This window comes from Pieris brassicae, chromosome 5, assembly GCF_905147105.1.
Source record: "Pieris brassicae chromosome 5, ilPieBrab1.1, whole genome shotgun sequence".
Lineage (NCBI taxonomy): Eukaryota > Metazoa > Arthropoda > Insecta > Lepidoptera > Pieridae > Pieris > Pieris brassicae.
The window spans coordinates 1,554,420-1,821,409 of record NC_059669.1 but is presented as its reverse complement, the minus strand read 5'-3'; the positions used below and the strand labels follow the sequence as shown (position 1 = coordinate 1,821,409).

At 33.8% G+C, this 266,990-nt stretch overlaps 13 protein-coding genes across 17 annotated transcripts; 7 read left to right on the top strand and 6 right to left on the bottom strand.

Moving 5' to 3' along the window:
• Window positions 1-1,124: 1,124 nt before the first annotated feature.
• On the bottom strand, window positions 1,125-20,208 carry LOC123709467 (peptide transporter family 1-like). Its single transcript, XM_045660854.1, has 14 exons — window positions 20,173-20,208; window positions 19,599-19,680; window positions 19,131-19,272; window positions 18,167-18,253; window positions 17,580-17,854; window positions 15,333-15,415; window positions 14,219-14,389; window positions 13,338-13,463; window positions 10,543-10,665; window positions 9,931-10,250; window positions 7,154-7,373; window positions 5,018-5,104; window positions 2,042-2,191; window positions 1,125-1,343 (listed from the first exon to the last, which is right to left on the bottom strand). Exons 1-14 carry the CDS (start codon window positions 20,206-20,208, stop codon window positions 1,164-1,166), a joined length of 2,082 nt encoding a protein of 693 aa, XP_045516810.1. The 3' UTR covers window positions 1,125-1,163.
• Window positions 20,209-21,360: 1,152 nt separating this feature from the next.
• On the top strand, window positions 21,361-27,525 carry LOC123709867 (MATH and LRR domain-containing protein PFE0570w-like). 2 transcript variants are annotated; one of them, XM_045661457.1, is made up of 7 exons: window positions 21,361-21,513; window positions 21,742-21,963; window positions 22,286-22,403; window positions 22,830-25,254; window positions 25,676-25,941; window positions 26,745-26,949; window positions 27,270-27,525. In XM_045661457.1, the coding sequence occupies exons 2-7, from the start codon at window positions 21,747-21,749 to the stop codon at window positions 27,348-27,350; spliced, it is 3,312 nt and encodes a 1,103-aa protein (XP_045517413.1). In that variant the 5' UTR covers window positions 21,361-21,513; window positions 21,742-21,746; the 3' UTR covers window positions 27,351-27,525. The 2 variants fall into 2 exon arrangements, with proteins under 2 accessions (XP_045517413.1, XP_045517412.1); XM_045661456.1 differs by having other exon boundaries at window positions 21,739-21,963.
• Window positions 27,526-31,523: 3,998 nt separating this feature from the next.
• On the bottom strand, window positions 31,524-40,088 carry LOC123709689 (drebrin-like protein B). Its single transcript, XM_045661184.1, has 9 exons — window positions 39,868-40,088; window positions 39,216-39,387; window positions 37,284-37,521; window positions 34,990-35,087; window positions 34,475-34,551; window positions 33,943-34,080; window positions 32,685-33,313; window positions 32,392-32,487; window positions 31,524-31,735 (listed from the first exon to the last, which is right to left on the bottom strand). Exons 1-9 carry the CDS (start codon window positions 39,948-39,950, stop codon window positions 31,584-31,586), a joined length of 1,683 nt encoding a protein of 560 aa, XP_045517140.1. The 5' UTR covers window positions 39,951-40,088; the 3' UTR covers window positions 31,524-31,583.
• An 803-nt stretch (window positions 40,089-40,891) lies between these two features.
• Window positions 40,892-58,772, top strand: LOC123710156 (protein FAM166B-like). Of its 3 annotated transcripts, XM_045661890.1 has the most exons (6): window positions 53,504-53,593; window positions 54,307-54,496; window positions 55,715-55,816; window positions 56,615-56,764; window positions 57,134-57,330; window positions 57,885-58,772. In XM_045661890.1, exons 1-6 carry the CDS (start codon window positions 53,542-53,544, stop codon window positions 58,115-58,117), a joined length of 924 nt encoding a protein of 307 aa, XP_045517846.1. In that variant the 5' UTR covers window positions 53,504-53,541; the 3' UTR covers window positions 58,118-58,772. The 3 variants fall into 3 exon arrangements, with proteins under 3 accessions (XP_045517847.1, XP_045517848.1, XP_045517846.1); XM_045661891.1 differs by lacking the exons at window positions 53,504-53,593; window positions 54,307-54,496 and adding an exon at window positions 40,892-41,031; XM_045661892.1 differs by lacking the exons at window positions 53,504-53,593; window positions 54,307-54,496; window positions 55,715-55,816 and adding an exon at window positions 40,892-41,031.
• Window positions 58,773-58,859: 87 nt separating this feature from the next.
• Window positions 58,860-62,489, bottom strand: LOC123710157 (RAB6-interacting golgin). The gene is made up of 4 exons (XM_045661893.1): window positions 62,246-62,489; window positions 61,260-61,716; window positions 59,779-59,919; window positions 58,860-59,321 (listed from the first exon to the last, which is right to left on the bottom strand). Exons 1-4 carry the CDS (start codon window positions 62,319-62,321, stop codon window positions 59,021-59,023), a joined length of 975 nt encoding a protein of 324 aa, XP_045517849.1. The 5' UTR covers window positions 62,322-62,489; the 3' UTR covers window positions 58,860-59,020.
• Window positions 62,490-62,590: 101 nt separating this feature from the next.
• Window positions 62,591-74,411, top strand: LOC123710195 (proline-, glutamic acid- and leucine-rich protein 1-like). Its single transcript, XM_045661951.1, has 13 exons — window positions 62,591-62,750; window positions 62,824-62,965; window positions 63,218-63,338; window positions 63,575-63,712; window positions 63,907-64,049; window positions 65,109-65,264; window positions 65,992-66,087; window positions 66,662-66,815; window positions 67,510-67,628; window positions 69,917-70,013; window positions 70,743-70,922; window positions 72,285-72,451; window positions 73,097-74,411. Exons 1-13 carry the CDS (start codon window positions 62,747-62,749, stop codon window positions 73,959-73,961), a joined length of 2,382 nt encoding a protein of 793 aa, XP_045517907.1. The 5' UTR covers window positions 62,591-62,746; the 3' UTR covers window positions 73,962-74,411.
• A 584-nt stretch (window positions 74,412-74,995) lies between these two features.
• On the top strand, window positions 74,996-77,337 carry LOC123709685 (probable tRNA N6-adenosine threonylcarbamoyltransferase). The gene is made up of 7 exons (XM_045661179.1): window positions 74,996-75,068; window positions 75,145-75,277; window positions 75,429-75,650; window positions 75,730-75,880; window positions 76,341-76,447; window positions 76,548-76,714; window positions 77,078-77,337. The coding sequence occupies exons 2-7, from the start codon at window positions 75,163-75,165 to the stop codon at window positions 77,318-77,320; spliced, it is 1,005 nt and encodes a 334-aa protein (XP_045517135.1). The 5' UTR covers window positions 74,996-75,068; window positions 75,145-75,162; the 3' UTR covers window positions 77,321-77,337.
• A 761-nt stretch (window positions 77,338-78,098) lies between these two features.
• Window positions 78,099-79,175, bottom strand: LOC123709722 (respirasome Complex Assembly Factor 1). Its single transcript, XM_045661245.1, has 4 exons — window positions 78,958-79,175; window positions 78,782-78,885; window positions 78,486-78,615; window positions 78,099-78,301 (listed from the first exon to the last, which is right to left on the bottom strand). The coding sequence occupies exons 1-4, from the start codon at window positions 79,057-79,059 to the stop codon at window positions 78,251-78,253; spliced, it is 387 nt and encodes a 128-aa protein (XP_045517201.1). The 5' UTR covers window positions 79,060-79,175; the 3' UTR covers window positions 78,099-78,250.
• A 1,664-nt stretch (window positions 79,176-80,839) lies between these two features.
• LOC123710216 (mini-chromosome maintenance complex-binding protein) lies at window positions 80,840-85,675 on the bottom strand. Its single transcript, XM_045661981.1, has 9 exons — window positions 85,356-85,675; window positions 85,103-85,285; window positions 84,676-85,032; window positions 84,096-84,339; window positions 83,697-83,814; window positions 83,187-83,366; window positions 82,600-82,843; window positions 81,645-81,809; window positions 80,840-81,081 (listed from the first exon to the last, which is right to left on the bottom strand). Exons 1-9 carry the CDS (start codon window positions 85,458-85,460, stop codon window positions 80,872-80,874), a joined length of 1,806 nt encoding a protein of 601 aa, XP_045517937.1. The 5' UTR covers window positions 85,461-85,675; the 3' UTR covers window positions 80,840-80,871.
• Window positions 85,676-85,783: 108 nt separating this feature from the next.
• Window positions 85,784-87,578, top strand: LOC123710030 (U1 small nuclear ribonucleoprotein A). The gene is made up of 4 exons (XM_045661692.1): window positions 85,784-86,113; window positions 86,224-86,462; window positions 86,726-86,991; window positions 87,378-87,578. The coding sequence occupies exons 1-4, from the start codon at window positions 86,110-86,112 to the stop codon at window positions 87,535-87,537; spliced, it is 669 nt and encodes a 222-aa protein (XP_045517648.1). The 5' UTR covers window positions 85,784-86,109; the 3' UTR covers window positions 87,538-87,578.
• A 337-nt stretch (window positions 87,579-87,915) lies between these two features.
• On the top strand, window positions 87,916-93,575 carry LOC123710029 (integrin-linked protein kinase). Its single transcript, XM_045661691.1, has 8 exons — window positions 87,916-88,190; window positions 88,632-88,797; window positions 88,968-89,152; window positions 89,346-89,515; window positions 90,391-90,536; window positions 91,623-91,847; window positions 92,421-92,609; window positions 93,104-93,575. The coding sequence occupies exons 1-8, from the start codon at window positions 88,102-88,104 to the stop codon at window positions 93,290-93,292; spliced, it is 1,359 nt and encodes a 452-aa protein (XP_045517647.1). The 5' UTR covers window positions 87,916-88,101; the 3' UTR covers window positions 93,293-93,575.
• Window positions 93,576-112,347: 18,772 nt separating this feature from the next.
• LOC123709606 (lysosomal alpha-glucosidase-like) lies at window positions 112,348-134,490 on the bottom strand. 2 transcript variants are annotated; one of them, XM_045661043.1, is made up of 20 exons: window positions 133,914-134,490; window positions 133,054-133,221; window positions 132,358-132,424; window positions 131,048-131,264; window positions 130,597-130,805; window positions 130,105-130,253; window positions 129,372-129,546; window positions 128,226-128,316; window positions 127,479-127,647; window positions 125,722-125,791; window positions 124,732-124,864; window positions 123,427-123,536; window positions 122,395-122,511; window positions 121,807-122,006; window positions 121,067-121,200; window positions 118,433-118,584; window positions 117,502-117,650; window positions 117,106-117,313; window positions 115,215-115,365; window positions 112,348-114,927 (listed from the first exon to the last, which is right to left on the bottom strand). In XM_045661043.1, exons 1-20 carry the CDS (start codon window positions 134,270-134,272, stop codon window positions 114,656-114,658), a joined length of 3,300 nt encoding a protein of 1,099 aa, XP_045516999.1. In that variant the 5' UTR covers window positions 134,273-134,490; the 3' UTR covers window positions 112,348-114,655. The 2 variants fall into 2 exon arrangements, with proteins under 2 accessions (XP_045516999.1, XP_045517000.1); XM_045661044.1 differs by lacking the exon at window positions 133,914-134,490 and adding an exon at window positions 133,494-133,532.
• A 418-nt stretch (window positions 134,491-134,908) lies between these two features.
• Window positions 134,909-260,204, top strand: LOC123710355 (mitochondrial cardiolipin hydrolase-like). The gene is made up of 8 exons (XM_045662185.1): window positions 134,909-135,487; window positions 135,561-135,880; window positions 135,968-136,046; window positions 137,725-137,944; window positions 189,038-189,077; window positions 235,976-236,006; window positions 254,590-254,653; window positions 259,622-260,204. The coding sequence occupies exons 1-3, from the start codon at window positions 135,028-135,030 to the stop codon at window positions 135,986-135,988; spliced, it is 801 nt and encodes a 266-aa protein (XP_045518141.1). The 5' UTR covers window positions 134,909-135,027; the 3' UTR covers window positions 135,989-136,046; window positions 137,725-137,944; window positions 189,038-189,077; window positions 235,976-236,006; window positions 254,590-254,653; window positions 259,622-260,204.
• Window positions 260,205-266,990: the final 6,786 nt, after the last annotated feature.

Below are 266,990 nucleotides of genomic sequence, written 5' to 3'. Positions count from 1 at the left end.
TAAATTAATCAATAAAGCTTTTTATATATGTCGGAGAATGAATATTTTAAAATTCCCGCCACTCTGAAGTTAGTCGTAGGATGCGGTGTGGTATGGTAAGGTAGACTGTCAACGTTGACAATTGACAATGCAGTCTGTGTGATCTACCAAATGTCAGTGGCGCGACTGTTTCGTGGCAGTAAGTGAATTCTTTAGTCACTTGAGTTTCGAACGTCGCCTGCGCCGGACGTGCGCACTGACTGTGTTATAATGTCGGACTCCAATTTTGCAATTATTAATCGCGTTGAATCTGCGACATATATTTGACTAATATTCAAATGATCCTAATCCTTGGGATTGATTTGCTCGAGCTCAAACAATCTGTATGAAACAAAACTTGGCGATAAAAAGAGTGGCGGAGAGTTCTTTGCCAGTTCTTCTTGATTCGCTTGCGAACTGGTAGTAAATGTAAATTTAGAATTAATTTAACATATTTTCTGTTGACGTTCATAGGTGTACATGGTTAGCTATATGAATAAAGTTATTTTAGTTTGAGTATGAGTTTGGCTGAACAGTGACTAATTAAGGAAATAAAACTAATTATAATTTGTTTTAATTAATTGATAATATAGGAGGAAAATTAGATTTATTCGTCATCTTTCCTTTTCTGTGGTCCTTATCCTCCTTGTCAGCCTAGTCTGTTCTATTTTCTTAGCTATAAGCGTGACTATTTCAATTTGACGAAGCATAGCATTAATTTATTCTTCTCTTACATAGGTTATAAACAGTAAACATTATATAAAACATCCCCCACCGTCCCCACCACGCTTTATTGAAATTATTAACAAATATTCTTAATATAACTGTTTATTTTATTTATATCATCACAGCTGTATCCCGAAGGGTCTCCACTGCTTGCTTCATTCACCTTTCTCACTTTCATAATATTCACCGACGAGCGGTTACCCATAACCTATTAACGTCCCTTCTCTAGTATCTTCTGGATTTGGTCCAGGACGTACAACAAGGCTTAACCAACCCGATTCAATATCCACGATTGCCTTGTATATCATAATTGTTACCGTTTCTGACTGATCCATTCTACATGGCTCTCTAGATTGCTTTAAATAAAGATACGGTATTTACATAAATTATATTTTTATTAACAAAATGACGTATATAGACTATTCTAACAGATCTTCAATTTGCTTGACTTGCTGATACAAGACATCACTGTTGCTTCGGCATTTCTTCTTTGTTATGTCATCATCACAATCGTGACCAAACACATAGCCACGAGAGAGAAAATGGAACACTAGTATTGAAACTAGCATGAGTCCAGAGTAGAAGAAAGACTGGGTTTCCTAAAAAAAACAACCAATTGTCGTATCAAATGCAGTAAATGGAAAATGTTTTGCTGATAAGTTTGTGTGATTAGCCATTTGTGTCTAATAACCATATTACAGGCGTTATAATATTAAATAAAAATATATTATACAATCCACCCCACAACTTGATCCCGAGGTATGGTGAAGTCAAAATGCTAATAACTAAGACAGACTGATTGATATAGGCTGCGAGCAGCTCTAAGAGAAAATTTCAGACAAGGTTCGTCCAATTAACATTGTCAGTAGCGGTCAAATGGCTGCAGACTGTCGGCCAATCCATTTGACAAGGGCAGTCAGAAAATTGATTTCCTTTTGAGCTGGCCACATCTGCCGAGTGTATAATTTATGTGGAGCAATGTCGTGTGGGGTGAACGAACCAAATTTAAATTTCAACAAACATAGTACTTATATTTGTTCGCGCATTTGTAAATAGTTTAAGTGATTTCTATTTGTTTTTATATCAACGTATCGTCTAGTGTTCGTGCAATTGTGGGCAATCACATCAAGTTGACAAATAAGTTTTGACGTTGTTGTTGTAAACGCCATCTATTGACCGGAATTTGTAACCAATACTGGTTGAACAGCAAAAAATTTATAAAAAATATCACTACTACATATTTTAATTTTAGCGTAATTAAACTATGAACTCATATTATAACTCATATACTCATTACCTGCTGATAATTAGTGAAGAGCCTTGTAATGACGATAATGATGATGTTTCCAAAAGCTTCAGTGAGCAAGAACACGGCAGTCATGACAGCTTTCATACTATCCGGGGATTCTTTGAATGAGAATTCATTTCCCGTCACTGCGAACAGTACCTAAAATTTTGTGTTATGTAGATGTAAACTGTGCAGATTTTCGCCATATCTTCATTGTGAAGTAATGCATTGTACGATTTAGCAGCGAAATGTGCACATGTATATGTCGTAGGCTTCCTTATGAAGTACTTACGGCGCGGGCTTTGATTTTATCGGTTTCACTTAATTACGATCGTCTACCTTTATCATAAATAAATTTTACTGTATAAAAAAAAAAACAAAACACAACTAGATTTAAATTAAAATCTGTCTCCTTGCCAAAATGTATTATTGCTTGCATTTTCTCGCTGTATTGTATTTTGAATCGCGAATTTGAATATAATGTCCTATCAAGCCTTTATATAACATTATTCTTGTCTCAGACCTTTTTACTTGATATATCTAAAACCGTTAAACACAATCTATCTCTTGTCAGACCTGGAATATTTTCTCGATACATCGACTCAGACCCTTAATAAATAAGTCCGCGTCTAGATTTTCAAATCTATGAAAAACTAAATTATTTTTCTTTTATTTACATTGCTTTTATTGCATTATATACGTAAAGTGGTTTTTCGTCGTTACATTTCGGTGATTGGAACGAATTTATCATTTGTATGGGACTGAGTGTGTAATTTTGTTCAAATGCCTTCAAATACAACACATACAATAATCTTTATTATTTCGGTTTGAATTTGATCTTTGGTCACCTTATTTTGTTTTTACTACGACCACTAACTAATGCCGTGACATATTTAACAACTTAACAGGGTTTATTTACCGGCAAAGCAAAAATACCGTATGGACAAAGGCGACCACTTAGTAAGATTTTTAATGCCGGCTATATAAACTTGTATTACAATGCACAAAAACTATTCGACAAAAAAAACACACACATTGAAATCCACTGGTCCAGCCGAGGATTGATCCTTCAGCGTCGCACGCTGAAGCCACTAGGCCAGCCAAGCCTTTCTTAAGACATTTATGTCGCGCACTTTGCACCACTATGTGGAACTAGCTGCCCACAAAGTATTTCCAAACCAATGGACTTAAGGTCCTTCAAGAAAAGAGCGTACCAATTCTTAAAAAGCCGCAACGCACTTGCGAGCCTCTTGCATTGTGAGCCTATAGGCGGCGTTTTCACTTAACATCAGATGAGCCTGCTGTCCTTTTATTCCCTCTTATATAAAAAAGTACAAAATTTGCAAACACAATAAAAAAATTGCAACAATCTTGTTTAAGGTAGAAACTCCACATTCGAAACTAAAATTTACCTTCAATTTTAAGCCACATTTAATATTTGTATCTTATGTTTTCAAAATAATTATTTCTAAAAACTAAATGACTTTAGTCTCTTTCTGTCAACATGTGTTTTCGCTGTGATAAACAAAGACAGACAATGCTTAAGTTGAAACGTTTCAATTACATCGATTATATTGATATATTTCCTTACATATGAAATTGGCGTTTTATGGAAGGAACAAAAATCTGAAATTTCCATGACGAAAACGTAGGAACCAATGGTGTTTTCCTTAGCGACAACGCCCTCATACACAATAATACTTGGAGATGTTTCTGCAGCACTGGTACCACGGTGGAACTGGTTCTCGTAAATAACACGATATTTCATATTTTCCATTTTCTAAAGATTGACGCAAAGAAAAATAAAACGGGAAAATAAAATAAATCATTATAATTTTTTGATATTTAAGATCAAAGTGGCTAGTACGACAAAACGTCAATTTCACATGTAAGGACCTAATACTTATTACCCAATAACATTTAAAGAGTATTAATGTAACTTGAAAACATTTAACCGTTAATACATATCTAACAATGCTGCAGGCTACAACCATAACATTTGGACGATAGTTCGACTAAGACATTTAGTTTAGCTAACTCTAACGACGTAGTTAATGTTCAATTCAGCAAATGCACGCAGTCAAAGTTAAACCAATTGTGAAACGTATTATATTAATATCCCTTGTAGCGACGTCTACAATCTGCGCTTACAAATCATTGCGATGACCTGAAACACTGGCTGCCAGTGGTTAGACCGTCCTTCGACCACACTAGGGCCGTTCAACTATTACGTAATCAGATTTACTGCAATTTTTTTCACCCCCCCCCCCCCCCAACCTCTTATCAGCAAAAGTAAGCAAAGCTAAAAATAATGGTATCTACATAAACGTATAAATTTTTCGTAGGAATCCTCAAAAATGCATTTTGTTTTCAAGTATATATATATACAATGTTTAGGTAATAAAAAAGTAAATAATTACTGTTGACGTAATCAACAAATAAGAAGCTCAAGGAACCCCCCTGCCCCTTTTAATGCTGACATAATACTTGATAGAAAGATATTCGACTTAGGTTCCTTCAAGAAGTCCTTTCCGCGCCCCACCACTATATGGGTTTTTCAACCGCGTACAAATTTTAAAAAAAGGCCGGCAACTTGCGAGCCTCCCGTCCTATGGCTCGCTGTTACATCAAAAAAAAAGCATCTCAAAAGTAATAAACATCTCATCAGTGCAATTGCAAGTCGCCTTTGTCTACTAACTACACAAAGGGTTTTTCATAGTTCGTGTAATTTAGTAAGAACCTGAAAAACGCTAAAAAAACTTTAACGCTAAAATTCCAAAACCTCTCTCTAGGAAATACGCCTGGGTTCTATTAAATTTTTAATTACATAATAACCAAGCTTTCAAAGAACGAATCTTACACTAAAAGCGACTTAAATTTTACTCTATAAAGCTTAGTTCTTATTAAGGTTAGTTAATATTTTAGAATGCCAAAAACGTTCCAATGTCATCGGCTTTATTACATACTCAAATAATAAGGTGTTACCTCTGCTATTGACATAATCAGGAACTGAGGCAGCAACAAAGCCATGGTTATAGAGTTCGGCTCAGAAATGGTGATCACATCAGCTTTCTGTAAGTCAAAGGAAATCTATAAAGTTGCTTGAAAATATCTACGGCAATCGTTGTATTACATAGCTTATTGTTTTGATATAAGGTTGGTTTTTCTTTGTGTAGTCCTCATAAATTCAAAATCATTTATTGATATAGGTTCAATGTTCACTTTTTACATTTACTTCCAGTTCTCAAATCAAAGGTAAAGAACGGAAGAGAAGAAATGACAATAAACTCTCCGCCACTCTTTTAAATCGCCATGTTTTTGTTATACACAAGGTTTTGCTGCAACCATTACACCATGTTCCTCATGACATCGTAAGTTATTAATAATAATAAAATAAATTAAAAACAAACATTAATCCTCTATCAGCAGGAGGCATGGTGAAATAGGCGGACGCACTTACATTCTCGTGGGAACAACACGCAAATACGTAGTCAGTATAATTAATATCACCGCATACAGGAATTCAAGTAACCACAAGTAGCACCCGTTCGAGAGTACGCTGCATGGCCAGCCATCGGCCCAATAATTAACAAAATGGATTTATAGTGAGTGACGACTTTAAAGCAGTGTTTCCCAACGTGGGGCCAACCCCCCACGAGGTGCAATTTGATTGTTAAGGGGAAATTTCGGATTTGAATTTCAGTTATTCTGTGACTTATAAACCTATCGTTTAAGAAGAGAATGAGTAAGAGTTTCTTAAGTGAACCATTTTTTTTTAATGTATGTTACTAAGGGGATTAATAAGAACTTTAGATAGGTCAAGGTAAGGGCTAAGGGCATGGCATAAAAAAGGTTGGAAAAAGAGTCAGCTACAAAAACGATTCAATGACAACACACTTATAAATTTAATCATGGCCTGTCCTTGTACAGCTAGGGTTGCCACCCGTGCTCTACACTAAATTATTGTCCTTAATTTAAGGTAGTTGTACTCTATACTTTATGAGAGCTATAAACTACACGAAAATACATTTTAAAAGTTGTTAACAGTTATAAGTAGTACGTAATCATGCTACTGCTGCATGTGTTGTTACTGATAATATATATACGCACATTACTTAAGGCGCGACTGTTTAATAATAGTCATTGTAATCAATGCAGGACTAAATCTTAAATAATCATGGAATATTCAACAAATTTATTAAATAGGCTGGGATAGATTATTTATAATGACAAACCCGCTTAGTTATTATAAATATTACAAAACAATAATTAAATTTTAATAAACATATAGTGATTTTTGCATAGTGCCATGTACATATACCAACATTTTGTATGTAAAACCCTTCTTTAACCATGAATTACTATTCTGTTACCAAATAAAAAATGATAAATCAATAATAACTAACTAAACTTGTATTTTAACCAGAAACGCTTAAACACAATTGTAATAATAATAATAAAATATGTTTATTCATTTTAAGTTCAATTTCATTACAATGTGTAAGATTAGAGAACCCTTTTAAGTAAAAAAATATACCTGTGTCAGGGTTTCCAGCTCTTTCATAACAAACTTAGTTCTACATTTCTTAAAAAATTTAATTTATATATAATTTAGTTACATCTTCTATTAACTTTTTTTTGTTATTGATTTTTAACTGTTATCAACACACTGGAGTGCATAAGTGAGTGTGTGAGTGAGTGAGTGAGTGAGTGAGTGAGTGAGTCAGTGAGTGAATAAAATAATAAGTAGTAATATTTTCAAAGTATTTGTACACACATTTAATTTTTGCTTGGGGACGAAAAATTTTTCCGATTCCAATTTTTTATCATATTTTCATTTGGACATTATTTTTTCATTGGTTAACTCCCCGATTAAATTGTCGTCTGGACCATCTAGAGCGCCACGCAAACGCATACAAATAAATCGAATCGGTCCAGCCGTTCAAGATAAGTTCAGTGCATACACACGTTCAGTAGATTTATATATAAATATATATGTCAACAGGGCAATAAATCTTATTATAAATACTAATCATTAATTTGTTCTGTCAATCACAGAGTATTAGTTTAAAGTCCGTACATCAAAAATATATTCAAAACGTATAATTTCTTAAAACTTACATAAACGCCTTCAACTCTTTCCAAAATAATACAATACACGCCTCCACTCATCATACTAATGTCAGTTAAAATTATATTCGATCCCATTCGTATTGAGTACAACGAAGCGAATATTTCTATCTGCTTTGAAACACCATTTGTTATAACGGCTTCTACTTCGCTTCGTCTTTCATTGTATAAAGTAATTGATGAATTGTGGAGTAAATTTGATGCTAGAAATCTGAAAATATTAGACAATTATGAGTATTGATACTTCTGCACTGGGAGCTAGCTAGGAGCATTATTAATAATGAGTTAAGACAGTAAATCATTCTCCAAATCTCACAAGGTTTTAACTTATTTCGCTTTGTGACGAGCGTGCGACTCTCAACCCTAAAACCCTAGGATCGTCCCGGCTGTGTACTAACGGAGCTGTATGTGCGCATTTAGTACTCACTCGTACGGTGAAAGAAATTACGGAGATCGAAATTCTTCGGCGGATACAGACGCCTGGTTCAGCCTTCTAGGAGTCTCATAGAAACAAATGATCACGAAACATAAATCTCGGGTCCAAGGGTCGTAGCGACAATGATGAGTTGAGTGAATGAATGATGAATGAGTTTCTCTGCGTTTATTTATTTCTAACTTGCCTCTCAACCTTAGACTAAGAAATGTGATACAAAGCCAAAACTTCTTAGGAATTAACATTATCCAGAATTAAAAAAAAATATATAAAAAGATCCCAGTCTTCACACATATTGAGATCTCTTTAGGCGTTTAAGGGGTTTAAGCGTGTCTCATTGTCGATTTTATTAATTAACTTTAATACTTTACTGATAATAAAGCATAGAAAACAATAGATAATAAATAACAACAGAGCTGATGCGGCTGAAAAAGCTAATGCTTGCAAATACAAGGGTCTAGGCTCCGATTATGATTTTGTACCTTGGTCCGTGGGGTCCTGGCGCTATAAGGCTTTTTAAAGAAAGAATTAGTCTAGCTATTTAAAGGGGGAACTCTGCCAGTATCTTCTGAACCTTTCCTAAATGGACTCCTTTTAGTATATATTTTAGTTATTAGGTTTTTAAGTTCATCGTTCTAGTACTTATGAAATGATAAAGTATACACGGGTACATATATAGATAATAAAACAGACAAGAATAGATGAAAGAAAATACCTAATTCAAATATGTGAAATTAGCAAGGACACAGCGTTGTACATGAGCTACTTATTATTTTAACGAGCCTAAATAAATTCTTGAAATAATTATTAAAAATTAATATTGAAGATTAAAAACCTAAGTAGACTGAACTGAATGTCACCGAAAACGTTATGAACTCCTATTTCCCTCACAAAGTGAGTTAATATACTCGCGTGAATAATTTCCGCGACACATCCCAAGCTTAAAATTAGTCTCGCAATAACCCTCTGATCCAATTTAAACCGAAAAAGAATAAATTGCCTCAAGAACGACGACGTTTCTTAAGAAATGAAATTTTAATAATTTTCTTATTTCCAATAAAATAAGTCGAAATTGCTTTACATTATGTAGCTTAATTTTTGAATTATTTCATTGGCGGGAGCTATGTAATTTAATATTAGTTAAGTTACATATAAATATTTTACGTAATAATTAGAAGCGTAGATAAAATGTCAACAATCATCGCACACTTGAAGTAAATATGAGCCCCTTACCACACTCATAAACTTTAACATTTAAAATACTTTAACAGTCTCGTTTCCGATAATGTCCAATAACATAACTGTCTTTAATACCCGCCTTCTACTGCGAGCGGAACGGATACATTACGGACTCCGCTACACTCGTAACGATGACTTTCAAACATGTGCTTCCACCAATCGCATTCGCATCGCGTTCAGTTCAGTTCAGTTAGCATCGCGTTCTCACTACCCACAATTTTGTGTTCAGGATCATATTTTAAAACATTAAAATCAGTTGTGTTCATACAAAGAACCGCCACCAAACATAATTCAATTTTTAATTTAATTAGATGTTATTATGGATCATTTTTTAATTTATCATTTTGATAATTTCTATGCCAAACTAATTTAAATCTGATGTTCGAAAATATTTCTAAACATTACAGTGGTCATAAGATGTACAAACAATTAGTTTATATATTTTGAAACAAACTTTGACTTAATAAAGATATTTTTAAGATAAATCCCTAAGTAGGCATATCTGATTGTTGACTAATTTCGCTTTTTTTATAATACGATAAAAGTTTTTTGTGTAAGAATTACTTTATATTAAAATACTATACTATTTTTTGAAGTTTGAAAAAAGTAGGTTTATATTGTTTAAGAAGTAAGTCTACATTTCAAAAACATACGGACTCTTGTCAAAATCTCATACTTTGTCATGCCGTTGACTTCGAAGCATGTGATGTGAGAAAAGCATGTCAAGACCCAAAAATCGACTGTGAAGTAGGACGCTGGAATGTGCCCCATACCTAAAGTGACCAATTATTATTTGACTCAAAACGGGACATTGGTCAAATAATAAGCAATGAATGAAAAACTTTTTTAAACTTAGTTATTTAGAAAGACGGTGACGATTTAAATAAGAATAAAACTCTTGGCACGTTTTTTTACATTCTGCTGCTGAAATATTCGAGCGGTTTCTCGAAATGGGACAATTTTGTGTTCCACAGTTCATTTCGGGGACACCGGGACTCGTAATTGGGTAACTCGTAATTAAAAAAGGGACAGTTCCGTTCAAAACGGGACGTCTGGTCACGTTGCCCACACCCCAATATTAGCCCAAAACTCTTACCTGACCACAGGCAATCCAGATTTGCTCTTATCAACATTATCTATAAACCTCTCGATTTGATTTCCACTAATAAAAAAGGAAACCGCGCTTTTGTCTTCTAGCCATAAATTTTCATCCCTCGGTTCAATACAACTTCCGCCAAAAGTTGTAGTCAAATTCTCCATCCCCTTCACTCGTACGCGTTTGTTTGTGTAGTGCGAGTGAGATGGAATGGTGTAAACAATGTTTTGCCCATCGTTGTGTATGGCAACAGAGCAAGGGTTGCCATTAAAAATTCTAAGCTGAGATAAACCAGTTTGTGGCAATTCTGGATATGTTGTCTGTAAATGTAATGTTCGAATTATAGGCGTGGGTAGTTTATTTTTTATTTCTCAATAGCTGTGATGTTTAAATTCAGCCATTTATTTCGAATGGTGCAAAACTGCTATAACGCGCCATATTATTTTATTTTTTTAATGAGCTATTACGATAATCCTAATCTAATCCTAGCATACAACTTTCTTAACCTACATAATAATAATTAAAATTTAAGAAATAAATTAAATCAAATCGATATGCAATTAGTTTCTAGTTTTAAGTTAATTACTTCCATTAATAATTCAATTATCTCACCTTTATATGAATTTCAACGAGTGCTGATGCAATAAACGCGATCGCCGCCAATATTCCTCCAACTGTCAATTTGTGTAATGGATTCTTTAGCATTTTACGTCTCTCTAAATATGGGTATATGTACTAAAATAAATTATAATACTTTACGGCATCAACTTGACAGTTGACAAGTATGCAACAGAATACTTCTTTTTTTTAATTTTAGCTAAAAGGTTACTATTCAAATCAAAGACAACTTGTATTATCTTTGATTTTTAAAAGTGTTTAATTATCTTAATTTTATGAAAGCGATATGTTGTTGCGTAGAAAAAACCCTTATGCCAACTAATATACTACGAATATAAATATATCGAAATAATACGAAAATAATTTTTTGCCGACTGCCGAGCACACCAGCTGCATACTGATACATTTTCGAACCAATTCGACTTAGGGTTCTTTAAAAAAGCGTACCAATTCTTAAAAGGCCGGCAACGCATTCGCAATCCGTCTTGCATTGAGATGAGCGGCTGTAGCACTTAACATCTCCTACCAATTTACTCCCTATTCTATTAGGTACTTACATATGAAATTGGCGTTTTGTATGGGAGGAACAAAAAGTCGAATATTTTTAAATATAATATATTTAATTAATCAAAGTATGAACCATTGTTTTCTATGCACTTTGGTCATCTCATAGGTAGTTCATTGATTCCCTTTACTAAAAAAACCAGTCCGACGGGAATCAATAAAATCTGTGAAGGCGATTTGGATGGACTGCCCCATCAGAGTTATATTTTATCCCTTGCAAGAAGTTATCCAAATTTCGAAAAAAAATGTAATCTGTTGGAGCAAGGTCCGGGGAGTACGAAGGATGTCTAAGACAGACGAGGAGCGATTGACCAGCCTAGGTGGTGGCCGCTAGCTTTTCCATTATGGTTTGCAACTGCTGACAATAGATATCAGCCGTAATAGTCTAGCCAGATTTGAGAAAACTGCAATGAACAATACCGGCACTAGTCCACCAAACGCTTACACTAACTTTTAACTTTTTTGGGGTTAATTTTCGCTTGGGGCAGGATTTGGCTGGCTGGCCAGGTTCCAACCATTTCGCTGAGCGCTTCCGATTATCGTAAAGAATCCATTTTTCATCACAGGTAATGATTCGGTTTAAAATACCTTCATTATTGTGCCGGTTCAGTAATGTAACGCAGCAGTCGACGCGCGTTTGCCGGTTTGCTTCAGTCAATTCGTGAGGTACCCACCTTTCAAGCTTTTTAAACTTCCCAATTTGCTTCGAGTGAATTAAAACAGTTTTATCACTAATACCGCAGCCTGCAGCTAACTCGGACGTGGTTTGCGATGGATCCGCTTCCACAATAGCCTTCAATACTTCATTATCAACTTGGGTCTCAGGCCGTCCACGGGGCTTGTTCTGCAGGTCGAAATTTCCAGAACGAAAACGTTGGAACCAAAAACGAACTGTGTTTTCTTGTGCAACATGACCGCCATACACATCATTCACCCTTCGAGTCGTTTCCGCAGCACTAGTGCCACGGCGGAACTCGTACTCATAAATAATGCGATACTTTTAGTTTTCCATTTAGTAAAATGAGTGACGCAAACAGAAAAAAACAAATTCATGACGGTCATCGAAGCACAAATACATGAGTAAATAGCTGAACAAATTTGAATTTGGAATTCCTTACCAAAGAGGAAAACATCGTGATTAAAGTGGCCAGTACGAAATACGCCAATTTCATACGTAAGGACCTAATATATAAAAAAAACTTCAACAGAACTATATTATTTTCGCCGGTTTATACCTAACTACGAGATCGCAATCAATATATTTCTTCAATATAAAGAACCCATTCCTTTGTTCATAAAGATCCTTCTAAATTTATACGAATTTACCATCTAGGGCATTTCACGTGAAGCGGACAGGAAGACACTTAGAATTTATTCATAATTGCATTTATTCTACTTCAATGGAACATGAAATACGCCTTTCTTTTCTTAGTCACAAATAAGAGTTGAAAAAGTGGTAATTTTTTTTACTTTGTATTAAAATTTGTCAACATTATCGTAAAATACCTAACCTTCTTGGCTGTTTTTCTCATTAAAACGATAGCACAATACATTGTTATTGGACTACAGTATCTAATACATTACTTATTACATAAATAGACAAAGTCATATAAAACTTCATGATACATTACATAATATTGAATTTGAGTTCGAAGAACTTTTTTTCGCTCCAATCAACTAGATCGATTGAGCAATATGAACAATTTAAACATTATTTGTTATCAGTAAACCATAAGACTTTTTTTTTTGCCTGTCCGCTGAAACTGAAATACCTTTTCTCTCAAATGTTTTTTGGTTGGGTTTGACGGGCAGGACTCCCTCAGGTGCCCCGTGAATTTTTCATCGTTAAGAATGTATTGTTATACATTCTTGACATTCAATTTACAGCCGTATTCAATGCTTTTAGTATAAGATGTGAACTAAACATTGCTCCGAATTTGTTACCATACCACGTTTTATAATAAAAACGTCGTGGTCACAAACTCTAAAAAAAAAAAGAATCTATCTCGAGATAGTATCTTTAATCCATTTCTTTAAACACAGTCGTGAACCACAGACTATATATAAAATTACTTTATACCTGTATGTTTTAAAATATTATTAAAAATTCGTTATCTGTTGTACATACAACATCCTAGGCAGCCCCAAAAATAATTTAACATTATTACGTAATACTGTCAAAAAATATAAAAATTATGATAAATTATGTTAAATAAAAACCTTACCTTTTGCATCAGGGGAATGCAAATGAGAATACAAATTGGTGCAATGACCTGAAGCTGATCTGGCTTGATAGTAATGAAACCCAATCTTCCGTCCATCTTCGTTGCTTGTAACGTCCATCTTGAACCCTTGAATATATTTATTTTAACAAAACAACAGTTTGAGACACATGAAATGAAAAGATTACAAAATTACTTAAAAGCTCTAGTTATTGTAATAACGATAGTTAACACGATTTGGGCTTCCAATTTCTATACGTGATATTCTATAAATCAAGAGTTATAAAATCCAGAACTCTATTTTTGAAGTGAAACTTCTTTTTGGCGTTGGAAAAAATTTACCGTCACATTTTTTGGTTGCGCGTCACGTTACGTCACTAGATTCGAAACCATTTATAACAAAAATATATAATAACGATAACAATGATAGTTATAATTCTATTACAATTAATGAAATTCTGTAATAATCTTAATAGGTGAAATGAATAATTGTATTATTTGTATTCACGTTGATAATAAAAATCTTTTTTTTAACTTTATCTAATTTAACTTTATTTAACCAATTTCTATTAAGTTGCATATAGCAGATCATTTTTCGAAAAATAAGGTCATTAAGAAGTTTCACTTCTTACGTGTATCCAACTAGTATTCCCACACATTTTTATTTTTTAGAAGTCCTATAATAGGGAGCCCCAAATAGGTTTGAATATTACTACAGTTTCATTAAAAAATTGCTTGAATCAATACGATAAGCTTTTGAAAGCTCAAATCAAAGAGTAAGACAGGGTTATCTATGCGTAATGCATTTGGCAATTTTTTGAACTGGAATATATGGAATATGAAAGTATAAGTTTAGGCAAATCAGTGAATACAATTTAACTTACCATCTGATCTAATAAAGACCAAAACACTGGTATTACAGTGAACAACGTGAGTATCGACAGTGACTTTTTTACATCGCGTATAAATCGTTGGTCATATTTGTGATGAGCGCTGTCCAGCCAGTGTTGATTTTTCTCGTTTTTCCCTTTCAAAAATGTGTTTTTGAAACCCAGCTACAACAAAGCTTTCATAATTACGTAATAAATATCTCCTGCCTTTTGCTTTATCCTTTATTGTATTATAATGTATTAAGTAAGTAATTCTTTCATAATCAATAATAATATTAAGATGTAATATGTTTATGTACATATTTCGTTTTTTACTAGCTTATCCCTTTGTCTTCGTTTATTTTTTCTCACGTGTAGTGACCTAACCTTTTACTTGACCCTGGCATAATGTTAAAACTATTGCCATAATTTATAAAAAAAAATTACGTAATAAGCTTAAGACGTGGAATGGTCAGTATTGGCCTAGTTGTTTTAGCGTGCAAATGTCATCCCTATCGTCGTACGTTCGAAACTGTGCTCCAATGGACTTTCTGTTTTTGTGTGAATTTAACACTTTTAAGGAAAGTATCATGATGAAACCGGCACAGAAAGCTCAGAATCACCTATCTATTAGAAGAAACAAATGATCACGAAACTTAGATAAAGATTTTTGTCAAACTCGACTCGTTTCATTTTCTTTAAAATGCCTTGGAAAACTTTGTAAATAAATTTATTTAAATACTTCAACTTAGAGAGAATTTTATTATAGTAAGATTTATTTTAAATTAATTCATATTTTTAAGTAATACTATTAATAGTAATACTATTTGTAGATATGCTATAAATATCATGAACATGGTATGGACACATTATTTTTTAAACAGTCTATTCCATCGAATAAAGATCAAGTTTCTTTCGTAAAATTTATCAGTAAGCCAACCAAGGATATGGATAATACAATATGCACAAGATGACAATAAAATCTCCAGTCCAATCACAGACACACAATCAAAAGGAACATGACGATATTTTGATCGATATTGGCCATATTTATACATAAATTCTCATGTTCGCCTGCAGGCATGTTTTTCTACTAAAATAAAATAGTTATGACTACTGACGGACTTACAGAAATACACTTGATAAAATCCAGAACTATATTTCCAGATGGCTGTTTCATCACATATTTGTTTTTTGCACTCACGAATATTACTGCAAAAATAAACGAAAATTAAATCCTCAAGTATCTTGAGCAAAGAAAAATCAATTGGTATAACCTGAAAACGACTCGGGACTTCAGGGAATCAAAGAAGATACAGTCAGTATTGTCTTTGGTTAACATAGCTTTTACACATTTAACAATTTTTAAAAAATTGTTTTCTTTCAAGATATAGTCAACATATACAAGTATATCATATAATATATATGTATATTAAGGCATATTTAAAAAACACGAAATTTTCTGAAATATTGCGGAAACTTTGGTATTTACAGAAGTTAGAGATAGTATCTATATTTATATTTGTTTAGCATTCTGTCATATGAGTATTTGTTTAAGTCTCCTGTGTCTGAGCTGTGTATGCTTGGTTATACTGAAACTAAGAATAGCTATATTGATTCCAATCTCAATAATGAAGCGCCACGGATATTGAGAGAACTACATTGAACTTTCATACAAAAATCTGATAGTATCGATACTGGAAGTTACAGAGTAACGAACCAGTTGTTGACTGAGTGTTACCGATTATCAGTTGATTTCAATCAACAAAAGAATGATCATTTATTTTTGTTTATGTGATGTTGCGAAAACAAACTTAACTGGATGCGATCGCTCGAAAGCGATACGGTCGTCAGTCGTGCCTCCTTTTCATTTAATGATGTCAATTGTATTACGTTTCGGCAATAAAGTGTTAATAAATGAATAAACTTTTTCGCTTTTGATAAATTTTCCACCAGACTGTGGAACAAATTAGCTTTTAATAATAAATTTGGCTTTGAATGGCTTATATGAAATAAATATAAGCCATTCCTAGATGAAGGCCTCCAACCAATTCCCGTTATTTCTGTATATACCGAGCCGCCATGCTGTGCTGTTTCCCTAATCTAAATCTGCTTAATCCACCTTCTAAACTGTCTTCTTGTTTTGCGTTTATTGTACCTTGGGTACCAGTTAAAAACTTTGTTGCTCCACATTCCTGTGTACCTTGCCTTGTACCACGCCCATTTCCACTTAAGTTTTTCAATGTCAGATCTGCTACCTTAATTATGTATTCTTTATTTTATATATCTTCTCTTAAATTAATTACCATACTCGTTCTCTTATTGTTCATGTCTTCACTAAGCACCCAAAAGCTACTTCTAAGCTTTTGCTGCTTGCTTTATGTAAAAAAAAATATAGTTTCATCGCTCATGGATATTTGTCTGAGCGAGGTACGAGAGTCACCTACATATCATCTATCATAGAATGAGTATATATATATATATAGGGAGATAATATCATTATCTCGCTTTGAAAATCCCTCCAAAACAGTTTATTTGTTATCTCAACGTAATTACGAATAAACCAATTAAAAACAAAATTAAAAAACGCGAGAAACGTGTACATCGCATTTACATAATCGTTTTTAACGTCCCAAAACTTTTTTACTTCAAACTTTTTGATTGACATAAGTTTAATAACAACTTTATCAAGAAGGTCTTGATTCCAATTTTAAAATTATTTCAATTATTTATTTCGAAGTAAGGAAACGTAACGTCAAAAACATTTATACGTCCAAAAATTTCATAGAAGCATCAAAAACTGTCTTTTGTTTCAATGTTTAATTGTTCTTTTCTTTCGTAATTTCAAGTTTGCGACATTACCGCGTCTTTTGTTATGACATAACAATTATTGCAATCAGCACTTGGTTAGTCTAGTAAAATATTCTGACAATCAATTGAAACCGTTATGAACTGTTGAAAATGCTTTCGAAGATTTTCAGTTACTTTAGGTCTTTAACTCGAAGGACTCGAAGGCCCTAGTCAATAAGGTTGATTCATGTTATAACGTCTACGAGAAACGCAAAATAATAAATTTGCGACACATGTAACTAAATAAATAAATATTTATATAAAATTTTCTAAGACGTTTTATTGTTTTATCAAAGCAATCAATTTTACATTAGCTTTAGGCTTAATGTGTCATTTAACATAAAGTATATATGTAAAGTGATGCGTCTTGCTTCGTATTATTTTGGATTTTTTCCAATTTTGATATTTATAAAAAATATAATTTAATATTCTGATATTAAGTGATACCTATGGTTTGTGGACACAGTTTCCACACTTAGACTCTCAATAGCCTCCTGCCCGTTAATAGCAAACATTCTTAACATACCAATAGAAGCAAGAACAACGAATCCTGGTGCACCAAACGCCAGCGAATAGCAATCTTTCTCCCCAAAGCAGTTGACCTCTGATCTCAATATCGGAGATACAGTCTTCGCAATCAAACTACCAATACATAACGTAAAGTAGAGGATACTGAAGTACACCGCTAAGTGTTTTTCTTGGTGGGGCAAGACGAATTGTTCCCCTCCAAAGGAGGAAACGCATGGTTTTATCCCACCAGTACCCACGGTTATCATGAACAGACCTAAGAGTGTACACAATCTGTAATAATATGATAAATTAAATGTCTTTTCGGATTCGTTATCACGTAACTTTTCATATAAGAAGTACAGACAGAGTGATTCTTTTAAAAAAACTACGGATTCTTTTGTTATAGCGTAAAAGTAATTTGAGAGAAGGAGATAACTGTACATTTTTCTTCGATGAGGAAGCATTTTCTTTAAAAAATAAACCACACAAGTAGTAAGTAGCAAGACTATTAAGAACATTAAAAATATCTAAAGCCTAAATTACTGATAAGTCATTACATTAGTCTCACGGCCAAGGACAAATTAAATAAAAAAACGATCGTACCTTCCAGGAAGGTTTAGTTGCGGAATCGCAGTAACAGCCACCAATATGTTACCCGCTGCATAAACGAACATCAAATAGAGTATTGTCCTAAAAACAAAAGAAACTCAATTTACATAACCTTTGTTTATGTCCGTTTCAGCTCGTAGAATCTGTGGTCACAGTGACAAATTGAGTATCCAATAGCGCATAAAGTCTGTGCTTCTTTTTACTTTTTGTATGTAACCTTTGGAAATTTATTTGTGTTTATTGTTCAAAATTTTAAAAGAAACAAAGAACTACATTCTATATTATATTATAATGCTGAATTACGTTTCATTTATCGCCTTTCAAAATTGAAAAGAGAATAAATCTGACAATGCATTTTTTAGAATTAAAAATAAAATAAAATAAATTTATTGAGTTTTCCACGGGAGATCCGATTTGACAAAATTTTGAGTATCGAAGTGAAAATAAATGGCGAAAAATCGATAGGAGCGATTAAAAACGAGTTATTTTCATCCATTTCCGTCTTTAAATATGGCCAGCGTGTCCGGGAGAGATAAAAACTTCAAAGAAAATACTCCACACATATTTTATGGAAGTGGAATAAGTATTGTTCTTCAAGTTGAATCAGTTGTTTTAAGTGAATCCTTGAATGAAATTTCTATATCTGTTTTCCAGAGGTTATTCGAACATTTATTTTAATTTACAGTTCGATAAATATAATTTCAAAGATTCTCGGCGGGCGGTGACGTGTCGATAGCGTGATTGGTTGACGTTTGTGTCCCGCGCTATGTACGCAAACTTTACCCCCCTTGTTTAGTGCTCAAGACGTTTGGCGTTATCTGTATTAAAGATTTAACCTTGATGCCTGATGGGCAGGGTATGTACAACCTTTTTCTTGCACTTCTCGATAAGTAATCAAACAAACTCTATAGCTATATTAATATAGACTCAAACAGATGTTTAGGCCTTTAAATATTACCTGAATTTCCCCAACCAGTTATCAGCCACGATGCCGCCAATTATGGGAAAGATGTAGACAAAGGTGCTAAACAAATGATAAGTTTCCGTTGCCTCTTCATCAGTATATCCGAGTTTACTTCGCAAGTATAATGTAAGGAATGCTGAAAAGATATTTTAAAGAAAACTCTAAAGGTAAAACATCGAATTTAATTACATAAATAATATCAGGTGCTCTATGTTAAATATTTTTTTAAAGGGCTTTAAAACGAACAAACCTTTTTTTTAATTTGTCCTTGTTTATTTTTATGTAAATACATAGATGTATCGATTGCTTGTTGATTGTTTATATATCATTAATATCTCAATACACAACAATCATAGTTGTGAGGTATGATATTTTTATTGGAAAAGTCACTTTCACAACATTTTAACTTAAAAATAGTATATATATTTTATTGAACCACTTACATTACTAAATACATCTTACCTCTCATGCCTGAAAATGAGAATCTCTCGCAGAATTCCGTGAGTATTATTATGATAACAATTCGCGGAAACCGATTTTTGACCTGAAATTATATCAATATAATCAGATTTGATAAAATGTCATATACGAAGGACAGTTTCCGACGTGATTTGTAAGCCTAGACTACCCTTTTTTTTAAGAACATGGGGTAACCGGGCAGGAGGCTCACCTAATGTGAAGTGATACTTCCATAGACAGTCTCAATGCCAGAGAGCAAAAAACACCCTACAAAACAAATGAAAGCTAAGAATACATCGACTAAAGATAAAGGTAGTTATCCACAAAAGTCGTAAACACCTGTCTTATAAACAACATTTATAACTACCACTGGTAAGTGTATTTTTTATATGCACGTTGGTGATTAGTCTTCGACGTCTGACATGCCCGTTATGAGTGTTAATAGCGCACATAGAAAAATGCACTGTCTAGCCGTGATTCGAACGCATGGTCTAAGGGTTAAGAGTCTAGCCAATACACCGAAATTGCACCTTTAACACGGTAAAAAAACATTCGTTATTCGCACTCTTACACTAACCTTAGGTCGTGAATCGGCTGAAAACTGTTTCTCCATATTAAACACAATATAAACTAGATAATTAAATTTATTTCTTATTTATATCATTTGCAAACCAAACATGTCATCTAAAATCACGACGTCACGCCATTATCAGATACAATAAGGGAAATATGAACTTTTATAAATAGATTGTTTACAAGTCTCTTTCAGCCAAGGGTATATGCCAAGGTCGTTTGTAATATGGTTATTAACAAGCCTCCTTACTTTGAGATAACTAAATAAATACAAACAAAAATGACTTTTATTTATCCTAAAACACATTTACTTTAGTTATTATAATTTTATATTATTCTATGTAATTTTGTGTTATATAAGTACTTATAATTGCCAATTTTCCCTTGATTGTGCCACCAGAAACCAGTTATTGTCCGCTATTTTATTACGTAGTTTCATCTTACGGATTCTTAGAGATATACACATAATTACCTCAAATTATCGCCTGTGTTTTTCTTCGGAACTTCGGAGAAATTAAGGATTTAGAAAATCATTAAAAATATGTATAAGGGCAATGAACTGTTTACTAGAAAATATACTAAAAAATAACGTAACGAGTGCTCGTTATCTGAATAAAATTGGCCGATGTTTATTTTATAAAATGTAAATGCTACCCAGGAATTCCTTCGTGTAGTAATTTTCCAGAGATATAATATTTGCTACTTGATAAAAGTCAGTTTTTCATTACAATAAATTTTTAAGTATTAAATTTATGCTTAATTTTATAGTTAAAATTACAAATATTATTTCAGTTTTTCAAAAAACTATTAGTTACTCGTGAAAGTAATCATAAGTTATATTTTCTCAGGTTGAATTTCTATTGTAATCCATTCTGACAAGCAAACAAACATACAAACAAAACAATGAATGTATGGGTATTTTGTAACCCTTATATAAATTTTTACGTTATTGTCTTCATACAAAACCTGTGACGAATTAAGGCAGCTTACATATTATGGCAATAGTTTGATTGTATTAAGTATGCAATATATATATATATATATATAATATACTTAGCGTTCTCCATCTACTTTCTATTGTATAATCTGTGATTAAGAAACGACTTGCTTCAGCTTGTAAGTTTTACAACTGCCAACTGTCAAATGTCAAGTCATTTTTAAGTCAAGAAATAAATGAACGGTTGCGTTTAAATTTTTAAAACATTCAACATCACAAACTGCAAGTTTAAACTATATAGTATTAAGTTATAGAAAATAGGTATTGTAGCATAAATTAATTGAGATTTATTTTATAAATATATTTTGACAAGAACGCTGTAAAATGAATCAGTGTGACTAAAACAAGGTAAGTTCAATTTTACATTGATACTACATGTCAGTAAATAAAAATATACTAATTAAAAATCCTATTTAACTTTTGAATTTGTGTCATTAGTGCTTTTCTTAAGCGTATCTATTTTTGAGTTTCTACTGGCTAATTATTAGAAATAGGAAAATGAGCTAATTGAAATATCCATAAAAAACTAATCATATATGTTAACAAATTTCCTATACAATATTTTTGTTACAGCAGGAAAAATGTCGAAAACAAGTATACCATCGCCGGCAAGATCTCACGGTGCAATCACGCCCCGAAGGGTCCGACTTCCGCCCAAAAGAACTCGTAGTTTAGCGTCTCCAATTTTGAAACAAACTCCACGACTCACAAATATTATGGAGGATGCCTTTCAGTGGTCTCCATTACCCCAGAGACAATCTATATTAAATGATGACACTGATATTCAGGAACCTTTACGTAAGTTGGTCCAGCTATATTCATTCATGATAGGAATAAGCCGTTGCCACTTACCTTCAAGGCTTTGCCTTTTAAGACTTGGAGATAAAAACGAGGCAACAGTTCAGTCTCGTCAGTTAACTTAATTCACCCTTTTATACAAACTGGATTCAGATTACATTATCTTTAATAATTGTATTGCTTAAAACTTATATTATTGCCATTAATAGAAGTAGAGTTATACTGTAACATTTCAAGTAGGTTAAACTTGTTGTAAGTTTTTATTGAAAAATATTTGATGTTTTTGACATTCATAGCCTACTAGATTTCATATTAATTTCAGGCAAAAGTTGGTGGAAAAACCTTAATGAAAATTCAAGAGATATGCAAGAATTGTATGAAAATATGAACCCTCCAGTAGCGAATAATGTTTTAGATGATATCAATATAGAACCATCAAGGTAAGATTGATTATTCTCATACCAAGTATCTACCTTGTTATTTTATGTGAAACAAACAATATTAAAAGATTAAAAGCCCCTTTTACCAGTGTGTAACTTAGGCCTTAGTTTTAGGATATTCTTTGTATGCTTGTTAGATAGATTTACACAGCCATACACATCACTTAAAGTTAAGTTAAGTTTTTATTAATTATATTGCTACATGTTAAATTAAACTATGTATTCCCACCAACTCCTATATCTATATCATGAGCCATGATGCTGTGATAATATTTTTTTCGATTGGCCAAAATTTGCTATTGTTTGCTAACTTAATGTGAGATTTACTTTACAATAATTGCCTACATATTATTTATATGTTGCCAGGTATAGGACATATTCTGACAACACACTTTATTTGTTATATTCACTCCACATTTGTTCCAGCCCAGAAAAAGAATTCTCTATAGAAATACCAGATAGTAGTGATGGTGAATCCATTCAAAGCATTGCAACCCCTCAACGGAAAAACATCTTTTCACATAAAGAAAGCACAAAACAAAACTATTTTAAAAATATGACTATCGTTCAACAAAAAAGAAAATATTCATCACAACAAAGTTCTGATTCTGACGATAGCATAAACATTGTGCCAAAGAAAATTTTTAACTACACAAAGGACAAATCTATAGAAATGCTTCCGAAAGAACTTTTAAAAAACCTTAAAAAGGATCGTGCAAATACCTCTTCCTCCAGTATTGATGTGCCACTAAAATGTAGAAAATCCCATAATTTGTTTGGTAAAGAACCAAAAACAAAACCCAAAATCTCAGATATGGGTTTAAATAATGTACCATCTGCCTCAGATGTAGATATGCATGAAATTTCTCCAAAACAAATATTTACTTTTAATAGAAGGTCTAGTGTGAAACTACATGTTAGATCATCGATTCAAAGTGTTATTGATGAAGATTGGAGTAATCCTTTGCCATCATCAACTATGATAGGAAGTATGTCAGATGAAGAGACTCCAAATCATAAAAAAATTAGTGAAAAATCTGTACATTTACAAGAAATCCAGAACAAGTCTATAGATCAAGAGAACTCGTTGGATAATACACTAGTTCGTGACAACAATGATATTATTGAAAATCCAAACCTTAGTAAAACACAGTTACAGTTGAAGGATACATCAGCTGATCATAATGAAACACTTGTAAATCAAAGCATCAGTAAAAACAACAAATCACAGTTAAAGGACACATCAGGCAATCATAATCAGACACATTTTAATAAAAGCATATTTAAAGAGACTGAAAAATCTTTTAAGAATAGTAATAATAATCAGATACAAAATGATAAAAACTGTAATACTAGCATTCCAGCAAATATTGAAAATGAAGGTTTAGGAAAAGAACACTCAAATATGACATTAAAAGACAATACAAGAGTATCAGAAGGAACATCTAATTCAAGTGTGAATAATTCAGGATGGGACTCTCATAGAACAACTAGAAAAACAATGAGACAAACGTTTGGTAAAGATTTCACTCCTAGAAAATCATTGAGAACTCTTGTTATGGAAAAAACCGCTAAACGTCATACTGTTGGAAATTTCAGAAGTCAGGATATTTCAAAAAAGACAAATATATCCAACATTTATCAAACAAATAATACTCATAATAAAACGGAGCCAGGCAAATATTTTAATTATAATGACCCCGCCGATGAACCTCCTGAAACTGATGACAATAAATCCATTAATGAAGAAAGTCAGATCAATGATAACCTCAATATTATTGTTGAAATTAATAATGAAATTGAAAAACAATCCGTGGTTGAATTAAAAAACCAATTGGTTAATCAAGAACAACTAGCAGAACCCAATGATAAAGATGAAACAATTAATCAAATGTTCAATCACGAAGGGGAAATTTATAAAGAATCGTCAAATTATGACGAAGATGATCAAATAGCTGATCAAGAGGAAATGGTAAGTAATAACGACGATGAAGCTGAAAATAGATCAGAAGAAAACGATGAGGTAGAACAATTTACAAATGATGAACAAAATCAATCAATTGATCAAGAACAAGTAGCAGAATCTTACAACAATTATGAAGCAGAAAATTCAACAGACGTCATGAATCAGAAAAAAAAATTGGATTGTGCAAATGCTAGCCAATCAAACGATGAAAAACAAATGACAGAAATAAACAATGAAGTTGGAAATCAAACTGAGGAAGATGAAAAATCAGAAGTGGTAGTAACTGATGATGAAGCAGAAGATGTTTTGCAGGAAGAATTGAGAGAAACTACAAGTGATATGCCTAATGAATCGTATGACAAAGAACTAGTGGCAGAAACTGATCATGAGTATGAAGATGAAAATATATCAGGAGGTGAACAGGAAGAAATTATAGAACCCATTAATGACGCAAATGAATCAGCTTGCGAAGAACAGATGGCAGAAAGTAGTTACGATGAGGACACAAATCAAACAGAGAACGAACGAGAAGAAGATGAAGTTGAAAATCATTCTGAAGACGAGGAACAAGAAGAGATAATACAATCCGATAGTGAACAACAAATAGAAGAGAACGATGACAGTGATAACCAATATAACAATAACGCAAGCAATAATGATGAAATGTCAGAAACTAACGATCAAGATAGTTATGCCGAAAAAACGAACAATCTACTTAATGATAATGAAGATATTAGTCAGATGCCTCAAGCCAATTCTACAGAATATCCCATTTTTGACAGCACACAGGCTAAAGAAGCTTCAAAAAAAGGCGTTAATAGACAAAAAATGGCAGAACTTATTGAGAAGATAAGAGTTGAAAATGCTGAGAAGAAAAAGAGATTTGTAAGTTTTTATGTTCATATTTTTATTTTAAGAAAAAATGTTTATACTTGTCTATTACGATTACTTAGAGTTTCTCTATTACTCATAAAGATTGTTATCTCTTCTAAGACTTTAATGTAAATTTGTCGTCGGAAACATAACAGTTATTTGGCGATTGTCTATATCTTCGATTTGGTACTTGACAGGACAGAAATTTCGAAAAACTTGTCGATTGAACCTGAAGATTTACTATTTGTGTATTTTTTGTTTTTCCAAATCAAATCCAACATTACTCCAAAAGACTTTTAAGTATTTTGTGGCAACCATTGGCTCGGTAGAAAGTTTCTCTACACCGCGAAAACTCGATAGTTAGATTTTACATGTTACATTAACTAATTTATCGGTCTGTGGATGACGGAATTAACTACTTTACAATTTACAGGAAGCGGAAGTTTACGATTGGCGCAAAAATTTAAAGCCTCAAAACACAAACACCTTCTTCAAAGTACCACAAAAACCAGCCATCAAGCGACCAAAACCTATAGGAAATAAAAAGGTCAAACCTGCCGATAAAATGTTCTTTAATGTGCTTCCACCAGAGTTCTTTGAAGACATTAAATATAAGCCTCCAAAGAGGTTTCAACCGAGAAATGCGGCTTGGGCAAATAAGCATTTGTACACATTTTTGGAACAGAAACTGGAGCCAAAGTAAGTTTTTTTTTAATTTTTTGAAGTGGAAATAATTAACCGTCACATTTTTCCGTTACGAGCCATCTTTTTCTTTCCACGGTTGATTCGACCAACAATTCGATAGAATTATAACAATTAATGAAATTCTGTATAAATCTTAGTAGTAATAAGGTAAAATAAAATTATTGTATTATTTGTATTCATATCTATGATAATAAAAGCCTTTTGTTAAACTAATCTAATTTAACTTCCTATAACCAATTTCTGTAAAGTTGCATATAGTAGATAATTTTTCGAAAAATAAGGTCATAAAGAAGTTTCTTACGTGTGTTTTTACACTTCTGTAACTTTAATATTTAATTTATAAAAAGATTATTTTATTCCAAAAACTCATAGTTCTAAAGGAGTACTAAAAAAATTTGACTTCTGCACTATTATCTTCGAATGTACATTAGCCAGTCTGTGGAAATTTATATTTTATTTTATACCTTCTTTGCTATTCCTCTCATTGTTCTGGTAAGTTTATTGTTATGTTAGCCGAATTGGTTTTGATTAATCATTATTATTATCTTGGTTGTATTATAAGGTTTGCACTGACAATTCTTTGCAAATTATTTTTTCCCTTAGTACCAACCTAAGGTCGTCCAAAATATTATGTAATATTTTTCTTTTGATGGGTTTAATATTGTGTATAGGTGTCCATTCTCCGAAATGCTTGGTTTGAGTCCCAGAGTAAAGATATTTTGTTTAGATGAAGGCTAGTCATTTGTATGGGGTCATTATAATGTGGAATTTCTGTGTAATAAATGTTTTTCTTATAGATATGATTATAAAGCCCGCGTTCGTGCCGAGAAAATAGTGGAAATGATATACAAATTCACTCAAGACATAAGGCGCTTAGACGTAGCTCCTGAACCGGCAGTTACCAATTTGAAACTAGAGATGGCGCGCCTCAAAATTATCGATACACATTTTGACTTTTACGAATTTATTATCGACTTTTTGCCACAAGATATACGTCATAAGGTATACATAATTCATTTAAAAGCTATTAAGCAAAGTTAAATTGTTCATGTGAAGGTTAAGTTTAACGATTTTTTTTTCTGCTGAATTTTTCTGTACCCAATAGTAAAACGTTTCGTGACCACACCCAGTGACTTTTACATTACCTAAAACTTACCATTCGCGACATAATACTTGAACGCTCCCTAATGTTTGTGTGTATGAATTGTGATTTAATTAAAAACCCGTTTTTCTGTATTTTTTAAAATAAATTATAATGCCCACAGCATTTTATTGTATACAAATACATTACATTTTCATACTATGCAATTCTTTTTTTTCAGGTGGTTCCTAGCGGCGTTAACCTCATACCTTTACCTAGACCCAGTGTATATTCTAGTATTGTGACTCAAACTAATTGTTAATCAATTTATTGTAATTGTCAATTTTAAGTTGTTTTCAGTTTAAGATATGCTGTGCATTTAAATATAAATAAATATCTACACGCGTATTACAAGGTATTTTTAGATCCTTAAAAGTTAATAAAAAAACAAGATTCCTACTGTATACACGACCGTTACAATAAAGCTATAAAATCTTGTTTGATGTTATTTTAATCTAATTGTGTTTTTCTTTTCAAATTACGTTAATAAATAAATTGTAAATTTAGGATACGAAGAAGTTCTAAATAAATTATAATAAACGAACGGGTTTTTTTGCAAAATAGCCAATATGTAATCTTACATAAGTATACAACAAATTACAAGTCAAATTTATCTTCCTTCGGTGTTTTGAAATGGGTTAAAAATTATCTGTAAATTAAATATGATAACACAAAATATTTTTTCTAAGACGTTTTTCAAACAAGTAGAAAGTTCTAATGACGTGATTAATGCTTCTGCTGCTTAACACAACTAAATCTCTTCTATTAATATTTTAAACATATTTATTATATTAAGTTATAAACATTACATAATATTGGCGTTTTGTCGTATTGACTACTGACATCAAATCGTCTTAGGAATTCCAAATTCAATTTTCTACAGCAATTTATTCGTGCATTTGTTGTTCGAAAGCCATGGTTCATTTCATTTTCCAAATTGGAGGAGCTTCATTGGGAAATTGTACAATATCTACCGTACTCATACCTACCTAAATTAGCCTAAACCTAAAGGTACCTAAATTACCTTTTTGGCAGTCGAAACCGCCTTTAAAGATTTTATTGATTCTCGACCGAATGGTGTTTTTTTAGTAAAGGGATCAATGAACTAGCTATAAGTGCACCGATAGCAATGATTCATTAAATACATATATGTATTCTATATAAATAAAATAAAACTTTTTTCCTCCAATATCAAAACGCCAATTTCATATGTAACGTCCTAATATATAGTGAGTGATTTTTATAGTAAGGGATAGATAAAAAAACAAATTTCTGTTAAACTAGGACTGTTTATTTCGAAAATAGGATACAAATGTACACTATGTTACACTGATGGAGCACCATACACGCTTGAAACTAACTTGGGGTCACATTCTTGCAGTCGTTTCCTATCACTAAGTCAAAAGATATAAAAATGCTATAGGGTTGTGATTATAGGAACTCACTAGGTACCTAAGAAATGCCTTCAAAATGGGGTCATCTATTATCGACACCAGTCAACGTTTAATGTCGAAGTGTGAATAAAGAAACCCTAGAATTTTTAATAAGTAAATATATTATGGTCCATATTCGCCAGCCTGGGCTATGCCAATGGAAAATGCATTATTATAATTAATTTGCAATAATAATTTTCTACTAAATTATATGGAACAAGTCTATAAATGCGAACGAAAACCTTAACATATTATAAACTAAATATACAATTTGTGACTCAAATACCGCACCAACCCTTACAAAATAATGATTATGCATAATGTGTTATAGTACTGGACGATATATGCACATGGACTTATGCAGATCCAAATAAACTTTATAGTAATTGTTTTTTTTATTTAACATTGGCTAAATAAAATTTACATGCTGACAACACTGGCGAAGCCCGCACAAACACCCAATTTTTACATTTATTATTGAGTTTTATATCTTCCTGTATAGAATAAACATCTGTCAAACGTGGCATTGGAAGCGTCAAGTTATTAAACAAATTCGCGTTTAAGTCAGTAAATCAAATTTAATAAATATTATTGTAGAGTGTAATCTGTGAATTAGTGTAATCTAAATATATTTTGGATTTGAATAAATATCTATTTGTTAAACTTTCTTTACCGCATACTAGACGAAATTTAAGGTGATTGTCGACATCAGGAGACTTTTCCTACGTTTGAAATAGATTCATAGATAATGTTCGTGACCCCAGAGCTGGTGCTTCCCTCGCTCAACGAATAAGTATCGCAATACAGCGAGGAAATGCTGCCAGTGTTAATGGTACACTGCCACAGGGACCAAACTTTTTAAAGTTGTTTTAATTTACTTTTTATTAGTTTTATTTTTACTCTGTAGGTTAAGAAAATTGTTAATTTATTGTAAAGGTTTAAAATCGATATGCATTTATCGCAGAGTACTCAAAATATATAAAATACATTTAAAACTAACTTAAAATTGATAAAAAATATTTAACCAAACTGTCCAAAATAGCTCTTAACCTTATGAATAAATGTAGTGCCTACACTATAAATGGGATTACACTGGAGTACAAAAAGGTATAAAATTGGATATATCATTGGCACTACTAAGACACAATTTTGAGGGTAGTTTTGATTAAACACTGGATAATACAAACAAAACTTACAACTAATATGAAAAACTAACGTTAAACAGTCTTAACAAAAACAATGGCCAAATCAAAGATTTTTTTGTATTTGGTCACCAAAATCTCAAAATTGACAGTAATTTTTAAATTAAATACATTTATATGGGACCTTCGAAAATTCCTTGACTTAAAATCAGCTTGGTTATATTTAAAAAAAAAAATTGAACCGAGCTTAGGCTAACCAATTCATAAGCTGACTAGTCTGTCAGACGTCAATGTCAAATTGAGAGCGTCAGTGTTTTAGTTAAATGTGTAATAAAGATTAAGGTTATATAGATACCGGCAAAATTCTTGAGCATTAAACAAGGGAGTGGGGGGAAAGTTTGCGCATCGTACAAGGCGCAGGATACACACGTCAACTGATTTACCAATCACGCGATCGACACGTCACTCTTCCACCGCCGCGCACCACCAGTGATACCTAAACATCGCTTCTGCGCAGGCTAGGACATTTGTTCAAGATATTTGCCCGTATCCATACGTTTATGAGTAAGAAATCGCCAAAGAAATATTTGAAGTCAAAGGCGCTCTTAATTAACCATAGTCAAGTTTAAAGAGCTGTCAACCCAAATGAAGTTTGACACATTTGACAGTGACCATGACGTAATGGTAGCCAAAGAGATGAGCCATAGACAACAGCACCTAAATTAGCGTTAGCGTTTAGAGTATTATAAAAAAAACATTTAGCTAGCTAAACTTAACTGGAATCACAATATACATATAACTTTAAATAACTACGGTTGTAGGAATCTGGCATGGTAATAAAAATTCATTAGCCATCTCACTCTTTTCTTAATAAATAGAAAAGGACATTCTAAAATTGATTTTGCCAAATCCCTACAACCAATAAGGTTATTGTGGAATAATTATTGCATGTAATAGCACTCGCGTCAATAAATTGCAAAATAAAATCGGATTATTTAATTAAAAACTAGAAAATTAACCACCTTTATGTGTACACAGTAATCACTGTCAAAATTCAAATTTAAAGTAGTTAGAATTAAATGTCTTTAAAGATCCAAATAAAACCTATCGAACTATTATATTTTATTTGAGAGATTTATAAAAATCGTTGAAATTTGAGACTGTTATTAAAAATTCTTATAAAAATTAGACCTTGACTATTATTAGATTTATATGGTTTTAATATAAAATGTAGACTAGTGTTTCCAACCGTGAAAAAAGAATGGTTGCCATGGTAACACTGTCATATGCCAAAATCCAATAAACTTTTGGCATACGGAAGTCAGACGTAGCGCTAAATCTCTTTTCTGAAGCATTCCCGTATATTAAGTCTACGTTCCATATTAAACTCAGAATGTTTTTTTTTACAATATGCTTATTAGAATATTGTAATAACTGCTAAACGTAAAAATAGCTTTTTGTCAGTAAAATTAAATTAAAACTCAGTTGAAGGAGTGGTCGTTATAAATTACATTAAATCGGCCAAATAATAATACATAATATAACATTAACCTGGCCTAAAGATGGGTAACATTACGCTGTCACTTTGACAATTTACTTGTGTTAATAAAATTTCTATAGACAAAAAGAAAAAGAGTTTAATTTTTCGGCCATTATACATTAAGTAGCAACACAGTTTTGTTAAAAATCAAGTAGCCAATGGCAATACTAATTCATGAACTCGATCCAAATCGCGCGACACAAGATAATACTAAAAGATTAATTAATTTAACAACATCAACCAAGTGTCAACTATCAGCTGTCAATGTCAACTGTCAACGCAATGTCAATCCGTTAGTAATCTCCGTAATCTCCGTAATCTCTAGTCCGTTAAAAAAACCAATTTTGTCAGTCTGTGGTACAAAATACTGAAAGCAATGCTTAGCGAGGTACACAAGGCATTAATTCAACATAATTGGCGGGGAAAAGACCAAAAACGCCATGAGGCCCGAGGCCTTGCCACCAACCCGCGTCTATTTGTTCTATATGAGTAATTATATCACCCGGATCGAATGTTATCTCGGATTCGTCGGCTGAAAAGAAAGTAAATATGTAATGTATTAATAGAATTTTGCTGCAAAGCTTTTTTTACGACTCGTCATTGTAATACAATCAACATGTATTACGTAAAAAAGTTGTTTAGTATAAGTAATTATCCTGATGCTTTGTATTTAAAAATTAAATACATAATTATTACAAAAATTAATAAGAGAAATATTAAGTTGCATAACCGTTCCCACTGTTCTTTTTTTAAGTTATAGGAGGCAAACGGGCAGGAGGCTTATGTAAAGTGACATTTACATAGCCAGAGGGCTCGCAAGTGCGTTGCCGGCCTAGAACCGGTCGGTTTTTTGCCTACATATAACATTTCCTGTTGAAATCATATTTTTTCCCATTCGTAAGACTACCCTTAGCACGGCTTCAGCATGTGACTCTCATTGTAGGTTCAACCTCAGGGTTGAGAGAATTGATAAAAGAAAATAGAAGGCAGTGGTCCGTTCCAAAGCCTTCCAAAACGGATTTTTTTAAATGAAATATGTAATTCAAAGACAATTAAGTAATATCCAAGACATATTTAAATAAAATCGAACAAAATAAAAACTCAATCAGTTTTAACCAATCTCCTCTTTTGTCTCTGTCTGATTTTGTTTTTTAAATAAAGGATTTAATATCTTTGTATTATACATACCGGCTTGATAATCATACAGGGCTCTTGCAGTTAGACCGGGGTCATCATCCAAATCTTCATATATCGAGCTCTCTTCCAAACCTTCGGGCGACACATCTGCAAAACCACAGCAAATAGTTTCAAAAAATTAAACCGTCGTCAAATATCAAAACTACTTAATCGATTTTGAAGGATCAAACACAGGACTGTTTCGAAGTGGAATATTAAACAAACATAGGTAAATCGAACAACAAAAATTTGCACTTACTTTACTAGTAAGTCTATTAATAAAAATATCTATGGTCAATAGTTACCTTCATGTGTGGCCCCATTTTCTTTTTTATAATTAACATTTTCAATCACCGTATTTTGTCTACTTAACTCCGCGTCACTATTTTTACTATATGGCGACCTCTTGATCGTACTAAACTTATTATCGGAATCATCATCATCATTTTCGTTCGAACTCGAGTAAGCCGGGTCGAAAATATCATTTTCCAGAATATTCTGTTTGATCATCGGCTCGCATTGCTTCAAATCTCTATAATCGAGATACTCTGTGTAATTGACAGAACTAAATGAGCTCGGTTCGTTTTCTGTGCTCGGACTAAGATCTGTTGGATCAATTATCGGTTCGTATTGTATCTGTGATGGTGTTTCCAGGCTCATCTTTATTTTGTCTATGTTCTTTAGTGGACTTTTTTGGTCTTCCTGTGAATCTGTGGCTTCCTCCTTGTCTATAGACAGCTTCTCTGTGGCTGGAGTTGGTGGTTTGCCTGTGGGTGATTTCTCTATGGGTGTTATATTATCTTTGGCTTCAAGTTGTGTCGGCGATTTTGGTGTATGAATCGGTGACGACGGTTGGGATGTATTTTGGGAGAATGCATTGATTCTTTGCGCTATTACTGAACTTCTGACCGGCTTTTCTGGAATATTTGATGACCTTAAAAAAATAAAATCTTTATTCAAGGATATTGAAATAGAAATACTTTTTCATTAATAAACAACAACATAACTTTATGGTTAGAGCAGCGAACAGATTTAATGAGTTGACTATTGACATTGACATGTTCGCCACGAGTGCCGTGACAGCAAGGAGAGCTTTGACATAAATCTATTTCGATCATTATAGATGATCGATCCATTGTCAACTAATTCAATTTTCTTTTTTATTCTAAAACCAAAATAATTGGTTTTATTTCCTGCTTATTTGAAGAAAAAAAACTATGTGAATATTTTAGATTTAATTGGCCCATATTGTTATATATATATACATCTATTTCTGTATTGTGCTGTTAATCTTCTTAATAAATAAATAAATAAAATTCCTCTATGTAAAATTGTTAAATTTAAAAAAAGAAGTTGTTAGTTTTAAAATGAAATTCAAAACGCAATTTCAATTAATATTCCGAATTTCCATATTGAGTTCCACGCAATTCAAAGTTCCTTAACAAAAACTATTTTTTATTCCTCAAATTCACTATAATATCGCTTATAAAATAACATTTCACAATATCGGCATCATTACAGACTAGCTCTGCTTATCAAACCACATTTTATTTCACCACTCACTTGTTATAAATCTGTCCCTGCGCAAGATTTTGCTGAAACATCTTTCTAGCAGCCGACGTCGAGGCGCCAATAAGTTCTCGAGCCTCAACTGATCGCTCACTTACGCTCGTCCTAGGCGCTTTATCTTGAGGAATATTTCTGTAATTAAGTGTTTCCAAAGTGAAATATTGGATATTTCATTGGACATACTTTGATGTCAAAATCATATCGAATCCATATAATACGGAATTATGTCTGGGATACAATAAATAATCGCTTTTTTTCTAATTTTTAATATATAAAACAGTAAAATAAATTAAAATGAATAATGATAATTTATGTTATGTCAAAACGAATAATAATTTGTATATAATTTAACAAAACTTGTATGAAAATATATGCATGTAACTGTAACAAGCAAACATTGAAAATTTCAGAAATAAAATGTTTTTAAACTGTCAATAATGAACCAATAAAACTTATTTGGAAAGAAATTTCCTTAAGTAATAGGATCTACAGCTGTCTACGAAGACCGGATTTTAAAAGTACTTACTGTTGTTCAACCTGCGCCCGTTTAGCGGCTTCACGTTCATCCCTTTTTCTAACTTCTTCCTCAGCTTTCCTCTTTTCCTATACATTGATAAAATTTTCCATTTTAACTCGAAAGAAAGAAAACCAAAAATAGTAAAATAAATAAAATTTCATGGCTTTGGTCTACGTTCAAGACTATTAAATACATATTGCATTATATAAATAACTTAAAGTTTTAAGATCTGCACTTATTTCAGTAAAATGGTATTACAATTTTTGTTTTTAGAAAGGAACTGCTTCTAAAGAGGATGCCAAAGTCATAATATTCTAAAACTACATTTTATTGCAATGAAACTCATCATGGCGATGCCAATTAGACACGGCTATTACCTTTAAAAAATATTTAAAATCAGTGCAACAAAAAAAATTACTAACTTGAAGTCATTATGGAAAAGATAAAAAATATATAGTAGTACATAGTCATCTCAAAATCCAACAAATATTAAAAAAAAATCAAATAATTTAAACAAAACTCACCTCTTCTCTTTGTTTTCTCTCTGCTTCTACCCTCTTTTTCTCCTCTTGTTCCTCTTTCAACCAGAACTGGTCCCGTTCCTTAGAATTAATTTCTTGTACTAAAAGAAAAACAAAAGTCAGGAAGTGATTTAAACGTTAGTCATAAAGAAGATAAACTTTGCTAATTGTTATGTAATTTCCATATTTTTTACAGCAACGGTGTAACATTGTTTTTTTTTTAAATCTAATTATTCGATTTATAATATTAAAGCGACACACTAATATGACTCACTCTTATGACATAGAATATAAATTTTCTCCTAAATTTTTAATCACGTCGTATAGCCGCTTGAAATTCAAAAAGGAGATTAGATAACATTAATTATAACCTCCTTGCTTATTAATCATCAATCGAAATGTTTTTATTCATATTTATGTACACTTATTAACGTTAATATTTAAAAAAAAAGTATTTAAGAGGACGGTGTTTAAATAATTCAAATATATGCAAAATCACAGACTATTATATATAAACAGACTATCAAAATTGTTTATCAATGGTACCTCTACGTAAAGTTTTCTTTCTTTTTTTAATTTCCCCTGCGACTCCCCGAGATAAAATCACTTCGTATCTCTGCGAATTCAGTAAGCTCATAATGGACCAGTTCGCAACACTAGTACATCACAAATATCGCTGGCGTAATGTTTACAATTAACACACAATGCGTTGGAATTATTGCATTGTTCTTGAAAATGGTAAACAATATTGTATATGAATCGAAAATCACAGTTTTACAAATGGAAAGTGATTCATAACGACCGCGTCGAACTATTTATTTTTAACTTTGTGTAATTCATTTATTTAACTCATTTACTTGACCACAGAAGAATGATCAAAGCAAAACTGATGAATGAAAATGTACAGACATATTTCTGTATTGCAAAAAACACCTTAACATAAAGCAATAAAGATGCTATTACAATTCAAGGTATTAGAAAAGATTTTGTAATCTTTATAACTTCAGTTGTAATAAATCTTTATCCACAAAAACATGATGTACCTTTACTTTTTGTAAGGGTAATGTGTCTTTTTATGAAATAGAAATAATTAAAGAAAACTAAAACTAACTTTTTCGTTTTTACGTTACATAACAGTTAAAGATTTTAAAACAATTTGGAAAGGCATATATAGCTAAACCTTATTACTTTTAAGTTGTCAGTGGCGGATTTACCAGCAACCTGAGTAGACTGGAGCCTAGGGCCGTAGATTTTTGGTCCCAATTTCTTTAGCTTCCTAATAGGAATCACGATATTGAGGATTTATGATGTTTTACAGATCAGCACCAAATTTTGCTGATAACTTTCCCCTCTCACTTGTCATTGTGTTAAAGAAAAGCTGTTTTAAAATGCTTACTATAAAGTTAACGATTATGTAGTTGAAAAAAGGGCCTGGGGGTAGTGCTAGTTTTAATTAATTTGCGATATTTGTTTTAAAATAAGTGTTGTTTGATGATTTTTACGGCTTTTTCTCTCGACATACATCCTCTGTCTTCTTTGCCAATGAGAAGGGGGATGTCTACCAATTCAAATTTAATGACAAGGAAGTGATACATGTATCCTATATTCCATAATAAACATATGTTATTGTATTGTACATTTGGTAACTTTCATATACTAGAATAAAACAGCTAGTTCGCCGCCCCCATCTGTGCTTCCCAGCCTCAGGCATCACTTTGTTTAAGTGAAAAAAACTAAAGTGCTGAAAAAGTATTTCTCTCTTCCGTCTTCTCCCTATCTACTTATACATATCAGTCCTACTACTGGTTAGAGGCTATAAACTGGATGGTTTGTGTAAAATTTTGTGCCCAAAAATTATTTTACGTGCAATTTCAACTTAACTGTTGGATTGGAAAAATAATTAATCGAGATATGAAGGCGTCACAAACTTAATTGCCTCTAACTTGAATATTTGTAATTGCGCCATTGTAACTCGATAAAATATATATGTATTGCGTTTTGGCTTTGGTGTAACTTTGAGTAAAAGTCAATAATATATTATAAGAAATCGTTCTACACGAAGGCTTGAATGGCTGTTAACTGTTAGGTCCATAATCTAATACATATCTCAAGACACAATTTTGTCTTTAGCGCTGTCAAATATGTCAAACTTCACACAGAAACTATTAATTTATGTATAATTGACATTCGTGACGGGCCTTAGAACAAGAACAAGATTCAAAGAAATTACTCAAATCAAGATCTTAAACAGTTGTATACATATAACGTTTATGCAATAAAAGTGCGTTCCAACTAACCTGGATTAACTTTTTGATAACTAGTGCCAATTGGTCCACTAGGTTGCTGCTCCTCATTTCTATTAGACTTAAAGTTAAATGCTGAACCAGCTTTAGCCAACTTGTCTAGGATTATTTTCTCATCCAGGTCATCTTCAGTCCGCGCATGAATTGTCGTATGGAATCCATTAAAGAACTGAGAGACATGCTTGATGTGATTGGCACACGTCCCTTTACGAACAGTTGGAGCTCCTTCTCCCTAAGAAAAATAATTTAATGATTAATTAATCAATGATATACTAAGATAACTTTGTTCCATGCCATGTTTGTAGCTCAGTAAACATTCTCTGACAATTGCTCAGTGTATATTTGAGAATTGATAAACATAAGAACTTATTTAACGGTGATTAGGTGATGAATTGGATATACTGTTAAAAAAATTAAAGAAGTCATAATGTGTATTTTATTATTTAGTTAAGTACCAAATTTTATATTAAATAAAATAAAAAATAAATTAAACTAAACATAAGGTTTCAGTTCTGTATCCCTCAATAGTACAGACACATTTTGCATTTGTAAAATTTATAATTTCTTTAAAGAAAGAAATATATTTCTACCAAAACCAGCCCACCTGCAAACCCATACAATATGGATTGGTATAACAGATGCAAAATTTTAGTAGTATTGAAATTAGCGAAATAATATATATATATATAAATGTATATACCTCAATATACTAGTACCCTAATATAAATGTGTTTTGACATATGAGCAGCTGAGAAAGTCATATTTTGCTTTTAGATATGAGAAATCACACAGTACACCAACAGACTACACCCGAGTCTGTTTCCATCGTTTAAGAAGCATTTTTTATAAGTTGGATTTGCGTTTTTTATTTATCGCACATTTGGAAAACATGAGCACATTTATTTTTATAGTTTTAGGTCCCATGAATTAAATGTCTTTTGAAATAAAGCTTGAAATCATTTTCTTATTCAAAAATACTACACAAAAATAACTGAGGTGGTTTTGGGTGCTGATTGATGGCATTTCCATTCATTTCAATTGCTATGAGATATGACCCAATTTAGATACAATTACAAGTTACAGATTTACGGAACTTAAATTTGTATGTTGTACCACTGTATTCTGTGTTGAACTTATATAAAAAAAAAATAATCCTACTTCAATATTCTTGCAACATGCAGATCATTTAAATAGGACATGATTCATAGCCTACAAGGGGCCTAAGAAGTTAATAAATTAAAAATAATTAAGATTAGTAAATCTTGATTAGTTATAATTGAGCCAATTCGTGTTTAATCTATTAATGTTCAAGGACAGTCTTTATAAGCTGGCATTTTAATTTTTATGTGACATATTATTTATATTAATACACTTAAAAAGTAATTAAGTATTGAGTATAAAGAATATGTTTCTGTAGTGAAAGCATAACACAGGCCGTGTTATGCTTTCACAGTTGCACTCTTATCATGAACAAATCTATATTTAGAACAATGACAAAGACACTGTATTTAACAATAACCAATAGTAATAATGGAGTATTCTGAATAATTTCACACAATATGTAATAAATAGTCATTTTTTTTCTATAGGCAAGTATTATCTGCTTTTTATACTTGCCAACCCAAAACCAATTTTCAATTCTAGAGAATTCAACCCAGAATATAACACTGAACTTTAATATCTAAACCACAAAGGTTAATTGTAAAAAGGTACTTTTAATTAAAGGCTTAAGTATCTACGCTGAAACACATAAGCACAAGGAAGTGTTTTTAATAATGTTTTTCCAAACCTCAACTAGCTATATAATATTTCCAAAATATTGCGAGAGTGACAACAAGCAACAGGGTTGTATTTCTTAATCATTAGAATATATGTAAACCTAATTTAATATAAAAAAAACAATATAAGATAATTATCTTATCTCACCTGCCAATTGATAAGCACATATTTTGATATTGTACTATTTGGAATGTCTACTTTTAAAAAAGCATACTGTATCTTGCCACTATTGAATTCATCAACAAGTTCAGTGAGACCTCCATCTCCTTTGCTGATAAATTTAAGGTCATTTGACATCCCATCATAACTAAATAGGGCCCTGGAAAAATTTATAGAGCTGATAAAGATAATATTTACTATTTATTTACAAGCACCTTTACCAAGAAAATAATATGAATGTAATCTACAAAATTTCAGCACAAACTAGGACTTGATACACTATTCAGCAAAATATAAACACTAATGTATACACTATATAACTTTGCACATAAAATTTTCATATGTTACATTTAAAATTCAACTTTCCATAAATGGGTAAAACCAATTACTCACCCTTTCTAGAACTCATAAGCAATGCAGCATAATCATCTGAAGTCTTTATTATACGGTATATATAAATTAAAAATTTACGAGAGTATGAGACCAATAGCTTAAAATAGGTATTAAATTATTGTAATAGTTTCATCCCACATTATTTACTGCATTCGTATGAAGATAAAGGGAACGGTTATGACTCCATCAGCTTACTAATATGTATTGTTTACTTAATTTATAAGCAAGTAAGAATCATTCAACTTACCAATCAGTTTCAGATTTCTCATCTAAAACATCTTTCCACGCCGCAAGAAGATCAGCCTTAAATTTGTCTAAGTTTATAGCCATTTTACATAATTTTTCAAATCAGAATTCCGCGTTACGCTACCTATATAACTACAGCGATTTGTCTTAGTCACAACTTTCAGATCGAATTTACTTAAATTTTCGATTTTCACGACCACGGACCAATGACCATGGTTTGACGCTTCGTTTGACAGTTTGGTTATAATGTTAGATGATGTGTTGTCAATTGTCTAGCGACAGCTACACCATATTGATACAGATTATTATAACTGTTTAATGTGCAACCGCCATAAAAACAAAATATTTACTTTTGTATAAAAGTTACAGATTGTATTAACATTTTATGTATAATTTCCAGACTATTTTATTTTACCTTTCGACGATAGTTTATATATGTCCCTAATGTTATATTAACGGATAAGCATTTTAAACGTACATAAATAAAAAAATTATATGACCCAATTGACCTAAGCAGTTTATCAAAGGATTAATTATAAATAAAACTAGTTAGCCTCAACATGACCCCGTCAATATGGACGAGGTCGAAAAAGGTGAAAACTAACTCCCCATAAATAAAAATATGTATTTCAACATTATAAAACGTGACACTCCTTAACAAATGCTTTGTGTATAATTAGGTCATCCCCAAAAGCCGTACGATATTTTACTGAAATCATACACAATATATCTATCCGAAAAGAGTAACAGTATTACAGTGTTCAACTGTCTCCGTGATGTAAGCAAGGGTAATAGGTAATAGATGCAGCATATGTTCGGCATACATGACAAGGCTAACACTAAATATTTAATTCTTTCTATACACCTTTAATCACGTTCCGAAATAAATCAAAAGTTATACTTGTCGGCCTTTAAATTCCTAAAGGTTCGTTTTAACCCAAATGCGCGCGCATTCTTATTTTCCATGTAAGTATATGTCCTTATTAGTTACAACCTTGCCACCGTTCTTCAGTGTACCAGAGCCTTTAACAGAGAACTTACGCTAGTTTTAGTGTCGTTATGTATTTATTACGAAGATAAACAAACTTTTAATAATGTGGGTGGATGTTAGCGGACGTGAAAAACAGAGCTACTTGACGCAAAGTAACGGCTCTTTCATACCCGGGTAAGTTAAAATTTTAAATTTGTAACAAAATTCTTATTTTCTAACTTTGCGTGCTAATTCCGTGACGACGACGCAAATTGATGTTGTTAACTGTAGTGTAATTATTACTGGTTCAATGTGAGTCAAATAAGAATTTATTTTCACTATTGCACCTAGGTGACCCGTTTTAGGAGAGTATTAAAAGTAGCACAGAGCAGTGGAATCAAAGTAAAAAAATAATAAAACAAATATATTATAATACAATTGTCATTGAGAAGCTTTGGTAACTCCAACAAGTCTAGAAATCTTTTAACTACTAAAGATGTTTCTTAGTCTAGACACAAATAAAGTTTAGTATTTAATCGTCTTAATGCTGTTAATGAAATCGGTAATCCTTTAATCCTAATCCTAAGTGTTCAATCTTCCAGTTGATATCAAGTTTAGACTAAAGAGATTAGCTAGCCGGTTTTTTTCCTTTCATTTCAGCCAGAAAATTGTAAATTCTGAAACATTAAAAAAGTCATACGAGAGCTTCGTTATCAGATAATATTGATTGGTTCAAATTTTTATTATAAAATTTAGAGGTTTGTTTTCCAGTCCACAGTTACTTTTTTTTAATGACTTAAAAATAGTATTGTCTTTTGTTAAAATAGCTTTTACACATTGAAAGAAAACACACATACAACATATACTTTTTACCGGATTGAAGCTACGTATAATTATTTTACATAATTTTAAATTTTGAAAATTTAAAATAAAATGAGGAATATACGATTAATAAATATAAATGAGTCATACAATTAAAGTTCAATGTTTGTATACACCTGACAATATTTAGTTGCTTCTAATCTGTATCTAATAATATTCACCTAGTATTGTAAGATTTTTGATATAAAACTTTTAAAACTTAAGTCGTTCATTTATGTTTAACTGTTGCTTAAGTTGTTTAGAAAATAATCAACAATTTCATTGACTTATACCGTTTTTAGATGTATATCTATCTATTTACCTACTTTATTAGAAATAATAAAATGGTCGATTCTTTAAAATACTCCGAACTACCCAACTTAGACTGACTACGGCTACTATTAAAAAACCAGTGGCGCTTCAACACCTGGCCTTGACACCAAATATCTCGTAACAAGTATCAAATATCCAGTATGTTTGATAATTTTTAGGCGATCATCCTAGTCTGTTTAGGGCTAAGGCATACCGGTTTCCACGTGATGTTTTCCTTCATCGTACGAGAGAAAGTTTTTTTTTGTACATAGGATGAAAAGTCCATTGGTACCTAGCCGTGAGTCAAACGCACCTCGGTTAGGTCTACTACAAAAATCTACGGCTGTCAAAAAGTTATTAAAATAAGCACTTGATATATCATAATCAAAGAATTGTCGTACAATTCACATTAAACAGCAAATTTTATATCATAGACAACATGTTATTTAATATTATACTTGTAAAACTTTCAAGTTTAAAATGAACTTTAAAGTTTAGTTTCTAAAGTTATGGTCGCCGAAACTTAATACAGTTGCGAAGTTATTTGGGCTGAAGCCAAATTTGTATAAAATTGTCATCGCTTGTAAATTTTATCTGTAACTGAGTTTTAACGTTAACCTCGTTGTTAAGTGAAAAAAAAATCAACTATAATTAAACACACACGCTACACAAAGATCTTCATTTGTTTCTAAACAAATTGTTTAAACTCAGCCGCAATTATTATTTTTGTTTATTGTTAGAAGTAGGCAACCTCTGCAGGTTAAATTGTTCGAGCAACCTTCAGCTTTTTTAAACTTAACCTTGGGAAAAGCCCGTGACATGGTGCCAATCGACTACAGCTTGTAATCAAATAGAAATCATTCTTCATTTCCCACGCAACACGCAAAATTTTGCGGTATAAGGGAATCGGCTATCACTTGCAACGAAGAGTAAATAAACATAAAAAGACAGGCAGATTTACCACGTTACCACTTCCCCGTGACCTTACTTTGACCTTAACCCATGAATAATTCATTTGACTTTCTAGTTCACGGGTCAGCAATCAGCATTTAAATCTCAAAATAACTATTCACAAACCACATTGTTTAGGTGATTGATGTTCAAGCTTTTTAAAATAAATCTAATTTAGAGATTTTAGTGATTATTTTTTACCTTGGCAAATTGTTAAATGAATAAAAGTATTAACATGTATTGAAGACACATTTTAATTGTTTCTCATGCTTGTGATTGAGCTAAATTACCCACATAATAACTGCAAAGTTTCTGTAATGACTACCGATTCCCACATGCCATAAAACAGTGGCGAGCCTATCATTATGATTTTATCACATTCGACGTAGCAAGGCCGTACCGGTCGTTCCGTTCCTGGCACAACACTATCTCATCCATGATATATGATTAGTGATGGGGAAAATTGTAGATTGCTAAGATAGATACAAAAGGTAATATGTTGTCAAGAAAGTTGTTTCTTAGGCAACTGCATAAGTTTTGGCAGGGTTAACTAACTTAAATTTTCTTTATTAGTAGAGCTCAGATTAATAACTGTGTATGGGTTACGCAAGTAAGCAATGTAAATAACATTCGTGTGTGTAAAAATAATTCTATAATATCTGGGAACAAGATCACTAAGTTACGTTTAAAGAACTTTATGTATATGTGTTTCTTTAAGGCGCTTTTGAATTGGTTAAACAAGCTAATATTACTATTTCCAGATAATAATTACACACCCTCATACTTAATAGACTTCTTCAAATCATTTGTACGCATCTTGAGCAAGATAACCATACTGGCTCGACGAGTATGGCGTGTAGTAGTGTGTTTGATTTTTTTTTAAAGATAAGCCACTATGGACAGAGTTTTTTTTTAAATTAAGATTCAGGTGCTATGTTTAATCGTCGTAATTTTGACTTTTATATAGATTTTAATAGTCTGTGTTAATCCTAAGTACTGCTTTTATTAATTTATTTCGTACCTAGTGTTTGTTTGTTTTTGCGTGCTCATGTTTCAATGATGTTGACATGTTCTCTGGCTCCATTAAAGAATTATAAATTAAATGACGTAAGTAATGATTTACCCAGTTTTAATCTAATTGCAGTATCACAGCAGTCAAATCTTAACAGATTTTTTTCTACGCTTTGACGTGAATCTAATGTAGCGATAAAACTTACTTTGATATCCGAAACGTACCAAAAAACCAAATTGTGTTTTATTTTAAAACAACTTCAAATACCCAAAGAAGGAAATTTATTAGACCTCGATACGGTTCTAAATTTAGTTTTCAGGATAGCTATAGAAAACCAACAAATACTTTTAGTTATCAATTCCACTAAGACGTAATGTCTTATAAATATAGGTCTTCCTAGGATCATTTCTATAGTAAGCTCTTTAAGCAACTGCTCATGTGGGAAAGTGCCAGCGAGGAAGAAGACGGGTATTGATGTAAATCACCAGCCCTTAGCAATCACGTCGCTGTGTAAATAGTTAAAAAACTCAGACATCCTAAACCTGTGTTCTATAATCTAGATTATAAGGTTTCCTATGTAAAAAGTTCATGTCACCCAAAACCTAGCCAGTATTTTCGTATCGTATATCAAACTGTACGAGGGCATCAGATTACAGTGGCCTTGATAATCGCGTGCTACCAGCGATTGTAAACGTTAATTATATCAATAAAACTGTTTAAAGTACTTTTAACTATAAAACTATAAGTTTCGATCTCGGGGCAAACGGAAGAATTTACCGAAGGCATCCCCTTCCACGCTCTCAGTGGACTTTACCAATGTTAGGGGGCTCAACTCTAATCTTAACGCGGTTCACTTTCACCTCGAAACTGCGAAGCCGGCCTTATTCTTCCTTACTGAGACTCAGATATCCTTCCCGGCTGATACTTCCTACCTCTCCTACCCGGGGTACAAATTGTAACATTCATTTGTGCCGCGGGCGGGAGTTTGCGTGTACGTCAGAGAGGATATCTGTTCTCGTCGCCTCGGGTCGCTTGAAGGAAGGGACCTATCTAGCCTCTGGCTGCGCGTAGACTGCGATGACCATCCGCGATTCTACGCATGCCTGTATAGGTCCCATAGCGGAAATACCGAAACTGAGCGACTCATTGAGCACATCCAAATGGCTACAGATTCCCTGCTCGAAGGGGTTCCTACCGCTGAAATCGTGATACTTGGCGATTTTAACGCTCACCATGCCGATTGGCTGGGTTCGGAAACCACCGATCACGCGGGAAGATCCTTTCACGACTTTGCTTTAGCTTACGACCTGTCACAAATGGTCCCTGCGATTACGCGAATACCAGATGTGGATGGTCATAAACCCTCTTTGTTGGACCTTCTGCTGACCTCACATCCGGAGACCTATCAAGTCTCTGTTGACCCGCCATTGAGTTCATCGGATCATTGTGTGGTCCGGAGTACTGTGCCTACTACGCGCCCTCCTCGGCCCCGTTTTTCGGGTTGTCGTCGTATTTGGCACTATCGGTCAGCAGATTGGGATGGGATGCGGTCTTTCTTTGCGTCCTACCCTTGGGGGCCTATGTGCTTTTCGTCGGAAGCTCCAGATTCCGTCGCTGCCTCTGTCGCCGAAGTGGTTCTGCAGGGCATGGAACTTTTTATTCCATTCTCTGCGGTGCCGATCGGTGGCAGGTCACAGCCCTGGTTTAAGCGTTCTTGCAAGGCGGCATCGCGTCGAAAGCGAGAATGCTTTAATGCATGGGCGGAGGCGGCGATATCTCGTGATGCCAATACCAGCGAACATAAAAAAGCATATAACTCAGCCTCCAGGTCCTTCAAACGGGAAATCGCTAAGGCAAAGTCAGAGCACATCGCCAGATTTGGCGAGAGATTGGCCCAACTCCCTTCTGGGACCCGAGCTTTCTGGTCTCTCGCCAAAGCTGTACAAGGGAATTTTTGTCAGCCATCGATACCACCGCTGCACAGAGAGGATGACTCGCTCGCCCACACTGCGAAGGAGAAGGCCGACCTCTTGGGCTGTCTCTTTGCGTCCAACTCGACTTTGGATGACCGGGGGAGATCACCACCGGCGATTTCGCGGTGTGATAACTCAATGCCGGAAATCACATTCCAGCAACGTGCTGTTCGCAGAGCACTATCTTCCTTGGACATTCATAAGTCGAGCGGGCCGGATGGTATCCCTCCAATTGTGCTGCGTACATGTGCTCCTGAGTTGGCTCCGGTCCTGACGCGCCTTTTCCGGTACCTGTACTCGCTCGGCACTGTCCCGAAGTGCTGGAAGACCGCTTCGATACATCCGATCCCTAAAAAAGGCGATCGCACTGATCCATCCAACTATCGCCCAATCGCAATAACCTCCTTGTTCTCCAAAATAATGGAATCCATTATTAATGGCCAGCTCTTGAGTTATCTAGAGGGCCACCAGCTGATTAGCGATTATCAGTACGGCTTTCGTCGTGGTCGTTCAGCTGGTGACCTTCTAGTATACCTTACTCATAGATGGGCAGAGGCAATTGAGTCCAAGGGGGAGGCACTAGCGGTTAGTTTGGACATAGCGAAAGCCTTCGATCGGGTGTGGCACAAAGCACTGCTCTCGAAGCTACCAGCCTACGGGCTTCCTGAGAAATTATGCGACTGGATCTCCAGCTTTCTAGCCGATCGGAGCATCAAGGTCGTCGTCGACGGAGCATGTTCCGACCTTAAACCCGTGAATGCTGGGGTCCCACAAGGCTGTGTTCTGTCCCCGACCCTGTTTCTTCTGCATATCAATGACATGTTGCAACTTAGCAACATTCATTGCTATGCGGACGACAGCACTGGGGATACTCTTTACACTGGCCGGGCAGGTATTTCTCGGGCAGTTGTCGATGAGTACCGGAACAAACTTGTGTCTGAAGTCGAAACTCTTTTACGTGGAGTCTCGGACTGGGGTAGACTAAACCTAGTCCAATTTAACCCCAAGAAGACACAAGTTTGCGCGTTTTCCGCGAAAAAAATACCCTTTGTCGCTACTCCTCTTTTCGAAAACACTCTTCTTGAAGCCACAGCCAGCATCGGAATACTTGGCGTTGACATATCGAACGACGTTCAGTTTCGCGGTCATTTGGAGGGAAAGGCTAAATTAGCCTCCAAAAAGCTTGGTGTGCTCAGCAAGGCGAGACGGTACTTCACTCCGGGCCACCGCTTGCAACTCTATAAAGCGCAAATACGGCCCCACATGGAATACTGTTCTCACCTCTGGGCGGGGGCTCCCCAGTACCAGCTCCTTCCACTTGACCGTATCCAACGAAGAGCGGTTCGAATCGTCGATGACCAATCCCTCTCCGAGCGGCTCGATCCTTTGGCGTTGCGTAGAGATGTGGGGTCACTCTGCATCTTCTACCGCATTTACCATGGAGAGTGTTCAGAGGAGTTGTTCGGATTAATACCTGCAGCTGAGTTTCAGCATCGGACGTCGAGGCAAAATACAAAATTCCACCCGTATCACCTCGACGTCCGACGTTCCACGACTGAGCGTTTCTCAAGGCAATTTTTGCCGCGCACCACCGCTATGTGGAACCAGCTGCCCACTGAAGTATTTCCGAACCAATTCGACTTAGGGTCCTTCAAGAAAAGAGCGTACAAATTCTTAAAAGGCCGGCAACGCACTCGCGAGCCCTCTGGCATTGAGAGTGTCCATGGGCGGCGGTATCACTTAACATCAGGTGAGCCTCCTGCCCGTTTGCCCCCTATTTTATAAAAAAAAAAAACCACTCCAAGTCTCTCCGGCTTTCTTTGCCTCATGCAACTGTACGGTACCAGGTTTCCCTGCCACGGCCAAACTTCCGCTTTTCTTGCGGATTCTAAAGAATCGGAAATATGATTCAAATTCAAAATCATTTATTCATTTAGGTAACACAATGTACACTTATGAAGGTCAATGAATAAATACATATTAAATGATTATAATTTTACATTAAATACTACCAGTTTTCAAATCAAGGGCATAGAACGGCCGAGAAGTGCCAGTTCTTCTAAACTCTTCGATTGGGATCCTTTCCGAATGTAAGGATCCATTTCCATTTGCATCACTTGATCTGCTGGTTAATCGGCAACATTCCCAATTATTGTTTTTATTATTATTGAAGCTTTAATAATGGACCCATACAACAATCGGTTAGTTCACATTTCTTGAATTAAGTATTAGTTGTGTTAGTATAAGTTCTTAAAATTAAGGTTAGTTTTTTGTTGCGGTCTAGCATTTGTATGGTAAAAGGGTAAAAGCCTCCTTCGTATTTTTCATGAGCAACATTCATCCAGATTTTCCCGCTATTTCTACTTCGTCCATCTTTTCTTTTGACGTCCTATATCTTTCCAGTAGGTCCAGTACATATTTTGTTTCGAGTGTCTATCTTATAATCCCCCCCCCACACCCCTGAAAATATGACGTGTCCATTTCTTTATACGCCTTAAGCGTGCGTCTGTATGTTTTGTATTATTACGAATGCCAATATTTACGTATTACGAATGTCAATAACCAATTTATGACTGCTCAAACGGATTTTACAAAAAATGTGTGCATTTTTTAAATCTTACTAAACAAATATTAATCGAACGACGATGTTTACTTCCAAATAAGTATCCACGAAGCGCTGTCAAAATTTTTCAAGGAAAATTTATCGTTACTATTGCATTGCGTTACGTATTTCATTTTACGTATTGTTCGTACTGATTATTTTAGAGTACAGAACACGTCAAACAAAACAAACAACCGTTGTTTAATTCTTTGGAACATAGGCCTCCGTATAATATTATGACAAAAAACAGCATTGAATTATATATATGTACTTATTAGTAAAATATATGTAGACTAATACAAAAACTTTTAATTAAGAATGGTTCTGATGTTTAAGCTCACTTTGATCCTGTATTACAACTTTGAGAAAGACCCTTTCTAGTCCTCTTGGATATATAAGTTACGGACTAATAGGTATTAAATATATACGTAGGTTGACGTAATAGATAATAGAAGAAACTGATATAAACAAGCACTAAAGCCAGCTCAGCGAGCGAGAAAAATGCTACACAATCTGATATTTCTCAAGCCATAGAACCCAGATCTAGGTTCATAAATGCTTAAAATAAGAGAGGACCATAAACCGGTTTCAATTTTCAGCAATTCTCTGTATAAATCACCTGAAAATTAAGCTTTAAGGGGCATTCGCTATTTTTTTTTTCGCGTAGTATATCGCTATCAAATATTATGTCAGTGGTTTAACAGGTCTTGGAACTAGGTTCTAGCTTTATTGATGTTCTAGAATACAGGGTAAAAGTTGAAATCTATATATGTAATTACAAAAGATACATCAAAATGTACACATATACCATACGCACATAACCGAAGCACCATATTTGAATTTTTTCTTGTGTTCCTCATTGATAAGAGGTTTGTATAAATAGAATGTATATTAGTAGTAAAAAAAAGTTGACATAAATTCATTAAAAAGTGAGCTATGTGACAGAAGACAGAAGTTTTGAGTAAGAACACAAAATAATGGCTAGTCCATACATATAGGAAGACTATGTAACATATCGCATAGGGACGGAATTAAAGCTGGTAAAAAAGCAGGGCTATAAAATTCACCGCCAGTACATGAAAGAATTTTACGTGATATTCTCTCATGAGAACATACCTTAACTAAACATGAGCGTGGAGAGGCGGAGGAAACCGTCGTATCGCGTGTCGGGAAGCGGATAAGGCTCTGCTACCACATCCCGCCACGTCGATTGTTGGTGGCGCCTTGGGGTTCTAGTAGGTATGCACATATTGGCGAGTCTCACATAACCCTTCCGCATTAAGCAGTTGCATCGTGGGCATATGGGCATTGCATTTTCCAACTTAAAAAAATGGAAACACACCGTGTAGTACTTGTTATGCAAAATGTCGGCAATCAATCAAACTACGGAAACAGAACGAAATGAAAACAATAACACGGTTTTTACTTATATTACATAATTCGGTAAAACTTTCTCACAATACAAAGAGATGTCTTTGAAGACATTTATTTTAATTTCCTATTTAGCTGTGACTACTGCCTTGCTTGATTATAGAAGATGTTTATTACATCGTGGGAAGTGTAAGTATTATTTACACTCCTTAGTTATATTTATTTATAAGTTATATAAAATATGGCATTAAAAATTTTACATCAATTATTTTAGGACATAGAAATTTTAAACTAAATAAAAATCGAATTAAAGAAAAATATGTATAAATAAATAAATTTACTGAGTTCAAAAGGCAATAATTATAATAAAAATATTTGGACTTCATTTATCATACTATTATAATCGAAATCAAATTGAGTCATAAAATTATCTTAAACTTGGGTTCGAGCCTGGATAAAAATTTATGAATATGAATAACAAATAAGTTCGAGACCCACGACATTGTAGATTAATGGACACAGTAAACAATATTTTTAATTCTACGTTTATATCATGTTAAGTAAGAAAAAAATTATGATTTTTACAGGTGTATCATATTGTCCGCGTAAAATGCACGCGTATCACACGCGTTGTGATGGTGAAACTATGACACAAAAAACTTGCGACTCACCTGAAGCCTCTCTCTTGGGTATGTAACCGCGATTCAATACACAGTATAAATAAATACACATATTCCTGTGTGGTAATAATGAAACCGAAAAATAAAACAAAAATGTCTGACTTTAGTCTATTCTCTCTTAGCACAAATATGCATGTTCCGTACCATGCAAAAATAGGTAGTAATGATGTCATATCCTAGTCAAGGCCATAAGTGCAGTTACAAATGAAAATGCATTTTTTGCAATGTTTTTCGATTAAGTAATGTTATATTATAAAAATTTATACCTATATATTTATTAAAGTATGAGTAAAAAATAAAATAATATTCCATTCCAAATACCTTTGGCTTTTGGCTTTAATATGTTTGGCTACGAATCTATGGATTTACGCACTGTTTGCAAGGGTCATTTCGCCACTGCTTGCTCAAAGATTTTTAAGAGCTCAATGTTGCCTTGTCGTTTAGAGCAGGCCATGTCCTCACAAACTGACTATAATTTGAAGTCTTGAGGTCTGACCCAGTCTTCAGCTCTTATAAAGTCCGGAACGTTGGTTTCAGGCCAGGCTTGGGTAGTTGGTGCCTTGGGACCAGGTACAGAATCCTGCTGAAAAGTACACAGCATATTTTTAAAAAGTGTATTGCTGACAGGTATCACAACATGATCCAAGGATGTATCGTGATTTGTTTTAACTCCTTGATAAGACACACCCCACCAAACCATCACTGACGCATGATGATCACCACGTTGTACCTTTCGGACCACTAAAGCAGCTTCTTTAGAAGTGTGAGCGTACACTTTATTATTTTTAAAATTGTATTGTTCTTCAGTCGTGAACAGTTTTTCATCGGTAAGAGAATATTTTTGTGCTTTTCATCTGCATATTACGACGTTTTGATCGATCTACTCTACTCTACTTATTTGTAAAGATGTATTTAGGGCATGTTTAGACAGGTCGATATACAGGACGATAATGTTTAAGTCTTGTTTTATAATAAGTCCTAGCGGGAATCTTCATTTCTCACGATAAGATTGTATGCTTCCTAATAAGGTTTCTATGAATTCTGGCTTTAACAGCATTAACAGCCTCTTTAGTTCTAACAGCACCTCTTTAGTTCTAACCTATCTTGTTTGGTCTTCGATGTGAGTGTTATTGTATCTGTGAATAGTACGATATACGGCTGATACCAAGCTTTTGAAGTGTCTGGAATATGATCGTCGGCTCGATACCCATTTTGTGCTAGGCGATCACTGAGCAAATATGAGAAATGGCGCAAAATCGAAAGAAGTTTTTGTGTTCCAAATTGAAAATAACTAAAAAGTTGACAATTTTTTTTTATGTAACAGTATTTATGGCCAGACTACTGACTTTTCAAATGTAAATTTGATTTTCTTATTCAAAAGACCTATTGATGCGGCCAGGTGATACACGTAAAGAACATATTATGCTATCAATAAATACTTTTAAACATACTTTTTATAAGTTCCTAATAATTTTACATTTACATTAAACAAAAGCATTTTAAAAAATGCTTTTGTTTGTAGATATATTCGATAGGAACTATAAATAATTTAGGTGGGCTGAAAACTTCCTGCCTATTTTCTTTGATAGAATTTGATTTAATTATTTAACATAGTTGCCTTCGTGAGAGATACAACCATTGTAGCGACCATACACACAATTTTTAAAGTAATATAATTATATAATTTTTAAAGTAAGTTAACGATTTGCTTTATTTTTCCTCAAAATATGCTTCAGTTTCGCCGATTGCATCTTCATCTACGCAAAACTTATATCCAGCGAGCATTCTCTTGAGGTCTGAAAACAGGAAAAAGTCGCTGGGGGCCAATTTGGAAAATGAGGATTAATTAATTATTTATAGTTTTGGAATTTGTCAAGTTATTGACTGACATCTTCAATACAATATTGGATTTGATTGAATTGTATCTTTCAGGATCTCTCTACTTATTTCATGTTTAGTATTGATTGAGATTGAGTGATTGTGTCACTCTATTTTAATTCATTCTAATCGATACAGTAGTCTGTGTACGAGTTGTTATGAACCAGAACATTTTTATAGGCTACACATGCGGCTGGTCTCGTTGTGATTGCAATGGGAACTTGGTTTATGATGAAAAGTCAGGATTCTGCGTGACATTAGAGTTCTGTGAACAGAACAAGTTCCCTGATGAAGTGAGGCGAAAGCATGGAGATACAGATATGGAAACGCAAAGGCGGACAAAACTACGACCCTCTAAGAGGATTAAGATCCCCGATGACGATCCTTTAGTACATTTAACGTAATTAAATAATATTTCAATATTCTCGAATCTCATTATTGTTTTATTCACGACAACTCCTTTTTTATAATTTATGATTTAGGATTCCGAATTTTGACAAGTTTAAGAAAGAAAATTAAAAAGATATCGGTACTGAGACAAGGATCCAGGGGCCTTCAAAAGATAATGTAAATTATTAAAAAACGGTTTTAGTTTAAGTAATACTGTGTGTTGATAGATGCGGTATGCCTTAGTATCAGACGGGCCTCCTGCCTGTTTGCCCTGAGAAAAAAAGGTTGTGACAACATATATTCTGAAACTTACAGAGGTTCATTAAATATTTACGGTTACTTCAACTTAAGTGAAGTTAAATAAGTTTACAGATCCAATCGCAAGCTAATAAGAATTTTCTCTGCACCATCAGTTTTTAACTACTCAGGAAACACATTTCGTATGACAGTTGCATATATAATCACTTATCTGTAACTAATGTTTAGAATAGAATGTTAATTGAGATAAAAAAATACATATAAAATATTCTTTTTCGACGTTGGTAAAGTGTACAAACAAGTGCTTCCCAGTAATGCAGAAAGCATTCACTTATAAACAGCTAAGACAATCACCACAGGCAATTCCGAGTCATGCTCACTTTGTTGTTCTTGTGTTTGTTAAAGACTTGTGAGTCCATGTATTATGGTAAAGTTGGTAGTCCTGGATGCCTTATGTACAATGGAACATGTAAGTACCTAGCTTCAAACATTTATACAACTATAAAAATATTAATAGCATGTTACCAAAAAAAGAAAATAATAATTTGACCGATTTATCCGTATCAAATGAAGTCTGCCGTTCAACCGCTCACCGCCGCTTTATGAAACCAGCTGCCGATCCAAGAATTTCCGAAATATACTTAGGGGCAAAAAGTACCTTAAAGACCGGCATCACTTGCAAGCTTCCGGGTGTTGCAGGAGTCTATAGGCCGCAGAAAGCAATAAATTCTGTGTGTGCCTTGTCTGTGCCTTCTCGTTTGCTCTTTTCCATAAAAAAGCTTCAGATCGTAGAATTGTATCTTAGTAAGGAAAATGACTCAGGTCGGATATATTCAGGAAACTAAATATCATATTAGATTATCTTGAGGAATATAAGTGAACATGAGTAATGTAAGAGCCATCTTTTAAATACGAAAACAACAAAATAAACTGCCTAACTGTTTACTTACTGAATTTTACTTCTGTTCAGTTAATTTTAGAAAAGTATTAGGTTCAGTTCTCGGAGATAACAGTATTTTTTTTTTATAAAATATGGGGCAAACGGGCAGGAGGCTCACCTGATGTTAAGTGATACCGCCGCCCATGGACACTCTCAATGCCAGAGGGCTCGCGAGTGCGTTGCCGGCCTTTTAAGAATTTGTACGCTCTAATAATAATAATTATTTTTATAATATCTTCCAGGCGTGGACCACTGTCCAGAATACATGCATAGACTGAACAGCGAATGTCGTCCGACTCCATCGCAACGCACTTGCGACGAACCAGTCGCATTATCAATGGGAACGATTTGCGACTGGTCGCGGTGTGACTGCGACTTTCCATTCGTCCTCCACCTTCCTTCAGGATATTGCTTCGCATATGAAGATTGCCCGTAATAAAATCATGTTCAGATACCGTTAAATATAAAACTTTATTAGATAAATGGGGTTGTGAAATCATTCGTGTTTTATTGTAAATTTTACGTTAACATTATTTTCAATTTTATTTAATGAGATTAATTGAACATATAATATGACATATTAGTCTTCGATTTACTAGTCGGCCTAAAATTTACCGAATTAAATGCATTCAAATACTTGTAACAATTTAAAATATGATTAAACCGGATTAATTAGGTCGTAACACTATTTTATTTAACATTTTTTCAAAGAAAACATTTAGAATTTTTAAATTATAAATATATATATACGATGAACATTATGTACTAACAAAGACAGTTTACTAATTATTTATTGTTTAAGATTATAGGAATGTATGATTTAAAAAATCAAATGAAATCTTATATGAAACAGCTCAGTATGACGAGTATATACTTCCTCAATAAATGGACTGCTTAAAAAATCTGCTTTTTTTTCGTTTTTTTATACTCGATTTATTGAGGCAACTCTGCACCACCTTTGTAAATTTACGGTATCTACACTATAATTATAGGAAATAGAAAAAAATACGAATTTCATAGTTTTCAGTGAATAGGCACCAAAACTACTACTGATTAGAAAAATTCTTTCACCATTACAAGCCTACATTATCCCTGAATAAATTGTTTCCACAATATCAAACCTTCCTGTGATAAAAATCATACAATGCCCTTAGTGTTTAGTTCAATAATTCGTTCAGGATATTGATGGAGCTCCCTCGCTATTGCGTATCTCTGCGAAGGCACGGAAGCCGGTGCAGAAAGGTGGTAATAGCGAGAAGGCTGCATTGTCCGTACATGGGATACCCTTTTTAATTTAATTATTTAGTATACTTTAAAGCACACACTTTTTATTATATTAACTAACAGACTTATAAACATATGGACTTATGATTGAATTAATTAATGATTATAACTTATATTTTGGGTTATTTGGGATGCCATAATTGCCTAAATCTGTGTTTATAATTTTTTGTATTGGTAACAAAATTTTATTTATATAATATACTTTAAAGCACACACTTTTTATTATATTAACTAACAGACTAATAAGCATATGGACTTATGATTGAATTAATTAATGATTATAACTTATATTTTGGGTTCTTTGGGTTGCCATAATTGCCTAAATCTATGTGTTTATAATTTTTGTATTGGTAACAAAATTTTCAGGTACACAGGCCACTGTCCCTTGCTCAAGTTTCGATATGGCAAATGCTATGGGGATAACACTAGGCAAATTCTTCGTGAAATACGATCAAAGGGTCTCTTCAAGTAAGGACTTTTAATAGCACCGTGTTGTTTCACAGTAAATCTTCTAAGCACTGCACTTTGACGGCTTCAAGGCGTTTTAAAATCATATAATAAACAATAATTACAAATACTTCAAAACAATTCGTTACCTTGATGCCTTTAAGACCAACGAAGTATATGTCAATCTAAACTTGAGCACTGTCAAAATTTTAAAGTGAGATATAGTTTAACACAATTTCAAAATTAATTTATAGTTTCACGCTGTGAAGTAGGACAGGAGTTTTTAAGTCTCGCACTTTATAAATAGGTTTTGTTAACGCACGCATGCCTCAATTAGTTAAACAATTGTATGTCACATTTTGTATTAACCTGACATTGACGTAACATTTGACAGCTATTTATCTTGTCTTTTGTTAAAATAGCTTTTACACAATAAGTAAACACTTTTTAAACGGATTGAAGCGTGCGTGACGCTGTAAAGCACGTAGCTGTAAAGCAGCTTCACGGTGACACGCGAAACTTCGGAAAAATTTAAAATTATGTAAATAATTATACGTTTTTAATAATAATACATAGCTTCAATCCGTTTAAAAAGTGTTTTCTTAATATATTGTGGTTTGTCTAATTCAAATTCAAAATTCATTTAGGTAACACAATGTATACCTACTTATGATCGTTAATAAAGTAATACAGATGCTTCTAATTTTATATTTACTGCCAGTTCTCAAATAAAGTGCGTAGAACGGACGAGAAGTACTGGCAATAATCTCTCCGCCACTTCTTTTTTTCTATAAAAAGTACAATGATCATTATTTTCAGTAAGCCATTGGAATATCGGCCAAGGGACAACTACGAATTGGAGAATATGCCACGACATGACGCAAAACGCGACGTCTACGACGGTCTAAAGCATCGTCAACCGACATATTTGACTGGATATACGGGATACGTGCCTGGGATGAATTTTGCGTAATTATGTTATTTAGAAGATATATGTCAAACAAATAATTGCTCAGGGATTTCTAATTATGTTCAGGAATTCAATAGAAACGTTTAGTCTTTTAGTTTACACCTGTTTTAAGGCACCGGGCCCTTGTTTTGTAACTTCCAATAGCGACACTGACAGCGACCTCTTAGTGTGAGTTTTTGTACAAGGTATACGACATTAGCGTTAAGAATATTGAGAACCATATGAAGATGATTGTGTAAAACTCAACTCCACTATTATAAACAATGTTATGAATTAAAGGAGTATTTAACACTCAACAGAATTATCGGAATTAATTTTTGAAAACAATTTTCTTATAATGCCTGTTTTTTTTAAATAAAAATATTCAGATATGGTAAATCCTACGGCCGCACAGCAGATGATTGCATGGCAGACTTCTCTCGTAATCAACGTCAACTGAAACGAAAGGCAGATTTGAATAAAAGCTATGTTCGATCTCGAAGCGCACCTAAAATGGAAACTATTCACTCGAGAGACGAGATCAGAAGAGATCTCAACAGATTTACCGAGATCAATAAGTATAAGGGTAAGGAACATTATGATAAGTAGGGATAGAAAGATTTCCATAATATTACAGAAAGCTTAGCAGGCCCATTATCAGCATAGCACATTCGAAATCAATCAATATTTCTTAGACACTAAACGAATACTACTCATGTAAATAAATTATATTATTTAACTACCTAAATGTTTCGAGTACTCTTCAGCTGGGTCAGTTCTGTATTGAATTTTATCCTAACTAACGCCATTTTGAAATGAAAGTTCAACTTATTTTTGTCTATGCCTCTGCGTTGAAGCCGTTAAAGTAAAAATACCTTGTAACCATTTTCGTATAAAATATGTCATTAGTAACGGTTGTTATTTACTTTTTGATGCTTTTACTCTTGCGGAATCTCTGGGAGAAATTAAGAAATATTGTTTGCATTGTTAGAATATATTTCTTTATTGCTTATCATCTTATTTTTCCTCTTGATTTCCTTCAATCTACTAAGGTTACTTATGTTTAGGATAAGTTATTTGACCAGACCGATTCTTATAGCAAACTAAGGTTTATTTAAAATTGTTAATGTATTATTTCAGAAAATACAATATCACCGGAGTTCCCACCCATCGCTGGCTACACAGGTCATATACCACGCATTAAGGGATCAGAGGCATCCCTAAGCCAACGATATCATTGTGCCGCAAAACGCGGATTGGAACTCATACAAATTGAACGAGAAAATCGAAAAGAACTACAAAACGCCGACGCAAATATCCGAGCCATTATCAAACCTAACGATAAGAAATACTCTTATTGGAATTGGGGATAGCATACAGGTAGAAGAATGTTCTTTACCAAATATAGGTGAACATTCTTCTTAAAATGTCCGAAACGACAATATACGCGTCAGTATTAATCGATTGTGTGATGTATGTTGTAACCCCAAGAAGAAATTGATGAAAATTTGTCAATTACGTAGTGTGGGTGTCTATTTTTGGAGGTTATTTCGAAATCCAAATTAGGACGAAAACAAAATACCCATTGTCATTTTAGCGATAAAATACTTAGACGTCAGGAACCCATGATACGGCACGGATGATGCATTATAATATATACCATTGTAATAATGGTATATATTATAAATTTTGAAGGCTTTTTTCGGGTAAATATAGAAGGCATACAAAACCTCCTTCAAAAATAAGTTCAGTTCAGTATTTAATAGAATTTTAATGTGTTTTTCTTATATTTTCGATGATTTGCTAAGCATTCCAAGAGTATATAGATGATACTCCTTTTGCCAATGCAATATATTAACTAGTGCAATCGTTATTTACTTTATGTAAATATGTAGCTTTGTACTATGTTATAAGTAAGACGTAAGTGTAACATGTAAGACAATTAAAACAGATTCAAAAAGATATTGCTTTTATTAATTATTAACATAAATCATAATTTTAAAAGTATAAAGTTTTTGTTTTTAATAGCTATAAGGCACTTTTTACATTATAAACATTGTATTAAGGCACATACGAGTTTAGATTTGAATAAATATACTTAAAAATAAATAACTTATCCGAGTATTTCTAGAATAAACATCAATATAATTATTGTTATAATACAGCTGTGTACATGACCAACATTAAAAAAATAGAATTCCATATATCGGAATTTATCAGAATATTTATCTTATTGCACCGATAATAATAGCACCTATCCATTGCTTTTTTTATAACTAATTTTGCATTTCCACAATTTTTCCTGTTTTCTCATCAACACCATCTATTATTACCGGTTCTTCATCTGGTGTTGCTACATCAATATTTTCGTTGATATTTTCAACCATTTCACTTATTACCTTATTTTTGTCATTGGCAAGTTCTAACATTAGAGTTTCTAGTTTTTGTGCTTTTCTTGTTTCATTATGAGTAATGAGGGCACATAAATGTTCCGTTAGCAGTTCTTTTTTCTCCTTCTCCTTTTGTAAGTTTATCTTTGCTTGCAGAAATTCCTTTTCTATTCTCAAATAATGTTTTCTGAAAAATAATAGTAAACATAAATGCCTTCTGAACTAGTACAGCTTAGGTAATGGTACACTGTTGCATGTATTCTATTAACAAGAGTATAAATGAACACTACTATGCCTTCTCATAATGTTTACTTTTCGTTTTAGGTCTTAGATCATAATAACACTTTTATTTTGACTAGCCCATGTTTGTTGTAATCCCCAAATCTAATAAAAAGATTGCTTTTAGTTGCCTGTTCTAGCTTTACTTGGTTGGACATTGATTTAAGCGAAGTTTAGGAATAATGTAGTAATTTTAATACTGAAGATTTTTTTAAACTCTCCCATAGTTTTTGAATCTGTTCTTTATAAATATACAGAAATATAAATCAATCTTTTTTATAATATTAGTTTATCAAAATCTATAAAATATAATAAAGTGTCAACAAAATCTATAAAAATAAGTAAAATTATATTAATAAACTTACTCTGATTCTGAATAGGTGATACATGCTTGGTCTATTTTCTTTCTTAAAACAGCAACATCTTGAGAGAACTGGCCATCTAGTACTTGCAATTCTTTCTTTATCTTTTCTAGTTTTTGTACCTCCTCCTCTGTTTGTTTTGTCCTGAAATATTAATTTAGTAACTCAATCATAAGTTCTAATCAGTACCGAGGCATGAGACCTACTAAAAACCAAACAAATTAGATAATTTTTAATGTATTATGTTGAGTTTTGTTAACATAGCTTTTACACATTGAAAGAAAACACCTTTTAACCGGATTGAAGCTATGTATATATATATGTGAAATTATAATTATTTAAGTTTATCTAAATAATTATAAGTTTATACATATACATAGATTCAATCCAGTTAAAAGGTGTTTCCTTTCAATGTATATTCTGTTATTAGACTGGCAGTTTGAGGTTTTAAAGATAAGAACAAGCCATGGAGACTGACATCCACCTTCTTAGATGGTTAACAAAACTATAAACATTAGTTAGAAGCTCATAAATCATATTGCCTTTAACAAATAAAATTTTGAAATTATTGCTTTTTCTCTTTTCTACACCGACAACCTACCATATTGCTTTTGTTATAAGATGATAAAACTTATTTACCATGGTTTTAAATTGAGACTGATCAAACTATGCCACATGCATGTTATCCCAAAAATGATAAAACACTTGAATGAGATAAGGTTTGTTAGTTGAGATAAATAGATATTATCTGTTAAGAAAATATAAATTTCTACCATCAAAGTATAAGGTAAGTAAAGTCCCTAAAGTAGCTAAATCCTATTTTTGGTGTATTGTAGGATTTTCATAATTTAATTGTATCTTAAGAATGCATTAAACATGTTCAAATATAAATTCATAACATATATACATAACACAATTTTTAATAAGTAAATACTGAGATAGTTTTTACTGTATGCACCATGATGTATACAAAAAATTGTATGTGCCATGGCTGTAAAACTGTTTAATCACCTACATAGAAGTTATCAATCACTTGTAATTCTTTCAAGGTGATAAAAAAAATTAAAGTCAAAGTGCCTTTATAGTGTAGGACTATATTTTTATTTGGACTATAGATTTACATAGATTGTAGATAATTTAAGTTTGAAATTATTTTATATTCTTAATAAGACATTGTAAAAATTTATATGACATTTGCATGCCTATTTATATATGGCTGATTGTGCGGATATTTGTTATTGATCAATCTAACCACTGTACCGCTATCTTGGCAAATTAATTAAATTAAACGATTATTATTATTATATTTGAACATGAAAATATTATAAAACTAATGTCTTTGTAATAGCTGAGTGCCAATATCAGGAATTACTGATTTAAATTTAAAAACATTTTATGATTTTAAATTTAAATCAGTAATTTTTTCTAACGGCTAAACTATCATGGATCATACATGGTTCAGCCGGTCTTAAGAAATACAATACCTGTCAGCTAAAGCCTTAGCCAGCATTTCTTTTCTTTTCTTATTCTGTTCTTCCATTAACTTTTGTCTGAGCTGTAGTTCTTCCAACTTAACTTTGTGAGTAGCCAACTCATCCTCTGTGTAGTCAATAACTTTGACAACATCTGGAGTTATAACTGTGGTATTTATTCTACCTTCTTCTGAAGTTTCACAATCTCTGACTTTTCTATTTTCAGTATTTTCGTTCATATATGTAATTCTATCTCCATTTACGTCAAATTCTTCGTTAGAACCATAGGTCATATTATTTTGAGCATCACTGGGAGATGTTGGTGATTTTAAACTAAGTTTACACCTATCAAATGCATCACTATAAACTTCATCAGATATTTGGTTAGACAGAGTTGGCAGTTTTTTGGCAATTCTTCTTGATTTAAATCCAACCTTTTCTATTCTTCTAGCAATTCCTTGAATTTGTTCTGTAAATTGTGATAAAAAATGTCAACAGCATAGAGATAGTTTAGTAATAAAAATAACTAGTTAATTACACTATCATATTCTAAATGTAGTGCCGCATGAGACATTATGTTATTTTGTTTTGATTATAAAATTGTTAAACTTCTAGTAAAAAGGTAAGGATAATAGTAGAATCAATCAAGGCATAATAGAAAAAAAATTAGTATATGAATATTAAACAAATATTATTCAATTATCATCATTCATACTAGATACTAAACTAGTTAGTACTTAGTGGTAGAAGTCCTTTGCACTTTGTCCTTAACACTCACCACTCACCACATACATGAAACAGCAATTAGCTAATACTAATAACTTTTATCTCGGTGAATATCCGGCACAACGTGGGAAGATATTTTACAATATACCTAATAAATTTAATTTAATTTAAACTTCTAATGAACTACACGGAACTGTAAATTTAGGAATAATAAGAAGTTTATAACGAGTACTCATGGGAAAATTTTCTAAGTAATAAACAATTGAAATTACCGCTGTTTATATCTCTTTCCCCTGATTTGATTCGCTTCAAGTCTTCTTCGCTAAAACCGGGAAACGTTGAGGTCATAATTGGACGTACTACTTATTTATTCTTCAAACATTAGACCAGTAACTTTACAAAGGTATTTCGAGAAGGATTACACAAAAAAATATCTAGTTTAATTTTTGTAACCATATCTAGAAAGAATATTAAAAGTATCTCAGCATCTTGAGTTGTGATCGTTGTTAACGTATTGACCGATGACGTAAACTGCTATTGTCAAGAGTCTATTCGCTGAGTTGACACTGACTGTATCTAGATCTTGTCATTTATCATTTTAAATTGAAACACTGACAGTTTACCGTTACATGTAAAATTTTGTGGTTATATTTACAAATGCATCAAGGCAACGTTGAGATATTCAATAAAACACCTAAAGGTTTTAAAGAACTAAGGCCACTACAATTTACTGTAATTAAAATACGTGAATAGGCCTATCAGACTCTATTAAAATGAGTAAGTATAAAATTTCTCTGCGAGAATCAAGACATGACAAAAACGTGTTAAATGTTCTGTAATGTAATTTTAGGCCTTATATTGAAGAAAATCCGCGACGTGGACCCCAACAATAGTGAAGCTGTGAAAGAATGTGTTACAGTATTTTTCCTAAATTTAATAAAACAATCTGAACCTAAAAGATGGCTTAAAGCATTGGATGATGTTATTCGCCGGTAATTAACCTTAAATACCATTTGACCCTTGCAAAACAACAATTTAGTCATTGAAAGAATACTTTTTCAACTTGCAATACTCTCTCTATTTTCTAAATAAGGCCTAAGTACTGCTTTCTTCTTATTACTCTTAATATCATCTTTTTAAGACTACCATTTTGCAATGTTTTAAACTTTATCCATATAACCTAAGTTAAAAATTACGAATCCTACCTACCTAATAAAATATATAAAGTCTTTTTTTATTTTTAGCTTTCCAAAGTACTGTATATCTCATAGAGGTGTTATAGAGAATTTCATTGTAAGTTTTCTAAGCTCAAACAAGTATCACAATGTCATTGAAGCGGCAAAATGTACTCACTCTCTACAACAGGTAATTTCATTCTTGCTGTATACATAGTTTCTAGACAAGTCATGGCCTCTTCTGACGTGCTACAATTTTTTTTGTTTGTAATTTTACTTGGAGTGTGCTTTACCTACTTACCCATAAACTTTGCAAATAATATGACATATTTGAACATTTCAATAGGCAACATCAAAAAGTCCCTTTTGTTTGTTATTTTATATGAGCTATGCACTGCTGTATTTGTAACCTGTTGTTGTTTATAGGTTCGGCCACCGCAAGAGAAGACCTCTACACCTAAGTCTTGTTGGAGAAATCAGATGACCTTACTATGTTCAGTAACACATAACTTAATTGACAAATTGTTCCCTGATTCTCCTAGTATGTATACAAATAACTTAGAGGTAAATAATTTTATTCTGTTTCTACACCAGGATTTTTTTTGATGACACTTAAACATTTTTTAATTTAGTTTAATAGCTGTAAGCAGTGTAATGGTGTCCCGCCTTTTTTAAAAGAATTTAATGTAATGCTTTATATAAAATAAAAAAAACTGTTTACACAGATATTAGTAGACTTATATTTTTCTATATTTCAGAACAAATTACAAAATATAACAAATACACCATTGAACACTGCATTATCACAGCTACATATAGCAGGTGGAAAAGATGCTGAAAGAAGAAAACGTTTGATTACACGACTTGAGAACATTTTTGTTTTTATTCAAGCAATGCTTGTGTAAGTGGTACTGCCTTATTCAACATACTACAAGCTATTTAATCTGTTGTCATCATAACATTTTGCATATGAATAAATGTGATGAAACATAAATGCATAGTGAATACTTCTAAGTGAGTTTCAGTCATATTTTTTCACTATACTTCACCTCAGTCAGCCTTGCAAATTCAAAACATGAATGGACAACAGATTTAAGCAAAGCTATTGAATGAATAAAGTTAAAGACGAAAACAAATGTATTCTAAATAATATTAATGAACCGTGCTTCCCAAGAGCATTACTAGTTGACTCTTTAGGGGCCGGTAGAATTAGCTACAGAGTATTGACAAAGAATGAGTTGTTTAGAGCTACTGAAAAATTATATTGGTCTTGTACTGTAAATGCGGTATATGTAAATACCGCATTTACCATGGAGAGTGTTCAGAAGAGTTGTTCGGTCTAATACCCGCAGCTAAGTTACATTGTCGGACATCAAGGTAAAATAAAAAATCCCATCCGTATCACCTCGACGTCCGACGTTCCACGACTGAGCGTTTTTCAAGGCAGTTTTTGCCACGCACCACCACTATGTGGAGCCAACTGCCCACTGAAGTATTTCCGAACCAATTCGACTTAGGGACCTTCAAGAAAAGAGCGTACAAATTCTTAAAAGGCCGGCAACGCACTCGCGAGCCCTCTGGCATTGAGAGGGACCATGGGCGGTATCACTTAACATCAGGTGAGCCTCCTGCCCGTTTGCCCCCTATTTAAAAAAAATCTATGTGTGCTTGTAATAAAATTCCTATTTAACTGCTGAACCGAATTTAATGAAGTACTTTGTGTGCATTCAAGTTGCATCAAGAATAGTTTAGACATATAATTAAATTATGTAAGACACTGGTAGCATACATTAAGCATTAAAATATATCTTTTTACAAATTAAATTAAACAATGATTTTCAACACCCTTGGCTGAGTTGATCATTGTGCAAAGTTGAAAGGATAAGGGAAGAAAAATAATCAGAATCCCAGTTTGTCTGTCCCATGCCACATCAATACTAAATTTGAACTGAAATTTCAGGGAAACTTACCCAGTAGCAAAGCCAATACAACCACAATTAATACTTGACATTATAGTTCATGCTTTAACCATAGCTCGTGCTGTAGGACAATCCTTAAACAATATTGCTCAAATGAAGACGGCAGCCTTGAGAACTCTAGATGCCTTAATAGCATGGTAAGCTTTAAGCTAAATTTGATATATAATGATTCTTTTCTTTGTAATGACATATAAATTCATTTTTGGTAATTTTTTATGTTGTTATATTATTTATGTATGTTATAATATATTTACGAGAACTTATGGACATATAGTATTGTTAAAAATTAAAAATAAATTTATGTTTCGAATTATGTAAAAGTGTTACTCATTATGTACTTACTGACTTTTATACACTTTCTTTTTTAATATTTCATAAAAACTAGACTGTATACTAGACTACAATTCAAAGCAAGCAAACAATATTTTATCCAGATGTAAATTTAATGAAAGGAATAAGTTCATAAGGGAGCGATCAACTATTACGTCACGCAAGTTTTGGAGATTCTTGACCCCCCCCCCCCCTGAAACGCGCCGTAACGTTTCTGTATCCAATAGTAAAACGTTTCGTGACCAACCTCAGTGACTCTTTATATCTAAAACTTATCATTATGTGGTGTAAAGTACTAGAAAGTGGAAAATAAAATATTATTATTATTATTGAATTAAAATTGTCAATATACAATAACGCGTAATTAACCCCCCCCCCCCAAATTCGTTACGTAATACTTGAACGCTCCCTAAGTAAATATTACAAATATATTAATAAACTACAAAAAAACATTTGTTAAACTGAATAGGTTTTTAAGTCTTACGTCTCTTTGTTGCGCTGTGATGAAATAAAGGAAAATCTGTTTTATTCCAGCCTAGGACCGCACCTTATTCCATACTCGCCCCTTGTATTCAGACTTGTGATGCAAACTTTACGCTGGACTTCTGACAACCCTACAAAAGAAACTAAGTAAGTGATCTATTATATATAAGTATATAACAACGTCAAGCCGAAAGTTGGTAAAATGTGCTGAAATACATTCAAGGCGTATTAAATAGTTGTTTCGTTTATTTAGATCTTGAAGATTTTTCATATTCCAATTATAGCCATGCTTGCAGTTTTTATTTGGTTTAGTTTGTTAAATTGTATAGAATCGTACGCTTTTTTAAGAAAACAAAATAAGTTTCGTGAATAAGATACCCCTTTAGTAACACTCTGGATATCATGATTCCCCCCAAATTTGGAGGAATAATCCCTAAGTATACAGTCTTTCTTTGATCTTTGTTATACATATACTGTGAGTCTAAAAAGTCACTACACTAAATTTGGTTTCAAGAGCTGTCAAACCATATTTCCTGCATGAAGTTTGACATATACAAATATGTCAAACTTCAGGGCTCAAGAGGCGATTGTGTCTTGAAAAGACATAGGGGTTTGAAATGTTACCCATAGATAGATAATTTTAAATACATAATTCTCATTAGTAGCATTTTGAAGTCAGTTTTAGTTTTTTTTATGAATAATTAAATGTGGGTATTTTTAGATCTGTTCGTTGCGGTGCATACAACACTCTGAAAGGATGGCTCTCTATACTTCACGTACATAAAATGGCCGACAGCCGAGCGTCAATGGAGGACGAACTGACAGCACATATTATTAATGATATAACACCGCCCAAGAAACTCGTTCAACTTACTGTGAGTACCTATTAATTCATTTTAAAAACTACGAAAAACCATTAAAGAATTCATTATCGGACGTCGAGGCAGGGCTTACATGGGCAGCGGTATCACTTAACATTAGGTGAGCCTGATCGCCATACATGTAATATAAAACAAGAAACATTTTCTTATTTTTAAACATTGATGTTCACATTTATTAAGCCCCATTAACCTGATAGGGGCAGACAAATTTCTGTCTTATAGATCAGTGAATAAGTATGGGAAGAAAAAAATAATACGTTTTTTATAACCACAACTTTCCATGACAATCTTAGTCAACCGGTGTTTTTTGATGTGATAACTTTTTATGGAAGGGTACAGCGCTTCGTTACGTAACGCGTTACGGCGCCAGTCTGCCCAGCTTCCCTTTCTCTCATGCATACGACAGCGGTAGGCAGGCTACTTCTCTCTCACTCTAACCCGCGGCATTAGCCGCATTTCGTATATCGTATTTATTATATTTTTAGCCATATAACCTCAAACTACCGTCGTTTTTGGAAGTGTTTATTTCATTCTGTTTCATTCATCATATACTTTATATGATGAAAGAAACAGAAGATGATCTTCGAAACAGAATCAAATAGTTTCACTTAGATTAGTTTATCACTTATGTCCGGAGTCCAGAGAATCACTCATTTTTTTAATATTGAATATTTTCGAACGATTGCAGATGGGACCTCAGCCAACCAAGAATTTAAGTAAAAAGGCCAGAAGGAAATTGGCAACCACACAATTGCAAGAAAGTACTATAGCAACACACATTCCTGGAGAGAAAAATAAAAATATTGAGTAAGTGTTTTTTTTATCAATGTGCGTCAGTAAATGCAACGATTTTTTTATTCCTGACATTATAATTTACAAATATTGTACTAATAGTACAGCTAACAAACCCTATTACATCAGTAGTTCCTAAATTTGTGTCACATGTAAGTCTAGAATTGTATTTTCTAGATATATTTTATTAAGACATATAAAAAAAAAATCAAGCCCGCATGACTTCAAATGATTCCCCTTATAATTGTTAATTTTTGTTTACTGGCAATACTAATATCTATGACAGCGCTTTTACCGGCGAAGCAAAGTGTATGGCACTGTAATCCTGGCGATGTTATGATATTGATTATGATTCAAGTAGCTACAGGACTCACTGTAGAATTTCTTAACAATAATATAAAAGATAATTAGCTATTTAAGACACTGAACTGCATGCATTTTTATGTTTACGGGTACCAAAACCGTTTTACAGTCGTGCTACATTTGTTATTTTCTTCATTACATTGTCTATGGCCATTAACCTATTTTGAGTTATGACTTTAAAAATGACAAACGAATTAAAAAAAAAACATTTAGATTGTAGTTTTCGACTTAATTGATATTTGTAGAAATCTTTTTATATTTTTCTTTTCTTTGTATGTGGGTAAAGAGACCTTTTGGACAAGTCTGAATTTCGGCAGAAAATAGTTTTTTTTGAAACAGAAATCTCTACTTATGGTTTCTTTATAGTCTGTTTCACATTTGTTTTTTGGTTATGGCATCGTTCTTCGTTTCTTCTTTCACACCTCCTATACCGTGCAAAGTATCTTGCTTTGGAATTCCTTACCAATTGATAACAGACGAGCTCAATCTTTAAATTTATTTAAAAATCTTCTTTTTTATCATTTTTCTTCTGCCTTGTAATTAGTACTTAAATATATATTAATTGTTTCTCAATTATTCTTTGGATTACCTTTTACATTTTTGTTTATACATATTGTTACGAGCTAGGGGATCGGATAGAAAATGCCGTAGATTTATTCAAGGGTTTATTTCTTGAAAAATCAATGAGGAATTTATGAGCACAAATTAATCGCAGAGATGCACTAATTACACACAAAAACACAGTCACTTATTACTTCACTTATGCACACTTCACAAAGTACTTTATCACTTGTATTCACTTTATTCGCACTTTATCGCTTCGGTGTTTCGCTCTTGTTATCGCATTCAAAACTAAAGGACTAGTCGCGTTTCGGCTCGCTTATATATCCCTGGGAATAATTCTAAACAATATTCGAGAACTCTCTAGACGGGTTTGCAACTGCGTAGCGATTTCACAATTCTAGAACGTCCGCACTCTTTGTCTCTTTCGCACGTTACTCCGTCCTTGTTGTACGGCGTTCTAGAGTGCTCAGTCTAGTTTCGAGAAAGTTCTGATCTTCTCTCTCTCTCTCCTATCATTTCGTCCTTGTCTCACACCTAGAAAGTTTGGTCTAGAATATTCCTTCATCAAAGGGGTATAACTAGGCCTGAAAACGCCTGAAAACGGGTCTCCTGAAAACTGCACCACTCGACTACACATGTTCTGAACCTGACTGAAAAAATGTTTCATCTTCCTGAAAACTAGGGTAACATTATGGAAATTACAATTTTCTAATATGTGATTGACCCTCTCCTGAAACGGTCAGAAATCGTATTACAGCCTGCTGAAAAGTTCTCTAAGTAGTGGAAAAATCTAGAAACATTGCAGTCGACCCGTCTTCGTAACAATATTATTATTTATATATTTTTTTTAGATTTTACTTTATTTAACTTTAGTTACATGTTATTATTGAGTTCTTTTGTTAATTAATTATGCACTTTTTGTACTTTACCCTCTGTAGGTGTTTGTTTTTCTTTATTGCTCCATATTAGGGTTGCCTGGAAGAAATCGCTTGTTAGCGATAAGGCCGCCCGTTGCCTAATAACTTATGTAACCTACTTGTTTTATTTGTATTATTTTGTATATTATGGTAAACGAAGTGTAAATAAATAGATAGTCCACAACTCATTAATAAGGTTTTTAATGAGATAACCATTAAATAGATAAGAAATTCACTATACCCACCATAAACAGAGCATAGTGTTTATAACTTTGTAAAAATCTAGAAAATGGCGGGCTGTGTAGCTTTTTCATAGAATTTTTAATTTGTTGCTTCACGTGTTGGGGATTTTTAGTGAACAATATTGTTGAGACAAGGCGGTCCACAAGCATGGCCGGAAGGTGCATAATGAAAAAGAAGACTCAAACTCCGAAATTTAATTTTTTCTTTTGTTTCTAGATCTAAAGAATCAAATGAAGTAGCTCTGGCGGCTTTAGAATGTGCGGAAACTCTGTTTATTGTCTGTGGGATATTTTTGAAACCCACAACGCATAAGGTACTTTTAACCATAAATAAAAAAAATATTTTAAATACATTTAAATTTCAGAAATGAGTATGCACAACTATTTTTAACTACTACTACTACTACACTACTAATTTTAAACTTAGACAGCTAAATATTGTATTTAATTTGATTGAAAATAGGATCAAAAAAGGAAATCTTCTTTTTAATGTGGGCAAACTTTTCTTTTCTCTTCTCACAGTGGTTGCCTGGAAGAGATCGCTCGAAAGCTATAGGGCCGCCAGTTGCCCTTTCATTTAATTACGTTCAATTTTTTTATATTGTAATGTAACGAAGTGTTAATAAATAAAATTATTAAATTTAGTACTACACTTTGGAATCCTAAATATCCAAAGAGATACAAATATATACATATAAATGCAATTTCCTTACCTTACAGGACAAGCAATTAAATTATTAAGAAATACTGAAGGCACTTTTATAATATGAAACACAAATATGTCGAATATTAATATCATACTGAGCGAAATTTTACTTATCATTGTATGATCTATGTCAACAGATATATATTTACGTGTATATAAGTCTTAAAAAACATGCAATCACCTTTATGGTAAGATTCAGAGACTTACCTTAAAAATCAATACGTTTTTGACAAATCCAAATGTCAAATTTACCAATTTATGATTAAAAATGGCGGGAATATAATCTATAATTGAATCGTCAAGTTCATAATAAAATTGATAAAAACAATATTTTCAGATATTCCAAGAAAGGCTAGTCCGTGAATGTTTCAATCTATCGTCATATGAGGACAACCAGGCAATATTGCTTCTACGGAGCCTAGAAGCCTGCAGGAAAACTACTCCGAACACTGTACCCCCACCCACACAGTACTGTCTGCATTTGTATAGTACAAATGTTACTTCAAATCAACCTGAGGTCAGTTGTGTATACATTTTTAATTTGCAAACTTATTATTTATGTGTTCTAAATTTAATTGCTTATTTTATTATTTATAACTATTTTAGTGGATTTAAACGTGTTAAATTTGCACACAATCATAATTTATTGTTACGTTATATACGTTTCAACTATCTACAGTAAGAAAGGTACTAGAGGTTTTTAAATTTCGAATCCTAAATAAAAACTTTTAAATAAATAAAAAAATTAATTGTGGAAGTAATTCTCTATCCACAAATCGAATAATAAATATAACGAACCAATTCGACTTACGGCCCTTTAAGAAAAGAGCGTATTTTTTTTAAATCAATTCTCAGCCGTACCCCAGCCGAGCCTTTGGGCATGGAGTGGCATGGAGCGGTATCACTTAACTACAGATAAGCCTCCTGCCCGTTTGCCTCTCAATATAAAAACACTTTAGGACTAGGGTTAAATTCGGCGGCGGTTGTAGTATGGATATGTTCAGATATATGTTATATGAAACAACTGAGTTTTATTGTTTGAGCTTCTAACTAAGATTAGGGGTAACGGGGTTGCGACGCTGGATTAAAAAAAAAACTAAATTGACTTGATTAGAGTTCATAATGTAAGTGACACTTATGTTATTGGACATTATCGAAAGCGAATATTACGATTTATGAGTGTGTTGAAAACTAAAGTTTACGAACACAACGGTCGATATACCGGTTATATTGACCAAAATCAACGGTTCAACGGTTGTTAATAACAACGTCATCGGCTGTTACGACTATCGGTTTTTACGACCAAATATGAGTAGTTCCTTCCGATGTCGTTATAGCAGATTTTGACTGTATATATGTCGCGGTAAAATAGTTAAATCAGAGAGTTAATTGAATCTCTAGACAGTTGATTAAAAATCGATTTCGATCGATTTAAATAAAGCAGCGTCGAAAACGTTTAACTATCTGTCTGGCCGAAGGCCAGCGTGTTGATTAATAATGTAAAACAAGACTCCGCCATGATTATTTCATTTGTTATTGTTATTTCGGTGTGATCGTGAAGAACTGAGAGCTTGGAAATGGTTAGATTAGGTTAGTCTCGTTGCCTAGGAACGTTTAGGAAACTCGTTAAATGTTTCGTTCACTCACTTGTCTGACTGAACTTTAGCGACTTGATTGAATATCGATCTTTAATTAACTGTCTAGAGATTCAGTTAACTCTCTGATTTAACTACTTTACTGCGACAATATATATGTAACTAAAGTAATGTTCGGTTACGTAACTTTAGATTGTGTTTTATTGCTTAACTTGACTCAATGATGCAGCTACCTCCTAGACATGAAGATTAATTGAAATTTAAAAAAAAAATCAAATTTTTAGATCGCAACATTTTGCTCGAATGCAATACTAGACATCAGACTCCACTTGCATTGTTCACCGCCATCTCTGAACTTCGCCTTACAAATCTTTGAAGAAAAGACGGACAAACGCAAGAAGGTTTCTGAGAAAAATCGTGCAGTTTTGGAATCGCTTTTGGGGAAAAACAAGTAAGATACTAATTATAATTTATCTTTCTCTCTCTCAATCTCTTCTTTCTTAGATGGTGTTGATGTATTTATTCGTTTTTAGGTTTTAAATTGAAATTATTTGTTTCCTTATCACTTAACAAATAAATAGAATATATTTCCGGTAATTTGGATTCATAATTAGATACTTATATTAATTCTATTTAATTTTATAAAATTGTAATAATATTTTTATCCGAAAAGATAATCATATAAACAGTACGTAACTGCTACTTTGTTCATAATACAGCGTGTTTTATTTATAGAAATTCAGGGCCGTCTAAAATGATTTTTATACGTATTCTTAAAGAAAAAACCAAAATCTACTATATGAAAAACCAGGGGCTCTACAACCTGTTTGGCCTAACCCTCAGATTTCAGTATCTGTTTCTTGATCATTTCTAATAGGCAAGTAGTAGTAGGAAAGCCGGTTTTCTCATATTGTTTTCCTTCAAAGTTCGTAGACAGAGTCCATCGGTGATCAGCCGAGGATCAAACCTACATCCTCAGGGAAGTTGAGTCACACGCTGAAAGAAGTAGGCCAACATTGCTCTCTCATCTACTGGGCGTGAATCCTAATTTTTTATATATTAAATTGGTTAAATAATGTCAAATATATTTTTTCAGACTACCTCCTCCGAATGATCCTAGTGATATAATTACAATAGCTGATGAACCTGTAAATAAAAAAACAAAGCTAAGTGAAGAAACAGAAAGAATCAGTCTGAGTAGTGAAAATATAAGTTCAGTAGAAATAAGCGATGATTCTGATTCAGAAGTCATACAAGAAGTTGATGTTGAAATACGTGAACTAAGCGATATAGAAATGCTAGAAGTAAATGCTGAGACTAACGCGACCGAAAATAATAAAGAGATCAGTATCGAAGACTCGGTAAATATTGTAAATGAATTAGATAAAACACCGAAAACAGATTTGTCTGATATTTATAATATGGCAACACAGATATCAGAGTGCACTATTTCTGAGAATGGAACAGATAAAAATATTTATGATATAGCAACACCTAAAACAGCTAAAGACAATAATTTACCGGGGGATGTTAATGATACAGCGAAGCAAATTCCAAAAGAGAAAAATACTATATATGAAGCATCCACGCAACTTCCGTTGAACAACTCAATAGATACATTAGATGGTGATGATGCAACGCCATCATTAGAAGTGACCTATGACTATCCCAATACAGGAAATGAAAAAATACCTGTTTTAGAAAAAATTGAAGATTCAAATCTACCATTGTCAAACGAGACAGATGATATTCAAATAACTTGCGGGCAAGTCCTCAACTCACAAGAAGAAAAGATATGTGATTCTGGGAAATCGAAGGAAAATTTGGAAATTGTCGAAAACGCAGTCCAAAACGTCAATGTTGAAGTTAGTGTATGTGATGCAAATGTACAGAAAAAAGGTGCTTTATCTGTGGAAGAGATGATGGCTGATTTTGTCGATGAAGTGCAAGATGAAACATAAATTCTATATGAAAAGTAGGGTCAATTTTTGCAGTTATTATTTAAGCTTAAACAATTTTTAAGGTACCTTTTACGTGTGAGACTCGGACGACGAGATTTACTATGCACTATGACACTTGTGTGTCAAAATCCATTAAATTTTTGACGTAGGGAGTCAGACTTACAGCTAAGTCTCGTTTCTGAATCTCACCCTGAGGCCCGTATTCTAGAATGCTTATCAAACTTTAATGTAGTTTATGTATGAAGTTTGACATATTGATAGCACTCAAGACAACTTGTTTCTTAAGATACAAATTAGAATGTGGTCCTTAGAGTAATTACTATCATTGCTTAATTTTAGCCATGCAAAGAGATCGCCTATCTTTTAAGAGTATTTGAGTGACTTGTTATTAAAGCATTTATCTGTTTAAAAATACTGAAGTTTTAATTAATGAATTACTTATTAATTTATCAATGTTTTCTAAAAAAACTATAATGTTTGACCAAAATATAATATTTTGGTCAGTCAAATATATGATGGTAATACAAATCCAAGTAATGATTGTAAATTGCTATAAAAATATGTTTTGATAATTTTTTAAAATAACAATTAATAATTGTTTAGTTTTGTATTTTTAAGAGGTACATACATACATTTTTGATTACTTTAGAAATGTACAAAATTTAGTAACAATAAACAATTTATAATATCGAGTAGTATTCATTCTAAAAGTAGGACAATTTTAAATTAAAAGGCTTAAGATTAATACAGACTCCTTTTTGATACTCGCCAAAGAATTCCGCCCTATGAATAAAAAGACCAATAAATTAACTACACAATGACGTAGCGAAAGGACATTCGCAAGATCTCGTCAGCCGATTGATTATATATGTCAGCTATACTTCATACGAATATATATTTCTTATAAAAAAATTGCAATATTTTCTTAAGACGTTTGGAGTTGGTCACAGATCAACGAGAATGAAAACAAATTGACAGTAATAACACATAAAATGGCATTTGACACCTATAAGTTATAGATGTCAATTGTCATTAAAAGAAAGGCGCAAATATGAAGTGAAGCCATAAATTTGTAAACAAATATATTTTTTTTATTTGTATCACAAAGTATGAAATCATCAATAAATGGAGTAATTTATAATTAAAATAACCGGTATTCACGAATTGATATTATGATTTTTAGGTACAATATTAATCCGCCATGGTAGTAGCCATAGGGTTTGAAGGAAGTGCAAATAAACTAGGCATTGGTATTGTGAGAGATGGAGAAATCCTGGCTAACTGTAGACGCACCTATATAACACCGCCTGGAGAAGGTCTTGAGTCTTATCTTAATATTTTATAACTATTTTAGAATATCTTGCCAACCAAATACATCTTCATGCATTAAAATATAGGTTATATTCTATTGCATGGCAGAACCATTCTATCAAATCTACATTTGTTTTAATCAATATTACTTTTAAGGTTTCTTACCTAGAGAAACAGCTGAACATCATAGGGAAAATATACATGAGGTTTTAAAAGAGGCTCTTGAACAATCTGGATTAAAACCTGATGAAATAGATGTAGTTTGTTATACAAAAGGCCCTGGGATGGGTGCACCTTTGAGTGTGTGTGCGATTGTAGCCAGGACATGTGCCTTATTATGGAACAAACCTATTTTAGGCGTCAACCACTGTATTGGCCGTATCCTTTAACTAAAAAGTTGATGACTTAATTTGTTATACTTATTTTAAACATTATGTGTTCCTTATCCACCCATCAGATATAGAAATGGGTAGACTAATAACACAAGCTCACAACCCAACTGTGCTTTATGTTAGCGGAGGTAATACACAAATTATAGCATACTCCAGGCAGAGATATAGGATATTTGGAGAGACAATTGATATTGCTGTAGGCAATTGTTTAGATAGGTAAAATACATTTTGAAAAGTTCTACATTATAATATATGTATTTGGGCAACGCACTTGCAAGCCCTCTGGCATTGAAAGTGTCCATGGGGCAGTATTACTTAACATCAGGTGAGCCTCTGCCCGTTTGCACCATTTTATATAAAAAAAAATTAATTTCTTCTTGAAGCTTGAAGCTACTTATCTTGATAAGTACATGTACTCTTTGCTATTATTATTATTACATTGAATCTCTTACAGGTATTCTTGCTTGGAAAAACAAATTATTATAATTTGAAACAAAAAATATGGCATGTGTACAGTTTTTGTTAAAACAACCTAATCTTTGGTTGTCATCCATTTATGGGGTTATTAACACCAGAGTTGGTTTACTTTTTTATTGTATTTTAGTTGTTTACGATTCTCTGAAAAGTCAAATATATCTCTGAAAGTTATTTTTTATATTTAAATTCTGTATTACAGATTTGCAAGAGTATTAAAATTATCAAATGCACCAAGTCCAGGATACAATATTGAACAGATGGCAAAGAAAGGCAAAAAATATTTACACTTACCATACTGTGTTAAAGGTATATAATGCCACTAGAATAATAATGTCTGGGTGCTGATTTAAAGTACTATTACTAATGTGCCAGTAAGTAATTTTGTATAATATTTTTTATATTCCAGGAATGGATGTAAGTTTTTCGGGGATCCTATCATTTATGGAGGACAAAATAGATGAATTGCTGAAAGACTATTCTCCAGAAGACTTATGCTACTCTCTGCAAGAAACAATATTTGCAATGCTGGTAGAAATCACCGAACGGGCCATGGCGCATTGTGAATCACATGAGGTCTGACAAATCCTATATTTTGCTCATTAGTAGAAACAGATTTTCTATTATTTTACTACATTGACAAGGGCTTATTAGATGACTGATAAGATAAAATATTTGTACTCATTTAAAAAGAGACAGTACTGTTACAACAACTAGCAATTGGGGGCATCACATTAATTATTAGATTTCTGAAAATTTAAATTTTCTAATAGGAAAGTAGGTAATTGGCCTTCTGTACCTGACACACACCAGTGATTTCCCTTTGAGTCGCAAGAAATTTTGCTTTCTTGTCAGATAAGCAAACATTGAATACTTACATCAAAAAAAAATCTTACACTCAATTTTAACCATAAAAAGAAATATAAAAATATATTCTAGGTCCTCATAGTTGGTGGTGTTGGTTGTAATGTACGATTACAAGAAATGATGGGTATTATGTGTTCAGAAAGAGGAGCCAAAATATTTGCTACAGATGAACGATTTTGTATTGACAATGGTGTAATGATTGCTCATGCTGGGGCATTAGCTCATGCATCTGGAACTAGGATGGATTTTAAGGACTCCACAATCACACAAAGATATAGAACTGATGATGTTTTTGTAACATGGCGAGAAGATTAAATTTAAATGTTGTTCAATTTTTTTTATTCTTTGAGACAAGGTATTATGTTATTTTAGATAATACTTTCCCTCATTTTTAAACTATAACCAACAAACATATATAGTATTTTGAATTTCTTGGCAATTTATAAAATACTTCAATAGCTATAATATAAAAAAGCTATTTATTTAAATTTCATTTTATTTAAATCATAACTAATTCAGACACATAAATTCACTTTATTTTGATCAAAATAACTCATAATCATTTCATTCACAACAAAATATTACAAACACTATATCTGTTTCTATGCACACAATTAAACTTAACAATACACATAAATAGAAATAATTTTCATAAACCATATAAATTGGAACCACAAATTAGTTTTATTTTGTAATTTCTATAGAATATATTTTATCAGATGCCTCTATAAATGAAATAATAACAATATTATAATATCTGTCTTTTCAATATGTAGTATTAAAAGCCTATCCACAACCCAATTATTATGAATGTTCTTTATCAGCTTATGCTTTACAAAAGAAACTCTATGATAAATTGCCCCAAATGTAATAAGCTCCAAACTGAATGCAAAATGCAGAAATAGTCAACCCGGCAAACAGGACTTATCCAATAAAACTGTAGTCAGATTAAATAATAGCCTTGCAACAAATATTGACTATTGGATTAAAGTAAATTGGTATCAATGCAATACAAAAACAAAAGAATTGAAAGAAAACAATTCTAAAGATTTGATAAATTAAATATTTCCACACCTTTAATTACAATTTTACCATTAAAACATTGGTCCTCTATATTATTTTAGCATTCTTCAGAATTAAATAATGATGTTGATAAAAAAACATTCATAATAGTATCAGCTATCATTTTTCCAGATTTCCAAAATTGAGTCTTGGCTATGTTGGCACTATAATTCAATACTGGTCTCATAAACTACTAGTCCCATGTAGGCCTGTATACATAATTATCCATGTGACCTGAAAGTACATTTTTGTTTGAAATTGTCAAAGATTATTTATCAGTATCGTGTTTCATTGACACTGTTTTTGTTTGTTATTTTATTTGTAATATATTAAAACTAATATTTAAACAAGCTACATCGCTTTTGGCAGTAATTTAAAAATAATTCATCAAATTATAGGATAATCTGAGAGTACTTACTAAGAAACCAGCAAAAGATGTCATAAATCCCTCTTTGGTTATTTCCCACATTCCTCCAAACTCTTCTTCATCTACATTTTGTATACTGCTTACATAGAAATATATTACTGCTGCATTCACAACCACAAATCTGAAATGAAATACAAAATTATTATTTTAAAAATTTAAAATATCTATAGTTGGCATTTGCGCCCTACTAACCAGACAATTTTTTACTCATACTTGGCTTAAAGACTAGCTGACTTATTTAATAAATAATTACTTGTAGAAATATAGAGAAATAATAAAGAACTTACAACAGAAGTCCCAAGAATCCTTTTAATGGTAATAAACCCCAACAAAGACCCAATACAATGCCTATTGCCTGTCGCATCCAATAAATAACATCTAGAAACTCCTCCTAAAACAATAATTCCATTTTACCAGTCATCAATTAAATTTTTAATACGAAAATCCCGTGATAGCGCCTAACCTTGTCAGGCCATTCAGCGTTTGAAGAAAATGCTTTTTTCCATACTGAATCATTTAATTTAATTTTACTTGCACTATCTAACGTTTTACTTTTAGTAGACATTTTGGTTTTGTGTGATTATCTTCACCTTCTTTAATGATTTATTTCAATTCAATCAATAAATAAAAAGGATTCTACTAAGTTTATATCGTGAATTGAATTTGAACACGTCACTGTCATTTACATCTGATACGTCACGCTGACGTTTTTAACTGGTTCACTGCATTTCCTGTTCGTCCGGAAATTCTGTGTCAGCGCTGCCTCGCCACGTTTTCGACGAAAGTTGTAATGGTCTAAAATCCGGCTGCAGGATTAGTGCGCTCATCGGTTATTTGATAAAAATCAATTTTTTATGTATATTTATAGTTAGGAGAATGTATATAACCTATTCATTTACTCTGTTACGCCCCGGTGTTTGAGAAGGAGGCATTCGCTATCTTAGTCTGATAAATGATGTTATGCGTTAACTCTTTCACTCTACTTTGAATATTTATCATCTTTAACAGCCAGCAACCCTTATTATCCGATAATTAATAGAAAAAAAATAGCTTCAATTTGATATAATTTAATTAAAAATACTAGCGGCCAAATTTTGATAGGCAACTTAGTAGATATACATTCTCCTAATTATAAATATACATAAACATTTGGTTTTTAGCAAATAACCTATGAGCGCACTAATCCTGCAGCTGGATCTCGTACTATAAATATAATACAAAATATAAAATCTTTTAAATACTAGATGTATTTAAAAGATTTTATATTTTTATAAAAAATATGTGTCGAATAGTCCAGTTAAAGCATTTTAATTTAAGTGTTTTAACCGACAAAAAAAACAGGAGAAGATTATCAATTCAATGAGTAGTTATTTTGTGTAAGCAAAATTAAAGCCGGAATTACAATACGAAATTAGTGGCATGGATGCGAAATCAGTTTCTCGAATGTAGTTTCGATATATGCGAAACTAATTTTGTAAAATAATTAGTGACGCGTAATGTAACATACTGGTCCCCATCAACATCAAAGCTATTTTTATCTACATTAAATGTAGCTAAAGAGATGCCTCTCTATATACTTAAAATGAAGAAAAAAAATTGGTGGATTTGAAGATGGTTAACAAGAAAGCATTTGGATGCAATTAAGTAAGTCTCTGAATTAATGAAGATCCTGAGAGCTATAAAAACTACTTTCGAATAAGTGAAGATAAATTTATTTTTTTACTGAGAAGAGTGTCTAACAAAAATATTTATACCAGATAGATATGCCGAGGAGCTTATCGTTTACCAGCAAAACATAAACTTCAAGATACGCTGCGTTTTTTAGGAACTGGAAATAGTTTTGAGTCTTTATTATACCAATTTCTAGGTGGCACCAAAATACACACCGTGTCCGAAGAGCACAGACTGATGAAACTAATTTCATCTTTCGCCTTATTCTACGTTTGTAGAAAGAACGACTCTAACCATAGAAAAAGGTATAAGTAATACATTGAAAGTTATAACGCATTTTCTAGTTAAATAAAGTTTCGCAAAAACTTATTTCTACATAATTGAAATGGACATTTTTTAGTATAAATTTTGACTATGCTAACTTCAGGGTGTCGGTTTTTTGTGACTGTGCGCCGGTGTCGGGTTTTAGTGACGGTGAGCGCCCGCATCGTATAAATTTTCTCTCATAATTTTTCCCTCAGGCACCAAAAGTATATCTTCAAAAAAATTGATGTTTACCAAGAATCCAGCAAAAATTGTTTACCAGTGCAATACACATGCACAGACCATGTAATTTTTAACATTAGACAATTTTTAAGCATGTTCGTCTAAATTCAAATAAAACGCAATTTTGCTAATATTTTTTATTAAAAAAAAAGTAAAAAAGCTAAAACGGTGCCACTCTATTCTTTAATCTTATAACTCGTTCTTCCTCCATCTTCTTAGTGATATCCCAACATTCTTTATTTAATGTATCGAGACCGCGGGACAAACTGACAAGCCGCGCTAAAACTAAAAGCCTGTGCAAATCATCCGCAGAAACAGGGTTGTCATCGTCTGACTTACTACGCATTTCTATGAAATCTTCTTCTACAAACTGAAAGGATAAAAAATCTTAATTTTAACAATAACGATTCAGTTATCTCATTTCTAATTTAGAATCCCTTTATAATGTATATGTCGTAGTAAAGTAGTTAAATCAGAGAATTCATTGAATATCTAGACAGTTGATTAAAAATCGATTTAAATAAAGCAGCGTCGAAAACGTTTAACTATCTGTCTGACCGAAAGCCAGCGTGTTGATTAACAATTTAAAACAAGACTCCGCCATGATTATTTTATTTGTTATTTCGGTGTAATCGTGAAGAACTGAGAGCTTGGAAATTCTGTGTTTTGTTTTATTGTAAATGGTTTGGTTAGGTTAGTCTTGTTGTCTAGGAACGTTTAGGAAACTCGTTAAATGTTTCGTTCACTCGCTTGTCTGACGGAACTTTAGCGACTTGATTGAACTCTCTGATTTAACTACTTTACTGCAACATATATACCACAGCTTAAATATTAGTAAGTAAGATAGTATTTGTGCCAGTTTAAAATAGTTATTCCTATAAAAAGTAATAAATTTTTCAGTTACAATTTTCCTAAACTAATTATGTACTTTACCTGTAAATCATCTGAAATACTATACTTTACAAGTTTAAGACTCGTTAAATATATTCGTATTGAATTCATTATTTCTTCTTTAAGATAATAATTAGCTGCTTCCACGATGGCATCAAAAATGTCCAATGATGATTTTTCTGGTCTCAATGGAACATGATAGTCGCTCTGTAACAAGCCAATAATATCAAGCATGAAAATCTATATAATATGAATAATTTCAAGGCCAAGTTTCATATATAGCTCATATTCAAATTTTTTTAATACAGTTGCTCAAAAAGTGGCGTATTGCAGGGACTTATAGCGTTCGGGATGTGGGTTATAACACACTCGTGCTTTTTCTTTCCCAACTGTCAAAGCAATGTTTATTAAAAAGAAAAAACAACCACAAAGGTTTTACTAAAAAAAATCATAGAAGTTTGTATGATTCATGCAAATATTTCTAAAAAGGAGCTACTAATTTGTTACATGGTACTAATGAGTTTGGTTAGGTTTCATTTCATATCAACAAAAAAATTCTACTGAAGATTTGGCTGTATGGCCAGTTTACTTTGCCTACCCAGAATGGGTTAAAAAAAAAAAAAATGTCTGCTTATATTCTTTTACGGTTGGCGCCATTTTCCAAAACTGTTCTTGCAAATTGAGTTGTTTGTTGCACAAAATTAGTAATTTCAACGATATTTTATTTGAATTAACACCACCCGAACTCAGTATAATTGCACAAAATGCTTCGGAGAACATTTTACCGGAAAAATCAAAGTCACTACATATCTATATACGACGAATTTATTGCGTGGAGAGAAGAGTAAAAAGCAAATAGTTTTATATAATTGCTTAAAATAGTTGTTCAGTACACGTGCGGAACCGTCATTGCAACTTGTTCAGACTGTCAACCCTCACCTTCGGACATTTGTCGGAACTCTTTGCAATGACAGTTCTTTAGTTACCAGACACTTACCGGCAACAAACTCTTTCCTTCGGATAATACCAAAACTGATATATCTGAATCAAACTCCATTTTGTAATATTTGAAGTCGTACTCAACTTTCTGGAGCTTAATTAAATTACCAAGTGCAGCTATATTATTGACTCCGGTTGCATCTAACTGCCCTTGTTGCATCTGTGTCTCATCTAGAACTAGATGAGTGTGTTTGCTTAGTTGAAGTATACCACTTGTCAATCTGTTGCAGTCATAATCTTTTCTGAAATTAAAGAAATATAAAACATATACTATATTAAAAGTCAACACAGTGTTATAAATCCAACGAATAATCATTATTTGTATTCTTTTCTGTATATTTGTCAAATTAATAATTAATTTTTTTGTCCGGTAAGTGATCTGGCAAAAGTTCTATTATTTGCCTAAGGTGTTTATTTAAATTTTGTATTTCATTATTATATAATCTTGTTTTGCGGGACTAATTTCTTATGTTTGTTTTGTCTGTAAATTTTATTAACTTGTTGTGTAATCTTTTCAATTAAGGGTCACCTGTTACGACAGTATTATTTTATATGATTAAATCAATAAAAATAAAATAAACTTACTTCGGTAATAGGGCCATTGTGTTCATATTATCAACTGTTAACGGAAGATAATAACTCTTGGTAACAAACTGTTTTATAACATCATATAATTGTTTGGCATAATTTGGATAACGTTTTGTTGGTAGGTTTGACAGGTTGAGGCAAAACTGACCAAGTGTTATGGTATCTTGGCGGAGGTAACTGGAAAACAAAATACTGAAGCTTAAAAATTTAACTAATTTTGTCATCAAGTTTGTCAATTCAATGCAATGACTCTAACCATCTAGATGAATTCGTATGTTTAGTCCCCTGATTAATTCCAAATATAGAGAGTAGTTTTTGTATTGTTACAATTCTATATATATTGTTTGTGTTTATATCGGTTTTTATCTTAAGAAATAATTTTGTCCATTGTGCAGCATAACCAGAAAAGCGAATTACATGGATTTGATAAATAAACATATGAAAATTTAGTTCCTCAAGCAAGGCATTCTCCCGAAAGAAAATTCAGTAAAAACAACAACAACTCACACACAAGCTATAAGGTGGCAAATGAGATACTGTGCCGCCAATTCATCTCCCAACAATAGTTCTGTTAATGCTTTGAGTAGATGATCCCGAGCTGCATTTGATTCAACAAGCATATTTTCTGAAATATGTAAAAATCCTCTAAGTTACTTAATAATTTTTTAATTAATTTCACCAGTAATCAAGACAAGATATAACAAATTATCAAAGTATGTCTGAGTAAAAAAATTAACTTGGGGCAGCATCTATTTAAAAACATATTTTTTTGGAAAGCAAGCATAGGGAATTCAAGAATATGGAGACTGAGAATAGTATTCTATAAATCTTTCACCCTAGAGTTTACAGAGATATAAAATAGTAGTCAATTACTAATCAAAAACTTATAATAAATTAAAAACATACCTTGGTTAGCATCCGTAACTAATGGATTGCAATGCTCCAATTTCTTAACATAGACCACATGCAACCGAGGCACTAGGCTTGGTGGTGGATTGTGTGTTATTGTTTCTGCTTGTGTCTCATCACTTGGTTCCATGAAAGCATTGTTTTCAGGTTGAAATTCTCCAGATAATCCAGGGTCTACAGATAAAAATCCAACAACTTCCACCATATCATTTATTTTAAGATTCTCACTGTCATCATAGATCTGTAACAGTTATGTTGATACTTAGTAACATATTCTTTATATTATGCTACTTTAAATATATCCTGAAACCCATTTTCATAAAAACTGCATGTGTTATTTTTTTTATTGTAATTAATAAGTTTAATTTTAATTTAATTAAAAAATTAACATTATAGTCATGTCAAAGTCTAATTTTATAGTAGTAAAAATAATTTGATAAAGGAATTGGTTCTGTAGTTGCAATTTCCATATTTAATCTAAATGTTGTCCAACCAAATTGAACATTAAACTTCAATTACAATATAGTTTTGATACTTGTTCTAATAAGTATTGTGTATATTTATTTTAAAAAAATACCTTAATGATACACGATTTGCTTGCAACATCAGGCAATGGAAAGTTTAATAAATGCTCTCTGGATACAATATTAGATGGTTCTATGGCCTTGTCAGCTACTTTTGCTTCTTTTTTTCCTATTTCAGCTACTGTTACATCCATTGCATTTGAATCTTCCTCACAATCTTCATAACTACGCTTTAAATTTGTTGTGTTTAGTCTTTTTGAAGTGTTAGGCTGATCATTTAAATGTGATAAATGATTTTTGTCATCTTCAACCTTTTGTGCCCATTCATTTAAACCAGGTAATGACACAACTACCATTGTCTGTCTTTGAGCACTTTTTAAATTTTCAGTGTAGTTAATTTTTTCATTTTCCTATAAAAAAAAATTGTTAGAGGATACAAGTCAAAACCAATAATTCTAGTTAGAATTATCTCGCACTTACCAAAATAGAGGATGTGTCTGTGTATTTGCCAGACTTTGTTTTTACTTCATTGGTTATAGTATTAAACACTTCGAATTCCTCAAAATAAAACTCTGGGTTGTGCATATCTTGTACCATGCCCCGGAACCGTGCCAAAGTACCATCAGAAAGATTGTGTGAAGCATTTGAGTTTATGAGCGGTATCTTGAAATGACAAAAGGGTTAAGTGGAGGTCAAAACAATACAAATAATTCAAGAGAAAATGATATCTCACCTTATACCAATTTGGTAACTTAAAAAGTCTTTCCTTCCATTGTTCTTCATTTTGTCTCCAAACATCAGGAGTCACCGTTTCAAAATCATGCATACTCCGAACCATTGATACTATTTATTCAGGAACTGTTCAATGCTTTATTCAAGTTGCAATAACGAAGAGCGTTATTAAATATACACAAAAACGCTATCGCATACGGTGGCTCGGTAATCGAGAAAATAAGCACATGCACTCTATATACGTATTATTCTAATGTAAATAAATTATAAAATTATTACAAAATTTGCGCGCTAAGTGCCGTTGCGCGCGCCACTATAAAAGAGTTCTGACTTACATGTATAATTATTTCGAATAACTGGTAACTTATAACATATTCATTTGATTTGGTCTGTGCCATTTACTACATAGTTTATTTGTAGTCTGTGGTATAGGCATCGCGATTCGCATTTCGCCGATCGCGTCGGTTTTTGATTGTTAATACTATATATCACTAGTTTTAACTATTAATAACTTTGTAATACATGATGTATTGTAATTTGAGTTTATAGTTCTAATTAACAGCAAGTGCATTTATAACTGATTACGGCAGTGAGACTACTACTGTTAAGAGCGGGTGACTACGTGATTTCAGTATAGAAAATAGTTTCATTTTAAAAGCCTAAATAGCCAAAAAATTTAAAACTTTTTCTAGAAAAAGTTTTTTCCACTACCTGACTCCAGGAAACACGGTTCTGAAAAATAAGAATTATATATTATGAGTACGTATTTTTTATTCTATTTGTACATGAAACTTTATTTTATTATTTGAGGTTATAAAGGACGCGGTTGTGTTGGAAATTAAAACTAACTATATCAAAACTATTTACAGCAATGGATATTCGACCAAATCATACGATATACATCAACAACCTGAACGAAAAAATAAAAAAGGAGGAATTAAAGAAGTCTTTATATGCTATATTCTCACAATTTGGCCAAATATTAGATATAGTTGCCCTTAAAACGTTAAAGATGAGGGGACAAGCTTTTGTAATATTTAAGGAAATCTCCAGTGCTACAGTGGCACTGCGAAGTATGCAAGGATTTCCATTCTACGATAAGCCAATGGTAAGAAGTTTGTACCACTAACTACTTCTATTTTATCCTTAAATAACACTTGTGTCCATATCATAAAAAATCTATTCTAAATATGATCTTTCATGAATGTTATTAATAAAAGTGTATGAATAACGGAGTGGGTCAAGATTTACCATTTAATAAATTATCAGAATACTTATTACTTGTGATGTTATTGATATCTAAGGCTTTCTATATATACAGTACAGACTATAGACATAACACAACATTCATTTTTTATGTATATCTTTCAGAGGATTCAGTACTCTAAAACGGACAGTGATGTCATTGCTAAAATAAAAGGTACCTTCCAAGAAAGACCTAAACGGCCTAAAATGCCCAAGTCATTGGAAGACAGTAAGAAGAAGAAGAAAGATGCTAATAGAAATGCTGTGCCTGGATTTGGTCAACCTGGTCATCTTAATAATGTTAATGTGGAACAACCTCCAAACCAGATTCTGTTCCTTACAAACCTCCCAGATGAAACCTCAGAGATGATGTTGTCTATGTTATTCAACCAGTTAGTATTATTTTGTAACTTTTCATTATATATAATAAGATATTTAGAATCAATTTTATGTAAACTTTATTCTGATCAATAGTCATACGATTTTGACTTATATTAAAAATTTAGATCTACAGAATTTATTCAAAATGACTATAATATTACCATGTATATATATTAAGAACAATATTTATTTAAGCTTAATTTAACAAACAGCTTTGATAATAGGTGTGAACTGCATATATAAACAATATATATATAGTTGCAATTTATATGCTTGAAAATTCAAAGTATAGTTTAATGTTGATGCAAATTTTAATCCTTAGCTCACTTAAAATTGATGTAGCATAGAAGCAATTCCCACTAGTAATTATAAAATCTCATAAACATATTCTTTCTAGATTTCCTGGTTTCAAAGAAGTCCGTCTGGTGCCCAATCGGCATGACATTGCATTTGTGGAGTTTGCAAATGAAATGCAGTCTGCAGCAGCAAAAGAAGCATTACAAGGATTTAAGATTACTCCAACACATGCAATGAAAATTACATTTGCTAAGAAATAAGATGTATTTTAGTTAAAATAAAGTTTTAAGTATATTGAGAACTGTTTTGAGCATTGCACTAAGCCTTAACAGCTCTCTCTCTCCAGCTGTGATAATTTATTACAAAATTGTATTCTTCTATCCAAACAACAATCCATTTCATACAACTCCTGTTTAGTATTACTTTTTTACCGATGTTAAATGTCTATAATTTGGTAGATATTATATAGAGAAGAAAAAGTATTTTCGAAATTCAATTGATTTATATCTAAACTTCTGGGTTATAAAATTACGTCGAAAGACGGAAAGGAGTGGGAAATATTTAATCGTAGTGTGTACAAAAGAGAAGGGTAATAAAAATACTGACACCGTAACTTGGTTTCTTTATGTTGTTATTTTGGGAGATTGCGAAACTGTCAAAGTCAAATCGTTGAATCATGAATGAGTCCATCCGTAGCATTTTTTAATAAATTTAACTTATAATTTAAATAATATTTGTTTACTTTTCGTGTGAACAATATATGACGAAAAAAAGTAAGATACTGGAATTGTACACGTTTAAATAAAGTAGTTGTGCCTCAAAACATGGAAGATATATTTCAGTGGTGCAGGGAAGGGAATGCCCTACAAGTACGAGTTTGGTTGGATGATACTGAACATGATATGAATCAGGGGTAAGATCCAATATTATTCTCTTTCTCCTCATCCATGAAAGTAATATTTAGTGTAAAAAATTGTCTAAGCAATGAAAAGGGTCAATTTTAAACCTACGCCCTTGTCGCCCACAATATGTACGTAATTTGGTGTTGGACAGCGCGAGCAGATGTTTAAAACACTTATTTTTTAAGAAGCAATAATGCTTAGGTTATTCGTTATATATAAGAAATATAGAGTTGGACACGGGGTAAAATATGACTGACAAAACTTCTAAGACTGGCTAATAAATGAAACTTAAAGATATAGTAACAAAACCATGGAATATCTGTCTAGTTGAAAGAATTATATTTATATATAAAGATATTTAAAATATTCAAAAACCCATGAATCATTAGACCAAAAATACATTTTTCCTGTTATTTCTCCTTCCTCATTTGTAACTATGACAATTCTTTTAGAGATGACCATGGCTTCAGCCCTCTACACTGGGCCTGTAAAGAAGGTCACATCAAGATTGTTGAGATGCTTATTAGAAGAGGTGCTCGGATTAATGTTACAAACATGGGGGATGACACACCATTACATCTAGCTGCTGCACACGGACATAGACCTATTGTACAATTGGTAAGTATTAAATATATTTCTATTTATAATGTGCCAGCTTTTAAAATAACTTAGGTACTGCAAATAGACATACATATTTAGTTATTATTTAGCGAGGAGATTTTTATCAAAACAAAACATTCCAAATCAGAACTGCAATGTTCTAGTAACAAAATGTAAAATTATTTCAGCTGTTACAAAATAGGGTGGATGTAAATTTCACTAATGAACATGGCAACTCTCCATTGCATTATGCCTGTTTTTGGGGCTACAGTGCCATTGCTGAAGACTTGGTGATTGCTGGAGCATTGGTGTCATTGGCCAATAAGGATGGTGACACACCACTTGACAAAACCAAGGGTCAACTTGTTCAGAGGTATGTTTGAGGTTAAGAGCAGAGAAGAAGAAGAATATTCTTTATATGTATTTAGATATACTTAATAGTATGAAATACAAATAGTGTTATAACAATACCCTGCCCAGCCCTGGAACTCTTAATTCCATTGAGTGAGACTCAGTTTTTTATCCTTTGAGAACAAGCATAATTTTTATATATTCTTTATTTCTAGATTACATGAATTGGCCGTTAATCAAGGCCAGGATTTAAAGAAGATTCAGTTCAAGGACCAATCCTGGTTGGGACTCAAGACTAGGAGTCGGGATGCCACCCTCTCCCGACACAAGGGAATTAATATAAACGAACTAGCCTTACATACGCGCATTGCTGTTACTCCTTCCGGTGAGAACCAACTTTAATTAATCTAAATAAACAATAATGAATATTTTCATTAAATTGTATAATAATTGTGTAATAACAAATTACAACTTATCAAAATTATTAAAAATAAAAATAAATTGTGTCTAATAATAATTTTAACAGAAATTAAAGTACCACTTTGTTATATAACACTGTTCCAAAATTTATTTATTTGAAAGGATTTTTTCTTTTGATTCGTTTTTAGTATACCTATGTACCATAGATTAGTGCAGTGTTGGTCGTAGGTTCGATCTTTGGCTCTACTTTCTGTCTACGTGTGCATTTAACAATCGCTCGTACCAGGCCATAAAATTATTAAAAAAAAAAACAATCGCTCGTACGGTGATGGAAAACATCGTGACTCTTGGCTTTTGCTTTATCATTTATTGTATTATAATGTAACCTCTCTTTTATCATAATCAATAAAACTATGTAATATGTTTATGTACATATTTTGTACATAAACATATTTTTTTTCGCGTGTAGTTTACCAACCTTTTACTTCAAACTGACATAAAGTTAAAACTATTATGGCAATATATTTTTTTTAATATATTGCCATAATATTAAAAAAAACGTGACTCAGTAAGACCAGACCTAAAAGGTTCTTATGCTATTTTTTTAAATTTACCATAGATTACAGAATTTATTGAATAGTGTGTGTAGCCTATTAAGGTGTTAATTGGCTGTCAGCCTAATGTTTGGTAAATAAGTAGATATTTCATTGTATTGTTACTTTATTGATACATAACTTAATATTGTATTGGCTTGAAGGTCTCGTTACCAGGCCATAAAATTATTAAAAAAAAAAAAATATTGTATAACGTTATAAATTAATCAAATCGATTTTAATTCAGGCGAAACATGGCGCGGTCGTTGGCAGAAGAATGATATAGTTGCAAAAATAATCGCTGTAAGGGAATGTACGCCGCGAGTGCAACGAGACTTCAACGAAGAATTCCCTAAACTCAGGATATTTTCTCACCCTAACATATTGCCTGTTGTAAGTATTATTGATACACAGTTTTCATTACATACTTTTGTGTAGTTAATTTTGACTATATATTTGCGTGTTGTTCGTGGGCGGTAAGGGCGTGCTTCTATTTCACCATGCCTCCTGCTGATGTCATGTGGAACATAGTGTGATGGTTACAGCTCCTTACAAACGTTGTGTGATACAAAAAAAAATCTTGGCGATTAAAAAGAGTGGCGGAGAGTTTATTGCCAGTTCTTCTCTTCCATTCTACGCCCTTGGTTTGATAACTGGCAGTAAATGTAAAATTAGAAGCATTTAATGTATATTTCTTTTTTATTGACGTTCATAAGTGTACATTGAGTTACCTATATGAATAAATGATTTTTGACTATAACTTTGGGTACTCACATACACAAATAAAAAATTTAGTATTTTTTTTCTGAATCCTAAAACAATTGACAGTAGACAGTAAAAAAAAGTATTGTATACGTAGCCACAGGTCTCAACGAAAATGATAATTTTAATGATTGTGATAAAAAAAAACTATCTATAATATACTTATATTTGGCCACTATTTGATCAGATGTTAAAACCAATTAAGATTATTTATTAGTAACAAAACCATATACGAATTGTTCTTAAATTTAAATTAATTTAAATTCTGTTAATTTGAATGATAAATTCTGTGTTCATAATTTAATGATCCCGCCAAAACCTTTTTCTAGGCAAGATGGCGTCGTACCAGTCGATATTTTTTACGTGTTATCATTTTGCGATTTGTGTTAAATTACTTAAATACATATATTTCGATTAAAAACAGTCAATTACTGACTAATTACTAATTACAAGACAGCATTAGCAATAGACAGACGACGACATGCATTATTTAAAAGCATAGTACGTTTCTGTAATTTTGCGTCACGAGATTTTAGATTTTTTCATAATGATTATTTACAAGTTATTTTACTCTATAACGCTTTTTGGACGCTATGTTTTATACAGATTGAGAATAATCTTTATTTTCCATTAAAATAACATTTTGGTAGGCCATTTAATAAACTATAGATTAATTAATTGGGCCAGGTTTTAACAAATTTATAATTACTATTCTAGGTGGGATGCTGTGTCTCTCCCCCATCTTTGGTAGTGATATCTCAATATATGTCTTGGGGCTCACTGTATTCTCTTCTCCACGGTGGGGCCGGGGGTCGCGTAGTAGTAGACGCAGCCGCGGCTTTGCGTCTGGCGAGAGATGTGGCCGCCGGGCTTGCCTATCTCCACTCCCTGCAAAGGGACAGGATTCTGCCCACTTATCATCTTAACAGCAAGCATGTTATGGTAAGTGTACTTTTTTCCTTCTTATAAAGTTCACAAACGAGAGTGCTTTAAATGAATTACAATCTGAACTCTACAATAATTATGGCTAATAAGTAATATTATATTGAATTTTCTACAATACTAGTGAATAGCTTAAACTAAGGTAATGTTCATTAACAGTCTTTGTGTTCATATTTTGACACTATGTTCGTGTGTCTGATATACCGCACTTACACTTATATTAACTACACCTAGTTTTAGTCGAAAGGTTGGTTTTACGTGTATTGTTCCCGTTGTTGGGTTGCCTTAGCATTCACAAAGTTATGAAGACTGTGTAGGTTAGTTAAGGGAAATTGTTTCTGTTAATATTATTCATATAATCTGTGTAATAACTTAATTTTATGTGTTTGTGTTGATAGCAAATTGAGAATACATTTTTATTTTGTTGTGACAAGTTTGAGCCGAACAATTTCTAGAAGGTCGGCAACGCACTTGCGAGCGTTCTGGCAATGTGTCCATTCATATCGTTTCATTTAACAAATGTGTATATATACCAAAGGTTAAATTTATTCATTATGTATGTAATAATTCCAGATCGACGAAGACCTCACGGCCCGTATAAACATGGCGGACTCGAAATTCTCGTTCCAAGAGAGGGGCCGCGTGTATGCCCCTGCCTGGATGGCGCCCGAAGCGCTGCAGAAGCCCAGCGCCAAGAGGAACTGGGAGGCCGCTGACATGTGGAGTTTCGCTGTCTTATTGTGGGAGCTGGCCACGAGAGAGGTTTGATAATTATCTCGCTTTTATATTCATTGATTTGAACCCTCGTGTAATCCAAAATTTATTACTATAAATTTCATCGAAACCGGAAGCTTTTTGCTGAAAATATTTTTCACCAACAATTCTTTGGGCTTGTCATACTATTGTCGGAATTTACAAAAAAAAAACATTATACATTAACGATATAAAACTATTGCCTTTAAGTCCGTGCCTTTAAGTTTAAGAAAGTATAGCTAGGATTCGGATACACAACGTTAGAGTAGTATCAAGGGTCTCTCTGAGTAAGATATATGTGCCTCTTTCACTCGTAGGGCAGGCTTAGGTCTTTCGACAATAGAGCCTAATACGCTTTATGTCAAATTAAGATAGCCTATACAAAAAAAAAATACAGTACAGCTTATTTAAAATTTGCCTCAATTTTTTGTTTCAAGCCTCATTCGGTTAGTTAGACACGTAGGTAAACATTTTTAGAATATTTTCAATTAACATCTTTTCAGATTCCATTCGCCGATCTCTCCCCAATGGAGTGTGGCATGAAGATAGCTCTCGAAGGTCTGCGTGTGAGCATTCCACCTGGTATTTCGCCACACATTTCGAAATTGATTAAGATCTGCATGAATGAAGATCCCGGTAAGCGGCCATCGTTCGAAATGATCCTGCCCATTTTGGAGAAAATGAAACGTTAACCCGCTAAATATTAAGTTTCCGTTTAGAGTTTAACAGTTTGAAATATATAACAAAAAAAAGGCGTGTAGACACTCCATATAACAGGATATCGAGGTACAAATACATACACAGAGAGAAAATGTCAAGTGTTGAACAAATTATTTTGTCTTAATGAAGTAAAGATTCAGAGAAAATGCACAAATATTGAAAGAAAACACTTTTTTACCGGATTGAAGCTATGTATTATTAATTTATAATTATTTTACATAATTTTATTTTTTTCCGAAGTTTCGCGTGCTTTACAGAGTGCGTGGTCACGGTGACACAAATTTAAAATTATGTAAAATAATTATAAATTAATAATACATAGCTTCAATCCGGTAAAAAAGTGTTTTCTTTCAATGTTTAATAAAAGCTATCTTAGCAAAAGACAATATTATGCACAAATATTTACTTATGGGCTAAATGTAAAAAGTCAGTTGTTGAATTATTTTTGCATCTAAGTAATCTTTTAAAAAAAATATTTTATATTTGGCCATTTAAACAAAACTAAGAAGACTTAAAGTAAAACCCTATTTAGGGTCGTAAGACCTTACGTTATAAAGTTGTTGACTTGTTGTTTTTTTTTTTATTTGACCGAGGCGCCGATGGTAAGTTAGCTTAGCTTTGGGTTAGTACACAGGTTTCAATATTTTAGCTATATTATTTTTCTCTAAAAATTGTTTAAATGTGTGTGAAACTACAAAAAAATACTTCAAAGCATTTAAATTGTTTTAATAATGTTATTATCGAAAATCTCACAATATAAAAAAAAAATAAACCAATTATAAGTAAATGTGACTAACTCATTAATTATATATAATTTAACATTCAATGAGATTCAGATTATAGTCTAAAGTAGTAGTTACGTACCAATGTTAATTGTGCTCGATAAATTAATCTTTTATACCAACGATTTCAGTTGTTAATTATAATGTACTATAGTGCCATTGCTTTATAGACAGTACAAATATATTATTTGTTAAATATACTATAAATATACTAGTGATAGTCTCAAAATATTGAAATAGTTGTGGAATATATTAATGTGTTTGAAGTCCATTTTTTTTTTAATTTAATCAAACTCAAATAAGGTTGTTTTTAAGCTGTTTTGTTTTGTCAAAATTGTATATGTCATAAGTCAGTCAAACTTCCCGCGTTTTTTTTAATTCGTTAGTAATTTATGTAACTGCCAGTATTTAAGATGTTGTTAGCTTTAGGTTGTGTTTTATCATCGTGAAAAATATTTAGTTGTAATGGTGCTATCGTCTAATTATTTAAAAGATAATCTGAACGTGTATTTTTATTGAGGTGTGGTGATGTGCAATTATTATTTCATGTATTTTTTAAGCGCAGTATAAATGAATAATTTTCATAAGATATTTGTGACTTTTTAATATATTTTCAAAGTAATATGCCAACAAAAAGTGCCTTATGAAACAACAATAAATAATGCTTTTGATGTCTATAGAAAAAAATATTAGTTGTACTAAGAGTCGTTCATTATAGACATACATTAAAATTCTGTTGAAATTATTATCTATTAATGAATTACTCTGAGAACGGCAATAAGACCATATAATATATTAATATTAAGCTTTGATTAAATTAATAAATATAAGTTGAAATATTTTTAAATAAACTAACTTTACTAAAAAATTGTTTTATTGAAGCTTTATTTTCAAAGACAAGGCACAATCTTGACATGGCTGCTGACAAACAGGAAATATCTGTTTATTTGATTGTTTCAGTGAATTATAGAATATGATACACCAAATAATATAGCCAAAAGAGTTGCTTCATCATCAGACGTAAAATCTCAAATCTGTAGGGACACGTGTAAGCATGAATGTGTCGAGTAAGCGTTTTGATGTATGATATAGTAGTATGAACTAGCGACCAGTAGTAACTACGCACTGCGATCGCGTGTGGACGTGGATTAGTATTGGGGAAAATATAAACTACAGTATTGAGTACCGAAGTCCTTTTATTAATCTGCGTATCCACAAGTAATTCCCATCCACAGTTAGAATAACGTATTATAGAACACAGTTACGTTACAGTGGTGACCCCACTTTGAAACGTGAACCTTCAAAATAACTTTAAGTGAGACATTAAAAACTGTGGATTGGTTTAAAATTAGTGCTGTTTTAAAAAGTGTAAAAGTAAAAGGACAATTTTCCATAATGTTCCAACCGGATCAGCAAAATCTCCAGCAACAACAACCCCTACCCCTGCCAAAACAAACCAGTGAAAAAAGACACTTTACGGTATCAGAAGACAACATTGCCACGCAATCGACTAACTTGGCAGCAATTACAATATTTCACGCATACCGGAATTTTGGACTGAGATGCCAAGACTATGGTTTGCGCAGCTGGAAAGTATTTTGGCTCCACAAAAACAAGGAGACGAGGCAAAATTTAATCTGGTGGTGGCTAAAGTTGGACGTGAGGTACTACAACAAGTCAGCGATTTATTGTTGCAACTTCCTGAAAGTAACAAATACCAGGCATTAAAATAACGTTTATTACAAGTTTACGAAGAAAGCGCTGAACGGCAGTTTCAAAAATTAGTCAGTGAGATGGAGCTCGGGACTCAAAAACCATCTCAACTGCTCCGACGAATGAAAGAATTAGGCAGAAATGCACAAACGTCGGAGCAGAACCTCCGAAACCTATGGATTTCAAGGTTGCCGACGGCTGTGCGGACTGTTCTCACGGTTAGCCATGACCAAAATCTAGAGAATTTGGCCAGGATTGCGGAAAAAATAATGGAGAATATAGCTGTCGGCGAGGTAGCAGCGGTAAGCTCCAGCACCGGTGGTAGCGAGCCTATGATAGAGATTATGTCACAAACGCGGAAATTAAATTTAGAAGTGGCGTCACTGCGAGAAGAAGTACAAGAACATCGACGCAGTGTTTTTCGTGGGCGCGGCCGTGGCCGTGGATTCAGCAGGCATCGTTCTACCGGGCGATCGAGATCCAGAAACCAGGTGACGAAAATTGGTTGTGTAACTGGCATTATAAGTACAGGAAATGGGCGAGGAAGTGCGAACAGCCTTGTGCTTGGAAACAACATGAGAAAAATCATTCGGAAAACTAAGACAGGTACAGTCTGTAAAGGCGGCAGACGTGGTACCGGGTAAAAACCACCGCCTCAGCGTTTACGACAAGGACAGTGGACCTCAATTTTTAGTGGACACAGGTGCCAACGTGTCTGTTATTCCAGCCACTCGTAAACAGAATAGTGAAATTAAAACGTATGGTGTAAAGACTCTAGATTTAAATCTCAGACTACGGCGTCCATATCGCTGGACATTTATTATTGCGGACGTTAACCAAGCGATATTAGGTGCGGATTTTATAGAGCACCATAGTTTATTGGTAGATTTAGTAGCTAAGAAACTTATTGATAAGAAGACAAATTTATTGACATTTGGTAGAATCGTCAATTGCGATGAACCATCAGTTAGCACGATAGGTTAGGACCATCCTTTTCTTGACTTATTATCGGAATTTCCTGAAATTACTAAGCCGGTAAATTTCAAGAATTTTGTTCGTGATTACGAGAATGATGTTTACCACCATATTGAGACGACGGGTAAGCCGGTGTTTGCACGCGCCCGTCCTTTACCACCGGATCGTTATCATAAGGTAAGACAAGAATTTAGTAGAATGCAAGAAATGGGGATATGCAGACCGTCAAAGAGTGAGTGGGCCAGTCCATTACACGTAGTTGAAAAAAAGAATGGGGACATTCGGCCGGTTGGAGACTATAGAAGATTGAACGCTATTACCAAACCGGACCGTTACCCCGTTCCAAGGTTCCACGACTTCACGTATATTTTAGCAGGTAAGAAAGTTTTTTCAAAGATTGATATTAATAAGGCATACCATTATGTGAAGATGGCACCAGAGGACATAGAAAAGACTGCAGTAATCACAAATTTTGGTTTATGGGAATTTACACGTTTAAATTTTGGCCTTAAAAATGCAAGCCAGACATTCCAGAGATTCATGAACAATGACGTATTAAAAGGTTTAGATTTTTTATTTAATTTTATTGATGACATAATTACTGCTAGTGACGATATGGAACAACACAAAATGCATTTAAGAAAAGTATTTGAAAGGTTAAATGATTTTGGCATAACCATAAATTTAAATAAATGCGAATTTGGAAAGTCTAATGTGGAATTTTTAGGCTATAATGTTTCAACTGACGGAATTCGACCGCTTGATAACAAAGTTAAGGCGATAGTAAAATTTCCTCGCCCTGAAACAGTAGATCAGTTAAGGCGATTTTTAGGAATGATTAATTTCTATAGAGCTAGTGTACCTAAGGCGTCTGAAGATCAGTCGATATTAAATGAATATTTAAAGAATAGTAAGAAGAAAGACAAGACCGAAATAGTTTGGACAGAAAAATCAATATCAGCTTTTGAGAAATGCAAATTAGGACTTAAAAACGCAGTAATGATTTCACACCCCGTGCCTAATGTTCCTTTATCCTTGATGACCGATGCGTCACAGAGTTGTGCCGGGGGAGTCCTTCAACAATGGGTTAATAAAACTTGGTTGCCTTTAGGTTACTTTTCAAAAAAGTTCACAAATGCCCAGCAGAAATATTCCACGTATGATAGGGAATTAACAGCTATTTTTATGGCTATAAAGCATTTTAGATATATGTTTGAAGGGAGAGAATTAACTGTATTTACAGATCATAAACCCCTAACTTATGCATTGAACAAATTAGAGAGTAAAAATGACACACCCAGTCGGACAAGACAATTATTATTTATTAGTGAATTTACAACGAACATTTAATACATAAAAGCGGACTATACACTGCCCGACGGCGATAGATTACGAGGAATTAGCGGACAGCCAGGTATGCGATGCTGAGCTAGCAAAGTTGTTGAGCGAAAAGAATGACAATATTTCTTTAAATAAAATTCTCATTCCTAATAGCAAAAAAATGATATACAGTGAGGTTTCAACTAGTGTGTGTAGGCCATATATATCGGAAAACTTTAGGAATATGGTTTTCAAAAATGTACATGACACAAGTCATCCGGGTATTAGGTGGCCCTAATACACGTAAGTTAGTATCGCAAAGATTTTTCTGGCCAGGATTAAATCGTGACGTAGGTCAATGGGCCAGAAAATGTATTCAATGCCAGAGATCGAAAATAAGTAGGCACACCATTTCAGAACTACAAAAATTCCCCGAAGCGAATCGCTTATCTCATGTACACATAGATATCGTAGGTCCCTTACCTACCACGGAGCATGGGTACAGATATCTTATTACAATGATAGACAGATTTACTCATTGGCCAGAGGCTATTCCTGTAAAGGAAATTACAGTGGACATTTATTTATTTATTTACACTTCGTTACACTACAAAATAAAAATAAAAATTAACATAATTAAATCAAAAGGAGGGCAACTGGCGGCCTTATCGCTTACGAGCGATCTCTTCCAGGCAACCACTGTGAGTAAAGAAAAAATAAATGTATTAAATAAGATAGGCAAGTAGTGCAAAATACATGTAATACACAGTTATTAAAACAAAACTAAACAGGAATAAAATATTAAAGATACATTAAAGAGTAAAAAGACACATAAATCACGATAATTTAAGATAAGTGTCACGTCAGTTAGTAGTTAGTAAGAAAGTTCGGGATACGATGTGGACAGGTAATGTTTGTACAGAAGAAATTTAAAGGAAGATAAAGAAGGAGCTAAGCGAATAGGGACGGGAAGTGAATTCCATAGCCTAACTGCGGAGACCTTAAAGGAATCGCCAAGAAAGGAGGAGTTATGAGATGGGATTTCAAGGGTATAATTTTCGGAAGAGCGTAAGCTATAGTTATGGGCTCCCAAAAAATTGAAATCATTTTTGAGATAGGAAGGAGTTTTAGGGTTGAACAGGATGGAATATAGGAGATGAAGAACATGAGCATCGCGTCGCTGACGAATTGGCAACCAGCCTAGCCGCTTACGGAACGCAGAGATCGTACTTTCTTAGACCGAATATAAATCTGATACAGAAATTTTGGAGACGATCCAGTCTATTTAGCAATTCCTCGTTAAGATCGGAGGAGCAGGAATCGGCGTAGTCCAGTAAAGGCAGGAGGAGAGATTGCGCCAGTGAGGTTTTGGTACTAAAGGGAAAAAAATTACTAAGACGTCGAAGGATACTGGAGGCACCGTATAATTTTCGGCTAACTTCTTTAACATGCTGCTCCCAGGATAAATTTTGATCAAATAAAACCCCCAAATTTTTTACTGTACGGCTAAAATTTAAAATTACACCATCGATATGGATGGGGGGTATCCTGGCCCAATCAATTCTCGTCGTGAAATAGAGGCTGCCAATAATTAATACCTTACTCTTTTTGGGATTGATTAGAAGACTAAATTTTTTACTCCAGTCAACTATCTTTGCCAGCTCATTGTTGGTAGATTGTATGGCTTGCGGGAGATCATCGAGACTTGATTGTACGTAGATTTGAAGATCGTCAGCGTATAAATGAAAATTAGTTGAAAGTCGGAAAGTTAAGGAGTTAATATAGCAAAGAGAAGAGGAGAAAGTACGCCACCTTGCGGAACGCCAGATTCAATCAAACTCCACTGAGATATGCAATCGCTTGTCTTAATACACTGGCGGCGCCCATTAAGATAGTTAGAGAACCAGTTAACAGCATGAGAAGAAATATTAATAGATCTAAGCAACCCCATTAGAATTTTAAAATTAATAGTATTAAAAGCGTTGCTGAAATCTAGCAGTGTGAGAATTGTGAGTTGTTTGTGGTCCATGCCTTCGCAAATATCATCGGCTACTCTGACCAGAGCAGTAGTCGTGCTATGTCCAGGTCGAAACCCAGACTGAAGTGGATTCAGTATGGAATTTTTGTTTAGGAAATTATAAGGCATCATTGTAGGCAAAGTGTTCTATGACACCTGGATAGCCCGTTTTGGCGTGCCTGATCGTCTAACAAGCGATCAAGGACGTCAATTCGAGAGCAATCTATTTAGTGAGCTTTTAAAAGTATTAGGAGTAAAAAAAATTCGTAGTAGCCCTTACAGACCGCAGGCCAACGGGATAGTCGAGAGATGGCATCGGAGTATGAAACAAGCCTTAACAGCTTGGCTTATTGAGAATACTTGTTGGTTTAAAGAATTGCCCACTGTGTTGTTCGGGGTGGGAAGTTGGGGTTGGTGTTGGTGGGAATCGCTGATGGAGTGAGGTCAGCATTCTGCTGTGTTACGTAGTGGAACACTAGTATAAGCAGAACCCCGACCAGTCCGAGTCATCCACGTCCTAGTCGTCCACCCTGGGACCTACTGCAGCCACGCTCACGCGTGCCCACTACCTAGAGCTGCAGATGAGCTGAGGATGCAGGGCAAAGGCGAATATTCTGCGCCTTAAAACAGAATCCACTCACTAGGGAGGTAACCCGTATAAAACCGAGCATGTCTGGATGCTCTAAAGTGGCAGCCCCACTATCAGACTAGGGCACAGTGGGTTAATCTCCTGCTTGCCTGAAAAACCAACGATTCAAGAAACCGAAACAGTGAGAAACCGGACCGATCTTTTACCGACGACCTTTGGCATTAAATCACGGACACGAATTGCTTTTTGGAATATAAAAACGCTAAGTACACTCGACTAGCACAAGCAGAAGCAGAAATGATTAGATATAATCTACAAATACTTGGTTTAAGTGAAGTGCGTAGAAATGGTTTTGGCGAACTGAGAACGTCCAAAGGCCTAACTCTTCTATACTCCGGGAAGGAAAATGAGGATGACGACCTTGAATATGGCGTCGCTTTCCTCCTCTCTAACTCCGCAAAGAAAAGTCTTTTGGACTGGAAACCGATCTCAGACCGAATCATTTGGGCCCGCTTTAACTCAAGAGCACGGAAGATCTCCATTGTGCAGTGTTACGTTCCCACTAACACGTCTGCGGAAGACATCAAGGATGACTTTTACAACGCTCTAAATGCCACACTTAAAGGTATTAAGAAACAAGATATTGTGATCGTCATGGGAGACCTTAACGCAAAAGTGGGAAGCGAAAACAGTAACTGTGAGCGCAACATGGGCAAACATGGACTCGGAGTACGGAACGAGAATGGTGAACGGTTTATAGAGTTTTGCCAACACCATGACCTGACCATCGGTGGGACACTTTTTATTCATAGAGATGTACATAAGTACACATGGAACTCCCCTGATGGCTCCACGAAAAACTAAATTGACCACCTTGCGATCAGTTCGAAGTGGCGCTCGTCACTCCTCGATGTCCGAAACCGAAGAGGCGCTGATATTGACAGCGACCACGAAAGTAGTCGAAATGCGACTCAAGATTGCAGTTGCGCGACTAGCTGGTGCCCCTGGTAGAGCTGGAAGAAGGTTTGACGTCACTAAACTGCGAGATCCTGAAATTTTGAACAGGTTCAGGCTTGAACTTCGTAACCGCTTCACCGGACTTCTCGCCGACGATGACTCAATAGACGGAGAGTGGAAACGCATCAAAGTGGCCTACACAGAGACCAGCTCTTTTGTCTTAGGTCATACTAAGCACTCGCGCGTGCATTGGATGTCACAAGCTACTTGGCAGCTGATAAACGACCGTAGGGAACTCCACCTAAAACTGCTAGGAACCAACGACGAACTACAACAAGCCGACCTCAGACAGCAGTATCGGGAGATTCGTAAGAAAATATATCGCAGCTCGCGAAAGGACAGAAGGTTGTGGGTTGACGGTATTGCCGACCACGCTCAAATTGCCGCTAACACCGGCAACATGGGAGAACTGTATCAAGCGACTAAAATCTTGGCAGGAAAGATAAGTCAGCATAAAAAGCCTCTAAAATCAAAAGACGGTCAACTTATCGTAACAGCAGAAGGGCAACTACGACGCTGGCGTGAACACTTCGAGGAAACCTTTCGTCCCACAGCTACGCATGGAGGCATGCAAGACACATTTCCACCACCCAGGCCACTAGACATCGATATCGAACCACCTACACGTGATGAAGTGGAGAGAGCGGTCTTGGGTCTTAAGACTGGTAAAGCACCAGGGCTTGATTTAATAGCCGCAGAAATGTTAAAAGCGGACTTGGCTACTACCGTCGACACGCTGACACCTTTGATTGGGAAAATCTGGGCCAGCGAGAAGCTTCCGGAGGACTGGAATAGGGGCCTTCAAATTACTGTGCACAAAAAAGGTGATCTAAGCCAATGCAGCAATTGGAGAGGTATCACCTTGCTCTCGGCCCCTTCCAAGGTTTTCTGCAGAATTATCTTGGACAGGTTGTCTGCAGCCGTCGAGCCTCTCCTTCGCATAGAACAAGCTGGCTTCCGGCCTAACCGCTCGTGTACCGACCAAATTAACACTCTTCGTATCATTCTCGAACAGGCATCAGAATGGCAGAGAGAGATTTATCTTACCTTTGTTGACTTCGAAAAAGCTTTCGATACGTTGAGATGGAGCAGCATATGGTCGCGACTCTCTAACATTGGTGTCCCGCCAAAGATAATTAACCTAGTTAAGGCCAGCTATAGGAACTATTCTTGTAGAGTGATTCACGATGGTCTCGTCTCAGACGATATTCAAGTGCACGCAGGCGTCCGGCAAGGCTGCTTACTCTCGCCACTACTTTTCCTGGTTGTTCTCGACGGGATTATGGATCGCATACATCATCACCATCGTCGCGGAATAGAGTGGGGATTAACCAACATCTTAGAAGATTTGGATTATGCCGATGACCTCTGTCTGCTGAGTCACACGCACCGCGACATGTAGTCTAAGTTGGACGACCTGGAACGCGAGGCGGGATTTGCGGGACTCAAAATCAACACCCGGAAAACGAAAGAAATTCGTGTTGGAGTTGAGAATCGCACCCCAATGCGGGTGGGTGCAGAGGACATAGAAAGCGTTCAACAATTTGTTTACCTCGGAAGCGTCGTGTCTGAAACTGGAGGTACAGAAGAGGACATCACTTCGCGCATTGCCAAGGCCAGAGCAACCTTTGCACAACTTCGGCCTATATGGCAGTCACGGATGTTGACGCGTCGAATCAAGGTTAAAATATTCGGATCCAACGTCAAATCTGTGCTGCTCTATGGGTGTGAAACGTGGAAGGTCACCAAACACATCTCGCACCGACTCCAAGTCTTCGTTAACCGCTGTCTTCGCCGTATTCTGAACATCTACTGGCCTGAAAAGATCTCTAACGAGCAACTTTGGGAGCGCTGTCGAGAAACCCCGATCAGCCAGCAGATCAAGCGACGCAAATGGAATTGGATAGGCCATACACTCCGAAGGGATCTCAATCATATTCCCAAGCAGGCGCTTGATTGGAATCCGCAAGGAAAGCGGAAGCGTGGCCGTCCCAAACAAACCTGGCGCCGAACAGTTGCGGACGAGGCAAAGAGGGCCGGAAAGACTTGGAGCGAGGTGAAACACGAGGCTCAAGACCGAACGCGATGGAGACTCACTGTGGACGCCCTCTGCCCCTCCTAGGGGCTATAGGACATTAAGTCAAAGTAAGTCCACTGTGTTGTTAGGCTTGCGCTCGGTAGGGAGAAGCGACAACGGCACAAGTCCGGCCGAATATTTATATGGGCAAACACTCCGATTACCTGGAGACTTTTACAATGTCTCGGATAAGCGAAGTGCTGGTGAGTATGAATTTGTGAACCAATTAAGAAATAGTATAGACAATCTCAAGCCAGTATCGAGTTCTATGCGAGACTCGCGTACCATTTTTGTACATATCGAGTTAGGTAAGTGTGAACATGTTTTTATACGGAACGACGCGGTACGAAGGCCGTTAACGACACCGTACGATGGTCCTTATCGTGTCGTAGCAAGAAAAGGTAAAGTATACTCTGTCCAATTACCTAATAGAATTATAAATATATCAATAGACAGGTTGAAGCCAGCCTTTTTGTTATATGATTCAAGCCATGACGATTGTACCGAACTGAAAAAGAATTGTATATCTATTGATAACAAATTAACTGTTAGCGATAAATGTACACATGACACTACATCCGGAAATGGTAAAATAACCAAGAGTGGCAGAAGGGTAAAATTACCAGTAAGATTTAATTGTTAAAAGTATTTTATTAGATATTATAGGTATTATTCGTTTATTGTATTTAAAATTTATTGGACTTACAGTTTTTTAAGTAAGTAAGCAAATTCATTACCTACAATTTATGTCAAAGTAAATGCATAGTGATAGGTATTTGGATTGCGAAATGTAAAATTGAGTTTCAACTAGTTTAAATATTAGCCTAGTTATTTTAGCAAACAAGCACCTAGTTACGAGGTAACGTTGTGGTAAGCACATTTAACTATGTTACAGTGAAAATTATCAAGAATGGCAACGCAGCAAACCGTTGTTATGCGCTCCCAGCCAGTGACGACGCCTACTGCAAGCTACGCGTAATTTAACCCTCTGTGCTTATCGCAATGTAACTGCAGGTGTGTTAGGTATAGTTTATAGTGTTTTGAATAAATTTTGTTTTATGAAATTTTTTTGTGAATGTAAAAATTTGTAGGGACACGTGTAAGCATGAATGTGTCGAGTAAGCGTTTTGATGTATGATAGAGAAGTATGAACTAGCGATCAGTAGTTACTGCGCACTGCGATCGCGTGTGGACGTGGATTAGTATTGGGGAAAATATAAACTACAGTATTGAGTACCGAAGTCCTTTTATTAATCTGCGTATCCACCAGTAATTCCCATCCACAGTTAGGATAACGTATTATAGAACACAGTTACGTTACAAAGGTATTAAGTACCATATGTATATGTAAATAACATCGGCAACTAGGATGATTCAGCACTTATTTCATTTAACAACTTTTTGTATAAGTTTAACAGAAAATCCTAGAAATATGTGTCGAACAAAGCCTTTGTTCAACAGTTTCTTGAGTATGTGTGTGTTACGTTCACATGTTATTATTAAATTCTTCGTTTCATACTGCCATCTCCTTCCGAGGGTTGGCCAACGTGCGTCTGCGCTCAGGTGCTTTCTATATGCCACTTTGCCTTGTATGATTATATTGTTACGAAGACGGGTCGACTGCAATGTTTCTAGATTTTTCCACTACTTAGAGAACTTTTCAGCAGGCTGTAATATGATTTCTGACCGTTTCAGGAGAGGGTCAATCACATATTAGAAAATTGTAATTTCCATAATGTTACCCTAGTTTTCAGTCAGCTTCAGAACATGTGTAGTCGAGTGGTGCAGTTTCCAGGAGACCCGTTTTCAGGCGTTTTCAGGCCTAGGTATACCCCTTTGATGAAGGAATATTCTAGACCAAACTTACTAGGTGTGAGACAAGGACGAAATGATACGTGAGAGAGAGAGAGAGAGAGAAGATCAGAACTTTCTCGAAACTAGACTGAGCACTCTAGAACGCCGTACGACAAGGACGGAGCAACGTGCGAAAGAGACAAAGAGTGCGGACGTTCTAGAATTGTGCAATCGCTACTCAGTAGCAAGCCCGCCTAGAGAGTTCTCGAATATTGTTTAGAATTATTCCCAGGGATATATAAGCGAACCTTTAGTTTTGAATGCGATAACAAGAGCGAAACACCGAAGCGATAAAGTGCGAATAAAGTGAATACAAGTGATAAAGTACTGTGTGAAGTGTGCATAAGTGAAGTAATTAGTGACTGTGTTTTTGTGTGTAATTAGTGCATCTCTGCGATTAATTTGTGCTCATAAATTCCTCATTAATTTTTCAAGAAATAAACCCTTGAAGAAATCTACGGCATTTTCTATCCGATCCCCTAGCTCGTATCGTATTTTTTGGTGTAAAGTAAGATGTGTCCGGTACAATATAATTAGTAAATTATAATGATATAACATTCCTTTTCAGAATACAAGGTACCCGTGACGTAGAAGAGGCGCTGGAAGTGAATGAAAATGTGACGGAAGTGGTGGTTCGAAAACGTAACGGCCGTAATATTAAAAACCGGACTTTTGGGAATAACTTCGATATTCGGCCTCAGCTCTCGGATCGAGACATGGTGTATCAGCAAAACGTTGTTGGGTTCACGCAATGTCTAATGTATATATGTGTGTATAAATTTATCTACTATTATAAAACATGGATTAAACGTGCCAGGTTTGTTACCATGGTAACGACGCTTGTTTTTGTAACAGCAACCAACTATCTATAGTCTACCTTTTTTTACTAAAACACGGTAGATCGGTTTCGTGTTGTAGGAGTATTCTCGCATAACGCGCTTGTTGGACCTCATATAACGCGTTATGTACAAACGTTTCACCTTTGACATTTCTCGTCAAAGGGTATTTATAATATTAAGAAAACTGTAATATGATCGAAATATGTATCATTATAAATGCCACAGTACATATATATAACGTGTAAAATCCCCGTATTTTATGAGGAACTGAAATCGCTTATTATAAAAATACTTTTGTATTTTATAATTGTAATAAAAATATATTAATAATAACAATTTTATTTAAAAAAATGTGTGAGTTTACTACACACGTATGTGAAACTTCTTTATGACCTTATTTTTCGAAAAATGATCTGCTTAATGCAACTTTACAGAAATTGGTTAAATAAAGTTAAATTAGATTTAACAAAAGGCTTTATTATCAATTATTTCATTTTACCTTATCACTACTAAGATTATTACAGAATTTCATTAATTGTAATAGAATTACTATCATTGTTATCGTTATTATATATTTTTGTTATTAATGGCTTCGAATGTCTTCGAATCAACCGTGGTAGGGACAAGAAAAAGATGGCGCGTAACGGAAAAATGTGACGCGTAACCGAAAAATGTGATGTGTAAATTTTTTCCAACGCCGATAAAGAAGTTTCACTTCAATATTGTTTAATTAACAAATATAGTATAAAGGCCATTATTTAATTTCAGTGATAAAGGTAATAAACACACGCAGCTTCTTACTGGGCGTGGTCGGGAATATACTCTCCATATCCCGTGATCTCGTGGACAGAGCAGTTTGTTTTGCGCTGAACAGGAGCCTCTCGGACTTGCTGAGTGAGAGGAGGCTCGCTCATCTCATACGATTGGGGCACGGTGAGCTACTTCCTCTATTGTTTTTATCACAATACCTTGGGTGCTCTGCTGGGCCCAAAACGTATCCTTCCATCTATGTTCGCTGGGGTATCTTGAGCGTATGGGCCGAGATCGGGCGGTAAAGAAAGCTCAGTTCAGCCGGTCTAGTACCGCTGGATTGGCAGAGTGGTGGAGGATCTGCTGGAGCTGTAAGACAGCAATTGGCGGGTTGTTCAGGAAAACAAACTGGGGGAGGCTAATCTGATTATAAGTGTCACCACCGATAGACGCTCTCGACGTGAGAGGGCTCGCGAGTGCGTTGTCAGCCTTTTTTATAGAACAGGGCAAACGGGCAGGAGGCTCACCTGCTGTTAAGTTATACCGCCGCCAATTGACACTCAATGCCAGAAAGCTCGCGAGCGCGTTGCCGGCCTTTCAGATATAATCATTTATATCTATCTCTTTGGCTTAGATCTAAAAAAAAAAATCTGCGGCCCAGACCTAAAAAGGTTGTAGCGCCACTTATTTGTTTTTTCATGGCCGGAACGCAACATTTTTACCACATTTTCTGACTTCAATAAAATATTTATTCAACTTATCGTTGCTATGCTTTTAAATCTAAATAATTAATGCTAAAATAAATAAAAATAATCATAATATAATATATATAATAGTTGTTTTAATAAATTAATTGAAAATTTCATTAGCATCAGCATCGACTCCCACTGGTGTCCAATTATTCAAAGTAAAAGTATACTACTCCCTCAAAGGCAGGCAACGCACCCGCCATATAAAAATACAAAAAAAATTGCTATAAAATTCGACTACATAAATGACGCTTAAATAACGCTTTATTATATATTTATTTCCTATATATATCTTTTCTGGTATACTTTTCAGTAAGCGCACATCACCAAGAAACGACGCAGTGAAACAACGCTTCACGGCGAGATCTCGAGTCGAGTCGGCGATCGGCGCACGCGCAACCATCGCTTTGGGACCAGGACTGCCTCGCGCTGCGCTCAACGCGTTTGACATTTTGCAGAATCTGTTGCTTAATAAACAGGTTAATAATTATTTAAACCAAATCAAATATCTCATTAGACGAGAACAGATATTTTTCTTCATGTGTTCATAAGGGCCGGCAACGCATTTGCGAGCTTTCTGGTAATGTGTGTGTCCTTGTGGGTATCACTTAACGACCACTCCATAATGAATGGAAAATTTCCTCTTTAATATATATTTCAGGCTTTTATTAATTGTTATTGTACATAAGATACAGCGGCGATTTTCTAGTTCGAAATCCGACCCTGCCCTAGTCCATATTACTCAAGATTATACTTTATACTACAGATACCGGCAAACATCTTGAACAAATGTCTTTGTAGAGGCGATTTTTAGGTATCACTGGGAGGGGGGCGGCGGGATTTTGACGTGTGGATCGCGTGATGACGTTTGTGTCCCGCGCTGTGTACGATGTGCAAACTTTCCCGCCTTGTGTTAATGCTCAAGAAGTTTGCCGGTACTTACATTGAAAGGGCGTTAAACACACAGTATTATTTTTTCTTGATACAATATTGATTTAGTTGCAGTAGGTACACACATAATGACTAACCTAACAGTGAACCGTAGAACGAACGCGGTGCATCGATCCAGAAAAAATAATGAAAAACAGACGTCTAGCTGGCCACGAGCCTGTTCAGGCTTGCTTTTGTCCTTTCCCAAGGGGGTGTTTAAGCCTGTTCGGGGGTTGTTTAGGTCCGTTAGGGTCGTATTTATTTATTTACAGTTCGTTACATTTATAGAAAGACAAATAACATAACACATACAAATTGTAAGGGAAGCAGCCTACGGCCTTATCGCTAACAAGCGATCTCTTCCAGGCAACCCTAAGTTAGGTGGTTAGGGAAAAAACTACAAAAATAAATGTGATTGGTAAACTTCTTGTACAGAAGTGCATAACCAAATCTTAGTAAAAAGTATAGAATCACGAAACTTAATCTAAAATAATACAAATAAAATTAAAAAAAAAACTAGTAACAAACGTACAAAAACGTAAGTACAAAAAGTACGCATCATGTAACATCTTCCAGCTGGTGGACCTGTGGGTCCAACAGGTACGCACACGTACTGGAGCTGTTCCCCGAACTACGGAGTGACAGCAGATGAGTGTCAAATGAATCCACCAAGTCATCGTTCGGTGGATTTGTCAATGCCACGTGAACCAAACGTATTTAATTGTAAATAAATATATTTTATTATGTATTTTTTCGAATACTCTTCCGTATGAGCCAAATAAATTATTTTCATATCGAATATTGAGTTTTATTGATATTACTAAGAGACCAAGAGAACGGAGATGAGGGCGTCCTAAAGGTAAAGAGAAGATATAGCAGGAAGCGAATAGAGGAAGAGAGAAAGAAAGCCATGGTTGTTTGGAAAAGCTAAAGGAGGCCTATACCCGTGGAAGGGTTCAGATCAATGGTACTGAAGGAAGTTAGGATATCGAGTAACAAGAAAAAAAGTGCGCACAAGCACTCTCACTCTCACTTTCACTCTTTTTTCAGAAGTGAAACTTCTTTGGCAAAATAATTTTTAAGTCTTGTTCATATTTATAGGAATCTAAAACTATAGATTTCCGAGACTCAGAGTGAAAAATGTAGCTATGTTAGGAATTTAATTGTCATTAATATATTAAATGTCAAAAATTAATACAAATTATACATTTTTTAAATTTATTTCTACGATATACATTATTCGACGCGATTTCTATTGGTATTGTGACAGCAATATGGTAAGTAAAATATGTAATATAAGTTTGTGTTTCAACATTATCTAAATATCTTGTAAAAATAGCATCTATTGTCGTTCTACTCTTGCTTCATGGCTATTTGCTTCAAGCTGTGTTCGCCCTTTCTCCCCCCCTCTCAATCGCTCTCTCCCTTTCCTTCGACAAAAACGCTGCACATCTTCGTGACGCTTATATTATTATTATTGCGTTTCATCTGTAAAAATTTACCCGTGCGTACAAAGTACACATGTCAGAAATGAATCTTCTTGGTAAATTAATTATTACTAAGGTAAAACCCCCAATAGATGATCATGTACCAGTACATGATCGCTCCGTGTATTTGTATATCTATATTCACACTGTTTTCACACTAATTACGAGGGCCACCGCCGAACGTTTAAAAAAAACCAAATGTTTTAAACTAATTTATTTAAAAATTAAAATTACGGCCACCACCAAAAACAACCATTGCTGGAGGCTCTACTAAGCAACAACTGCTGCCACCACGCCACGTTAGAGACGTGTATATAAATTTGCGAAATGCAGTTTCCTTCTCTCGTGTCATCCAGAGAACACCGAAGCTTTAACACCGTAACACTTTATTCTTGGTCCACCAAGAGTGCCACAACCCGGAAGCTTTGCAAACGCTTACTTGGATCACGACAAAGGTGACGGCGTACACAACGGCTGGCAGATGTTTTGGTCACGATGGACTAAAGAATATTTGTTTAACGTCTTGCAGTCTCGTCGGAATCCTACAGGTTGAGGGAAGATGCCTGAGCATCTGGTGCTCGTGGTGGACGGAAACCCTGCCCGGAAATTCGTGGCCTAGGGTGGCCTGTAGGATGGGTCGTGGCGACTTTTTCGGGCAAAGATAGCGTCACCCGTGTGGTCGAGGTGCAGACTAAGGTTGGAATTTTAAAAAGACCAACCAAGATTATCATCGTGCTGCTGACGGAGAGTGCGCAGGACGCACAGGGTGGAGAATGTGCACGATGAAATTGTTATTTGATTCGTTTGCTAATAAACAGTGTGATGCAACTGCGGGAGTGCGCGCGGAGGATTTGTGTGCGCGGAGGATCCTGATACCGCTTAAAGGTCCGGTTTCGACCCGAGTACATCTTAAAACAAATGGGCTGGGAACCTCCTGCCGGCAAATCGGCGCGCTCAATGGATTTCGTCCGCAGGTCCCTCGCCGGGCTTCCCTCGGGTTTACCGGGGGTCTCACCCGGTGTGGTCTGACCGCGAGTCCGGTGCGCGCCTCACCCCCCACTACCGCCGTCGCGGGGGCTTCCCAGCCCCATTGATAAACATCTACACCAGCGAGTGCTGCGAGAGCGAGGACCTCACCTACGAGACTTAGGGCCGCTCCAGGCCCAACACAAAGACCGCCCCGTCGTTGAGCGGGGCGCGAACAGATACCCCCTGCAAGCTCTTGGGCGTAACGGGGCTCCCGGCGCCACCCGCGGGTGCAAGCGCGGAAGAAAGCAACTTGAACTGCGGGAGGCGGGGGACAGGCGAGCGAGTCATGTGCTAACGTCTCGTTCATTCGCCTGAGGTCACCGACCACACTATACGTCACTGCTTCCATAGCTGCACACTTTTACGATAATATTGTTTTATTCCTTTGCCTCGTCAGCAACAGTTTTGATTTGCAAGTCGATGGAACGAAAAGCGTCATTAAAAAGAGACGGACACAAGATTTAACATGGCAGAAAATTCGATAGGAAGCATTATACTGTGTATAAACTTTAAATAAGTGTGTATTTGATCATTTTCTAAATGAAATAATAACATAGATGTGCAAAAAAATGAAATAAGAGATTAATTCAATTATAAAATTTATCAAAATATTTAATTATAAAAAAATTTGAAGCGAAAATTTCTTATTACTCTTATTTAAAGTACACTGTGTAATGCTCCATATATTTTTTTCTATTAGCAGTCAATAAGCCCTTTTGCAAAAGAAAATGTACACCTAAGGAATTTACATTATTAAAGTTGTATAATTGATAAAAATGTATATACAATATTGGTCTTACGCACGTTTTTAATAAATTTGCAATTTTTGACGCAAATCATTTTAACATCTATAGCTCGTCTATCTTCCATATATTATAAATAAAAATAAAACACAAAAATTGACGAATATAACTTTATTAGTGCACAGTAAAAAATTATATCAACATAAAACTACATCACAAAATGACAAAACCTGCTCCGTTGCAAATAAGCGTTAACAATTAATTTTACATATAAAAATATAAAATTGAATTAGAAAATTTCTAGACTAAAATATGTATAAAAATTTAATATAACTAATATTTCAAATATGAACGAAAATTGAGTAGTTTTTAATAGTAGAACTTTTATATACGATTAATTTTATATAAATAAGTCGATTCAAGAAAAGTATGTATACGGTCTGTCAAGTGTAAGCCTGTGGTATTTTTTTGACAAATTTTATTTGTCAATTCTCAGTTTGGCGGTCTTGAGTGCTGTTCAGTGTTAAGTTCAAATTCGTGTTTTTAGTTTTTTTCTTAAGAGAACTTTACAAAAAAGCGCGGAGTGTGACTGTCGTATGTTAATGAAATGTATTTATTTTGACACGGGAGACACAGTTCGCGCTAATTCTCGTTTCTGAACATATAGAGGTGGCGCTGACGCTATATAATCGGTATTTAAAATTTACATAAATACCTAAACAACCCCTTCCCAAAGTCGTATATATACCACTAATATAATAAAACAGGTTAGAAATGACAGACAAATCCTTGGAATTACTTCGTTTTAAATCGTGAATAAAAGTTCTACATCCAATAAATGAATATACGTTAGAAAAATGTTAGAAGATGGCAACACGCGGTGAACACTCAATATATTATTTCTAAATATTCCCTATTTTAAGATTAATATTCGAACTATATTCACTAAGAGTTATAATAAATGTACACAAATATTAAGGAACACAAGGAAGACATTGTTAAATTAATGAAATAATTAATGAAAAAAAGGTTTGCGTTGCAACTGATCTGTCCTTTCGAAAGTTGGCGCTCATCATGGCTACTTTAATATTTATGGTGCTTTGAATTATCGAAGATTCTTTAACCAAGACGAAACCAACTTCAATCATCGTAAAATTAGGCAATTCCATTCCATAACTTTGGTTGAACGTAACTTTTCATGAAGTATGTATCTCTGCCCTCTAGCGAGAGAAAAAACTATACTAAACTCCGAAATGGATTCCGTTCGGAAACCGGTCGTAATTAATACGAATCGTAGATATTTCTAGAAGTATATAGTACCAAAATCGCAACGCAAACCGACATTTACTCGGTGACTTGATTAGTTAACTTAAAAAATATCCAGTTTTTATGATAATAATTTATTTAAATCCACAATATCTGTAATTAATAAACAATATATAATTTAAATATCGACAAGAGCACTGTAAAAACGGTTCTACTTTGAACTACTCATCTTACCGACTAGAAATTTAACTCATTTTATACATCGAGATCACTATATTTGTACAAATAAACTTTTGAGTAAATCTTTAAATTTTTTATATAAAAAATGGATCTAATATAAATTTGACATTTATCCAACAGTGTTGCTATATATTTCATATTAACATACTTTCTCAATCTAAAATTATATCTAGATAAAAAATATCTGAACAAACACTTCCATTTTTATTAAAATCACAGCAAATGAAAAATTAACGGCGTCCAGTTAAAACTAACCGTATCCCGTAAACATTTACTAAAAATTGGCACGAATATGTATGAATCGTAATTTGGTTTGGATTCTATTCCTGTTGAAAATATATTTTATGACCACATTTAGACACCCAAATTTTTTTCAAAATTATTTATATATAATATTCGAATACTTTTTAAGTTCCAATAAAGACGTTCATCAACGTGTATATGGGTCACACATTCATTAGAATTAGTTGGGATTCATCCGATACCGATACCGTTAGCGGATATACCGGTATCGGGATATTGTTATTGCCGTAACAAACAAACACACTTTACAAATGCCGTGCTTTATAAAAGTAATGTAAACCTGTTTGATCTGGTGCATTGCAAACGAGGCACGGCATTTTGTTAGACACTAGCTTTTAACTGCTATCAGGCGTAGTTATTTTTAAACCAAATAAAAAATACAAAATTACAAAAATCTTATCAATGTTAATTTTAATTATTAATGTGTTAAAAACTTTAACCGAACTTGATACAGTTTATCTTCATTTAATTTCAATTCAATAAGCGTTAGTATCGGTATCGGTATCGGCGATATTTCTATACGAATATCGGTATCGGTAATAAGAACAGAACAGTTAAACTCTCATTAAAATTGGTTAAATAGTTTTTGAGATATCCACTAATCTATTTCGGTAATATTGACAGCTTAATAACATTTCAATAAATCTTAATAATTTTATATCTTTTGCATGACTTTATTCGTCCATTTAACCGCGAAAGGCTTATCCAAATTGATACTAACGTTGATCTTCAACACCTTCCTGGGTTTGTCGTACGTGAAGCTGGTCGAGGCGTTGTTGACTGTCACGGTTTCGATGAGATTTTGACCCAGAACTGTGATGGTATCGATGGCGGGTACCCCATACCCCCACCATTGGATAAAGCTGCTCAATTCGTTTTCCCGTAGCTTGAATATTAAATGGCTGTATTTCTCTTCTTCGTAGCTGTCTGTGAATGTATATTTACGGCTTTACGTGTGTTCGTTACCATGGTTACGATGTGGTTACCATGGTAACCGTGCTTTATTTCCGTCTTAATTGATTTATGATAATAGAAATTTATTTTTAAATATGATTTCTTTCATTATTAAACCCCAACGACATTATGTTACAATTTTAGATTATGGCGAGACTAAACAAAATTTAAAAAATTCAACATGAGAATCATTAAGCCCATAGACAAGACAAACATACAAAAGTATACATTTCAGCTTTCTGAATAAAATATAAACTCACTCAGGCTATCCCCGTCGTCCCAGTATAATTCGCCCCTGGCAACCCCGGCCGCATCGGGAACGAGAAGTAACTGTATCGGCAAGCTGCGAGTGTTACCAGTATTTACGGGACCTTTAGCTGGCGGATCTTGTAATGCAAGAATAGCGCCACCCTGAAAATTACCTTCTTTAAACCACTATTTATAAAGAGTGAAGTGATGTGAGTGCAGGCTGGAGTTTAAGTTTTTACAACATATTAAAAATATACAATACGATGCGACACTCATCCCTGATCGGTCGTATGTTCGATTCCCGGTGGACCAATGTGTCTATGTGTGCATTTAACACTAGCTCGATGAAGGAAAACATCGTGAAGAAAAAGTCGAAAGCGTGTGTCAGGCACCGGAGGCTGATCACCTTCTTCCCTATTATACAACTGAGACCTAGAACTAAAAAGGTTGTAGCGCCACTGATTTATTTTGTTTAATTTTTAATATTTCTAAACAATTAAAGGTTAATAATGAGAATTTAGACTTTTTGCTAACGAGCGGTATGTTTCAGGAAACAATTGTATGAAAAATCAATAGATTATGGAAAACAGTAAGAAAAGCTTAGGTACTATGTAAACATAAAAAAATACGCAAATGTACACTATATATAATAATACACACAGTGGCGTAACTATACTATCTGAGGCCCGTGGCAATTTTTTTTAGATGGGCCTTTATCAGTCAATTTTTTTTAGATGGGCCTTTATCAGTCAATTTTTTTTAGATGGGCCTTTATCAGTCAAATTTTTTAGATGGGCCTTTATCAGTCAATTTTTTTTATGGGCCTTTATCAGTCAATTTTTTTAGACGGGGCTTTATCAGTCAAATTTTTCAGATGGGCCTTTATCAGTCATTTTTTATGGGCCTTTATCAGTCAATTTTTTTAGATGGGCCTTTATCAGTCAATTTTTTTTAGATGGGCCTTTATCAGTCAATTTTTTTTAGACGGGGCTTTATCAGTCAAATTTTTTTAGACGGGGCTTTATCAGTCAAATTTTTCAGATGGGCCTTTATCAGTCAATTTTTTTAAGACGGGGCTTTATCAGTCAATTTTTTTTAGACGGGGCTTTATCAGTCAAATTTTTCAGATGGGCCTTTATCAGTCAATTTTTTTTAGACGGGGCTTTATCAGTCAAATTTTTTTAGACGGGGCTTTATCAGTCAAATTTTTCAGATGGGCCTTTATCAGTCAATTTTTTAAGACGGGGCTTTATCAGTCAAAATCGTCACGTTGTACTCAATTGAATTTTAATAAACTTCAAGATTTTCATCATACACAACTACACATTGTATATGTCCCACTACCACAATAATAAGTCCTCTCTCAGACGAGAGGGAATGGTCTGCAGCCCCCACGCTAACCTAATGCGTATTGCATTCATCCAAAGAACATAATATCTCAACGCATTCATCATCTATTCGCTAGCTTTTCGGTGAAGGAAACGTGAGGAGGAGCATACATTTACAATGAAATAAAAAATTAAAAGTTAAAAGCTCGCGGCCTCTTGGGCCCGTGGACTTTTTCCATCCCGGCACTCTATTGTTACGCCACTACACATTAAACTCACTCGACGAGGGAAGACATCGTGAAGAAACTTTAGACTCAAAAGTCAACGGCGTGTGTTAAAAACATATGTTTATTATGGAATATATGATACAAGTATCACTTATTCCACGTCATTAAATTTAAATAAGTAGACATTCCTACTCCCGATGAGTACAAAGAAGACAGAGGATGTAGGCCGAGAGAAAAAGCAGGTGTAACAAACTCTCGGTACTCTTTTAAAATAGAAAATCGTCATACAAAATGACTATGGCAATGACTTTTCAATTTGACATATGGCAACATTAAATGGAAATCACCTTCACAGCGACCATTTCCGCATCACTAATAGTCTTCCACGAGTTCAGTGCCAACTGCTTTCCTGTATTAAGATCGTACCACGGGTTCGGACCTGGATAAAACGCGTTCGTTGTGTTTGCCCCCTCTTCCAAAATGGCGGTTATCATAACATCTTCGCCGATCATAAATTGAGTATCAATATTGTAAACTCTCTTATCGTTTGGAAATCTGAAAAATCATCATAAATAAATATATTAAATAATATATTTTGGCAAAAATTGTTGAACAGTTTTTCGATATTTTTTTTTAATATCCATACTAGTGGGAAAGTTATGTTTCTTAAGTATTTAAAAGACCTAATATATTAAAAATGTTTAAAAAAAATCAGACACATAAATATATCCGTATAAACTTACTCAAAGAACAAAGGTCTGGCCACGGTGGTAGCATCGGTATGGGCTCGCCAGAACAACGTGTAATAGTATGGAAGGAGTCGATATCTCATGCGAAGCGCGCGTTTGCTGGCTTCTACCACAATTGGTCCCAAGCTCACTGGGTCTTGGGGCTAAAATGTGATTAAAATTATTATTTATATTATCTTATTAATACATTTCAATACATGCACCTTATTTGAATTTCTGATACTCGCTTAGGGATGTAACATGAGCTTACTTTAATATTTCGTAAGTAAAGTAAATACCGCGGTTTTGTATAACACGATTGACTTGGAAGACTTTTGTCTATAAATAAAATTTATTTTGTGATGGAGAGTTTCTTGCCAGTTCTTCCCTTGACTTGCGAACTGGTAGTAAATGTAAATTTACAATTAATTTAACTTTTTGACGTTCATAAATGTACTTTTTTACCTATATAAATAAAAATATTTTGACTTTGACTTAATATATTTTATTTGGCAATTCAAAACTTAATTAAAATTATTAATCATTTTCACTTTTTCATTGTTTTGAAAATTTACTGACTGTTTTTCGTTAACAATTTACTAGCAATTTCTTCCTAAAACCAATAATATAAGTCTCATCAGTGAACAATACATTATTTATTATTAATATAAACATTTTAATATATTTTATTGGTGTAGTTGGTGTAGCCTTTCAACCCTCGTACTTTCGAATCACGGCCAAGGTTTTTTTTTATAAAGTAAAACATCGTGAGAAACCCAAAAATGATGTGTCAGGCACAGAAACTTGACCAACCTTATTATAAACATACCATTTAAAAAAAACCAAAACATATATAATTCTGAATCTAGGAGATCCAGCTGTATATGTGGAAATTTATAAACGCGCTTATGAAGATGAAATCTAGTGAAAATATATTTTAAAATACCTTCGACGTATCACTATTATGGTTCCTGGAGAAAGGATAAAAGGCGCCCAGCTGCATCCATCTCTTGCAGAGCTCCGGCGTCGTGTCCCCAATGAATCCGCAAATATCTGACCCCATTAGGGGAACGCCGAAGAGACTGAAGCTTAGCAGTTCTGAAAAGACAATATATAGCTTAGATTTTTTATATTTTATACATTATTTTATTTATCTAGTTAACCCTATATATCCTATATCTTAGCTAAATGCAGTCTTTTGTTAACATAGCTTTTAAACATTTAAAGAAAACACTTTTTTACCGGATTGAAGCTATGTATTATTATAAATTTACATAGCTTCAATCCGGTAAAGGAAGACCTCCTCCAGCTTTTTCCAACTGACTCTTTCCATGGCTTGTGTGGCTGTGCACCCTCTTCCCCTGGGTCCTTTCCATACAGATGTCTTTAAAGTCCAGCATTTATCTGTGTTTCTTGCTATATGCCCCGCCCATCGCCACTTCTGTTTTAGGGCATATTGTAAGGTATTTATCACTTTTGATTCTATGTCTTTTGTACTCCACACCAACGGATCCTTAATTCAGGACAGTTACTGTTCGATTCCAGGTGAAACAATTTCGTTTCTTAGACATATACATAAGGCATCCCAGGCTTTGCAACACACATAAACAGAAAAAAAAATATTGTTATCAGCTAGGGGATCGGATAGATAATGCCGTAGATTTCTTCAAGGGTTTATTTCTTGATAAATCAATGAGGAGTTTATGGGCACAAATTAATCGCAGGAATACACTTATTACACAAAAGAAAATTACTTTAATTATGCACACTTCACATTGCACTTTAACACTTCACTTGATTGATATTACATTGGAAACCAAACTATCTGGTGTGGTATTTGCTGCAAACTCCCTCAAAAGGGGTGAGCTTTGGCCCGTTCGGGGCATATGCCCCCTTCGGGTGGTGTATGTGTTCGCGCCCTGCTGATACAGGGCGGTACTGGGGCGGGCTTATAGCCCTTTATGGGGGCTGCAGCGCGCGGAAAGACACGGTCTCAAGTCGCTGGGCTCAGCCTATGGGGTAAATTATCTGGTCGCGTTTCGGCTCGCTTATATATCCCTGGGAATAATCTTTAACGATGTTCGAGGCAGGATTGCTACTGAGTAGCGATGGAACAGTTCTAGAACGTCCGTACTCTTTGTCTCTTTCGCACATTGCGCCTTTCTTGTCGTACGGCGTTCTAGAGTGCTCAATCTAGCTTTGAGATGGTTCCGATCTTCCCTCTCTCTCGCGTATCATTTCGTCCTTTTCTTATGTAATAGCAGGCAAACGGGCAAGAGCGTGACGTGACAGAACCTGATGTGAAGCGACACCGCCGCCCATGGACACTCACACTGCCAGAAGGCTCGCAAGTGCCGGCCTTTCAAGAATTGGTACGCTCTTTTCTTGAAGGACCCTAAGTCGAATTGGTTCGGAAATACTTCAGTGGGCAGCTAGTTCAGCGGTCAAAAACTGCCTACGAAAACACTCACTTGTGGAACGACGGACGTCGAGGTGATACGGATGATATTTGGTATTTTGCCTTGACGTCCGATAATGAAACTCAGCTGCGGGTATTAGACCGAACCACTCTTCTGAACACTCCCCATGGTAAATGCGGTAGAAGATGCAGTGAGCCCCAACATCTACGCAACGCCTAGGGATCAAGCCGCACGGAAAGTTATTGGTCGTCGACGATTCGAACCGCTCTTCGTTGAATACGGAATCTAGGTGTCCTTGTCCTCCTAGATAATTCAGTCGAGAATAAGAGAAAATCCAGCCAGCCAGCCAGCTGAAAAGTTCTCTATGTCGTGGAAATATCTAGAAACATTGCAGTCAACCCGTCCTCGAAACCATATAATGGTATGTAAATAACATTTCTTATACATATAAGGGAGCGTTCATGCGTTTTATGTCACGCAATTTTTAGAGATTCTTGACCCCCCCCCCCCCCAAATGAAACGCACCTTAACGTTTTCTGTATCCAATAGTAAAACGTTTCGTGACCACCCCCAGTGACTCTTTATACCTAAAACTTACCATTATGTGGTGTAAAGTACTGGAGAGTGGATAATAATATTAGTAATAACGCGTAATTCAATACCCACCCCGCATCGTAACGTTTTACAAGAGGACCCCCCTCCCCCCCAAATTCGTTACGTAATACTTGATCGCTCCCTTACCAGCCTTTGATCTAAGCTAAATCCCTCTATTTCTGGACTTGTACTTCGCACTGTCACGTTCCAGAATCTTATTATTCAGAAACGCACGTTTAACCATGTGCATATTACATGAACCAAAAACAAAGATAGAAACCAAAACAGACTCGAAAACAAACAAAAGCTATGCAAACACGTATCTGAAAACCACTTTTGATTTCAGTAAGCCTACTGACTACGTGTTATGCTAATAGAATTGCTTTAGGTTCCGGTTTCACACGTTTTCACTCGGATATTTATTTATTATATATATATATATATATATATATATATACTAGATATTTAACAATAATCAGTGGTTCTATTAATATTGTATGGAAACGTTTAATAATGCATTGCGTTACTTATTTTTACAAATACAAAAGATAAATCAAATCACATACGTGGTATAGAAGCCCTGAGGTCATGCCATTGGCTGAAGACGTCCCCGCTCCAGTGTCCCGCGTAATGCCCCATTCCGGGAGACGACCCCCGGGAAATTGTCAACGGCCGCTTCCCACGAATTTCCATTAAGGCCCTGGAGTATTTACAATCAGATTGAGTGTTAATATTGCTTACGTCAATACCGTACTCATTTATTATAGTAAACTTGATTGAGTACATTTGGACAGCACTTGAAACTAGATTCAAGATTGAATACGGGCCTCAATATTGAATCGATATTGCTATTGAAATCTAAAAAACCTTGTGTTACACAAATTAATTGTTTCTCCGGTCTATTTAGGCGGTTAAACTATTTATTAATATTTGTTTGAAAATCATGAAGTGTCAAATTCGAATCCCGGGTGGAACCGGTTGAAAATATACAACTGTATCCCTAACATAAGTTATGTTTATTTTTAAAATACTAAAACTATGTCCATCTGCTAAAAGCCGAGATTGGTTAGATTTTTCAATTTTTATGATTTGTATGAAGGTACTTACAAAATTTTTAAACCTACCCTCATAAAGTTTTTGTATTATTTTAACTCTTTAGTTTATAGAGGTTTTTTGGTGTTTTCAGTACCTTTAGTTTATATATAATCGTCCATTTGCACTCTTTTAAAGTCATCTTTCGTCTCTTTCTCCTAAGCTGTGTTTCCGCTACGTTGAAAAGAGCCAAATAATTTGAAATTATACATACGCATGCGTAGCCACTGCTTCACTGATCGCATACAAATTGTGTACGTCGAAATGCAATCCGGCGAAATGCTTCGAGTCCATACACAAGGTCTTGTGTTTTAAGCCGTCTTCGGCTATGCTCTGAGGCTTGTAAGGCAGGTCTTCGGGGCTGCATTCACCATACATCGAACCAGACAGGAAATTTGAGGGTTCATTCATATCCTGAAGGAGTGTTACTTTTAAAAAAACCCATGTGGAAAGAAATATTGACAATAAAAATGCCACTGTACTGCGATATTTTAAATCTACGATTCGTTGGAAGTACGACTGCTTCTGGGACTGGTCGTAAAGAGTTTTATTTTTTAAAAATTACATCAATTAAGTAGTCTCTTCCTGAAATACGTGGATATCTCAAAAACGACTAAACCAATTTGAATGAAACTTAAGACTATTCTCCAAGTTGGAAATAATTATTTATGATTCAAATAGTCATAGAGACATTATCTAGTTTATAATAAATGTATGGACGTCTTGCTTGAAAGCCTAAAATAGGCTAAAATGTCACACACATACAAAATGTTTTTTTTTTTAATTCCATCAACAAACTTACAATCCATGCGCCGTCATAGTTAACTTTTCTATGGAAGTCCGACATCAGTTCTTTCCAATACGCGGAGGCGTTCGGGTGTGTGAAGTCTGGCCACACCGTGGACACTCTGTTCCATACCTGACAAATTAAAAAAAAAAAATTAAAGAGAAGGACTCACACTGTACTAACACTTGCTGGGCCTCAGATCATTTCTAATTAACTAATTAATTAACATTTTCCTTCATTGTTCAAACGTCAACCAGTTTATTTATGGGTCAATATTTCAAATTGTTCAAGACACTAACTAAAGTGATACTTTATACCACCCCCCCCCATCTCCACCTGCAATGGTCCTGACATACCTCTCTTGCTTCATCAACTTTCGACACATTCACCATACACTAGTTATCGGAATTTAAACTTGTCCCTTCTCTAGTACCATACCTGGATCATCCAGGATTTGGTCCAGATATGTAGACGGGCTACCGAACCCGATTTCATCATCCAGAGTTCGTCCATCCATCCGTTCTACATGGCTTCGTATCCTTTTTTTTTAAAGTGAAGAAAAAGCGCTTCCGCAGGCCCGCGCCAAGGATTTCGAGCTTGACACGGGGATTGTGGGGCTGGGTCTACACTCAAATGGCGAGACCCCACCCACCACACCCACTAAAAACACCTCAGCCCTTAAGACGGGCCCTCGGGGTTCGCCAGGCATTCTACGTACGTGCTCTCCATGGACGGTTTAAGCACTCGCCCGGTACCGTACAACCTTACCAATGGCCGAGAACAAATTTAAAATAAATTAAATCTTGCACTCGAACCGGGAATCGAACTCGGTACCCCTCACCATATCAGCCACATACAAAGACCGCTAGGCTATAAGGCCTTTTACCCCACACTGCTCACGTATACAATCTTACACCACATATAATGCTTTATTGATAAACAATAATTAAGCGTTGGAGCCCTTACAAAATTTCCACCCGTAGTTTTGTGCAATGGAAGAAAATTGTGACGTTGTAAAACCAGTTATCTAGTGAAAAATATACTTACTTTTCCAACAAAGGGTTTATCGGTTGAATTTTTCACGAAAACATTCATTTCCAGTCCCAGATCGAATGGCGGATATTCGCCAGGATTTTCCGCGGCGCTTACACCAGGGTCTGAAATTATCATTACATTGATAATTATAACATTGAAAGGACCTAGTAATGCACAGTTAAGATTGATAAGAATAAATAATAAATAAATACTTAAACATCAATAGGGTGATACATATTTGTTTTTTCATTCATGGTCCTTCGAGCCATCCGGGAATAGCGAGATTTTCGCGGTCCACTGCTAGTTTTTGGGCCAACAAGGAACCAAAATAGCACCAACCGTATCAACATATGACGAAAATAGTATAGAAGAGCCTTTATTTCATTTTAAAGGAAACATAAACACACTTACAAATCAGCTCAATGTCTAGTGTTACATAAAAAATGTAATACGATTATTACAGAATTTCATTAATTGTAATAGAATTATTAATATCATTGTTTTCGTTATTATATATTTTTGTTATAAATGGCTTCGAAACTCTTCGAATCAACCGTGGTCAAGAAAAAGATGGCGCGTAACGGAAAAATGTGACGGTATTTTTTTTCCAACCCCGGATTACTTCAATAAAGAAGCTTCACTTCAACAAACCACAGCCTGTATTTGATGACATATTTCTCGCATCGGCTATGAGCGTCGTCAATGTTTGAATGGGTTTTTGCCGTTTTATACGCGCAATATAATAATTATTACATCTTATATATTTTTATTGTTGCTTTGGTTAATCATTGAGATATCGTCTATTACTTTTATGAATCATAATTTATTTGAACGACTTGTTTCGTTATTATTTAATTATTTCATAGTTTGGAATCAACAACGAATAAAATTACGAACACTGTTACGACCAATCAGAGCGTATCAAACGCCACGCGAGACGCCATCTTGCCTTTGTACGGTGCGTTCAACAAACGCGAGACTCGAGAAAAAAACAAAAGATTGAGTATTCAGTGAAGCTTTATGATGATGAGACCAAGGACCTTTTGGACCAAATTAGGTTTAGTGGATTGTGAATAAAAGTGAGATCGGTGACCTGAAGCCGCTGCTCTTTATAATTAAATCTCAAGTGTTATATGTGGTATTAGAAGTAATCAATCTGAATTACATATTGTACGATTATTATTCGAGTCTTTTGACCCACATGACGCCAACTAAACCCCATAATTACGATGTCCATATCGATGGAGTGACCATATATCTTCGACATATATAGTGGTCTTAGTATATATATTTTAATTAAATAAATACGAAACTCACCAATCAATATAACGTAATGCATGCCAGCTTCATGTACAGTCTTAACGAAGTCCGGTAACCCGGCGAAGGCTTCCGTGTCGTATGTGAAATCGTTGCCTTTACTCATATAATCCAGGTCATTCCACTGGACATCCTGGAAATTTTGGAAAACGGGATATAATAACTGCCTTTATAGGATATTTATATAATTTTGGTAAGATGTATCCAGCGGGAAGCCCTTTTTCGAGCGGCTTAATCCCTCTGAATCTTCTTCCGCATTGACTATGAAGTGTTCAGAGTTGTTCGGATTAATACCTGCAGCTGAGTTTCATCATCGGACGTCGAGGCAGAATACAAAATTCCACCCGTATCACCTGGACGTCCGTCCCAAAACTGAGCGTTTTTAAAGAAGTATAGATGGTTCATATAGATGTATTTCTGAACCAATTCGACTTTGGTCATTTAAGAAAAGAGGCCAATTCTTAAAATGTGGCCAGCTTTCTGGCATTGAGTGTCCATGGGCGCCGGTATCACTTAACATCAGCTGAGCCTCCTGCCCTGTTCTATATATTTTTTTCCATAATTTAATCTGTACTGACATCCATTCCCCGCAGACCCTATAAATCTTTTCGAAGCATGACTCTTTTGGTCTGGCATTGAATCACGTACAGATGTCCTATACAGGAGAAGGTCATCAGCCGTCTGTACCTAATACGCGTCATCTTAGATCTGGTGGTGTCCTGACGATGTTATCCTTGACCGTAGAGGCCAAAAATCAAAGCCGAAGTTCGAAGGCACCGTTTCAGGTTTGGAACGTACACCTAGTTTGAGAGCATATGAATATGAATGCCTAACTCTTAGGCCCGAGAGTTGAACCTTGCAAATTATATAGAGGCGTGTGAGTTAACGTCATAAATTTCTTAAAAAATAACTTTCCACTTCGAAACACCGCTGTTATAAAACGCGGACTAGAGACCGCGTAACCATGACAACGAATAATTAAATACATACGAATGGTATCCCAGCATCTCTATTCTTCTGCCAAACGTCTCGAGTCACGTTCAGCGATCCATAGTTATACCTGAACCAAATTCGATGATCAAAATTTAGATACTTTACTAATGTAAACCAAAAAACCAGTCACACCTAAATTCACATTATTATTGTCACCACACATCCATTGTACTTATACTCAAATTTGGAAAACACCATCAAAGCGGTGGTTTGCCGACGCCATATTGACAGTTGGAAGAGTTTCGTTTTGACTTTGGCAGAAAGTGCAACTATTTTTTACTATTAAGAAAACACTTTTTAACGGATTGAAGCTATGTATTATTATTACCGTGACCACGCACGCTGTAAAGCACGCGAAACGTCGGAAAATAAATGTAAATAATTATAAGTTTTTAATAAATAATCCGTTTAAAAAGTGTTTTCTTAATGTGTAAAAGCTATGTTAACAAAAGACAATACTATATTTTTAACTACCTTATCCCTTTGTTTCCTTTTAATGTATTTGTTTATTTTTACTCGCGTGTAGTACCCTACCTTTTACTTGAAACTACCTTTTACTTGAAACTACCTTTTACTTGAAACTACCTTTTACTTGAAACTGGCATAAAGTTAAAATTATTGCCATAACAGGATAGGCAAGTAATGAAACGTCATGGTTCAAGTCATTTGCCTAGCAACCGATCAAACGGCTGAATATAGTTCAGGCCGTTAGTTGAACGGCGTTATTTGGTAAAGAGACTGGGCTGTTAATTGAACGGCTAATTAACCTAGTTGGATGCAATATATATATGTCGGAGGACGCCATTCAACGAGTTGCTTGTTGATTGTATAATAACACATTAAATTCTCTTTATCATTTAAACACGTTGCATTAATCTTAATTTAACTTAATACGCGATTTTACGATAGTATAAAACCTAAAACATATTTCTGTTAACAAATTAGTGATTTCAGTTAAAATTAGTTACGTTTTTCTAATTTATAAGATTGTAATCGTTATTAAACAAACGACCAATGAGAGCAGAGCTCTTTGCTCGAGTGGGGTCGAAGCGCTATCTATATATAGCCCAGTCCGTTGGTTGTTACGGGGCCTTTTTGAAGTGGAGACGGTTCGAGTTGGATCCCTGAGTTTTGGTCGCTAGATTGGTGCATTGAACTCACTGCTGGGTCTTAAAACTTATAATTTATTATTAAATAACTACCATAAAATATTGTGAAAACTACAATCGTCGTGTTTTGTACCCTCATGACGCCCACCAAATCTGCAACCACTGTTGATGAGGTCACTGGGGAAGGTGTTTCTCCGACATATACAATATTGTTTACATTGACATAACTACAACCGACGAATCGCTAGTAAGCTATCTCTTCGAGTTAACACTAGTAAAGAAAGAAAAAAAAAATAGTAATAGTATTACACGTAACAATAGTGAAAATAGAAAAAATTCTACGATTTCATTAAATATGCGCAAGCGCAACCGTCGCATTATGTAATTTTTTTTTACATTTTCCATGTTCATACAAATATAATTTTGAATTGTCTCAATAAATAAATACAAAAAGGGGGGTCATCACAGTCATGGAAACCCATTGTAGTGGTTGCGGTGCTTTTGCTCCCAGGGATGATCCCCACCAGGACTCGATTCCACAAAGTGTCTTGTAAAGCGTACTGTAGAAGTCTTCCAGCCATCTAGGTGACGCTGATGAAACTTTGCATAATACTTAATTTTGTCACTAAATTTCAATCAACTCACTTGCACAAATGAAACCCGAGAGCCCAATACGGCGGCATGAATGGTTTCCCGATAATCTCCATATATTGAGCAATAACATCCTCCGGGCTCGGGCCCAAAAATATATAGAAGTCTAGAACACCCCCTATCGCTCTGTAGGTTATGGCTGGAGTCGGTTGTAGCACTATATCTGAAAATATATTTTTAAAATCAGTATTTCTAGTATAATTAATATTCGATATGATAAGTTGTGTTAAGTAATAAAAGGAATAATTTTTCGCTATCTTAAAATGTCAGCGTTTAATTTCTTCAAAACCACGTTAGAAAATAAATTCTCCATTGTGCGTATTGCGTAAGAAGCGTAAGTAATGTAATGAGTGTTATTTTTTTTAATGGAATCTCGCTGTTGGCCTTAAGTGCCTTTACAGCTCAGCTCAAGCGAGCGTGGCTCGGCCCACGCTTAGCTCAAGGGCGTCTCCTGTAAGACTCAAACCTCGGCTTAGCGCGTCGTGGTCAATCGCCTGAAGCTCAGGATGGAAGCTAACTGGAGTGAACGAAGTACGCAGTAAAGGTCCTCGGCTTCCCCGGAGAAGGCGGTTTTTTACCCTAATCTGATTATGGTAATGAGTGTTGAAACAAAAATCTTATATTTATAGAACACAACAATCGTAACTCGTAACGACCAATCAGGAGGTGCGTGCGCAGCTAAGTAGTTAAAATGTGTCGACTATAATGTCTTAGCTCTACTAGTTGCTATAAAACAGTTACCCATTGCATTAGAGTTGAGTAGCAGAACGCCATGGCTCTTTCCATTCGTCTCCAGACCCAAGTAGAAGGGATGAGATCCATACAAATGAATCTGGAAGAACACTTACAAATGTAAATACTTAAAATGGTACAGTTTCGGGTTATCTATAGGTGTACCGCAAGGCTCTCTACTCGGGCCACTTTTATTCCTTATATCAATAAATGATGAATTTCCATTTTATGACCATTACTTGACAATATAAACAGTGCTATTTGAAGTAGCATACGTAATTAGTTTATTAAGATAATGATAAATAATAAGGAAACTAAATACATTAAGCTATATCAAATATTAAAATAAATAAACTAAAGATAAGGATGGCTTTGTTGATGACTGTTCTTGGATTTTAAACTATGGAACCTATACAAATAAAACCTATGGAACAAGCTAAACTGTTTTGATAGTAAAAAAATACATTCAAATTTCGTTATATGACTAACTTGACTATCACCATCTTTCCAAGATAAATTAAAATAATAATAAAAAAAAACAAAAATTATAAATAGCAAAAAGATGGAATACATATATACAAAAAGGTTCCAACATTTACAAAAGGAAAAATCTACAAAAATTATTAAGTACATTTATATAATATTCAGCTGTTGTGTTGCTGTGTGTGAGGGCATTTACGTGAGTGTATGTGGGGTGTGCTCATGATGCAGGTTATATTCCGCTAAAGCTTCAGCAAGTCAAGGCTTAAATATTCGTTGTATGTCGGGGCTGAGCGATACGAATTTTTTTGCATAGTTTGAAGTTGATGTCAGGAATGTATATAGTCATTACATGAAAATATTGCAGACCGGGGTTGTATTAAAAATATGCAATATATATGAAATGACGTTAATGGCAATTTCTGTAATAAAACCGTTGCAACTATTGTGCCGTATCAATAAACAAACATGTTTTTAAAAACGCTTCCATATTATATTTTGATAAAACTATGGCGTTCAATTAGCTAATAAAATGGTTCTCTTATCGCACCTTGCAAAGTTTATATATGTATTATATGAACACAAAACAATCGGAGACAAAGACTCAAGTGTTGTAGCGGCACTGGATTAAAAAAATGATTTTACGAATTGTTAAAGAAATAAACATTCTCTTACATTTTCACCAGGCGGTTGGTCGTTATTGAAGAGGGTGTGAGTTTTCCAATTCATATCGTTTAGAAAACTCGCTTGTTTTTCTCCTATACCATACGTATAATTAGTTGGTAGCAACGCTGACAATTGTAGGAATTTATCCGATAATATGAATCCACCTGTGTTCTGAGCGTCCCATCTGAAAATGGTTTCGCAATTGTTTTTCATATACAACGGGGCAAACGCACAGGAGGCTCATCTGATGTTAAGTAATATCGCCGCCCATGGACACTCTCAAAGCCAGAGGGCTCGCGAGTGCGGTGCCGGCCTATTAACAATTGGTACGCTTCTTGAGGTACTCGAATTGAAATTGGTCTATAATATTTCAGTGGGTAGCTGTTTCCACACAAAAACGCTCAGTTCTTGAACTACAGACGTGATACGGGTGGAATACTACCTTGAAGTACGATGATAAGCAGCAGCAGCATAGGCCATTTACAGAACCAGAAATAATTATTGTTTCACCCGGACCCCAAATCAAGATTTTCAACGGAAACCACTTCAAGGAGGATGTATATATACTAACGTCACCAGATTTGTAATTTTTAATGCAGAGTTTAGTAAACCAATTTCTATTGAATATCTTCATAAAATTCCATTTCCCATCAATACTTTGTGATTCATACATATGTATTCAGTATAAATTAATAGAAAATAATTTAGCAAAAATAAAAAAAAGCGACGAAAAGATTCTTACATGGTAACATTGTCAACGTTCCGTATAACTTTGAACCCCACAGCGGAGCTATCAACATTAACGCGATATTTTACGTCTGAAATCGAACTGTAGACTGTCGGTACTTCAGGATACTGTGGTTCAAATCTCTTATGCTCTGCATCGGATATCTGAAGTTAATAATTAATTCAATTAACATTGGCTACTAATAATAAACTATAAGTCGAAGGTATTGGTACGAAGCCAGCGAATAGAAAATGTTTTCTTGCTTTAAAAATACAGTAGCAGTTGAACCAGACCGCGTTATAGGAAATCGCGTTGTATAAATCTCATAAAACTGTTGAACTATTAAAAGACTAGGAACTATCTCTATAATCTATTAAAGTTATTTAGTTGAATTTTATAAGAACACGATTGAAACATGTGCTCTTGAACCTGCAAGGCATAACTAATTACGGACTTGACAAATCATTATAATATTCACACTACAGAAATATTTAAAATACCAATTACCTTAATCTGCAATATATCGTTGGATAAGTAATTAAAATCGATCCTGGCAACACTAAATTGTTCCGGATATCCTGTATCACACGATCGGGAGTAGTAAACTGTCATTCCGTGTTTATTTTCCGTACTATTTATAAATTGGTATGTCTCATATTGCGGCGGGTAAAAACAATATGGCGCATATGGGTCGTCTGTGGCTTTCCAACAACAACCTGAAATATTTTTTTTAATATGCATAGTCTGTGCTAGACGGCGTAGCAGTTTTCCAAATGAATATATATCTTAAAAAAAAAAGATTTATATCGAACAATGATATAAGTAATTTAGTACTTAGGACCAACGCTTTCCGTACATTATTCGTATTATTTTAATAAAAATCGCTGTAAGTTTAAATAAACCAATTATATTTGATTATGCCAATACTCTCATATAAAAATTGCTCCAAATGTATTACCTCGTTTGTCACATTCTTCCTCATTCGCCCCGTTCTGCGGATGGCAGTCGAATCGCATCTCATCATCAACAATTCGTGCACAAAGTTCCTTCATCACCTCTGGTGAATGTACCAGGAAACCTTTCTTTACGTCTTTCTTCTTGTTATCTGTCGCATTGCTTCGGTTCTTGGTGCTTAAGTTGTTGTGATCGTGGTAACGGTATTCGGTGATCACGGGCTAAGATGAATATTATCATTTAGTTTATAGGCCGACGAGGGGTGCATACTTCCATCCTGAGACCGGACGTTGGAATCAAGGCCAAGCACGATGTGCTTTCTATGTGTTGGAAGCGGCATGTGTTTGACGTGAAACGTGTGTAAGATACAGAAAGCTGATCACCTACTTGCCTATTCAGATTAAATATTGAAGAAATATATAAAGAAATCTGCGGTTAAGACAAATGATTGATAAAATAATAATAGTTTTTATTTATTAAGTATTTATAATTCTACATATTAATTAAATCTTTAAAATGATGGTAATGTTTTATTATTTTCTTATTAAGTAAACGGGACAAGTAGAACTCAGGTTTGTAAATGGTAAATAAATTATAGCAAAAATATTTTTTCTTTATAAATCGATTGCGCAACAATCTTTTTAGGTCTTGGCCTCAGATTTCTGTAATTGTTTCACGATCATTTGTCAATCTAATGAGTCTACAGTAAGCCGGTCTCCTCACGATATTTTCCTTCACTGTTCGAGCAAATGTTAAATGCGCATATATAAAAAAAGTCCATTGGTGCACAGACGGGGATCGAACCTACAACCTCAGAGATGAGAGACGCACGCTGATGCCACTAAGGCAATACTGGTAAAAAAATTAAAATACCCACAATTTACAAAGAAAACCGAAAATTTGCAATGATTGATTCATTCCTTTAAATTATGGTTACATTTTTATATAGCCTCATAGGGTAAGATGTCAATAATTCATTGATCATGACATACAAGTGAGATAGATTATGTTAAACCTAAAAGTATTAAAGAAGATTTTCAAGGTATCATGCTGTCCAAAGAATTTAAATTTTTATAGAAATTATTAGTAAGAAACGCCTACGTCCGGTTTTTATGGGTCATAGTGGACTGAAAATGAAAAATATAATAGTGACTAACATACAATGTCTGGACACAGAAATGAGTTTCCAGTCATACAGTCTCCCAAAACATTAGTATAAGATTTATCCTCCTTAAAACATCTCACTTATCATTTAACTATTAACCAATACAGACATCAGTTATGATAATAAAATATTTACTTATATTAACAGACCTTTTCTAATGTCATTGGTGTAAGCGGTTTTTTTACTTCTTCAGGGTGAACTCGCTCCCATAGTTTTCTGAAAATTTACATATATTGTAGATAATCCTTTCATGTGTCTGTGATGAAAAGCAAACCAGCATGTATCAGGCCTAAAAATCCACCTGTGCAATGAAGGCTCGCTTATAAATAAAAAAATATATTTGAAATAACCAAAGTAATGTTACTATTGGGGAGTTATGGGACTTTAAAATTGCTTGGATTTTGTTTGTACCATAATAAAAATAAAAAACTACTGAAAAATAATATAATGCAAAACATTTTACAAGTAGTATCTTATTTTAATTAATAAATTATTTGATTCATTATAATTAGATAATGACATATTTATTCTCATAGCATGAACTATAGCAACTTAAATATTTATTTAAGATACAATGGATATATTGGGAATCTTAGTGCGGAAATTGAGTCCACTGAATAATATTTTTATTTTTAATTATATTAAACAGTTTTATGTTTACCAAAATTCACCAAAAGTCAAGAAATTTTTGGAACTGTATATACATAGATAGTCACAAATCAACAAAATTACATATAGTGTGCTGTGTCTGCATTGTATAATGCCTTCCAAACCAGCTGTTGCCCAAATTAGAAAGACCTCCCAGATAAAGCTTAAGTAGACTGCAATGTAAAGAGTAATTATACCTGTAATGATCATCACCCCATCTGCCACCAAGTGCCCCAGCCACAGCCCACCAAGTAGCCACAGCCAGAGCACAAAGCAAACCACCCACAAGCATTCCAGGTAACAGTGCTGCTCCTTTTTCCCACCAATGATTTAGGCAGCCACGCCGCGATGAGAACCTCTCATATCTGTTAAAACAAAATAGTTATACCCAAAATATAATACAAAGCCCTTCATGACAGTAATCCTTTGTATTTAAAATTGAAAATAATATTTATCTTCAGCACGCAGCACACATGAACATTTAACTACTTGCAGTATGAACATGGTGTTTAATACAATATAGATAAGAAATTTCATTCCCTTTATAGAAAGAATTATATTATGTTTTTAAACAATTACATTTTTTATATTATATAAAAATGTTTAAATAAAATTCCATACAATTACAAAGTCTTACCAAATTAAGATCACACCTTATTGAACACTTAAGCACAATTTTGCTGCTTTTATACAAAACAAAAAAAAATAAGATTAAAGGTTAAGGTGATTAATAATAATCATATTACTATTTTCATAACAGAAATTATTTTTAATTTATATAAACAATGTAAAACTGATATGAGCAAACTTAGTCATAATTTCAGTTTACATAGGTTCAATAGTTATAACTCTTTGTTTGCATCAAGTCAATGTATTAGTTTTACCAATTTTGTTGAATACCTCTCATAGTTTTATTTCATAGTAGACAAAAAAATATTAAATTAGAATTGATTAACAATACTAGATATTAGATTAAAGTAGTTTACCTAAACATATTTTTTTTTGTTTCCGACCGTAAATATAGATGGTAAGAAATCATACAATATAAATTACATACCTATGTTCTCGCATTGAATCATCAGTTCTTGTTTTAGGTTTAATGCCGCTAAATAAAGGTACCCTGCGTGATTTGTCACTTTTACAGAACGGCGCAAATGTCGTCTTTTTTTTGTTCGGAGCCTTAGGACCATTCAGTGATGTTTCTGTTAATATCTCATTTGTACCAGATCCTTCTCCAGCATCCCTTAATTTAATTTCCTTTCCACTTTCATAAAATAAGCGATAGTTAATATTATCATTAAGAGTCAATAAATCTTCTTTCGCAGTGGGAGGTCTGTCACAAAAATCTTCAAACGAAACAATCTCATAGTCATCCTCTTCATTTTGTTTTTCAACCTTGTAGGGAATCTTCGGCATTTTTAATTATTTAGATAGTCATTAATTAAAAGCACTATTTACAATTTTAACAAAGACACTGAAAATACGAGTATAACATTATGGATAACACATATACAATTATTTATTCCTAAGAATATTGACTATTACTTTTACAATAATATTTATCATATAACGTCCTTTTTACAAAAGTATCTATAATTAATAAATGTTTAAATATAAACATCAATCTACGTTATCAATCGATTTCAAAAATTTACGTATTTGGTATTCGGAAATGCGAAAAGCCTCAAGTTGAATTTCTATATCTTCATTCTCATTCTTAATGCCCACGAAATAAAGTGTAAATTAGAATTGACTAAAGAGATATGACGTTTAAACTTGATTATACAAACTTTAACGTCAAAAATCAAATGGATGACAATTGATAAGTCATTTCTAGTTTCAAATAAGTTTGCCATATAAATTATAAATTCTCACATTTAAAATATTATTAATTTAAACAATAAATTAATTATAAAAATAAATAATTTAAACATTGTTATATGGCCTAATATTTAATATAGGCGCAAAATTTTTCGAAAACCACTTATTTTAAAAATATGTTTTTGAGGGTAGTTTAAAAATAATTTTTATTTTTTTAGTATAGTAATTGAAGGTGGCTTTTATTGAAATGCGTGGAAAGCATGGTGGAGGATCAGTGAAATCAAGTGAGATAAATGTTTGGCTATTTCTTTAAAATATTAGACTAATAAAAAAATAATATATTATATATCATGGATTGGAAAAACGCAAGGGTTTTGTTAGCATCCACAGCCGCCGTCGTAGTTGCTTCTCAAGTGGTGAGACAGTTGTGTAAATACTTTTACAACCTTAGAAGGAAAACTGAAACTGATACAGTAAGTGACGATGCGTGTAGCGATGTCCTTTGCACTAAAAATAAAGAAATTAACGATGTGATATTATTTTCTGATGACTCATTGAGGCGTACTATAAAAGTCCCTGCCAATAAAGACGTTAGTATATGTGAGAGTCGAGAGATAAATTGCTTCAAGTTAATAAAATATATAAAATCTGCCCGTGAAACATTGGATGTTTGTATGTACCTCATAACTAGTACTGAAATTGCCGAACAAATAATAAGGCTGGGACAGAAACATGTGCTAGTAAGAATTGTTGTTGACAGTGATATGGCCTTTACACCTCCATCACAAATAAAAAAACTAACGGAATATAGTGAGTATAGTGATATAAGTAATTAATCAAATTTTCAGGCAAAATAAATGATAATTACTATTTTTATTTCTAGGTTTTATAAAGGTGCAAACCAATAAGAAGACTATTCTAATGCACCATAAGTTTTGCATCATTGATGGCCCTAAAGCAATAAAAAGAAAAAGTGCTCTTAAAGCTTATGCTGAAAAACTAAATGTACACGCCCAATTTGTAAAAAATCACATTAAACCATCAAAAACCAAGCCTATAAAAGGTTTTGTAATGTCTGGCTCATTGAACTGGTCTACCCAAGCAATGGTATCAAATTATGAAAGTGTTATAGTAACTTCAAATACCAATATCTTAAATAAATTTGAAAAAGAATTCGAAAGCCTTTGGATAGAAGAAGAACCGGTTGGTTTAACTATTATTTTGGTATCATTTTATTTTCCTTCAGTTACAAAATTATATGTGTAATATAATACTACAATTTTTTTACAGGTACTCTTAGCAAATATATGACGATTGAGATAGTTAATAATTTGTAGGACATATAAAGAATTTCATTACGCCGTTTCATGTAAGTAAATCTCATGATTCTATTGTAACTATTACTTATATTTTGATAGAATATTAATAGAATAGAATATTTTATACTTTAAAATATAAACTTTTTGATCGATTGAAGTTGGAATGATTGTAGGTATCAGCTATACAGATTAATTTTACGTTGCGTATGTTTTAATAGAAAAAAATATGACATATTATTCTCTTGGCAAGTAAGATAAGTTATCGTTCGTTCATAGTTTATCTGTATTCAGAGTCATTCACTCATTCTTCACAAATGACAGTTAAACCATAGACAAATCCATGTGCACTTCAATTTGATTTCGATCGATCATATGTTTTCTTTGTGTAGTTTTTTCAGCCGCTGATTTTCGAATTGGTTATGAACTTTATTTAATTATCGTGTAAAAAAATAATATAATTATACTGTATAATGCTTTAACGGCAAAAAATGTGTAAACATGTATATTTTCGTTTGTTTATTGAATTGATCTAATAAGTGCATCTAAAGTGCACGTGCTTGCATTTTACTTCGTATTTAAAAGTTTTCCAGTGGAATAGATACGTTTGAAAGAGCTTTAAACGGAAAAGAATAAGCTTATCATTCCTTAGTTTAACTTGTGAGACCCTAGTGCAGCTTTTTGATAAAATAAACAAGTTTTAAAGTTCCTCTTAGGCTCACCTGTGAATGCACTTTGGTTATTTTTCTTCAAAACTTTTATCGAATTTTAAGAGGTATTAGTACATTCTAAAAAGACTAAGAAGCTTAAGGTACGTAAAAACATGATTTTATTGGGATTTATATATTATTACGACTTTTAACAAGTGCATTGAAAGATGACACATGCTTGCACTATTTAGAGGACACTTAGAGAAGGTCATTACAGTATTTTTTTGCTAGAGAATTCTTATCTAAACACAAATGTGTCCTGCTAAACAACTTGTTCCATCTAAGTAATAAAATATTATAATATTTTTTTAGTGTTTTCAAATTTGTATTGGAAAGTCATGTAAGTGTAAGAAGTTATATATAATTAAGTAATCACATCTTATATGAGATGTTAATTGTTATTATACCAAACTCTTACACAGATTGTGTTAGAGAATATGAACATGTGGTGGAAAGAAAATGAATCTAGGTTAGGCTTTTGAAATGAAACGCTGCATGCATAAATCCTAAAATTGTTTTGTCAAAGGCTTAAGACTAATTTCTCAACAAATTATTTATTTCAGATTAATTTAAATGGCAATAAAAATTGTTAATATATTTCATAAACATTGCATTTAGATCATCATATGAAATCTCTTTCTGCACCATGTTGATTTTAATAAACACATGTTAAACAGTATATTAAACAAGTGTTTTATAAAATTGATAAGCACTTTCACTGTTAATATATAGGGGTTTGTCTTAAACCTATCTATATATTTGTAAATAGTTTTATACTATTCCAACATTAAATTTTACAATTAATAAATTTGTATTTAATAATGAATAGTAGTGTGTTGATCGTAATACTATGAATCTTTATTATCTTCAGTAATATATATAAAGAAACAAAAACAATGTATAATTGTTTATATCAGCAACTTCATAGAATATGGTGTAATGGTCATATAAAATTTTATACCATTTTTTATTTAATAATTAATTCCATATAATAATTGACATTATATAATATTTTTTTCAGGTTACCCCTCTACACAAAATGCGAGAATATATCATTTGTGAAGATTTTTTAGTGCTTTATAATTTGGTGAAATCAGTGGATTTTAAATATTATACGTGAAAAGTATTTAATGTGAAGTGAAAATGTTGTGTTTTGGATGCAGTGCTAAAAGATGGCGTTGATGACATCATTGCTGAGCAAGTGTTGTACGAGTTTTGCTACTACACACCAGGTGGCGCTGGTAAGTGATATTTTTTCTACTGTAGTGACGCCTAGTGGCAAAATGAAGAAACTGGCGGTGACTTGTTTACTGTAGCTTCTCGTCAATAGATAGCGCAACTAGTCTTATATTGGTTGTTTTACATTGGCTTCTTTTAAAAAGTTATACTTGTTAATAAATAAAAGTAATGTAAATAAAAATATAGAAATCAAATTATTAAAAAAATATTATTACAAGTCTAAACTTGAAATAAGTAACTAATTACTTTTAATAACAAATTAAATATTGCGCATTATTTTAATTTAGACCCTTAAACTCACAAATTAAAAAATCGCTTGATGTCTCGTTATTAGATAGTTTTTCTGAAATATTGATAGATTACAAGTTTTAAATTGTCAATATCACTCGTCGATGCTACTTTATTGATTAATTTAATTTAAATGCGAAGTTAATGAAGTATTTGACATAATTTTATTTTTCAGTTTCCAATTATTATTTTGTAGTACTAATAAGATTAGTACCAAACTAATCATGTTCTATCTGTCAGATTCACATTGGATTTTGACAGATGTGAGAATTTTATTCGCATTCACACAACATACCTCTGAAATTTAGTTAGTAGTAATTTATCCTCAGTAGGTATATTAAATCGATAGAAGATAGTATCTATATTTAAATGGTAATAGACCATTAAAATTAATAATAACTAATCACGATACAATGGACGAGAATTTAAAATATGAATTGTAAATACATAATTTATAATTATTGGTAATAGTGAACAAAATTAATCAGATCAAAAATAATTTCTATTGGTAAGACATATATAATTATATATTACGATGTCAAAGGCGATTATTATGCATATAAGTCTTCTAAGAAAATGTTTTGAAATACTTACTGAATACAAACTGAACATTAACGTTAGTTTTTGTTAAGGAAAGTAGGAAAGGTTGGTCATAAAGATCATTATCTAAATAGTAGTGTGTTAAAATTTTATTGTTTTAGGAATATGTAACCCCTTGTTTTCTTAGCGACAAAACAATTTTTGAGAAAGTTTAAATTATGGTTAAAATGTTGACAAGTATTTTTAACCAATTGTGTTAGTTATAAGTTTTATATACTACATACTAGGATTGTATTGGTTTTTTTTAAATAAACGACATATTTTTAATTGAATAAATCCGGATCAAAATATGCTATAAACATGCATTGCGTTAGGCGTGTAGTCGTAATAAATAAACAAACCCTAATAGGAGTAAAATAAGTGTAAAAGTACTTATTTGAAACCTTTTCAATTAATAATTCTTATCAGTTATTCAAATAAGTTTTTACAATAGCTACAATAGCTAGTAATTTCTCGCAATAACTAACAGAATGATCATCACCTTGAATGATAACTTTATCCAGATTATAAAATTTACGAAAATAAATACTTAATAGCAGATTTTATGTCTCCGTAAAAAAACTCGGCTACCAGCTGTGATTTTAAAGCCGTGTGACTCACGTACAACTTAACATATTAAAATGTTTTTATTTACAAACAAAAGACGTGAAAGGGTTAACAGCACCGGACGCTGTCCAGAAATGGTAATATATGGAAGGAAGTTGGGAATAAAACTTACGTATGCGATCAACGGTTAGACGTTTAAAATAAAAGATTGTTTGAGAAAACAGCAATGCTAAGGCGGTAATCCGTATAGAGTTAATAAATGTTACCAAATAGACGTTTAACTTGGTAAAGTCAAAGTCAAAAATAATTTATTCGTGAACGTCAAGAAATATATATTAAATTTTACATTTACTTTATAGTTTTACTCGATACGACCTATTCAACTATTGATTGATTAGTTAAAGTTTACACAGTGTCTACTAAGGTAATGCACATTAACAGTGTACTACTATAGTTTTTGACAGTAGATTCATGTGTCCGAGATACCTCATATTCACTACACTAGCTTTATTAACTCTTAGTTTAGTTCTCTTAAGGCGTCTTGTTCCTGTTGTATCAAGTAGTTGGTTTGCCTCAGCATTCACATGGTTTTGTAGCCTGTTTAAGTGAGCCACCGTATTTCGGAACAGTCCTAAATACGTTGTAACGGTTTGCCTTATGTAGATACAGATCTTCATCAAGATCCTTGTGGCTACTATCATTTACCACGGTGCATTGACAATGTCCCGAAACACTTTGTTTTGGAAACGTTGTTTTATTTCTCACGCGTGACTATACGCAAATACTGTAATATTGAATGTAGGTTTTTTTTTAAGTATACACAAAATCCTTCCATGGAATCCAAATAAACATGATTCTCCTTAATCACAAAGTACTGAGAAACTTTGAAGTTACTATAGTCACTAGCTTTTTTTTGGATATACTTATTTATTTATTTTCTATTTTAGCAATAATAGCATAAACAATCTTATTAATACAGTAAAAATCTTATTAATATAAAAATTAACAACAAAATAAGAAAACGATTTTTATAACAAACTAGCGGACCCCACAGACTTCGTTCTGTCAAAAAGATTTGAAATGTGGCAGTTTTTTGTTCCTACCAATTTTATAGTCGGCGCAAAAAATTCTCATGGCAGAACCATCACCCTGATGATAGGCCGATCTGTGAGGTTCAGCTCGGGTGACCAAAGTATATATTGAAAATAATTTGAAAGGATAGTGGGAACCTAAAAGTATTAAATAGTATAAATATTTAAAAATTGTGTGCCTCATTGATATATTTTTCTTTTTTATATTATAGATTATAAACAAAACATTTTTATATTATAGATTATAAACAAGGCAATTCTTGTGAATTCAACCAGTCTAGAACTAAATATATATCAGTGTCACATGCAATAGTATTGAAGATGCGCTTAAATGCTTCTCCCTAAGTAAAAATATATGAGTTTAGTGTTACCAATTGCGACCTCCTACCACGCTGAGGATTATTTGGCACTCGCAGCCGCACTCTCTCCAACATTTCCGCGTTATATATTTAAGGGTCTTAAAAATATATGGTAGTAGTAAGGTTCCTACTTGTGGTAATCGCCTTCATTGATCGTAAACTCAACGTCAAACATCCATAAAATAGATTTACGATTAGCAATATTTAATAGTACAAAAACCTTCTTCCAGAAACTTAAACGGTCATATAATTTCAATAACACTTAACGAAGTTTGTCAGACATGTCCTTCTAGATTTAATATTACTAGCACATAATGGGCTGGGCTCATTCTATTTCGTAATTTACGATCAATTTGTAGAAGTACCTTATGTAACAACCGCTTGGCAACGGAAAAGAATCCATAATTCATCAATGAATGGGAGAATAATTGAATTTTACTTCTATTACCTGCCAGGAAAAAAATAGAGCGATTCCCTAACGATTGACAAGTCGTAACTCAAATGTCTTATTGTACTAAGACGGTATTGTTGTGCGAAATTTGCCACGGGCGAGTATTTGCAATTGGGCCCTTATTTATTGTAGGATAGTAGAAATTTATGTGGCGGTTGGGACGTTGAACGCGACTTTCTCGCCAGGTGTGTGACGCTTTGTCCCGTATTGTACAATAAGATTTGCACAAAAACGTCTCGTAAGAACCTATAAAAAAATTGGTGCATAGCGAATGCATTGTAGACACAAATTCACGATATGCCTAAATTCACCCGAGGAATTTTGGTCCTTATACTACGAGTGTAAGGTGGAAAATTGTACTGATGTAGTTTTAATTTAATGTATGTTTAAAGGTTGGAACTGTTTGCAAGCTGCTCGCTGTGGTCGCGTGCCGTTTTTGAAAGGTTTTTAACGTCTTAGACTTCAGTGATATCGCGTTACAGTCAAAACAATGGCTTACATTTACTAGTAAGCTTGTGAGTAAGGAAATGAGATTAATAAGAATACGTAAATATTCTACTAAGGCAAACATTCAATGGAAGATGTATAACATCAGCGTTGGCCTTATGGTTTCAGCGTGTGGCTCTCATGCCCGAGTTGGAACCCCAGTTAGACACCAATGGTTATTTATCGTATCGTATTTTACGCACATAGAAAAACACAAAACACACACATTTACACATACATTTAATACGCACACCGACATTTAACACATTTCGTCTTTAGTCACCGTGACCACGCACAGTGAAAAGTACGCGAAACGTCGGAAAAAATAAATTTAGAATTATATAAATAACTATAAGTTTTAATAATAATACATAGCTTTAATCCGATCAAGTGTTTTTCTTAATGTGTAAAAGCTATTTTAACAAAAGACAATACAATATATTAAGTATTTTTACGTAAATTTCAACCGCGTTCAGCTATTGTAGTCAGAGTACATTTATAAAAATATATCGTCTATTTTGCCTAAACAAGTTGCTCATGTTAATCCCGGTTAGACCACTTCTGACGTCAGACATCAATCAGTAACAAGAGAACAAGAAACGGGTTTTAACCTCACCGGGATTAAGTTCCAACAAAAAAGCTCTTCCCGTCTAGAATTCTAGACTCACTGGCGTGTAATAATCTAGGGCTAGGTTGCATAGTAACGTTTTTAAATTACTATTTTACTAGCTTTTTTATATTACGCTAATTTGCGTATTGGACATTTTATTTTGATATAGTCTTTTGATTTGGTGGTAGTATAAAGTGCCTTTTCACTTACTGTAACATAAGGTATTTATGAAACCTCTTAAACGCAAAGGTAATCGTGTCGGATGGATCAATAAAAACCGTAGTTCCGTAAATCTCATAATAATTAAGCCTTTTTCAATCTTATATATTACCGTAATTTTTTACAACGTAAAAATTGCAACGCGCGCGCATGCAAGACGAAAATCTTAAGGTATTTGTAGTGAGGCAATACTTTACGGTAAATATGGATAATTTAATATTACATAGATTAATATAGGGAAAGCTGTGACGGCTTCGAAAAATTTGTCATTGTACATCTGATAGGACAAGACACTCTTCACGAGACTGACGGCCAACCTCTAGTTATGGCGAGGCACCAAAAGAAGTCAAATCATAACAGAAACCGTATGCTGTACATAATTTTTTTTTGATCTACGTTTTTAAATTAGAATATTTAATCACCGGATAAGAGTCGAGAAACCGGGGATCTTGCTGCCGCTGGACTGCGAATAACACAGCAAAAAGGTTGTAGTAATAAAAATACAATTTTATCCATGTCAGAAATATGGTTGTGAAAGAAAATCTAACTAGAGGACTTGCCCGACGCTAGCCCCGAGAGGTAACAAGTTGTGGGTGACAAGATTACAATTATTCTCTGGTACATGACAAGTGTCAACTAAGACACGGCAGTGTTGAAAGAATGCTCTTCTATCGTGTAGATCTATATGTTCTACAATTATGGTCTAAGGAAATGATGGTCACTGTAATTATTTAAGTGAACGGACATCAGTGAAGCCGACTCGACTCTTGCAAAAACAAATTTATGATGGTATGTGTACCACAATACCTGGATAGTACGCGATCGTCAGGAATGCGATGCAATATCTCGGGAGCGGTCAGTGGTAAATTTTTCTGATTAATAAGTTAAAGATAATTGATATTATTCATGTAATATATGTAAAAGAGAGCAGTGTTTGCCTTGTAGCTTCAGCGTGTGACTTTCATCCCTGAGGTCTTAGCTTGAATTTCCACCACTGTACACCAATGGACTTACTATGTGCGCTTTTAACATTCGCTCGAACGGTGAAGGAAAATTTCGTGAGGTAGCCGATTTGCCTTAAAAATGTATTAAGATTACATACAAGTGGTGTTTCTTAGCGGTTCTTATTAGATTAACGCGTATTTGAAAGAGTTTAAACTAATGCCTGACGTTGAATTCATTCTTATTTTCATAATTTTTCTACCTTATCATTACACTGTTACTAAAATACGTAATGTTTTACTCTGGTTTAGAGCCGCATCTCGAGTAATTGTTTATTACGTTATCCTACAGCTAATTAGTATTTCAAAAACAAAACAATACTAAAGATATAGCCAATGATGGAATATATACAAAACGGTTGAAACATTTACGAAAAGAAAAAAATATTGAATACGTTTTGGTAAGAAATACCTAATTAGGCTGTGTTCTGTGATTGTATGTGCATGAGGGTGTGTGTGAGGTGTGCTATGAATCCCTTGAGTGTACGTTTCTTTATGATATTATTTACATAATAATGTTTGTTTAATTAAAGGCACTACATCCAACAGTCGGCTGACTTTGTAAGCAATCAAAACATGTAACGTTTTATCAATATAAATTAAGTGCTAAACACGAAAAGCTAATGTTATATGAAACAATAAAAAATAATTTATACGATGCTGACCTTTATTTCGTTATTGGCGTTATACAAACTGCATTTTACGGCCATAAAAGTAAATTCATAAATAACGACGCATTAGTCTTAACGGTTAAGCAATTTAGTAAATAATTTATATATTTAATCAGATGATTGGAAAGTTTTCAATGTTTGTAGTTGAGTTCAGCTATTTATTGAACTCTTTTTGAACATACCATTACTAGATATTTAGTTCAGTTTTCGCGGTTTCGCGGTTAATTAATGGACAACCCAGTCAGTTATTAGATAGCCTAACGTTAACCAATATGAAAAAGCGAATTGAAATACGATTTTTATGTGTATTTTTCGCGTTGATCTTTATCGCTTTATCGTTACAGTTATACAAACCACATCCTTTTTACTAATGTAACATGATTTTTAATAATGACTGTAAGTTATGTGTAGGTTAAGTAAGACACGGTCTCTATTTATTTATTTACTATAACATACTGTTTTGAAAAAAAAAAAAAAATATATATATATATATATAAATAAGTTGTTTTGTTGTTCTTCTTATCTACAATATCTATCTTCGATAATCTGTCAATTTTTTAACCGACTTCAATGTGTCTGATGGAGGTTATCAATTCGACGGAATTTATACAATTACACACTTTGTAATTTGCGTAAGACTTGTCTATGGATGTTTGTCCGAGTTTTCATTAGGCCTTATATATGAATCGCATTCACATACAATGTATTTCCTTTTTGTAAACCGCTAATGGAGTTTTAATTAATACCTGAGGGATGTTATGTATGATACGTTAAAATGTTTAAAATTTCAAATGATATATTCGGAACTCAGCATTTTTATAAATTTATAAATGCAGTTTCATATGAACGCCTTTTAATTATCAATGATTGGTTCTAGTTATATTGTAATTTTTATTTTTTTCAAGTAAACTGCAAAATGTTTGCTGGTTTAGGTTTTTTTTAATGAATCTGTGTATAGGTGTCTTAAGGACTGGATAGCATTTTGAGAAAATCGCATACAAAGTTATCTCAATCAACCAATCTCTTGACTTGATGGAAATGGTTATTTTGTGAAATTATCTGTCAATCCGGTTTTGACGTATTTCGAGGCACGTTCGAGCGCTTTCTCACGCGTTCGCATTTTTAACGCGAATTTAAGCTGTCATTTAAATGCTCTTTAATGGCGCTGTTCGAAAATCAAAATTAAGGTGTGGCTTGAGAGTATTTTGGTTAACTTTTAAGTTGACGGTGTTTACTTATCGCCTTTCTCGAATGTACAGGTATCGCCTTAATCGATCTGTGTACCTATGTCATTGGAAAACTCGGTCAAATTGTCTATGGTCTATGTTATAGATGAATAAAGGAACATGTGTTCATGGCAGGCGTGACTCCCTAATAAAACTCTAGGGACATTAATCACACATGGTCACGTCACAGTCACACTACAACCTACGATACTCAAATACGAAAGCAGTTCAGAATATAATGTTTTAAGATATCTATTGTTCATCGTATCTAGTATTGATGTAGGAAATACCAAACTCTTTAAAGCATTGTTCACGATAATATTGTTTAGTAAAACATGCCTCCATATGGCCAATTTGAACAAAGCCAAACATAATCCCGGTTATATAATTGTACCAAAAGACTTTTTTGTTCGATTTTATTCGAAACACGTGCGCTAAAGAAATTACGGACCCTTAGGGTGAAGTTGGCCTATATGGCGACAATGTAAAATATATATATCTATACAAAATACTATACGTATTATATACCAAACAATTTATAATGTTACAGTTTCACAAATATTAAAGTTGGGCTATAATATCTTTCTTCTGTCAACTTTTTCAACAACAAATCTATGTTTATAGTTAAAATCATATAACATAATAATAGTAAGGGGATAAACACTTTCCCCAAAATGTTTTTGGGAGAGAATTTGATCAATTTTGTTGCAAAGTTCAATGTTTTAACGTCAACTACAGCTTTACGTCATCCGTTTCCGTCGTATGAAATTTGTAGCTTAATGTTCGATATTGAAAACTTTTCAATTACCCTAAACTTGGTGAATGTGTCATAATATATTCGCAACGTTATTTTCTATGTACATAATGCAGAATGCGGCAGATGGCTCACCTTCCCTTTTCAATTATCCCGAATCTTTTTTGCCTCCTGATTGTGATCGCCATTGTAACGTATTGCATTGTCCGGATTCCTAAGATTTTAAACGCAATTTTCTGTTAGATTTTTCTTTAGATTAATGTGGGAACTGATTTGGAGCGGAGTGAAGTATGAATCTACTTCAATTGTTCCTGTTTGGTTTGGTTGGCTTGCTTCAAAAAATTATATATTATACCCTCAATCTACGCTTATAAGTGAATCGTTTCAATACATACATACAAAAATATTATATATATATGAAGCTAATCTGCATACAAATTTGTAGACTATTTCTCTAATGTTTCGTTAAATAATTAAACAGTTTTATAATTAGACTTAAGAGTGGACATTGTAAAATGTAATTAATATTTTTTAAAGGCAAATCAGTTAGCTAATTAATTGAAATGTTAATTTTCTTTACCAAAATCTTTACACCGTGTTAAGATAAGGCCTTTATCTATTCTTAAGGAGATTTTAACAATAGCTTTACAATAAATGTCACTGAGAGGTAGCCGTTTGGTAATTAATTGCTTAGTAACGAGGTAGTTTATTTATTATGTATTGGAGAGTTTTTTGTTGGTTGGTTCCAGCTTCTTACAAACATTTTGTAAAAACAGTTCTTCTCGTCCGTTCTCCGCCCTTGATTTAAGTACTGGCAGTAAACGTGAAATTCGAAGCATTTAATATGTATTTCTTTATTGACGTTCATAAGTGTACGTTGTCTTACCTAAATGAATAAATGATTTTGAATTTGAATTTATGATAAAGTTTATTGTTGCTTATTTAGAAAATAGTTTAGCTGCTATTAAAGAATGAAGTTTTCTTACCTTAAGATCTAGGTAATAATATTATCAGATCATAGATACAAAATTATTACACGAGTTAAAAATATATAGGTACCTTCTGGCACAATCAGTCCATCCTTAGTGGTTTCTCAATTCAAAATATATTTTTATATACAGTAATACAAAAGGCGCTTTTCGTCGAAAGAATAATCTCTCTGCTATAAACCAGATACAAGTACATAAATCGACAAGAATCGCTCGTTTCGTCGTTATCTAGTTTCGTTTGTTTATCATAAATACTAAGTCAGGCTAATAAACAATAATTTAGTCCATAAAGTCTCGAAAATGTTATTCTTTCGGCGCCCAGAAATGTAATCCTTAGAATTATTAATTTGTCTAGACGTATATAAAAAAGATTTAGAGGAGGCGAAAATTGTGCAAAGTATGGTGATATGTCCTGAGCATAGGCGGTTTAATTTCGAAGGGGATATTGATATATGGTATTGTTTTTTGAGATTAAATGACTATGTTTACATTTATTCACATATAAATCATTGAAGGTGTTTTACCTAATTTAGGATTCTATAGTAGTAACCTAGAATTGACACTTGGCGCTTGTCCCGTTTACATTTTTCCAGGGATTCCACTTAACTCATGAAAAATAGATTGCCTTGTACTCGAGTCTTCTATTTTTCTTTTGTTTAGAGCAATTGCAATTGATATACATTTAAACAATACAGAGTCATCTTATCATAGTTTTATTTATTCAGTAATTTATTGGTCACGGACTTTTATGGCCAGAGCGGTGTGTGTAATCATGTGTATGGTTTATTTGAAACTATACACACGGTATCCCTTGAAATATGAGTGACGTGTGCGCAGTACATAAATGTCACTACAAACATGGCGATTTTATAGTTGTGTTCGTTAAACAATCTATATGGCGCATTAGCCGATTGGTAGGGGGTAGGTATAATAAAAAGTTTAATAACGCGTATTTGAATTGCGACTTTATTGCCGATTTAACTGGTGTCCGAATGACAAGGCAAGGGTTGGACCCTTGTCGGAAAAATTCGGGAAATGTGTTGTGTCTAGACTTAAAGTCATAGTGGGGTGATTTTGAGTAATTTAAGACGCATAAAATGCGTTTAATGGAAATCATATAGCTTAGGATATGTCTATATCCCATTCATACATATGTATTTATGATGCGGTACAGGAGTGTAGATTTATTTATATCGAGTTCAAGTTTAAGGGACAATTTCTTTTGTTTCTTGTTTCTAAAGGAATCTCGCTGTTGGCATCAACAGCTCAGCTCGGCCTGTTTTGGCGAGCGAGCGTAGCAAGGGCGTCTCTGGGTGGTCAATTGACTGTTTTTGTTGTAAAAATTTAATAAAACCTTTATAGGAGATATTTCAACTACTCATCGAAACTCGATGGACTTTTACGTAAATTTAAAATGGATATTTCATACATAATCATTATGAGGGAATTTAATTAATCTTTAACAATTTATTAACTAAAGACGGTTGGTATAACCTTTGTTAGGTCTGTTAATAGTCTTATTTATTCTTAGGGATTTGACATTAGGACTTTTCGTATAATAAGCGTTCCACAAGTATACCTTAACTGTGTGCAATTTATTGTTCAAAACAACGTTATTTATATGATTTAATACCTACTTAGGGAGGAGTGAAAACACACATCATAAACGTATCTGCTCAATTAATCTGGTAAGATATTGCGGCATACATTATTCTAATAAATAAATAGTTTCGGTTATAAACAACGGCAATAAAGCAATAAAATTATTCGGGGAATGTCTTTACAGTTATGCTATTGAAATGTGGTTATTCTTTGTATTTAAGCTCGCATTAAGTATGTAATGTATGTATAACTGTGATAATTCTGAATTAAGTGATATATTCAACTAGCTTTACATATACTTGGCGTTTTAAAACATAAATCAGTGGCGCTATAACCTTTTTAGGTTTGGGTCTCAAATTTCTGTATATGTTTCACTATCATGAGTCAATCTTAAAGGCAAGGCAATCAACCTCTTGTGCCTGATACACGTCGTCGACTTTTTTGTGTCTAGGGCGAGTGGGTTTGCTCCCGATGTTTCTATTTACCAGTCGAGCGAATGTTAAATGCGCTGATAGAAAGAAAGTCCATTGGTGCACAGTCGCTGATCGAAACTACGACCTCAGAGATGAGAGTCGCAGGCTGAAGCCGCAAAGCCAACGCTGGTCGCGTTTTAACTGCGTTTATGAGGCTGTGGCGTGATATTATGTTGTTTTGCCTTTATTATACTATATAGACTTTAAAAAACTTTTCTTAGAACATTACACTATTTTTTTCGATATTTAATGGTAAGAGGTTGCTACACATTTTTATTTACATAGAATAGATACGACTATTAGAATACAAAATTTGAAACAACCCATTTCAATATAACTTTGTACATGCAAAGGGGACAATAAATATGATTAAAGCAAGTTTTTGTATTTATGTTCTCTTTTTAATCGGCAGTTCATGTCTGAACGTCGTGGTCAGCCATGAAGCAACTGGACAATCTGTTTTCACCGGTTTCAGTCCAGCGCCTCTCTTATGACTGTTTTGAGGACGATGAGTCTTTCGATTGATTGGTCCAAATGGTTGGTGAACTGCCACGTGATCTTTTACCTTCTGTGTTACCACACGATCAGTTTCTCCAAGTTCTCATCGCGTCTGCGCATTGTATGGCCGAAGTAAGATACAATTCGCTGTATGCATATGTTAGCATTTTATATAATTAACGGAATTTTAAAGTCAAGTTAACAATTAACCTATTTGAATACGGTTCAATAGTTAAATAATGTTTTGTCACGTTTATTTATTTGTTACGTGCCTCTTAATTCGTTGGGACAAAACATTAATAGTCTTTGAGTCCTTTAGTACATATGAATACCTTATAATGATGAAGGAGTCAATAGTTTAACTTTTAAACTCCATTGTTTTTACCTTATTTAAATGTAAATTATGGAAGGGAATTTTAAGCCTTCTAGAACCTTCATGGGTTATAGGAAACACTTTGTTGTATTGTTACTGTACTATATCTAATTTTAGAAAACGAGTGGCATTCGACTTAGTCATTCAATATTAATAAGTTCAAATAACTTTTATTTGTATCTCTGAGGATTTATCTGTGGTCCTTGCTGGTGGCTGGTGTGATAAACTTTTAAACTCCATTGTTTTTACCTTATTTAAATGTAAATTATGGAAGGGAATTTTAAGCCTTCTAGAACCTTCATGGGTTATAGGAAACACTAGTAATATTTGGCTCGTATACACGTACGTATTGTTACTGTACTATTTCTAATTTTAGAAAACGAGTGGCATTCGACTTACTCATTCATTATTAATTAGTTCAAATAACTTTTATTTGTATCTCTGGGGGTTAATCTGTGGTCCTTGCTGGTGGCTGGTGTGATATGAACCTCGGTCCATCCGCTCGGTACCAAAAACTTCAATCATATTTTTCTTACATACACTATCAGTTTGCTTATTTGTTGCCATTTTATTATAGTCCAATTTTTATATAAAACAAAACGAGGTTTGCATTCTTTATTAATCAATTAATTTGTTTAAAAAATCAACCTGTTATGTGTTGTGTGTGTTTTAATTTATACAGTATGTTCCTAGTTTCACAGTTTATTTCGAAATTCCTCAATAACTTGACAACGTTTAGTTTAGATTTGTAAAGGGTACTCGGTTTTTGTTCAGTTAAATCAATGTAACAAAAAAGAGTACCGTTTGGGTGACTATCCGTAAGGGTCTATAATAAACGACGTGAAGAAAGGAATGAAAAAGGTCTTTAAATTATTTATTTTTGAAATTGTTTTTTTTTTAGAAATCTTTTGAACCAACAGCAAGGTTCTTATACCTATGAATACAGTCGCAATGCAACACTTTTGTCGCATACCGCAGTCACGATCCTGGAGTGATTCGTCACACGCTCGACGTTGAGAAGAATCTTATATATATATATATATATATATATATATATATATATATATATATATATATATATAGTTTTATAACGAGCTGCTATAAATGGATAGGAATTATTAATGTATTGACGTTTCACGTCTTTTGCCTGAAAGTATTAAAAAGTTATTTTTTTAAACTGTTATATTATATACACAGCAGTCTTGGCTGAGTGCCTTCAGCGTGCGATTCTTATACGATCTCCGTCTGTGCAACAGTGGACGTTCTTTCTATGTACTCATTTAACATTCGCTCGAGCTGTGATCGATAACATTGTGAGCAAATTGGCTTGAGTCTAACTCAAAAAGTCGACGGCGTGTGTCAGGCACAGAAGGCTGATCACCAACTTGCCTATTAGTTTAACAAATGATCATGAAACAGATATAGAAATCTGAGGCCCAGACCTAAAAAGGTTTTAGAGCCGCTGATTTCTTTATTTGCATTATGTGCACGAGGTATTATTGGGCAGTTATTCTATATTTGGTCTTTGTTTCGGTTCGATACTTGTGAAAAACTGCGGCTTTTGTCCATGGGTTTTTTAAGAAAGTGGAAGTCAAAGTAAAAATATGTTTTTTATGTTGGTGTATTTTGAACGCCAAGGAGTATATTTTATAGCAAATTTTGTACATTGTAAAGCAATAGGTATATCTATTCCAAGTGGGAATCTTATAAAGACCTAAGGGGGCCTAAAGTTAATCGCGTGGGGGCCGAACACACATTACGGGGACACGTGAGGTGACTGACAATGTCGCTAATGTTCTTTTGAGCTTTCTTAATGTCTTCGTAAATAAAATTTTATATATAAAATGGGAAATAAATAGGAAGGATGTATATTTATGTTTATTTTAACTTTATAGCAAGTGCAATATTGTGGTTATAAATGATGTCAATTGGAATTAAAGGCCGACGACGCACTTGCGAGCCTTATGGAAATGTGAGTGTCTATGCAGTATGGGCGGTGGTATCACTTATCATCACGGTGAGCCTTCTGCCCGTTTGTCGTCTATTAAATTGAAATAAATATTATATTAAAGAAATTTTGGTTTTGGTCCGATCTTCGGCTGTGCACCAGTCGATTTTCTTTCTACGTGCGCCTTTTACATTCGCTCCAACTGTGAAGGAAAACATCATCAGGAAATTGGCCTGCCTTAGACCCAAGAAGTAGACGGCGTGTGTCAGGTACAGAAGGCTGATCACCTACTTGTCTATTAGAAATCTGAGGCCCAGACCTAAAAACGGCTTAAGAGCCATTGATTTATTATTTAATATTACAAGACCATTTTAATATTCATTTATTCATATTGAATAAACATGGCATAACCATTGGTATAGGATGCTACTTGTGACACGCTTGTCTTTAAGCGTCTTCCCTGTAACTTTGGTTTTGTTCCCTTTGGAAACCGCCAAAGTACTATTCATAATAGGATTGTACATCGCAGTACAAAACCAGATATGGTTGACCCCTAGGCATTGGCTAAATATAGATTGATGAACCGCGGCGTATAATTAATAATAATGTAATTAGTCCATGATTAATCAGTATTAATTGCTCTACACTCCATTAACTGTTTGATGCTTAATACGGAACAGTTATTGCGTATAGAGGCTGAGATAACATTTACGAGAAGGCGGCAATGGGAGAAGGCAGTAGGAGGAACATTGGTTATTCAATGTACTGATGTACAACTCTTTTAGTTTCACAGCAAATAAGTACTAACGTAACGTGACTAAACTGAATGAGGCCTTTAACCGTGAAGGGGTTCTGATTAACGTTACTGCTGGAAGTTAGGATATCAAATAACAAGAAAGGAAATGTATATGACAAATACTCAAACTTAAAATAACTTTATTCATTAAGGTAAATAACTACACTCATGAATGTCAGAAAAGATGTTAAATTGATTCTAAATTCAAATTTATTACCTGTTAGCAAGTCAAGGGCGTAGCGGGCGAGAAGAACTGGCAAGAAACTCTCCGCCACTCTTTTTAATTGCCAACTTTTGTTATTAGTTGCATTAAGCCTTTGTTTGTAAGGTAGGGCAGCCATACATATTGAAACTGGAGCAAATCAATACCAAGGATTTGAAGCATTTATAAAAAGCCTTATTCATGAATTTATGTTTAAGGGCGAATTATGACTCCTATGTATGTTAAAATCTAATGTTTTTGACATACATTAATGCGAAGAGGCATGGTTCAACCAACGCTGCACACTCCTCAGGCGTAATTGACTCCCAGACAGCCAAGAGTTTAGCCTTTAGGTCGCTCTTCGATTTTGATGGATTTTTACGGAGAATTTTTTTCATTTTCCACCATAGGGTTTCGATCGGCGACAAGTCTTGGTTGTTAGATGGCCATTCGATTGTAGGGATGCGTTTCGTCAGTAGCCACGTCTTTGTTGTCCTTGCAGTATGGCAGGAACACCAGCCTGTTAAAAAATGAAGGATTATTGATGCTTAAGTGACGAAGTCCAGTAGACCAGCTTAATATTTTATATAAATTTACAAAAAAATTAAGTTTGAAAAAATCTCACACAGAAAACACTCGGAGCTCGTATAAATATCACCTATTTACATCTTGCATTTATGGAACAGTAGACATTGTTGTTATATTTAAATTAATTTATTGGTGCTATCATCTTGTCTATTATTTATATAATATAATAAAACTCATGTCACAATACTAGGGTAGCACTATGAATTTTATTTAAACTGTCAATTGAAATTCATTGGTCTTTCATATGTAACGTTTAATCTATTTGAACAACGAGCCAAAGTCTAGCGGCAGTTCATAGTTTATTAACTTAACAACTGAAATAATTTTGTAGTTATCGACTTGACCATGCTTTTATGACTTAGTGATTGCCGAGCTATTTAGAAAAGACTGAATATTAGTAGTTATGAATACTCCAATAATTACTGAACCTTTTTGGTAGTTATTCTAATAAATAAGCTAATTTGTTTTTGTTTTAAAAGATTTGTTCCTTGATTTTAAAGATTTTTATTAAAAATCTACTTGGTAATGTATTGAATTTGCCAACGGTGCGTCGGTTAGATGCGTGATTGCTGACCATACCGTTCTCAATGTTCTGTGGATGGTGAAGGGATAAGAAATGTAAACACGTACATAATCGAACCGCCGATATCGGAGCTAGCAGGGCGGTCTAACTCACTATGCAAATATTTTCTGAACGCATTCCGAGTTATTATAGGCCGGATTCGATTATTTTTTGTGCAACTCTGTCGGTTTGGCCTTTATCATAAATGTTTATCAGAATTAACTTTAAAGGTTTGTTGTGGTTATTCTTGATAGGTTTTTTTGGAGACCAATCCAAAAAAAAAATACAGTGTCCGCAGGATATTAGAACATGTAAATAACATATAATTTATTTACACGTTAGCCTTAGCTCGGAGAGGCACAAAAGGTGGCGCACTCGCAGAACAGGCGGAGAATGATAAACGGTTTAAATATTTTCATTCATAATATTTCCTCCAACTTTGATTTTGTTCCCTTTGGATAAAGAATAAGTATCGCAATACAGCGAGGAAATGCTGCTAGCGTTAAAGGTACACAGCCACAGGGACCAAACAATTTAGATTTGTTTTAATTTTGTATTATTATTACGATGTAGGTTATGAATATTTTGATAAATTGATTAAATATTTTTTTGTATTGAAGTCAAACGAAATTTCAACCTTTTTTCAAGTCTTAACAGCTGTAATATAGAGATACTAAATAAACACTATTTTTTCGGGTATTTCTATTGTTATCATTTGTATGCACTTGTCCTACCTCAATAGATATTGTGTTGAATGCGGCGCCAGATGTATTGTTTGTTCAGATAATTCAACTACCTGGCGGCATTACCTGCATTTAAAGATTCTAAAGATTTTGGTCTAGAGCAAGATTGTTTTGTATGAAACACAATTTGGGATGTAAAAATCAACATTTTCAATTAGCTAGAAAAATTGTTTGACTAACTTGGTACCTTCAATATTTTGTTTATTGTAAAGTTAAGAAATACTAAAAAATTATTACGTTGTCTTAAATAATTCAGTATTTTTTTAATAACTAATTTATGTTTTTTATTACGAAAATCAAAATTATCATTGTATATATTTACATAGGAATAAATTAAATATTAAGACTTACATTACATATAATGTAATTTTTATTTGAAGTTGATGCCAATTACTTACTACTACTAATTATTTTTTTTTAAACGATTGTAAAGACAATTATGTACATACTTTTATCGATTTTATAAAAAGTATACAAATCTCAATCAAGCCTAGCGGGCACGTTTTATAGCCGAAAGTGTCTCGGTGTGAACGCGATGTCATATATTCGACATGTTATGACTAGATCAACAATTTCGTGCACAAAAAGGTTCTATTAAAAATAGATTTGTTTCTTCTCGATGGGGCGTGTTTGAATTGCGTGTTGATGTTACTTTTAAAAACTGATCGCGGCAACAGATGGCGTTTATACAATTTCTTCAACTTGATGTGTTTGTCTCTCGCGTAGTAATTACACCATAATTATTTTTTAACCATAAAAGTAAAGTTATTTATGCCTAAACGTGTCCACATCCTTTGGGATACCTCGATGTTCATTAGTGTTTGTTTTAATTAACATTGTGCCATCCTGCATTCACAGTATAAAGATACCTGCTATTTAAATTGATGTAAATTAAGAATGAACGTTTAATATTGATGCATTTTTCTACCTTCATAAAATTTCGTGCAAATACATACTTCTAATAAAGATTATTATCGTATTAACTTACACAAAAAGTACCTGCCATTGATAATTTGATACAATAATTACATAATAAGCTTGGCTTGTGAATTAAAACAAAGATAGACGGTTAATATAAGTTAGCTCGTGATGATTAGATAACGTAAAATGTGAAGATATTTCAAGCGTGAAGCGATTAAGACCCAATCTACTGAGTCGACTTTTTAATAGCATTTCATACGAGTTACATTATGCTTTTTTGGTATGGCTTATGGGCATATAGTTGCTATTATTATAGCGATATAAGCTATTCTGAGAGTCGATGGCAGAAAGATTTATGCACATATGTTTCGCGTGGTAGGGACAGTGAGTTAAAAAATGTATCTGAAGGACTAATTTATTAATAATTAATGTGCTGTTTGTAATTGTACCTGAATTATGATGATCAGTAAAATACATAAACAGCAACATATAAAGAAATAGTTTACGTGCTCATTTGCACTTAAGGGAATTAGATTTTAATTATGGCTTGGAACGTTTCGCCTCTTTAATATATAAATAATTTGATAATAAATTATATTTAGAACTTCTATCTTTATAAAGGCGTCGAAACGTCGGGTTATGTGAATAATGTAAAAATTCGTTAAAATAATTTAAACATATGTAGGTTTATATACCAATAATATAATATCTGACCGCAGTGTGTGACGAAGATACGAGTTTTCGCATACTTATAGTTATGGTAATGAGATTAAACTTATCTTGGACCCTCGGCGCAGTAGACCGTTTAGCGTGTTTAATTGATAATAACCATCGTTAGGGCCAAGGCTCTATTTACAGCCGAAGGTTTAACCGGAAATGGACATATACACAGTCATTAAGATAGATATTGAGTAGATTTATGAAAGCTGTTTTTGGGGTGTAACCTGAGCTATGATCTATTATTAGTAAGTCTGCTAAGGTTGGCCGGGCAGGCAAAATACATGAAAATTTGTTTATTCACATTGGTAGGTATGTATACATATGAACGTCATTTTTTTTAAGTTATCTGGTCTCTGCTCTGCTGGTTTTCTAAAAAGGATATTTAACACAAGAAAATGTCCAATAACACTACTTACTAGTCTCTATTAACACTAACAAAACTGTTCTTGTGTACAATTTTTCCACTTACCAATGTTTAGCAATCAATACTAAAGTGTACTTACACCTAAACTCTGAATCAAATGGTTTTGTCCTTTTCAATCTTCTCACTCGGCCCGTGGTGTTAAGAAGTTAAATTGCCTCGACAATCAAGTGGTGGAGCCTTTGTTCGTGGGCTTCAGCAATATTTTTGATTATTGTCGTGATTTACTCTACATTAAGGTTCCAATAGAGGTCCTCATTGCGAATGTGCGTCACATGAACGTCAATATTACAACTAAATCAAGAGAAGAACTGGAAACTCTCCGCCTCTCCGGCACTTTGTTATTTGTTCTTCCTTCTTTATGACAGTTTTAGTCATGAGTGTTGTATATAATTCACTGTTTAACTGAAACTGGTTTAAGCGAAAACTACTAATTTAATTTATAAAATGTTTTGGTTTTTGTTTAACTCGACATTTTGAAGGTTATACAGCACTCGTGGACATGCCTGTTACACGTAACGTGGAGTAACATAAATAATTTAAAAGAAAATCTAAAGTTTGAAAATTATATGTAAATATTTGATAAAGGATTGTGATTACAAAAATGTTATTTTAACGAATGTTTTTAGTATCTCCTATAAGGTACTAATTATGTTCCAAATTCCGTCGTTACTGATATAGTAAATTATAATTAGCCTCGCTGTACACAACATACCGAATGTTAACTAAAGCAATATTTTAAGGTTTTTTTGAAGTTTCCGCTTTGTTGAATTTCACGAGCAAAATATTTAACTTTACTCGACATGACCCTTAAATTGAATTCACACGCTCTGGCATTTTCTTAGAAGTATTTTGAAAATGTTTAATGTTATCTCATGTGAGTAGAGAATTTTTTTAATGAGTGACCATTTTTCAGGCCTCTAGTTGAACGGCGCCGTTTAGTTAAACGGCTAGGCTGTTAATTGAACGGCTAATTAAGCTAGTTGGCTGCGACATATATACAAATCATTTTGACAAAATTTTAAGATATTTTTTTGTTTAATATTTATGTTAAAAATTTTGATAAAACTACTTGTTTGTTGTTTGTAGATAAAATTAACGATCTATTTCGATCTACAAAACTTCGTATAGTTTATCTTAAATCTAATAGAGTTACTTCCGGTGATAATTTAAATAGACATAAAAGGCTGTTTATTTTCTTAACAGCTATTACGTACGTATTTATTATATCAGAATCTAATATAACATGTGTTTTATTAGTTGACGACATCGGTTTAATGTTTGACAATAAACCAAGTAACATTATATGGTTTATCACTTAGTGGGATTAAGGTTTTAATTTATTGAAAGTGTTTTTTTTTGAAGAATTATGGGATTTCTGGTCTCCAGGGGAGGCATTGTTCGATTTAAGTGCCTTTTATGGTTTCACCTGCCTGTGATGAAGATGTTAGACTGCGAAAAGTATTTTTATTTAAATAAACGACTAGCTAGGTTTATATACTGTGGGTATAGGCTAATACATTATTTAATTGGACAGATTTCTTTTTAGTATTTTATTATGTATATATGTTTCTGTTATCGCGATTTTCGCATTAAAAGTCAATTTCAATTACCTTGCTTAGGTTATATATATTCTCGTATAAAATGTATTATATAAATTCGTATTACTCAAACATATTGGACAATATGCTTGGCAAAGTTTTAATAGTTTATTTGGGAAATACCATAGTGTTTGTGTTTAGAAATTTGCAGTACTACAGACAACTGACAAGTTTCAGTTCAAGTCTGGGAAGTTATGTATTGCCAAACAATTAGCATGAGGGAGAGACGTTGATGCTCGTCGTTTTTTATATAAAACCAGGCAAATGGTCAGGAGGCTCACCTGATGTTAAGTGATACGGCCATGGACATTCAATGCCAAAGGGTTCGCGAGTGCGTTGCTGACCTTTTAATAGTACGCTCTTTTCTTGTATAAGTTTGGAACTATAGTTTCAGACGCTTTTAGGACTATTGATTTTTGCCAAGTTTCGTAGAATGTTGAATTGTAATATTTTTACGATGACTATAACAATTTCTAAACATGATTATTTAAGGGATGGGATATGTTATGTGTTAGGGTCGAGGTTTTGTAATTGAATTAAAGCGTATTTCAATAGGGGGTGAAATTTCAAACGCTTCTTAATTTTGAAATAGACATAAATTATTATTTATAGTTTGAAGGTTGGTTGTGAGTTTATTTTAATTGTAGATAAAATGTAAGTTTATTGAAAACCAATAAAATATAATATGTGATGATTATATCTGTATTTCAAAGTAGGCGGTTCCTTCACGACTGACTAATTGTGACAAATTCCTGAATTGTTACTTAATAGTTGAATAATTTAGTAGAGATTAAGATTACGGATCTAGTCGGATGTAAAACTTATGCTTCATAAATCAATCGTTAACTAATCGGGCATTAAAATGTTGAGATGGCTTTCTGATCAACTCTGATTGCGGGTTTAATTTTTTCATTCATATAATGCTGAGGCAATCCAACTTCTTGATTCTGGAGCAAGACGCCTAAAGAGAACTAAACCTTTTGAGTTAACAAATCTAGTGTAGTGAATGTAAGTGCAAGTGCGGTATCGAACATATTGTCAAAACATTATAGAACACTAATGAACGTGTTTAAGCTATTCATAAGTATTGTAGAAAATTAAGTCAATATAATATTACTTATTAGCCATAATTATTGTATAGGCTAGATTGTAGTTAATGTAAGAGAATAATATGATTGTATACTTATAGAATCTATAAAAAAACATTATTTATTTCTCAGACAAAACGATTTTGGCACCGTCACAGTTTTAGTTTAACAATTTGCGTGAGCTGACTTTTATTGTCCATTGTAATGAAGTATAGTAAGACGAGGTAAATAGGCAAGTTTTACACGAACAAGTGGAAATTTTGTTTCTTTTCGTTTTAATATAATTTTATATAAAAAAAAACATCATTTTTTGTTGTGCTACACTACATATCCTCGCCTTTTTGAAGGATTGTCTATAAAAACCAAATTATAATATTTTTAAGTGTTTTTATCGGTAAAGATTACATTACTGATGTTGATGCTTTATAAAACATTAACGAATAAGGACAAAGGCTTGCGCAGCCGCAGAGTAGGCTGATAATAATAAACTCCAAAATTATTGCTGTTTCTATAGCAACTCAAAGGATATTTCTAAAACAATATCACGATGAAAAAAGCGTGTCCAATTACTAACGCACTCGCGAGCTTTCTGGCTGTGTATCTGATGACGGTGTCACATAACAGCAGTTGAGCTTTCTGCCCATTTGCCCTCATTTTATTTGTTAGTAAATAACGTCAAGCCTTACTTAGGATTTTGACAGAAAATGTTTAAATTCTTCTGTAGCACAGACCGGATACAACGAATTAGGTATTACGTGATTTATATAACCCAACTTTAGTTAAGTTACATAGAAATATTTTAGGTAATAATTAGAAGCGTATACCATTATCGTACACTTCAAGCCAATATTGAGCCCTTTGGTTTTTACCACACTTATAGACTGTATTTAAACAGACTCGTCTCCGATAATATCCAATATCATAACCCACAGATAAGCCAAGTTTGTTGTTGTTAGCGTTGCAACCACTAATTTTGTGCTAGTTATAACCTCATATTTTAAACTATTAAAGTCACAAGTCTAAGAAAGCCTCAAACATAGAGTTTTATTTAAACATCACCCTACAAAAACCGCGACCAGACTTAATTCGTGTTAATTTTTGTTTTTTAACTTAATTTATATACCATTTTGTATGTATTATGTGTTCCATCTGTTGCTATATGGTTAGTATAATTGTTTTTAATACGGAATAGATATCTATATAGTAAATATTGTCCTTAATCAATTAGTAAAACGCGGCGTTTTCTGAGCTCGCGTAAGTGTCGCTTTAGTGAGGATATTTAACTATCTGTGACGTGTTCTTCCCAATTTAACTTTGTATTCCGCATTCCATTCTAAATAAAAGTTGGGGCTAATCGTCGAGGCGTGTTGATACAAGGGTGCTCACTGATATATTTTTGGCTTTATTATATTTACTTGACTGAAAATATGTTTCTTAATTGGATTCTCTTTTAACAATATTATTGCTAAATAATTATTTTTTATTTACATATAAGAGTTTTCGACATCCACTACGTGTCATTCAGTGGCAGGACTAGTCGAGGATCCTAGCTGTAGAATAGGAATACACTTCCTTACTCCACATTAGATGTACCAATAAATAAATTAGGGGCGCTAAAAGATTTTTTGTATCTGTTTCATGATCATTGGTCACGAGGCAAGTTGGTGATCAGCTTCCCGTGTTTGTCCCAAGCCGACGACACCGCCGTTGGGTCTAAGTTTTCGAACTCTGTTTTCCTTCACCGTTCGTGCGAATAGAAAGAAAGTCTATTGGTGCACAGCCGGAGATCGAACCTACGATCTCATAGATGTGAGTCGATCGCTGAAGTCAATAGGCCAACACTGCTCTATTAGATTTACAACTAGTTGAATTATATGTGAACAATATAAGTGTGAGTTATGGGAGTTTTTTCTAGTTGTATTTATTAGAAATGTTGATAAAACGTTTCGCTAACGAGAAATAAACAGATCGACAGGACGCCGCGTGTAATCAACGTGTTTTACGATTTATTAAAGTATTACAATTTACAGCCACGCGGCACAAAACTTTCAACTTTGTTATAGTTCGTATCGAATTACGAGTAATGTACACTTTACGATTTTTTTATAGCTCGGAAAAGAATAAAGGTCTGAAGCCCAAAGACAATTAAGTAGATCGTGTTCAATGATCGGGTGAACTTTGGAACGGACCTACGTTCAACGATGGTATAACTAATTTCACAAAATTGTTTTGATGAATTGTAAATAAATGTTATCAACATTCAAATTTATTTAATCACATTGGTAACATATGATAAAAACATTTACTACCAGTTCTTTAATCAAGGGGGTGAAGGCGAGAAGAATTAGCAATCCACCTACACCTGCTTTATTTGATATATTGATACAAAATCATATATTTGTTAGGAAAGATTTTTGGTACATTATGAATCGCTGTTTTCGCCTATTAGGTTTTAAAACAGATCTATTGAGATGTTTAAATATCGTCATATCTCTTAATTCTAGTCGTATCAATTTAATTTTTTCATAAAGATTTGTAATATACTTTTATTAATTAGAAAAATATAAAGACATCTATATACTTACTATGGAATCGTCGACGACCAACCCCTTTCTTAGCGGCTTGATCTGGTGGGGTCACTCTGCATCTTCTACCGCATTTCCACGGAGATTGTTCAGAGGAGTTGTTCGGATTAATACCTGCAGCTGAGTTTCATCATCACACGTCGAGGTAGAATACACAATTCCATCCGTATCACCTCGACGTCCGTCGTTCCACAACTGAGCGTTGTTTGCGGCGCACCACCACTATGTGGAACCAGCTGCCCACTAAAATGTTTCCAAGCCAATTCGACTTCGGATCCTACAAGAACCCAGCGTATTCCGAGCAATTCTTAAAAGGCTGACAACGCACTCGCGGGTCCCCTAGCATTATGAGTGTCATGGGCGGAGGGATCACTTAACTTTAGGTGACCGTCCTAGCCGTTTGCCCTGTTCTATATCTATAAAAAAAGATATGTAGCCTTTGCTCTAGCCCAACAAATGTGTTTTAATTTTCCATACGATATTTAAACAAGGAAATTCTTAAGACGGATGCTGTTAGTAGGAAGGTCTACGAGGAACTTGCCTCTCATATTACGATACAACCAGTTATCATCGGATAGTGGATTACGATAGGGTTGTGTTATGATATGTGTTTATATTATGTTTTTAAACCTGCGCTTGTGATAATTTCCGTACCTAAATTAGGTTACGTGGGTCTCGACCCTGATTCCTAGGGCCGGGTTGGTCTGGTACATAAGAGACTTCGGGATTTCTATCCCACTATTATCATGTACATAAGAAATTACGTGTGTTTTTTGTTTTTACGAATGTATGCGTTTATTTTGAGATTCAATCGTAACCTCTAAGGGAACTGCATATAAACAAGAGTCTTTAAAGTGTCCATCTCCAGAAAGTGTTGCAATATTTTGGCCATATTGCCCGGAAACCTCATGACAACCTTGAAAATCTTATGATGGAGAGGATAAATAAGGGGACGCAACACGATGGACCGACCAGGTATCACAATACCTGGGCACTACTGTCTCTGACACCATACTGGAGATCTTGAGAGATGGAAGCAGCAGTGCAGTATTCTGCCACATCGGGCTCGGGAGGAATCTCTACGAAAGCGTAATTTATACACGTTATTATCGGGTATTATATACTCGTAACATTTAGTGACTTTGCCTCCTGTTCCTGACACACGCTGTTGACTTTTGGGTTCTAAGGTATTCCAGTTTCCTCATGTTTTGCCTTCACCGTAAGAGTGAGTTGAAATACGCACGTAGACAGTCCATTGGTGCACTGGCTGGGGTTTTAACCAGCAACAGAGACCAATGCTGCTCATAATATTCAACTGGTCTTATTTTTTAACGGTCGAAGTCTTTTCTTAAATTGTGCCAACCCCTGATAGTTGAAATTGGGGCCGGATGTTGGGAATAACCGCCTGAGTCAGCATGGATTAGCGCCCACGGCAAGATTTATGTGACCCCACTCGCGACTATTATACAAATGTAACGACGCTATTTAGATATTTGTATTTGTGTTACCATTTTTAACTAAATCACCGAACATTTGAATAAATTACGTGTAATACGTGATTTGTGAATACATACTTCTGTATATTTTTTGATTTTTGAAGACTTTTTTACCCATTTTGCGTCGCATCACTATCATAACAAACACGTTTATTTGATTCTGACTTATTTTATAAATTTTAGGATATTTTTTTAACGGAAATTAATATAATAAATTATATATATAACACAACATTTAATTTGATAAACCACCGTTTATTAATACGATTAAATAATTAGCGAAAGTGTGTCATACAAATGTCAATAATTGTAGCACTTAGCCCGAGCTATTTAGAGATAGCTATTAGGCAATTGCAACACTGTTTAGTTCAGTTATAATTGAATCGGGATCTTTAAATATAACAATGAATAATGACAAAAGTAATTATTTTATTGGTACACTAGTAGTTCAGTCTGGTTTATACTAAACATATAAATAATCAAAATAAATAAATGACGAAACAAATACAGATATTGTTAATAATAAATATGCTCACTTAAATGCCTATTGAATGTTTTGAGTGGAAACCTTTGTATGTTTGAAACGAAAACATACTAAACAGATTAAAATAAAATTCCACTGTTAAAATGTTAATAATTCCTGAGTACTTGCTAGATATTTTCCAAAGTATTAAAAAAAATGCCGTGTGAAGCAGGATCCGCTAATGTAGTACAATCCTATATCAGGGCAAAATCTTGCCAATCTAGCGCGTTCTCACAAAAGTGAATTAGATCAAAGTGATACATGAACAAAACTACAAGTTGAATCGTTTTAATGTTTAGAAAAATGATACTACTCTAACCTAGATTGTGACTAATCGTTTATTTTACTACCATATAGTAAATGGAATTATATACAGTCTCTTCCCGACCCAGCTCTTATAACCTTTAATGAATACGTGTATATATTGCTTGCTAGACTACGTGTGTGTTGTGTAATATTATATAATAGCATTAGATCCTCCACTTTTGTATAATTTAAATTTTGCAGCCATTCGTACAATCGTTGCTTCAACCCATGCATACACTTGATAACAGTGTTCCTAAATTCCTATACTTATATCTTTGATACTGAAATATCTTATTAATGAAGACCCCAGCCAGCCAGCCAGTACATGAACCTTGAATATTAAAATACATATTTGTATATTATTAATTAAATATTACAAGAGCGATTTAATATATTATAAAGTGTATAGTCATTACGATTTGTCAATAGTATTTTTTAGGGCATGACGATGCAAATTCTACAGTGGTCGTTGACACTTGCTGATACCTATTTATAGGCATTTAAAATTATACAAAAATTCAATAATTTCCTCGAGAAGGTAATTCGTTAGAACCTATAAGATAAGCGAAAGCATGATCAAGCAAACCTGCCGACGGCAGATGAGGGAAAGAAAATACTTTGAAGATAAACAACAAAAAGGCTCGTTGTGGTGGTCTGCCCCTTACAGAGGTCATATGAAAAGGCCTATGTAAACGCTATGTAAAGGCCTATGAAAGGCAGAGGCCTATACACATAAGCATTTTACAGCAATTTCAAGATTTGTCTAATATATTTTTTATATAGCACGTGAAAATTATTTGATTATATTTTTTTATGAAGGCAAGACTCAATTTAAATTATTCATCAATACTTATGAAAAGTTGTAATCTAATTTGAGAAATGTTTACAGGTAGCTCCTGAACATGCATGTGAAGCACGAAATTATTCAATATATATGTGTAGACATAAATTCAATGTTCTATTGGGCATTTTATAATTAACATGGAAATCTTAATCTAACAATAATGAATTAATGTACCAGTATAGTGCAGAGTATCAGTAGATTATTATAAGAATGGAATTCATAAACTATGCGGGCTGGGGCAAATGTAGGGGGACAATTCTCACGTCATTGTTATTGTAGATAATTTTGTCTATGGTTTGTGTTGTTTGTGCTTGTATAATATATAATCTACATTCATTATAGTCTGTAATGAAGAGGACGATTATAATTCATTGATTTTTATTGGTTTCTACTAAAATATCCCCTATATTAATACAGAACTTTCTCCCAAACCGCGTAGTGGCTGACTGGAATAGTCTTCCGGAAAATGTCATTAGTGCATCCTCTTTGAACTGCTTTATAAACAGGTTAGATAATTTCTCCAGCATCAGCTGATTAAGCTGCTACTGTGTTTATCTTCATAATGATCATATTATTATATAAAAACTACTTATCCAGAACTTGATAGATTCGGTACTGGGCAGATGAATTTAAAAATATACACTGTTAAGTACATATCCGCCTCAAAATATAGAATTAAAGTTTTTACTGCATTTTAATTAGTTGTGTTTACCTTTAATTGTCATGTATTTTAGAATAGATATCTTATAACATATACTGTAGATGTAGCATTATATATGATGTGTATAAATAAATAAATAAACAATATTTCTCCAGTTCAGAAATATATATTATATACTAGTTAAATAATGTATGTTTGTGTCGGACACTTATGAAAGATGCAAGATTTTTATTGATATAACGCTAATTCTTGTATTTTGAAGATGGCAAACTCAGCCAATTAACCAAAAGCAACACACACTGATGTCGAATATTGACTAAAAATATATAGCATGTGAGAATTGGCGCCCAGGAAATACCATTATGTACCCTGGGTTGTTTAGGTTCCTGTTACACCATGAATATTCAATACCTTGTTCAATTTCACCTTTTTATGCTGGGCTCTTTTGTACCGGTAGTATGAGGCAATACGGTTTTGTAAAGTTTTTAATATTTATGATTTACTGAGTGAAATCGTGTTGTAGATATTTTTATGACGTTACAAGTATAGAAGCAACAGCCGTTTTGTTGTAAAATTGAGTATCATGTATCATACATAACTAAGACATAATATCACTTATTAGTTAGAGCTATGTTGTGCTTCAACCTTGGGTCATGTGCTTAAACCCCAATACAACCATGAATCGTAATCGAATAGATGGAAATGAAATGTTACTAGTTGTAATGTTAGCTAATCGGATTTTAATCATGTCCCTGACCAGGTACTAGATTAGAACCCATAGGGAACGCGGAAGCTTGACACAGACCTGCCGATGAGGCAGAGGAAAAACTTGGAACAAAATTCGAAACTCAATACCAAAAAATATCTTTATATACAGAGGTCATATTTTTTTAGGCATACACATTGTTTTAGAACGTATAAATAAATTATAAATTGACTAAGTAAGGAGGCTCATACGTTTAGTCGTTTAGTAAGAAACCGTTTGAAAGTTAAAAGCACTTTCAACAGTAAACAAATATATATGTGAAAATTGTTCGTTTATATATTTTATGAAGGCAAGACTAAATTTAAATTATTTAACAATTTATTCAACAGATGTGTTCAGCTGTAATTATCACATATATTAATAAATTGGTTTGAGTAGTTATATTTATTAAACAACTCATTCAAATTAAATGATATTTGAAATATAACTTGTGCATACCTGGCTTTTTCGCTCTGCTTGGCGGCCGCACTAATAACTAATTAATATTTCATCAATTATTAATTTATTTAAGAATTAAAGATATTCAATTGTTTCATGTGCCTCGTACGAACACGAATTATAAGCGTAATCAGTTTTGAGTAACTACAGTACAATGTTGGAAGATGTAGACATTTTCCACCTTACCAAAGGTTAGGTAAAAGTAGGCTTTTTTTTAAGAAGCGCAGACTGACTTTTTTTTCTCATTAATTTTTTCTTTAAAATATAAAGTTGTAGTTTGTTTGATGCCTAATTTCAGGTTTTTCTTTTATATTTACATATGTATAACTGTAAGATTACTTATAAATAAATGAATTATAAAAGCGTAGTATATAATTAGTAAAAGCGCTGTACTAGGAGATACAGGAATTCCCCATTTACGAAACGTTGCGTATATCACTTACATAATCATATCGGGTTTTCCTTAAGAAAATGCATTAGATAATAATAGCATCTACAATGCGGGCATGTGTCACGAATGTTGCGCCATGGCGCCGGCGCATGTCGGTTAGTGGGCCGCGATATACGGTGATTTTCCTCATAGATGAATAGCGCTTCGTACCTTTGTCGCCCTAGTACTTTTGTGTTATGTAAAAATCTTTAATATATAATATATAGTTATATTATTAGACTAGGGGATCCGACCGACGTTGATACACGTCTAACATACAAAAAATACCGACTGTAGCGCCATCTGCCGGGCTGATTTGTGAATCTAAACCATCCAAGGCGCCAACCAAACGCATACAATAAATTTACTTAAATCGGTCAAGCCGTTTAATTGACATATGTAAGAGTTTACTTTTTGATACACCAAGGAAAAAATTTTGATATAATGCAGTACTGCATGCAGGTTTTTCCAATTATCTATGGCTTTATTTTATATATTCTTCTTGGTCCGCTTCCATTAAATTACGTAGTATCTACTACAAAACTAAAATGTTCTTGCGAATAAGTCTAACAATATTTTCGTCTGATCTAAATTTAGAAGCTCGTCCTCACGGCGTACTTGAAGTACCTTTATTTTAGGCTTATGCCTGCAATATATCATTCGTGAAATGCATTTTATTTTTACATGCAAGAGTGCCGTATGGACTGAGTCATCTGTGAAAAAATTGTAAAGCTGCCAAAACTTTCTAAAAGCTGTGCTTACTAAATTACATTAGAACATTACTTCCCGACATTTATGCATTTTTTTACTACTGTTATATATTTTGACGCTGACCTACTTTGATCGGTAATTATTCCGAATTTTCCTTTACTATTTTTATTATACATACATTCTGAGGCGAAAACTAACTGTTGTGGGCTCTGGCAGAATGATCAGCGCTGTGGAACACATCTGCTCCACAGCATAACGCGGAGCCAGGGCCAGCTACAACCACAAGGCACACACATTACACATTCTTAAAATGTGTGTAACTTATTATTTCTTTACATATTTTTTGTTATTCGTGTTTCGTTAGTAATAAATGTTATGTTTATGCCGATGTCTAGATTTGAAAAGAAAATCTCATATAATTACATTATGTTCTACTAGACGAGACCAGGGTTCCCTCAGTGATTGATAATAATATGTTCTGAGGGTGCTAAGAACAAGATTAAGAGCCTTATTCAATATGGAGCGTAGTTATAGCTTGTCTCGCTGGAGGGTCAATATAGCTATTAGCTGGCGCTGCGTTGCCCATTACTGATGCTAGGGAGAGTAGAGGGACTATGAATTAGCGTCTAAGTTGACATATCGATGTGCAAATGATAGCGTCTTCTATCAGACGTCATGTGATGGTGGATGTATGAATAGTACAAGGCATAGTATTGTCTTTTGTTAAAATAGCTTTTACACAATAAGAAAAACGGACGGATTAAAGCTATGGTCTATGTATTGTATGTGATGGTATTTTGTCGTACTTTTCAGTGTGCGTGGTAAAATTTAGAATTATGTAAATAACTATAAGTTTTAAAAATAATACATAGCTTTAATCCGTTCAAAAAGTGATTTTCTTAGTACAAGGCATGCAAATCTACGAAGGGAACTAATTATGTTTGTTGTCAGAGCACAGATGAGGTCATTTCGTAGGGATGTGGCGCCTCTGTACATCCTGTACAGCATTTCCCACGGAGAGTGTTTAGAGGAGTTGTTGGGAATTACACGAAATTCAACCCGAATAACCTTGACGTCTGTCGTTTCACAACTGAGCGTTGTTTATCGCGCTTTTTGCCGCGCACCACCGCGAATGTAGAATATTTCTTAAAACTCCGGTAATTTATCCAGCATTCAGAATGCCCGGTTCGGTGGTTCCTGCACTGTTCTATGAACAGAGTTTAGCAATTATTTTGAACTCTCACGTAAAAATACATAAAATAGAACTATTTTAAATTTCTCCCACATCCCGAAACTATGGTCACTGCAATCGCGACGGCCGACGACGGAAGAAAACACGATCAATTTGCAGATCCAATATCTGTGGTTTCTAGGGAATTATGCTCACCCCAAAGAGCAGAGTGATGGGCCCCTTTATGGTATCCTCAATGTACACATATTGTATTAATATTTGTTCTGTGCCCTCATACGGGCTTGGGATTTGATATACCTATATTCTAAATAAAAAAATCGGATTTAATACGATGGCTACAAAACATGAAAGTATGTTTAATCTTTTTTTATTGAGTGTGGATAACAAAATATTTTATTTAAATGAGGCTACTTGTTTTGTTTATGACTAATATGTCTTAAAATAAATATTATTATACCAGTATTCATTGTAATTGATAATCAATATCATGGTGTGTGCAGGGGTTATATGTGGCGTAATCAATGGATAATACATTACCTGCGGGTAGACATTGTGGCGGTTCAGAAAAATATGTATTTAGTAAAATTTTGAAAATTCAAAATTGACACTGCTTGCAACTCTGTGATGACTCCAAATGATGTTATTTTAGGTATAAATGCATTTTTAAGCATGACTTTACGAATTTTTGATTAAATTGCCTGCAGTGGCAGTACATATAGATGTTTTGTCGTTATTGCTAGTAAATGTGACAAAACATATTGCATTGAGTGAAGCCATTAAATAAGAATTTACATTTATCCTCATCGTATATGTTAATAAGGATAAGTTTTACATACTTTTTATAGGGAAAATCCAAAAATATTTTGGTTTAAGGATATATTTATCGCAGTTTTCGTGGTTACAATTAGCTCGCCGCGTAAATATTTTATTCCAATTTTGTGCTTTTTGTGGTTAGGAATTTGTTATTGAGGTGTTATCTTATTAATTAGTTTTAATATATAATAATAGAAATACTAGTAAAATAGCAAAACAGAAAAACATTATTTATTTACAAGAAAATGTTTACACACAATTATTTTAAATTTAAAATAAATTTCGGCTAAAATGCGTGATCAGGATTGCTCGCAAGAGGAGTGGAGTACACATACAGAATAAAATTTGGTCAATATTGATTAATTTTGATTGAGTTTTCATTCTAGTTTATTCACACATGACTGTGTCACTCATGTCTGTTTCTGGTAAATTGTGTTTACTAAACAAAATTATCCATTCAGATATTTTGTATATTATTTTCCGTGAAAGCGAATTAAAAACCAATATGGTGCATGTATCCGATTTCATTTCCATAGTGTACGCGACATATCGATAATTTGAATCACAACCCTTGATATTAGATGCAATATACTGATAATATCGATAAGAGCCGTCACTAATGGCATTGCTAAATTGGTTTTTGGTAAAAACCCAACTTAGTTTCAAGGGGTTGAGGCTTTATAATGTACTTAAATAATGATATTAAACGTATTTGCTTTTTACGTAAGTAGTAATTTATTAATCACTTGTGACCCATGCACGTATATGTTGACACGTGCTTGCTATAAATAAACGTGAATCATCAAGATTTTATAGACTCGATAAATGAACTTTCCACACAATAATTTTTTTTGTACCAATTCTTAAAAGGCCAGGAACTCACTGTTACATAAAAAAACAACTTGTGTCTTATATATTGATTTAATGCAGTTAAAGGAAATAAGTTTAATACCCCAAAGACAATTTGAGCGCATCTCAAGACACTTGTCGCTTCAAACTTAAAATTAACATTAATTGACAAACTGTGGACCCCTTCGCGTCCACTCAAATATTTGCGTATTCAAGATGGCCCTCGAACAAACGAGCAAGCACTAAGTGTGTCTAGACGGGAAGTTGGGACAATTAATTGTGTCCGGACAAGTTTGCTTCATTACCTACCACTCGAATCGGGATTGTTTTTATTGTAGCTGGAGCTATTAAAGGGTTCCATTCTTAATGGATTTTAGCATTGCTGCTTTTCCCAATACAATCGTTATTATATACTTGAAAAGATTCTTTCAATAGCCTCTAAGCCTTTGTTTGTTTCTAATATTTTGTAGGTTTTCTACTTAGATGGCTTTTGTATTGTGTAAGGAGACAAGAAAAGGATATGCTTTCAAAGATAATACAATATGTATCCCTGTCATGAAGTATTGGGTGTTAATAAAATACACCATTTTATGGCATTTGTAGTGTGATTACGTCGTTGATTGGTTTTTGAGCCTTTTCTTTAAATATCCGAGGTGTAAATTTAAAATCACCAAAATCTCTGCTATTCAGAGACTGGGTGGGCAATACCCGTTAAAACCACCTCGAGTAGTTCCTACAAAGCGTTACAGAGGCCCCGGGGTCACTTTCACATTCTACCGCGACCATAACGGTATGTTTCACTAAAAACCTCCGGTGCAGTACACACTAAATTGGAGACAGAAGATGGGCATATCTTCTCTTCTTTATTCCGCGTTTTCTAACCTTCTAAAACGTTCTAAAGCGCTCCCTCTCTCGTTCTGCTGTCTAATTCTGTAGCACCTTGCTCACAGAAGGATACTGTTGCATTCCATACCTCGTCACTGTTCACCATTTTTTGTACAACACAAGGAAATTAGCTACGTCAGAATAAATTTTACGACGTATCACTGCGCACAATTCTCCAACGTATGCTATGCCATTATTTGATGCAAAAATCTACAGCATTTTATAGAATTCTACAAAATTCGCTTTTAACAAATGTTTCCGTGCTCGAGGTTCCTAAATCGTAGGTAACGACAAAACAAGTGCAGCTTCCGGTGAAATTGAAGATGGAACAGATATGCAATTCTGGTGAGATCCAAAACAACGCCCGGCCCACGATTGTACGTTATTTTAAAAAGATTAGAAAACGTTACCCCGTTGTTATTCGTTCGGTTTCCCCCAACTTGGAACTCACTGTGCAGGCGTATTTTTGTTTTATAATAAGAATTTCAGGATTTCGCAATACACCTACCGCAGGTTGTCAACGATTTCTTCATTCACCTTCCCACCTATCTTTAGTCCCTCTACAGTCCACGCTATTGTGGTCTTGTACTATACCTTAAAAATCAGTGGTGAAAGTATACACCCCTGACGAACTCCCAGATAAATATCAATTTCTTTTGTTTCTTCATAATTTACTCTTACGGCACATGAGGCACATATGCCCCAGATAATTTTGTTATAAAGTTATAGCACGAGAGCAATGTAAATAACGTGGCATGTATGCCAGGTGAATAAAAAAAATCTAGTATTGTCTTTTGTTAACATAGCTTTTACACATTTAAAGTAAAACACTTTATTACCGGATTGAAGCTATGTATTATTATAAACTTATAATTATTAAAGTCACGAAACGTAGCAAAAAATGTTAACAAAAGACAATCTTTTTAGGTGTAAGCCTCAGTTTTCTGTATCTGTTTCATGATAATTTGTTAATCTAATAGGCTAGTAGGTGATCAGCCTCCTGTGGCTGACACACGCCGTCGACTTTTTGGGTCTAAGGCAAGCCAGTTTCTTCAGTTCTTCTTCTTCAATGTCCATTGCACAGCCGGGGATCGCAGCGTCTCACGCTGAACTCTCTCATCTGTGAATGGGTTGGCATCATAACCGTGGCGATTTTTATATCTATGCACAGTGTGTACGACTACTATTAGGGACCCTACGCGTCCCTCGAATTCCGCGTATTTTATTGGCAGCCTCGCCTGTTTAGACTGTCTCATTTTTTATTAAAAACGCACCAAAATATTCCCATTGCCGGACTATATTGCTTCGTCGAGTTTAAATCGAATGTATTATTTAAGTATTAATCGGGGGATTTACAGTTTGTTTTTATAAACAGATCACAATGTCCATGGGCACAGTGCCAAGATACTGTGTATTAGTTATAGCTTGTTATTTCCTAATTGAAGTAGAAATATAGCATGAACCCTATAAGCGGGAGTATCTCTCATTTACTTATTAAATTGTAAAATATTAATTGCTTTGTTTTAAAACTTATTTTATAATGTACAGTGTAAAATACGTTTTAAACACACACAGGTTAGTTGTGTGTTTGTGCAAATTTAACTATTTTTTTTTAAATTAAATAAGGCGCTCTTTAATAAAGTTCATTTTTCCTCGAAATATTTTTATATACAAGCCTTACATACAACATACATAACGTACGTACAACGTACATAAAAGCCTTTTCTAAATGTGTACACAGCGTAAACAAAACTAATAAAATGTGTATTTAATTTTAACAAACTCATGTTTCAATATTTAAACATAACTAGGAAATAGAATTACACGTTTCTAGTGATTTTAAAGGCGAACCTTGACATATAATCAAACATTACATACAATATATGCCAAAGGAAATACAGTCTTATGTGTTGTATATAAAGCGTAATTTGTATTATTAATAATTGGTTTATTTGAAGAAATATAGGCCAGTATCGGTACAGTAGTCCAAGTGCAAATCATTCATGAAGCGTGTTAAAACTGTTTTTAATAAATTGAAACGTGTGCGTTGCTGTTTGTGGCCTTTATCGTGAAATTTGGTATTCTTTGCTATTGTTCAATAGTACGTCGCATAAAGATTTTCCATAGTTTTTAATTAAGATATTTCAATAATAATCGTTCGTCTTTTGGTTTAGTACCAAATATTCCAGGGAACTCCATCCTCCACGGAGCGCTATTAAAGTCTAGGATAGAAATAAACCAGCGGTACTACATCCTCTAAGTCTTGGCCTCTGATTTCTGTATGTGTTTTGTTACATATTTTTTTCATAATATACATGTAGATTTGCCTTACACAAGCCGTCGAATTTTTGCCGCTTTCCATAAGATGTTTTTTGTCACTATACAAGCGAATGTCAATTGCAAATATAGAAAGACTGTACATTGGTCCAAAGTGAAGTGAATGTACGACTTCAGGGTTGAGATGCGAACTCTCAAGCTACTAGGAATGCTCATGGTCAATGTCAAAGCTATATTCAAATAAACATCAAATTACTTTTGAATGGACTTATATAAATACATAAAAATTAATAGCAAAATATGGTTTTAAGTTCGAAACTAGACGCTGGACGAATTAGAGAGTTGTTTTAAAATTATTTCCTGGAAATGAATGCACGGAAAAACCTAAAAATCATTTTTGTTCTTATACTTCTGTTAGCGCGTCAGGGAAAAATTTTGAGAGTTAATTTTTACGATGCGCACGCACATCGGCACAAAAAACCGATATATAGCTAATAGTCAATATTTTATTAAACTAGATAATGCGTTATAATAAAACTTTCTATGTATTAAATACCTTTTTTTCTAATGTTAGTGTCGTTTTTTCTACAAACCTTATTCTAAATAAGGGAAAGATAAAAAAATTAAAAAGATTTTTTCTTGTTACGCCAAAGAAGTCTAACTTCTAACGCGTGTAAACTCAAAACTCAAACTCAAAATATATTTATTCATTAAGTACACTAATGAACGTCAGAAAAGAAGTTAAATTAATTGTAAATTTACATTTACTACCAGTTCGCAAGTCAAGGGCGTAGAGCGGGTAAGAAGAACTGGCAGGAAACTTTCCGCCGCTATTTTTAATCGCCAAGTATTGAGTCATACAAAAGGACACACAAGTTTTTATTCAGGAAAATCGAAGTCCCTATAGGGCACTATAGCAAAATGTTCTACATATGTTGGCTACTAAAACGTAGCTTAAGTTATACAATAAAGAATTGATTGAATATTTATTCTCACATAATAACCAGTAATATGTTTTAATTATTTTGAATTGCAAATTTTGTTTGTAGCATTTTTTATTCGATAATCCAACCGATTCATCTGCATTGTATAACAAACAATTACTGTAACGAATTTGTGAACCGTGAACATTTGGCTTTGCGGTTTCGACAATTAATCACCGGGTAACGGCAAACTAAAAGACATAATGGTGGCAAATCCAATACTTTGCGACCCTCTTGTTATATTTAGGGTATGGTGCAGCATATAGATGCGAGCGTGCTCTATATTAATTCGTGTTTTGTTAGCAATTCTGGACTTTTTTTGTAACGTAACGTGGGTATAATATTTTCCTTATTACTAGATTACAATGAACTTGGGATATAATAAAAGAGGATATATAAACAAAAATAAGCTAGTTATTCCGTATTTGATAATGGCTTACTGCAGTAGCTTAAAATATTAGCTACTGACCGTTGAATTGGACTTTTTTTATAGAATAGGGGGCAAACGGGCAAGAGGCACACCTGATGTTAAGTGATACCACCGCCCATGGACACTCTCAATGCCAGAGGGCTCGCAAGTGCGTTGCCGGCCTTTAAGAATTGGTACGCTCTTTTCTTGAACGATCCTAAGTCTTGCCTACCTAGTAAAGATTAATATACTATACTATACTATACTATACTAGGTATGTTATATATTTTGAAAGTTTTAAGTTAATGAAAGAGTTCTAGCATCTGGGATGGGACCGTCCTTCATCAGTAATGTATCTAAATTGTATATTTTGTGTATAACGCACAACTTTTTAAGTCTTGAAAAGAGCGCACCAATTCCTCACAGACCAGTGACGCAATCGCGAGCCTTTTGGTATTGAGAGTGTCCATGGGTTGCATTATCACATAATACAGAGGTGAGTCTCCTGCCCGTTTGCCTCCTGTTCTATACAAAAAACTTGTGGTTTGCTTAACACACAGAGCTCTTTATTATAACCAAAACTTCAATTTTAATTATTTCGTTCTCTGCTCTGAAAGTAGATTTAAGAAATACCGGCGGGAAAGCTCATAACTTGGACCATACACAAAATTCTGAATTCTGTAGCGCTCCCGCGGCTAACAGAAGTGACAAATTATCTAGATTATTGGTAAAAAGGTACATTATTATGCTTCATGAGTCCCTATAGCAAATAGTTTAACCGACTTTTTGCTAATAAAATATATTAACCAAGAGGAAAAAGTATCGGGTTTTGTTATGCAAAGTAGTTTAACAAAAATATATTATTATAACGTTTTTAGTTAATATTTTCCTCTTTCATAATATTATCTAAGGCAGTTTTTGCCTCGCACCACTACTATGTGGAACCGGTTACCCGCTGGAGTATTTCCGAACCAATTTGTCTTAGGGTCCTTCAAGAAAAGAGCGTTGATAGGCCGGCAACACACTCGTTAGTCTTCTAGCAATCTGAATGTCCATGGGTGTCGGTATCACTTAACATCAGGTGAGCCTGCTGCCAATTTGCCTCCTATTACAATACAATAATTGGTCTTAACGTATATGTATGTCTAGTTTGTTTTCAACACACCATTTTGGAGCTTTTTAAAAGTTAAATAATATTAATAATACATATTGTGTACCTACTTATTATATTTATATAACATTTTTTTTTCAATAATCTGTTTTCAAAATATAAAAAAAAAAAATTTTTTTTTCGGATTTTTTTTATTTATTCATGACTAACAAATTGTTTATCAAAACATTTATCACATTTTTTTAAGTTCACACATCAGCGCATGTGTGAAGTTAGAATACCTAACATTGCACTAACGAACGCAATAAATTGCGCAACATATGCCAAGTTATCGCTCAAATAATCCGCGATACGAATCTGCGCATGCCTCATTTTTGCTTCAATTTAAACATAATTAAAGTATACGGGTAACGAAATTGCAGTAACTATAACGGCAATGTATAATTTTGCCGATTGGTTATTGGGTTTGGAATTGGCGGTTTTATATCGAGTTTAACATGGGGCTTGTCCCCAGATGTTTCATTTTTTTCTGTCAAACTTAAGATATATTTGGGGCGTGTGTGTTTGCGTACTGCGAGAATATGATTTTGGATTCGAAAATGGGATGCTGTTTCTATTACGATGAGATTAGAGATTATGACATAGAAAATTTTTGGTACAACAAAAAAAATGCTTTTTGGGTTAAATTTTGTATTTGAACGAGTCTCTGGCAGCTAAGACTGTTTTTACCGCGCACCAACCACTATGTGGAACAAGCTGATTACTGAAGTATTTCCGAACTAATTTGCCTTAGAGTCCTTCAAGAAAAAAGCGTGCCAATTGTTAAAAGAGGAGGATGGAGGCTAACCCACTCGGTTAGCCTCCATAAAACAAAAATACACAATAACGTCTCCTTAAGCAAATTCATTTCTTTTTTTATTATTAAACTAATAATCTTTTTGGGTTGGCTACGGATTGAAAGATTTAAAACCTATAAGACCTTTTACGATGTCACAATTCAAATGCAATATTGAATATACTGACCGTAATTAATGTTAAGTGCTATTAGTACTGATTTGAGATGTAGCTGCGAATCGACTGGCTTATATATATAGCAAAACCTTTTTATAATATAGTATTTTTGACAATCAGTAAACAAATATGAGACGAAAAAAATCGCGTTTAATAACATTAAAAGTAGTGTCGGCCACTGCCGTGAGGTCGAACCTCGGCTTTGCACTAATGGACGTTCTATGTGCGCATTTCTACCTTCGTCGAACGCTGAAGGAAAACATCATCAAACATCAAAAGCATGCCTTAGATGCAGAAGGCTTATCACCTACCTAAATGCCAATTAGATTGACAAATGATCATGAAACAGATACAGAAATCTGAGGCCCAGACCTAAAAAGGTTTTTAGTAGGTAAATTGTTTTTTATTGTATGTTTTAACTGTATTTTTGAATTTTTAATTTCTTTTTTGAAACACTTATGTTTACTTCAATTGTCATACATTTTAGATGAAAGATTTTGTAAAATATGCAGTTGATTAAGTACAGTGACAGGGACAGTATGATGTGGTAAACTTTAATAAATAAATAAAATAAAATATCGTTATTAGATAACCAAACAATTGAGTGTTACAATAAATTTATCAATAACTCAACTATGAATCGAAATGTCAAAATCGGACAAAAGCTCTCGAAGTCTTGAAAAGGTGTGGTCAGTGTCCATCTGTTTGAGGCAGATGTTTTAATTATGCGGGCGTGAATTATGACGTTATTTAAGCGATTTTTTTGTTAAATTTCATTTGAAATAATAATTAAGCGTGAAAGTTTTCAGAAATATTTTTATCATTATGTCTAAACAGCTGTTAATGAACGAAACGTTGATCTGAGGATGGATACGGTCTCTGTTAGTATGGTGACGAATAGATGAGAAATTGGTTGCCATGGTAACAAATATATTTTTAGTCCATGTGTTGATGATATGATTCCAGATCTATGCAACTAAAATTCATATACAGTAATGCCTAAAAAGCGGTGGTTCCGGACCGCGTTATAGGAAATCGTGTTGAAGGAGTATTTTTGAACAATTCAACAACTAGGAATACTTATTCAAAAAAGTTATTTAGTTTAATTTTATAACATCAGTTAAAACAGGCGCAAAAGTACATAAAACTAATTATAGATATCTTAATATATATAAATCTCCTGTCAAGATGTTTGTCCGCGATGGACTCCTAAACTACTTAACCGATTTTAAATTAAATTGAGCAACTTAAGAGATAGGATAGCTTAGATCTTTAATTATAGTCGCAATTTTACTTTATTGCAAATTATTTGTCTATAATTAATTGACAGTCACAGTTATGTGTTAACTCCAAAAGATTCTAACAGATGTCGATACTTTTCGACTGGATTGAGTAAGTAATCAATAGATGGCACTGCTATGGTAAACCGACAAACGTGTCATATAAGCTACAATACAATATCATGATTACCACGTGTTATTGAGGCTAAAGTATAAATAAAATGTATTTTGTAGTAAACGAAATACCGTGAAATTCAATTATTTCTACTTTTTTTAATTTTTGGTGTTAGCATAGCCAACCACGTGTTACTTAGACCGAAGTGTAAATCAAATTCAAAATATAGTGACGATAATACAGTGAAATTATTCTTTTGTGTCACGGTATTACGGCTAACTAAAACCACATTAAGGAGAAGCGAACTAGATACAGAATTATGACATGAGACATCTCCGCAATATAGGCGGAACATACTGCGTTATATAAGGAATGGAAATTGCGTTATACGACAACGCGTTATAGTAGTACCGCGTTATATATATACTAGATCTCGTGGTAGTGGAAAGTCTTCTTATAGATATATTTTTGTTATCATAAAAGCCTTAGTTTTCTTACTTCTTTTTTAATTACTTCTTTTGAGATTATTAGATTCACACTTACATTCTAATCTAATCAATATACAGATTTTACTTTACAACTAATATATATCTAATGCATTTTTAAATTAGTTACAAAAATAATGTAAAATGTCATTACATTAGTATATTTAAAAATACTACACAGGTATTCTTGAAAAAAGATATATTCTTGATTTCAAGTAGGCGATGAAAAAATTCAAGAAATAGTCTAGGAATTTTTTTTTTGTTAAATATAAAAACAAAAATTCAAAACTTTCTTCGATAATATTAGAGAAAATATTTATTTGTAGAACTTCAGTGTCTTAGAACTTCCCTATACATAACATTTGGCGCAGCAAAATCATTTCATGTTTGATGTAACGACTCGGGATAGGCCAACATACAACATCGTCCATGGGTAAAATATTCTTTTTGTAGATATTGATACGTTCCAAAGTTTCCACAGCGCACGCGATGACAGATTTATGGATATTTTTTTTATACCCTGGGCTACATTAGGGATACCTTTTTTTGAAAATGTAATATAGTCTATATCAGTTAGTACAAAAACACAAATGTTACCTCTGTACAATATTACTATAGATATATAATCCAAAATTTACAAGTGAATGTAAATAGTGTTTTAATAAATATATGTATATATTAAAACAGTTTTTATGTAGAATTCCATGAGCCTAGTTTATGTATGTTAGGATTTGACTGTCGTTTCACTTTAAAAAACTGCTATGACATGTGAAAAAAATTAAGAAGGATAAAAAATACAATCGTCTAGTCAATTATTTTGTTTAATTTTATTTTGTCCTATACACATTTTGTGATGACGCTTGTTTGGCAATCGTAACTCTACCCCATTCGAATATGTATTGTACAAAGATGACCAATTACGAAGTTATTATGAGTTCTAACAATAGGTCACCCGCATTAGAATGTTGCCACGCGTCCGATTAGACGGGTGATGGAGTTTCAAACATTTAATAATAACATATTTCTTTAGTGGTTTAGTCTAATTGGCGTAAAAATTATAATATATTTGGTTGGGAGTCTAGCTCCCTTATACGTGTTGAATTGACTAAGCATCTAAACAACTTTATTGAACAAATATATAACATGGGAGCTAGGCTGGCTCAATTAGCCTTGATAGAAAATATTGCTGAAAATGGTCAAGAATGAAGAGACTTTTGAAAGAAAACAGGTACGTTTTGGTTTGTAATGTTGAGCGGTTTTAAATGAGTTTTGTACCGCCCTAAAGTTGTTACATTAGCGCTACGGATATTGAGATAAACAACACAGTGCCGACGCTGAAAATATTTCAAAAAAAAAAATCATTACCAGGAAACCAATCTGTTCAACAATTATTTATGAATATGAATTATCGTTGTGGCGCTTATCAGACAGATAATGGGGGGTCGCGACATCTAGAGGAATGCATGGAAAAATTTCAAGGAAAGGCAGACGCTCCTTATCGTATAACCCTTATCTAAGGAACCGAATATTTAAATTATTAAAACCAAATAATGATTTCGGTCTTAGTCACATTCATTTGTTTGTATTAATTGTTTAATTAGCTATTTAGCGTGTGAATTGGATTTTTTATTTTGGACTGGACTGGACTTTTAATTTCATGAATTTTTTAAACTATTAAAATATTTGTTGTCTGTTAGACCCATGTAATGAAAACACGTACTTTCCTATGTTATTGTACAAAAAGTTATCCCATCTTGCAGTCAAAACATAACCGACACAACTGGAGATTAGGGTGCTTACATAGGACTTCCATTCACACTACAATATAGTTCGCGGAAGGTCCGGCTTGTTTCCGGTTTCTCTTATGTCAGGGCTTTGTTGTCAAACAAAATGTTTTTATAAATTTGCCAGTTTTTTTATATAGTGTGGCTTATTTAGCAAGCGGTTTGCCTAACCTACCCAATAGCTATGAAATGTATTGTTTCTAATCACTATTTTGTATAATTCAAATAAAATATTCTTATAGTACAAATATGTAATTAATACGTTATAAGTATCGTATTACATTCAAATGCTGCCAGTAGTAAACGTTTGTATAACATTTTTTTTTTAAATTTATTTTAGTTTAGTATTTATCAATTTTTTCATTAATATTATTACAATGTAGGTAAAAATATATTATTTCGGTTAGTTTATTTTTACAAGGTTCATTTATTTATTTATTTACAGCTTATGTATTACCAAATTTCAAATAAAAATATTATAAAACTATTATATAATTAAGATATTTTTATAAATAAAAAGAATGATGATCTTCTAAAGATAAATAGGTATATATCTAAATAATAAAAATTATATGAGACCATTCATATTTCTAGACTTATCTCGCTTTTTATTAAAATTATTAGTCAAACAGACACTTCATAATGCTAATAAATTAATTATGATAATTTACATCTAAATGAGTTAATTTAAGACATTTTAAAAGCTTACCAACGCTTGGCTACACTGGCTACAGAAAATTAATGAGCTCTAATGCCAGTCATTTAGCAAATTTAACGTTCAAATGTGCACGCGTTATAAAAAGTGCAAAATTATTAGAATAAAGATTTTATGAGGAGAGGATCACCGTTTTCACCGTGTTTTGACCGTTAAATTGTCAATTTCTGGAAAAAGAAGCTTGTATTTTACACACTTTTTCAAGGACCTCTTATTGAGTATAAGCCTCCTCCAATTGACTCCGTCTCTCTCGCCTGTTTTGAGCATCTTTCTCCTAATCCTCTTCACCAATTTTCAGGAGGCCGTACTCAGTAATAAAATCGTTTAAAAACCATTTTTGTCTGTTAACAGTAATCTTGAGCGGTGTTACGCTGTCGTAGTTAAATAATCAATTTATGGCCGACATTAAGAGACAATGCGCTTTAATTCCATATACAGTTACAAAAAGATTGACGCGACATCAAATTAACTTATAATATTGGTACCGGTCCAGTCATTTGTCAAGCGAAAAAAGTACATGTTCCCAGAAAGCTTGTAACCAAAATGCACGTATTTGTATGAACAAAACAATGTTTGTATTTAATTGTATATTTAACTCAAGAGCAGTGTTGGCCTAATGGCTTTAGCGTGCGATGTTCATCCCAGTCGTAGGTTCCATCCCAGGCTGTGCACCAATGAATATTCTTTCTATGTGCGCATTTAACATTCGCTCGAACGGTGAAGGAAAACATCGTGAGGAAACCGATTTGCATTAGACCCAAGAAGTCGATGGCGTGCGTCAGGCACAGAAGACTGTTGGCCTACTTGCCTATTAGATTTAGGAAATATATTAAACCAGATACATAAATCTAGGGCCTAGACCTAAAAAGGTTGTATGTTCCATTGATTTATTTTTTTAAACTGTGTGAAGGTTGTCCTTTTAATGAACTCTTTGATTACATAATATTCACGATGACGATACATTTAGATTGATTATTGATAATAATAATAGATTTAGACTCGAGACTTAGACGCTATGGGTGACTCTTGTACGACAAATTCAATGGAATAGCAAAAAAACTATTAATAAGCGTAAAATTTCTTAAGAAGTCGGCAACGTACTGGCGAACCTTCAGATCTGTCAATTAAAATCAGCTGAAAGATCTGCCCGTTTGTTCAATAAAAAACAACGAAAGGACGCTACTAAGTACTAAGTACTGAGTATTGATCGCGCATTGTGATAAAAAAGCGTAATATCCAAGCGTACAGGGGGCGAGCAATGATATACGGTTTATATGGGTTCATTCAAGACAGAATAGACTCCAGGACAGACGTGCCCTCCAGTAGGCCACATCTCACTTAACATCAGGTGGGATTGTGACCCAATAGCAGTTCAGTCTATATAAAAAATGATTAAAAAAACATAGTAAACATATATATATATATATATATATATATATATAGCCGGTCTCTCGCTGACTACGCTTTCTGAAAAGCACTCGAACATATATATATGTTAAAGATATATTTACATTATATTGTCAAGTCTCATCCGCTTGGCGCTACATCGCATTGGTGAAAGTGGATCTGTCGCACAAGTTTCTCATATTTTTCTTTTCCACCGATACAACTTTTTAATGGAAGAGCACAGATTGGCTAAACTTTGCGAGGGGAGCTTCCCACACCACTGCAGAAGTTGGGAATGTCTTGATAAATGTCCTAGGGGGCGTTTATGCGGTTTAATAAAAAGTGACGCTATTAAGGGCTTTATTTAAGAAGTTTCTCGTGTTCATTATGAGGTTTTTATGGATGGCACTGTCGTCGAAATTAGCGCTGTTATTCAAGAATCCCTACTGAAAAGTTTGTGGCTATTATTAAGTCATTTAGACTTGTATCTATGTGCTTTGTGAGCTTTTTTTAAGTAATAGTTGTATTTGTTAATATCGGTGTATACTAGGTCGCAGTGATGTGATGGCCCAGTGGCTTCGGCGTGTGAGCCTCATCCCTGCGGTCGTAGGTTCGATCCTCGGCTGTGAACTTTCAGTCTGTGCGCATTTAAAATTCGCTCGAACGGTGAAGGAAAACATCTTGAGCAAACGGGCACAGGAGACTAAACCTACGTGCCTATTAGTTACAAATGATCATATAACCGATACAGAACTCTGAGGCCCAGACTTAAAACGCTTGTAGCGTCACTGATTTTTGTCTATTAAGTGGAAATAGGTCTGAAATAAGTTTTACGATAAATTTTCGATGTCCTAAAAGATTTTCCCTTAACGAACCTATCCGAATCCAGACAGGCAGAATTTAATTCTAACCTTGTCTGGCCCAGACTTGGCCTTTGGGATAAGGGTTTCAGACGTTGCAATGATTAAAATAGACATCAAGGCTTAATTGGTGTTTTGAATGACATACGTAATCTAATGGGGTCCATGAAAATACAACGCTCGTGTTCTTAAGTAATCCATGCTTGAATCTAGGTCCTAGGGCTATATATACAACTAACACACAAGTTAAAACTTATGTTTTAACATCGATAAAATTTTTTGAGACCGTTATATATTTATATATTACAGAAATCCTAAGGTAAATGTTTTTTTAAGTAACTATTATTATCGTTACGTATTAAACTATTCCGAAATTTATTTCGATTGGGAATACTGATTTCTGTTAAAATACCTCTAAAATAACCAACTTTAAAAGTATTTTTTTTAAGACTCCGCGAAGTTTTATATCTATACCAAAATTATGTAAACTCGAAAGCTTAAAAATTTCTTCACCGGTAGAAAGGAAAATCTCTAAGTAAGATTGTTTTCCGATACGTTATGAAATAAATCCAGTCGTTGAAAGCCATGCCATAGCTAGATATAATTTATTAGACTATGTTATTATTAATAAGTTTCATACACTAAGTATTGGCAGAACAGAAATATCCACTTAAAACAAAAGCAAACAAACTTTTTACGCACTCTATATTCGTGTCCTGTGTTGCGGTCACCCAAAGTGACTTCCATTTGCCATTGAGGTAAACAAACCTCTGTTTCATATAAAATACACGGTTTACGGCAGTCGTGATGATGATAACAACGCGAACAAGTGAATTTCAAATAGTCTTGCTGAGTCATAAGCGATAGGGCTGATTTATGCGTCTGTTTTGGTGGTATGTTTTCTTACGGCTATTATGGAATTTATGTCGTCCAAAATGTAAAGAAAATTTGAGTGAAACAATGACTAATTACAATAAATTTTCTAAGGCAGGCTTAGTGTTATTAGCAAGATGTTTTATAAGCATGAGGTTTTTGGCATATATATTTAATAAAAGCTGCTTACGTATATCATTGATTGTTAGTAGATGATTAGGCCTGGTTTCCTCGTAATCATTTCTTTTTACGTGCATAGCTGGGATTCGCGCGCTACAGGGTTTGGGAACCAAAAATATAAAAGATTTAATGTTAGATAGCATGATTTATCTATAAATGAATATTAAGCATCTGTGTGTAGGCTGTTCATCCAATATGGCGATATAAACAGTCAGGTTTTGCGTTATATCTTGTTTTCGGTCAGTATTATGAAAATGGATTTGAAATTTCGTCACCGACCGAAAATTCATGCGTTTAAGGCCAAACATATACAACAGACTGACATTAATCCAGTTTATTTTTATTTCAAGTTTACATTGACGTCATTATTAAGTTATATAATAAAATCTGAAGGTATTTAATTAGTTTTATGTACTATGTTCATCGATATTGTTAACTAATGTCGATTCTTATTACCGCTAAAGATCATCCAGCAAATGTAGTATAAAATGATTTTTTTTGTTTGATACTAAAATAAATAGTCGTAGTATATATGTGTATATATAATATTTGAGTCATGTGATCAAAATATAGGGACGATACACAGATCAGAGGAATTGAGCTCTCTAATCATTGATTTAAGAAAGGAAAGTGGCAGTAGCCAATGGTTGGCTATGGTGTAACCTGTAAAATATGGACTACAAATTATTTTCGATATAATTGTTTTTGTTGGGTTCGCCAAAGTAAATTTTTACACACAAATATTCCGTGCATTTTTGGTATATCTTAGATCCATACTAATTAGAAAATTTGAATTTCAAATGAAATAGAATTTACTGATGCCAACCGAATAGAAAAGGGCGTGTAGGGTAATGAACTGAATTCCCAGAAAAGCTAGAAAAACTTGGCAACGTGTCACTCTGGAATTAGTCGGTGACGAGAGATCTTTGAATCGCTGACGAGTGGTAGAGCGCTGAACTGTGCTTCACTGTTTCATGTGATGGGCCTTAAATAAGTTCACGCTGGAAACTTATACTTCACACTTCTTTCGTGAGTTTGATTTTAGTATCACGTTGATCAGTCCCAGTACCAGTCAACTTCTAGATCTAGTCTGACCCATTAGGGTCGATCATCCTGATGCCTGACACCTTACTACTACGATCGTTGGTAGTTAAAGTAATAAAAGATCTAGTCTGACCCATTAGGGTCTATCATCCTGATGCCTGACACCTTACTACTACGATCGTTGGTAGTTAAAGTAATAGACATACAGTACATATAAGTAATTGACACATAGATACGAAGAAAAAGTATACGGTAAAAGTAAAATTTATAAAATAATTTTACCAACTCTTTACTTTATTCCAGATGACATTTAATGATGGTAATTACAGAGAAAAGTTGCTTATTTTCGTTGTTTATAAAAAAGATTATTTAAAAGTATTCCTTAGTGAGTGCATATGGCTTGCAGTGTTGGTTGTCGGTTTCCTCACAATGTTTTCCTTCACCGTTCGAGCGAATGTTTAATGCACAATTAGAAAGTCCATTGGTGTACAGCTGGGGATCGAGCTTACGACCTCAGGGATGAGAGTCGTACGCTGAAGTCACAAGGCCAGCAATGCTCTATATATGATAAAATAAGTAATACTAACCTCAACAAAATGGTTTCTGTGTAAAGTGTGTGTGTTTTGTAAAGATGGATCTGAATGGTTCAAAAAAAATGCGGTTCAGTTATTATTACTAATTGTATAGGGTTTTCTGTGTCAACGCAAAGCGCGCGCCAGTTAGTCGCTACGAAAATCGAGATTATACAAATTTTAAATGCGAATTATGCAACAGCCGACCATAAATACTTAAAACACAATTTTTCAATTAGTTTAAATTAAGTTAAACGCCGAACGACAGCCCAGTTAAAGAAAACGTGTCCTTTTTGCTGCACTTCCACTGCATACACTGCAAACTGCATTGCACCAAAACGCTATGCAACGATAGATTTACTTCGTAGGCTTCCAAACGCCATCATTAGGTGGAGTATTTGGATATAATACGTTTCAAATGCAAAAGGAATATTAGTACTGGGTGGTATTTTTCTTTAATAGAATAAAAAATAAATTTGCTTTTATGTGTTAAGGAAATGCGTACCTTTATGCGATTTCAATTTTCCTAATGGCCTATTAAGACCGAAACGGACAGACTATGTGTTTCTTGTATTTTGAATTCATTACTAAAATGATATTGGGCTATCGAGGGATCCGTCATAATTGCAGACCAATTACAAAAACAGTTTGTTAGATCGGCCATTATTATAAGTATAATTCAGAGCGGCAATGCTCCGAATTTGCCAGGTCGTTGCACCGAGATTTCTATAGAGATAAGTTTTTGTTTTGCTAATGGTTACAAGATATTATGGCGAACGGCTCCTTGGGATTAGTAAAAACGTTCTAATATATTATTAATACAATATATTTACAATGGCATAGTATATGTATTAACAACCGAATAATAAATGCATATACTAGAAACGTAACATTAATTTTTGGCAAACAACTTTTGTATGGATATTTTTCAAGCTTTAATAATAATAATGTGTGTCTATGAATTCTCATAGGTACGTAATAAAACCACGAACATTTAAAATTGAAATCAAGCCAAATTGTAAGGATAAATTATTGTTCTTTATAGAAATATATTGTAAAAATTAGTTGCCATGGCAACGTCTGACAACAAATGTTTCAGTTACTAAAATATGAATGCATATTAATATGCATATATATATATATATATAGATAGAGACAAGAATAATGGTATTATGACTAGAATGTTCTTTTATTTATTATGTAATCCCACAGCTAACATAAATTATATGTAACAATAAACAGTTATACTAAAAATTATAGCCACAGATGGAATACAAATTACACAAAAAGGTTCAACGATTTATGAAAGGAAAAATCTATAATAATTCATTAATACATTTAACTTAGTAATACTTAATTCGAATCTGTTGTGTGATGACGCCGTGTTGATGATGATGATGATGATGACGTTAATGTTTAGTTTGCTCTTGATGTAGGTAATTTTGCGATATGAATAATTGTGATACTCCATTTCACATATTTCACGATAGCTAAATACAATGAAGTGTTTTTTTATTGTTGTCTCTTTGTACTGTGCTAGCCTATGTAAAAGTCGTACTTGTAAGAAAAACAATTGTTTTTAAATAAGTAGATGTAGCTTAGCTTATATGTAATTAAAGCCTGATTTTTTACTCAAATTAGATATAAACAAATCGATTAGTAAAATTCCGTGTTCTCATTTCAGATTCACCGGGTTCAGCCACCGATAACCGTCTGATAACAAAGTGAGTATTTAGTTTTTGATATTATTTTTTTGCGCGTTGTCAACCGCGGTTCGGTGTTATTCGCGTAAATTTAACGTTTTGAATATCGTCGCGTGTTACTATATTGAATTGTTACGTTTATAATAAACTGTTGTGTGCTGTAGCTTTGAAATATTTACTATGTTGTATAGCTAAGTGTAGGGCAGAGATAGTAGAGATATACATTTAATAATGAACTAACTAAAGGTAAGGTACGGTAACGTCGAGTTGGTTCAAAGACACAATACACATCAATCAAAATATAAACACTCAGGAACAATACAATATATTTTATTTATAATAATTTGATCGGGTTTTCCTTCTGGTACTAGTTTTGAATAGGAAAATATGGCTGGAGATAGCATAAAATAGAAAATTGAATGCCTTGGATGACTGGCTTGGGCATGGCTTTAACCCGGGGGGTCCATAACATAAATATTACATTTTTATTTTTATTACTAACTGATAGTCTTATTTGTGTTTTATGAAATAGAATATAGCTATGTTATTTTTAGATTGTAATATGGGTAATAAATTTTAGAATTATCATCAGTTAACAATTAACATATTTCAAGCTATTAACGTAAATAATGTTTTAATACCAAATTTAAACAATATATATAATTGCATATATAACATCGACAAAGTTTAAAGAAACGATAACGATCTTTTCGTGAATAAGTATTTCTGATAGTTTCGGTAATAATCGAAGAATCGGGACGTGTGAATGTCCGATTTAATTTGTTGCTATATGCATGAGATTGGCGCGAATTCGGTAATAATATTTAGGCCGATTGTGGTATCAGCTTAACCCTGGTGACATTTGCATTTTAAAATTGATAACTTTTGGTTACCTACGCGTATGCGATTAAAAAGAGTGGCGGAAAGTTTCTTGCCAGTTCCTCTTACCTCTCGACCCTCTACGCCCTTGACTTGCGAACTGGTAGTAAATGTAAATTTACAATTAATTTTTGACGTTCATAAGTGTAGTTGTTTACCTATATGAATAAAGATATTTTCAGTGTGTTTGAGTTTATGGTATATATATAGGCATAGGATACCTGAAGCTGAGTTTCATCATCGGACGTCGAGGAATTCCATCCGTATCAACTCGGCGTCCAACGTTCCATAACTAAGCGTTTTTTAGCGCTATGTGGAGCTGTTCACTGAAGTATGGCCCAACTAATTCGACTTAGTGTCCTCCAAAAATAAGACCGCACAAATTCTTAAAAGGTAACCCACTCGCGAGCTCTGGCATTGGGTGTCCATGCGCGCCGGTATTACTTAACATCAAGTGAGCCACTTGCCCGTTTGCCCCTGTTCAATGTAAACTATATATTTGGGATGAATTTATAGTATTAGTAAGATATCTTTGTAAACTTCCGGGTGCAATATTATATATATATATATGTAGAAAAAAGTACGCGTTTGTAAAATACTTTCAAACTATACATTCAAATCTAGAGATTACACCTAATAAGGACGAAGTCTTGTCTTTTGTTAAAATAGCTTTTACACATTAAGAAAAACACTTTTTGAACGGATTAAAGCTATGTATTATTATTAAAACTTATAGTTATATAGTTTACATAATTCTAAATTTTAAAATTTAGAATTATGTAAATAACTATAAGTTATAATAATAATACATAGCTTTAATCCGTTTTTCTTAAGTACGAAGTCTATATTTATTTATAATTTCTAAAACAAAGTGTATGCATAAAATTATACAAGATAATATGACGTAACAAATTTTACACACATACACATCAATTATATTAGTACATAAGCAAGCTAGCAAGGGAAAAAACTTAACGAGCAACCACATAATAAAAAATAAATAATAACTAAAACTAAAATATAGAAACTTAAACCTAATTAAGAGCACGATAAACAAAGTTATGGTTAGTTGGAAGATTATAAAATATAAGATATTGATTAATATTAGTAACAAAATACTAGAAATTAAGAAACTACAATGCCGTATTCGTAATACTAATAAAACCATGACTCATGAGCAGAAACCCTTAGAATTTTTTTATCACATTAGCGATGTATATATCTAAAGTAATAAATCAAAGGGTGCAAATTTGAACCAATTTCAACATTGGGACTTGGCGATTGTTCATTGTGATAGATGGTGTGGCGGTCACGAAGTCGCAAGTTATGACTTTATTCCCGCTTAAAGTTTATGAAGTGCTTATTGAGGAGCGTGGAGCTTTGTTAATTATTCGAAGATCAGTAGTTCAGTATTAGAAATTTGCCAAGACATTTCGCAACTGTAAAGCCATATTATTTTGACAAATACAAGCAAAGCAAAGGTTATATGCCTTAACTTAAACATAATCCAACTATTGGTAGAATATTTGAAATACCTATAGTATTGAGTTTATTCGTTACATACATGCTAAAGTAGATTTTTTTATAGTACAGTTAAACGGTCTGGAGGCTCGCCTCATGTTAAGTGATTGTTCATGGGCACTCTAAATGCCAGAACGAGTGCGTTGCCATTTAAGAATTGGTACGCTCTTTTCTCGAAGGACCCCAAGTCGAAATGGTTCGAAAATACTTCAGTCAGCTGGTTCCACATAGTGGTGGTAAAAACCACTTTATAAAACGCTCAGTTGTGGAACGACGAATACGAAGATAATTTTATTTTTACCAATCCAATATTAAGTACTTGATTTTATGTGACGATTTTTTATTGGACTATAAAGTTGTTTACTTTGCTTAATTTAGTTATAAACAGCAAATATTAAGTAATTTAGGAATAATAATTAAAACGTGAAAAGCAAATTTGGAAATAACAATTTGTATAGGTTCTATAGTCATTATAAATAATGTAAATTTCCGATGATGAAACTCAGCTGTAGGCATTAATTAAAAGGAAAACTCAAAGTTAAAATATTTAATCTTTCTGATATTTGTATAGAAATACATCAATGGAATATATATATATATTTATATAACTATCGACATTGCGATAACAACAAGCACGATAAAAATTATGAAATAATTAAAAGAATTCGAACTTTAAAGCCTTATTGTAAAGTTGTATGTCGCATATATGCTTTCTTCGATCTTTAAGGAAAGTCGCCAGTCCAGTGCAACATTCCAATGGAAACAATAGTACAGTCGGCGATAAATTGCATTTCCCCCGCGGACCCAAAGTTATTACGAAGATTAACTTGTTGCTAACTTTATGTTATGACTGTACCGGTCGACGTTGACGAGTGAAACCTCCATTATTTATTAATAAATAATAATTGCAAGGAAATAACTCCAATGCTGTAAATTGTATGAAACCGCAAGCTTAGCTATAAATATGAATGGAATTTGTGTTATTGTAGTTATGGTGAATGGCTCATTTGATATTTTAAACATTATTAAGATTGTTTATTTTTTATACTAATTGTTATTTGTTAGTTAAGATAACGTTGCAGTCTCTATTCCTGTAAATGTGTAATGTATTCCTTCCACTTGACCGTATCCAACGAAGAGCGGTTCGAATCGTCGATGACCAATCCCTCTCCGAGCGGCTCGATCCTTTGGCGTTGCGTAGAGATGTGGGGTCACTCTGCATCTTCTACCGCATTTACCATGGAGAGTGTTCAGAGGAGTTGTTCGGATTAATACCTGCAGCTGAGTTTCAGCATCGGACGTCGAGGCAAAATACAAAATTCCACCCGTATCACCTCGACGTCCGTCGTTCCACAACTGAGCGTTTCTCAAGGCAATTTTTGCCGCGCACCACCGCTATGTGGAACCAGCTGCCCACTGAAGTATTTCCGAACCAATTCGACTTAGGGTCCTTCAAGAAAAGAGCGTACAAATTCTTAAAAGGCCGGCAACGCACTCGCGAGCCCTCTGGCATTGAGAGTGTCCATGGGCGGCGGTATCACTTAACATCGGGTGAGCCTCCTGCCCGTTTGCCCCCTATTTTATAAAAAAAAAAAAACAAACTGCAAGCTTTATACGTGTTCATTATTATATGCGCTAAATATAAACAACTTTATAAGACAATAAAAAGTATCTCCGCATAATACCTTATATTCAGTGAGTACGAATCAAATCATTTAAATCCAGGCTAAATTGGTCACAAAGAAAACAAACATACGTATATTTGAGGAACGCATAGGGCAGTCAACTTATGATATAATATTTATTTCATCACAGAATTCCGGTGTCTGAGCCTTCCTGCCTACACTTGAGTCGAACAGGTCAATATCAACATTTAAATGCTAATAGTACGATATCGAAAAGTTCCCGATGTTTGGTTAAAATTAAACTCCAAGTTAGTATTTAGATTTGATAGGCGATTCGACTAATCAGTGACCGTTTTGTTGTAATGTGGCTGACCTTTGGATATTGTAATTATGGATTTTTTGAGCGTTAGAACGCTTACAAGCCATGTTTAATACTCTTGCTAACACTGTGTTTTATATTAAATGTTTGTTCGTCATTATCGGACGTCAAGGCAAAATACAAAATACCATCCGTATCACCACGACGTCCGTTCCACAACTGAGCGTTTTCTAAGGCAGTTTTTGCCAAGCACCACCACTATGTGGAATCAGCTGCCCACTGAAGTATTTCTGAATCAATTCGACTTAGGCTCCTTCAAGAACAGAGCGTACCAATTCTTGAAAGGCCGTCAACGCACTTGCGAGCCTTTTGGCAATGTGAGTATCCATGGCGGAGGTATCGCTTAACATCAGGTGAGCCTCTTGCCCGTTTGCCTCCTATTACATAAAAAAAGTAAAAATATGCATTACAATTTGTACATTGCTCTAGTGTAATTTTTTTAGGCAGCCTTTCCCGGCCGGCGAATGAAAACATCGTGAGAAAACTTGACTCAAAAAAAGTCGACACACACAGGAGACTGATCACCTACTTGCCGATTCGATTGACAAATGATCATGAAACAGTTTCTAAAATCTGACGGCCAGACCTAAAAAGGTTGTATCGCCACTGATTCATTTTATTTAATTGTTACGATTTGAGGACCATTTTAAATGCAAAATACTTGTCACAGTTCATCAATATCTAACTTAATACTATATAATATACTATTACATAGATTAATATATAATATACCTACTATTACATAGATTCTATCGATATTTTTTAATTTATGTGCATCACAATTATGTACTGTCAAAAATCCGATATTAGATACGGTTTGACATCTGAACTCGGCTACAAATATAGTCTATGATGATAAATAGATGAAATATAGTCGATGACACTTGTCATTGATGCATATTTATTGTGTTTTTGTGTGTCGTGTGGTCTTGTATGTATTCCGTTAGTGGGCCGTTTTTTTTTAATTTTTTCTTCTTCTATATCGTGTATATTCTAACCTGAATCAGATTATAACTAATCACGATGTACCTAATGAACTACAACGCTCGTAAACTAGTCTAGTAGTAGTAGTATCTTTAAATTAAAAATAACTATGGGCAGTGGATAATTTGATTTCTTATTTATATCTTCTTACTTTGAAAGTGGTAAAACTTGTATGAGAATTGACACTAGATTTAATAATGCTGTTGAAAAATGATACATTGATATTTGAGATGATTTTTTTGTGTAAAAGCAGCGGTTTTGCGGTCCGGGCTATTATAATATATTTTTACCACGCTTGTAAACTCTCGTTACGATATGCCAATTAGATATATCATGTAAATAAAACATAATAAGGATTTATGTCTAAAAATCGTATGCAATATTATTTTTGTTACAAATCCTTATTGTACATAATATATAACATATATATTTTCATAAAGCATATTTATATTTTATATATCTTAGTATTTAAATAATATTTACGCTCTTAATTGTAAGGAAGTGGTAATTACGCTCTAGTCAGTCTAATTAAATATTTTCTTACAATGTTTGCCGGGAAGGTATCAAGAGATTTTTAGATTTTCGCGATATTTTGTCATCCAGTAATGTTGGAATAATGTTAAGTGTACATTTTTTAATTAATTATTTATTCGACACCGTATAACAAAGTGCACAACCTTTCAAGTATTCTTGTATCGATTTTGCTAAACTTGATTATTAGAAGTAATAAACTCTGAACAATTTGGTACTAACAAATACGTATTGTCTAAAAAGTAACATATACTTGTTTTTCTTGAGAATGTCATTCGTCATCAAAATTGAATAATATCATTTTAAGTTCAATTTTAGGTTGAGGATTTAAAACTATAAAAACGCTGGCACGTTTTTATATGTTGCTTTTGCTTCTTCGTCTTACTTGCGTTATATCAATTCAATATAACATAAAGATACTGAAGCAATATGGGCCATATAATCGGTGAACATCATTGCTGCAATTCGATTTCCAGTTGGTCAAGTTCTCTCTAAGACCCATCGGTTATTCTGACGCGCCATTGTTGTTAGAATTACTATGTTTTGACGTGATTTTATTGCGTACAGTCGTTGCCAGAGTTGCTCTTATAAATTAATTTTATCAGTTTATTTGAATACAAAAGTATTGTATCAATACTGTAATGTTGACAAATATTGGATTGTCAATCTCCAACGTAATACTGATCGGCTTGATTCTCTCTCTCTATGCAGAGACATTGCATCTGTTTGCGATGTCTATAAATAGTTATATGGTGAGTGTTATGGAGAATTGTTTAAGTTGATCCCTGCTGCCTCGTTTCAATACCGTACGAATCGTATCTATAGACAATTTCGTCAACATCATCTTGATGGCTGGAAGTCTTCCCCAATCCTTTTCACAAGCCGCTTTTGTAAACTAGCGAACTGTGGAATCGACTTCCTATGGGGATCTTTCCTGAGAGATACCTCCAATTTAAAGTTAGAGTGGCCTCCCTAGAAGGTCGGCAAGCAACCACTAATGGGTGTCCATGGGCTGCGATGATTGCCCATTGTATGCTATTATATAAGAAATATATATAATATGTTTTGTGGTTATCTCTTAATCTACATATATACATACTTCCTAATATAATATAATTTAAAAATTAACTTAGGAAAGATTAATTTATAGCCAAGGTTATCTGTTAATTTTATAAAAATAACATAGTTTGGCCATACATAAGCTATAAATAAATACTTATATGATGGCGTACGTAGTTTTGCCCTTTCACGAATTTCGTCAACGTTTTTGACATTCGTAAGCATGCGCTAAGACGCATCTTAACTGAATAAATGTATTTTGATTATGATTTTCTTCATTTTGATATGATTTATATAAAAACAATTGAATAATATGCGTGTGTTTTAAGCCAATATATTTGTATTACGACACTTGTGTGATTTTGATTGATCGTAATTAATGTTTAGTAATAAAACACTAGAGTTTACAGCGATAATGTAACGCTTTTAGCTTTAGACGCCCTAAGTTGTATTATAGTTATCTAAAGACATTATGCTATGCTAGTATTTGTTTTTAAATTTAAATATAATTATTTCGGTTATTACAACAACGATTCAGTACAACTTATTGTACTATTTTGTGAACGTATGCCTTGCTTGATAGCCTGCATATTGGGTACAAAGACATCGAGGTTTGTGTGGTTTTTAGTCTGTAATGAAAAAAAAAACCCATACAATTCTTTTCTCGACTATACCTCATGCAATTCGTAGTTTCGTGATTTCTACCGATAGTTTGTCATGTTTATTGGTTTTCCTATAGCAAACAAACACAAATTACATAGAAATGTCTCTATTGCTTCATGTATGAAGTACATTTTGTATTTTTTATGTAATAGGGGACAAACGGGCAGTAGGCTCACCTTAAGTGTAAAAAGTAAACGTTCATTCTACATAGTGTAATATTGTCTTGGTAAATAATATTAACATGTCAAAGGGAACTGACTGCCTGCCCACAACACAGGGAATACTAGTGTCGGGGCTATTTCAGTTTATTTTACCTAAATATACTGTTGTTGTGTATAATAAAGTTTTTTCTTTATTTATTTGTTATAATGTAAACACCTTCACGATGATTAAACAGTACATTGTGAAATTTGTGTACCTGAGTTACGTATTTATATCCAGTCCATCTTTACTTTGAACTAACTCTATATAAACTTTGCTTTAAGTTTATGTTTGAATGTGGATTCCGATTTGGCTTTTGTGTATAATGTAATTTTTTTGAATATTGTTTAATGAGTAAGGAAAAAAGGAATACTTTATTAAAGTAATTAAATAATATCAGTTAAAGAAATAAGTTGATTTTGTTTTAGTAGCTAATAAGTATTTGCTGGAATAGTATTTATCTTTACTCTAATCCGAGGACGAAGCAAAAAATTACGCATTTGAATTAACTAAAACTTAGAGAAAAAAATGGCCCTAAAACCCTTTTAGGTCTGGGCCTCAGCTTTCTGTATCTGTTTCATGAGCATTTGTTAGTCTAATAGGCAAGTAGGTGATCAGCCTTCTGTGCCTGACGCATGCCATCGACTTTTTGGGTCTAAGGCATGCCGGTTTCCTCGCGATGTTTTCCTTCACCGTTCGAGCGAATGTTAAATGCGCTCATAGAAAAAAAGTCCATTGGTGCACAGCCGGTGATCGAACCTTTGACCTCTGGGATGAGAGTCACACGCTGAAGCCACTAGGCCAACACTGCAAAATTTTGAGAAAGAACATTTTATATTGATTTCTATTATTATGATATTGCGAACACAGAATGTTTTTAATGCATGGGAACATTTTCTTCTAACATTAGAACCGCAACAGGAAATGAACTAGTGTGCTTACAAAAAAAATGTATAACATTAATTATGTGGTCTATTATAGCTTCCTTTGATGTTTTTTTGACATTTAAAATCCGGATCGTGTCTTTATTTATTATCATCATCATACATATGTAATATTAAATTGAAATTCATCATTTTCGATACCTGCGTTTGTTGTAATTTAGTTTCTGTTTAAACTGCCTGGATCAACAGTGCTAAGAAGACAATCAAATAAACATATTCTATAAACAGAAAGATCTTTATCTACATCGAATACATATAGTACGAAAGTTAATAGAAATATTCGCAAAGTTATCTCACATCTTAGGTGTGTAAATGATTTTGTTAGCGCAAATATCATAGCTGAGTAGGGTGTTTAATGAAAAATTTAAATATGCAAGGTTGTGGATGGTGCTTCCAGATTTTAATTCACCCTGTCTAAGTGTCGCGTCAGACCGAAAATACGGGAACACTTGTTATGTAAATTCACGAATACTTTTCGTCGGCTTCGCCTAGTCCAGTTTTTGTTGTTGAAACTATACACAATCTATAATTAAAGTTTAATATGTTAAATTATAATGTATTGAATCCCCATTTAGCATCGTGGGCTCCCCTACTATATGGTGAAGCTGTCACTTCAATATTATATGGGTCCGTTAAAGATCACTGATGCTGGTGACAGGTGACTTAACTTAGTTTATAGCGATTTATACTTTTTTTTAACTTCAATAGCTTAAACATAAAAAGAATGCTTTATTAAACGCCTCCAGATTGAACCTTTCTCTACATCTAAATGTTTATTTTTCTTAAGTATAAAATTTTCTCTCTTTATTAACAAACAAATTTATTTACACAACTACATTTTCTTGCATAAGTGTAATATTCAGATATCCATTAGATTTCATTTTTTCAAATAGACCATAATTTAACAAATAAGTCTATAAACTTGTTTAAATTTTGATCAAAATTATCGGTGATTTTTTTTTATGAATTACTCCTTTTGTATCTTTAATTAATAAATAATTATGTAGTGATTATATAGTGTATATAGTGATTTATATATTTGGTCATTTAGGGCGTTCGTTAATAAGCGGTATGTTACAGGTAATCCTTTCAAAGACTAAAATCCTTTGATTTTTTTCCATAACCTGTTCCTCTTTAAGACAAACTAATAAGCTCCACCATCTAAAAGAAGTAACGAACATAATTGAATGTTAACACTCGTTCCTAAACAAAATTACCCAAATTGGTTACAATTAACCGGCGTCATATAAAAAATAAATAACAAGGGTAATAATTACACGAAATTACTAGGTTTGAACGCTACCTTACAAAATACAAACTACGACTATCAACCCTATAGATACCGGAATAAAGTTTGATATTAAATAAGTTTATTGTCTTCTGATTCGGAAGCCCTTTGACAGTCTTGGATGGAATGCAATTAATTTTGTGAGCTGTTGATGTTGAATACAGTGCATTTTTCTTTGACGTAGTAAAGCCACGCGCTCTCTAGTGTTTGGGTAATTTGAAATTTTAAGTATAAGTTGTAATGAGTGAAATTGATTGATAAAGGCAAGGTTGTTTATTTCTTTCTTATTGGGACTTTTGTCAATTTGATCGTAATCCAAGGTAATAGGCGGTTGTACAAGAATTTTGTTTTGTTTTTATTGTATTAAGGTCATTGTACGAGCCAAGGCTGTACATTTTGCTCACTCAGGCTTTCTTAGTTTATAAGCGTGATGATCCCTATGTACGTGCCAAGGTTCGTACATTCTTGCTCATTTACAAGCTTGACAAATTCCTATGTTTGTACGTGCCATGGCTGTACACATCGATCACTTATAAGCGTGACGATTTCCCAAATCGTCGGAGTTACGTTCCGAGAGTATAGCCCGACGCAGCCACTCTCTTCTACATTCGTTCATAGCGATTAACTAAATCATGGGAGTTACACCCCGAGAGCATAGCCAGACGTAGGCACTCTCTTTGACTGTTAAATTGTATTCATTCGGTACATAGCAATTAGCACGTCATTATTTCGCTCATATTCTATTGTAACACGCGAGTGGTAAATATAGAGTAAATCAATAAATCTCTATTATTTGAAGCATCCCGTTGACCCAGGAACCGTACATTTTGGTCCTTCGAGCCATCCAGAAGCGTACATTTTGGTATGAAGACTTCCTTGTTCGTCTCGCGTAAATCTTAATTATGTTTGATGCTTTCGGGATGTATCAATGTTAATAATAATCCTAATATATTTTCTTAGTAGGGACTCTAAGGCCCTCTGATGCGGTCGTGTTGGTACTTTACGAGGTAGTGTTTAGTGTAATTTCCTTTTGGGGCACGGTGCAGACACTGCGTATTAATTAATACTTTCTTAAAGGTTAGGGAGCGATCAAGTATTACGTCACGCAAGTTTTGAAGATTCTTGACACCCCCCCCCCCCCCCCATCAAACGCGCCGTAACGTTTCTGTATCCAATAGTAAAATGTTTCGTGACCACCCCCAGTGACTCTTTATACCTAAAACTTACCATTATGTGGTGTAAAGTACTGGAAAGTCTACAGAAAGTTTACAAGAGAGCCGACAGCCAAATTCGTTGCGTAATACTTGAACGCTCCCTCAGTAGGTTATCTATTTTTTGCCGGTTTGTACTCGTTATTATTATACAAAAAAGTAAAATTCTTCACAACTACTCTTATACTAGTCTTTTTTGTTATCAAAGGTCCTTCATTATCTTTATTCTCTGCTCCCCTTGTCTATCCAAATGGTGAGCATCTGCAAAAGTAAACGTCACACAAAACAGGTGATAGATTATTACAGCTAATTAAAATCGAATGTATTCACGATTAAAAGTAACATATCCCGACCATAATAAGTCAACACCTGCTCGTGCGCGAACTAATAGATATCTCATTAAAGAAATACAAAAAAGATAAAATGACCAGGTATTAAAAAGACATTGGGGAGTAGATTAACAAAATGCTTAAGCTCTCATTGCGGAACAGACGACCTCAATTTACTATGGGGACCACCTGTTCGTCTAAAAAAGTTGTGAACTAAAGGCGATTTTAGCTCTGTGGTCTAAGGTTACAGGTGATTGGAACAATGTCGATGCATCTGGATTTATTTTGTTGAATTGCTTGAAACGGTAGTACTGTATGTAGAGTTGTTTATTGAAGCATCGTTATATTTGTATTGGAGCTTGCCCGCGATTTAAGGACGGACAGAACTTATCTTAATGGCTCAAGTTACTTTTAATAAGCGTCTTTTAGTACCGCTTGTCGGAGTTTTGTTAATACAGAGGATTGAATTTTTATTTGAAAACCTCATTGCATTTATTATCAGTATTGTTTTGTTAACATCTCAATGATATTGTTTTTAATACTATAGGGGGCAAATGACCCTACGAGATGCCAAAGAAGGGCAGTCATCGCAGCCCATGGTCACCGGCCTTTTGCCATTTTATTTGCTCAGGCAACTTAATTAATCTTAATTAATCGATCTTCAAGTTTTCTATAAAAATAATCGAGGTTTAATATTTTATTTCCGCAGTGTCCATTTTTGTTGTAATTATTTGTACCGCGGTCGTCGCAAAGTAGTTTTGGCTATGAGCCAGAATAACTCGTGGAATAATTACTCCCAAAGCACGCTCTGGGTAATGAAGCAGGTATTGTTAAGTATTTCAATTTTATAATTATAATTATTAATGGTGTAAAGACCTTACACTTCGGGAACGTTCATATTCCTTGCTTGATGCGTTTAATAGCATTCGGAATTCTGTCTTTGGTGCACCCTAGTATTACACTTTTAAATACGTTTTGTATTTTAATACGTTTTGTATCGAGTACAAATACGAATTTATTACATCATTTAGATAATTCGACGTTTTGAGCGATATTCAGCCTCACTGAATACGATACTACGATAGCTGAAACGCACTTAGTTTTTATAACCGTTATAAAGAATTCGTTGTAATAATCAGAGGTTTTTTGATGATGCTGTTATTTTGACTAGATTTTTCTTTCTAGATAAGTATATAATCATCTTTTTGCACTCAGAAAACGTCCATTAATGCCGAGCTAGGCTCGCCAAAACACCCCGAGCTGAAGGGTCCTTAAGGCCAACAGCGAGATTCCATTTAATAAAAAACTTTTTATGTTCATCAATTTACGATAATGTTAATAAAAATATCGTATACTTGAAAGAACATTAAGACCTTTGTTATAAAGCAATTTGCCGATTCGGATACATTTAATGACAAATCTTAATACCTTACCACATATCCAATCGAGCCTTAAATCTTTCGGCGAGTGTAAACATTATTTTATGTCTCCTTCAATTAAGGCTTCAAATTCGTCGGACCCCAAGCAGGTGTCGATAATTACGGTAAACAATGCGACCTCTGGTTTTCTTACACCTGCACGTTTACCAGCTGCAAAGGAAGTGTCGTAAGGCTTTTCATCTAAACAATTGTCCATTTAAGAATAGATAAGACAACAATTCCGGATTCTATAGGTCCAGATTACAATAGATTTATTGTTCCCCGTCCGAGGGTAGTTAGGCAAGAGGTATCGTTTTTGTGATGAACAATTTTTGTTATTCTAGGACAATGGACGCCGACAAAGAATGGGGTTTTACATTTTGTACGTAAAGTTACTGTGTGTACGGGCTGCGTAATATATGACGATTGACTAATTTTGCTATATTGTTTAATTTTTTGTGTCGACATCGACAATACATTGCGATATATACAAGTTGTTAATACTCATAGCGGATTGTGACTTTAAGCATTGGACGTTATTACAGATAACTCGTCTAACACAGGAGCAAATATAATTAAAAATAGGCTTTATATTAGGAACACGGCTGTTCTGACTCGTCCTATGAAGATTTTACCAAAATATCCGTAATTCATACAAGTGTAAATAATTAATTAAATTTGGGAAACGAGGAAGACAGTTCACGAGACGGGTGGATGCCTGATCAAAACGGATGGCTGGATGCATCTTGCCCATGATACCTGGAGATCCTTAAATCCTTCACCTGCGGAGGTTCTTGTAAACTAATCAGAAAATGGATGTGATAGTTTTTTATTATTATTTATTTTAATGCATTAAAGATTTAATATTGACCACGACGCCATAACTTAGAGATAAAACTGCATTAGATATCCAAAAACCGATAACGTTATCGCTAAAATCAGCATCCATCATACAAAGCAGATAAGCGGAGAAACGGGGAAAAAATAACAGCTCGTTATCAAATTGTTAAATTCTCGAACAATTTCGGTGCATCGGCTCGTGAAACCGTTTGGCGGGCTTTGGTTTATGGCCTTTTTTTCATTTAGACGTATTCTAAGAATGGCGGCGGCTTTTTGGCGCCTTTACCCGATTTTTTGTTGCATCTTTTTATTGCGTTTCGTGATTTTGGCGCGAATACATGCTTACATCTCGCTCCGTATCCTGTAATATGATATAATGCTGATAGTGTTGGCATGTACAGGTAATTAGACTCCATTTGTAATTTATAGCCACTTTGTCGGTTCTTACTTGTGCTTGCACTTTAAATTGCAATTAAACACGTGTCTTTAAAAGAACTATTTAATGATAAAAAAGAATAATTGAATTGCGTTTTTTTGTTGTGGTCGTTATACGTAGTAAGTAAGTCGTAAGTTATTTTAATCAAATTTTGTAAGCGTACAATTTTTTTTATTAGATGTTCACGTATAGCCCGGTATTTTAAAGACTGTAGTAACAAGGGGGAAAGGTGCACCAGGAAAAATAAAGAGTGGTCGTCCTCTTGGTAGGCTGACGAGCTTTAAAAAGGTGGTGGGAAAGATTGGGACGAAAGTTCTTTACTATATAAAAACTTCAAGCCTCTGAAAGATGTATGAATGTTTCAAGTAATAAATGAAGCTTAATTATTATTATTGTTTGTAGTAAAGCTTTCGTAACGGCGTGCGATTTTCAATTCCATACATAGGTTGTGAGTTTTTTTGTAATCACTCAATAGCAGCTGAGATCAGTCATTTAGTATTCAAAAGCTCTGTATACGAGTTTAAAACTTCCTTTTTTTCGCTATTGACTAAACTGTTTGAATCTGCTGTGAGGTATGTTTCATTGTGTTACCATTTGTGATGAAAACGCTTCGAGATTCAGCGTTTTCTACAGCCCGTGTAGTTTTACACGTGTTTTGATTTGATAAAAATATTGTATGTGTTATCATGAGTACAACTTATTTATTGAATCAATTAAATTACTGATATTATATTTTAAATAATATTTATATGTAATTCGCAAATGGTATTGCAATAAAATATGAATATAGTTCAGTTTATTTAAGAACATTCGATTGCCTTCATCGATAAGGTGATTGTGAAATTGCAGACTCCTCGTCTGGTAATTACAAATAATGAATTTTTGGTTCAAGGCAGTGCACGCGAGACGGTATGTTTTTGAGGACACCTGTTTTGTGTGTTTTAATTGATCAAGCTGTTTTTAGATGTTCGCGATTGGAGTAATGATGCAGCCTTTGTAATGAGGATTTTTACAATCTGTATATGTTTATACGGCACAGACACATATTATGTGTGTATAGGTTCAAGAATGAAACACACCTTTACGTTCATACGATGCTTCATATCATGAGTACGATAAGTATTACATACAAAACGTTCATTACATCTGCCATTAGTGATACGAGTTGTTACGAGTTAGGTTAGGTGCCTTCAAGTAAAAAGTGTACCTTTCTTAGGTCGGCAACACACAGGTTTGGCGTTGCAGGTGTCCATGGATATTAATCACTTCATTTTAAGTGACAGGCTTGCTTTCCCTCTGTCCCTTAAAAAACATGTATGGAAATTCTTAGTTTTACGTGTTAAATAAAATATTTTTATTTATATTGTGTATGAGCATTTAAGAAGTCTTGAGTCTTGAACCTATAAACTGAATTTTTTATATCAATTTTGAAGATCTTATGTGTATTCTTAATCACAAAGTAGGTGACGCCCACATGAGAAATATGATCATAAAGGAATCAACACGATGAGGTCTAAACCCATTCGGGCACTTCTGAAATATTTTTCCCTTTCTAGCTGTCACAGATAATAATAAAGCCTTTTTATTTCCTATTATTTTTACAAAATTTATTCTATATTTTAAACTATTACACAGATAATATGTTAAATATATTTTCCCGTAATTATTTGAATTTAGAACCTCAAGCGGTAAAGACTGAACACTGCACTCAATAGAAGCCCGTTAGATCCATTCTACTTTTAATAGCCTGCGAAATAAGTACGTAGTTGGTTTGACAGGTCCATTTAAATGTTCTCAAGACAAGATAATATCCCTAAGGCTTTGCATTTTTGCTCAGCCCCTTAATGGTTTCTCCGAATACAACAAAGATTGCCGATAACACCAGACAGCTAGTTTATGGTTTCCATTTTACCTAGTGATTAACTGTTAAATCAAATACGATCAAATTTTTTATCATAGAATATTAAAGAGATGGGTTGGGCTACTATTCAATGACCAAAACATATGTATGTCTATTTATTACAGTAAAATATGTTTAAGCCACATTAAATATATATATATTTTTAATATGTTAGGAGGCAAACGGGCCGGAGATATATAGGTCATCTAAATTTCTGCCTATCCGTTCCTGTAACAACATCATTATTGGAATAAACCTGTAGAAACCAAACTTAGCATATATAGTATTATCAGTGTAAAAGTGTATGTTTAAAAAACATAAATTTTTACTATAATTTTTATTGGTATAATAATTGTTTGCATAAATAACACTGTACGTGTAATTTTCGCGTAGACACTTATTTTTTTAACTAAGTTAAATGAATAGTAATTTATTAGCGAGTTGACATTTTCAATTCGAATTTTCCAGCAAGTATTCCACCATTTAAGATCAAATGGAATCTGTGTTGATTTACAGCCGACCTGCCACATTGGTTCATAAAGTGTCAGAAAATAATTCACGAATTATTGACAGATTTATGAGTGTCATTCCACTAAAAAGCACATGCGGAGCTAATTGTGACATGTTTGTTTGTTTCTTTTACATTTGATTTATTCGTGAAGGCTCCCATCAGATTCTGGATCTTTTGAAATTTAACAAAGGTCCTGGATTCATTCAATTTTTGGGCCACATTGTGTTGACCTCTGCCGGTTGAGATAAAAGGGGCCGCACTACCTCTTGATTAACTCAATTCGTGGTAGACCACGGAGCTACGGCGCTGGACGAGGTGTTTTAAAGGTCATACATGTCAGACGTGAGGTGACAGCCAGTCTATCTCGTTAGCGATGAACTGGTTCGACGAAATTTGAAGGGTCTCTAAAATACAACTTAGATTTATCTTCGGAAGATAATCCTAAGATTAGACGAGATTCGTTTTGTGCGACTTTTTTTTGTTATATTCGCTGTTTTAAGTCGGTATAAAGATTATTTAAAAAATCTATCTGCTCCGTGATTCTAGTTGTAATATTTAAACACATTAAACATAATATCAGTGACTCGTAATGTCGTCAATACAAAAAATTAGTTCAAAAATATACTCCAGTTTCTTGGCTTGTTCATATCAAAAGTGCGTACGTTTTCGAAGAAAGGGCTACATAAATATATCATTTGTAAACAGATGAATCGCTTTTTGATAAAAGTTGATATTTAGGGACAGGTTAAGCGAGGTTGAGTTCACTAATACATCAATACCGAATCAGTCTTAGTGCTGTTAAACAAAAGCGCTGGTCTGTGTCGTAAAACAAATTAGTATTAAAAAGGGGCGTTTTGGCCTAGTTGTTTCAGCGTGCAAAGGTTCAATCCCCGACTGTGCACCAATAGACTTTCAGTCTATGTGCGCATATAATATCAGCTCGAACGTTGAAAGAAAACATCGTGAGTAAACCGGCTTGCCTTAGAACCAAAAAAAGTCGACGGTGTGTGTCAGGCACAGAATGCTCTTCTGGAAATCTGGTCTAAGAAGGTTGTAGCGCCATGTATTTTTTATTTATGTCTCATTATTTTTTTATGAATACATTTGATATACGAAAAACCCCAGAAACACATCCAGTGTTTTACATCTGCGTGGCCGGGAGAGGTTTTATTCCCTGAATTGTGAAGTCTCTGTCACCTTGACCTCAATGAGACAAATGCGCAGACGGCAAACGACCGACCTTCAGATCCGCTATTGATATTGAAATATGAGCGTTTCGATAGATCAAAATAGAGTTGGGATATACCCACACATACGTTACTATGCGGATAGGTGTTGGAACTATTTACGCGAACAAAAGAAAATGATTTATAAGTATGACTTTTAATCATTTGATTTGGGTTTAGTATGTATACAGTATTGTTTTGTCAAATTAAATCTATTAATGTATTTTTATAGAACAGGCCAAAAGGCCTGCCATTAGGCTCGGTTGATATTAAGTTATATCGACATTGACCCTTAATATCAGAGGATTTTGGATTCAGTTCAAACAAACAAAACTACAATTTTTTCTAGACGCTAACATCACTATAATTAATCAATATGTATCGAGATACAACGTAAAAACTAATATCCGTACATTCGACTAACGTTCAACATATTATAAGCGTTAGTCAGTATTTTAATGTTTTCTCTGTACTATTGAGTCTGTTTTGTGGCTTATAGTAAATTTATTAATTAGGCTTCAAGACTTTTTACCCGTGGAGCTTTATACCTAGTAGTGTGTGGCCTAGTCTGTGGATGTTTGCAACTAAAAATACTTTGCCCTATGTATACCTCTTAACAATTTCTATTTATACCATGAAAATTGGGCTCTCCATACTTGTCGATAAATTTATCGATGTTAGGTACGTTACGTAGAAAGAGACAAACATATATATCTGTAGGATTGAACGTGTAAAATAATGATTCCATCTCATTCTCTCTCTAAAATTGGATTTGTATAAATTGAACACAATTATTGTTATTATTATTATTTATATTGTTTTGTAACATACTTTATGTAATACGCTTTATTGAAGTAATATAAATAATCCGAATAATTACAGATATATGTTTGTTTCTCTTATCATTTTAGCAGATGCGTTCATTTACCCTTTTTTTCTATTCGATATATATCATAATTATCGTTCGTAAGGAGTAAACTCCAATCGTGCGTCGTAGCTGACACACACACACATTTTTTTATTTATTTATGGTACAGGAGGCTTATCTGATGTTAAGTGATACCGCCGCCCATAGACACTCACACTGCCAGAAAGCTCGCAAGCGCACTGCCGGTCTTTTATGGAGGTACGGACTTTTCTTGTAGGATCTGAAGTCGAATTGGATCGGAAATACTTCACTGGTTCCACATTATGTTGATGTACGGCAAAAATTACCTTAAGAAACGCTCAGTTGTGGAACGACGGACGTCGAGGTGATTCAGATGGTATTTTGTATTCTGCCTTGACGTCCGGTAATGAAGCTCAGCTAAAGGTATTAGTGCGAACAACTCCTCTGAACAGTCTCCATGGTAAATGCGGTAGAAGATGCGTCAACAGAACAATCTTTAATAAATGGCTTAGTTAATTGACTTATAATAAACGTCACTGTACGTCATGAATCTCACTCTACATAAGTAAAGTAACAAATACCCCGTGAACTTCATTCACAGTCATGAGATATTCGTTAGTGTCCAATATCGTGCTGACGTAACGTTTCCTAAATGCTTAAGCGGTTTTTCGCTTCGGATTGCGGCAACTGTGTTGGCCGACAGAAATATCTGGGTATTTAACCTGGATGACACTTACACCGATTCTAATGTTTCGTGTGGTAAAATATCTCTGTATTAAAGAGATGGCGATATTTAGGAAGAGCTTAGACAAACGACGGAGATTGGACCATAGAGTCATTGAAAAAAAACAACAATGAATTTGACGTTAAAACGAGCTCCCCATACTATGTTTGGTTACTAGACATTCACCACAGGGATGTTCATATCTCTTAAATATTTTACGAGTATATAGCGAACTGGTACAAATCAGTTGTACCACAAAGAACGGTTATGTGGCCGTCGATACACAATCTTATACTAGAATAATAAGTCCTGAGTACATACCTCGTTACAATATCTTCTTTCCAGGAAGAAAGGCACACAATATTATCAGCCGTAAGGATTTGGAGAAATTCTATTAGTTTGGGAACAAAGAGAGGTTAGACTGATGCTAATACCTTGCCTCACGATAGTTCTCAAAACGCATTAAACACTCACTATAAAATTCTAAATAGTGGACGTAACTATTACCAATTATAATAAACAAAAAGTATGTATCAAAATAAAAATGTGTCTAACGTAATCCGAGTAAATCTAAACAATGACTCAACTAATAAATGTGACTATCGGCCGAGAAAAAATATTTGGGATCACCCTCATCAAAAATTATTAAATTGAAATTATGTATTTCGAACATCAGTACTAGATACTACGGTGTAACAGATACCTAACATGCGTAACGCGTCCGATGTCCCATTCTTTGGCCCGGCAAGTCTAAATCGGGTATTCGTTCCCGGGCTAATTTTGTCCCACGCTTCCTCTTGCATAACTAAGACAATTGCCTACGACTACACTGGAAGTTGAATGACATCTCGTGGCATAGATCATCCTTTGAGCTGGCATTGTCTTGTGACTTGTTCTAAAATAAGTTTCTTGTGATCTTACGAAAGCTATTTCAGGTATTGAAATTATGGTAAATTAAAATAGAAGCGTCTGCGCATTTGTATATTATTTTAATGATTTTGACAAAGCGTCTCCGCTACATATACTTGCCAGAAGTGGTTCTTCGTAAAGATATATATATGAAAAGTGATGTACAAATAGATCATCATTATATCAAGTGTCATTGCCCACTTATGTACCTATTGTAATAATAATATACTTTATTTGCAATGTGGTACAATAGTGTAGTACAATCTAAACTTATTCTGTCACAAATAAAGCGTGCAAATTTGTCTTACATAATTAAAATGTAGAGTTTTTCATAGTAGTATTATCAATTAAATCATCAAAGTAGATTCTTATATTATTTTATCACTACATCATCACACTATTAAAATATATTATCAAATTAATATTAATTGCTTAACTCAAATAGTCATTAAAAGAATAATATTTAATTCCGAAAGTTAAGTCGACTTTTAAAAACTCTAGTAGGAAGATCTTTCAAAGTTTTTGGTACATTATTATAAACCTTGATTGTCATACAAATAGTGTTTTTCCTACACATTTTCAGGTAAAGTTTTGTCTACTTCGGCAGTTGTGCTTTCCCGTAGACTTAAAAGTATTTGTGTTTCTGTGAACATAGAGATTTATAATAAGAATTTGTTTGCAAGAATAACGGTACAAAAATGATATGGTGGTACACTAGAATGTTCGCATTCTCTGCCACATAAAATGGCATGCAAATTTTTCTTAAAAGGAAATTTACATAGAGGTTACATACGTTATGTGTCATATCATAATAATAATTTTTCATATAATTTGTAGTGATAAAATATTTACACATTATTAAAAATATTCTTACGTAATCAAATTAATATTAATTATAATATATGAATGAAAGTTTATCAGAAACGTTAATTTTGTTCGCAAAATCCTTTTCGGTCAATCTATGTAGCGCTTTATGGTTGATGAACCGCATTCATATTTCTCCGGTGTTGACTCCGTTAGTGAGCACGCAACGGCGTCTGACTCTCCTTACTTGGCACCTAGTAGAGCATTTCCAAACAAAGGGTCTCACATTCACCTTGCATAGTTAATTTTGTTCCGATTTGCTTACGATTTTTTCAATACATAGGCCGTTTTGCATGTTGCGCTTGCGTGGTTTTCAAAGTAATCAATAAAGAAATGCTTTATTTGGATTGTTTGTCCGTTTGAAGTTAAACATTTTCCTTACCAAATCGGTTTGAATTCTCTTTCGGCTAACAACTGGTTTCACGGAATAAATAAACAAGAGCGTACTTCGTTTGGAGTCGTTAAAAGAAACGATTACCTGCAGTCTAAAACCAATTTTGTACTATCTTAGGAGTATGTCTGAATTACAATTAGAGATATGTGTATTACTGAGCCTTTGAGCGTTTGCTTCCTGACACATAAAGATATGCCGACATATAATTATTGTACTATCGAATATAATAGAATCCTTTTAAAGATGTTACATCTTAAAATCTCTCCCTTATTGTAAACCCTGTAACAGAGCATGCAACAGACACATTTCTGCGACTCATTGTTTTGTTATGTGGCTAAGTGGTAAGTCTTCTGTGCCTGTCAGTGATGTAACGTTTTCGATTCTGAGGGTAAAATTTTGGGCCCGTCCTTAGCACTAATACGACTCCCGTATGTCAAAAATCAGTTATTGTTCATGTAGGAAATGGAATATTCATTAAAATATATATAAATTCGAAATATTGAATTGTTAGAATAATAAATTATATAAACAAAGTTTATTTAAATATCTGAGACGGTCACCGGGCAGTGACTGATAAGAGATAACGTCCATCTTATCGTTCAGTCACTGTCCACTTTATTACTAGATTACAACTAACTAAAAACCCCGAAAATATTAAATTATGTGAGTGTTATTACTGTGTTCATATTTTTTTTTCTTTTTTGTAGGTAACTTATGTATTAAATGGTTTTAGGATACAGCGGCATAGCAGCATGCTGATCATGGAACTATCAAACCTTACCTAGTACTTCAATCTACGACTATGTACCGATTGATTTTTCTTTAAACATAATTAACACCAGCTCGTATGGTAAAGTCAAACATCGTGAGGAAACTCCAACCTGCCTCAGATCCAAAGGTCAACGGAGTGTCACAGAATACTGAGCGCCTATTTGCTTAAAAAATAACAAAAACGAGGTACAGAAATCTGTGTATAGCCATTGGTTCTTTTTGGATAATACTGAACTAATTTCAACATTCTTTGATCGTATTACAAAAGAACACATAGTAATTATGTTACTTTGAAGTCTAATTTAATAGCGAGTAAATCATATAAACGTATGATTAAAAATACAATTTTAGACTAAGTCAAAGGCCTGAATATGATCACAGGCCATTAATTCCCTTCGAACCGTATCCGAGTCTCTATAGCTTTAGTAGGGTAACAATTCTTTAATGTTATACAACATATCGATGTATCATAATCTTAGTATTAAAGCAATTGTTTCACGTGCCTTGTACGAACACGAATTATTTGCGTAATTCGTCAATGTTTTGGCTACCTATGACACTCATTATGAAGATGTTGATATTTTGCACTTTCCTAAAAAGGATGTGAGGATATGTTGGAAGAAGCGGGAAGACTTTGACATTGTTGAGCAGTAACAATTTAGTTTTAATTTCAATATTTGTGTATGTGCTATTATTGTACTTATGTTTTCCCTGCTATATATATATATATGAATTATCGGATTTGGCTTTGTATATTGTTTTATAATATGTGTTAGCTGTAAGATTACTAATAAATGCATATACGGTCCTCAGGCATTGAGAGTTATATTAGATAATTTCAGTAATGACTGTCAATACACAGTAGTATTTGTGTAACAATATTGTTTTAGAAATTATATTTTAGGGGAGCTCTTCGTTTACTACTTGCTGCTTCCACACCACTCTATCGTCAACTTGTCTCAGTGCATTACGGATGTTGATACATCATTGTCTCAATTTTGTCAAACTAACAGGTAGACGTTCTCTCTTGGTAATTGTAATGTAAGGACAATTCAGTTTTTTTTGCCATTATAGGACTCTTTACTAAGGCGCAATATATTCTTTATTATGAATCATGTACTAGATAGCACGGTTTTTTATTTAACAGGAGGCTCAGCCGATGTTAAGTGCTAGAGGGCTCACAAGTGCGTGCCTTTTAAGAATTGGTACGCTCTTTTCTTGAAAGTACCTAAGTCGAATTGGTTCGGAAATATATCATTAGGCAGCTGGTTCCACACAATGTTGCTTTTAACAATGAATAGTTTTCGTTAGATTGCTGGAAAGCACTTTTGACATCATCATATATGAAGACATAATTACAGAGATTTAAATGGTAGTTAGTTTTCGCATATTACAGCAGCAACACAAGCAAACCACCTGATGTTCCCCTTGTAAGCACTTTGAGTGACCCGCAAGCTCGTGTATAAAAAAACATTATCCAATAACGTTTTATTCCCGGTGTTTTGTACCCATGAAGCGCCTTGATCTAAGTGATCAACAAATATAAAATAATAATTATGAAGTTATTTTATATATGTTATACTCCAGCATGGTCAACACATATCGGGCGCCATATTACGTGCGCACGCGCCGCTGAGCGCCGACTAATTAATACATGCCCTTACTGTTCTTCATTAGATTGCAGACGTGTTTTTCTATCTCACCTAGTGTTTTTATTGTTGCTATAGAAATGCTTTACCGTTTTGTATTTTCATTTTTCACCTGTTGATGTTATTTATAAATTTTTTGTAGTGTTTTCGATATTTCTCAATAAATGTGAGTCATCTGTCTACCTCCTCGGTTAGGATTACTTAAATGTATAAATAGTTTACACGAGAACAGTGACCCGAGTGTATAGGGATTTATAATAATGTACATATTTGAAACAGAGCAGTGTTGGCCTAGTGGCTTCAGCGTGCGACTCTCATACCTGAGGTCGTAGGTTCAATCCCCGGCTGTGCTCCAATGGATTTTCTTTGTATGTCCGAATTTAACATTAGCTCGAACGGTGAAGGAAAACATCGTGAGGAAACCGGCTTGCCTTAGACCCAAAAAGTCGACGGCGTACGTCAGGTACGTCAGGCTGCTCACCTACTTGCCTATTCAATTCACAAACGATCATGAAACAGGTCTGAGGCCCAGAGCTAAAAGGTATATATATATATATATATTACTACAATTTGTCAAGTACTTTGTCTTTTTATTTCGATTTAATTTCGTAAAACTGGGATATTGCATTGATATATAAAAATAATAGGGTGTAATTTTGTAGTTGTTGTTTTAAATATTTGTCACTCACACTCACACCACTTGCTCTGCGACCCAAAAAGTGTCATGAGCTCCAAAATGATCTTCCATCGCACCCTGTCCTGTGCCACCTACCGCAAATGGCTAGCTTTCATCTGCAGCAGGTCCTGCTTCTAATTAAATATTAAATCATTTAATTACTAAAAGATTTGTTGCCGTAGGCCTTACGCAACTGAGCCTAACGACCGCAATCATTCTGGATTCAGATCCAATGATGGAGTAGTAATGTAAATAAGTTAGAGTTTGTTTTATATTCGTTATTTTGACAATTTTATTTAAAAAAAATTTAAAACTGGGCCGTATCGCGGTCCTGATTGTCGGATGGATGAATAAAATTATATTATAATAAGCCGTTACATTTCCTTATATAATATTAAAAACAAGGAAGGGTTCGTAAAGAATCATTTGACCCGCAAAGGAATGCGGCTACAAAATGTTGTAACCTTTTTAATATCCTTATAGCGTAATGAGTGTTAATTTTTTTAAACCTATATTATTTTTCCATGTATACAATTTTGTTATCTTCAAATATAATATTTTTATAACCATACCTACGAACGATATCCATTATTTTTCAGTATCTAGTCCATGGCACGTTAGCAACTAGTAATCTGGATTTCTAATGGTTTTTGCATGTCTTTCGTTGTATTATTTACAATTAAACAACGAAAAGGCAAAATGCTGTTTGCGCAGTTGCGCAGCACTAACAAAATGGATGCGGTAGCGTTGAGCGTTAAAATCTATGCAACATTTTAATACGAGTATGCTATGTGTAATATTATGTCGACTGTAGGCTTCTAATATTGCAGAGGTTATAAGTTCAATGTCTCCTACACACACAGACGCAAGCTTTCATAATGCAATTAAATACATACAGCTACAGGAAGTCCGCTTCCTCACACCACAATACAATGTAACTTGGCTCATAATGCATTTCAAAGGCGTCCACTCATGAATCCCTCTGGGGTATGGGCCAGACAGTATTTCAATGATCATTCACCAAATTTTACCTTGGTATTTCGGCGGTTTAAACAACACCAATGACTTTGATTGTTATCTATTTAAAAATAAATCAGCGGCGCTACAACCTCTTTAGGTCTGGACCTCAAATGTCTGAATCTGTTTCGTTATCATTTGTCAAACTATTAGATAAGCAAGTAGCTGATCAGCCTCCTTACAGACGCCGTCGACTTTTTGGTTGTAAGACATGTCGGTTTCCTCACGATGTTTTCCTTCACCGTTCGAGCGAATGTTAAATGCGCACATAGAAAGAAAGTCCATTGGTGCACAGAACCTACGACCTAAGGAATGAGAGTCGCACGCTTAAGCCACTAGGCCAACACTGTTCCATTTAACTGTGTTCAATTGCTTTGATTTGTGAATTGGCATGCGGAAGTAAATGTCAGTTTAAATTAATTTTTTCAAACAAAAAATATATACAACATAAAACAATTATACTAAACAAATAGCCAAATATAGACATAATATATACAAATAGGTTCAAACATTTACGAAAGGAAAACATATTAATCACGAAATACCTAATTCGGCTGTGATGTATGATGGTGTGAAAATGAGTGCGTACACACCGTACGTGTGTCATGAATAATGAACATAATATTGAAATAAACTGCCAAGTGAGTAAGTAATATGTTTAGATAATTGGCATTACCTATTAGATATCGTTCAGAAATTTAAACCACCGAGGTCCATGTTCAATGTACAATATATATGCAATGTGTGTAATCCACTCCATACTTTATGTGTTTAGTCTGGTCAAGGGCGCGCCGACCGTCTCCAAGGTCACGTCTTTGACCGAACACACGAAATTCGCAAAAACATTGAATTTCCTCCTAAATTAGTCCTTAAATTTTTTACCCTAAAGCCGATATTGCTATGATATATTGTGATATACGACCTTTGTGCTCGGTCTTGCCGATAAGGTACTCGGAGAGCGTTGCCATTGCAAAGGTTTTTGGGCCGTACTTGAAATTCTTGGTACTAGATGTACTGTGAAATTCGAGGATTTACCAAGGTCTTGTACTTATACTTGATTGACAGCCTTAGTACATGACATTTTGAACCGTCACTCAATGAATGAGTTGCTGATATATTTATTTCCTACAGTTTCATCATCGAAACTCGAGGCAATACGGATGGAATTTCATATTCTGTATCGCTTACGTTATTTAACGCAAACCGGCTTATCCTACTGAAGTATGTATTTATAAATCAATTCGACGAAGGGTCCTTCAAGTAAAGAGCGTGTCTTGAAAAGCCGGCAACGGATTCGCAAGTGCTCTGGCATTGAGTGTCCAAAGGCGGCGGGGCGGTATCAAGGATGAGACTCCTGTCCAGATATCTTTCTAAGTGCACAATGCCCGGACGGTAAAGGCTATATGTCTATTAAAAAAATATTACAAACTCGATACAGAAATCTCAGGCCAAAGCCTGACCCCATTTAATTTTAATTTTCACATTAATTTCAAATAATGTTAATTTATGAGTACCAATCTATGATTGTAAATTTGTTTCAACATTATAGCAGCTATTTTCCTTGTCCTAATTTTAGCTTATCACACAGGAACTAGGATGTGGTTAATAACGGGTATGTTGTGTTGACACCGATGAATTATGTTCAGAGTTCTTATAAAAAAATTTAATTATATTAGTTTTTCTTATCGTGGAATTAAGTTTCATAAGTTATAAGTTGATTTATGTGTTAAAAAATACGCAGAACTGTTTTTAGTTGGAAATTTTCCGTCATGCCAATTGTATTTGTAGGTTTATAAAATTCTAAACCCATATACGTCCACAAACAACAAATATTCGACATTTTTTCCTTGTGTTATGTCAGTTGTTTGTTGTGTTTAATAAGATAAATGTAAATGCTATCAAAAACATAACTTGTAAAAAAAATCAAGTCTCGCAACTCAGTTTTTCTATCGTAAAAAGTTGTGAGATCCATCTTATACCAAATCGTTTAATTTATTCTGTACCTACTTAAGGATATGTATTAAGTTATTAGTTAACCTAACACCTTATATTGAGCATATAAATATTACAAATTTTGTGGGTTTTCAACAAATATATCGACTTGGTAATCGCTCTAAACAATCTACTATAATATAACATGTATTACGTGTGCGATACATTGTGTTTCTATGCGTTGGCCAAGTGTGTTTATTTAGAACGTAATATTTGTTATATTGATATAGTCACTAAATGTTGTTAGATCAGCATTTATCTAAAATATTAATTTATAAGAATGGATAAATCAGTCGCGCTACAACCTTTTTAGGTCTGGGCCTTATATATATGTTTCGTGGTCAATGTAATAATAGGCAGGTAGGATCAACCTCCTGTGACTTTTAGGTCTAAGGCAAGTCGGTTTCGTCACGATGTTTTCCTTCACCGTTCGAGCGAATGTTATATGCGTACATAGAAGATGAGAGTCGCACGTTGAAGCCACTAGGCCGACCCGCTTCATATGAATTTATAGATAACTAGAACAAGAAATCGTATTCTTAATTACTAATGTTTCATTCAATACACAGTTGCAATCGAGTCCATATTAAACAGCCGATTAATCATGTACTCTTTTCATTAGTGTCTGAATTATTCAGAGAAATTTATGGCTCAATGCTCATCCGTTAAGAATGCATCAAGTCGGCGCAGGCTAGAGACCGACAAAACTTTGGATATTGGCATCACTCTAATGGGAGTTTTGTTTTATGTTGAAAATGTTTACATAGACATCGTGATTGCAATCTTATTCTAGTTGTTGCACACCTCAATTCAAATCTGCCGTTGCTCTCTGAGGCCACGGTTTTAAACTTATTACATGGGTAATAAGTGGCGGTATTTGGAGGAGGCCTTTGCCAAAAATGGCATACACATACCTAACAAAGAAGAGGACATGGCCTGCTCTAAACGACACGGCGGAATTGAGTCTCTTTAAAAATCTTTAGAGCAAGTAGTGGCGAAATTTCCCTTGGAAACTGTGCGTAAATCCATAGATGTGGTCAAACAGATTAAGGGTCGGTATAAAATCTTGAATTTCTGCTGAGACTTTAATAATTATGTGGGTATAAATTTTAATTATATTACATTACTTCATTAAAAAATGTATGTTCATTTGTAAAGGAACTCATGGCTGGCCTAGGTAAATGTTATTTATATAAATGATGACGGTAAAAAATAAACATTGGCTGCCTGGCAGCCGGCCTCCTTCAAAGTTTTCCAGGACCCGCATCTTCCATACCCCCCCCCCCCCCCCACACACACAATTCCACACTCACACCTCAACCAATATATTACTCGTTAATTGTCTTTGTTAATATATAATGTTCCTGGTATATATGGTGTAAGCTAACTGTATTTATATTGTAAATTTTGTCTTTAAAAAAGCTGGATAATCAATAAACTGTTAAACATCACTTTTCCTTATATTTATGGAATCTATTTTGAGCAGTACACAGTGCTTTATTTTGTAGCCTTGACTCGCTTCATGAATGTGCGTCCTTGGCAGCCTATTAAAAATATATTTCGATCACAACGAGTTCAAGGATGGTCGAATGATTCGCTTCGTCTATATTCATTACGTTTGAATAATGTTCATGTCTACTCAATGTATTTGCATCTCTTAAAAGAGGCCATTTGTATGATAATTGTAGTTTGGTCTGTTTTGTTTCCCTATCATTATTTTTAATTTGATCCAATTGTTTAATTCTTGCTAAATAATCAAAAATAATATTTTGTAATGGTCTAGTAACTAGTGTTTTGCTATTGTTGTTTCATTTACATGGACAACGGTGGAGTGATTGAAGCTCCTTCCATCTTACAAAAAATCTGGATATCAAAAAGGTAGTATCAGAGTTTCACACCAATTCTCGCTCGTTCTACGCTCTTGCTTTGAGAATTAGAAGTGAATATTGATAAATTTAATTTGTTTTTATGGTGATATATGTACGTGTGTTAACTATATTAATGGATTTAACGTTCATTATTTATTAATAAAGCTCGGGTAGTGAATATACTTGCAAGTACGGTATCTCGGACACACGAACATCGTATCAAAATATTATAGAGCACTAATTAACATTACCTTAGTTTAAGCTATTCACTAGTATTGTAGAAATATTTTGGTATTAGCTATAAATATTGTATAGGCTAGATTGTAATTCATTTAAAGAATTCTTTTCTTTATACTTTATTTTAGGAAAAAATGTTTAGATTTGACGTTAATTCCTATGAAGTATATTTTCGTGGTTTTGGTTACATTCCAACTTTTAGACAACCTGAGTCATTGACCTGGACGGTTCTCTTTAACCGTTGACTGCAAACGTAAGTTTTTGGCAAGGCGCAATCACTTTCTATTAATATGTCGTTATTTATAAAGGAACTCAAATAGAATCGTGCGTCTGAATGATTGCCAATATTATGATATTGTCTAAGATGAAAGAGCCACTCCTGTCTTTTATAATTAGATATTAAAATTCCTGGTACACGAGAAAAGACTTGTATGTTCGTGACTTTGAAAATTTAATTTATTTAAATACATTAGACATATTGTTATTTAGACGAAACTAATAATAGAAAAAGAAAATTAAAACATAATTATGTAAACAGTTATCAGGAAAAAATTAAAAAAAATTGCACATGAATCACGATAATTTCAGATCATTTACAGATCAAAAACTACGAAAGTTAAGAATAGGATGTGTAGGGTACAGTAAAGATTAAAAGGAAGATACAGAAAGAGATAAGTGAATAGGGACGGGAAGTGAATAGCTTCACTGCAGAGACCTTTAAGGATTCGCCAAGAAAGGAAGACTGAGATGGGATATAGTTTTCGGTAGAGCATAAGCTATAACTAAGGGCTTCCAAAAAATTGAAATAGTTTCTGTGATAGGAAGGAGTTTAAGGCTTGAACCGGATGGAATAAAAGAGATGGAGAACGTGAGCATCACGTCGCTGACGAATGGGTATAACATTCTACATGTTCGTTACAGTTCTGATATACGGGAGTAATACTGAGCGTTAAGTCTCTATTCTGCTTTGATGTAAATTATCTTGGTTGAAGTTGTACTACAATAATAATATAAGGTTTATTTTATGTAGGCCAAGACATTCTACAATTTTCTATTTTTTACTATACTCCCTTTGTATTATTAATATAAAGAATTTCGTAGGTAGTATACATTTCTTTTTAACTTTTGTGAAATTAATTAGGCGATTGTGAATTCTTTTACGAAGCTTTGTTGGAATTCATAAAAATTAAACACGTTGTTATATGAAAGTTGTCTTGGAATGTTTCATTACGGTACAGACATTATTAAATTAATTACAGGAATTTCGAAACAGCGTTTAAGCCTAGTATAATGAATATAAAACATTCCTAATTCAACCCTTTGTGATTTTAATTAGGGAATTGATTTCATTTTTAATTAAAATAATAAATAATAACCGGGTTTTTTTATGACTCAATTTCATATTTTAAGAATTGTCACTTAGACACGTTTTTTTACATGTACATTTATTACATAAAAAGTGTAATTGGGAATAAAACTTTAGTCTTTGAATACAGGATGCCCATGCTCATCAGCTACCTCCTGTGCGCGAACCTAGAGCCTTTGTAACGTGGCGTCGGAACTACCCGATGTGGTTTTTTTTAGTGGGTATTGCTCACCCAGTCTCTTAATTGTAGAGATTCTGGTGTGGATCGACTTCTTTCTGGGGCAGTGTAATGGGCGTTTCCATCTCGGATATAAAAAAAAGGCTTTAAATATGTGCCCACGCAGCCACTGCTAATGTTTATAGACGACCAAGGGAGACAATACATGTTTAGGCGTGACCGACTAGCGCCAAACATATTTTGTATGAGAATTACACTCACTCTTCGACTCATGGCTTATGACGCTGGATGCCTGTCGCTAAATAATAGATCATTCCAGATGACAAAACAAACTCAGGCCCCAGTTCTATGAGATATTTTAAAGTTTCTTAGAACTTAAACTCTGTAACTGCTTATATTTATTTCTACCTTGTTCTTGTGATAGTATATGTATATAGTATTTTTATATATTTCTTACGATAAAAAAATCTTGAAAACATTTTTTTTTTAACTATAAATTTACTAGCTTTAAAACGCGCTTGCTTGAAATGGTTTATTCATTATAAATAAATTTTTAATCTAAGTAAAGTTAAGTTAAATAAGCTTTATCTGTCATCTAAATAATTTAACGACTATGTTACGGCGTATATTTAATAGGCGCGTGTATAAGAAGTCCACAATTCACTTTCAGAATTCTGTTGCTGGTTCCGGGTTCGATACCCTGAGACAGGGTCTACTTTTCGACTTGTTTGACTTCGGCCTAGATAGATTTTTTGAGTAATGATATGTATTATTTATCGATATTACTGTGGTCATGTAGACAATTTTATATTCTTGATCAAAGTTGAATTATGTCAGTTCGCACAGTAAAATCCGAATTTATGAATAAAATATTATTTAATAATATTGGTAATAATATTTTAAAAAAGATCTTATTTCCATTTATTACCAGTTCAAAAATAAAGGGCGTAGAGGCGAAAATACCTAGATTTTATACCTTTTTGTTTTTGGTGCGACGATATAGCTTCAACTCTTACCAGTAATTGTCTATTACTACTAAAGCTGAGTGAGGGCTGACTAGAACTACTTAGTTCCGCACCACTGTGGGACCCTGAGCCTGCCAAACAGGGCAGTCTTCGGAGCCCATGGACCCCTATATTTAGTGGGTGCCGGGCTTTGAGTACACTCTTACTTTAAACAGTTGGAGGTCGAATCTCTCAGGGAATATCCCTGGGAGACGATTCCACACACACATACACACAGTCTTGTGAAGCGAACTGTGGAAGGCTTCCAGGTAATGCTGATGAAATTTTGAATTGATACTGCTAATACGGAGTTGAAACGAGGCAGGAGGGTTCAACCCAAACGATTCTTCAGAACACTCACCATACCTTATCATACCTTTGTAAAAAACGCATGCACGCACGCAGCCTCCAAGTGTTTACCGTTTGCTCCGATTGATATTTAAAATCAAGACCGTTGTCATCAATTATCTAAACGTGCGGGCTAATAAGGGTTCGATGTGACATAAAGTGCTCTAATATATCAATGTTTATCTTAAGGCAGTGCAGGTGCTAGATAATTGTACGTGGACACGTGTTACAAGTTCAAGGGCGGAGCTTCGGTTGTTGCTCCTTGCTTTTTGCACGTCCGCGGCTTGCGCAACCGCCTCGCCCCGCAAACTGTAGCGTGACGGTGTGGCTGTCAGGGATGCCACAATAAGACTTTTAATATACGGAAGTGTTGCGGTTTTCAGTTCTTTTTGTTGGTCCTGAATTTAAGATACAATTTTTAAGAGCCTACAATGGCATCTAGATATCAGCGGATTGGATGAATAGCTCAGAAATAGTGCCTCGTATTGGCCACTTTATCAGATTTTATTTTAATTCAAGAAAAGATCGTACCAATTCTTAATAGGCCGGCAACGCTCTTGCGAGCCTAATGGCAATGTGAGAGAGGTGAGTGTGTGGTGTGTTTGTGGTAAATTTTTAGAGACATGAAAAATTCTAGTATCGTAGTCTATCTGTATCATTTTTTAATCTCAACTTTATATGATATGGATATGCAGGCAGTATATGACAGTTTGGACAGCTGTTTATGGAACTAAGTCATCCAGTCCAGTCTCCTTCGAGAGTGTTAATTTTAAATAGTGATTTAAGTAGCTTGTAAATTTTGTCATATATTATTCAATTCGTAACTGGTGCCATCCCTATTTATGTTATTATGAAGGGTGATAAATAAGATACAATGGCAGTGAGACTTAAGTTTTTATCTTACGTTTATACTATACTTAAAAATTAATGTTTATAAGGGTTGACAGGATGTATTTTTTAATGAGTCAATCATAAAGTTTAGTGACGATACGGCCTATGATCATAACCTGGGCGTACAATACAATGACAATGTTGCATAATTGTACAACAATGCAGAAAGAAGCTATCTCTTGTATACTAAAAAGAAGACAGAAACTTGGCACATTAAAAACATTTACATAAACATTACTTTAAAATGTTTTAGGTACAGGTCTCGGGCTAAATCTTTATTTATTGATCAACTTATAAGTTACGTTACGTTACAACAAAATACCTCGTGACATTAAAACTAAACGAATGAAACTTTTATTAAAAATAAGAAGACAAGCATATTAACACAAATAAGAATCCTCTTATTCAAGATAAAAATGCATCTAAATATGCTGGTCCTCCATGGACCATTGGACAATCAAATTAGCCAAAATCAAGTGGTTGCCAATCTAGTCATAAATATAGGTTAATTTTTCCTTTTATTGTTATTTTTTTTTTGAAAAAGTTGAATCTTTGTTTCTTTTTATGACGAATAATGTAAAATCTATAGTTTAAATAATTGTGAATTGGTGACCATCATGTATATCTACGTAATATTTAAGTTTTCTGCTGCATTCTCTAAACTATTTTAAAAGAGTAAGTGTGTAGTTTTTTTCCATTCTTCTTCATATGAAACAACTACCTTTCGGTAGGGCAAATAAAGTCATTTTTAAAGAATAAACTTTAACTTGTAATTAGCATACATTCATAAATACATTCAAAAGTGCCTTTTTAATATTCCTAATTGAAATAAATGATTTTACTTTGACTTTCACGTTATAACTAATTTATTGCTTAAATAATTTCTTAGGTATAAAAATATGTGAAAAGTATTCTAAAAATATTTTTTTGATTAAAATTGTTGAAAAATAAACACAATTTCTTCATATGTATTGATCTGTTAATTCTTGCATAGTTTTCCTTGTAGTTAGTTTAATTCAAAGTACATTCTTGTTCCAAGAACTACTTTTAGGTCCTGTTTAACGAGTGAAGGTTGTATACCTATTACCAAAGGTTCATGTTAATAATAAGAATTCAAGCCATGATCTGGGTTTAGGAACAATTTTTTCTCATTGAGAAAATTGTTTGTGAATTTAATTTTGCTTTTAAAGGAAAATTTAATGGTGTAATAATAATAAATAGGCCTCAGATTTCCGTATCTGTTTTATGATCAGTTGTAAATCTAATAGGGAAGCAGGACCAGCTTTCAGTGCTTGCCAAACGCCGTCGACTTTTTGGGTCTAAAACGAGCTGGTTTCCTCACGATGAAAGCCATTAACTAGCCACTTGGCTTACACTTAAGCGGCTTTATTAGCTCGAATGGTGAAGGAAAACATCGTGTGGAAATCGACTTGCCTTAGACCCAAATTGTTGACGGCGTGCGTCTGGAACAGAAGGCTGATCACCTACTTGCCTATTAGATTGACAAATGCTCATGAAACCGATACATAATTCTGAAGCCCAGACGTAAAAAGGTTGTAGCGCCACTGGTTTTAGAGAGATAATTGCGGTCCTTAGGAATCATTGGCTATTCAAATACACTTCTCGGATATAAGAAGTTAGTGAGCTTTTTGCGTATGACGTAATAGTTTCTGTATTATTTCAAAGTCTCCATTTATTATTGTTTGCATTCCTCAAGGGTATTATAGCCCTGATTACTTTGACGTATTATAATTTTCTTTTTTTTCTCTTTCGCTATGGTTGAACGATTTTTGATTTGATACATACATTAGGTCTAAGATATTTTTTGTCTATTGTTAAGAGTTGACCGGCTACTTTTTTTGAGATTGGTTCGGATGGACCGCTCACTGTTGTATACTAATACTTAACATTTAATTTCAGTGTCGCTACAACCTTTTTAGGTTTGGTACAACCTTTTTAGGTTTGGTATAACCTTTTTAGGTTTGGGCCTCAGATTTTTGTGTGAGTGTAAGGTAAGCCGGTTTCCTTTTGATGATTTCTTAATGCGAATGTCTCTTAACGAGAAAGTCCATTAGTGCCGGGTGTAGTGTAGTATCGTTATACTACGACCTCAGGGATGAGAATCGCACGCTGAAGCCACAAGGCCAACACTGCTCTCATCTCCATGTGAAATATACCATATACAAAGATATACAGCATTTTGGTGCTGAAAGATTTTTTTAAATCTATGCAGTTGTTTTGAGTTTTCTCGTTAGAAACATACATCTCCTTTTTGTAAAAAATTCTAGAAGTCTTGAAATATTTGTGTGTATATAGTAAAGAAAAAAAAAATTAAATCAGATCAATATTTACGAAAAAACAAACTACTATAATCAATATTTTTGAGTGGATTAAAAACTAAATTTCGCTGAGTAAGTAGATGTACTTTATAACTGCGACGAAAATTTGATTTTAGTTTTAGTATTTCAGTTTAAAGTCGATTTTCAATTCTATTTATGTAAAATTTTCAATGTTTTTGGTACGATAGATTTATTGCGTGTTACTGTGTCACAGTTACCATTGAATCTCGTACCTAATATGGTTTGGAGCTGAGCATTTGGTGATTGCGCGGGCGCAACTGAGTCAACGTCCATTCGCCTAAATAAGTACAAGGTTATCCACCACCTGAGTTGAGACCTAGCTCACATTCGACTATATGACCTGAATACCTAGGCTAGCATTTACCTCGTTACCTAATTTATTATTTAAGATTATTTGTATATTTTTCGTATAGCTTTTATAAAGCATATAATAACGTATCTGTCGAACGCAAAAAGTTTACAAGTATTTAAAAAAATACTTTAAAAACCTTAAACTTTATAAAAGAAGAGTGCGTCTTTAAATGAATTACAATCTAGCCTATACAATAATTATGGCTAAGAAGCAATATTATGTTGACTTAATTTTCTACAATACTAGTGAATATCTTGAACTAAGTAAATGTTCATTAGTGTTCTATAATGTTTTGAAACTATGTTCTTTTGTCCGAGAGTATTAGAAATAAGAACCTTAAGGATCTTATTCCTGGGAGTGTTATAAAAAAAACCGACTATTTTGGTTCTACAAGATGATCTAAAAAAACAAAAGATTTGAATGAAAATATATTGTAATTAAAAAAAAAATCTTTAAGAACACTTAGAAAATGCTCATATGGATAACATCACATCGCTGTTCATGACAAAGAGGCGATATTACAATGCGGTACGCATTTCCCAGCATTTCGATTTATCTATGGGAACACAAGATTCTAGGAATCAAATATAAATTGATTTGAAACGAAAATAGACGGGTTTTCTCGGAAAACTCCGGCTAAATCATGCAAGACGAAATGAGATTACTTTTTGCGGACATAGATGATAGATATCTTACTTTGAATAGATTGGTCGTTTTTTGACGTCCTATTTTATAAAGACTTTAAATGGAATCATAATATTATGGAACAAATCATTTTCGAGCTTAATTGAAATAACAATGGGCTTTTGGGTTACCCCTGTTTGTAGTTCCTGTCTTATGTCAATTAGATTGTTTGATTAAGAAATTTGGTATTATATTGTTTGGCAGCGTTGGTGATTTGATGCGTAACTGATAAATTTGATTATTTCTCATAAAGGGAAATATCGCAAGAAAATTAGAATCTACTGCGTTTTAGACGCAAACATCGGCGCCCTGCGTCAGGCACATATATTGAGTTAAGAAAGAGTCTATTGCCAGTTCTTCTCTTCCGTTCTACGCCCTTGATTTGAGAACTGGCAGTAACTGTAAAATTAGAAGCATTTCATATACATATCAATTTTTGACGTTCATAAGTGTACATTGTGTTACCTATAAATGATTTTGATTTTTATAACTGAGCACCTACTTGCTTATAAAAAAATTGGAGGTCCACTGATGTAGCTTCATTGGCCTTTTTATTATATACAGTACAAACGATTTTATATAGAATGACGTCCACTTATGAAATTCTGTATCTCATGTTTAAAATCCCATTAGCAATTAATATGCCCTTACATTGTTCTTCTGCGGTGTCTTACAAAGTCTATTATGTATTCATACATATCGAATGACTGTATTTGTCTATTTGAATGTTTCGCGAGGCCTTCAAAGGTTTGTTGAGTCAGAGGCCTGTGGCCTTGGCGTATTAAATTGTGGATTATCGCATGGTACAACTAGAGAACAAGGCCGCGGAAAACTTCCTTCATGAACAAAGGGATTCTAATTGAAACTAGTTCAACAAATTTGGTGAGGCCTGTTGTCTTAAGTAGCTTGTGTTCTCAACAGTGCAATCTCGCATACTTACCTTTTCAAACTCGTATGTCGTCGTGGTGATCAGTCCATGGAACGCCTTGTCGTCCAAGGGAAGGTACTAGACCGCGCGGAAGGTTGCCTACGCTTTGGACTGACCGGATCAAGTCTGCCGAAGGAGGTTCACTGCATGAGTGCATCAGGGTGATCTGATAGGTAACAGTGGCGAAGAAACAATGTCTTGAAGCGCATCACATCTGTTCCTTTTATTCTACTACGTAGTGATCACGACCGCTCTGTCAAGTGTGTACCGGATATAAAGAAGTTGTTAGGAGGAATTGAAGAAAGAATTAAGAATGTTCTTTAACGGAATTCATATATCTTGTAGCAAGAGGGTAAGATATGAATTCATTGTGGACGTGCCGTAACTCTGTACAAATTATGTATTCCTATTTTACCCCTCGAACTCCATAAGAGAATCCCTGGTGCAAAAAATGAAAGTTCAACATCCGGCTAACAACCTAAAGAGGATTTTGAAAGAAATGCTTTTAACATTATTTATTTTTATATTAATACAGTTTTAGTGCGTAAATTGTTACCAGTGCGTTCGTCGACACACTGTTCAAATATTCGGATGTGAAGATAAATGATTCATATTTATCCAGACTGCAGTTCAAGGGCGCAATTAATTTGTATTGATTATAATGATTCGAAATGTTCCATACATTTTTAATAAAACCATTTAAATGTACGAAATATCTATATTACATATTAATATAGACTTTATTATTTTTAATATAGGTAATTACTTGGTGTATTAAAACCTAAACATTACAATATTTATAATTACAGTATTGATAATAATAATTAAAAATTAAAACAAGTTTAGACAGTTTGGTCCCCGTGGCAGTAGTACCTTCAACGTTGGCAGCATTTCCTCGCTGTATTCCCATACTTATAGTCACCGGTACTAGCTACCAGGTGCCAAATTAAATCTTTAATTAGCGACTGTGTGTGTGTGTGTGTGTTGAACCCCACGGCCCAAGAGTATTTACTCCATTTCTTTATAATAGTTAAATATGTATTTAAATTCGTTATAGTAAGACTTGTCAACTTTAGTCTAATCAAATAAAAAGATAAATAAAATATATGGAGAGTTATTGATGTCTTCATTACATGTGCTACATATCTTGGGTTACAAAGTTTTTTGTAAATATGATAGGTAAACCTCGTTGGTAGCTTCTTGGCCTTGTTACGCACGTTTTAGAGCACGCCTATTAACCTAGTTATAATATCGTGTATTATTTCCTACACTAGCGCTCAGATCTCGCTTCTACAAGAAAAATCATTATCTTATAAAAGCAGTTAAAGAAGCTGAAAAGTTATTTTTTTACGGGTACCAATATTAAACACTATTTCATTCATAGAAAACAAATATGACATAAAGTTTCTGTATTCTATACTTTCTTTTGAACATGTTTATTTTATTTATTTATAACAAACAGGTGACCTTTACAAAAAAACAACTTACTAATATAGGCACTAACAAAAAATAGAACATTTGTCAGTTCACTCAACGGACAGTAGAAAAGGTCAGTTAATCAATGTCCGTTAACTAAAGTAATACAACGAATCGTATGGTGCCTTTTCAGAAGGTTACTCCTAAGTGGGTTCATGAACTAACAGCGTACGATGACATACCCATCACGCACATTGATGGTAAAGTACTGTAGTACTGCTGAGCTACAGCCTGTAACAATTTAACATTGCATACAATTACAAATTCGTAATATATACTGACGCTGTTAGTGTTGATTAAAGAGTTGTCCAAAGATAATTGAAAACTAAACGTTTTATATAAATGGAACGTGGCTCGATTGGTAACGCTGAGTTTTTTATGAAGAAGGGCGTTATAGCAATTAATTATATACAATACAATGCTTCACAGTACCTTTGAAGGTGTTAGCTAATTGTTTATATTGTTTGCAAAAAAGAGTAAAGTGCGTGCCGGACGGGCATTGTGTACCACGATCGCGAAATTAAGCCAATCAGTCACGGTCCTTGAGAAAATGCTTCATGTAAAAAGTTCGTTAGGAATTTATTTTGTTAATTGAATAGTTTTATGAGGCCTCTTCACGCAGGTGAAGAGGTGATCGTACATTGTTCACGCCGTGTATGGTATTGCGGTCGGATTATGGTATTAGGATTTGTATGAGAATTGGGAATGTTATTTGGTTTCTGATAGCGGTCTTGAGGGGTGGTGAAGAGACTTTGCTGGTGGGATTGTTGATCAGGAACGCTTAATTATTGATTAACAATTGTGGTCATATTTGCTTTGTATATGCTTCATTATGTTAAATCTTGAATTGTTTTATTTATGATAGTATATGACGGAGGAATGGCGCTGGTATCAGCTACCATTGTCATTATAATTTAATTTTACTTTGATCAAATTAATTGAAAACTGTTCTGTGGTTCACGTGATTTACCAGATTATAAATAAACGACCATTGAATGGTCAATAATAACTCCACAGTCTTTATTATAAAAAAGTAATTTATCATACCATTAAACATTTGAAACTTAATGACAATAAAAATCTATTAAAGTAATCTTTGGAACGAGGCCTTTGATTGTCGTTTGACTCTTTAGTCGATTCGCTTTAAAAAAAACTGAAAACTTTAGAAAGAAAATTATACTTAAATAACGTCGGGTCACCTATCTTCTATTCCAAGAAAAGTGAGAGAGTAATATCCGGTAAAACTTACTTACCTTACCAGCACATAGATATATTTAATGTGACTAAAGAATGCTATATATTAAATATTTATTATAATAATCAATGAATCTTAGAATTTATAATCTAGAATTTAGTATGAATTTGTACTTTGTTATATTTTTTGTATAAATAGGTAAAACTGTGCTTTCGTTCATGTTTGAATGTGTATTCCGTTTTTGGCTTTTGTGTATAATGTAATTGTTTAATAAGTAGCTGTAGGAATACGTTAATAAAAATAAAAAAATAAACTTCTTGGTAACATAGCGCACTGCTGCGTGGAGGGACAGGACCATGAGGGACGCTTTCATATTCTACCAGTAATCCAGAAACCCAAGGATAAATACATTGTCATATTAATTCTAAATTGTATCCTTAATTCTATAGTCACAGTCGTAACGGTAGTGGGAAACGGGAACGCCCATACGATAACCATTAATGTATGTGATACGTTATAAAATTGTCGCTATGTAATCGATTTGCCGTAATTAGCTCGTTATGTAACCGGATGACGGCATTCCGGCGTGTTCTAGGAATTTCTCGTGCGGATCAACAGTTGCATATTGTGTAGTATTGGTTTTTTTTTTATGTAATAGCAGGCAAACGGGCAGGAGGCTCACCTGATGTGAAGCGATACCGCCGCCCATGGACACTCACATTGCCAGAAGGCTCGCAAGTGCGTTGCCGGCCTTTCAAGAATTGGTAAATGGAAAATTCTCTTATTTCTCATCTGATATAAAATTTTAGTAGGCAGTTTCTTAGTTTAAATATTTTAAGTGACTTAATTGGGATCTCAATTTATTGGAATCTTTATCTATGTTTGATCTCGGGTTACTCGCAAATGTCTCTATTGATTTACAGAAAAATCAGGTCAGGCTCTGATGATGGATAGTTTTTATCCTTCTAATTTTATAACCACTCTCAAAGCGATGTAGGTTTTTATAAATATACTGTACATTTTCTGTCTGAATACCTTGGTTAATAAGAAGTGGTGATGAAGACCATGGAGCTCCTAACGTCACGTTCAGCGGAGTAGCATGGTCCGTAGGTCTAGTTCGGTCTGTCTGAACTTTACTTAACCCCTGTCTGAAATACGAAGTATTTGTCAGAAGCTTTTACGTACACGTACAGATAAAAGATATTTTTCTCGTGTTGCTAGCCGGATGTACCCCAAGAATTTAGCATAGACACGCACATGTTTCCCGTTTCTTTACGAGCGTGCATTATTTACAGCATTTCAATAATTCATACGGAGCTACCCCGATCGTTTTACGATTACAATAAAAGTGCGTTTCTGCGTCAGGAAAATATATTTTTTTTGGAAGACTGTTTTGCTTCGATACATTATAGTATTGCTGTATCAGTCTCATATACAAATAAATAAGGATTTTTAGGTTAATTTCAATCCCAAAACTTCCTCTTCTTCTTATCTTATCTTAAAAATGTATTCGAATTCTGAGGCCCCTATAACTATACTACTACCTATATGCTTTTTTTAAAATTAATACAGTACTTTTATGCCATTGTGTCCAGGGACTTTTTCTATATCTTACATTTGTACTTAAAAGATACAATATATGAATTACAATAAACTAGTTCGTATATAACTCTATCATACGCTCTCACAGCTCATCCTTTCTAGGCAATTCGTTTAGGATCTACGCTTAAATTCTGAAATAGGCTCTCTGAAGCCATACGATAGTCTAGCTCCTCTTCTCCTCTAATCTTTCTTTCTTCTCCTCTCTTCCTCCTAATCTTTTAAAACTCTTCTGCATAAACATTTCTTAAACCATATCCTATCCTGTTCAATCGCGAATTATGTGATTGAACATCTTATTCTTTTGTATTGCATCGCAATCCGTGAAATTAGCTTTTCTTTTTATATCAAATGGCTATGCCCTTCTTGTACTTTCCCATCATATTTATTTTTGTCCCTTACCTTGCCCAAAAGAGATCGCTTATTAGCGATAAGGCAGGTTGTATCTCATAATTTGTATGTATCATGTTATTGGTTTTGTGTAAATATTCTTTAGTCTTCAGTTTCTTAGCTCTAAATGAGACACTGTTAGCATATACATAGGTATATAGGTGCCCACAAACAATGTACATACCTATGTATATGAACATTGTTGTGGAAAATAATTTTATCGTTACCATGACGCGTTTGTTCAAGGATTGTTTAATTAGACATCATTTGAAAGTATTATTATGTGTTACAGTCACAATATATATTGTATAGGCAGTCAAATTTATGTAAAGATAATTTAATTGTTATATATGTGTTTAAATGGTGTTCTGATGGACTTTTTAGACTGCCTATATAAATATTTTATTCTATTGTTTAAGCATATTTTTAAGGATACACAATTTTAGCCTAGAGCGCTACATTATCCAAATTAGGCCAAGCTGAGCTGTCAAAGCCCTTCAACAGCTAGGTACGCTGACGTGATCTCACATTTTTATGAAAACAAATGACAATAGTTGACCTAAAGACACCGGTCACCGATACTAGAATCAGTGTACTGTTTCCTACCCACTAAATTAGTCATATTACGTAGGGCTGTCTCATTTCTAACATTTGTGTCTTGGCTGTTCTGCCTTGTGCAAACGTACTCAAAACAAAACAATAAAATGCAGAACATTAACGTTTGACGTTCATTTGTTTTAAAACCAGCAGTCTTTTTCAAATTCCATCCGCAAAATCCAACCTAGGACCTCCAGAACAGATCAGAATCCAGAGCTCGATGTATTTAGTAGTGCTGGAAAAAAGCTCTAAGCCCCTATCTGGTACCTAAACCGAATTGTTCAGCAAATTACTAGTAAAAACTATAATTGGAAGTGTAATATTGAATTTTTTTATGTCAACCATAATTGTCAAATATTTTAGCATAGACAGCTTGTAACATATACTGTAGATTAGCATTATATATGTGGTGAACATTAATAATTAAGTAATGAAAAAAGGTTATTTGTCAAATAATAGAACTTTCAAATAGATGAATAGTGTAACTTAAAAATCGGTCAACTTTTTCATCTTTAATTTAGGTATGTTTATTAATATTTTTTTAGTTTGAGTTGTTTGTTTTAGACAACCCTGTAACGATGATGTAATTCTAGTGTGGCTCTTCACTAAACTCTCGTAAATACTTCATTGAAATTTATTACTACAGGAGATATCTAGGTCTTATCCGGGGTAGGGCTGGGATTAGCTGGTGTTTATCGATAAGATGTGTACACTAGTTTTATAGCCGTCTTAATATTAACAAAAAAAATGTTTATAAAGGAAATCTCTGTTAAATATTCTCATATATATTAACGACTTATGCGTGCTTAGTATACTTGCAGCCTGAGTCATGTATGATTTAAGAATATCTTCAGACCGATTAACGAAATACCTACTTAATTCCAGCTTGCCGTAAAAAAATATATTTAAAAGCACAAATCCAAATGGAAAATATTGCAATTACGGTCTAGCCTATAAAATTTAATCTGTATTTTGTGTGTGATTATATACTTTATAATTATTTGCGTAGATACATTTTATGGATTAGTTTTGTGTTGTATAAGCAGTGTTGGCCTAGTGGTTTCAGCGTGTGACTCTCATCCCTGAGGCCGTAGGTTAGATCCCCGGCTGTGCACCAATGGATTTTCTGTCTATGTGCGCATTTAACATTCGCTCGAACGGTGAAGGAAAACATCGTGAGGAAACCGACTTGCCTTAGACCCAAAAAGTCGACGGCGTGCGTCAGGCACCGAACGCTTTATATATATATATAAATATATATATATATATGTTATTAATATGCATCTGATATAGTGATTAAGACATTTACTACACCCAGTTAACTGAATGAGTAATCTTATCATTCAGTCAGAGGTTAAAGTTTAACCAGCGTTTTTATGAATCAAGTGTAACATTCAAACTCATTGTGGGCTGTGACATCATTGCAATACTATTGATGTTAATTATATTACCAGCGTTGTTAGTCATGACTTTTGGCATCTTTGCCAATTATAGGGCGTCTAGGAATTTTGGTGTAAAATTACTATATCCGCTGGCTTGATATGAAAAACAATTACATTTGTTTATTTATTTTGGCAAAATATTAAATACATGCCGACATTCAAATGAATTTCAATTAGAAATTTCACAATTTTTTTTTTGTATATTTTCTACGGCTTTTATATATTACTAAGAGCAGTGTTGGCCTAGTGGCTTCAGTGTGCGACTCTCATCCCAGAGGTCGAACATCGTGAGGAAATCGGCTTGCCTTAGACCCAAAAAGTCAAAGACTGATCACCTACTTGCCTATTCGATAGGCAAATCATCATGACACAGATACAGAAATCTGAGGCTCAGGCCTACAAAGGTTGTAGCGCCATTGGTTCTATTTTTATTTATATATTATATTGTATGGAGACCAGATTTAACTGGCCTACTCCAGCACAATTCTGACAAAAGCAAAATAAAGGCATTTTATACAATTTATGTTTTTTCCTACTAATGCCTTAGGGTTATCTTAAATATTAAAGGTTTTCCCACTCATTATTTCTATTCTTTAGTTATCAATTGAAAAGCCGGATTTCCCTTCATGTAACGCTAGTAGTTCAGAGTCAAGGCCTATGTCATATTAGATTGACCTCCCAAACACAATTGAGTTTTATGGCAGCGTCAATTTGCACTAGGAATGTCAGTAATCCGTCTAATTGTGGACAAATTCTTTGCGCATGACAAGGCGTTATGGCGAGATGGAAGTCTGAAGTTGACCTTTAGCTACTGAAATCAACTTGGGTGCTTCTACTAGGCTCCAGCTCCAAGCTACACTTCTGTAGAGGTAGTGAGGAAGACGAATGAATTTTAGGTGTAATATTTTCTATTGTTAAAATCTGACTTACATAGAAGTTGCTATATTCGTTTTCGATTCGTCTTTGATTATAAAACAGATACAGAAATCTGAGGCCCAGACCTAAAAAGGTTGTAATGCCACTGATTGATTTTTTTTTATATTCGTGTTTTGGCGTTTGTAAATTGTTTTTGCGAAAGGAATTTATATTATAGTCTTGCATGGCTAAGGGATGGAACTTCTCGATCTTTGTGTCTCAAAAAATAAAAAAAACAGTGCGGTTCAAGAGAAGAGCAAATGGGCATATTTTAGGCAAACATGACTTACCTGCCTGTATCTTACCCTCAACCAAGTAAGATCAAGCTATCATGGAAGCGAAATAAACACGTTGATGAATTGTTGTAGAATCAACATTTTATTAGTTTCCTCTTAAATTACAGTCTAGACATTTATCGATTTAGATTAGATTTCCAGTAACCTACTAAGTTACAAGATATGCGCGTGAGTCATGAATGAACGGTTGACAAGTGCTAGGAATTTATAAACATGTGAACGCCATTCATGATGACGATGACGCAGACCAAAGAGATTTTAGTAGTTATTTAAAGCTTGTTAAGACCATATGCGATAATTAATATTTTTATGATGTACTAATTTAATAATGCAAATGATTTTCAAATAATTGAAAAGAATAAAAAATATTATTACCTAGCTTAAACTCATACTCAAAATAATTTTATTCATGTAAACAAGTGACACTAATGAACGTCAGAAAAGAAGTTAAATTAATTGTAAATTTACACTTACTACCAGTTCGCAAGTCAAGGGCGTAGAGCGGGTAAGAAACTCTCCGCCACTCTTTTTAATCGCTACGTTTTGAGTCATACTAATTGTTTAAACTGGCGCAAATCAATCCCAAGTATTAGGATCATTTAAATATTCGTCAAATTTATTGATTTATATTTATATATCATTAATATAAAAAGCTTTATTGATATATTTAATGAGTGCTATGAATTTATTGTAAAAAACGAATACAATTTCCATACAAGGAGTGGTTGGTCGTACACTCAAATTGGTTCATTTTCGAGTAGTATACTGTTGAAAGTCACCATTTGTTTTAGAATTGTAATTACAGAACTATTATTACTAAATATCATACAATATTCTCTAATCAATAGGAGGATACCTATATCTCAAAAACTACTGAAGAGATTTTGTTGAAAAGTACACCTTTTGATAACGAAACATTTATTTAGATAATATTACATAATTTAAAATTGTTTTTTTTTTCAGATTCGAGACGGCATAGACTACAAAACGCGAAGTAAGTTTTTGCGACAATTATACCAATTTCTATATTATATTCATTTCAAATCGTAATAATACGTCATGTCAAAGCTCTCAATTTCTATATACCTATTATATATTTTAATCGCTGAATTGTACCTATTATCACTTTATAGAACTGAGTTACTAGAGTACTCTTTCGTCTCTCTCTACGTAATGTTATCAGTTAAACAGATAAAGCTATAGTTTCTTGTAAACCGATTATAGAAGTGTGATAACTAAATACCGTCAACACATCGGCGAGCGTAAGATGTGTTTTATTTTCCATTCACAGTCATTTTGAACATGTTAATCATACCTTTCTACGATAATATATTTGTAAACAAAACAAATGACACATTATAAATGGTTTTCAAATAAACGATAAAATTATCAACCAAATGTTGGTGTGGATAACCCTTCTTCCGCTGAAGATGGCCTCTGACCCCCGAAGCTCCGTGGTACTAGATAACTGTATTGTTTAGATTTGTTTTAATAAATAAATCTATGAAGTAAATTGTAAAGTATTAGACTTTTTGTTGCTACGTTATTTTTTATGATACAAGGAGAACAATCTGATACTGATTGAAAATATGAATATAAAGGGAAAATGATATGAGTATTCAATAAGATCCATGCAAGTTCCTCACAATCGAGTAGCCCGCAATATCGCAGCACAACTCACGAAGGGACTGTTTGTATTGGAGTCGTACGGGTCCGCCAAGCATTCGCGAATATACACTGTTAATACATAATTATGTAGGAATAAAGAAAATAATAATAATAGCAAATAATTAACCAGGTTTCTAAAATGACTTGGCGAAATGAAGTAGCTTAAAAGTAATTTTTTGACACAGCTTTATGGTAAACCCGAAACTGTTAAGGACCATTAAATGTTGAGCACAAATGAGACAGGCGTGTAAAAGGGCCTTGGGTAGAATGCCTGGCGAACCCCGAGGGTCGGGTCTCGCTACCTCTCTGAATAGCAGAGGGATTTGAATGTATACCCAGCCCCACAGTCCCCGCGTCAAGCTCGATATCCTTGGCGCGGGCTTGCGCAAGCGCATTTTCACCTCGTACAAAAAAAACGGCGTGTAAAAGGGATATTTGTATCTAGTCAACCAATTATTGAACTTATGGCTAATTTATTTATCGCACTCTAGTGGAAGAAATAAAACGATGACGTGTTTCGTTTGTTTGTCATTGGTCAGTCTCTAGTCGAAGCAGACACGTGATACGTATTCCGATTTGACGCGAATCATATATTCGATATGTTATTTTATATTTTCTCGGCTCACATGAATTTAAATCTATATAGTATTGAGAAATTCTTCAAACTGCAACTCAAAATAACTTTACTCATATAGGTAACCAAGTACGTATAAACGTCAACAGACAAGATGTTAAATTGATTCTTTTCCTTAAAAATTTTCATTTACTACCAGTACGCAAGGGTCGTAGAGCAGGCAAAAAGAAATTCTCCACCACCCTTCTTAATCGCCAAGTTATGAATCATACAAATTTGAATTGGAGCAAATCAATCCCAAGGATTAGGATCATTTAAATATTTGTCAAATTTATAAAAAAACTTTATTGTATAATTTACGTTTCACGATAGTTTTAGATTTTTTCAGTGATAATTCTCTAGCTCCGCTTGGGAGTTTGTTGTAAAAACGAATACAATTTCCCTTTAGGTGGTTTATCTTCTGGAGCCTGGTCGGTCGTAGGCTTAGATTAGCTCTATTCCGATTATTATACTGGTGAAAGTCACCATTTGTTTTAAAATCGTTGTGTTAATCTTCTATCTTGTATGACGAAAATTGCATTAAGTGAAACGCCGCTTAACAACGCAAACACGAAACACAAATTAACAAGACAATAATATTGCGACAAAGTTAAACGGCCAACTAGATAGGCGACTTCCCGATATGACAAAAAACTGATGACTTTTTAATTTATGTGGGACTCGGGAGTGACACGAAATAACTGTGATTGAGATTAGGCAAAAAATAACCCGTTTGAACTAAGCGTTGGTAAAATAACTAGTGAACTGTTTTTCTGATTTTAATATAAGTATTATAAATATCGAGGCCAGCAATTCCTTGAATGTGGCGTATGAGTTGTTGTCTTAAATTTTAATTTAAAAAAACATGGTATTTACTAATAAATTTGTTATGGAGGAGGTGGGAGACAGGTATTTTTTACTTGATAGTGTTCTCAAAATACACGTTATAACGTGTGTTTGTCATAATGATTTTTTAACCTTTAGCATGTTTTACAACACAAGCAAGTGCTAACACCTAAAAAATGCTCGGTCTTATTATACTATTTTCACTTTATGAACTGGCCTTACAAAAACAAGATTTGACGGTCAAATCTGTTAGTGTTTCATTGTATTGATGAAATAATCAATAATTCTACGAAATTCATCTGAAAAGCTTGTCTAATCAAAGTTCCCGGTGACGTCACGAGCAAATCAACCCCGCTGAGTCACATCCGGTCCGGATAACACCCCATTCTGAGTATTAATAAAACAATACGTCACACATGCTTTCAACTGTTGCAGGGCGGTCACTTTAATATGCGGGTGGGCTAAATAACTGTAATTTTTATTATTCGTTTAACACTGTTAAATATAAATTACAAGTAGTATTATGGAGTTCACTTAGAGGCAGAGATAGACACTTAATTCTTCAGTCGCACTCTTCATTTCTGAAGGTCGTCGTAGTGGCCGTACAACTCGAGCCAATCGTGATCGGACCACTGAGGGGACCAAATAAAGACACAAAAAATTAGTTACAGAAATGTTGTTGCAGTTGAAATTTCTTCAAATTTTATCCATAGTTATCCCTATTAAAACCAAGATTACTTTAACACGTCACAACTCTGGTCGGCAAAAAATAAAATTAAAAAAATACAGTTATAATATTTGTATGGTCCAATTTTCGTCTCGGAATAACAAGTTGTGATTATATATACATTGTCTAGGTACCAGTTTAGTCATCTGGACATAACCTACCCCACAGTTACATTCGGAATGCGCAAGCGCAGCCGGCGTCCGGTCGCGCCGGTCGGCAGATGTAACCTCGTCAGGCTGCTAAAATTATTATACCTTATAAAGACTGAGTTAATCCTATACGGTCAATGACCTCAGGTTGCAGATTTAAAAAGTTAGGTCAGTCAGGTCTATCTTGTATGTAACGATTTAAGGTTAAGACTCAGTTGAGTACAAAGATCTGACTCCTTAATATTAAAAAAAAAACTAGTACATTTTTGACATACAGCAGTATGACTGCAAACTAAACTGCTACAAAAACTAAACTCTTATATAGTTATTTCGACTATATTTTTGAGTGTTGTGCCCACGAGAATGTAATTGCGTGCTTCTATTTCACCATGCCTCCTGCTGACAGAAGACAAATCTTTGTTTTAAAGTTATTTTATTATTATTAATTGTTTAGAAGTCACGTGGAACATGGTGTAATGGTTGAAGCTTACAAACATTGAGTGAAACAAAAAAACTTGTCAATTAAAAAGATTGGCGGAGACTTTATTGCCAGTTCTTCTCTTCTGTTCTACGCCCTCATTTTAAGAACTGGCAGTAACTAAAATTAATATCATTTCATATATAATTATCTTTTGACGTCCATAATAAGAGTACGTTTTGTTACCTATATGAATAAATTGTTTTTGAATTTTATATATTTCTTTGGGAACTAATTTTTTGAACTGATATTTAAATATTATTGTGTAATAGTTATTGTGATTTGTCGAAAAAAATAATGGGCAAGTATTTCGTCTTACAATGTTAAGTTTAGGTAAGGTTTAAGATGGCCCATTTAACTATTTCACTGCTCAGTATTAATTATATGATTTCATAATTTTTTACCGCTCATTTTTGTTTACTTGCTAAGTTTTAACTGGCGAACTTGTTACTAAATATGCATTTTGTAATTTTAAAAGCAAAGCAAAGCTTCATTTTGGTTTGTTTATATTTTCAAATTACGACGTTGTTTCGTTTACTCACTAGACCAACGCTCGCAATGGATTCGCGGTGTTATATAAAAGCTTTATACAAATGGTCAAGTTGAAGGTTTTACGCAAACATATCAAGTTTCTATTTACAATTTATATACAACAACCAAATTACAGAATATAAAATCAATACTTAACCCTTAAAAATATATCAATATAATTCCGAGGATACTAGCGCAGATATAAATATGTAATAATAAGAATTTAGTTAACCGGGGAAGTGGAGCGCGTGACGTTATGGGAAGGAAAACAAAGCTGTTTTTGTTTGAAGAAATAATTTACTGAATTTTGAATTTTCAGTCTTGCTTCTCAAAGAATGTTTAATAACTCGATATATAGAGCTTTACATAGGAATAAATAAAATAAAAATATATGAGACTCGAATAACACTTGTTACTCCAAAATTAAATTCGGCATCGCACTTGCGAGCCTTCTGGCTATGTAAGTGTCCATGGGCGGCGGTATCACTTATCAAAAGGTGAGCCTCCTGATTGTTTGCCTCCTATTACATAAAACAAAAAATACACTTTATCTTAGTATTCTTTAAAATAGAAAATTTTGGACCGAAATACATAACATGTAAATGATAGACCATTTTGTTCCACCGCGCTATGTATATTTACGGTAAATTAAACATGTCGACAGTTCACTAGGCCGAAATTAATAATTGTATAGACACCTGGCTGTAGGCCTGTGCAATGTTACCAGTTTCTTAATGTAAGTGTACATAATTTAACCTGATTTCCATAAACAAGAATTTTCTACCTACGTTATGGATTCTATATTTAAAATACGTATTATTTATAACAAGCTCTTTATCTTTCATATATTTTATATGGTTACACAATATGCGTATTAAAAAATAATTTAGTTCTTTAATTAACCGAAGAGCTGGATGAACTTAGAAAGCGCTTAAGACATTTAAACTTCTTTATAGACAAATTTTTAAGGAGGTTCAGGTACGACGTTTTATAATATCCAAATTCCTACAGATAATTCACTACTATTGTCAACTAAACGTGTCTGTTTGGGAAACGAACTCAAGTACTCCATGTAAATTAACCAAGCATGACCGATATGAATCCTCATAAAGCAATTTGCTATTCAGACATTTGTGCCTGTGACGTCATTTGTGTCTCTCAATGAACTCCATAGAAACCGGCGCTATCCGCCTGTTTGTGTGAACAGGGTCACCGACAAATGACTCATGCCTTGTACTATACCTAATACAATTGCTAATTATAATTATTTATTTGATTGTAAGACGATACACTCGTGATATAATTGTTAATTACCCACTCTTCTATACTAAGGTCTAATAGTTCATATTAGTTGTTTTTAATCGATGACATTACCTGGCTGGCTGGACATAGATGCAACTCACCTTCTGATAGAGATACCTGGAGAGCCTGGCCTTCACCTGCGTAAGTGTTCTTGCAAAGTAATTAGGAATTAGTATAGATAAAAAAAGAAAAATTATATGCATAGGATTAATTTTGTTTTGTGCAAGAAATACATTTACTACTTATAAAAGATATAAATCTTTTAATAGTGGACTTTATTAAACTACCTTATATACGGACTATTGTATAGAATGCATTACCTGTACACATCGTACACCTAACTTTCGTACTAACTGATCTAAAACTATCGTGATTCATGTGCACTTTTTCTTTTTCATGTGTCATTGTCTTTAATATTGTTCTAATCACTGTTTACTGTCTTAATAAATGTCTGTCTTATGTATTTTTGCACTTCTTGCGTATGCTACAAAACGTAATTTGTTTTTCTTACAGTTGCCTGGAAGAGATCGCTCGAAATTTTATTTATTTATGACAATTGTATTATATTTCTGTACATGCAACGAAGTGTTAATAAATAAATTAAAAAATAAATCAATGGCTCTTAAACCTTTTTAGGTCTGGGGCTCAGATTTCTGTATCTGTTCCATGATAATTTATCAATCTAATACAACAAATAGGTGATTAGATAGGCCTTCTGTGCCTGACACACGTCGTCGACTTTTTGGGTCCAAGGCAAGACGGTTTTCCTTCACCGTTCGAGCTAATGTTAAATGCGCACATAGAAAGACAGTCCATTGGTGCACAGCCTTGGATCGAACTTACGACCTCAGGTGTGAGAGTCGCACGCTGAAGCCACTAGGCCAACACTGATCAATAATGTAAATAAATTAATATTTGTATATAATAATATTTCTGTACCAGATAAGACTGTTAAACCTACCGGTTTATTTATAAACGCTGTGATGATGGAAGTTACAATGCAGCCGTAATTAGCATTTGTCGTATAAACGTGACGATGTCATTTCTATAGATGTTAGCCATATTCAATTAAGTAAAACACAGATTAGTTTATCTGAATTTGGAATTGTTTTGAGCATGGTAGCTCGATATATTAACATAAATTAAAGAGGAATTCTTGATTTAATAACATTTACAACATTTGAGAATTGGTCGATATTATGTGACTTAAGGCTTTGAATTATCACAAATTGGAAACTCGACATGAAAATAAGATGTCTTGCAAAAGCTTGTCAGATTGAAAGATCAATAGACACAATTAATACGGAAATGTTTTATTTCGTTGCTCCGCGAAAATATAATTTTTGGGTTGACATCAAAAGCATGGAATAACTTTGGTGTTAATTTATCCTTCTAGGCAGCCAAAGCCTTGGGCTATGACACGATAAAAACACATAATCAATCACAAACATCACTAATTTTTTTTTAAATTTTCGATACCTTTTACATTGATTCTCATCTTTTGAGTGATGTTTTGTACAGCCTTTCGCGATAGACTATCCAACCTAAAGTTGTCCTCTTTTATACAGGACTGGACAAACGTTTGACCACAATCCCATTTTCACCTGATGTGTCTGTGTGTGGTGTGATGGTATGCCTGTTTAACCGCGGCTTAGAATCCATATTATACTGCATAGCCAAAAAAAATTTTGTATATAATATTAGTATAAATCTATGGTAAGTGTAAACATTTAAGGACAAATCGACTTCTTTCTACTGTTTTACACTTGTGGCATTTATAAAATTATTTGACGTAAGTATAATTTTCGTTGGCAACACCGGCTTATATGGCAATGACATAAAGGTCTGGCTTCCGAAAGTAATCTCCATTGATTTAAAGTGCATTAGTGGAGTCAATTAGGATGTCAGACTGAAATTTCATACGAGACATTTGGTAATTAACATTATTATTCGTTATCACAACCCATAAATAACTCGGCCAAAACGATATTTCAAATGTTAAATTTGCATTTAATGTGTCGCGAGAACATTTAATATGACACGAATAAATAAGAATGTTTTGGTATGTTTGCAATGAACTGTTTGGAGTAGTTTACTATTGGCCGGTTATAAAATTCTTTCACTATTAGAATACAATATTAACCGTGAGTAACTAACAAAGGCTATATTTATTCGTAAAGTGTATTAAAAAATTAATTTCCAGCTGTTATACCAGGATAGGCCACTTTGATATCTCTTAGAGTGATTTTATTAATGTAGTCTTAATCTTTGTCCCTAAACCCATTGGGCTAGTAATAATATAATATAAATACATTTTTGCAGTCAATATTTGTATATAAACAAATATGTTTTTTTCCTTATGCACCAATGATATCACCAGTATTAGTTGGATTGATTCATTATCCAAGTGGCTTTGTGCACTAAACTATGAAGACACTGAATTACTAGGACAAGAATACTTAATACAAGCACTCTTTTATACCAGCACACTCAGGTGGAGTGTGTCCAATCTATTCGCAGCTTCGTAAATATCGTCAGAGTCATTCACTTCTGGTTCACAAACGTTGGTACCTGTATCTTTGATTTAGTAAGTATTCACAGTTTTTTATTTTTCTTTATATAATATTTTAGTGACGTTTGTTTAGTTACAATTACATTAATTTGTTCGATGAGCGGAGTACCCTGATGTCCAGGACTCAGGAAAACAATGTAACTTGATATATATAAATCAACTTTGAATTATTACCCTGAAATATAGTTGTAATAACGTTTTAATTGTTTTATTTTATTATAAATTCATTAAGATTTTACATATGTAGACTTATTACACAGATTTTTTTTAACTTTAAATTCTGGCAGGCCGGATTTTATGATGTTAAAATTTATTTTTTTGTATGTTTAAGATTAACCGCGGCAGGAGCTCGTTACGAACACTATTATATACGAATAGATTAATAGCCTAGGCCTATTCTAGCCTACATACCACATAAAAATTGTGTGAAAATCGATTACACGATATTCTTCAAAAAGCATTCACAAAATACATTATTGTTCGAAACTAGCCCGGCCTCAGTTATAAATCAGACCTGCATCAGACGCAAGCAGGTGATGGCTCGCACCCGAAACCTCAGACAAACTTGACATTATTGCCAATTCGGTTAAGGTCAAGAATGGTGCGGTGCTGCGGCCGGATGGGAAGCTGAGCCGAGTTCAGTAATTTCGCACAATGCAACGACCGGCTACGAGTAATTGCGAAACATCCGTCCGAAGTGCACACAATATGCCCGTGTGAAAGTCTCGCCAATATCGGAACACGTTCTGCTCGATATCTGCTTTCTTCGATTGATAATTTTTTTGTTGCTGTTAATATTATAGAGGGTTTTTGTTTTGTTCTTTAAATGGGTTCATACTTAATATATGATTTATTTCTTAAATTAAATTACGTAAAAAATAGCCAAAGATGCAATACATAATATATACATCTGCTAGAGATCTGCTTTCTTAGATTATTAATATTATAGTGGACTTTTGTTTTGTTGTTTGTTTGGCTGTATATTTCATTTATTTATTTCGTTATCCTACAGATAACATACATTATTTACATTAATTATACTAAACATATAGCCAAAGAGGGACATAATATATACAAAAATATTCCAACATTTACGAATGGAAAAATCAATAAAAATTGTTGAATACGAAATACCATACATACGTGAGGGTGTGTATGGATATATATTCAGATGTATTACGTAGAAGGTTGTATGTAGAAGGTTTTACAATATTCAATACTCACATAGAACATATAAAAGATAATACAGACTACGTCTTTGACCGAGTTAAACAATTTAAGGAGGAGATTATCAGTTGGGTATTTTTTTGTAGGTAAGCTTTTTACTACATAAATGGCACCTTTTTAAAAGTGTACTTCAATAAATAAATCAATCGGGCGATTGTAGTTTGCGATGGACCGGAAGTCTTATCGTGCGGACAACTGTCCAATTTGATTTGTCGGCATAGATTATCTATTTACATTAAGAAGTAGTCGGTCTTTTCAAACATATGCCTCTTAACTAAACACGTTGACAAGTTTCCATTAGCTATTGTTTCAATGGAGATCGCTGTGATAAATGGGTCGTGTGCAAATGCAGACAAGTTTGGAAAGTTATCTTTATTGGCAATTCTTTAAGTTAAAATGATAAAAATTGTGTTCCATTCGATGGGAGATTTAATATCTTGGTATCTTTGATGACTGTTTGTTAATTAGTATAAATTGTATCTTGACAAAATTGCGTCTTCAAATGTGTTTTTCGAATGTAACGATTGTTATTTTAATTTAAGTAGTTATTGCTGAATATTATATATTATAATGGCTCGGAGTTGTGCTTAGATGAACATACAGAACTGGAATTGGTTCCTTCCATCTTTGAGTAATTTGAAGTGGCTCAAAAATTCTGCTGATGTTAAGATTAAAATTATTGATTACTAATAAATCAATAATTTTCCTTGTCCACTAAATCTTTTAACTGTACTTACGGATAATGTGAAATAATTTCGTGATCCACAAACCTGCATTTTCCGTTTTTTAGCCTTTAAAATTATTAGTAAGTAATACAGTGTTTAGCCAAATAAGAAGACAGAGTTGTGCAAACGCAGGTAAAGGTCTTTTTCTAAGGATTACAATTGTATAAGATAACATTAGTTCTGATGCACGTGGGATACTGTCAATACTGTTATGTTGTGGGCGTGAGATTTTGAACCGGATATCCGATAGATTTGTTAGAGGGTTGAACGTTTTGTAGCATAATCAGTGATTTTTTGTTACTTTAACATGTGATGGAGGATGACAAGTAAGCCTTAAGTCAGTTGTGTAATTAAAGCATTTTTACACAGAGGATTAAATTTAAATATTACAATCATTTGAATGGAGATTTTAAAATTGTAATAATCCTCCGATAACATTTGCCTTTTTTTCAATCGAACTTAAAAAGTAAATAAATCAGTAAAGCTCCAACCTTTTTAGGTCAGTGCCTCAGATTTCTGTGTCTGAATCATGGTCAAGTGTCAATCTAAAGTAGGTAATCAGCCTCCTTTGTTTGATACACGCCATCGACTTTTTGGGTCTAAGTCGAGTCGGTTTCCACATGATGTTTTCCTTCAGCGTTCGAGCCAATGTTAAATGCGCACATAGAAAGAAAGTCCATTGGTGCACAGAACCTACGACCTCAGGAATGAGAGTCGCACGCTTAAGCCACTAGGCCAACACTGCTCAATGGAACTTAGTCGTATGAATAAATTATAGTTTTTTATACGAAAGCATCAAGCACCGTTAAACGTATCAGTTTAGCACACGGTTTTAAGTAAAATTTTTGTTTATTGCTCTGATTCCCGAAGGCACAATAGTTGTCGTGCTTGTAGGTACATACGACCAATGTTATGTTATAACATCACCAATGGGCGGTAAACTTAATATAACAAGATATTGAAGTCCACAGGACGCGGCAAGCCGCGAGATTATAGACCTAATAAGATTGAGGTTTTATATAATTCGATCTAGGGGATGCTAATAATTCTCATTTCCTGGGAATCATTGCCAGGTAGTAGGAATAGTGTATGTGATATGAATGATGGGAAGTGTCCAATTCAAAAAACCTCATCGATCAGAGGACCAAGAAACTTGGGATCGTACCGGGAGGGTGTAGGTCTTGTTGCAAAGCTCACAACCTGTACCATTTTTATTACGAAACATATATTTGATAATTAACAGACTCTTTATCAGATTAGGTTTAATAAAATGTATTGTAATCTTGTCTTTGATTGATACGTGGTAACATTGCCGTACGGTGATGGACAATGCTTAATTATTAATAGAAACCAAGCAAAATATCGACATTAATATAGATTAATAATTTCATTTGCGAACTAGTGAACTGTGGAATCATCTCCCGGTGTGACTTCCCTGGGATATACAACCTCCAATTGGGTAAAGAAAGTGTATATCAAACAGCTGTATGGGCTGACGTCACTTAGCCTCGTTTGCCTTCCCTATACTATAAAAAAATGAAATTTGTTAATCTGAAGTAAATTGCAATGGAAGTAAACATCTGAAGACATTGATTAGTATGGATTTACATAGTTTTACTTTTACATTTTACTTCACCATGAAAATGAAACAATTGCTATGATCTAATGACTGTCGCTGGTGACAGCAATATAGATTAAGCGGAGTTGGGACAACTTTTTTGTTCGAGAGATTTTTACTGTAATTTTAACCAAATATATATACTTTTCTTGATATTAAAATTTGATAGTTTAAAAACATATCGTTGTAAAAAAATTAACAAATATTTGCCAGTTTGGAATGTTATAAGACAGGTCACATGTTATGTGTAAAACAAAACGATGTCTTAAATTTTGATATTGAGGTGACAGATCGTGCTCTCAATGGTATGACAGCATGTTTACCATGAAACTAACGGTCTCATTAGTATGTTTAGGATCTATTTCATAACGCCAAGACTCGCTTCTAGGCCGCTCGACGATTTGAAACTTGAAATAAAACCACATAAATTACAGCCATTTAAAAACCGACAATTTTAAAAATCAAATTTATAGTTATATAACTTCGACGTTTGCTTTCAAGTTACAAACATTTATTCCACATTATTTATATGGTTTAACGAATTAAAATTATTTAACAAAAATCAACAGAAAGGACACGGAGGAGTGTCCCAGTTTGTACCCTGTGTAGGATATAGGAAGAGGGAAGTCACACCGGGAGATGATTCCACAGTTCACTAGTTTGCAAATGAAAATATTAATCTATATTAAGGTCGATATTTTGCTTGGCTTCTATTCTTAATTGATCATTGTCCATCACCGTACGGCAATGTTACAAGCCATGTATCAATGAAAGTCTCTGTGAGGAAGAAAAAGGTCGGCTTCTCAATTTCTAGGTGAAAGTGAACCACGTTGATAGGTTAAAATTGAGCCTCCTCCTATTAAGTAAAGTCCACTATGAGCGTGGAAGAGGTTGGCAACAGTAAATACGTCCTTTTGCCCCGAGATGGAAACATATTGCAGCCTGGGCATCCACCATTGAATACTGACTGTTGCCAGAGCGGGAATCTCCGCAGCGGAAACGTGTGATACTGGGGTAAACTTTGTTCGAACAGCACCTTCATACTTAGGGGTTGATGGTCTTAACGTGTAAGGCGCTACTCTACTGTGGACAGAAATAAACCACTTAAAAGAGCAATAAACAAAACTTTCATTTCCCAAATACGGATGTAAACTAAATTGTGAACAATTTGCTAACTGGACTTTTCAATGTGCTCTGCATTAAACAATCCTGTTTACTTTTAAATAATAAGTGAAATTTCAAATCAATTCCGCAATGTAATTTTGATATATCGTAACAACAAGTACTAATAGAGAACTAAATGTTCTATACGTACGGCTATACGGCTCGCTTATCTGCCACTTTTGATACTTACAAGTTAATTGCTTCACATTCATGAAGATGCTGATATATTTTTCTTCAAACACTTGCTGCCTTCTGGCAATGTTACTGTCCATGGGCGGCGGTATCATTTAACAGGTGAGCCTCCTGCCCGTTTGCCTCCAATTACATATAATTTTTTTTTTGTGTATTACGCTCTCAAGGAGGTTTAAGTTTCTATTTAGTTTTAGTTTTTGTTTCTTCTTCTACATGTGCCAATTTATTACTAAATGTTGGCATTGAATTTTGCTCAATATCTACCAGCCAGTCTCTTCCCTTGATATTTTATAGTCTGCTTGTGTTTAATGTTTTCCTTGCTTTTTTGAAATTTTTATGATCTAAAATAATTGATGCGTATGTGTATAAATTTTTTGTGATATATTTTCTTGCATGATGTCATACAGCTTTCAAGCATTTCGCGCTAAATACAAAATCAAACATACTACATTTTCAACTTTATATTACTTGACTAGACTTATAAATAAATAACGTTTAATCGACATGTTTCTCACACCTTCGTCCATAATTTAATTCAGAAACATTCTATGAGACTACATTGTATAATAAAATGTTAAAACGTTCCGTCCACGGCGATTTGTGTCAACGTCATTATCATGTTTGATGACAGTGAATGATTCTATGATACGTACACTGTAATCGTGTCCTCCACTGCAAATTATACCGATTACACTGCGTAACTGCAACTGGGGCTATTTACGTGTTATCGTAGTCCATCAAATTTTTGATTTTTTTTGGTATTTCACATTTGTTAACTCTACTTAAAATATTATCGAGAGAATTGTGGATGCGAATTAGAGTCTAAGATTTACTCGTATTTACTAACACTGCTTTAATAGTTCCTATACTATTAGTATAGATAATAGATTTTTGGGAATTCGACCACATTTATTAACACTCTCAGTTAAAAAATTGTGTATGTGTATGTTTGGGTACGTATACTTTCATATAAAATGATATACTTTAAAGCTTAGAAACCCCTAACCCTATATAAATGAATCTATTTAGTCTTTGATACAGTTAAAGCGTGCAAATTTAAAGAGCCCCTAACTGCGTAATCGCAGGTTTTATGTTAATATCTGTCATAACAGGAACCTGGCGCTTGCGATTTTAAATGCGCTACCGAGAATTGAATTTAACGATCGCATTGTATACGGAATGTCACTTTCATATAGAGATCTTAATAAGGTGGGGGTTTTTTCTATAATGAAGGCTGTATTGGATCGCGTGAGATAGGATTCTGCTTGCGGTAGATAGGTAGCATGTTATTTTAACGAGTGGTTTATTATTTTGTTTAATTGTTTTAAGGCAAGGCAAAACCCCAAACATTTATTTTTTTATAGCTGATCTATCAAGGCGAAATAATTATTATTTAGGATAACTGACTTTTACAGCACCTAAAAGATAAAAAGAGCTTTCAGTGGCCCCCTTCGTAGTGTAGTTCTTAGAGTACTTCTTAATCTACGTCATATCTAACAGATAATAATCAAATCACACGTGTTCAGTGGCACAGTAACTAACACTATTTTTTGACACGTGACGTTAATGACAGCTGTCTAACCCAAGCTAGAACCGGTTATATCGATGTCAAGTAGGAAACAATGTTATTGAACTTATCCACCGGTGTCTTTATTGAATTAGACTGTTTACAAATTTAAATTTATAGGGCAGTTTTCTAGTGATTCATTGAAACCATCATTACAACATTAAACGAAATGATTTTTGATATGAAACATTGAGGGCAGAGTTGTAATACTAACATTCAATTACGCCAGTCCATTGTAGATTTGCTAACCCATTGCAGGAATATGATAAAATATAGTTCTATGTCAAATTTATACTACGACCTGTCACATGCTTTAAAGTAAAGGTTTAAAAAAATGTACTTTATTTGACTCATAAAAACATTACATTTTGTACTTACATTCTAAAGGTTGTAAACATACAATAGGCAACGAAACGTTGAGATACAATATTCATTTTGGTTAACCTTATACATAATATACTTCTATGAGCACTAGCGTTTAACCTAGGCCTAGCCTGTGTCTTAAACGCTACTTCCTTCCCGTGTCAATAAGAAATTGCTTAAGTTGTTTGTCATTAGATGTTTATTAATTTATTACATTTTGGTTTACAGTTTATTATGTAACATTTTATTATTAAACAATTATCAAAGATATATTTTGTAATAAAGGAACTATAAACATCTGAAAAAACAAATAAAATTCACTTATGTATTAATTAAAGTCACCTTGCAGAAGGACACAAAATGTTTTTAAATATAACAAAGCAGCCAGAATTGGGCTCTGCATTTAGATTTTTATTTATATACTAATTAAGTCTTAAGGCTATCTTAGATTTTAATATAGGTGAGGCAAGACGGCTGGTCACCATGTCTGTATTACGAGGATTCTGGCGTCATTGAAAATAAAATCGTAATGAAGCGTGTAAGAGAAATCAGATCGTATCGTGTTGCATTTTTGGGTTATATAAAAATCTCAAACGAAAGCTTGCGGAACTATAGTTTCATGCAACCGTTTGATCACAGCTTCATATTTAAATAGAATTTGATTCATGTTCAATAATTATTTTTATTATAAAATGTCTCTTAATAAACTTTAATTTTACTTATAGATTAAAAAATCTGCGAGTTTTGATATAAATTATTAGAAAAGGTTTTCTTTAATTAACGGGTTCATTGATAAGCGGTTAGCTGTATGATAACAGTTATCTCGTTATCATGGCGCCCCTGTCGTGTCGTAATACTGTATTTAGGGCGTGGTTGACATCCGATGACTCGTGAAATCTTCAAGGCCTATTAGAACCTCGGTTAGTAACTGGTTAAGGTTTTTTTCCTATAAAATATGAAGTGTGTACAGCCCCGGCAATAAAATTAAATATTCGTAAGCGTACAGAATTTTTGTGAAACTTATTTCATCTTTGTCCACATTTTATTTCAAATTTGTATTTATTATCCTCTTTACAAGTTTACATAATAAAGCGTATTGTACGTCAGTCAGAGAGTGGAGCCTATAATAGGACTACAGAAGCCCTGTGGTAACAGGTCAGCAGCCCTCCATCGCGGCTAGGAAATATCTTGTAGCATACATAGTTATGGTTAAATGTTAATGTTAAAGTAATAAACAATATTATTAAAAAAAAATGCAAAACTCACGGGTTCCTATGTTGTTATTTAGACAGAGATAAAATTTTGACTTGAATATTGTCGTTTCGTTTGTAGCCTTGGGTAAATAATTGTCTTATCTATTAAAGTTAGATATGAAATGTGGGAACTCAAAGTGGCGACATTGGTTCTAGTGTTAAATTTGACTTAACGGAGGTTCTCAGAGTAGTTTCATTTATATTTAGGTTAGTAAGTTCACCATAAGTCAGAAGCTAAAGGTGCTACTTGCGATAAAGTATTAAAAATTTGATAAATTAATGAATGTCCCTGAGTACGACTGTTAGGGAGATATAGATTTTAGAATTTTACCGTATTCAACGAAGAGCGATTCGAATCGTTAACAATCAGTTACTTTCCGTACGGCTTGATCAGAGAGATGTGGGGTCTCTCTGCATCTTCTACCGCATTTACCATAGAGATTGTTCAGAGTGTTCGGACTAATATCTGCAGCTGAATTCAATTATAGGACGTCAAGGCAGAACACAAAATACCATCCGTATCACATCGATGTCCGTCGTTCCTGCCGCGCACGACCACTATACGGAAACAGCTGCCCACTGAAGGACTTCCGGACAAATTCGACTTAGGTTCCTTCAAGAAAAGAGCGTACCAATTCTTAAAAGGACAGCAACGCACTCGCGAGTCTAATGTAAATGCTCGTGTTAGCATCGGTTAAGCCTCCTGTCCGTTTGGCTACTGTAACATAAAAAAATTTAGATCTAGACATTTTTAATGTACGGTCATGGTCGCATTTAGTGACGAGATATTTTGATAGTTCTGAATCCTACCCTCAGACCCTTTCGATCGTATTTATTTTGTTAACGAATAATGAAGACACTTATCCAAATGAAAACCGTCATTTTAATGTATCGACATAAAATTGACGTTCTGTTTTATTCTGGTTTCATGGTGACATAAAATTTATTTGGAAAATATACAGTTATCCTATATTGATTACTTTGTTTGGACTTCATACTCAGCCGTATTCTTTTTATATACTATATAGCATATACTCTTTTATGAAGATAAATAAAGAAATTATCTAGCAAGCCATTCGCGCACTTTTGAGAGGGCTTGACATTTTATAATTCGTGTTCATAAGTGCTAGAACATTGGTTTGTTAATATAAATTAAAAGTTTCATCTGAATCACCTTGATGGAAGTCTTCCACGGCCCGCTTAGCAAGACACATTCATTTGTCTAGCGAACTGGGGAATCGACTCCCGATGGGATCTGCCCTGAGAGATACGACCTTCAATTGTTTAAAGAAAGAGTATATGCCTCAAAGGCAGGCAACGCACCCGCTAAAAATGCGTGTGTATGTGCTGCGATGCCCTTCCTGGGCGCCCTGTTGGCTCGTTTTTACACGCTATATATAAAAAAAATGTGTAAATGCATCTAATCTCAATTAAATCTCTAACTCGTAAACAATATAAAAAATGACCTAAAGCACTAAATTTATAAATAAAATTGTTCCAATTCTGTACCTTCGATGACCTATTTCCTACTAAGCTGTGAAATGTTAGCAACATAGCAGCCTAATGCATCTCAATCGATAACGTGACTGCATTAAACATAATCGCCATTTTATCTCTATAAATAGAGCTGTCTGTCGCTGCAGACCGGAGACAGCGCTAAAACCCACTGAAACACTACTGCATTGAAATTAAATCACGTTACTCTATCATTGCTGCGCTGATATAACGCTTAACGCTACGTGTTACAGTTGACTCTTCAATGGATGACGTATTGTATATAGGTCGCAAAATGCAGCCATTTATAGTACTCCGTCGTACTATCGTAGTACCGTAGTAACTGAATGAGTATGATGCAATGCAGTGCATGCGCCTGTGTGCAATGTCTGAATGGATGGCACTATGTGTGCGGATTTTATCGATTTTCTCCAGCGATTCTAAATATCTTCCCAGCCCCAGACAGCCGATGTTTGCTAAGCTTTGAATGTAGACAGGAATTGCATTTTTAGAGCGTCTTAGTTTTGCATTTGAAATTGCTTTTCAATCGCTCATTTTTAATGCGTAATTAGAAATCATATTCCCAAGTTTAAATTATATATATATAGAAAATTATTAGGCGGCTTATGAACTCGAAAAAAGTTTTGGTGTAACTCATTAAAATTAAGTTGATATGAAATACATCTCAGTAATTTTCAGCGTATTTAAAAAAAACTAACTGTACATTTTGAAAGCTGATTTGTTTGGTGTGAATATAAAATTTGATTATATATCTGTGCAAAACTACAATCAAGCTATATCGGCAAGGCCATAACATACATTATGTCAATAATATATATGCTTTTTATAATAACTAAAGGGTCCGTGTTGTAATAGAAAAGTAGGCAAGCTGAATGTTTAGGTCTTAATCATGCCGGGTACCTCAACGTGATTAGAAAAAACAAATGATCATGAAACAGAAATATGAGGATTGAGCGGCAGTGTTTTTTATATAATAACTGTACATAGCCCCAGTCACCTGTATAATAATAATAATTCATAATTTCTACACTGTAACATGTATTAACACTTAATTTCTTTTATTTCAGATAATATCATCTTACATTTCGCGCCTGCTGCAGTGCCACCAGCATCCCACCACTTTCAGCAATGGTGAGGATTCTTTGTATCTAATATAATATGAAAACCACTTTAACACCATACTGTTAAAAGTTCTAAATCAAATGGGTGTTAGTTTTGTTATTGTTCTGCAGTATGAACCCCTTTTGAGTAAAAGCTTCTTCTTGAACTTTCCAGTTAGATATGTTGTTAGCTCCTTCATCCATTTCTCCCCGGAAACCTTTAATAAGTCGTCGGCCCATCGCTTTTGTGGTCCCACGTTTCTTTTTCCTGGAGGTTCCCTTCAGCAGGTGTCTTCGGCTGTGCACCTTGCAATATGGCCCGCCGATTACTTCTTCAGCTGTTAGGCGTGTCGGTGATCTTCATTTTCGCCCTGATGTGTGCCGCTTTAGAATTTTGTGGATTATCGTTGTGCGCCGTCGTTTCGTTCATAAATATATAACAAAAAATTAATATGTCCTTATTAATTATAATATGCAAGATTTTGTAAACCTTTTATGTGTCGGTATTTTCAGCTCTTCCATAGCAAACTTAAATTACAATGACATTTTTTTTTAAACCGTTTTCACACCCGTGCATGCATTGTGTGGTAGTATACAAAACTATGACGTATTTTTCTTCGTCTCGAAATGTGTAGGACATATGGAAAGGCACGTTGCGGTCACGTTGCAGATGTCAATGACACGTGTCTTAGGGTTAGATTACAAAGGTTAATTTAGTATTTTTCTTTATGTAATTTTATGTTACGTATATAAGAAAAGGACTTGTCGGCTCCTCCGGATGGTATCTAAATTTGTATTTTTTTTAGCCGCGTCTACTATATATATTCGACAGCTATATGTTTTTGTTGCCCTTCGCACGCCGTTCAAGCTCTTCTAATTATGTATCTAAAGGTTATATATTATTTTGATTAAGCTAAATGGCTTTGTTTTTGTCTGTGGGTGGCAACCACTTGATTATCCCAAACTTTCGTTCTATTACGAAAATTGCAATTAGAAAACTAGTGTTATAAGACAATTTCAATATGAGAGATATAATAGTTTATTGAGTTTTGAATTTACGGTTGAAATAAATCAATGGCGCTTCATTTAGGTCTGGGGCTCAGATTCCTGTATCAATGATAATCATTTGTCAATCTAATAGGCAAGTAGGTGATCAGCTAGCCGTACTCGCTACTCGCCGTAGACTTTTTGTGTCCAAGGCAAGCCGGTAACCTCAAGATGTTTTCCTTCACCGTTCCAGCGAATTTTAAATGTGCATATAGACAGTAAGTCCTTTGGTGCACAGCCGAGAATCGAACTTACTACCTTAGGGATGTGCGTCACTAGGCCAACACTGCTCTCGGAATCGTTCTTTACAATATATTTTTTGAAAGGCATCGTTTTTTTACAATATACACTCGGCTTAATATTGCGTCATGCCAAAAATTTGTTCAGCTGTAAAAAAAAGTTGATACGAATAATTGTGTCACTGTGTCACCAATTCTATAGATCAATTAGGGAACTGTTTCACAATGACGTCAATTATAATTGTGAAAGCTATGTAAATCGATTTTTTCAGCGAAACCATTGTTCGTAATTATAAAAATATGATAAAGCGTTTTTTTTTGTAATTGGAGCGGTGTAAATAGCTTATTTGAATATTTAATTGTTTTTCAATACATTTGTACGAACCAAGGTTTTACATTTCTCAATACAAATGTTCTCGTAAACACCACTAAAATAATAATAATTTAGTGGCGTTAGAACTTTCTTATATTTTTTTGCTTAATATATTATAAATAAACGAAAAGCACTGAACACCAGAATACCATTAAAGGGATTGGTGCCTGAAAGGTACACCACAGTACACATATGTTTTTTTTATAAACTAGAGTTAAATACAATTAATAGAAAAATCGAAACGAAACATTACAACAAACAGAAACAGCAACAAAACTTTGTAATATTCAGTTAGTTTTAATTTTCTTCTATCTTAATTTTCATCTATTTTAATTTTCATCTATATTAATTTTCTTCTAAAAGTTAGTTTGCTGAAGAACTAGGTTCGGGTATCGGTGCATGACTCTTTAATTTTTAGATTTCCGAACCTTTAGATCGATGATGTGCCGGTTTCTCAACGGTGTTTGCATTCACCCTACGTACAAGTGCTTATAGCTCAAGTAGAAATATGTATAGCGCTCAGCAAAGGATTGGTAGTCTTTGCCAGGCGTGTTCTCCAATAGGCCACATCTAAACATCAGGTGGGATTATGGCCAAACGTCTGTCCAGTTCTTTATTCAAAAAGAAGAATATCCTATGAAAAAATATCTTCACATGTGGAGCGAAATAAATAAAAGCTTAGAGATACTAAGAGAATAATGAATTTTGAAAGTTGCTCTAGATAAGGCACAGTACTATAGGAAAGGCAATACCACCGGTCCCAATGACCGGCTCGACTTCTAATAGAAAATTAATCTTTATTGCAATTGTAAGCCATACATATTTGTCAGGCTTTCTTATCACTTAAATTAACTGTATACAACACTAAGCTATAGTCGTCTACAGCGTGAAAAGGTTTCTTTCGCGAGCTTTTGTAGAGTATACAATTTATTAATTTTACGTTTTAATTAATACGCATGTATACGTTAAGATGATACAAAACATTTTGAATTATACGTCATAGTAATTAAACAAACGGAATTCGACTTCAATTCTACAGTAGCCATTTACTAAGCAATGGAATTTAAAATTCTATTAACTAAGGTCAGACGCGAATAGCCCAGACATAATAAATGCTTAAAGGGACATTCTTGGCAGAGCTCAGAACATAGAAACCAAACTAATAAGACCGAGCCCTTCGAAGTAAATCACCACCATCGGGTGCCTTAATACACTGGCTTCCTTACATTTATTTAATTGATAAGATTGGTTGTATCTTTAGGATTAGGAATCGCGGTAAATTGCCTGATATCTCGGGGCGTGGGCGCAATTGAGGGCATGATGAAACTGATTGATAAATACAACCATTTGATAAGTAGGCGACCGCTGTTACCATGACGTAAATAGTTTTGAAGAATTCTACGCCGCTGCGCGTGAGTTTGGAATTCATACTGTGTGAAATACGGGAGATCTATGGTTTTATTACACACAAGTTGCGTACAGGTTGGTTTTATGTTATATTTAGAAAGTCGACGCAATTTGAAAAAAAAATTGCTTTTCGATCTATTATTTTGTCTACATTTAGTCAAAGCATTGTTAAGTGAGAGCAGTGTTGGCCAAGTAGCTTAATCAAAATAAATAATGTATATGAGACATTTCTTTCTTTAGATATATAGTTAGAAAAGCTTGTACGGCGTGTCAAGGGCAAAAAAAACATCGTCGATGTAGAATGATAACCTTGTATGTCCAGAGAACCAAACATTACGGGAAACGAAAAAAATGTTTCATTTCGTCAATGTTCTTTAAAATATTATTGTGCTTTTGTTCATAGTTTTGGATGGTAAAAAGGATATTATTATTAATAACATAAATAATTCCTTACTTCATTATACCAGTTAAATGATATGATGAGAGTCTAAGAATACAAAATAAAGATTTTTTTGACATACGAGGTAATCATTCTACAGTGACGACATAAAGTTTAGCTATTATTTATTATTGTAATTTTAAAAACAGTTTTTGTGTTCGATCATAAGACAAATATTGGTTTCGGGTCATGAAAGGGTTCTTTTTCTCTTCCGAGCCACCATGTTATTTCGCTTCAAAGTTCAATTTAGGCAAACTTGGTGATTTAGCAAAGTCATTGCTATAATATTAATCTTTCGCCACCCTTGACTCCGAATTTTCTACGGTATGACATAAATGCATTTTGAGTATTTGAACCATTAGATAAGTATAGTGCACAACAATTGATCCCAACTTTTAGCCTTGTCACTGCATTGATTGCAATTTGAAGTACCCACGATCCATTCAATGTATGGCTTTCAATTATCAACTTAAAGGGACGTAAAGTAACCGTTGAACCAAAATGTTGTATAGAGATTTTCACTTAATCAACAATGCAATACTTCTGTAAGGCAAAATCAACAATGCAATACTTCTGTAAGGCAAAATCAACAATGCAATACTTCTGTAAGGCAAAATCAACAATGCAATACTTCTGTAAGGCAAAATCAACAATGCAATACTTCTGTAAGGCAAAATCAACAATGCAATACTTCTGTAAGGCAAAATCAACAATGCAATACTTCTGTAAAGCAAAATCAACAATGCAATACTTCTGTAAGGCAAAATCAACAATGCAATACTTCTGTAAGGCAAAATCAACAATGCAATACTTCTGTAAGGCATTGATATGAATCCCTTTTTATACTTCGTGATTTTCTTGAGGATAGCTTCTTCTTCTTTCCTGCCTGTCTGTCTTGATAATCGCTAACCGGATACGTCGACTGCCTCCACACCACTCTATCTTCACTTTGTCTCAGTGCTTTAGGGATATTGACACTCATAATTGTCTTAATTTGTTCAGACCAACGGATTGGCGATCGACTTTGACTTCTCCCTACCATTACCAGATTTTCTAGACTATTTGGTTCTCTCCTGACAATGTGACGAAAGTTTGCTAGCATCCGTTTGTAAATGATGTTGACTTGTGATCTTTAGTTGGTTGAGAATGGACTTATGGGTTCTTTTTGCAGTCCATGGTATTCGCAATATTCTCTTCCAACACCACATCTTGAATGCCTCTTTATGTTTCCGCTGCACGAATTGACCAGGACTCGTCCTGAAATATCGATATAATTAAAAGTACCTTAATTATGTAACATGTAATACTATCTGGACACCCATATACAGGGATGTCCCTAGTGTGGGAAATGGTATGATTAGCTACCATACATTTAATTTTTTAAATTAATTATAATTTATGTAATTAATGTAATAAGACGTTTTCTGAGATATCTGTCGTCACCTGGCTATTAGATTTTCTGATCTATTAGTTAATATGTTCTCTTTGTTTCAGATACTAAGCGACATCCAATGCAGAATCCACTCCAGTCCATCGTCCACTTTCCACCATTGCAGTCACGGTTAATATCAATCACCAACCACCGAATATGTTATCATCTGACTCACTTTGATTGATATTCGCTGTGATTTCTATTGTTATGTAGAAATATTGACGATCTCCGTATGGTAATAGCGAAAATGACTCTAGTCATATATCGTCGAACTTTTTAACATTTTACGTTATCACCATCGGAGGTTCACGCATTTTTGAATATTGACTAACAAGATTAACATTCTAAAGCATGACTTTTTTATATTGTTACCATGCATGACAGTTTTTTTATGTGTGCGGGACCTGTACACTGACATGTTATTTTTAAATTATAATTACTTCAACAATTATTGTATACATTGTCGATGCGTTGAGTACAAAACTTGATTTTAGGTGAATGTAAGCCTAAATTCGAGTTTTCGTCGATGCATGGCAATATAAGATGCATTCTAATTTTTTTAAGGAAAAATTCTGATTATGTAATCTTATTATTTTTATTGTAATTATTTGGTGTTTTTAGTATTCAATAAATGATTTTCAAGTTTTTTTGTTTTTTTTTATTACTAGATTTAGTTTAGCTTACTAGAGTCTTGGAAATAATAAATAGTATAAGTTTTTAATTCTGATAGAATTTTGAATAAGAACAATATCCTGAGATAACAGTGGTATAGTGAAAAATAGCAGTTGTTATCTTAGCAAGTATATATATAAGAAATATAGTAGTTTTAAAAAAATAAGCACTTTTATTACGTAGCATAAAATATCAGAGAACTAGATAATATGACTATTTGGGTTAATATTTAAAAATCACTTGAATTAATTCAATATAATGCCTTGATGAAACATTGATTTGTTCTCAGACGGCTATAGGTCGAGCAGTAATTTTTCAATTAATCCAATGTCATTAGGACAAAAGCGAAGATTAGGATTCTGCCAAACAGAAGTTTGTTACGTTAAACGTAATTATATCAGGAATTAGTGGTTCGAATCGTTGTACCATTTATTAAGTTTAGGAATAAGATTCTCATGATACCTACAGAAAAGTTCAACCCCGGGTTATCCAAAGTATTCATCGTGTTTCCTACGTGACGTCATTCTATAATATACATTTTACAACCAGTATTTTTATGAGAAATATGGTTAGGTTACGTAAAGGGCTTCTAACTACTCCTGTACAGTGAGTATAAGGACCTTCCAGCTCGCCACCGTGGCTTGGCAAGTTTATTATCTGCCATGTTAGGACAACATATAGTTGTTTTGTTCATACATACGAGACCCGCCGACCGGCTTGATTCACGTGATTAATTTTGCGTTTAATGTTCATATATACGAAATAGCTGGTAGAGTTTCTTCAAATATTAACCTTGGACTTCATATGAACCGATATATGTGTCGATATATTACATCTAGAGATTTATATAATGACGTATATGTAAATAACTGTACAAAGGAAACGTCAATATTTGTAGTTCAAGCTTTAAAGGCAATAAAGAATTTTCTTTCTAGTCCGTTGTAAGTAGGTCACGTTTACCGTGCCAGCTGGTTTAGGCTCCATTCAGATAGTTCATATGAAATAAGATTTAAACTATGAAATAAAAAGTATATCTTCTAAGTATAATAGTTTACTAAAAGACAAGCAATGCCTACTATCAAAGTAGGCATTGTTGGATATTCATAATAGGCATAGTAAATTTCATTTAAACGTATTAATTTTAGTAGTGCATCAACCAATCTGTAAAACAAAAAACTTGGCGATTAAAAAATGATTTTATGAAAAATGTACACAGGTTGGTGCGGATATAACGACCCGGTAAAAATATGATTCAAAGTCAATAATATTGTTGTACGTTGTCGCCTTTAAAATCATCACACACATTTTATGTTAATTTTTAGTTATTGAAGAAAAGCACGCCGATGAAAAGCTCTCTCATTGTGAATAACACTTTACCTATATTAGTTGCTAGAACAAACATATTTCATCTGGAAGGCTACACGTAGGAGTGCGGTGTTTGTTCTGATGTTTTCTTTTCAGTAATGAAATAAATGCCAATATTTTGCGTATTTCAGTTCGTTTGCTGTTACAATTTTAAATATAATACGGTTCCACGATTGCACAGGTTTGACGTTTTATATTATTGATCATTCGATATCTTAATAAGCAAGTAGGTGATTAGTCTTACGTGTCAACTTAATCGATTTCTTGTCTTATGACTGACCATTTTTACCATATCAGGGCGTGTTATCTGCACACAGGAAATCCAGTCGGGCACACCCAGGATTTAGAATATTTTTATTTAATTCCTATTGGATTTCTAAAACATTTTTGCCTTTGTAACAATTCAACATAATTTATGTCTACTTTTTTAACATTGGATGTCGCCTGTGTCGTGTCCAATTAATTATAGTTTAGCCGGGGAATTACTTCTGCGTTCAGGGAGTTGGTTAAGTTAATTTGTAAATTCAGATTTTTTTAATATGTTACTAGAAGCAATCGGGCAGGAGGCTCACCTGATGTTAGGTGATACCGCCGCCCACGAACACTCATTGCCAGAAGACTGTAGCTTGCCTTTTAAGAATTGGTACGCTCTTTTCTTGAAGGATCCTAAATTGAATTGGTTCTGAAATACTTCAGTGGGCAGCTGGTTCCACATAGTGATAATGAAAATGCCTTAAGAAACGCTCAGTTGTAGAACGACGGACGTCATGGTGATACGGATGGTATTTGTATTCTGCCTTGACGTCCGATAATGAAACTCAGCTGCCGGTATTAGTCCGAACAACTCCTCCCGAGATATGATGGATATACATATAGGTAATCAATGTATGTGTTACATGTTACGTCCATGAATACGATCGAAAGTGCACTGAATACAGACTTGTCGTGATAACTTTCACATTGTGAAATTTCCTTATACAATTTAGTGTTACTATATAATTAATGTGTCATGTTTTTTAGGAATTCTGATATTTCGAAGATATTTTTGAACGCAAATTCAACAGAATTTCTTTATTGTTAATAAACGATACTTCGTCTAATTACTCTATTATCAAAGTGTATAGATATTTTGTTAGGGTTGGATTTTTTATTATGTTAGTAAGTAGATTTAAAAATAATGAAGAATCTTAAACAAAATTTAATGAAATGCGGTAGCGGTAACGGTATACAGTGACCAAATTTGTTTAATTTTCCTTTTAATTTTTAATTATTTGTATTATTACTATAAAGGTTAATAAAAATGTCAACACTGTATATTTGATTTTTATGATTACTTATAAGTAATATTTAATATAAAGCATCGTTAAGCAGAGTAAAACTAACAAAAATTAAAAATAGGACGAAACTAGAAAATATAAAATATAGTGTGCAACACTTAAAATGGCGATAGGTAGGCCATACCATAATACAGGTAAATTTAAGCAATAAAAAAATCAAAAGAAAAAAGATTTAAAAAGTAGCAGGTCTACTATGGAGATTACAGGACAGACTACAGTCGAAACATCTGAAGGAGGCCTATATCGAAAGACAAGCAAACACGCAGGGAGATCGAGTAGATTCATTATTATTATATTAAATCTCAAATTATTATATATAAATTCATATGATTAGTTATTTCATGTGAGAACCATGTTTTTGAAATAAATGCATTCATTCATTCATTGTTAAGTGCATATCTGATACCTAATCCGCTGTTTTCTAAAACCTAAAATTAGATGTGTAATATTTTTTGTTACATTTTTATTTGTCATGTATTTTAGAACATATACTGTAAATATAGCATTATGTATGATGTGGTGAATAGAGAGAGTAAACTATTGTTGACGAATAATTAATGTTTCATTTAAATTTATATAAATTTGGGATTAACTGCATAAAATCATTAATTTCCCGTAAAACATATTTTTTGGTAACGTCTCTGTCATGGAACGCGCCTGGAGAAAATCAAGGCAAGCCATTCCAAAACATTATTACTAGATATTCATACCTCAAAATATCAAATTGATCATTATCCAGCATGTTATTACTTATAAACGATTATCTACAAAGATATTGTAACCATGATAGGCCTAAATTAATCTTATCGTGGGTCGTGATACATCAAAGGATTTTCTGTCAGCGATCTCGAGGCTCTTAGGAGTTTAATCAAAAGAAATTGTCAAGTCATAATTTTACGTAACTAAGCATTATTTACATTGCCAAGCATTTTGATGAGCTTTTATCAAAAACTTTGGATTTCAATGTATTGGACTTATATTTTGTGCTGTTTTAATTAAAGATAGGAAATAGTAATTTAAATAAGTGCAATTAGATTTAGTTGTTATGAATAATTTTACACGTGTTTACATAAACACTATAATCTACAACTGTCATAGCCTGATGGGGTCGCTGAGTATCGTTTGACAGAACTGTCAGCTTGCGCTCATCCGAAACACGCGGGGACAACTGCTAACTACATATTAAGATGATTTAATTTTAAATTTTTGAAAGGCTATTGAGACTGATGAGAACTTTTAAAAAACTGATCCTGTGGTACCACAGAAGGCAAAAGGCCGTTCACCAACCTGACTGATCATGTGAAAGGCTCATCGTCCTCAAAACTATACATCATAAGAGAGGCGCTGGCCAGAAACCGGTGGAAACAGATTGACCAGACGCTTCCTTGCTAACCACGACGTTCAGATATGAGCTACCGACTGACGAGAGACACAGATATATAATGCTACTTGAATTACGATGCTTACAAATATATTTTTAAGATAAGTAAGAATTTTTTTCGCTTTGTTCACACGAGTAATTCAGAATATAACTTCGATTTAATATAAATTAACTCATTTAGTATGCATTTGGAGCGAAATTTAAATGATAATGATATAGTGCAATAAGCTTAATTGACCATTACCATGACAGAGCCTAGAGATCTTCTAAATGTTAGATGTAGCCTGGGGCGATGCTTGTTTCGTAATAGACTAAGCTAAGTCTAGAGCAGTATAAGGAGAGGTGACAAACCAAAAAATACATTATTGACTGTAGTAAGAAATATAATATACCAAAATATTTTATAATTTAATTTGGAAATGCTATTCACGAATAACTTCAAACTAAACATGAGATTTTTATACTATTTTTTTATCATATCGAAATAAAATTATAACGAACTTAAGCATAGTTCAAGCTTGCTTAATAATGACGGATTAAACCACGATATTATAAGTAGATAATGAGAAATCCACTAACTCTAATTGGTAAAACCACTATTGATAAACGGGAATGCTTCCAGTTTTTGGAAGATTGATAACTCAGCCACGGAGATGAGGAGAAAAGGCAATAAAAAAGAGTCTTATTAGATAAAGAGCAAACTCTCAGACTTCAACTCTCATCTCTAAGGTCGTAGGTGCGATCCCAGGCTGTGCATCAATGGGCTTTCCTCCTATGTGCGCATTTAACATTTGCCCGAACGGTGAAGGAAAATATCGTGAGGCTTCTCTAGAACCAAAAAGTCGACGGCGTGTCACAAAACGGTGATCACCTACTTGTCTATTAGATTGAAAAATGATCTTGAATGAGCCATTAATTAATTCATTATATATATATAATATTAAATCTTTAATTTTATAATAATTATGGATATTTAAAAAAAATCCTTACAACCAATGGTTGCCAATACATGAGTAAGACCTAGATTAATATATCGTGCGGAGAAAGTCGAATTACAATACTGATATGTGCACTCAGGTATTATAACTACTTTGCTATATTCAGGTTCTTAGAAATTAATCTAGACTTAACAAGACATTGCTTTTATTTTTACCGAAACACTATCTAGAAATAAAATTTTAGCTATTTTAGAAAACACAACTTGTAACATATACTGTATATAATTTGACCAGATGTCCCCGAAATGAACTGGGACTATTTAGGGATTAATTATTCTAAGTGATTCAATACTGAATTCCGATGAGTAGTTGTTGAGTTTCTCGTTACAAAGATACACACAAGTTTATTAAGTAAGTATTGTTGAATAAAATTATTTTAAGAAGTCTATTAAGTATGAGGGTGTGCAATTATTTAATCAATTACCGACTAAAATTCGTAATATTAGCGCGTTTTACTAATTCAAAAGGGCATTAAAGATACATATCATAATGAGCCTAGTAGACTGAAGTTGGGACGGTTGATGGCGACGTGTAGCTCGTTCGTATATACATATTAAGTTTCTCATGTAACTAAAATACATTTTTTGTAATGTGAAATAAAAACGTTAATCATTAAATATTTTTTATGGCACAGTGGGCAAACGGGACCTGCCCGTTTGCTTCTAATACTAAGTCATACCACAGGGTCATGTGAGTAGCACACAGGCGAATCAGCAGAACGGCCGTTGCACTGTTAGGTTTTTGAGTGTGTTTATGTCTTATGATTTCAATAATATGTATACCTTGATCAAATCCAAAATGAACTAATTTTCATACTCGATAACCAAATTTAACATTTTATTTTAAATTTATGTTATATTTAACACAACTGACCGTACTGGTTGCTAAAACAGATTTTTTATTTTATTCGTAACTATCAGATAAATGAAGGCTTTATTGATCTACATAGGAAATACATTTTTTGAGATTGTTTGACTGCATTTGAATGGTTTTACGAAATGAAACATATGTCGAGTTCCAAGTTAATGCTGTTCAAACTTAAACCAAAGAAAATATGTTAAAAGAATTTAACACTTTGTTTTGGTAAAACTTACTAACTTTAAAGTGCTATTTACTTTATTGCTTCAGTTACTTCATTTGTTTTGTATAAATCCAACCGAATGACAAATTTGTACATTTCTTTTTTTGATTTTCCTTTATAAGAAAAATCAGTTGCTATGTATGATACATCAGTTGTTTGTCAACCCTAAAAATAGTTACTAAGAATATTAATACATAAAATATATTTTGTTTAAGGTTCAAATAAATAATTATAAGGGTTATGTCAAAGAGCAAACGATGTCACTTCTATTGAATACGATTGGTCAAACGGAACGATGCGACAGCTCGCGTCGCCTGTCTGTGATTGGTCTAGAGAAGTTAACCAATTATAATCAAACGCAATGTTATTTTGTGTTTTGTTTTATATTAGAGCGATTCTTTAGCCAAGCCATACACTACGTGCAACCATATACCAATTATTCCAGATCTAATTCCACTTAGAGTCCTTCAAGAAGAGAACTTATTAATTTTTGAAAGGCAACATACTCGACTCAACATGCCTGAGGTGAGCCTCCTGCACCCTGTTGTTCTCACTAGAGAACACTCTATCTCATATACAGGGTGGCCAAAAAGTCAT

What these genes read in the sequence shown, in the direction of transcription:
- LOC123709467 (XM_045660854.1), bottom strand. Translation starts at nt 20,208, where the DNA reads ATGGAGAAACAGTTTTCAGCCGATTCACGACCTAAG. An exon ending in CTCATTTTCAGGCATGAGAG is followed by an intron (nt 19,273 to 19,598) that starts GTAAGATGTATT and finishes ATATCTTTTCAG; the next exon opens with CATTCCTTACATTATACTTG. An exon ending in GCATTCCCCTGATGCAAAAG is followed by an intron (nt 10,666 to 13,337) that starts GTAAGGTTTTTA and finishes AATTTATTTTAG; the next exon opens with TACATATACCCATATTTAGA.
- LOC123709867 (XM_045661457.1), top strand. Translation starts at nt 21,747, where the DNA reads ATGTCGAAAACAAGTATACCATCGCCGGCAAGATCTCACGGTGCAATC. An exon ending in CTGAGAAGAAAAAGAGATTT is followed by an intron (nt 25,255 to 25,675) that starts GTAAGTTTTTAT and finishes TACAATTTACAG; the next exon opens with GAAGCGGAAGTTTACGATTG. An exon ending in GAACAGAAACTGGAGCCAAA is followed by an intron (nt 25,942 to 26,744) that starts GTAAGTTTTTTT and finishes TTTTTCTTATAG; the next exon opens with ATATGATTATAAAGCCCGCG.
- LOC123709689 (XM_045661184.1), bottom strand. Translation starts at nt 39,950, where the DNA reads ATGGCTATAAACTTAGACAAATTTAAGGCTGATCTTCTTGCGGCGTGG. An exon ending in TTATCAAAAAGTTAATCCAG is followed by an intron (nt 35,088 to 37,283) that starts GTTAGTTGGAAC and finishes TTTTTCTTTTAG; the next exon opens with TACAAGAAATTAATTCTAAG. An exon ending in AGAGAAAACAAAGAGAAGAG is followed by an intron (nt 34,552 to 34,989) that starts GTGAGTTTTGTT and finishes ATCAATGTATAG; the next exon opens with GAAAAGAGGAAAGCTGAGGA.
- LOC123710156 (XM_045661890.1), top strand. Translation starts at nt 53,542, where the DNA reads ATGTATTATGGTAAAGTTGGTAGTCCTGGATGCCTTATGTACAATGGA. An exon ending in TTCGCATATGAAGATTGCCC is followed by an intron (nt 54,497 to 55,714) that starts GTAATAAAATCA and finishes CAAAATTTTCAG; the next exon opens with GTACACAGGCCACTGTCCCT. An exon ending in CGAGATCAATAAGTATAAGG is followed by an intron (nt 57,331 to 57,884) that starts GTAAGGAACATT and finishes GTATTATTTCAG; the next exon opens with AAAATACAATATCACCGGAG.
- LOC123710157 (XM_045661893.1), bottom strand. Translation starts at nt 62,321, where the DNA reads ATGACCTCAACGTTTCCCGGTTTTAGCGAAGAAGACTTGAAGCGAATC. An exon ending in GGAAAGAGATATAAACAGCG is followed by an intron (nt 61,717 to 62,245) that starts GTAATTTCAATT and finishes CACAATTTACAG; the next exon opens with AACAAATTCAAGGAATTGCT. An exon ending in GCTAAGGCTTTAGCTGACAG is followed by an intron (nt 59,920 to 61,259) that starts GTATTGTATTTC and finishes TTAATATTTCAG; the next exon opens with GACAAAACAAACAGAGGAGG.
- LOC123710195 (XM_045661951.1), top strand. An exon ending in TGTATACAAATAACTTAGAG is followed by an intron (nt 63,713 to 63,906) that starts GTAAATAATTTT and finishes TCTATATTTCAG; the next exon opens with AACAAATTACAAAATATAAC. An exon ending in GAGAAAAATAAAAATATTGA is followed by an intron (nt 67,629 to 69,916) that starts GTAAGTGTTTTT and finishes TTTTGTTTCTAG; the next exon opens with ATCTAAAGAATCAAATGAAG.
- LOC123709685 (XM_045661179.1), top strand. Translation starts at nt 75,163, where the DNA reads ATGGTAGTAGCCATAGGGTTTGAAGGAAGTGCAAATAAACTAGGCATT. An exon ending in TATAACACCGCCTGGAGAAG is followed by an intron (nt 75,278 to 75,428) that starts GTCTTGAGTCTT and finishes ATTACTTTTAAG; the next exon opens with GTTTCTTACCTAGAGAAACA. An exon ending in CTTACCATACTGTGTTAAAG is followed by an intron (nt 76,448 to 76,547) that starts GTATATAATGCC and finishes TTTATATTCCAG; the next exon opens with GAATGGATGTAAGTTTTTCG.
- LOC123709722 (XM_045661245.1), bottom strand. Translation starts at nt 79,059, where the DNA reads ATGTCTACTAAAAGTAAAACGTTAGATAGTGCAAGTAAAATTAAATTA. An exon ending in GGATTCTTGGGACTTCTGTT is followed by an intron (nt 78,616 to 78,781) that starts GTAAGTTCTTTA and finishes ATTTCATTTCAG; the next exon opens with ATTTGTGGTTGTGAATGCAG. An exon ending in CATCTTTTGCTGGTTTCTTA is followed by an intron (nt 78,302 to 78,485) that starts GTAAGTACTCTC and finishes ATGTACTTTCAG; the next exon opens with GTCACATGGATAATTATGTA.
- LOC123710216 (XM_045661981.1), bottom strand. Translation starts at nt 85,460, where the DNA reads ATGGTTCGGAGTATGCATGATTTTGAAACGGTGACTCCTGATGTTTGG. An exon ending in GCAAATCGTGTATCATTAAG is followed by an intron (nt 84,340 to 84,675) that starts GTATTTTTTTAA and finishes TAACTGTTACAG; the next exon opens with ATCTATGATGACAGTGAGAA. An exon ending in AGTTACGGATGCTAACCAAG is followed by an intron (nt 83,815 to 84,095) that starts GTATGTTTTTAA and finishes TACATATTTCAG; the next exon opens with AAAATATGCTTGTTGAATCA.
- LOC123710030 (XM_045661692.1), top strand. An exon ending in CATTCTACGATAAGCCAATG is followed by an intron (nt 86,463 to 86,725) that starts GTAAGAAGTTTG and finishes TATATCTTTCAG; the next exon opens with AGGATTCAGTACTCTAAAAC. An exon ending in TTGTCTATGTTATTCAACCA is followed by an intron (nt 86,992 to 87,377) that starts GTTAGTATTATT and finishes TATTCTTTCTAG; the next exon opens with ATTTCCTGGTTTCAAAGAAG.
- LOC123710029 (XM_045661691.1), top strand. Translation starts at nt 88,102, where the DNA reads ATGGAAGATATATTTCAGTGGTGCAGGGAAGGGAATGCCCTACAAGTA. An exon ending in ATAGACCTATTGTACAATTG is followed by an intron (nt 88,798 to 88,967) that starts GTAAGTATTAAA and finishes AAATTATTTCAG; the next exon opens with CTGTTACAAAATAGGGTGGA. An exon ending in ACCCTAACATATTGCCTGTT is followed by an intron (nt 90,537 to 91,622) that starts GTAAGTATTATT and finishes TTACTATTCTAG; the next exon opens with GTGGGATGCTGTGTCTCTCC.
- LOC123709606 (XM_045661043.1), bottom strand. Translation starts at nt 134,272, where the DNA reads ATGCCGAAGATTCCCTACAAGGTTGAAAAACAAAATGAAGAGGATGAC. An exon ending in GGAAGAATGTGACAAACGAG is followed by an intron (nt 130,806 to 131,047) that starts GTAATACATTTG and finishes AAAATATTTCAG; the next exon opens with GTTGTTGTTGGAAAGCCACA. An exon ending in GCCAGACCTTTGTTCTTTGA is followed by an intron (nt 117,314 to 117,501) that starts GTAAGTTTATAC and finishes ATGATTTTTCAG; the next exon opens with ATTTCCAAACGATAAGAGAG.
- LOC123710355 (XM_045662185.1), top strand. Translation starts at nt 135,028, where the DNA reads ATGGATTGGAAAAACGCAAGGGTTTTGTTAGCATCCACAGCCGCCGTC. An exon ending in AAAAAAACTAACGGAATATA is followed by an intron (nt 135,488 to 135,560) that starts GTGAGTATAGTG and finishes TTTTATTTCTAG; the next exon opens with GTTTTATAAAGGTGCAAACC. An exon ending in TTTGGATAGAAGAAGAACCG is followed by an intron (nt 135,881 to 135,967) that starts GTTGGTTTAACT and finishes ATTTTTTTACAG; the next exon opens with GTACTCTTAGCAAATATATG.